Consider the following 288358-nt stretch of genomic DNA (forward strand, 5'->3'; position numbering starts at 1 on the left):
CATGATTAGATACATTCACCAGGCTATGTAGTGCCTTGAAATTTGTTTTCCTAAATAAGGTTGGATTGGAGGAAGGTTTTGGAGTACTGAAGCAAGTGACGTAGATAACTTGGTACACATCTTAAGTCTTTAGTCTGCAAGAGTTAAATGCATGCAGGTGGGCTGAGTACTTGTGTGCTCGGTGTCTTCACTGTTTTACAGATTGGTTTAACTCGAATTTGATTAATTTTTAAAAAAACCCTCCAGGTGCTAAATTAGGTATTTAATACAAATGTGTATCTGTAAACAAAAGATATCCTTATAACGGATTATTTCCCACAAATTGAATTTCAGGACAGTGCAACAATGCTTCAGTGTTTTCTTTGGCAGTAGACAGCAAGAAATGAAATGCAAGATTTGAATCATCACTTGAGAAGAGCACGGTACAAGGCTAGAGAACGCTTCATCTCCCTCTCTTGTTCCATGCAGAATATCAAGTCCCTGAGACAGACACGTGTTATTCTTGGACGAAACAACTGTTTTGTAAGACTAACACCAGATGATCCAGAAGCAACTGCAGTGCCATTCAAGCCCTAAACAGGGTTGGGGAGAAGAGAGAAAAAAACGTTAAAATGAATTATTTTTCAAAATACATGTCACTTCATTCTGAATGGGCTAGAATGCTGAAGTCATGTAAAGGCAGACAAAATTTAGCATGTTGATATTCAGCTTTATGTATGTTTTTGTAAGAGAGAAACCTGCAATCCATAAATCTCATTTCTATATAACCTATGACAATTTATCTTTTGCAATTTAATTACTGTCTGCCATTTTAATTGGCTATTTCAACAATTGGAAGAAAATATATCACTCTAAACACTACGATTAATTGCATTTTCATTACAGATACAGATCAGGGAGTGCTTTTACAGACAAAAACCATGCTGAAAGCCACCTAATTACACAATAGCAGAGTTGAGGAAAACTCTGAAATTTTGGTTTGCAAGAAACTGACATTTTAAAATTTGGTTTTGGTCTAATCAGGACCAAAACTAAGTTTCTTTAACATCTGCTTTAAACCAAAGATTCCAAATTTCTTTTATTTTGGACAAGCTGAAACATGGTGTTTCCAAAAACAAGACCCCCACCCACCCACCCACCCAGGTCCTTGACAGCTGGAGTGAAATTAAGATGTTTGTCAGTTTCACTGTTGATCACCACTGAATAGCAGCTGATTTCCAGGGCAGGGAACAACAGGTCCCCTGAAGCTTCAGGCTCCCCCAACCTATCAGCATAACTGGCCTGCCAAAGACCACGGAAGCCCAGGCTTCTTAGCATTCCTGCCAGCCAGAGTTCTGTCAGAAAGAACCTTGCCTGTGATTCAACAAAATTCCACAACCTGAACCATGTTTGCAAAACATTTTGGGTTCACTGAACCAACATTTTCCGTTTTGTCAGAAAATTTCCAAGCTGCTGTACACAAAAGAATGGGTATGTATGGCACAGAATACCATAGGAATACACTATTTTGGGTAAAGACACAGTGAAGCCCTCATTCCCACCCACAACCACTCTTCTGCTTCAGATTTGGTCTTCTCACAAAGACAGCAGTGTCTGAGAATGGACTCAAGTATTAACACATGGTAAACACGGCAAAGAGGAACTGGAACAGTATAACCATTCATGTACAGTTATTTGTCTAAAAGTGTTTAAAAATAATCCAGGAGATCCTATTATTCAAGGCACAAAAAACCACACAGCCAGAGTATCTAAATGCTGGGAAGACATTCCTTGAATATGCAGTCTATCCATCTCCCAATCAGCAGGTTTATCTGGATATGAAAATCAAATTAAGAGGGGAAATGATGATTAGCTGTCATACATTCAGGATGTTAGCAAGAACATATGTACGCAGCCAGCCCCCATTCTGAAATGAACAGAGATTAATAGGAAAAAAAAAGGAAGATTACTATGAGCTGCACAATTGACTGGCTACTTATCTTGGAGCCAATCTATACTATACAGCCAGTCTCTTATCACTACTGCAGGCTTCTTGGTAATGAATGCAATTTGTACAAATACAAGTGCTCAGACTTTAACTTCAACCAGGCGATGCCCACCAGCATCAATTCCACTTGGAGGTGGTGTTACTTGGATGCAATCTTAACTATTGTCAATCCTTATCCTAACAGTCTCTGTGAAACTTCCCCAAAATGGGGCTTTATCACCTTGGCTTAAAAAAAACCTGATTAAAAACAACCCAGTGAAGGACAGTCCACAGCAATGAATTAGATATTTATGCCATAAGGAGAGACTTTACATTAAAGAACATTTAAATTTATAAGCTAAAATACATTAAAAGGCACTTTCACTAGATATTAGACAATGATTTGCAGAAAATTAAGCAGTACCTTACTAGCAACATGCACAGAATTAAGCATTGTTTCATTTTTTTACAGTCATTACTATTAAAAACTATGAAATGCCATCATTTGAAACTTTCACGTTGTTAAATGGCTTGGAACAAACGTGTGCGTGGGGAAGACTGCTGGCCACGTAGCATAAAGAGGGCATTGCTGGCCTGGTAAGACACAAAAGGGTCACAGTTCAAGTTTGTCATATGACAACCCTGAAGGATCCAGGGAAAAGATAGCTCTGCAGTGCAGCTGCCAGCACAGAGTTGAAAAGGAGGTCAATCCAACAGGATGCAGCAGAAGGCTCAAGGCAATGTTATAAATGAAACAAACCCCCGGGGATTTTCAGTAACCCAACAGCAATGTCCTTTATAATTCAAAGAACTTCATGGAGGTGAAAACATTCTCTCTAGATGTGAAGTCTTACCTTTAAAAAATAAACACATACATCCTCTCTATCTTATTCATTCCCTTGGAAAAATGGGGCATACATCTCAAATCCCCAACCTCTGTTTGAGAGCTGTCAATATTGCAAGCTGTTATAAGGAAGCAGGAGAGCTAACCTGTCCGGGTTCAAGGAGTTTTGTTTTTATCTTTTTGAAAAGAGTTATAAATTTAGTTTATTGTTAAGTCTGGAGTCCTTGGAAATCATATCTAGTGCACCCTGCAACTGGGAAATTGCATTATGAAAGAATGTAATCAGACAAAAACAAGCTCATAATAAACTGTAGTCTATTAAGACAGTAAATTCACACTTCCAACTTCATAAGACAGCTGTCATCTATTATACAAATCTTCATCAATAAGCTATTTGAGTACAAAATTCTTGTGGCCTTTCAAATGGCTACTGAACATATCCAAAGCAACAGCCACTAGGTTCTCCAAATTCACTTCCGGGAAAGTTCAGGCCACTGCATGTTATTTGAAAAGAAACAGATCAAAACCCAGATTTTTAAAAGGTAATTAGGCATTGCTGCACTCAACACTGCAGCGCTTAACTGATTTAGGAGCCTAAATCTCATTTTCAAATGGGATTTAGGCACTTAGTTTAAATTCTGTTGATTGCCAAAGAGATTTTGGGTCTTAAGAGATTAAATACCTTTACAAATATGGGCTTAAGTCATATTTAGTCTGCTACTGTGCTTTAACAGGCAATCTGGGTCAGGCCACTCACATATCTGAAGAGGTAACTGTTGGTTCTGCAAAAGGAATGAATCTGTTTGGAATGACACCTACCATGGAACACGGTGTTGCTTTGAGGCTACAGCACATAGAAACCTCCTTCAAAGTACAAGTTAGCTGCAGAGCACATACTAGCAAAACCTCAGATACGCAGCACTCCAGTTCCCTCTTGGTTTGCCCTTCCCCACCCGCAGCAACTTTTTGTCCTTTCATATTTTGATTTAAACCGCGGAGCAAGTGAGGAAAAAATGGAAGTGTCTGTACTGACACTTTTTACCTCTAAGGGTATTGCTTTCAAAGCAACACATCTGTGTTTCTGGTACCTCAGAAAAACTGGTATTCTGCGCCTACAAGTTCGTGTTCAAATTGTGCACCGAGAATAGCTAATTGCAGCAGGGTGTCTGCATCTGTCAAGAACAAAAGAAAACTGGCACAATTCACTGCTAATGCCAAAGACCTGGAGTCAAGACTACGTGGATTTTTGATACTTAGAGCCATATCTGTAGGTGACACTCTAGGGAAAGTGCTCTCTGCAGAGTAACTGCCAGAAGAGTCCTCTACTGCTGCTCTGTGAGGGAGAAGATTAAGATGCCTCTTGTCAGGATTGGTGCGAGCCCTATTTGGACACTGGCTGGCAGTTACTGACCCACCCTCCTTCCTGGTCTTTCCCCTCCCAACCCTAGATGCCTGCACACCAGCTCCCGCCTCTGCTTTGCAGAGCTTACCTGCAAACAGGTAAGACATATCAGCCCTGCAGGCACCAGCCTGAACTCTGTCTTGGAGTCTGCATTAGTGGTAGTTTTCAAACAGGAAGGACGTGTCCTCTTCCATCTCGTACTTCCTCCACTCACTCTAGAAATGGTATATATGCCATGCTAAGACACTTAATCAAACAGAACGATTTAAAAAGAGGATATATATCCCTTCTATAGGGAATTCCCACCTATCTTCTGTCTTACTGCAACAGATCTAACTAAGATCAGGGCGCCATTCTACTAGGCCCCACACATGCACTGTGGAAGACTAACCTCTCCAGGGTAGGATCTATGACAACAAGGTGGGAGAGGAAGCAGAGGTATATACAAGTGAAATGACTGCCCAAAGTCAAAGCAGGTCAGTGGCAGAATACGGAACAGAACCCAAGATTTCTGACTCCCAGGCCAGTGCCATAACCAGCGAACCCAGCTTCTCTCTTTTCTGAGAAAATGTTTAAGATGACATGCTATTGGAAGAATTGTATCAATGCGAATCAAAAATGGCTCAGCAGTATCCACAGAGGAGACCGAACTCCCCTGAACGGTGGGAAATACAAGCACCTTTCCCTTCAAAAGAGCTTTTAATCAATGCAAATTTGATTTCATAAAAAATATAAAGTGATATGTACCCACTGCATATGGGCAAGTTTTTGAACAATTACGATTTCACCTAAATCTATTGACAATTTCTCTCCCCAACATAGTAAAAAGGTGGGATGCTTAAAGTGAATGAGAGTCACAAGCAAGGCCAGCTGAATAACTGCCCTTCCCTCCCACTCCAAGTATTTGCATTTTTACCAATGCGAAGCAAAAATGGAGAGTTATCTAGTCAAAGGTGTAATCTCAAGTGAAGAGAAGTTTGAGACAGAATGAGGAAGCACCAGGCAGTTTGAACAGATGAGGAAGTCGGCTTTGAAATCAGTTAGTGGAATAGTTAAGAAACCCCATTAAATGAATTTTTTTTAAAAAAGCGCAAAACAAACTCACTCCCTCCTCTAACTTGAAGATCGAGCCTAACAGAGTAAGATCCCTGCTGTGGGCAGCAGCAGATCTATTGAGGGTAAAGGATACCCAGTTCCTTATACAGAGGGCCAGACAGGCCAGAGCCGTGTTTTCAAAGCCCCAAACCCCTCTCTCTCACCTCCACTCCTGTGGTGGAATTAAAACTTGAAGTAATAGCTGGTGGACTGCAACTATGGAGAACTTGCTAACACAGAGACACATTCTGGCTTTTCCCATAGTTGGCCCCCTGATGTTCTCTACACTGGGGTGGCAGAGGGGGAAAGGGGCCCAGGGCTGTCCAGCTTCATAGCTTTTGAGGATTTCACAAGAATCTGGAAATCCTCAAGCTACTGCCTTAGGGCAGCTTTGATGTCACCTTACAGGAACTCTCCAATTACTAATCTGAAAATTGCATGAGAGGGAGACACCCCCCACCAAAATACCTACTGGGGTAGGCAAAGGACAGACATGTGGCCATATCCATATGTTGGGAACAATTATAGCATGAGGTATCGAAACCTGAGGAAGATAGACGTAAGCTAGCAGATCCAAGAGAGTGTGCATTAGTCTCCACAAGGCAGTTATAATTAGAGAATTACCACACTACATCTACTACCATATCCTATATGTAATAGTTTGTTAAAGAATTATGGCTCTTTATGGAACTTATCTGAAATGAAAACTGGAGCAGCACTGCTTGTATCCAGATAGAAGGAAACCACACAGTCAGTGACTAGCTTAGTCTTTGTGACTATAGTCACAGAGAATTGTAGGACTGAAAGGGACCACAATAGGTCATATAGTCCACTCCCCTGCATTCAAGACAGGACTGAGTAATAACTAGCCTATTACTGAAAGGTGTTTGTCTAACCTGTTCTTAAAACCCTTCAATGACGGAGATTTCACAACTTCCCTAGGCAATTTGTTCTAGTGCTTAACTACACTGACAGTTCGGAAGTTTTTCCTAACATTAACTTAAATCTCCTTTGCTGCAATTTTAAGCCATTGCTTCTTGTCCTATCCTCAGAGGCTGAGTACAATTTTTCACCCTCCTCCTCCCTGTAACAACCTTTTATGTACTTGAAAACTTATGGTCCCCCTCAGTCTTCTGATCTCCAGACTAAACAAACCCATTTTTTTCCATCTTTCCTCATAAGTCATGTTTTCTAGATTTTTAATCATTTTTTTGCTCCTCTTCACTTTCTCCAATTTGTCCACATCTTTCCTGAAATACGGTGCTCAGAACTAGACAATACTCCAATTGAGGCCTTACCACTGCAGAGTGCAAGAATTACTTCTTGTGTCTTGCTGACCACACTCCTCCTGATACATCCAAGAATGATTTTTGCTTTTTTGGCAACATTGTGACACTGGTGACTCATTTAGCTTGTGATCCACTATAATCCCCATATCCCTTTCTGCAGTACTCCTTCCTAGACAGTCATTTCCTATTTTGTATGTGTTCCATTGATTATTCCTTTCTAAGTGGAGTAATTTGCATTTACTTCAGACTATTTCTCCAGACCATTTTGAATTTTAATCCTATCCTCCAAAGCGCTTGCAATCCTTCCAGCTCTGTATCATCTGCAAATTATCTAAAATTATTTGTGAAGATATTGAACAGAACGGGACTCAGGACCAATCTCTGCAGGAACCCACTTGATCATGCACTTTCAGTTTGATAGTGAACCACTGATAACTACTCTCTGGGAACGTTTTTCCAACCAGTTATGCACACACCTTATAGTACAGCCATCTAGATTATACTTCCCTAGTTTATGAGAAGGTCATGTGAGACAATATCAAAAGCCTTAATAAATCAAAGATATACCACATCTACCGCTCCCCCTATCCACAAGGCTAGATACCCTCTCAAAGAAGGATATAAGGTTGGTTTGACATGATTTATTCTTGACAAACCCAGGCTGACTCTTACTTATCTTCTAGGTGTTTGCAAATTGATTGCTCGATTATTTGCTCCATTATCCTTCCGGGTACTGAAGTTAAGCTGACTGGTCTGTAATTCCCTGGGTTGTCCTTATTCCCCTTTTTCTAGATGGGTACTATATTTGCCCTTTTCCACTCCTCTGGAATCTCTCCTATCTTCTATAAATCTGGCTGCAGGCACCGGCTGAAAGTTTTATATTTAAGGTATCAAGTAGACAACCCTTCATCTTGCCTTCTTTCTGTAAGAATAAGAATCCTTTACGTACCAGTGAACTTATCGTAAGATACCATGTGATAAGTCAGAAAGCATATAATTACTACTGCCAGGATGATTTTGGTACAGAGTGAAGAGAACAAATTGTTCCATAAGATTTTAGGGTTCCAAATAAAAACTTTTACTGACCTATAAATCGATCACATCTACTACTCTTGTTAGATTTTTCTTAAGAACTATTGGTTTGAAAGTCTCCAGTGAACCCAGAGCTTTCTCTGGCATTTGTTATGAGCCAACAGTTCAGCACTTGAATTGTACCTCAAAAGGCATGAGTGAAGAGTTTGACACAACAGTGGTGGTGATTATGAAGTAAGAATACCAAAGTTTGTACTGTAATTATCTCCATTTTAAGCGATTCAGTCTCCAAGATCTTAAGTGAAAGTAAATGTAACCAATTTAAATGGTAAGACTACAGACTTCTGGAATATGTGGCTCCAAAGTACTGTCAATAGTGTTAGTGTTCAGAGCTACCTGCTCAGGACCTGATAACGCTCACTTACCTCAGTGACCCTTTCCACACAGAATTCCGGCTCAGGTTTAAAAATAACTAGTTGATAACAAGATGATTTAAAATTTTAACCATTCCTAGGTATTTATGTATGTGCGGGTTACAAAAGATTCTTTAGAACTTTTCTATATGTTCACAGTAACTCTACTGTACAGAAGCAGCAGAGACATAAGATAGTTAAGTTACAAGAGCTACACAAATACAGATCTGATATAGCTGCTGTTCATAATACATCCTATATAGATAGTTAGGATAGGGCACTGGACTGGGATTTCAATCTGGGTGCAATTCCCAGTTCAGTCACAGACTTCATATGTGACCACAGGCAAGTCATTTATAATGGACACTGTGTCTAAGATCCCTATCTGTAAAATGCAGATAGCACTTCTCTAACCTTCCAGGCTGTTGAGAGGATACAATCCATTAAGGATTGTTAGGTGCTCAGATACTACAGGGATGAAGGCCATATAAAAAGACAGGTTGGTTGAACTGTTGATTATATAGTTCATTATCTAAATGTAAAGGAGAAACACTGCCAAAAGTCAGCCACTTTTACATTAAAAAAAATAATCAAATAAAGCTTGCACAATCTAGCCCATTGTAAGTCATTGGGACTATTCCTGCCAGTCCTCACCAAAATGACAAAGGATCACAGTGTAGCCCATAGAAAGTGAAACAAATCCATGCTTCTCAATGACACCAAAGTGGATTACAGCAATTCTGCTTCACTGTGCCCTACTCTGATAAATCTTGGTTTGCTAATAGTCCTTGTGTCCACAAAACTGGCTAGAATGCTCTCTCAAACTGTATTTAATGTATTAAAAACTGATTTTTTTAAAATATAAAAACTTGTTTAAAAAGGAGACAGTTATAGACCTTGAGTGTAGATCAAGTTGAAGTCAAGCTTAGATCTCTATTTCCAGGCTGTTTCTCATGCAGCTAAAAACAAACGTGTATTTATGATGTTATCTTTTGTTTAAAAAGGAGCTTCACTACACTGTCAAGGATCTACAGAACAGAACAAAATATTCAGCTACATTTTTCCCCTCAGATTTCATTGTGACACTTTTACAAGTCCTTTCAAGTGTGGGCAACAACATCTTTTACATATTGAAACAAAATTACTGCAAATGTAATGTCAGTTTATTCACTGTTATGCTCAAGATTCATGTACGCATGTCCCTTTCTATGGCTACATCAGATGCCTAATCTGTACCTGGAGGTAATGAATACTGTACAAATGTGTCATGTTAGTTAATAGACAATTATTAAGATGAAGTTTTCTGGCTCTTTGCCACATCATTTAAAGCAATATATTGTCAACTACATTATAAATCTCTTGACCCATCACATGTCATCAACATTTATGTGTTACCAATAAGTTCAGCCTAAAGCTACAGTGCAATTAGTCATTTAAATTGCAGATATATTTCACACATAAGAAAAGAATTAAGTTAATCTCTATACACAGAGAACACACTATGGGCCAATGAGCTGCATTCCTTAAATATATAAATGGCAGCCTCAAATCTCTGTCTACTTGCATGGTAAAATATTACGTCAAGAGTATGGCCTAAACTGACAACTGCTAGGAAATTCAGAGCTGAAACTGAAACTACAGCCTTAACTGACAGCGGTGTGCTTGGGTCTTGCAGCAAAGCATAATATTCTTTGTTTCACGGTCTCCTTTTTATGACTGCAATATACTGCACCTCAGCTGGACAGGTGAGTTAAGACTAGGGCATGAAATCTTGAGTTGTCTGGTGGTTTTAAGGGTCTGTATATGTGAAATGCATGTGTGTAAAAAAAACCATTCAAGTTTAAAGGACATCAGTAGTTAGAGTTTACAGCTACCGACGTTTAAGACCACCTCATCTAGTCTGACCCCCGGCATAACTCAGGCCACCAACACCACCTAGCACCTGCATGCTAAATGCAAAAACTAAAATCAGTCACAAGTATTACACCCCGCATTAGACTAATTACTGTGTGCCACAGGTAGAGAATAGGTGGGACCGAGGTGCACGAGCGCTCAACACCCCTGCAATGTCAGGGAAATGATTAAGTGAGATAGTTCCAGATAAACCTGGCAAATGACTTCTGCCCACATACTGCAGAGGAGGGCAACACCTTCCCCTCCACCCCTCAATCTCTGCTAATTCGACCTGGAAGAAAATTCCTTCCCAAGCTCACATACGGAAATCAGTTAGACTCTGAGCAGGAGAGCCCCAACCAGCCAAGAACAAGAGAGAATGCTCAGTGCCACCTCAGCACACTGGCCGACCCCTCCCGATGTCCCATCTCCATGCATGGCCCATTTCTGATGCTTTAGAGGAAAGAGATGAAACCTTCCTAGAATACGTCATGAGTGGGAATCCCTTCCTGACCTCCGCAGGTGGCCAACTGAAAACCTGAAGCATGAGTTTTGGGGAACATCAGATATAATCCATAATACAACGAAGCGGAGAAACACCCTTAACATGCACTTCTGTAATAACAGTATCTGCATACTGGCTCAGTTCTCCAAAACATCTACTTGCACGTGTTAGAAGTTCACACCCAACTTAAAGTGACTGCTTTCAAAGTCACATGCTCAGCAGCTTTTAAGAAACTGTTTCAGCTGCATTAATGTGTACTAATGAATGGCATCAAGCAGCTGCCAGACCGATAGCTTGAAAACTGGGTACATCACATGATATACAAGCAGCAGCAACCCAGTTCTCATCTCCTATTAAACCAGTGATCTGAATTTAGTTTAGATTTAAATATAGTTGCATCTTAATCCAATATTTGAGTTGATGAATTATGTATACCCACACAAGAATACTTCACTAAGAGCTTGTCTACACTACCAAGTTTTGTTGACAAAACTTATGTCGACACCCAAAAGTCGACAAAACAAAAATTGCCAAAGGGTGAACACACTTGCTCCCTCTGTCGACAGATCATGTCCACATTGGGGACACCATCATCGACAGGATGAGCAATGCATTATGGGTATGTAGCCCACAGTGCCGCGTTGTGGGAAGGAAGAGCTGATCCCTGTGCATCTTGGATTCTCTCCGAGTCCTCCCACAGCCCCCGCAGCTGCAGAGAGCCGCATCATGAGCAGCTCTGTGAGCCTCCTTGCTGGGGAATGGCAAAGCAGCACAGCCGTCTGTCCCCCTCCCCCCTGCAGCGGCCGTCTGCCTGCTGCCCTGCACTAGGAACAGCAGCAGAGCAGGAGCCTTCCAATTATGTGCTCTGTTTGTTCTCCAAAGGGAGCAGCAGACAGATACTTCCTGGAGCTTTGAAAGGGGAGGGGCGCATGCCTGCAGAGATAACTGAGCAGAGCAATCAGGACAGGCATTGTGGGATACTGGCAGAAGCCAGTTCTGTCGACAAAATAATCAGCAGTGTCTACACTGGCTCTGTAGACAATAAAGGGAGGAAAAAAGACAAAAGTCTCTCGTAGGGGTGGAAGTTTTTTGTCGCCAAAACTAGGCGTTTTTCATGACAAAAGTCCCATTGCAGTGTGTACGCTCTTGCTGTTTCGTCACCAAAAGGCAGTTTTTGGCGACAAAACTTGCCAGTGTAGACGAGCCCTAAGGGAAAATTAAGATTGAAAAGGTGCTTACACCTACTACAGCTAACACCCAAACATTAAAAAACCTATGATACACATTAAACTCTGAAAAATAGGAAGTTCTACTTAATTATTTCCCTTCTATGCTAGGCCATTCCCACGATCACCTCCCTAAGGGGTAAGGGTCTCTTTTGGCAGTGATGTGGGGCAGGAAAGAGTTGTTGCTCAGGTGCTTATCCATGCTTCTTCCAGTGCCCCTATATGAGCACTTCCAAAGCTGTAGATACATTTGAATATTTAGTACTGCTGACAGTTGTATCAAATTAAAATGCTGCTAGAAATCCTGTCAAAAATGGTGCTCCTAAGATAGAAAGGAGAACTAACTCAATCAGCCTGATCAGACTAGAAGGGATTCCAGTTCTAGAAAAGAAAAATATCTGGTAACCATTTACTTTCCTAGATCCTGACTTTGCCCTCAATTTGTGACAAACGGGACAGTATGCAGTATTGAGAAATGAAATACACTCCCCCCACCCACCTGTACTTGGAAGGAACTGCTGGCTTATTTAGGGACCGTTCTGTTCCGTACTTTGTCCAAAGGATTCATCTCTGGGGGAACAAGATCTAGCTTAGTGTTTTATAAACATCTAAATGGATGACTGAGTTGAAGCCCTGCATACATCTGTGGTGACCAATGCCATTTCTACTCAAGAAGGTGCCACAGAACAGGCTTTGTGAACCCTGATTCTTTCTGGTACAGGGATTTTGAATTAGATAAACAAAGATCTTAATCCATCCATCTGTACGTTTCAGGTTTTGTCTCCTCACCCTTTAATGTTGTGGGTCTGGGTGCTGGTGTTGAAAAAGCAGCTGCTCATAGGGATTTGAATATGAGGGGAAGATCTTCCAAGGATTTAGAAGTATCTGCAGACATGATATTTAGGGTCTAGACCACGCTGGAGAAAGTCCAGCAGTTTGGGAACACTGGATTTTTGGTATGGATTCTTCACTCTTTAGAAATGAAGGAGACTCATGCCCATAATTTATCATGAGCTGGATAATGGAAGCCATGTGATTTATTACAAGTGTTGTTGTTACCTTGGATCCTAAATCTCTTCCTGTGTCTCATCTTGCTTACTAGCCATGTTGTCAAACTTCTGTGGGCTGGAGTTGGGGTCCTGCAGAAGTCAAGGTATTTGCAAGGCTGTGCACTGTGATCTCACCACACCAGCTATAGCATTTGTTATTTACAAAGCACTGTCAGGGTGCTCTGTGCTATACAAATCATAGAGGAGATAAATGCAAACGTCTGAAAAAGATCAAAGTGCCATTTAACAAAGTGATTTAGACACCTAGGCTCTTAAGTCTCATTTAAAATCAGTGGAATTTAGGTCCCAAGACACTTGAAAACAGAACACTGCCTTGGAGTGAGAATTTTTTGGCAGAGATTTTGGGTAACGTTTTGCAAAGCACTTAAGTCCCATTTTCAAAAAGTGTCTTGACCTAAATTCCATTGACTTTCAATGAGACAGACTCTAAAGTACCTAAAATTATTTTTGAAAATAGGTCTTAAGTGTTTTTCAAAATGTTATCCAGAATTTCTGCCAAAGAATTCTCAATTTAAGACAGACAACAGATCAGGAAACACTGAATAGCCAGAAAATCATTTTACCTCAGTGGTGCTGCATCTTTTAAAATTGAATAGCCATCCAGTATAGGGTGGAGACAAGAATATCCAAGGGGTGAAAGACAGGGAGCAGTCAATTTAGTTTTTGGCTTCAGTAATGCAACCACAAGCACTGATGATGCAATATACTATATAGGGGCTCACAGAATGAGATACATTTAGCATGTAGTGCAAGCACACATAAAATAGACAGTAGACATACTGCTTCCATGTTAACTCCGATGTTCCACTTCTGCACATGCAGACTTAAGAAATACTCAGCTTTCCTAGAGCAGAGTATCTACGCAGCTAAGTTAGTGGATCTGCGTGACTGTCAAGAACCTATCTTCAGACAATACTGGTGGGAGTCTACATTTCCAGTTTTACTGTAAGCCAAGGCACCTGTTATTTACTACTAAAACGGTCCACTACTATTGCAGACAGAACAACTATTCTCCAAGCCATACCTAGAATCCTGGTGTTTCTTCAATCCATTGCAAAAGCCAAGAACTATTAACAAAAACTTGATACTACAATGAGAAAGGCAATTCAAATGTCACTAACATGAAAGCAAGTGTATGAAAAGATAACACCTACAGCACTCTTGGGCTAGCATATGTGGCTTTGTTTATTTCTAAATTGCTAATGTAGTAATGTGGGTCAGAAAGTAAGAATTGTTAGCCACATCAATTTTATTTCTTACGTTCCCCAAAACTACATTAATGTAAATTTCTGATCAATCTTTCCTGCACATAGTACAATAGTCTGAAATTCTCTTCAGAAGTTGAAGATTAAGAAATTGCAATGAATGCATATGTAGTTTCAAATGTAATGCACACATTATATTCCAAATTTTTATATTATACTGCATATAGGTACGGTGTTGTTAATTTCTAAAACTGCAATAGGTTTCAGAGTAGCAGCCGTGTTAGTCTGTATTCGCAAAAAGAAAAGGAGTACTAGTGGCACCTTAGAGACTAACTAATTTGAGCATAAACTTTCGTGAGCTACAGCTCACTTCATCGGATGCATCCGATGAAGTGAGCTGTAGCTCACAAAAGCTTATGCTCAAATAAATTGGTTAGTCTCCAAGGTGCCACTAGTCCTCCTTTTCTTTTTGTAAAACTGCAATAGATTTGCAAGAGCTAGAATCTTGTACAATGGAAACAAATTTTATAAGCACTTATTTAGAAGCTGTGGTTTTGTACTTCCCTGCATTTGATTTGGGAACTTTTAAGAACTATGTTTTGAAAAAGGATACTTTTCACTACAACTTTTCACCCCCATACGAGAGCGCCTCCATTTTAGATGATGGTGACGCTTGTGTGCGTCATCATAGGTAACAGTTTATATGGCTCATCATGAAGCAAAACAAAACCATGATACATAATCAGAAGAATTAGGGAGAGAATTTGTGGCTCAAAGTGTTCTTCCTCACAAAAGTTAGCATTTTCTCCTTTTAGCGAGAATTTCAAAAACATCCTTGTCAAATACATTTTTTAAAGCGTCCCCATCTTACAATTCTTTAACATTTGTCCCCCATTTTTTGGAAATGTGGCAAAAAAAATCTACAGAATTAAAGTCTCAAGGCCTCCCCTGCACAGTGTCCATGCAAAGTGTACTGAGGGACTAGACTCTACAGAAATCAATGAAGATATAAAAGCGTACAACTGAAAAGAATTTCTGATGATCCTTGGAATGCAACTTGCAACTGGCATGTATTATCATGATAACCAGATTCTTTTACAAAGGCTCAAACCCAAATTCATTTTGAATGCTGATGTTTGATCCTGGTAAAGAGAATATAACAAGCGTCTCAAACAAGAACAAAAGATAATTCTTCTTTATATTGACATCTATGTAGATTCTAGACCTGGAAACGTTAGCCTTAACAGTCAGCTTGACAATCTCCATTGATTTTTCCATAGCCATAACCCTGTGAAAAGTAGTGGCATGTATCCATCATCAATAGCCATTATAGCACGCAGTTTACTGTATACTGTGGCACAGATGTCCATGGTGCTTTAGAGAACAAAGGAAGGGGTATGTCGTTGCCTAGAGGAGTTTACAATTTAATTCAGACATAAAAGCCGGGGATGACAAAGGGTAATGGGGCTTTAACGGAGACAAAGGTTCTAACAGTAGATCATATATACTTGTGTCAGTATCTTAGTTCCCAGCTGATTTGTCCAATTTTGTTCCCTGAAATTTTAACATTTCTTTAAAATAATTCACAATATTATTTTGTCTTTAAAATAGTTAGAGTGCAAGACTGACCAGCACACAGGAGTGAGTAACTAGTACTGGAATGAGAGTCTTGAGAAGGAATCAGATGAGAGATTATCGGCATAGAGGATGAGGAAGAATATTCTCAGGTGAGGAGCCATCATGATCAAAGGTGCAGACCCACTTGTGGGAAGTAGAGTAAGGAAGGGACACACTGCACACGTTATAAGATAGATTTTAGCCTTTCACTTATTGTGATTTTGGGAGCAGTGACTGGAACCGTTACAGTCTATTGTGTTAAGTTGCCCTCTGCCAGTGCTTGTTAGGTTTCTTTGGCCAGTGAAGGTAGATTTGAATGAAAAACATTAATTTATGTAGGTGAAACATTTCACTTCAACACATTTTAAAACTAATCATTTCTCTCCTCCTTCCCTAAATACCCTGGAGCTTTAGTTTACATTACTGACTAATGGCCTGAAACACTTCCATTTATTTTTTAAATACTGAGTTATAATATGAGGAAACAGAAAAATTAAACATACCAACATCTCATTCTCTTATTTTAAGCTATGTTGGAGCACAGCTGAATGCCCCAAATGTTGTGTACAAAATGTTACCTGATGCAACTTGAACATTCATGGTAAAAGTGACTTTAAAGAAAACCTAACACTACAATTAACATTATATATCTAACTGAATTGCACAAAGGGTAACTAGAACGCAAGAAAAATCCTTCCATCACACAACTCAGGTATTGAAAATGAATACAGGAGTATAGGGGACAGACTTATTCCTAGCTGCTATAAACCAGGAAATTCTGGCATTTAAGATGGACTATAACACTTCCTATATTTGCAATACAAAATGAATAATTATACTATATGAGTTTAAATTACTCAGACAAGTTGCCCAAAAAGATGATTTTAAAGATGCCAAATGTGTATGGGCCTAAAGCACATTTGTACTTGCTTTCATCAATTTGAATTCATTGCACAATTTCATCACCAGCGTGTGCTCATTCCATGATGGCATGCTAGGTATATAGTGCTGGAAAATGGTGCTTCAGAGCCTCTCTGTCACAAATGGTGTTAAACAGGGCTGTGTTTGCATCTACACTATTTACTATTCTCTTTGGGATTATGCTGTTAGAGATTCTTTCAGAGACTGAGATGGGGGTATTTATATGCAATTCTATACAGCATCTTCAATCTCCATCTTCATGCTCACACTAAACTGATTGATTTGCTCGTTACGGAGTTCCTCTTGGCTGATGACTGTGCACTCGTAGCACATATCTGTGAAGATGCAACATCTAATCAACGGCTTTTCTAGATCAGCCAAGCGATTTGAACACTATCCGCCTCAAGGAAACCAAAGTGCTTTACTAGCCTGCTCCAGAAAAGAAAAGAAAAATATTCTGTCCCCGAAACCACAATTGATGACACAATGCTTAAAGCAGTAGAAAAATATTGCTATCTTGGCAGCACTTGATCTAATAATGCCGTGATCAATGATGAAATCACAGTGCATTTCTAAATGCCTTTGGTTGACTTCACACCAAAATTAGCGTCTATTGAGCAACGTATTCAGCACTCTTTTCTACAGCTGTGAAACATGGACACTATCACATGCACTTAACAGAACTAGAGTGTTTTCAAATGCCCTGTCTGCATCTCATCTGTAACATCAAGTGGTTGGACAGGATACCAAAACATGGAAGTCTTGGAGTGGTGCTGAATGACTAATGGTGAATCCCTAGTCATACAGGCTGGGTGGTCATCTCTTATGTATGGATGGTTTGCAACTTCCCAAAGCATATTTTATGGACTGTTGAAAATGAGAGCATGTATGCTGGGAGGCTGACAAAAACGACATCAGGACACTCTCAAAGCTCACCTAAAAGCTGGCCAAGTCTAACTGAATACATGGAAAGTTGCTGCTGCTGATAGATCGGGATGGAGGCAGACCTGTTGGTCTGCGGTTAAGACATTGAGAATAACAGAACAGAAAAAGCTGAAGAGAAGCGTGAGCGAAGAAAGCAGGCTGTGGCAAAAACACGTGGCCATGTCTGCCCAACGGGCGAACACATCTGTGGATTCCTTATTGGTTTACAGTTGAACAAGATGCACTGAAACAAGCTGACTCAAATGTCGACTATGATTGGAGACTCCAACGACAACAGCCTCTGAAGAAAGGCTATTTATTGCTTAGCATGTTTTGTCACGTTATCAATGAATTATGGGTATTCTGCTTCTAGCAATATTAAATGGGACTCAAACCAATTTTTAATTTTTTCAATACCAAATATTACATTCTATACAGTCACTAAATTTTGTTCAGACATCTTAGAAAAAACGGTTACTTACCTCTCGTAACTGTTGTTCTTCAAGATGTGTTGCTCATGTCCATTCCAATAGGTGTGAGCACTGCACAGTTGCCGGAAGCTTTTCCCTAGCGGTACCTGTCAGGTCGGCCGTGGAGACCCCTAGAGTGGTGCCTTCATGGCGGTGTATATATGTCCCTGCGGACACGCTGCCTGCTCAGTTCCTTCTTGCTGGAATACTCCGACAGTGGGAAGGCGGGCGGGATTCGGAATGGACATGAGCAACACATCTTGAAGAGCCACAGTTGCAAGAGGTATGTAACCATTTTTTTTCTTCGAGTGATTGCTCATGTGCATTCCAATAGGCGACTTCCAAGCAGTTACCCCGGGGGAGGGGTCGGAGTTTACCTAACTGCTGAGTGCAGGACTGCCCTGCTGAACCCAACATCATCCCTCGCCTGCCAGGTAATGGCATAGTGGGAAATGAAGGTGTGGACTGAAGACCAGATTGCCGCCTTGCAGATGTGGGACCTGCGCCAGGAAAGCTGCGGACACCGCCTGCGCTCTGGTAGAGTGCGCCGTAATCGGCGAGGCTGGAACTTTCGCCAGGTCATAGCAAGTCCTGATGCAGGACGTGATCCATGACTAGATGTGCTGTGATGAGATCGGGAGCCCCCTCATTCTTTCTGCAATAGCAGTAGAGCGCTGTGGTGACTTATGAAACGGCTGTGTGTGTTCAAGGCCCGTGCTCAAGGTGCTGCTAAGGCCCGTCTAACGTCCAATGAACAGAACATGTGCTCCCTGTGAGTGGCATGGGGTTTAGGGAAGAACACAGGTAAAAATATGTCCTCGTTCACATGAAACAGAGACAATCTTAGGCAGGAACGCAGGGTGGGGGCGTAGCTGCACCTTGTCTTTACAAAATACTGTGTGAGGTGGTTCAAAGATCAGTGCTCTGAGTTCGCATACCCTTCTAGCGGAGGTTATAGCCACCAGGAAAGCCACCTTCCAGGAAATGTAGGAGAGGGGGCAGGTAGCCATGGGCTCAAAGTGGGGCCCCATGAGTGAGGACAGGACCAGGTTGAGGTCCTGGGGGGGATGGGCCGACATATTGGAGGATAAAGCCCTTAAGAAAGATCAGTGCTCTGAGTTCGCATACCCTTCTAGCGGAGGTTATAGCCACCAGGAAAGCCACCTTCCAGGAAATGTAGGAGAGGGGGCAGGTAGCCATGGGCTCAAAGTGGGGCCCCATGAGTGAGGACAGGACCAGGTTGAGGTCCTGGGGGGGATGGGCCGACATATTGGAGGATAAAGCCCTTAAGAAACCTGCGCACCATGGGATTATCAAACACTGATCCCCCCGCCGTTCCCGGGTGGAAGGCCGAAATGGCCGCGAAGCGTACCCTTAGGGATGATATTGCTAACGCTTGGTGCTTGAGATCTAACAGATAGTCCAAAATAAGGGGAATTGGGGCTGATTGTGGCTCAGTTCCCCTTTGTCTAGGCCAAATGGAGAAATGCTTTCACTTAGCCAGGTATGTGGCTCGAGTGGAGGTTTCCTACTTCCCAACAGGACCTCCCTAACCGAGTGGGAGCACTGAAGCTCAAGAGGATTCAGCCCTGGAGCTTCCACACCATGAGGTGGAATGACTCCTGGTTGGGTGCAATAGACGGCTGTGGTTCTGTGAGATTAGGGTTGCACAGAGAGGAAGCGCTATTGGTCTGTCCACTGAGAGGTTCAGTAACATGGTGAACCAGTGCTGGCGGGGCCACGCTGGTGCTATGAGGATTAAGGAAGCCCTGTCTTGAAGAGTTTTGAGGAGCACTCTGTGTATGAGGGGGAATGGCGGGAACGCGTACAGCATGTGACCCGTCCATGACAGGTGAAAGGCGTCCATGGTGGAGCCTGGGCTGTGGTTCAGGAAGAAGCAGAATCCCTGGCACTTCCTGTTGCTCCGCGTCACAAACAGGTCCATGTTGGGAGAGCCCCACCTCTGGAAAATTGAGTGAGCGATGTCCGGTCTGAGGGACCACTCACGTCCATGGAACGAGTGACTGAGGTGGTCTGCCAGCTCGTTCTGCACCCCCGGAAGGTGTGATGCCTGCAGGTGTATGGAGTGGGCAATACAAAAGTCCCACAGAGTGAGAGCTTCCCGACAGAGGGGAGAGGAATGAGCACTACCCTGTTTGTTTATATAGAACATCGCTGAAGTATTGTCTGTGAGCACTGATACGCACATGCCCTGAAGACAGGCCTGAAACGCTTGGCATGCCAGGCGAACCACCCTCAGTTCCCTCATGTTGATGAGCAGCGATAGCTCTGCATGGGACCAGAGGCCCTGGGTTCTGACATTGTCCAGATGCGCTCCCCAACCGAGCACCGAGGCGTCCGAGACAAAGGAAAGCGTGGGTTGGGGTTTTGCGAAGGGTACTCCAGCACAAACCAGCTGTGGTTGCAGTCACCATTGGAGAGAGTGGAGAATTTGAGATGGGAGGGTCACTATTGAGTCCAATGGGTCCCTACCTGGTCTGTACACCTGTGCTAACCACGTCTGGAGGGGCCGAAGGCGCAGCCTGGCATGCTGTACCACGTATGTACAGGCCACCATGTGCCCAAGTAGTCTCATACAATTCCTGTCCGTAGTTGTGGGGAAGCGGAGGAGGGTGTGGATAATGTCCATGAGCGCTCTGAAATGCAGTTCCAGAAGGAATGCCCTCACGTGCTTGGAGTCCAAGAGAGTGCCGATGTACTCTATTCTTTGTGTGGGGGTCATTGTGGACTTGGGCTCATTCAATACAAGTCCCAACCTGTGAAACGTAGCCGGGGCCAGGAATACGTGCTCCACCACCTGTGCTTGGGACTCTGCCTTGATGAGCCAATCCTGTAAATATGGGAACACCTGCACCTGGTGCCTGTGGAGGAAGACTGCTACTACCGGCATACACTTGGTGAACACCCGTGGGGCCCTTGAAAGGCCAAATGGGAGCACCCTGAACTGGTAGTGCTGGCCACTGACCACGAATCTGCGAAACCGTCTGTGGGTTGGAATAATAGCAATGTGAAAGTATGCGTCTTTCAAGTCGAGGATGGCGTACCAGTCTCCCGGATCCAGGGAGGGAATGATGGCAGCCAGAGAGACCATGCGAAGCTTCACCTTTTTAATATGTGTTGAGGTCTCATAGGTCCAGGATAGGCCAAAGCTGGCCCTTGGCCTTGGGGATGAGGAAATAGCAGGAGTAGAACCCCTTGCCCCTGAATTCTTGAGGAACCTCCTCTCTTGCCCCTAGAGCTAGGAGCGATTGTACCTCTTGTAAAAGGAGTTGCTCGCAAGAGGGGTCTCTGAAGAGGTACGAGGAAGGGGAGTGGGAGGGCGGGAGGGAACAGAACTGGATAGAATATCCCGCCTCCACTGTGCGTAGGACCCAGAGGTCTGACGTGATCTGAGACCAAGCACAGTAGAAGTGGGAGAGCTGATTCACAAAGGGGGACGGGGGGGAAGGATCCAAGAAGGTGACTGGTGCACTGTCCTCGTGTGCATCTCCAAAGTTGGGTTTGGGGCCGGGGGGCTATTTGGTTTCCTTGGCCCGAGGAGGATTGCAGTGGGCGCCTCCTGTTATTTCTGCCCCTCCTCCTAAGTGGATCCCGCCTCGGGGGCCCCGGGTAGAAACGGGACAGCGGCTGAGGTATAAAGGGATTTCTCTGAGGCACTGGAGTGTGCAGCCGAGAGACTTCAGAGTTGCCCGCGAGTCCTTCAGGCTATGCAGGCGTGTGTCCATATTTTTGGGTAAACAGGCCCTCACAGTCAAAGGGGAGATCCTGTATTGTGTTTTGGACCTCAGGTGGGATCCCCAAAATCTGAAGCTACGCACTGCACCTCATAGCGATGGCAGTGACCATGGTTCTAGCCTCAGAGTCCGCTGTGTCCAGGGCTGCCTGGAGGGTGGTCCTAGGGACAATTCTACCCTCCTCAAGGAGCGCGCCAAACTCCCTGCAAGAATCAGCCACGATTAACTCCTGGAATTTAGCCAACAAGCTCCAGGAATTAAAAGCGTATCGGCTAAGCACTGCCTGCTGATTCGCTACCCGAAGCTGGAGCCCCCCAGTCGAATAGACTTTACGGCCAAAGAGATCCAGCTTCTTGGCGTCAGGTGACTTAGGTGCGGGGCCTGGTTCACCCTGCTGCTCCTTGTGTTTTGCCGCATCAACCACCAGAGTCCCCAGTTGGGGGTGGGTAAACAGGTGCTCATAGCCTTTTTGCAGCACAAAGTAGCGTCTCTCGACCCCTTTAGCCGTTGGTGATATAGAGGCTGGGGTTTGCCAGAGCACCTTCGTGGTGTGCTGAATTGTCCTTATGAGGGGCAAAGCACTCTGGAAGGACCCTTGGGGGTGAGGATGTCCACCATCGGATCTGAGTCCTCCATAACCTCCTCTGCCTAGAGGTTGAGGGTAACTGCTACCCTCATAAGCAGGTCCTGGTGGCCTTTGATATCCATTGGTGGTAGAGTGGTGGAGGTGCCTGCCACCGCCTCGTCCGGCGAAGAGGTCCCCGGGACAAGGTCTTTCTGCCCCTCGGGTTCTCGGGAGGCCAGGTCAGGTACCTTGAAGCACCCTGCGACCAGAGGTTCAGGTGCTACCGATGTCAGCGGGGGAGGACCCGTGCTTGTCTGCAGCCGCTCAACAGCCCTGTCCCATAAAGGATCCTCAGGGGCCCTAGGGGCGTAGTGTGCCATCAACGTCGCCGATGTAGGTGCACCAGGGGCCGATACCACCGATACCAGCCTAGATCCCTGACCTTGAGCCTGGTGGTAGGCCTAGGGGGTCCAAAAAGGCCATTGCACTAGGCCCTGCCACTGGGGTGGCCAAGTGGCGACTGGTGCCGGTTGTTCCGCTGGCCTACGGTGCCGGGATCGGTGCTGGAACCGGTAGTGGTTGCGTCGGGACACAGACTATTCTGTGACTGACTGACTAATATTCTGTACCTGACCATGGGGGAGCGGAGCCCAGTGGTGCCGGGGAGCAGTGCTGGGGAGACTGAGACCGGCACCACAACATCATAGGCTTCCCCTGATGATGAATCAATGGCACTGCCGCCATTGGTGCCAGCGCTGCTGCCATCAGCGTCGTGACTGGTGTCGTAATCGCCCGTGGTGCTGGGCACAACAGCACAGTCAGTGCCATCACCAGTGCGTGAGTTTGCGAAGCTGGGTAACTGCGCCATCATATCAATGAGGTCTCGAGCTGCCTCATATGTGTTCGGAGTGGAGGGGAGGTCAAGCTCTTCCTCCAAATTTTCACAGGTAGGAGAGTCCGTTCTTGCTGGACTCAATGGCTCTGCGACTGGGGCCGGAGTCAACGGCGCCAGTTCTTGGGGACCAGACCGAGGGTGTCCCGCTGGAGGACGCACCCCACTGGAATCCCCACTCAGCTTCCTGACAGGGGAATATCTCCTGTCTGGTTTCTTTTTCTTATGCAGTACTGGGGACTGTCAACTGGCCTTGCGGGCCGGGAAGTGATGTCAGTGCTCCCTGGCAGAGTCCTTCCTCAGTTCGGGGACATCCCATACTGAGGATGCCGGTGTCGGCTCAGACTGTGGCTGAAGGGCCGACTCCATCAAGAGGAGCTTCAGGCAATAGTCCCGCTCCCTCTTAGTCCTGGGTCTGAAGCTCCTGCAAATAGGGCACTTATCTGTCTGATGGCCCTCACCGAGGCACTTGAGACAGGTGGCTAGCGGATCACTTGTTGGCATAGGTTTTGCACACCTTTCGCACACTTTAAACCCCTGTGACCAAGGCATGCCCCGACGCCGGGGAGAGTAGAACAGGGGGGAACCCCCCCAAAATAAGCTAAACTAATCTACAACTATTTACACAGAAACAAGGGAACCACTAGGTAAGGCACTTGCAAAAGCAAGAGACTAAGCTGTTCCAACGACCGTCACAGGCGGTAAGAAGGAACCGAGCAGGCGGCAAGTCGGCAGGGACATATATACACCGCCATGAAGGCGCCACTCTAGCAGTCTCCACAGTTGACCCGATGGGTATCGCTAGGGAAAAGCTTCCAGCGATCGTGCATGCGACATGCGCACACACCTATTGGAATGCTTATGAGAAATCACTTGAACATCAGTTCAGAAGTTCCCAGAGAAAAACAAAGAAGAGGTTACATTCACAAAATATCTACTGTGAAATGGAATAAAGCATCAAAAAAGGTTTTACAAAGAATTAGGTATTCTTAGACAAATCACTCCTCTGTTCCCAAGACAACAACAATACCACACATGGAAATGCAGAGTTGCATTCAAGAACTTTTTTACATGTGAAATTACCTTCATGACATCCTTTACTAATCAGCATGCTAGGATTTAGATGCTGGTCCAACTAGAGATGACCTGAGATCAATACAGCACACATCAAAAGTTAAATTTATGAATGTGCATTTCCAATGGAACTTACAACAAATGCTACCAGGTTTGCGTCAGTTTAAGTTCACAGCCAAACCCTTTTTTAAAAAAGTACTACATTAATGGCCCAAAATACGGCAATATCACACTATTCTCTGCTGTACTTATTTGTCACAGAGCTACAGAATTTTTAATAAAGGAAATAATGGACATGCCACAGAATGAGTGACAGCTGAAGTATGTAACAGGAAGCCATTACACAGCCTCTTATGCCAAAAGAGGGTTAGCAATTGCAATCTTGTGTTATATATCCTTTCCTTATCAAAGGCACTGTTAAAAAAACAAGAATGATTAACGAAAAAAAGCTTGGTGGGAAGGGAAGGAGAGATGAGGAAAGTTATTCTAATGCCAGGCTCATGTTTTCAAGTTTTCCAGTGTTGTTACATAAAAACAGCAGATAACAAGCTCATTTCTACATGCAGAATAAAGGTCCCTATTGATGTACTGAAGATTCCAAGGAACATAAAATGTACCCACTCAAAAGGATGATAGTTCTTAATACATATCCTGTGGCCAGGTTGAGTTGGGTTCCTCCACCTCACTTGCTCTGAGGGGCAGTATGGCAAACGAGGATCATAGAGGAGTCTCCTACTTGCTAGGTCTCCCTCCTTTGCTTCTCCAATTTGATTCTTTCTGACCTAGGAGACTGTTCACCTGCTTTACTTCCCCAAGGACAGTCTTGTCAAAGGCTGGACTAAGAAAGGCCTAAGGGATTGGAGTCTCCACAGTACTGACCCAGCTGCAGAAATTAGGCCGGTAAGTGGAAAGATATAGGCTCTTTCCATGTACGTCTCAGTTTGGAATCACAGAATTGTAGGAAGGGAAGGGACTTCAATAGGTCATCTAGTTCCGTCCCTTGCACTCAAGGCAGAAATATGTAATAACCAGACCATTCCTGACACGTTAGTCTAGCCTATTCTTAAAAATCTCCAGTGAGATTCCACAACCTCTTAGGCAACTTGTTTCACTGCTTAACTATCCTGACAGTTAGGAAGTTTTTCCTAATGTCCAACCTAAACCTCCCTGCTGGAATTTAAGCTCGCTGCTTCTTGTCCTATGCTCAGAGGCTGAGTAGAATTTTTCACCCTCCTCCTCGTGACAACCTTTTATGTACTTGAAAACTCATGTTCCCCCGCAGTGTTCTCGTCTCTAGACTAAACAAACCCATTTTTTTCAATCTTTCCTCATAAGTCATGTTTTCTAGACCTTTAATCATTTTTGTGCTGTCCTACTGACTCTCTCTAGTTTATTCACATCTTTCCTGCAATGTGGCTCCCAAAACTGGACACAATACTCCAGTTGAGGCCTTATCAGCACAGAGCAGAGTAGAAGAATTACTTCTGTCTTGCTTACCACACTCTTGCTAATGCATCCCAGAATGAGGTTTGCTTTTTTGTGCAACAGTGTTACACTGTTGACTCATATGTAGCTTGTAATCCATATAAGCCCCAGATCCCTTTCTGTACTGCAAATCCACAGATATTTACTTTATATCCCCATCCATGGATGTAGATATCCGCAAACCATTTTTGTGGATCACAGCTCAGATGCAGATACAAATTTTGTATCCACACAAGGCTCTGCAACACACTCACCAGAATGGAGTGGCTGTTACCCAGGCTTCAGCTCGGCTCTCTGAATCAAGCAGCAGCAGCTTGCTGGGCATTCTGGGAGTTGTAGTCCGCAGCTTGCTCAGATAGTGAAGGTAAATTGCAACTCCCAGAAGGGAGTGTAACTCTGTGCTCCTATGCAGTGAGCCAAATGCAGCATGTTTTAGAACCACCGCAGCTGCGTAGGGGCGTCCGAGCCCCCACATTGGGAGGGCGGTGCTGCACACGAGGACCCAGGATGTAGCCTCCACCCAGAGAGGGGAAGGAAGTATGACGGGGGCAGAGCGGGTTATGGGAGGTCTCTGGGGAGAAGTGGGAGGCAGTTGGGGGTTTGGCACAGCCCTGCGTCACTGGTGTGAGGTGACTTGTGGAGGTGTTAGCCGAGCCCTGCAAATCCATTGATATCTGCAGATATCAGAGGACAATTTATGCAGATCAGATGTGGATAAAAAGTTTTGTATCCACAGAGGGCTCTACTTGCAACCCTCCCCAGCGTGGTATCATCTGCAAAATTTATAAGTGTACTCTCTATGCTGTGGTAGTCAATAGGCAGACCATGGGCCAAATCTGGACTGCTAGACACTTTTGAACAGCCACCGAAATCTTTTTATTTATCATCATCGTTAGTTTTATTTTCTTCTTCTCTGGAGTCTGGACCTTGAGTATACATTGACCAAGAAACTGGGATCTTGACAAAAAAGAATTTCCTATGCTCTAACATTCTACTCAAAAGGTAGTGTCTGCAGATGTCTGCATGTTCAACCAATGTTGGGGCCTAGTGAGCAAGTGCAAGGAATTCCAAGTGGCATATTTGCAAATTTCATCTGATGGTGCTTCCCATGTCCAGACTAAGAGGTGGCCACATCTCTAGTGTAGTGGCTTTAAGTCTTCCTGGAGAGAAGTTTGGCAGCCTCATAAGTCTTAGATATCCAACACAATTCATATGGCCAGGGTGTATCCTGCCACCTTGAGCTCTTTCCCTGAACGGTGGAAGAGAATGAAAAAAGGAATCTCTTCTGCTCAATGTTTCTAATCCAAGAGCACCTCAAAGGCCCTGTGAGATGACAGGTGTTACAGGAAGGAAAAAACTTGAATAAGACTGGAGTAGAAGCTTGCGGGGGGGGGGAGGGTAGAATATCATGGTTAGGAAAGGAGTCAGGATTTTTGATAAAAACTAGGACAGAAGCCAAGGATCATGTTATTATGGGAAAGTCAACACAAGACTATAGGACCACTCATACAATACTCTCTTTGCCAAAGAGATAGCTACTCAAGCCACCTCAGGGAGAGGAACAGATGGTGTGTTAAAAAGAGACTCATACTAGGTACATCTAAACTGCAGCTGGGAGCTAGCCTTGTTTGTGCTAGCGGGGCTTGAGCAATCACGCTAAAAATCGCAGCAGGGACTGAGAGACTTTGGGTGGAGCTTTGGCTCTCAAGCCTAGGGGTTAGGAGGGGTGAAAGCCTGAGCCGTAAGCGCCACACTGATATTTTTAGTGTCATAGCTTGAGCCCCACTGGCGTGAGTCTGACTACCTGTTCTGGGAGACTCGCTCCCACTGAGATTTATATAAGCCATGTTCCGACTCCCTTTGAAGACACTGTGGAACTCAGGGCAGAGGAAGTGGCTTCAGATAACGTTACACTGTGGAGAGGATCCCATGTTGTCTCACCCCTCTACTAGGCAACCAAGGGCTCTAGTGCAGAGATTAGGCTTTTGATGAAAGCCAGCTGCTGGAAGTTTAAGAAAGCAGATTCTGGTGTAGATGAAAGAATCTCTATGCCCTACGTAAGGGGAACAATCCACACTCTAAAACAAAAGTATTTCTCTTTCAAGGGGTTAGCATGGTCAAGACCACCTTACTGGAGATTCCAGACTCCTTCAGGAGCACCCTGCCACAAACCATGTTAAAAGGACTTTGGTCTACACAGATTTTGTACAGGTATAAATACATTGGTATGGGGTGTGATTTTGTAATGAAACAGTTAGCAGTACAACCCCTAGTATGGATGCAGATGCCTTATACGGATTTTGCTTAACCCCCTTTCTGTACTTCTGTGAGAGCTGAAGTGGTACAACTTGTGTGTTTAGACTAGGGCACCTGGGTCAGGAGGACATTACTTGAACCCTCTGTCCTGACCCATTGGGGAGCATAGCTTGTGTACCAAGGCCCCTCGGTTATTCTAGGACAACTAGGATTAAAAGTAGATGCCTCAACTACTTTTTATGGGCAGTGGAGGCTAGTTTTGTCTTCCAGAGATCACCTCAACAGCTGTTTATCCCTCTGGGTCAGATTCTCTTCCCCTTTAGGGAAACTAGGCAACTAGTCATCTGTCTCAGCCCCAGAAACAGTTACGCTGCTGTCACACACCACTGAGGTTGTGGAGGTTTCCTCTCAAAGATTAAGTAGAGACTTTCATCATTGTTTTGATTATGTCTTGTAAATACAGCACTCCTTTTATACAGCATACTCATCAATAGGGCTCTGTGTCGGTCACGGAAGTCACAGATTCCGTAACTTCTGCAGCAGCCAGTGTGGCTGACCCCAGGGCTGCCCAAGGAGCTGGCCCCGGCCCGTGGCCCCCGGCTGGCCGTCTGGAGCCGCCGCTGGCCATGGCCCCCCGGCCGGCCGGTGCCGCTGGCCCCTGGTTGTGCCTCCCCCAGCAGCGCGCCCCAGATTTGCCCACCCCCACTTATTGCCTATGACCTGTCCATGGCTTTTACTAAAAATACCTATGACTAAATCATAGCATCACTCACCAATACACATTATTAGTAACCAGATTCAACTAATTTCAGTTCACCAAAACTAAAGCTTTTAGTATTTCTTTAGTCATTATATATTTGTTTTCCCTACAATATTCAACAAGCCTCAGGGAGGGCTTCCCTCCTTTTGTTCCAAAAGGTATAGAAGATAATTCAATATTAAAATGGAACAAATGCATGCAAGACAATTCAATACCTCAAGCCCAGATCCAAGATTTGGTGAATCCAGTGGTCTTTTTTTCCTTGGCCCAATCGCTGCCAAAGCTGTGAGATTGGCTTCTCTTTGTTGCATCTGTGCCAGCTCCAACTGTTGCATCTAATTTAAAAAAGAAAAGTATATGATATATGGTATACTAAAGGGCCAGTTCTGTTCATTCAGCTTCAATCATCTGATCTTGTCTTTTACGTAGGTTATAAAATCTGCATCATACAAGAGACTATGGCTTTTCAGAACTTACAATTCCGGTAGTTAGGCCCACCGCCACATTAGTCATTTTAGGAGCCCAGCAAATGCTAACCCCACCCCATATGCCATGGCATTGTCCTTAGGTTCATGTGTTTTGGGAAGACAGCACCTAGGATCAACAATACTACCAGAGATATCCCTGTTGATCTTCAACTTTAGTGAATTTTGCTATTTATTGATTAGTGAGACAAGAAAAGTATTGGCTCAGAACCAGTTTAAAAGGCCAAAAATTAATTTTGAGAGTTGAAGGTTCTCGATATTGAGAACTGGTCACACTGTACTCAGTTTCACAGGTTGTTTCCATTTAGGGTGACCAGATGTCCTGATTTTATAGGGACAGTCCTGATATTCAGGGTTTTTTTTGTTTTGTTTTTTGTTTTCCTCCCCTTCATATAAGCGCCTAATACCCCACACCCTCTGTCCTGATTTTTCACACTTGCTATCTGGTCATCCTATTTCCATTTGAACAAGTGAGAAATTCTGAAACATGATCTGTATTTGACTATATTCATTTTGACGTCAATTATCTGAAGCTTAATTTTGTGAACCAAGGCCTTGTGCCCTGACTACTCTGAATGTCATGGGGACAGAATACTTGGATCACAGGAATTTTCAGGCGACTGAGGTTTAATAGCATGCAGGTAGCACTTCAATTCTCTATTAATTAACTTTTTTCAAAATGTCTGGGTTTTTTTAGAATTTGTATTTGAGATGTCTAACACTCCAGATACTTATTTTCAGTTGTTCATTAAGAAAAATTCCCTCAAAATAAGTCAAGACTTAGAGAACTGATTCCATGATAGGCTGGTTGGATTAGGTTAGTCAAAATGAGGACTAACAAGCTTTTTAAATACACTGTCATGCTACCACTAAAAATCACCAGCAGTTTCTAAAAATAAAACAGTTTCATACAGCAGGGCAACTACAGCTGCTTTCCAAGTATGTTGAAATATTCTTATGTTGTCTATAGGATGATGGAATGACTCAAGAAAACAGAGGGGGAGTCCGCAAGTATCCCCCACACCCTCGGCGAAGGAATATCGTTTATAGCAAAAAGGCAAAGCAGAAAGGAAATTATTCTCCATCTCAGGGTTCAAAAGTTCCCTGAATGTGAAGCCCATGCATTTGATGTTCTAGTCATGCACCAGCTACAGTTTTTTTATATTAAAATGGTAACACTTTCTTTCAAAGCATAAGAAATTCTCAGCCGAAGTTGAATTCCTCACAGAATTTTTGACGGCTCAGTTCAACCACAGCATGCAAGGAAAGCAGCTATACTTTTTCCTCATCTCACAAAATTTCACTGGAACTTTTTGCAGTCTGCTCACATTTTGCTGTCTAACTACAAAAAGAACATTTATTGCGCTTGCAGCACAGTTGAACACTTTCGCTTTCTCCCACCTCTTTAACTTTAATATCTTGTTAAAAAGAGGGAGGCTCCTTAAAATGGGAGCTTAGTATGCCAGCAAAAACTCTGACATCTGATTGGCAGCAAAATTCTGCTCTCTTATTGGTCATTTATACCTTTTCAAGTAGGACTAAAGTGATCTGCAACGAAATAAAAAGGAAATATTACTCACCCTGTGCAGTAACTGTAGTTCCAGCTGTGCCCCCTTATGGGTATGCCATTTCAAGGGCTCATGAGGTGCACATGATTAGAGATTTCTAGCTAGCAGTACCCGTTTGATCTGCGCCTGCACCTTATGCCTCCTCATGGCAGATACTGAGGCGATATTGGGGTGCACGGACAAACTGCCCTCAGTTCCTTCTCTACTCAGTCATTCCCTAAGGAACATCTGAAGCAGAAAGGAAGAAGGGTGGGTAGTGGAGCACCCATAGGAACACACATCTTACAGAACTACAGATGCTGCACAGGGTAAGCAACATTTCCTTCATCTTTGAATAGTGTCCCTTTGGGGTGCTCCACTTCAGGTGACTTCCAAGCAGTATCCCAAGGAGAAGGGAGCTTCGGATCAGGATCCAGAATTGAAGACAATACTGCAGAGCCAAGTGCCACAACAGATCTGATGGAATGACGCAGGGCATAATGCTTTGAAAACGTAGGGACTGAAGTGGCGCTATATATCTCCGATATGGGAACATCCTTCAAAAATGCCCTAGATGTTGCTTGCAATCTGGCTGAATGCGCTTTCACATCTGGGGAGGTGGCAGGGGGAAAGGAGGGCTGAGCACCCACAGACTCCTAACAGGTAGAGAGACTTTCAAAAGGATATCAGGTGTCTTTGAGCAGAAATAGGAGCCCATTTGATCTATCTGCGAAAGATATGAAGTTTAGGCGATTTCCTAAACCACTTAGTCCTATCCAGATAGAAGGCTTTGACTTTCTAACACCCAGGTTACGGAAATAGGATTCCTATTGAGAACTATTAGGTTGTGGAAAAACATACTGGTAGATACCTTGGATTTTCATCTTGCTCCTCCTTGCTGATTTAAAAACATGCAGGACATGATGTCCGATATGACCCTGATCGTTCTGTCCTGATGGAGGGCAGCGTTCCTAATGGCCCTGTGCTCCAAAAGTTGATTTGGAGATAGCTTTCATGGACTGTCCATCTGCCCTGAACCAGGGGGTGTCAAAGTGGGCTCCCTACCCTAACAGGGTTGGGGTGGGTTGGCAGAAAAGGATGCCTACAGAGACATGGAGTTTCTCCTTCCACCAGTTTAGGGAGTTATTCACGTGCAAGGGGACCATCACCTATCCAAGGTGGTCTGGTCAGAGAATAGGTAGTTCTCAACCAACCTTGGAAGCAGTGGAAGCGTAGCCTTACATGATGGGTCACAAAGGTGCACACTATCATCTGGCCAAGGAGTTGAAGACAGTTGCTTATTGAGGTCCAAAGGCTGCCCTGAATTGTTCCTACCATTCTTGAAAGGATCACAAATCTGTCTAAAGGGAGATATGCTCTGGCTGTCACAGAGTCCAAATATGCCCCTATAAAACGTTATCCTTTGCACCAATACTGACATGGATTTCTTTGATTTCAGCTGTAGGCCCAACTCTTGGAACACACCAACGACCTTCTGAGTGGGTGATAACCCTGCCACAAAAGAGCACCCTTGGAGCAGCCAGAGGTCAAGGTACAGGAAGACAAGAATCACTTCCTGTCAAAGGTAAGTCACCATCTACTGCTAGAACCTTTGGAACTGAAGACAGGCTGAAGGGAAGCACTTGATACTGGAAGTAATCTTGGCCTATAGTGAATCATAGGTATTTCCTGTACAATAGATGTATAGTTATATGGAAGTAGGTATTGTGTAGGTCAAGGGATGAAATCCAATCCCCTTCCTGTGGCAAAGGAATTATAGTTGCTAGAGTCACCATCCTAAACTTTTGACGTTTCACCAACTTGTTCAGCAGTCTTAGATTTAAGATCAGTCTCCAATCTTCATCCTCCTTTGGTACTAGGAAGAGTAGAACTACTTCCCTACTAGGAAGGGACAGATTGTATTGCTCCTAGCTGGAGAAGAGAGTCCCCCTCTCGCCTTAGGAGATGCTCATGAGGGACAGGGCAGGGGAGTGGTTTATATGATGCCTGGGTGGCCATGGAGGGTGGCTGGGCCACCTTCTTCCTCTCAAACCTGTCTCTTTCGGGGGGGGGGGGGGGTGAGGGAGGGAGGAAGAGGTTCCCCATGGGTCTGCAATACCCCAAGAACTGAACAGGGTGTGACCTCTGGGCAGTCTCTGACCTACTGAAACATTTCCTGCTTGTAGGCATGTACATGCATATGGAACATAGGGCAGTCCTGTAGTCCTTCAGCATATGCAGGGAGTCATTCATGGTCTCAGACAAAAGCTTACGACCATCAAAGGGGAATTCTCTATAGGACTCTGAACCTCTCTCAGAAACTCCAAAAGTTGGAGCCAAAACACTCTGCACATAGCTACCACTGTGGAGATCCATCTGGCAGCAATGCCACAGCATCTACGGATGCTTGGAGAGCTGTTCAGGCCAATAGCTGAGCCTCCACAACAGTGGACCAGAATTGCTTCCTGCAGTCATGTGGCAGCTGTTCAATAAAGGCCATGAGCTTGTTATAATTAGTCAAGTTGTATTTGGCCATGATTGCCTGACAGTTCACAATCCAGAACTGCTTGGTCACAGACAATAAGACTTTTCAGAAAGACCCAGTTGCTTTTGGTGTTTGTCAAGGGGGTAGGTCTCAAAATGTGGCTTACACCGTTCGCTCACTGCATCCACCACTAGGGAGTTAGGTGGGGATGAGAAAATAAGTAGTCAGAATCCTTAGAAGGCATGTACTAGTACTTATCCACCCTTTTGCACGTTGGTGGTCACTGGCAGAAGACAGGATGCTGGGCTAGATGGAGCTTTAGTCTGACCCAGTATGGCCATTCTTATGTTCTCAGTGGCCAGTATCTGCCATATCATCTTAGCTGGATCTAGAAGAGCCTCATTAATAGATAGCACCCCTCTGGAAGGTGTTGCCAACTACAAAACATCCAGGAGCTTGTGCTGCTGATCTTTGACTTCCTCCAGAGGGATCTGCAGAGCATCAGCTACTCTTCTAATGAGGCCCTGGAACAGCATGAAGTTGTTGGCAATGGAAAGTGGGGGAGGCATAACAGCCTCATCCAGCAACTACGATGAAATTGTGGTCTCAGGGGTGACTTCCTCATCTGCCCTCAACTGCTCCTCAAATGTCTCCTCCTCTCATGCAAGGGGAGAGAGAAACCCTAGCCTCCCGGAGGGACAGTACCAGTAGTCTGTTGAATTGTTGCCAACAGGCAGCCCATGTGTCTCAATATGGGCATTGTGTGTGTGTGTACCGGGGGGGTGGGGGTGGGGGGGGCGCGCGGGAACAAGGTTGGTTCCACCATCCTTGGTGAGCTGCAAAGTCCTCCCTGAGCGAGGGTGGGTTCCTAAAGGGGTATGTAGGAGAACATCCCCACACCCCCCCCAAGACACTCAAGGAGACCAATTGGAAGTCCTCTTCTTCCTCTACATCTTCCCATAAGGAGGCAGTCATTGAGGATGGATGAGAGTTGTGTTCCATGGAGCGGCCACTCAGAGACCAAGGTCTCTGCACTGAGACATGCTTGGTACCTGGACAGCAATGGAGACTCCAGTTCATCCAACACCGAGAGGTCCCTCGAGTATCAGAACTCCTGCAGTAACAGAAAGGACCTCAGTAGTTTCACCGTAGCTGAGATTGCAATGGCTGGAGACAACTGTACCCATGATGATAGGCATACTTCAGGTGTTATGTCAGACACTGAGGGCAGTTCATATATGCACCCCTGTATAGACTGTCTGCCATGAGGAAGCAGAGGGTACTTGCTCAGGGCACGGGCACTGCTAGCTAGAAATCACCATCAAGGGCTTGAGAGGCGCATAAGCACTGGAAGTGGAGCACCCATAGAGACACTACTCGAAGAAGAAATTAGGCTTATGGTTCTTTATGTACAAAGGCAGAAAGCTGTGTTTAAAATGCAATCCCCGGTTGGTTGGAGTTTGTGTTTGTTTTTTTAAAACCATTAAAAAACTTAAATCTTGTATACCCTAAAAGCCTTTGGCAGCTTATCACTTTCATTTTGAAAAAAGTGATGTGTCACAAATTCAATGTTCCTGCCTCAGCACTTAAGGCAGAAGATCAATATGCTTAGACCCCTTTTCCCCAGCAAAACACAGACTTGACATTCCTAATGTTACTAAGGTTACAGTTTAAAACCCCAAGTCATTCACACAATGTACGAAGAGACTAATCCAAATTTTAAAAAGATTTTTTGCAGCTCACCTTATCTGCTCAGAGAAGTTAAACAATGTTTCTACAGCATTAGCTACCATATCACACTTACTTATTTTTTATTTCTATTTTCTTGTTAAATGTAATAGTTTGTTCATCAGAACTTGCATTTTGCATGCTTTGTTTCCATTTTTTAGTAGTGTAGACTAACATTTTCAAGTGTTTAAGGAAGTGGGTAGCCTATGTTACCAGTAAAGTTTTTCAATTTCTTAAGTTACCTACAGCTGCCTTACATAAAAACTTAGTATTTGTGATGTGTGTTTTGGAAAGAACATAATTTTTAAAAATAAAGAGGTAGATGTAGAAAATACTTTCTGAAGTCAAGAATAACTTACTCTAAGCTGGAGAGGAAAAAAACAATTTAGATCAAAGTAACTAAATTGGACTTTCACTTAGAAGTTCAGCCAAACATCAAGTTTAAAAAAATTCAATAATTTTCATTTTTATTTGAAGTTTAACCACTTCCTGGATTCATTAGAAGCAATTAAAAGCCAAGGTTCTTTGACAGTCAGCTGTTGGATTTTCAAGCCCAAGTTTCTAGACCTAGGGTGTTCCAAAAACATCCAAACTTGTGGGCAATAATCTGAGCTGAATTTCACAGAATTGTATATCCCTTGTTTTAACCACATTCCTATCAATACATTTTTGTACCAGTGTTTTTCATACCGAGGTGCCACACTGTACTTCACAAACTCCAAGAGCATGGTTTTTAGTTTTATGGCTGTTACAATACAGCAAAAAGACAGGTAAGTGCAGATAGATCAGTATGTAGTTGCTTTCATCAACAGATAGCCAGTTAAAAGCAATGGACCTTATTTCCAAAGATGGTGCCTAAAGTCAGGGAGTCCAAGATGCTGATCCTAATTGAGATTTGTGTGGGTGCACCTCTGTACAGCTCATTGCAGGATCAAAGCCTTAGTTTACAGTTAGGCCCTCCAATAAGTGGCCAGATTTTCAAAGGTGTTTCTGTTTTAAAGTCAAATGATAGTGGACATAAGCTGATGACCACAAGACAAGCAGGAACTGAGTCTCACAGCAACAGAAAAATGTATTGACCCTTCTCACAGATTTAAGATTATTAAATTTGGACAAAATAAGTGGGCTGCCAACTTTTACCTTGATAGGCAGCCATGGTAATGATAAAACAAGAGCCAGTGACACAAAGAAGTATGACTGAAACTGATACTGATTTAACCGAGAGCCAGTCAAAGGTGATGTGATCACCCAACTGGCTACTGGTGAAAACAGAGGCTGCTGAATTCTGTACAGTGCATGGAGTAAATTCCATTAAAGAGTTAATGGAGTTGAGAAGAGACATTTATCAATTATCCCAAGAGACAGATATACCTTTTGCCACCTTGGCTGAAAGTCACACCTCCCTACACCAGCTAATCTCCCTTCACTCTGGCTTGAGGGGACTGGGAATTCCCTGAGAGGGAGGGCAGGTGCTGCTATTATTGCCCCGCCACTGTTGGGAAAGCAGGTTCAGCAGGAGAAGATGAATTTCTTTAACATGGTGAATTGATGCATCCTTGGCTACCCAACCTCTCCCAGCACCACTTTCTAAAGCCAATTGTTGTGGGGCCCACTCATATATGAAAAGGGGAGTTGAGATGCTTTCTGCCACTTCATCCATCTGCACTCGGTCCACAACACATCTTCCACCATGGGACCAACAAAACCAGGCCAGGATTTGAAGAACAAGTCTTATTGTGGCTATTTTCTGGAAGTGACAAAGTTGTGTTCTAGTACAAAGAAACACCAATTGTGAAATACAATGCCAGTGTGAACTTCCAGTATAAACGCCCATAATCCTTGTAAGGGACTGAAGGAAATATTAATGAAGAGCACCATGCTAGCAGCCCAGCTCAACATACTGGTGAGTCAATTAAAAAGATCTGATTGAAATGTATTTAGTTTTTATAAATGTACAATACTTGTGACAGCAGTGAAAGCAGAATGGGAACGGGAGGTCTCATGAGACATTAGGCAGGAAGATGGTATCGAGACATGCCAGTGAACAATCGCTAGTTTATTATTCTTGTGATACAGTGGTCAGGAACAATGTCAGAAAAACATCGGAGTTAGATTTTTCTTTTCAAACAGATATTTTTGTAGTATACCCTTGAGTTATCAGAAAAGTGAAGGAAGGGGAGAAATGGAACAGGGTTTACAGTGCAGCATAAAGCAGAGTAAGAACTCCTCTTGGGTAGTGAAGACTCAGAAGTAGTGTATGTGGAAGCTACAGAAGGAGCTGGTGCTTGGCTGAAGGGGATTTCTTAGACTACCAGACTTTCACAAGGAGTGGTCAGAAGTCAACAGCTCTGAATGAGGAAAAGGCAGTGTCCCAACTAACCCACTCCTCCCAAATCCACTTCTAAGAGATGCTCTCTAATCTCATTCCCCACTACCTTCCCTATCCTCCTGCCTCTTCTAAATACATCCCAGACCTCTCTCAAAATACAGACATCATTCCATGCTAATCTTTTGAAGTGTCTTTAAATCTTTTAAAAGGCAGGAAGTTGCATTTAGTATTTCAAATATTTTCCACGGACCCTCTATTTTTCTATCAATAGAACCTCTTCCTATCCCATTTCAATTAAAATGAGGGCTGTGCCCTTACTCAGCGCCACACCCTGAACACTTATACATTGTTTTCTAGGCTATGGAGGATATGAACTCCTTTCAAATTATCTCTTCATCTTGTTGTATCCCATTACCAGGAAATGGATGATGCACCACCACAATAATGTCCACGACAGCCACCAAAACTAGCAAGCTCCCTCTCCTATCCTGACCTACGCTTCAGCCACTGAAATAGAAGATGCTGCTGCCATTATGCCACTCCACGAAGAATGAGGATTTTGTAAATGCTACTCAAAATTTATGTCTCAAAACAGCATAAAGGGGGCAGCCTTTGGACCAGAAGCAAACCACAGCGTTCATGCACATTTTCCTCCCTTGGAGCTTTACTTTCACTCTAAGAATTACAGTACAAAGATTTCTAAAATCCTGTACACAAAGATCAAATTGCTGTGAAAGCGTCTCACAAGTTGCAAAATAGTCTTTGTTGCTGCTGGCCTTTTTAATAATAAAAGTGGGTTTTAAAGTCTGGTCTTGCAGCAGTCAGGAACTTCTAGGGTGACAATAACCATTTTAGTTAATCTGACCTGCAGCACAAATAAAAAAAAGGTACATTTTTTTAGTCCTTCCTTATAGTGAAATGGCATTTGCAGTATAGCTGTAATCACATAAAATGAAAGCCTTTAAAATTGACCTCTCTCTTCTCCACTCAGTTTCTCTACCAATAAAAATATTACCTTTCCAGCTCATGGAAATTATTTTTCTCACTCTTGTGAAGTCTTATTCTCCACATTTCAGTAAAATATGCAAAGCTTCTATCCAATATCAAAGTGACTACATTTCTATTGACAATACCTTTTAAAAATAAAGTTTAACGTATGGAAAGACCAGCAATATTTCGGCTATGAGACTCCAGACTGGTGAAAAAGCAATTTAGGCTGCTAAGCAAAGCATTCCCAAGATTGAGATCTTTGGTCATAGTGGTGATTAGAGCAGGTTGCTTACCAGTGGTCTCCCATCAGTCCTAGATCTGCTAGCCACAGTTAGATGCCTGACCAAAGAGACAATTTTTTCTCTTTGTTATTACCTAACAGGTTGGTTTGAGTAATTACAGAAAGCAAAAAGGAAATATTATATTACTCATCTCATAAGCAAAAAAGCAGGGCCATTGGTTTCCAGAAGCAGATACCATCATTGTCCCATTGGGCAGGAGAACCAGAGTAGTACGAAGTCATTTCCTTATACCTGACAAAAGGAAATGGCCCTTCATGAAGCTTCCAGCCTGCACCCACTAAACAGAAACCTCAGTAACTGCTTCAAGTCACACTGCCTTCCAAGCAACATATCCAGGGTCTTATGAGCATGAGTTTAATTGTTTAATAATTCAGACAAGATGGTCTGAGGTGAACAGTCGCCTTTGAAGTACTTCATAAATGGACTAATCAGAGCCCTATTTCACACTGGGTGAATGTGGATAGTTATGTGCTAAGGAAAAACAGTTTGTTGTAGTGTTCATGAAAATCTATCTGGGAAACTGGAAGGGAAAGAAACTCCGTGTACTGTTAGTGGACTGTCCCTTTAACTAACTCACAGATTGGTGTGTCATGTCTCTAGTATGTGATTTATATTATTGAACTAGGTCATGTTGCCTCAACTGTATAAGAAAAGGAGCTATTTAACTCAATATTTATTGTGTTTACAATTACTTTGGTAGGAAGAGAACTTGCATTTTGATCATACACACACCCAGAAAACAGGTGTGACGTTATCTTGGGAAAGTGACAGGGGAAGAGGAAGACCATGTGTTTTGAGGATCCAGAGAGCAATTTTACTTTTCTCAGGAGCCCGGTTTTTCCTATGCTATCCAACATTTAGGACAGTTTTGCAGAAGGGGCAAAGTATATAAGAGGAGCAGGTGGGAAGAGCATAGGGTAGACCAGGGGTTCTCAACCTTTTTCTTTCTGAGGGCCCCCCAACCAACATGCTATAAAACGCCACAACCCACCTGTGCCACAGCAACTGGTTTTCTACATATAAATGACAGGGCCGGTGTTAAGGGGTACCAAGCATGGCAATTGCCTGGTGCCCCATGACACAGATGCCACCGCAAAACTACGTTGGTCAGGCTTCATGTGGTGGGGCTTTGGCTTTCTGCTCTGGGCCCCAGCGAGTCTAATGTTGGCCCTGCTTGACGACCCTCAGAAACCTGCTCGTGGCCCCCCAGGGGCCCCAGATCCCTGGTTGAGAACCACTGGGGTAGACAGCAGGGTAGCAAATAGGCTTCGGTTATGGGAAGAAAAGATGCAGCACTTTGGCAGATGGCAGGTATCCTAGTAGAAAGGTCAATCCAAATGCTCAACTCTGCATGAGTGCAGCACATGACAAAGTACATACAGAAAATGTGACACCCACATACCATGAAAAATACCCTTATACACAACTATGGAAGAAGAAATAGGAATGGAAAAATCAAGTGCTAAGGAACACTATGGCCACATCTACACTACCCACCGTATCGGCAGGTAGTGATCGATCTATCAGGAATTGATTTATCGCATCTAGTGTAGACCCGATAAATCGATCCATGATCGGTCTGCTGTCGACTCCGGAACTACACCAGGGTGAGAGGCGGAAGCGGAGTCGACGAGGGAGCGGCGGCCGTCGATCCCGCGCCGCGAGGACGCGAAGTAAGTGATTCTAAGTCGACCTAAGATACGTCGACTTCAGCTACACTATTCTCGTAGCTGAAGTTGCATATCTTAGATCGATCCCCCCCATAGCGTATACCAGACCTATGATGTGGACTGAATAGAAGGAGCAATATAAAGAAATTAAATCTTTGAGACTAGGTAGTAAGGAATATGCAACTGTTTGGATGCAAACAGAACAGTATGGAAAGGAAGCTATACAAGGAACAATTCTGGGCTTGGTTTGGAGCGATTTAAGAAAAATGACTGGAAATGTACAGGTGTGGGATCAACCAAGAGTGGCCCTTACATAGATGGGTTTAGTAATTAGCAAAAGAGGGATAACTTCAGCACACCAAGTTTAGAAGAACATGGAGAAAAGACAAGCTATATCAAACGATTTAAAGCATCAGAGGAACTGGCAGCAAAGGAAACTGGGGAGGGCTGAAAGACAAGTTAATGTATGCCCAAGGGTTATGCATGCTATTCAGCAATAAAAATACGTTCAGAGTAATAAAAGCAGTAACGTGGATGAACAAAAATACATAGAAGGCTTGAGGAAAAAGGAGATGGCAGACAAAGGCATATGAAAGAGACAGAACAAGGTGGAGAGGACTGTTTCAGTTTACAGAATAAAGAGAAATTATAACAAAACAGGTAATCACAAAAGAGTTTACTTAAAAGATCATTTAGTTTTTCTACTCATTTAAAAAGGATTCAGTTCTCCTTTTAAGTCTTTTCCATCGCTGTACATTGGTTGTACATCTTGAAATTCTAAATTTTAACTGTCTTTTTTTTTAACCTGTACTGTTTATTCTAGATACTGAAATTACTTGTATCTCTCTCTCTCTCTCATTCTCATTTCTTTTTATCTATATATTCTAACTTGCTTCACATAAAGACTGAGAGATGTAAGGTGTTTAATCTCCTTTTACCTTTCATGCATCAAGTTTTCAGAAGCTTTTTACCCTCTCTCTTGAACGCTCTTCTTTATTGCCTTCTGCTCTAAGATATCTACCTACCTTCTCCATTCCCTTTTGCTGCATACCAAGCATGTTCCTATTTTAAATTTTTATTTTACTTTGCCTCCTCATGACCTTACACCAGCTCTCAGCAAACCTAACCCATTGAGCACTGGAGTCTTTACATTTCGTTTGTTTTATAGGCAGTTTTCTGACCTGCAGGGTGAATGTCACATTCTTTCCAGCAGGAGAGGTGGAATTTTAAGATTTTGAGACTAATGTATTTGCCTATGATGCAATTTCTCCCTCTACCCCCTTACATCCTTTCTAACTGAAAGCTTTAATTAGCCATACAATTTGTTTCTACTGGCTTTTAAAATGTATTTTAAAGTTAAATACAAGAGAGCAGGCAGTATAGGGTCTGAAGTGGCTTGCTGTGTAGCTCTTTAAAAAACTATTAAATAAAGTTGCATTAGATTATATTGCGGATTTTAAAAAAAAATATTTCACAGGCATGGCTTCAGTAGCAAAGAAGTCTAAAGTAAATACTATCTAAGATTTGCCCTACCAGGCCACATGTCTAATCCACTATCCTGATAGTGGCTATAACCAGATGTTTCAAAACAAAGTGTGAGACAGTTACACAAAAACCTGTGCAGAGGGATTTTCTTGCCAAATCAGTGGTTGGCTTATGCCCCAATGTCTGAGGATTTAGATCCCTTACAGAAAAGAACTTGTCTAATCCTTTTCTGAATCCTACTAAACTCTTGGCCTCAAATATCTTTTTGTATTGAGTTCCACAGGTTGATTAGTTGTTGTGCATAAGAGTATTTCTTTATCAATTTTAATGTTGTATTTCAATGTTACGGATGTGCCATTGTTTCTGAGTGTAAATCGGAGCACATAATTTACCTTTGCTATACTATTCATACTGTAAACTTCTATTATGTCATCGCTATACAATTTGTCGGTGTCTTCTCACACAAGTTTCTCACTAGCTATTTGTAGCATCCATCCCTGAACTCCTATTTGTGCTATACATTTTGAGAGACAGGGTGGCCAGACTGAAAACAGCATTCCATATGATGGCGTATTATAGAATGCCATAATATATTCAATACTTCTCATTCTTTTTACATTGAATATTGTTTGCTTTTGACTGCTATTGAGTAGTCAGCAGTAGCTTGCGTTTAGCTGCCTGCAAGCCTGCAATAATGGGGAGGTCCTGTTCCTGAGAGTCTAGTTAACTTAAAAGCCAGCAATCAGTATCAGTAGTTCCTTCCAATGTGCATTACACCTTGTATGATTTTCATCTGCCATCATGCTGCCCAGTTACTTACCCTTGTTAAGTCCCTCAAGTCTTATCACATCTTGAGATAGCTAAACTGTGCTCTGCAAGTTTTGCCATCTCACTTTTTACTTCCTTTCACCAATTAAACACATTAAACATTGGTCCTAATATAGAATTTTGGGTATTTCCATTTTTAAACCTTTTGCTATGTTGAAATCAATCTATTCTTACTAATTTCTCACTCTTCACAAGTTTATAATCTACAGCAGTACACTTTACCTCTCAGCCTGTAATTACTTAGGGTATAGCTACAATGCAACAACGCGCTTGCGGATGACTTGGGCTCACGGGGCTCAGGCTAAGGGGCTGTTTAACTGTGGTGTAGACATTTGGGTTCAGGCCCAAGCCCAAGGATACTCCCCCCTTATGGAGCCCCAGAACCCAGGCTCCAAACTGATCCCAAACATCTACACTGCAATTAAACAGCCTCGAGCCTGTGCCAGCTGACATGGGCCAATTGTGGGTGTTTAATTGCAGTGTAGACATGCCCAGAAGAGCCTGTTAAGGAAACTAAGGGTGACTTCTTGATAACCCAAAAAGACCCTAAACGATTCCCCTTCAGGCTTTTAAAAAAGGTAGGTACAACATTTGCTACCTTTCAGTACTTCAGGATAGCTGATTTTCATAAGGTATTCCACATAGTGGCTCAGCAGCTTCATTCCTAAGCTGCTGCAGAACACTAGGATTTACACCCCCCATGTGGTTATCACTCTGTGCCAGCACCTCAGTATTTTACTGTACCTCGTCTTTACTACCTGAAATAATAGCTCTCCAACATCCTCTGTTGTACATGCCCTGAACTGCCCTCTTATAAGAGCTTTCATTTGTTTCAGCTGCATGAAAGTGTGAGCACTTTAATTTTTGTTTAACAGTCAAATTTGCTTCAACACACAGATATCCGACTTCTTGGTGGGGGGGTGGAAGAAATGCTGAAGTCCAGATCACATAACCAAATGGCTGAAGCAATGGTCCAAATGACTAATGCCATAGACCAGCTGCTACTGGAAGATCAGACAGCTGGTTGACGACATAAGGAAGAAAGGAGAGCAGCAGAATACGGACCCTGGACTTCAGAAAAGCAGACTTTGACAACCTCAGGGAAATGACGGGCAGGATCCCCTGGGAGAACAACATGAGGGGGATAGGAGTCCAGGAGAGATGGCTGTATTTTAAAGAATCCTTATTGAGGTTACAGGGACAAACATCCCGATGTGTAGAAAGAACAGTAAATATGGCAGGCAACCAGCTTGGCTTAACAGTGAAATCCTTGCTGATCTTAAATACAAAAAAGAAGCTTACAAGAAGTGGAAGACTGGACAAATGACCAGGAAGGAGTATAAAAATATTGCTTGGGGATGCAGAAGTGAAGTCAAGAAGGCCAAATCACACTTGGAGTTGCAGCTAGCAAGAGATGTTAAGAGTAACAAGAAGGGTTTCTTCAGGTATGTTAGCAACAAGAAGAAAGTCAAGGAAAGTGTGGGCCCCTTACTGAATGAGGGAGGCAACCTAGTGACAGAGGATGTGGAAAAAGCTAATGTACTCAATGCTTTTTTTGCCTCTGTCTTCACAAACAAGGTCACTCCCTGACTACTGCACTGGGCAGCACAGCATGAGGAGGAGGTGACCAACCCTCTGTGGAGAAAGAAGTGGTTCGGGACTATTTAGAAAAGCTGGACGTGCACAAGTCCATGGGGCCGGATGCACTGCGTCCGAGAGTGCTAAAGGAGTTGGCGGATGCGATTGCAGAGCCACTGGCCATCACCTTTGAAAACTCATGCCGATCGGGGGAGGTCCCGGATGACTGGAAAAAGGCTAATGTAGTGCCCATCTTTAAAAAAGGGAAGGAGGAGAATCCGGGGAACTACAGGCCAATCAGCCTCACCTCAGTCCCTGAAAAAATTATGGAGCAGGTCCTCAAGGAATCAATTCTGAAGGACTTAGAGGACAGGAAAGTGATCAGGAACAGTCAGCATGGATTCACCAAAGGCAAGTCATGCCTGACTAATCTAATTGCCTTCTATGACGAGATAAATGGCTTTGTGGATGAGGGGAAAGCAGTGACTTTAGCAAAGCTTTTGACACTGTCTCCCACAGTATTCTTGCCAGCAAGTTAAAGAAGTATGGGCTGGATGAATGGATTATAAGGTGGACAGAAAGCTGGCTAGATCATTGGGCTGAACGGGTGGTGATCAATGGCTCCATGTCTAGTTGGCAGTCGGTATCAAGCGGAGCGCCCCAAGGGTCAGTCCTGGGGCCGGTTTTGTTCAGTATCTTCCTTAATGATCTGGAGGATGGTGTGGATTGCACCCTCAGCAAGTCTGCAGGTGACACTAAACTGGGAGGAGAGGTAGATATGCTGGAGGGTAGGGACAGGATACAGCGGGACCTAGACAAATTAGAGGATTGGGCCAAAAGAAATCTGATGAGGTTCAACAAGGACAAGTGCAGAGTCCTGCACTTAGGATGGAAGAATCCCATGCACTGCTATAGACTAGGGACCGAATGGCTAAGCAGCAGTTCTGCAGAAAAGGACCTAGGGGTTACAGTGGACGAGAAGCTGGATAGGAGTCAACAGTGTGCAGCTGTTGCCAAGAAGGCCAAGGGCATTTTGGGATGTATAAGTAGGGTTATTGCCAGCAGATCGAGGGATGTGATGGTTCCCCTCTATTTGAGATTGGTGAGGCCTCATCTGGAGTACTGTGTCTAGTTTTGGGCCCCACATTACAAGAAGGATGTGGCAAAAACTGGAAAATGTCCAGCGGAAGGCAACAAAAATGATTAGGGGACTGGAACACATGACTTATGAGGAGAGGCTGAGGGAACTGGGATTGTTTAGTCTGCAGAAGAAAAGAATGAGGGGGGATTTGATAGCTGCTTTCAACTACCTGAAAGGGGGTTCCAAAGAGGATGGATCTAGATTGTTCTCAGTGGTAGCAGATGACAGAACGAGGAGTAATGGTCTCAAGTTGCAGTGGGGGAGGTTGTGGTTGGATATTAAGAAAGACTTTCACTAGGAGGACGGTGAAGCACTGGAATGCATTACCTAGGGAGGTGGTGGAATCTCCTTCTTTGAGGTTTTTAAGGTCAGGCTTGACAAAGCCCTGGGTGGGATGATTTAGTTGCGGATTGGTCCTGCTTTGAGCAGGGGGTGGGACTAGATGACCTCCTGAGGTCCCTTCCAACCCTGATATTCTATGATTGTGATGTCTTCAACTTGTTTCCAGCTCCTATCTGCCTCTTCCAGAGGTTACTACTACATAAGAGGTGGCAGTGAAGAGGAAATATGAGCTACCTTGAGGACTAGAGTCACCACTGGGAAAAGGAATGCATGGAAGAACAGAGAACTAAAAAACAGGGCAACACGTGCATGGGAACAGGAAAACCATGGAGCAGGGAAGATAATCGGGAAACTGGGAAACCTTTTTTTTAAATGGGAGGAATGAATCTGTAGAAGGGGAACAGATAACCAGAGTATCTGTAGAGCAAGGGGTGGGGTGAGGATAAAAGGAACAGAGCTCCGGAAGGGAAGTGGAAATACAGTGAGACTAGTTTTGAAACTACGACACATGCAAATATTAGTAACTGCTAAAATAAATTAGATCTTCTCCTACCACCACTTCTCTGAAAAAGGTGCAGTAGCTGCCACAGTGATTTTAGGCTGAACCAAACAGGGTGAGGAGACAGTCCATGCAAACACAAATGCTGGAGAGATGGCCCCCGAGACACTAAAATGTGGGACATACTATTAAAAGCAGAACCCCTGAATTAAAAAATTACAGTTTCCAAGGTCCCATGGCACGCACACAAGATTTCAGAAAAGAGGTGAGAGAAAGGAAAGCTTGAAAGATGCTATTTTAGATTCAGATGCACAATGAGCACCACATACGACAAATCCACTGGAATTTTCCGTTCACGTGCAGCTCATACTTGCTCATCCCATATTATATTCCTACTCCTAGTACATCTATTTAAGTTATACTGGAATAGAAGGCGTTAGCGGACTAGAGACAAGTCAGCACACTGATATTTAAGAACATACGCCATCTGGGGAAGATACAAAGTTACTTGCACATTATTTAGTTTTCACGTTAGGGGAGGGAAAAAAGTTAGTTAAACTAAAAAATTAAACTAGAATAGAATGGGGAGTGGCGGAAAATAACTAGAATGTTAAGGTTCAAAGAACAAGCATCACAGATTCACAAAAAGGAGGTTTATACCCCCATAAGCCTGAAATAACAGATGAGAGGGAAAGCCATGAACGATTTACCCAAGCTATGGGAATGCTATTACACAAAATGCTAACATAGAAGGCTAGTAAGTATAGTAGAAAGCACAAAATTCTTGAATGGATAAAGGAATAACTTGAGGTGTGCCCAATAGCAGTCTAGAAAGGAATGTGTACTTTCTGTAGGTGATAATTTGCTGACAGGTTTGGGTGAAGCAGGGAAGTAAATAAAGAATCAAATTTAGTGTGGACTAGGTAGACAGAATAGGGGCAAATAGGTGGCTGTTAATGTAGAGAAGATTGAGGAGTGAGGTTAGACCGAAAAGGTCAGGGAAATTTATAATCTCATTTATAAAAGCATACGTCCATTGCCCACGTCTCTGGATGCACTTACAATAAAACAGTTTTACAAAGATGTTGCAGCCAGCTGTTGGATGAGTGCTAACCCTGAATTTATATGTATTGTGACAGGGTCGGGCCGGATGGCTACAGGAGAGTAACAGAAGGCAGATATATTAGCCCCAGGTTAAGTAGGTCCCTTTTCCCTGGGTAACGTAACAGGGAAGGTTCCAGAACAATCAGGAACTTTCTGGAGACAATTAAGACAGACAGGCTGATTAGAACACCTGCAGCCAATCAAGAAGCTGCTAGAATCAATTAAGGCAGGCTAATCAGGGCACCTGGGTTTAAAAAGAAGCTCACTTCAGTTTGTGGTGCACGAGTAAGGAGCTGGGAGCAAGCAGTGCCAGGAGCTCAGAGTGAGAACGCATATTGTTGGAGGACTGAAGAGTCCAAGCATTATCAGACACCAGGAGGAAGGTCCTATGAGGAGGATAAAGAAGGTGTTGGGAGGAGGCCATGGGGAAGTAGCCCAGGGAGTTGTAGCTGTCGCACAGCTGTTCCAGGAGGCACTCTAGACAGCCGCATTCCACAGGGCCCTGGGCTGGAACCCGGAGTAGAGGGCGGGCCTGGGTTCCCCCCAAACCTCCCAACTCCTGGTCAGACACTGGGTTCACGAAAATGGCCAAACTGAGGGCTGCCGTGAAGCTCTAAAGTGAGCAAATCCGCCAATAAGTGCAAGACCACTGTGACAGAAAAGTTAAGACATACCCCCTCCCTCCACAATTAGCAATCCCTAGAATAATGGGCAGATGGCAGGTATAAGTTTACAGAAAGGCAGCAGGTTGGTATTATATAAAACAAAGAGGAGGCTGCAATGCAACTGTCTAGAAAGGGAGGACAGAATTGAGGGTGGTAAGAGGAGAAAAAAATGGGAGGGGTAGCATTTAATGAATGAAGAGTGCAAAGTGGAAGTATGATACGTTGTTAGGGCTCTGTGATGTGTGGCTGATCCAAGCAGCTGGCCCCAGGGACAACCACACTAGCCGCTACTGGAGCGGCCCCCCGAGCAGCACCCCTCCACCCCAGCTAAGATTTAGTCAGGGGTATATAGTACAAGTCATGGACTGGTCACGGGGCCATGAATTTGTTTATGGCCCGTGACCCGTCCGTGACTTACTAAAAATACCCATCACTAAACTGTAGACTTGTACATTGTTTATAACAGGAGACATGTCATTTATGAAATACAGACACTGTGGCCAAGATGGTCAAAAGTGACTAGCTATTTTGGAAAAAGAAAAGGAGTACTTGTGGCACCTTAGAGACTAACCAATTTATTTGAGCATAAGCTTTCGTGAGCTACAGCTCACTTCATCGGATGCATAAAGTGGAAAATACAGTGAGGAGATTTATATACACACAGACCATGAAAAAATGGGTGTTTATCATACACACTGTAAGGAGAGTGATCACTTAAGATGAGCTGTTACCAGCAGGAGAGTGTGGTGGGGTGAGAGAAAACCTTTTGAAGTGATAATCAAGGTGGGCCATTTCCAGCATGTTTCCAGGAGTTAACAAGAACGTTTGAGGAACGGGGGGAGGGAGAGGAACAAACAAGGGGAAATAGTTTTACTTTGTATAATGACTCAACCACTCCCAGTCTCTATTCAAGTCTAAGTTAATTGTATCCAATTTGCAAATTAATTCTAATTCAGCAGTCTCTCGTTGGAGTCTGTTTTCAAAGTTTTTTTTGTTGAAAAATAGTCACTTTTAGATCAGAAATTGAGTGACCAGAGAGATTGAAGTGTTCTCCGACTGGTTTATGAATGTTATAATTCTTGACATCTGATTTGTCTCCATTTATTCTTTTACGGAGAGACTGTCCAGTTTGACCAATGTACATGGCAGAGGGGCATTGCTGGCACATGATGGCATATATCACATTGGTAGATGTGCAGGTGAACGAGGCTCTGATAGTGTGGCTGATGTGATTAGGCCCTATGATGGAGTCCCCTGAACAGATATGTGGGCACAGTTGGCAAAATGGCTTTGTTGCAAGGATAGGTTCCTGGGTTAGTGGTTCTGTTGTGTGGTATGTGGTTGCTGGTGAGTATTTGCTTCAGGTTGGGGGGCTGTCTGTAGGCAAGGACTGGCCTGTCTCCCAAGATTTGTGAGAGCGATGGGCCGTCCTTCAGGATAGGTTGTAGATCCTTGATAATGCGTTGGAGAGGGTTTAGTTGGGGGCTGAAGGTGACGGCTAGTGGCGTTCTGTTATTTTCTTTGTTGGGCCTGTCCTGTAGTAGGTGACTTCTGGGTACTCTTCTGGCTCTGTCAATCTGTTTCTTCACTTCAGCAGGTGGGTATTGTAGTTGTAAGAATGCTTGATAGAGATCTTGTAGGTGTTTGTCGCTGTCTGAGGGGTTGGAGCAAATGCGGTTGTATCGTAGAGCTTGGCTGTAGACAATGGATCGTGTGGTGTTGTCTGGGTGAAAGCTGGAGGCACGTAGGTAGGAATAGCGGTCAGTAGGTTTCCGATATAGAGTGGTGTTTATGTGACCATCGCTTATTAGCATGGTAGTGTCCAGGAAGTGGTCTCTTGTGTGGACTGGTCCAGGCTGAGGTTGATGGTGGGATTGAAATTGTTGAAATCATGGTGGAATTCCTCAAGGGCTTCTTTTCCATGGGTCCAGATGATGAAGATGTCATCAATATAGCGCAAGTAGAGTAGGGGCATTAGAGGACGAGAGCTGAGGAAGCGTTGTTCTAAGTCAGCCATAAAAATGTTGGCATACTGTGGGGCCATGCCATGCTCACATATCTATTCAGGGGACACCATCATAGGGCCTAATCACAGCCACACTATCAGAGGCTCGTTCACCTGCACATCTACCAATGTGATATATGCCATCGTGTGCCAGCAATGCCCCTCTGCCATGTACATTGGTCAAACTGGACAGTCTCTCCGTAAAAGAATAAATGGACACAAATCAGACGTCAAGAATTATAACATTCATAAACGAGTCGGAGAACACTTCAATCTCTCTGGTCACTCGATTTCTGATCTAAAAGTGACTATTCTTCAACAAAAAAAACTTTGAAAACAGACTCCAACAAGAGACTGCTGAATTGGAATTAATTTGTAAATTGGATACAATTAACTTAGACTTGAATAGAGACTGGGAGTGGTTGAGTCATTATACAAAGTAAAACTATTTCCCCTTGTTTATTCCTCTCCCTCCCCCCGTTCCTCAAACGTTCTTGTTAACTCCTGGAAACATGCTGGAAATGGCCCACCTTGATTATCACTTCAAAAGGTTTTCTCTCACCCCACCACACTCTCCTGCTGGTAACAGCTCATCTTAAGTGATCACTCTCCTTACAGTGTGTATGATAAACACCCATTTTTTCATGGTCTGTGTGTATATAAATCTCCTCACTGTATTTTCCACTTTATGCATCCGATGAAGTGAGCTGTAGCTCACGAAAGCTTATGCTCAAATAAATTGGTTAGTCTCTAAGGTGCCACAAGTACTCCTTTTCTTTCTGCAAATACAGACTAACACGGCTGCTACTCTGAAACCTAGCTATTTTGTGTACCCAACTTCAGCCACATTAAAAAGAGTGTGATTTTTCACTTGGACTGGTGCTGAGTACTTCCTTAAAAAATAAGGCTCCTTAAGGTGCCTCAAGTTAAGCATCAAAAACTGAAGTACCCAAAGTGACTGGCCATTTTGAAAGTCTTGGTCCATGTGTCTAAATTGTTTGACAAAGTCTTTTATTATGCCTCCATTTCTAAGGCTTCCAAAAATCAAAGTTCCTAAGTCCAGTCCTCTACAAATGGTTTACCAAATTTTGGGAAAACTGAACCTCCCTTCAGGAAGGGTTGCATGGCTAGTTTCATTTTCAAATCCCTCGTGTGTTAGAGGCTTACCACCCACGGTTTAGACCTTTAATGGAAGGAAATTGAGCTGTATTTTTTAGGCCCTTTCATTTTTATTTTGTAGCTCTTCATGGTTTGATCCTTCCTCCTTTCTTCCATGCTTGGATGAGCAGTAAATAGTTAAAACACTTGACATTTAAAGAATCACTGACATCCAAGTTAGCATTCCCATTTGAAATTTAGGGCAGTACACATCTCAGTGCTACTGTTTCAGGTTCTCTGGAAACATTGGCAAGAGCTCCCAATTTAAAAGATGTCTCTGCCTCCACAACAAGTTAAAAAAAAAAAAGTTGCCCTAACTGAAAGCTGAAACTCTGGAGAACAATTGAAAGGTCTGTCTGTTCCCTGCCCCTCCTCACCCTGCTGGTCTTTTGCACCCCACTCTTTCAGAGTAGCAACCGTGTTAGCCTGTATCTGCAAAAAGAACAGTACTTGTGGCACCTTAGAGACTAACAAATTTATCTGAGCATAAACTTTCGTGGGCTACAGCCCACTTCATCGGATGCATAGAATGACACATATAGTAAGAAGATATATATACACACACACACACACACACACACAGAGAATACGAAAAGGTGGAGTAAGAGGCTAATTAATTAAGATGAGCTATTATCAGCAGGAGAAAAAACTTTTGTAGTGATAATCAAGATGGCCCATTTAGACAGCTGAGAAGGTGGTGTGAGGATACTTAACATGAGGAAATAGATTCAAACCCAAGTTAATGGTATCTAGTTTGCACATGAATTCAAGCTCAGAAGTTTCTCATTGGAGTCTGTTTCTGAAGCTTTTCTGTTGCAAAATTGCCACCTTTAAATCTTTTACTGAGTAGCCAGAGAGGTTGAAGTGTTCTCCTACTGGTTTTTGAGTGTTATAATTCCTGATGTCAGATTTGTGTCCATTTATTCTTTTGCATACAGACTGTCTGGTTTGGCCAATGTACATGGCAGAGGGGCATTGCTCTTCTTACTGCTTAAAAGGGATGTTGAAGGCTTCCAGTGCTGCAGGGTTTTTCCCTGCAGGACACCTTCTATTACAAACTTCAGCTTTTTAATGGTTATCTGTGATCCAGAGACTTAGGAATTGCCCCTGCTGTGAACAGTTCTGGGTAGCCACCATGACCTCTCCTTATTGGAAAGACCTGGAAATGGCAGTATCCTTGCCCACAGCCCCACAGATGCTCATGTGTTTGGTCAGGCTTCACTCAGGGTTTGACAGGCAAAAAGGCTGTCTTGGAGATAATGAGCCTTTTCAAATTTTAATCCTGAATTACCACAAAAAAAAAACCTGTCAGTACCATAGGATATTTGTTGATTTCTCCCTGCTCTTAGATTCCATTTGTGTTTGCATCAAAAAAAAAAAAAAATGCAAACATTCAGCCCTCTTCAAGCTTTCAGTAAAGAAGTGTCAGAACGGACCAGTTGGATTTGGGCTCAATGCAACTCTCAGCCCCAGAATGGAACTGTTAAGAGAAAAATATCCTACCTCATTAGGTTGCATTAGCAAGCTACATTTGGAATCTTATGAAGCTCTACTTACCTCATTCTTTAAAAGGACATTGAAATGATAGAGCAGCAGGTAAAGAGAATCACATACTGATGCAAAGATCTCTATTATTCAAAGAGATATGGCAAACCTGTCCCTGGATTCTTTTGATGGAGAGGTAATTAGAAGGAGCATTCAGTGGGGTGTACAAATTTGATGGAAATATGGGACAGATGGTACAAAGGCTGTTTAAACTAATACAAAGGAGAGGTCTAAAGGACATGAACTCAAATTAAGGAAGGGCTGAACACTAAATTCAGGTGGAGTGTCTTCTCCACCAAGGTGCCTTCTTGCTGGTTTACTGATCAGTTCTCTCTCTAAAATGACTTAACAAAATATTTAGGACTAATAATGCAATCTAATTTCTTAGATTCCAATTTCCTATTGTAGTTTAGGATTTACAGGCTCTTGTACAACATTGTTTGAAGGAAAGGAGGCCAGGAACTATATAAATTTCTTACATACAGGGTACTTTAGGTTGCAATGCTGCATTAAAGTCTCCCTAAAAACCAATAAAGCACTATGTGCTAGAAGTTATCTACAAAAGATAGATAATGGAAATCAGGATGCAACCACATAAACATTTGAAGAGGTACATTTGCTGCAATCTCAGTGACATGAGAATCAATTTGGAGAGAGTATTTAGGCAACACTCCCACTTGCAAATTGTAAGCTTGACAATATTTTTAGCACAAGATGGAAAAAAACCCACATAATAAAAGCAAGTTCTCCCTTCTGCCCTTTCTCCCTTCTCTCATTTTATGTATTTCTCTTTCTACTTTGGTGGAAATCCAGAACATTGATTTTAGGACTATTTTACTGGATTTCCATTTGTTTTGCCTCAGCTCCTACATGAATCCAAACAATAAGGGCCTTTAAAGCATTCATAAATAACCTGCTAGTGCTGCTGGCACCTAGGAGCCAAGTGCAGCAATGTTAAGCAACAACAAATTTCATAGTTCAAAAGGCACAGTTAAAGAAAAAGGTTGCTCAGAAAAATCACTCTCATTTAGCACAAAGATCCTTAAAAATTGCATGAAATCAGTCAAGTAACTATAGAAACCAATTTCTTCAGCTCTGTATCACACGTCTCACACCTCAATTGTCTTTATTATCATCTGCTGTCAGATCCTTAATCAGAAATGTGAACAGGCTTGATGATTTATTCAGCAGGGAAAAGAATCTGTAGGTCAAGTGAAAAATTTCACACACACACACACACACACACACGCTCCCTCCCCTCCCCCCAACCTTAGGTACTTTCATTTCATTCTGTTCCCAGTAGCTCTGGGGGCAACTCCAGTGAGATCCAATATTAAGGCTCAATTAAAATAAGCTCCAATTAGTGGAGCTTTTTTCTCTCAGGCTAGAAGAGTCAGGAAATGGATATTGGGAAATGTAAAAAGTCAGCTACTGAGAGGAGGCTGCAGACATAAATGAACTTATTTGTTGATTTCTACAGTTGCTATGCAGAGGCCTCTGGGAGTAAAAGCTTAACCAGTCTAAGCTATAAACTAAAACCCCTGCAGCGAAACATGAACTGTGTGAAACAAGGGCTCCATTCCAGAACAGAAAACTGCTGGGCCCAGAAAATTAAAAGCCAGAGGCGTTTTCCATTTAAAACTAAATCCCAGTACCGCCTCCCAGCCAAAGAATTATAAGCAGTATCAGATTTACAAAACGAACAATTACCCTGGAAAAATGTAGCCTATTGTACAGTCCCAGATGCTAAATCTCAAAGTTTCTTTTTTTTCCCTCTAATCCCACATTATATTCCTACTAAGTGTATGGCTGTAGTTTACAAAGAACCATTTCTAGACAGGCCTAAACTATGAAAATTAAATGTTAAAAAGAGCTCATAATTCATTGACCTCATTTAAAGTACTGCCCTTGCCTGCAGCAGTTCCTGTCCTTCCCCAAGGCCCCTGCAAATGCTATGCAACAGCAAAATAAACCCTGACCTAATTGCCAGGGGAGGGCTGCCAACCTTTCCTCAAAACACAAAGGCAAACATGGTAACTTGAAAGTCCTACCTCTTTTGCTTTCTGCTTTAATCGCAGCTGTTCTGGATCTTCTTTATTGGAACGACTCTATTAAAGGAAGAGAAAAATTTAACAAATTACTAGCATCTAAACACCGCAGCATCCGTTAAATATTTAATAAGTGACAATTTTCTCTTGTGATTGAATGTCTTAGCTCCAGGGGTGAACGCCTCAATCCAGATTGGCTTCTCCCTCCTCCCCCCAGCCTCCCTCCTCTTCATCTGGGCCTGGCTGCCTCTGTTCTAGCCTGGAGGAAGCTTAAACTGAAAATGATGCTAACGCTGTCAGTCAGGTCCAGTCTAGGCATGATGTTGTTCATGTCAGCAGCAGATACTTAAAAGGACAGGAAGTAGAGAAGAAGAAATTGTTCTTGTTTAAGTACAGTGAGATCCTTGTAAGTCTAGATTCCATACCCACCCAAGTGATTCTAGAATATGGACCCCAGACTTTTATCAGTTCTTAAAAAACAAACACACATACTTAATCAAACTGAGCTAAGACCATACAGTCACACTCAGTAGTGCAGCATTTACATGTTTTGTTTATGCTCAGCCAACAATTTTAACCAATAGAGCAGAGGCCAGAAGTGGGTCACATACTGGACTGACTGGCTTGCAACACACACAGCTTGCCAAGCATCACACCTCTAGAGCATCAGCAGAAACAGTGGGGACAAACATTTTGACGAGGCACCATGTAGAATATTGACAAAGGCAAGCAAGTTGGATCCAGAAACAAAGACAGAAGGTCAGATTAAGAATACAGAATAAATATGGTTTTATGTTTACCAGCAGGACTGAATGCACCAAAACATGGCCTTTAAGTAACTACAAGCTTTCAACTTTAAGGAATAAAGATTTATTTTTATTTCTGTATCAACAATCATCATACTATGTTTGATGAGCATATTTTGTTTTTGCATTTATTTCTGGAAGATTAGGACTCCTCACTTTTAGCGCCAAAAAAACAAATGGAGACCTAGTGGACTGGACAGTAGATATGCAGGGAGATGGCAACAGAGATTTACCCCATGGCTTGCACGTGAGCTAAACATCCATCTCTAAGAGAAGCAAAAACCCAATAAGAACACCTTTTCTGCATGGCATAGGCCATGCTAACATATACTTACATGTTATAATAGCAAAATCAGAGATTGAGAAGTTTAATTTAGAATATAATGAGACAGGCGTCACTGGATGTCTGGTGTTCAAAAGACAGTTATTTTTTTGAGTGGCCAACAATAAGATGTTTCTTACCTTGGCTGCTCGTAAAAGCATTTCTCGTTCCTCTTCATCCTTTCTCTGTTTTTCCATGTGATCCAGTTTCTCAAGAAATCTAAGTTGTGCTCTGGTGTCACTAGATATGATATACTTATTACTCTCCTGCAAAGAAATTATTAGAGGTGGTCAAGCTTTTATACATTGCTAAAAACCTATCCTAGGTCAAATAAAAACTTATTGGAAAGAAGCTGCGTTGTACAAAATTATCTTTTTCAAAGCTGATCATTGTAAGTACTTTCCATACAATTCTGCTTACAAGAGAATCCATTTGCATGTCTCCTCTCCAATTATAGTATCCTCCTTGAGGTCTGTCTATTCATCTACTTAACAGCCATCTGCCATTAGCATCCAGTTCCTCTATTTGACTCCCTATTCACTGTCTGACAAACTTAGGTTTTAGATATATGTGATTTGTGATTCTGCCAGTTTACACCTAAGGGGAAAAAACCACACATACAAAACATTTTCTTACTGAGCAAACTTTTTTTTTTAAAAAAAAGTCAAAATGTTATACAACTCGGATACATGAGATCCATTTTTACCACCTACTTAAGAAAACCATCGTAGAAATACGAACTATATTTCACGCTGCTGGCAAAATATAATAATTTAAATGTTGCAGCATTGTTTCAGCTAGTCATTCCAGAATGTGAATTAAGCCTTACTGGTATTTCCAAAGGGGATGGAAGAGGGGACTAAATTTTTTCCAGAACCAGCTAAAAGATACTTAGATTGAGAATGAGTGCACATTAGCACTATTCATTATAGTTTTAGGAATATATTTTCACCTTGGTGGATTAACAGTTCCCATTAATGCGAACGGTAACTAGGGTACATTTGTGCATGAAAGGGAGTATAGGTAGAGTCTGCAAATACATGGATATCCGCTTTATATCCGTACGTATCTTCATATGCAGATGCAGATATCTGCAGATCATTTTTGTGGATTGCGGCTAGGATGTGGATACAAATTTCTATCCCCGCAGGGCTCTAAGTACGGGACCCTTAGTGACAGGTTTCAGAGTAGCAGCTGTGTTAGTCACAAGTACTCCTTTTCTTTTTGAGGACCCTTAGTGTACATTAATGGTAAACACCATCATTGCTCCTCTCCTTGAGTTCTTTGAATGGAACATACTTTTACCCTTTCTAGATATAAAAAGGTAAAACCTAATTTAAATATGCAGGGTATGGAAGGCTAATTTTCATTATATTTTTGCTCTAATTCTTTAAATTTCATATTTAATATGCCATGTACGATCCAGAAAATATGTAGACAAGACCAAAGTGGACTTTTTCATTTGTTCTAGGTAAGTTACTTGAGTGTCTCCTCTTACTGGTGGTACACTTTTTCCTCTTATCTCAGAGAAACTGAAACCTTGGGACCTATGTCATCCTTTTCTCCTCCCTCACCACTTTAAGTTGCCACTAGCCCAGCCCAGCCCAACCCATTCCCATATTCTTTTTTTAAAAATACGCCTACTACAGATCTGTTCTTGTCTTTTTGTCCTTTTCTCACATGGTTCCTGGAACATTCACCGCTTCTTTCCTCAGGCTGCCCCTGCTCCTAATGTTATCCCCTGTGGTGTGTTTACGATGTAGTCCTGTTAGGCAAATATTTTGGGATTGGCTTTGTATTTTAATCATTGTTGAGCTACAAAATCACTTGGGGCAGGATGAAGCTATACCACATTCTTTTGTATATGGTGTCTTTCAAAAGAGTACCCCCAAATACTTTACAGCATACACAATAAGTTTATCGGGCAAGGATAAACTCAAACACATAACTGGTTTAAGTTCCATCTTTAGCATTTTAGTTTACACATTCCACAGAAAGAATCCAGTGCCAAACAACAACTTAAAATGGAAAAAGTATAGAACTAGTGGGCACAAAGATATCTTAAAGTCTACATGACTCAACCCTCTACTAATGCAGAATTCTTAACCAACCATTGCCCCAGACCTAACCAATAGCTTTCTCTTCCCCTTATATGCAGCTTGAGCCCCCTTCTAAGAGTTCTTTATATTATGGTATTGCCTCAGGAGCCCAATCAGAGACCAGGCTCCCACTGTGTGAGGCATTCTAGAAACACAAGGTAACAGTTCCTGCCCCCCAAAGAGCTTGCAATCAAAGTCAGAAATCCTAAGGTACACCCTTGAATCCCATTCTCCTCTGCCCTATTCAGTTTTGCTATGGTTCTAGGTCTTGTACCATTCCCCACAGGATGTGCACTATCCTGAAAGTAAGTATTGGTATATTAGTAGAATTTGTTTTGAAGTAGCAACCTAGAATCCACCATGTTGCAATATTGCTTTGAATGGCAGGTAAAGAGGCTGTGTGAAGTTAAAATACTTAAGACCTTTTACCAGTCTGGAATGTCAGACATACAATCTGAAGTTCCCAAATGCAAGATTTAAAACTTTAGTGGTGCAGGGAATAGAGATTTCTTACACCACTTCAACAGGTAACAGCATCATCCTCAACTTTCACAGAGGAAACAGGACTCCAAGATTAGGTCTTTGAAGTAAGGCAGGAACTATTTTTTCAATTTAGTTTTGAAGTTCAGTTAAATATGGAATATGTAAAAACTGAACACGTTAACTCAACAGATCTACTCCCTGTGACCATTTGGCATCATATACACTTGTTTTACAGTGATAAAACTATATATACTACTCCTGTTCATACTGCAGAACCAATACCGCTACGTGAGAGCAAGATTCTGTTCACAGTCATGTGCCAACATAATTGTTAAATTTCCAATACAGGATTAAACCGTGCCCTGAACTACACCTGTGCAATTCCAGCAAAGACACTGAGGTTGCACAAGTGTAACTGAGGGTACAATCTGGTCTGCATAATCTATTATTGCATATCATAAGACAGAAAGCTGGATTCATATGTCAGGTTGAGTTTGCATGGCTGGCAGTTCAAAAAAAAATGTCCTTTTGTTTTAAAACTGAGCATGTTTTCCCTGGAAGTAATTGAAAGGCAAACACAGAATCCCCCCAAGTGACACTCCAAGAATGTTTTCAGACTAGAACTGCACTTTAGAATTTAAGCTTACATACATGGGATTTTTACAGTTCATCCCCCAACTGAAACCATCAATTCCCCTCCCACTTTTTTTTTTTGGCAATGCATGATGTCTTAAAAGGGCATTGGTGCAGGTTAGTCTAATATGTTGGCTAAAGTGTACATAACTCTGTAAATATTTTACCTTAATTTTACATGTATCCGTATACATAAAGTTATTTCCACATACTCTAATGAAGTGTCTCTGCAGCAGCTAGATTATAGAGGATTATGAGGCATGTCTTCAATGGGAAAATACCTGGCAGCAAGTTCAAAAGCAAGTATGACTTCCTGTTTTCTTACTCAATTACCGTGCTGTTATGAATGAATGGGAACTCTGACTAAAGCAGGTGTGGTTTAGTATGCCAAAACTCCTACCAAGAATTCCCCTCAAATCGGGGGAACAAAGAAAAAATAGAGACCTCTTGAGGAGCAGATAGTTCTTTCTAGCTCAGTCCAAAAACACAACAAAAAAAGGGACCACTAAGTGGAGGGAGCATTGAACTGCACATAATAAGGGCCACCCCTGTCATTTAGGCAGAGCAGGCTGCAGAATGTTCTAATGGTTATTAGTTAAAGCCCCCTTTGAAAATGGCCACCATCTCTCCTTGTTCTCAACAGGACTAAAGCTACTGTTGCTCAAGGAAGATGGTGGCCCCATATGCCATGAAACAGCAGGGACACTCAGTCTGGTTGAGATGCTGGCCACTTTGAAAGAGCACTTCTCCATGGAATTCCTTGTAGTACACCACTGCATCCTTCTGCCTCTGCAGAGAGGCAGAGGGAAAACTGATCACTAATCCTAAACAAATACTCAAGTGTAGTACATGAACAAAATTTCAGTGAGTTTTAACTATATGGGAAGTTTGAAGAGTGTGTTCAATTACTGAGATTATTGGGCACAAAAAAAGGCCGATAGTAGGTACTAAATAGCTTAAAGGACCTACTTAGTTTGAACTCCCGAACAGATTAGCAAACTTGCTGAGTACATAATGAAATTTTCTGAGAAGTTACGAGTCAGCATAGTAGTTTGGGGGAGGATACATAGAAAAAGGGTTGAACCCTTGGTTTATGCAGAAACATTCAACTTTACGGAGTTGCTAGATATGCCTCCACAATACAGCCTAACATCTCATTTGCTTTGACTGGTTTCCACAGTGATCCATCCACAATGACACCTAGAAGTCTCTCCCATACACAAAGCCCATCAACATGTAGGAAAAATTTGAACCACTCTTATGTTTCAATGCAGACAAGCACAAGAATATTTTGTCACTGTGTTGTCTAATTGCTTAAGACCGTTGGGACTCTTTTGAAATACCTTACAATCCTTTAGCTTTGGCTAACCCGAAATCATGTCATCTGCAAGATTTTCCTGCCTCACTATTCACAACTTCTTCCATCTCATTCAATACACTGAAAACTTTTCTTTGAAGACATAGCTTAGATACTTTACTATTAACCTCTTTCCATGTAGAAACTGACCATTTATTCCTTCTCTTGTATACCTTGACTACATGAATACCTACAACAAGAAGCTTTTGCGGCAACTATCAAAGGCTTTTTGAAAGGTAGTCATATCTACTGCTCTCCTTGAGCTATTTTGTTGACTCCCTCAAAGAACTAATAAGGATGGACAGGCAGGTCTACTTTTTCAGAGCTTAAAGTCCATTCCAATTTCTATCAGGATGGAGAATTTGGATGGAGAGGGCCAGGAACATGCCCATACCAAAACTGAACACTTCGCCTAGCAATAGGCTTATTTGGGGACACGAACTCCTCTCATACAGAGTTCTTTTATTGTGTCATTCTTGTGGCCTTCCTATTGCTACAATCCATTATAAAACTGCATCATCAAATAACATCAACACCCAAGAAAATAGCTGCCAAGATTGGCTCGCTCGTCCTCCTTTATTGATCTGCATTAACTACCAGTTACAACAGCTGAAACAACTTCGTAACTTCATAGTGTAACTAGACTTATCTATTGATTCACATGTGTTGTAATGACTACGCACAACAGAGCTAAAGTTAAAGAGGTTATGGAAGCTTCAACATCAGTTTCCTTACTTTTGAGAATATGAGAACAATAGAGCACATTTTAAGTCAGTTACTTTAATAAAAGATGCATTGAAAAAGTTGTATCAGTGACTAGCTGACAAGATGCAGAATTTCAGAGTGGACTCAAATGCAGATTTTACTATATAGACTGTTTCTTTAGAAGGACTAGAACAAAAATACTATGCATGTTGCTCTTTGTAGTATTTACTTCTCCATCCAGCAAGGGGAAGAATTACCTGCTTTTGGCCTGACTCAACTCCCAAGAGGATTTTCCCCCCATTATCACTGCTCCTATTGTACAGTATGGGTGGAAGTTATTTTACTTGAAGTGTAATCCTTGAAGAGTTACCTGCTGTAGACACACAGATTTGAAATCTAGCGCTTTTGCACATGCAAGTCTGAATTTGTGAACGCTCACCTGGTTGGTAGAACACATGCAAAATAGGAATGCATTCCCATGTTGCAAATTAATACCTAGCCCTAGATATCAGGCCCTAGGGGAGAAGAAGGGAAGGAGAATTACACTGGGGCCACATAAACCTACACTGTTCTTTACTTTTTATGTTTGTGATGTAAATTTATCACACTTAAAAAAAACCGTATATTCCTAGTTACATTATGAAAAGCCCCAATTTTTTTTTTTTTTTTTTTTTTTTTTTAATAGACACACGTTACAGAGGAAGTTCATACAAGAAAAACACTACCTATGCAAAAACAGGTGTCTAAACGTCTTATTTTTCAGGGCCTGCATTTTTGCTTAAGACTATACACATGATTGTGAATTGCTACAGCCGTTTTGAGGAAATGGGACATCTGATGAAATATTATAATCTTTCTATTTTAGGGCTTGGCTACACTTACATTTTAAAGCGCCCTAACTTGCTAGCTCAGGGGTGAGAAAGGCATCCCCTTCAGCGCAGCTGCGCTCTCAGCACTCAGAGCTGATCCCCCCGGGGAGGTGGATTACCAGGAGCGCTGGGAGAGCTCTCTCCCAGCGCTCACGCGCGACCACACTCGCGCTTTGAAGTGCTGCCGCAAGAGCGCTCCTGCGAAAGCGCTTTGAAGTTTCCAGTGTAGCCATGCCCTTAGCCTCTGGCAGCTCTTGATTTGACAAATCTATTGCTTCCCATTCCATTATGACAAAGGCAGTCAGAAGTCTATGTGCCACATTAAGACCATTGTTCAGAAATTGCCCTTTGCAGTCTTTTGTCTTTACAGGATGCTAAAGGCATAGCTCTCCAATGTTTCTGCAAGCTTTCAGCATCTGCTTCACTTCATCTGTGCAAAAAAGGCTTCTAATTTCCAAGTCTTTGGTTGGGATACAGAGATGTCAAACTTTGCTGACTTCCAGAGGCTCTTCTCATTGGGAGTTGGTACACTATTTTCAGATCGGATTTCGTTCCATGTCATCTTTCTGGGTTGGAGCTGCATGTCCCAGTTGCTTCAGACACTATTACGTAGACACTGCCGGGTACTGCATTTCCCATTCTCTGATATTGCCTCTTCCATGTTTAATTTTTAAATACATTTTATAGATTAGTAAAAAGCTCCTTGTGACAGTGTGAGCTCTTGTGAGCACCTGCTGTCAGATGGGAGCAATCCTGCACTCTTTCCTTTCTTTGCTGACAGCATCCCCTGTTGGCTGTGGCCCTCAGGCAGGTTTTCAGTGGCTCAGCCCTCTAGCTAAGTCACTCAGGTAATAGGTGGATGGATGGATGAATCCATTCTGAGGTAAGAGGTCTAACAGGGCCTGTCCCTGTGCCCTTATTAATGTCTTTAGTCCTGCCTCTGGGCTCAGTTCTCAGTCCCTTCTGGGCTAGCTTAAGTCTGTGTCTGCTCTGGTATAGAGCAGTGCCCCCAGGTCACAGGGAGTGCCCTAGTACATAGCAGTCTCCCTGGAGACTCTTTGCCTTTATCAGTTCTTATTGCCCCAGCTCTGAAGCCCCGTCACTCCTTCAAGTTCAGTCCCCTTCGGGGTAACAAAGTCCAACAAATGGTTGGCCCTCTGCAGGGTCTTCAGCCCTGTCCCTGAGCCTGTGCTCAAGCTTCTAAACTAAACTTGTCTCCTTCTCATGGCTTTGGGGGGCATGGTGGGAGGGGAACGGACTCATCCACTACTCCGGATCCCAAACCAGGACCTGTATAAATAGCAGCCATGTGCTGTTTCCTTTAATAGCTGCAACTGCTGCTGCATTCCCTGGGCCTGTAACCACGTAGCCCCTTCCTCTTCTCCCTTACCTCAGGGCTGAAGTTCTCAACCCTTCTGCTTCCTCACTGAATGCCAATGCCACCAACCACCAGCCAGGAGCACCCCTCCTTACTCCTCTGGTACCAGCCAAGAACTGACTAGCTCAAACCCTGCAGTTCCTTTCAGCTGAGCTTGCTGTGCTCTGATTGGGTGCTTCCCTGCAGCCTTTCTAGCCAAGCCTAGAGGACACACCTTCACTGCTCCTTTCCTGGGGCAGGGTATAGCGCCTCAAAGGAAGGGGTCTAAAAGGCCTGGTATACCCTGTCACAGTCCTGTTAGTTAATAACTAGCGAAACTTTCTTCCCACATGCAGCTTCATTCGTAAACAATTCTATCCATTTGGCAACCATATAAATGGCAGGATCCTAGCACTGCAAGGGTGTTTTCAGTGGTTTTAATCTAAAACGTGTACTGGAGGATCCATGTTTGTGGTCTTTCAATTACTTCCTTATGAAGTAAGTCCAATTTACAAGTAACCGCCAGCCCTTCAAACAAGCGGAGATCAGAAAGCCAAGCTCCGTTCTTTCAAGCTCATGCATCACAACCAGTAATGAAAGTTCTACTGGCCAATTCAACCCTGCTTGACGGCTGTGCAAGCGTTACCGCCGCTGAGGTCAATGCAGACCAAGTAGCCATGTGAAAAGCATTTCGTTTTTGGAAATAGTACAATGGTCAAGTGCCATGAGAAAGGCACTTGCATTAAAATTACCATTTCCATGAAACGTTTGAACTAGGGTTTTTTTATTTAACCATATTTTAACTTTTAGTGCACGTAGCAAAGATGTCAAAAGGGAAACATCAGGATTAACTGTAAGCCACCATTAACAGTAGCAAACCTGGAAAATAGTCTTGGTCCAGATTAAAAATTTACATACAGCATGTGCGTGTTTATATAGAGAGAAAGTTTACCTTTAAGGCTGCAGAAGAGAACAAACTTTAATGCAAATAATTATTGCTTAATAATTCTTTTTACCTTATAGGTTGTCATTCGATGCTGAGCAATTACAGTCAGTTTTTCTAGGAGCCCTCGTAATCTCTCCTGTGTAGCATGGGAGATCAAGTTCACAACATCAGAGTTAGGTTCCATAATGTCATGCCTTTTACCTGTGGAAGCAGAGAAAATCCATTACGTGTTTTCAGAGTAGCTGATAATTGAAATAATTAGCACAGCAGGTATTCTGTTCCCCCTGGAAGTCATACCCATTACGAATAAAGGTTTGGAGATTATGATTTTCCTGGTAAAGTCACAACTTCAAAGATCTTAGACATTACATTAATAAAACTTAGCCTGGAGCTTCAGAAAATATAGACATTGTTTCACTTAGCCTCTAGAATCATTCTCCTTGCAAGGTCATTTATAGGACAAAGTTAATAAGAACACAAATCAAGCCGTATGTTCAGGGGGGGAGAAAGGGTAGCTGTAGAAATTAGTGCCATATTCTGTTAATTTCAGTAATTAAAAAAATAGAGGATTGTATTTTGCCCTGTTAGACACTGCTTGTTAACAACTCATGACATTTATTTCAATGATTTTTTTTTTTTGCAATGTACTCCAGGCATAAGAGACTCCTCTCATCTACCTCTGACCAAACAGTATATACCAAATTAACCTAGGACTCCCTAGGTAGTAACTTGGGAAATATATATATCTCGTCCAATTGGGGTCATAATGCCATCGCCTCTGACCTGTTCTCTCAGACTGCCACTCCTCTCTCGGTTCCCTTATGAGCCCTACTGCCTCTCTCCATATTTCAACAGCTGCTATCAAAAAGGGAGACAGCTTTGAGCAAAGCTGCTTGGGCTGTACACCCGAGGCTAAGTGTCACCTCTGCAACCTTCTCACAGTTGCAGATAGCCAAAGAGAAGTATTCCTGTGGTTGACACAATCAACATGTCAACTCATCTACAGGTAGGTACCTGGACAACCCTGACTTCTTTTTAAATAGACAGCACAGTTTAGCTACTGATAACCAATGCTGGTATCAGTGTCAAGACAGAAAGTTGTAATTTTCTTGCCCTCTCCCTGCACAGACTAGTATTCATTTAAAATGTAATATGGTATTACTCACTAAAAAGTGAAGTGCTAAGAGTGTAGCATATACTCTGAAATAATCACCTGTTTTGCGTGCCTTTATTTATTCTCATTTAATGGTAGCACCCAGATAATATAGGTCCTTATTGTTTATGTACTCACAAAGGGCCTATGATGATGTTATATGTAAGATCAAACTGCATGAACATTTTTGATCATAAGTTAGTAAGTACTAGGAGCCCAGTTTTAGACAGTAGCTTATTTTGGGACAACATTATTTTACTTCAGACAGCTTTCAAAAGCTAGCCCACTGAAGGAGGAGGTGAAAAATATATACTGAAATACTTGAAATTACAAGCCACTTGAAACAATTATTCTTTAGCTTTCTATTTACTTTTTAAACTAGTCCAATTACCAGTGCTTGCTATATTTCCCTTGCCCTCCCAACCTAAATTGTGTAATACGAACTAGAAGATACACTCCATAAAGTAAAGCTGTCATGTTAAAATTACATGGTTAAACACTCAAGTCAGGAAATACCAAAGTTTTACACCTTCAGCCTTAACTGTGCCCCTTTGTTTACATCTTGCATAATAAAACTGACTTTTAACACATTAACGTACTATGTTTCAAATAAGAAAAAAGCTTCCTTCCAGTTTTACTGCCCCATTATGACAATATCTCATTATTGACTCATAGGAGCATTGCTTCCAAGATACTTATTAAATTGTCACTACCTATGTATTACATATTTTCTTTTCAATTAGCAACATTGCTTTCCTTACATACATTTCAGGGATGAGACAAGTTAAAAACTAAACTTTACAGTTAACAGCTAGATTTTCTATTTTCTTTTGTAAACAGAATTTCCACACTAAGTATACTTTACACAGAACACTTGCACGAATTCTGGCTAACCGTATCACATAGTATCAGAAGAAGGTATTACATAGATGACTAAGGGTACAGAAATGTTGTCTGATTACATTGAGAAATAGTATAACCATGTAATTGGATTTCTGTAACACATGAGAGTTATGGACACACATACAATGTTATTGCCTGACAGTGTTTACTGTAAAACCTTAGTGTTCGATTAAGGCAACCCAAGCAGGTAGAGACTAAGCAGCGAAAAAGGAACAAGGAAACCACTTTTTTAAATAAAAAAAAAAATCTCTCTTATCAATTTATAAGAGCATCCAATAGTGATGATCATGATTAGGACCTCATTCTGCTAGGTGCTGTACACGGGTGTTTGCTGTAGAGAGCAGAGAGCGATCTAACACTTAGGCTACGTCTACACTACCTATGCTACGCAACTCCAGCTATGTGAATAATGTAGCTGGAGTTGACGTACCTGAGGTCGAGTTACTGTAGGGTCTACACCACGGGGGCGTGGGGGGTGGTGTCGACAGGAGAAACTCTCCCGTCGACTTACCTTACTCTTCTCGTCAGGGTAGAGTATAGGGGTCAACTGGAGAGCAATCCGCTGTCAATTTGGAGGGTCTTCACTAGACCCACTAAACTGACCGCCTGAGGTTGGGGGAGAGATACAATCAAGTTTTTAAATATATGCATTCTTGGTATATGCTCCCAATATTATTCATAAACACATAAATAAAAATACATAGTTTTGCCCCATCTGCCCTCAGCCCAGCTCTTTAAAATGTGAGCTGAGTTCTTGCAGGCGTTGAAGCAAAAATGGTCTGAAAAATAGGTCTCAAGGGAAAGCACTAGTTTTGAGCATCAACGCATGTCAACAAGATTGCTACTCCTGAAACAGCTTTCAAGATTATCAGGAGCCCTGAAGACACTGAAAAAGGAATATGTTGGAATGTCACCTTCCTACTAAACAGATTGTTTCCTGTGTATAGGCCGGCCTGGGTTTACTTCTGATCATATGAGCAGAATCTGTAACACTTGTGTAAGAAGTACATATTTAATAGTGAGATTTCAGAGCTTGAGAGCTGCCACTGGGTTGGGGGAAGGAAGGCAATTATTCATACTTCCCTATGTTATGGGTTGCATCGGAAGAAAGCTGACTAACCAACACCCTGTTCCAATATGCTGTGGGTAATTGATACTGAGCAGTACCTATTATAGGTCACAATCATAATTAAAAAGGTTCACAGCTTCTGTTCATGTCTTTGTTGCTGTTGGAGCATCTTTTCTTTGGGTTATCTTACAAAGTTTTATTTTTAAGACACACTCAAAAATGTTTAGGACCGATTTCCTGATTGGAAGTTCAAATAAAGAAGTATAGCTGTCTTGTTTTCCAGACTAAATAGAGATTTATGAACTCAGTAAGACATTACAATACATTCTAATTTCATTTTTTAAAAGAGTGAAAATTGCTCGATGCAATCATTGAGTCCAGAATATCAATTGCGGATGCTTTGATCTCACCTATGTCTAAGATCTTCTTTTGCAAAGCCTCTGAGGAGAGAAATGGTTCATCTGCACAAGATCGGATCAGTGTACCGACCACTTCAGAATTTGTTGCCAATATGCATGCATTCTCTTCACTCAGGTTGACCCCAGCCATAGAAGTCACATCATTGATGTCATCTTCGTCTCTACCAGAAAGAAAGCCAATTGTTATTCTGTTCTTTCCATCATACCCTGAAAGAGACTTTTGTATTGCTGACCAGTTTTATACACAAGTGTAAATTACCTGTATATAATCATCCCTATTCATCAGTGGGCAAACAGTCTACTACAGCAGAACCTAAGAGTTATGAACACCTTTGGAATGGAGGTTGTTTGTAACTCTGAAATGTTTGTAACTCTGGACAAAACACTGATTGTTCTTTCAAAAGTTTGCAACTGAACATTGACTTAATACAGTTTTGAAACTTTACTTTGCAGAAGAAAAATGCTGCTTTTAACTATCAAAATTTAAATGAAACAAGCACAGAAACAAAAAGAAAAGGAGTACTTGTGGCACCTTAGAGACTAACAAATTTGAGCATAAGCTTTCATGAGCTACAGCTCACTTCATCAGATTCACGAAAGCTTATGCTCAAATAAACTGGTTAGTCTCTAAGGTGCCACAAGTACTCCTTTTCTTTTTGCGGATACAGACTAACACGGCTGCTACTCTGAGCACAGAAACAGTTTCCTTACCTTGCCAAAAATTTGTTTTTTTAAACTTCCCCTTTTTTTAATTTACATTTAACACGGTACTGGATTGTATTTGCTTTTTTTGTCTCTGCTGCTGCCTGATTGCATACTTTGGATTCCAAATGAGGTCTGTAGCTGACTGGTCAGTTCATAAATCTGAAGTTCTACTGTATCTTCACTATTCAGGGCAGTTTCTGCCCCTTTTCATTTGTCTACTTTTCCAGATAGGCAGTTTCTACATAATTTGTTGAGGGAAAAGGAAGCTAACAGATACTCAAACCCATTTAATTTATTCTTAAGTGGCTGACAGACTTGTACTCCAATTCAGTGTACTAAGACAAGGGCTAAAGCCCACGATTATCAGAACAGTTAGTGACCAGTAATGATTTAAAACTAGGTTTCAGAGTAACAGCCGTGTTAGTCTGTATTCGTAAAAAGAAAAGGAGTACTTGTGGCACCTTAGAGACTAACCAGTTTATTTGAGCATGAGCTTTCGTGAGCTACAGCTCACTTCATCGGATGTGAATGCTATGCATCCGATGAAGTGAGCTGTAGCTCACGAAAGCTCATGCTCAAATAAACTGGTTAGTCTCTAAGATTTAAAACTAGTCACCACTGATGTTTCCTGCCTCTACTCCCCAGTAGCTGTTGAGCAATTTCAAGAGTGTATTCATAATGTATTAGCAGAATAGAATTCTTAATCTTTCAGGAAGTGTGCAAATTAGGCCTTCAATGCCTGGTAATTGAGTGCTAATTGATCTTCACAAGTACACTCCAATTCCCCTCTTCCTAATGACCACAGAATCTTTGGCTGCTGTGATCCCACTGTGGTATAATTACATCTACTACCATGGATCAGCCTGTAAAGGGGGATATGTAGTCAGTGTACCTATTAATACAACATATACACTAAGCCACCAGAGGACTTAACAGAAGTTCATGCTGAAATTTGATGCTTAGATCCTTCAAGGATGAGTTCTAAAGAAAAACTTGCATCTCCAGTATCATTTCATACTACTTAGTCCAAATGACTCTCTCACCTAACTTGTAGTTTAGTGCTCAAGTAAGGAACTGACAGAATATGTGGCTAAATTATAACATGCTTTTCCTCATGTAATGTAGCTCTACTAATGTATTGATTTCAACCTGCAAAAATCCATTTCTCTAAATAGCCCTGACAATTACTAGTTTGTATGATACATTCAATTAATTTATTTCAAGTAGGGCACTATGTAATGAACTCCAGCTGAAAGTTAAAGGCACTCACACAATATAGCTAACAGAAGTTAGATTCTGGCTATCACCCTGAAGTATTTTCAAGTTATTCCACTTAGTGGTTATACTGGAAGACTTGCATGACAACATCTATATATAAAACAACAATACTTTTCCACAGTAATTTCTCTTTACACTTTTATACTAGGTATTGTGTTGAATCCCTGTGAAAAAGCCCTTTTACCAGTCAGCAGTACATGGCTAAAGATATCAGTCTACAAGTACATGGGGGCGGGGGAATGAACATACACCTTGTTCTCTGCTTATGTCTACATGAAGTTGAGATTCTCACAACATTTGTTTAATGGGAATGAAAGTCATGTAACATAGATGTACTTCACTATGTGAACTTGAATATATAGTATTAGATGAAAAGTGAGTCTCTGGCACCCTCTGGTGTTTGACTATGCCTGTTTTATTCAGTCTTTTATTTACTCCATTTTACTGAAGGGAGAAGAGAAGGCTAGAAAGGAACACTTAAATCTATCCTATATTATATTGACCCTGGGCTACTAATCGGAATAAGCGTATGGCCTTTAAATTCTATCAAGGTGAGACTGATAAGCTTGGTAGAGAGAAGGAAGCAACCTGAAGAGTGAGAAAGAATTCTACCAGCACTCAGACATCAGAGTAAGACCACCAACAGATGCAACAGCTGTCAGCAATGCGTTCTGTGAAGACCCCTCAACAGTGGTTTCTTGCTCCTACCCTTTGTCTGATAGGGCCCAAATTTGTTAGTCTTTCAGACAAGTGGCAAGGCCCATCTTTTCACGTAAGTATTTGGGGAGGACTGTATTTCTGCAGTGGTCTATGGTTAATATAGTTATAAATATCTGTAGAGCCATTTGTATTATATATATTTTTCAATTCTGTAAGAGCTTTTTAGTGGCCAGGGATGATCAAGTAATAGGAAACAAAGAAAAGGGAAGTGCCAACATTAGAACTGGAGATTATTTCAACTGGTAAAGAAATATTTCTCAGGTGTTTTCTTGAAAAATGTGTCCAGTAGTTCCAAGGCACTCAATTGTTCCATGGCATCTATTGTAAAAACAGGGGCCACGGGCATATACTGTATCCTCACAATTTTCTGAAATCCTATTATCTAAACCTCCTCATTATCTGAATCCCAGCATGCGGAACAAGGAGGGTATTCGGATAACAGAGCAGAGACTCTCGGCCACGGGGGAGGCCACCCTGACATTGAATGGCTCTCATGGCAGCGTGGCAAGCCCCCTGCAGACCTGCTGTCATGGGAGGGAGGGAGCAAGGCTGTCCTGCACTGCCACCAGGCTGGCGACATCTGATCCCTGCAGACACAAGATGCAGACAAGGCTGTGGTCCCCGCAGGGCAGAGGAGAGTCCTAGCCATGAGAGACCAGTCAGCTTCCCCCCGGCACCTTGCACCTGCAATAATAAAGAGGGCAGGAATGGCAGCATAAGAAGCCCCCTGCAGCCCCTCTTGAAGCCAAGGTTCAAGTCTGATTTAAGTCGGAAGTCGAACTGCTTTTGGTAGTCTCCATCTCTGTTCCAATGCTCACTTTTCAAGAGGAAAACTGATTTTGAAGTTCTGAAATTTAATGAGTTACTGGGACTAAAATCTTTAAGAATTCTATTGATCGAAAGGGCCGGGTATTTTGCTGGCCACCGCAGTCAGAGCTTTAGCCGGAGACTTTTACCTCTACCTAAAAGGAGCAAATATCTAAGAGGAGGTAATAAAAGATTCCTTTAAAGCTCCCAGCTGTATTAGAAGATTACCAGTACAGCCCAAATTACAGTTCAATGGTATCTGGCTGTTTGGACTGAGCAGAGGTCATTTTTAGTTTAACCCCAACTAGGGTTTCTGATAAAAGATAACAGTGCGACAAGCTACTTAATGCTGATCTCATAGGGCAAAGCATTGACATGCCTCCTCACTATAAAAGCATCATCATTAATACACAAAGTTATAAGGTCAACACTATGGTAAATAGAATGCTGATAAAACCCCAGACCCAACAGTACAATTCCCATACAATTAGTCCAAGTCTCTCAATTTTCAGGTCAATGTTTTTAGGTTCTTCCCCCCACCGCATCATTAAGAGATCCATCAGAAGTCTCTAAATTATTTATTGAGGCATCATTCCCCATATCTATACTGCTGTCTGTTCCTTTTGTTGAAGTCCTGTTTCCTACAGCCACACAAACTTCTGACTTTGTTTATTTTTACCTGAAGGATGTTGTTCCATTCTCTTTTATTTTATTTTTCTGAACAGGAGATGCTTGAAGCGACAGAATTTTGTTTCCTGGCAGTGTAATTTGTTTCAGAAAGGAACCTAAAAAAACATCAACATGCCACAACGAAAAACAAAACCCAAGATAGATGACTGCTTATTCCGTACATATTCTAAACAAAAGTCTTTGTTGCAGGCTGAAGAACCAATTATATCCATTTGGAAACCAGACACTCAAAAGTACTATATTCTACATATTTTGCAAGGCTAACAAATTAATTTTTTTTTTTTCCTCTTAATGAAATAGTTTCACTATCTTATTGCTAACCTACGCAGGTCACATATCCCACTACAGGAATGAGCTAGCTGAGACAAACAAAAATGTACTAAATTATACGTTAAATTAATTTGTACCAGTAGACGTCTCACTTAATATCATGAAGTGCCAAAAAGAGAACTTAAGGAAACAATCAATTTGCTGGACTGAGCATACTTAGAGTACTCAAAATAGTAAAACTATTTATCTTTTAAGTTAAATGTTTTCTCAGCAGGCAAGGTGATGGACAGAGTACTCCCAGAGCTCTGAGAGTATACAGTACCAAGCAACTTCCAAAGACACCCATATAATTTTACCTTAACTGACTGGTTTGAATACATTATTCCCCTTGTCCATTCAGTGTCATTCTGCCACAATATCTAATGCTACAACGAAGCATTTTCCCATCTCCCTGTTTAAAACAAAACAAAACAACAAACCCCCAAAATACAGAAGTCCAGCCCTACCTGCAGGAAACTGATTAGTCTGAATTAGTGCGTTTAATGGCATCCTTTTTTCGCCAGGTTTCTGGAGAGTCAGTGTTGCTGTTTGTGGAAGCGTGGCCACTTGTTTAACAATGCCTCCTGATGGCTGCTGGACTACCTGGAAACAGTATATCCAATATCAAACATGGAAAGAGCTAAATATAGAGAGACATGAATCCTATCAACATGCTCATTCAACCAAAACTGCTGGGGGACATGCATGCATGTCTAGTTTTCACTTTAAGAAATACATCATGCTCATGAAACTTCAAAATATACTTTTTATCTTGACAGGACAAGTAAAACTACCAGTTGTTCACATTTGTAGTTAGCAACACTGACTTGTTTGGAGTGTTAAAATTGTTTGGACAACAGACATTTCACCCCTAGCCATTTTGCCTATTTCCAATTGCTGTATCAGAACAGTTTCCTAATACCATATAATTCACTGCACTAAAGGCTTTAACTCTTTGATAAATGAAACTGGCATTAAGGGCTATCAATAGAAGATTGAGCTTGTTGCTATATGGATTCAAACTATCACACACTATTCAAAAGAAAGCTAGCATTTTTTAATTCACAGACAATGGGTTTCATAACTAGTTCTTAAATTGTCTTTATACAGATAGATAGCTGAAGACTATATGCATCTACGAAAGTGTTAGTAACGATGAAATTTGAAAACAATGCTTTTTTCCCTGAATAACCTAGTTTTTAATACATATTTTTTGTACATTAGAGGGCCCCTCAAGTCCATACTTCTGCTGTGACTGACAAGTACTATCCAGCAACACTTGCACTGAATGCATTGGAGTTTATACAAGATAAAGAGCAAAAATCATAAGCACCTCTTGTGAGTGCTGCAGCAATAATGGTAAAGGAGAGTTGTGCTATATCAAATTGGTCTGACCCAGTATGGCAATTCTTACGTTCAAATAGATTGTATTGGTCTTTGTTTCAGGGGGCGTTTTTATTAGACAGGTATTTAAATAAAGCCCAATTAGCGTGATTTCGATGCTACTTTAACAGCACATTCATGAGACTTGACTTTTCAGAGCCACATACAAATGTTTTCCAGATGCATCACTTTGTTTCCTCTCACTCAGAGCAGCTGATGAAGTTTGACATAAGCGAGCAAAAGTTTTATTAGTTACTCTGTGAATGTAGCTTTTGTTGCCAATGAAATCTGGCTTGCAACTTCTAATCCAGATCTTTGCAGATGATACGGAGAAGTGATATTAAACCCCCCCCACAAATAAGACCAAGTACAAACTAAGATTTTTCCACGGTACGTCTACACTGCAGCTGGGAGTGAATGTCCCAGCACAGGAAGACTGACTCATGCTAGCAAGGCCAGAACTAGCACACTAAAAATAGCAAGGTGGACATTGACGCTCAGACGGAAGAGGCCTCCCAACCTGGCACATAAGGAGTGGTGGATAGTAGGACAAAAAAGGGGGTAAAAAAAGCCTTTCCTTCAGAAAAAGCCTGTTAATCAGAAGGGTAGTGTTGCATCTAAAAGAGCTGATGTAAACAGCAGGATATGGCAGAAGAACCAGAAGAGAATGGATCAATTGACCAGAAATAGGGGTCTAAGAACAGTGAGGGGGCCAGGAGGCCATGGCTCTCCCACTTTTTACTGGGCAAGCAATGTGGGGAGGGGGCAGAGAGGAGAGAGCATATGGGTGTTATGACAACTTAATGAATGAATGAATTAAGAGAGAATGAATAATGCCTATACACTGGTTAAGGCACTCACCTGGGAAGTAGGACACCCAAGTTCAACCCCTTGATCCAATAAATATTTAGTGCGTAAGAAGTGGAACAATTTCAGCAGGAGAGATTGAGACAGTCCCCAGCCCTTCCAAATACATTGTAGCTGCCTGGTTAGGACTTTCACCAGGAAGGGAAGGAGACAAGTTCAAATCCCTGTGCCACATCAAGTAGAGGAAGGAACTGAACCTGGGTGTTTCATACCACAGGTGAGCGCCCTAAACAATTAGCTAAATTGGCCTCAAAATGCCCTTGTATTTAGGGTACCTGTGGCGCATTTTTCTTAGGCTTCTCTTTAGTTAAGATTCTTGAGAAAGTTAATATTGGGAGCTTCTCCTGAAATGATACCACACTGGATAGTTTACGTACATTGCTATAAAAACAACCAAAAAAAACTCAACACACACTGTTGAAGACCCAGAGCAGGACAAGAAACTCAGAGATAAAGAGAATCTCTCTCTTTAAATATTATTCTTTGATCATTTTAATAATTAGTTGAGTTTCTTTTATAATATAAAAAACCTTAGGAGACAGGAGCTTACTAAAATAGTTTAGCCACTTAGCTCTGAAAACCACCATGCACTTCTACATGAGTTAGTTTGCAAATTTCAGTTCAATCCCCAGTGAACAGGAATCCACACTACAATCCACAGTATCAATACTCCTAGGAAAAACCCAGGACAGAAGCTTTAACATTATGGAGACAGGACTCCCTCACCTCTAGACTGTGTGTCTGCCTCAGGATTGAGATCTTCAGCAGAACACCTATTAGGGAGTTCAGCTATACCTACACTTGGCTTTTTTTTTCCCCCCCACTAAAGAAAAAATTCTCCCTCTTTTTGCTGTGGAATAACCCTGACAGCATTAGAAGTCAGGAGGTGAGATCCCCTCAAAACCAGTTGGGGCAATTAGCATACATTGCAAGATCAGATACAGAAAAACACTCAGCTCAGAATAAAATTCATGTTCACAACTACTCAACAACAGCCAGATTTATGAACTAGAACATTAATTAGAAGTAGGGTGTCTTCATCACTACACTTGCTCTCCCTTACATGTTAAAACAGCTGCAAACCATTATACTCAGAGGCAATATATTTAATTTATCAAGCATAACAGAAAATGTCTCAGGGAAACCTGAAGTAGCCCATTAACTCATGGCGGAATACACTTATCTAAACATTTATACAACTTTAGATCAAAAAGCACAATCTTAGATCTGAAGATAAAGGCAGAGAAGTTTAATCTTACCAGCTGTTTCACTCTAACTGTCTGTTGAGCATGAACTGACTGTGCCACAATAGAGTTCGGCTGGGTAATTTTAATACTGATAGGTGTCCCAATGACTGATTTCACAGGCTGAAGAGGGGTTGTCGTTGTGGTCGCCACTGCAGATGCAAAGACAGGTTTCACAGCCTGGAGAGAGGTTGTTGCCACTGCAGACGTGGGGACTGGATTTGCAGGATGAAGAGGGGCTGTCACTGGTTTCACAGTCTGGAGGGAAGCTGCTGCTGCTGTCACCAATGTGGAGGGGACAGGTTTTACAGTCTGAGAGCCTGTGACCACGGCAGAAGCAGGGACTGGTTTTATGGGCTGAACAGAAGTTTTTGCCAGAGCTGAGGTGGTCACTACTGTGGAGGAAGTTGGTGCTGCAGAGACACAGGTAGAAACAGCTGCTTGTGTTGTAGCCTGCTGCTGAATACACTGCTGGATAAAACTCTGGGCATTGGGCATTAGCTGCCGTAAGGCAAGCATACTTTTCTAGAAAAAGAGAAAGAGAGCAGCAATCATAATACTATGAATACCTTTTGCACGTTTAAGAATTACATTACTTTTCAACTGATTTTTTGAAGTTAATCTTGTTTCATGAGGAAGACAATGAGTTTGTTATACAGAATTACATACAACTGCTGTCAAAACAAAACAAAACAGCATGCATAATGCAATAGTTACTAGCATATAATGTGCAATAGTCCGAAGTTATCCACTGCTTCCCTCCATGGAATAAAGCTCATCTGATATTCAATTAAAGTTTCCTTTTAACTAGTTACCTTTCATTTAGTAACTAGGTTGCAATCCACGTTTCACAATGAGAATATAATTACACTGCTTTTGATCTTTGTTTCAAAAAACAGCAGTTTATTTATGGCATTGTGTTTATTCCATTAAATATCTTATATAGAAGCAAAATTCTATGACAAAGTCTAAGAATCACCTGGAGATTCACTCATATTCACTTTTACACTTCCTGTAGTGAAATATGCCCATTCAGTCCAATTCTGATATTGTTCACATATGAAGCGACATTTTTAGCACATTTTAATCATTTATAAAATTTTGGGGTCCAATAAAGTTAACTTCATCCTGGAAGGGAATAGCCCTACTATTCTTTATTCCCCAAAATTAGCAGACAAAAAAAATTTACCTTACTTATTACTAGAGTTACACATTTAATTTTTAGTCTGAATAATGCATTATCTGCTTTGTTGGCTGGTGTATTTGGTTCAGATTTCATAAATTAGATTCTGATAAATCTTCTTAGTAAATGTCTCAAACTTTTAATGAGAACTTCAAAGAAAGCAGCCAGTGGAAGTTTCTCTTTCTAAGGGATCACCTAATTACACAAATTTTAATATATGCTTCCACTCTCTCACATAAGCGAGCTTCATCATTTAGTTAAAAAAGTATTCAAGTTTTTGCTCTATTCTACTCGCAAATAATTTTTCCTTAAAAAAAAAAAAACAGTTGTAAAGCATTCACTTAAGCGGCGTGTGCAACTAGAATACAAGGGTGCATTACTATTATTTGTTAGAATGATTACCATATAATAAGGTTTAATATTTCAATATGATTTCTGTCTTCATCTCAAAAAGAAAAGGAGTACTTGTGGCACCTTAGAGACTAACCAATTTGGTTAGTCTCTAAGGTGCCACAAGTACTCCTTTTCTTTTTGCGAATACAGACTAACACGGCTGTTACTCTGAAACCTGTCTTCATCTAGTAGATTTAGCATCTTAAGTTTATTTGCTTTGCCTCCCATCATAAGGCATAGACTCTCACAATGAGCAAGGTTAAGGCCTGGTCTACGCTTAAATCTTACTGACATTACTTAGGTTAGTTAGGGGTTTGATTTTTTGTTACACTGGCAAAAGCACTAGTGTAGATGCAATTGCATTTGTATAAAGGTGCCTTATACGTTATAGCTTTTTTCAATTGAGGGAGCTGAGGAGGAGAGGGGGGCTATAGATGTATAAGCACTATTGTACAACTGCACCCACACTAGGGGAGGTTGCTGCTTTAATTATGCTCGTATATTGTAAGCATAGTGTAGGGTAATTTGCAAATTAAGTACAGATAAACCCTAACTGTAACGAGGATTATGCTAACAAATTGAGATGTCTGGCTACTTTTCACATTTTGGTGGCTACAAACATAGACTCATAGAACTGGAAGGGACCTCGAGAGGTCATTTAGTCCAGTCCCCTGCACTCAAGGCAGGACTAAGTATTATCGAGACCATTCCTGACAGGTGTTTGTCCAACCTGCTCTTAAAAATCCCCCGTGATGGAGATTCCACAACCTCCCTCGGCAATTTATTCCAGTGCTTAACCACTCTGACAGTTAGGAAGTTTTTCCTAATGTCCAACCTAAATCACCCTTGCTGCAATTTAAGCCCATTGCTTCTTATCCTAGCCTCAGAGATTAAGAACAATTTTTCTCCCTCCTCCTTGTAACAACCTTTTTATGTACTTTAAAACTTGTCTTCTCTTCTCCAGACTAAACAACCCCAATTTTTTCAATCTTCCCTCATAGGTCACGTTTTCTAGACCTGATTTTTGTTGCCCTTCTCTGCTTGAGGTTTCAGTGGCTAGGAAAATAGAAAGGAGCAAAAACTCTGTCAAATGAAGCATAAAAATGTAATTAGGAAGGCCAAAAAAGAATTTGAAGTACAGCTAGCCAAGGACTCAAAAAAAAATTTTTTTTGCTATTACTTTTTAAGTACCTCAGAAGCAGGAAGCCTGCTAAACAACCAGTTGGGCCACTGGATGATTAGGATGCTAAAGGAGCACTCAAGGACGATAAGGCCATTGTGGAGAAACTAAATGAATTCTTTGCATTGGTTTTCACGGTTGAGAATGCGAGGGAAATTCCCAAACCTGAAATTTTTTTTAGGTGACAAATCTGAGGAACTGAACCAGATTGAGGTGTCATAAGAGATTTTGGAACAAACTGATAAAATAAAACAGTAATAAGTCACCAGGACCAGATGGTATTCACCCAAGAGTTCTGAAGGAACTCAAATGTGAAATTGCAGGACTGCTAACTGTAGTATGTAACCTGTCATTTAAATCAGCGTCTGTACCAAATGACTGGAGGATAGGTAACGTGACGCCAATTTTTAAAAAGGGCTCCAGAGGTGACCCGGGCAATTACAGGCTAGTAAGTCTGAATTCAGTACTGGGCCAACTGCTTGAAACCATAGTAAAGAACAAAACTGTCAGACACATAGATGAACATAATTTGTTGGGGAATAGTCAACCTGGTTTTTGTAAAGGGAAATCATGCCTCACCAATCTACTAGAATTCTTTGAGGGGGTCAACAAGCATATGAATGAGGGAGATCCAGTGGATATAGTGTATTTATATTTTCAGAAAGCCTTTGACAAGGTCCCTCATCAAAGGCTCTTAAGCAATGTAAACAGTCATGGCATAAGGGGGAAGGTCCTCTCATGGATCGGTAACAGGTTAAAAGATAGGAAACAAAAGGTAGGAATAAATGGTCAGTTTTCACAGTGGAAAGAGGTAAATAGTGGTGTCCCCCGGGGTCTGTACTGGGACAAGTCCTATTCAATATATTCAAAAACGATCTGGAAAAAGGGGTAAACAGTGAGGTGGCAAAATTTGCACATGATACAAAATTGCAATAGTTAAGTCCCAGGCAGACTGCAAAGAGGTACAAAAGGATTTCTCAAAACTGGGTGACTGGGCAACAAAATGGCAGATAAATTCAAATGTTGATAAATGCAAAGTAATGCACGTTGGAAAACAATCCTAACTATACATATAAAATGATGGGGTCTAAATTAGCTGTTACCACTCAAGAAAGATCTTGGAGTCATTGTGGATAGTTCTCTGAAAACATCCACTCAACATGCACCGGCAGTCAAAAAAGCAAACAAATGTTGGGAATCATTAAGGAAGGGATAGATAAGACAGAAAATATCATATTGCCTCTACATAAATCCATGCTATGCCCACATCTTGAATACTGTGTGCAGATGTGGTCGCCCCATCTCAAAAAATATTTATATATTGGAATTGGAGAAGGTTCAGAAAAGAGCAACAAAAATTATTAGCGGGATGGAACGGCTGCCATATTAGGAGAGATTAATAAGACTGGGACTTTTCAGCTTGGAAAATAGATGACTAAGGGGGGGATAATGATAAAGGTTTATAAAATCATGACTGGTGTGGAGAAAGTAAATAAAGAAGTGTTATTTACTCCTTCTCATAACCCAAGAACTAGGGGCCACCAAATGAAATAGGCAGCAGGTTTAAAACAAACAAAAGGAAGTATTTTTTCCACACAACACAGAGTCACCCTGTGGAACTCTTTGCCAGAGGATGTTGTGAAGGCCAAGACTATAACAGGGTTCAAAAAAGAATTAGATAAATTCATGGAAGATAGGTCCATCAATGGCTATTAACCAGGATGTGCAGGGATGGTGTCTCTAGCCTCTGTTTGCCAGAAGCTGGGAATGGGAGGCAGGGGATGGATCACTTGATGATTACCTGTTCTGTTCATTCCCTCTGGGGCACCTGGCATTGCCACTGTTGGAAGACAAGATACTGGGCTAGACGGACCTTTGGTCTGACCCAATATGGCCATTCTTATGTTATGATCCAAAAGACCTATACAGTTTTCTTCATTGATTACTTAAACCCCGCCATAACTCTTAAAACAAAGTGAGTCTAATATTAATAGCTACAAAAAGACACTCCCACCTTTCAGTCCATATAGTTTTAAAAAAACTATGTAAAACCTGTAGAAGTTAAAATTACATTATACTGGGATTTAGAGACACTACAGCTGTGGACTTCTTGAAGACCTGAGCTGAGAAAATGTAGTTAGCTCATATGCCAGATGTACTGTGGGTGGATAGGGTAAAGTTAAAGTTGTTTGGATAATTAGTTACCTCTTTAAAAGAAAGTCAAGAATGTTCTGACTTTCCAACGTATGTGTTTAACATACAACATTTAAAAAAAAAAGTCCTGTGTTTTCCCATGCTTGAGACCACATCTGTAGGCAAAAGTTTATGCAGCAACACCCATCCACCAGGACTGATTTGAGAATCAACCATTGTCCTAGCCCCGAACAGTAAAACAGGTTAGCAATGAAGATATTTTTGTACGTTACTCATTTAAGAGTGATGGCATGCTTTACACTTTTTTGTGATCTCTTTCTACACTAACTTAAAAGCTTATATTTGTATCTAAAAAACACAAAAAAGGTAACAGCTGAAATAAATGAGATAAGAAACTGGAAACAGCTCGAATCCACACAAAAGTTTACTGTGTTTGAACATGAATGTTAAGAACTGCTTTAGATTATGCCAGTTCACATTCTGCTGAGTACTTCTCACCAAATCAAGTTTTATTCAGCATTGTGTTAGCTCAGAGATGGGCAAACTACGGCCCGCAGGACAGTCCTGCCCGGCCCCGAGCTTCTGGCCCAGGGGGCTGTCCCCTGGTCCCTACCCTGCTGCCCCCCTCCCCAGCAGCCACACCACCGCGCAGCGCAATGCAGAGCCCGGCTGGCCCAATGCTCTGTGCTGCGCAACTGCCTCTCCTGGTGCAGCCGCGCTGCTAGCCACCGGTGCTCCAGGCAGCGCAGGGAGTGGGTTGGACAGAGGGCAGGGGAGTTCGGAGGGTGGTCTGGGGCATGGATAGGGGTTGGCGTGGTCAGAGGGCAGGGAACGGGGGTTGAATGGGGGCAGGGGTCCGGGGAGGGCAGTCAGGAAGGAGAGGAGGGGTTGAATGGGGTGGTGGTGGGCAGTTAGGGGCAGAGGGTCCGGGGGCAGTCCAGGAGAAGTGGTGGTTGGATGGGGCAGCGGAGGGCAGTTAGGGGCGGGGGGTCCGCAGCGGGCCGTCAGAGGGTGAGAAGCAGGGGTGTTGGATACGGGGCGGGGGCCAAGCCATGCCTGGCTATTTGGGGAGGCACAGCCTCCCCTAACCAGCCCTCTATACAATTTCAGAAACCCGATGCGGCCCTCAGGCCAAAAAGTTTGCCCACTCCTGTGTTAGCTAGTCGTAATGAAGTCCTCAGGGTTCCATCTACATCATTAAGCCTGGTCTGTGCTGGTTGCAAAGTCATGGTTGGCAAGTCAGCTAACTCACTTCTTGACAGCGTTCAACAAAGAAAAGTTTTGTAGCATAGACCAGCCTATATGCAATGAACAATGAAGTGCACATTCTAGTTATTATGCTACGTTCATTTTATAAGCTGTGAAGTGAGAATTTATATACAGCAGAACCTCAGTTACTAACTGACCAGTCAACCACATGCCTCATATAGAACCAGAAGTACTCAATCAGGCAGCAGCAAGACCAAAAAAAGCAAATACAGTACAGTACAGTACTATGTTAAACGTAAACTATTAAAAAAAATAAAGGGAAAGGAGCATTTTTCTTCTGCATACTAAAGTTTCAAAGCTGTATTAAGTCAATGTTCAGTTGTAAACTTTTGAAAGAACCATCATGTTTTGTTCAGCATTACAAACAACCTCCATTCCTGAGATGTTCATAACTCTGAGGTTCTACTATAAGAGGAAACTGTTCTAAAAAGAGTAATAGAGATGAAGTAATAGCATATTTTACTGTAATGTACAAGTTACAACCCCACTGTAAATTCACTGCAGAAAGCCTTTATTCTGCCTAAATGCCTTTGCAAAAGTTACAAAAAACAGGAAAAAATGGGAATGATAGATTATATTACTGAGAGCTCACAAATGCCAAGTTTTGCATTAAGCACTGTAGAGTACAGTGGTACTGACGGACTCCAGGCTGAAATAGGCAAGCTTATGACAAGGAGTTCGAGGGTTGCCACTGAAAAATATGTATTAGCTCAATATTTGACAAATTACCAGCAGCCAAAGTAGTACAATATGCAGGATTGCCATCTGTTTGTCCTCACATTCTCTCTAACCCAGTTCTGCCACTTCGCTATTTTCCCCTAGGTTTTGAGGTCTTTGCTCTGTACTATGTCTATACTAGGTAGGCAGGTACATTTCTGTGAGGTCTCATGCACACAGTAGATTTGGACCCGAGTGCCTCGTGTACAGCTGTACACAGATACACACAACTGCTTTCATGAGTGATGCAGGTGTTTAAGTACTGGATTTAGTACTTAAATCAGATCTTTGCCTTATAATAGAATGAACCCTTTGGGAGAACGATTCACTGCTAATAAAAAATCAGCAATTGGGCTTTCGATCAAATTGGCTGAATGGGGTTAGAGTTGTCCTGGACCTTTTTTTCCTAGGTTGTAGTATGCTGGTTGGGCAGTTCCTGGTGCAATTTTTTAAAAAACTGGTTTTTACTTATAGTTTAACTGTGGATAGCACCTAAAGCTAGGCAATACTTATTTCATTATATTATGATAGTATCTTTATTCTTTCTCCATCAGAAATAATTAAATACACAGCTTTATTCAGCTCTACAACAAACCGATTACAACTTTCACTACGTTTGACTGGGTATTAAGTTTTAGAACAGCTGCAATAGGGTTCTCCAAGAATTAGTGCCAAGTATAACAACAGATTCAAGAATTCTATCAGTGAAAACACATTCCGGGAAGACCTAAGTTATTTCTGTTAGAAGAGGGCATGTTTTATATAGGTTAGCTTTCTTGGCTACAAGTATTATTGTTGCACTCCCTGGAAACTGGATCTGCAAGCACTCTGATAAGTGAACTGAAAGGCTGTATTCTTTCGTTGTGGCTTCTTTAGTACAAAACCAGCGTCCTCCACTGAAATTCGATTCTGCAACTTCTTTACTTTACTGATACTCATTTATAACAGAGATCCCTCTACCTGTCAGCAGTAAGACAGTGGGAGTTGTGCGCAGGGACAAAAGTAGCTTACTCTTTCTATGGCAGCGAAGTCACAACTATTTCATATAAAGACTGTCAAGCACTAGCCCCAACACAAGATGGCAGCTTTAAAAATGTTTTAGAAACAAAATTGCTCTATCATCATCATCACTTTAGATTAACAGTGAAAATTTTACAAATCCATCTGATTTGTAACTATTTGTGCTCAGGTTTTTTTGTGTTTCTCTCTGCTCAGACAATGAAGCAAACAGAAGTAATTGACTTCATTTCACTATCAGGTTCTTAGCACTGCAATGGATTTCAAGCCCTACAGCTGAATATTAGACAACTAACTTTTTATTAGAACTGTTTTTTAATTTTTGAAAGCTCTCTATTGATCTTAGATTTTATAAAACAAAACCAAAAACACTAAGCACAAAGTGTAAGTTTTGGACCAAACACTAAAAGTTGGTTGGGTCACTGGAAGAAAAAGATAGTTTACAGTTTGTGATGTTGGAACTGAGATGTAACAACGAAAAGAAAGGGATTAGTAAGGAAGTGGTTGACAGTGACAATATCGTGGCATATTTCCTGCTATCTTTTTCTAAAGTTTGATTTGCTAGTGTTTTGCAACGTGGGTTTGAAATTAGCTCCTAATATTGAATGACAAACCTATTTTAAAAAAGGTGTATACTATAAACTTCAGAACCACCACACAAACTTACCTTGAGGAAAGGAACTAGATATGGTTGCGGAGAAGACTTGAGTTCAACATACAGCTTTTTTGTAAATTCTTCTGGTTCAATTTTTGCTTCCTAAAGTGAAGAAAAGCTTTTTACATGAAGTTGATCCAATCATAAACAGGAGTAATTTCAAATTCTACCTAGAAAGGCAAGAAAAGCATCCCAATTCATGGGAATTCCAAGGAGCATGGAGTTATTGAATTCCCATATGATTTTATTCATGTGATGTTTTTAAACCTAACTGATGTTATAGTATTATAAATTAAATACTGTAGTACAGAATTAATTTCCTTTATGTCAGCTCTGAACAGTTATATAACAGCAATAACTGCTCAAGCATCCATTACAAGCAAGCAGCAAGTGCTTTCTAAGAGAAATGTTACTTACAGATATGTTGACCCCTCTGAGTACCATCAGTGTTGTGCAAAAATACTGTTTAATATACTTTTTTATTTTCTGTAAAATAAAGGTAATTTATCTACACACAGATCAAGATGGACTCAACTTCTAAGGTCTTAAAAAGCACAATTAAAAAGATAATTCAACAATTATATGTAATTCTTCTGTAAAACATACAGTGTATGAAAGTAGAGTACTTAGAGACTCTTTATAAAACATAATATAAAAAATAAACCTCATAATGCTCAGTTATTTATTCTGCAGAGGCTAATGGTATCTGAAAGTGGACAGGCCAACTAACCAAATGACAGTATTAGTATTTAGATCTTTTTATTCCATTCTGTTGCTTGTTTTGTCTCACTGAGCTTGGGCATAGATTGGGCCCTACTAAATTCACGGCCATGAAACACACATCATGGACCGTGAAATCTGGTCTTTTGTGTGCTTTTACCCTATACTATATAGATTTCACAGGGGAGACCAGCATTTCTCAAACTGGTGGGCCTGACCCAAGAGGGAGTTGCAGGGGGATCGCCAGGTTATTTTAGGGGGAGTCGCAGGATTGCCACCCTTACTTCTGTGCTGCTGCAGGTGGCGGTGCTGCCTTCAGAGCTAGGCAGCTGGAGAGCGGTGGTTGTTGGCTGGGCGCCCAGCTCTGAAGATAGCGCCCCGCCAGCAGCAGCACAGAAGTAAGGGTGGTAATACCATACCATGCCACCCTTACCTCTGCACTGCTGCCTTCAGCGCTGGGTGGCCGGAGAGAAGTGGTTGCCGACTCATAGCCCATCTCTGCAGGCAGCAGCCCAGAAGCAAGGGTGACAATACCATACCATGCCATCCTTACTTCTGCCTTGCTGATGGCGGCTCTGACTTCAGCAGGGCAGAAGTAAGGGTAGCAGTAGTGCAACTCCCCCTACAATAACCTTGTAGCGACTTCCTCACAACTCCTTTTTGGGTCAGGACCCCTACAATTACAACACCACAAAATTTCAGATTTAAAGAGCTGAAATCATGAAATTTACGATTTTTAAAATCCTATGACCGTGAAATTGACCAAAACGGACCGGGAATTTAGTAGGGCCCTAGGCATAGATCAATGAAAACCAGGACAGGTACTGCCTACGCTAGACCAGTTACTGATATATGTTGCATGTTTAGAATGATGTACCAGTACTTCAAACACACTACTGCAAGTGCTGTCTTAAGCACCATTTTATCTCAAAGATACAATAGTTTAAAAAAAAGAAAAAAGAAAAAAAAAGAAATAAAGAAAAGCTAAGTATAGGTTAAAAAGTTAAGGTTAGTATAAAATTTTTTTATTCTTTTCCTCCACTTGTTTTACAACATTTACCTAAGCCTTGTTTGTGTCCCCAAACAAACGTAACCAGTGTCAGAACAGCAGCAATTTTTTAAGCAATACTGCAAAAAAACGTCTGAATACACAAACGTGGAGAGGTAATAAAAAAAATCTTAAGCACATATTAACGAGTATACAAGATGCCACAGAAGAGCACAATTATCCCAGTCTATCCCAGCCTGGAAGCAGGCCTTGTAGTCCAATAAGAAAACCGGGGCAGAGAAAGAAGAGGGTAGGTGGATAAAGTTGCAGGATCTCACATCTGCCTTCATATTTACAAGGCTGTAGGCTCAATAAAACAGTATCAAAAGCTAGATTTCTCTGCTTCTATGACACTCAGTTAAGTTGCAATGGTAGGTAAACCAGATGTACAGTGCCACCAACTGAGGCATGCAGTCTCTAAAGTGGGATCACAAGAGAAGAGCAAAAGTGAGCAACTGCAAATCAAAAAAAAAAGTCACAGAAGACGAGAGAAAATAAAAGAAAATGCAACTGAGAGTAGAGAACAAGAGGACCCAGGGGAGGAGCTATCCATCCACAAGTCAACTGCAAGGAGACTTCTATCAGGAGAAACCAAGACCAATTAAGTTCGACCCTCAATCCCACGTACTAGCATGTCAGATTACTTTGTGCACTGAATAGGACAAAGTTTCTGTGTAGAAAAAATAGCATGCGATCATGTAATTGAAGCCTGAATCATAATGCATATACAAGAAGGGGCTAAATTAAGGTTGCCAGAATTCAGGTTTCCCATATATTTCTTAGCTTTAGAGTGCTTGACTTGACAACTTAAGTAATATTTATGAATTTTTAATGCATAATTAGAAAAAACAACTAAGCTAGAATAAGCTAACTTTGCAAAGTGCTTTGCATATAATGCCTTAAGTATTAAATATTGATAGAAGATTTTCAATAAAAAGAGTCTTACCAATAAATGTTGTACCAGATTCTTCACATTCTGTCCCATTTCTGGGGCTTGAGGTCCACTAGATGCCAGCTTTATTAACGTTGCAAGAAAATTCTTGCATTTCTTCACATTCTCTAGCATTTCCTTGTTGTGGAAGTCAAGGAAAGACTTAGTTAGACACTGCACTGACTTTGAACCTCAGCGGCTTAGAGAAAGTGATATTTTAAATTACTTGTTTGCCTTACTGTGGAAGTGTTGGGCTGTGCTACTGTTGTGCCCTCTTCTTTGACAGAGATTGGCTTTTGGGAGACAGATGGTGCAGGAGGTCCTGTGACTGGAAGCTTTACAGGTGTTCCAGTACCTGGAGGTTTAACAGCAGTAACTGTCGTAACACTGTTAGTTGCAGCTGCTGGCTGAAAAGAGATATGAACACTTGTTTTACTGATACCTTCTCAACTTCGCAAACATATGCCATATACTCCTAAAGCGTAAGCAGTATTTTTCCCTAAGTCACCAAGTCAAACCATATCAGGACATAAATATGCATCAACACATCTGCCTCAGACACTAAACTTGCAACGACAATCATTAAACGTTATGTGCTTCATGTAACTGCAAATTAATCTTATTTAGTCAAAACAGAGAAGAAAAACCCCAGCCCTGTTTCTCCAATCAATATTGGAGAAGGTCAGTCTTTGCTTGTGAGCTCTCCAGAATAAAAAAAAAAAGTGAGGGTAATCAACAATTTTTTTTTTGAGCAAGCTGATGGTGCGATTGTATAAAGCTTACATTACACAATCTAGGATACAACAGTCTAGGACTGTGTTGGGGGAGCGGGATGCCACTCTGAAAGACTGACTAGCAAAAACTAAAACAATACAATTGCCAGCTTTTACTTAAGATCTTAGAACTTAACACTTGCTGCTATGTTAAGATGATTAGAATTCAGCTCACTCACCCACAGTTGTCTTTGCTCTAAAATGGCACACAGGAGTATAGTAGTAAAAACTAATCTTTCAGTGAAGTAAGCAGGTATGACTGGAACCATACCAAGTACAGATCTGTTGAGTAAGGAGGTGCTATATTGGCTCTGTTTTAAGAGGACACTTTTCAGAATCAGAAAGGACTAACATTTAAATTTATGACAAATGTGATCATTCTTTCAATCCCTCTTCTCATTTCTTTGCTGCAAGTGGGCATGTCTCCAGGTAGCTGCCAACCATCACAAGCTGATCCATCTGATATGGAAGAAGCAAGCAGTTTCAAGAAAGCATGCCAGCTTAGCTTCCTGCTGCTGGTACACTTTAACAGCTCTCTGCAGGATCTTTGCCACCACTGTCTCTTCCAAGGATGTAGCTCAACAGATCTATGGCCATAGGGAGGCCAACTGGGCAACAGAATCCCAGAAACAGATGGACGGGAAGAGGACTGATAGGAACAGAGTACAGAACTGTCAAGTTGCAATGTTTTGGGTTTAAAAAAAAGTTGCTTTGGAGCTACTCTCTTGTGAGTTCTGACATATTTATAGGTCAAGACAAGATCAGTATTCTAGAAGCTGAAGAGAGGGGGTCAAGAAGTCTACCTTCCCCCTCCCCAGAAACACTGATATATGGGAATAAGATTCTATCGCCTGCCTCTCAACCTTCTCCACTACTCTGACATGATGCTCATTCGTAGTCCAAGTAATGGAGAAATTCACATAAATGATAGATCTTGTATTAGTGGCATTTATCCTGCATATTTGGAAAAGGTTTGTATGCGGAGCAGTTGCTGTCTTGAAATGACAGTACCCCAGCATGATGCTAATTAGATAGTCAACTTTGTGATCCCTTCTGGGATGAGACAAACAGCCTGCACAATCTGAGATGGGGAGGGGTGCACGGGATTTGAGGTTTTTAGGAAAAAGAAGAGCTGAAACATCAAAGAATAAGAACAATACCTCTGCAGACTGGACAGAATACTGAGTTGGTAATATTTATTGCAGAATATGTTGTGCCAATAGCTTTACACACTATTTACTACAGTAGTTTTAGTACAGGAAAAAGCTAAACTAAACTAGCTTAGCATTGTATCTCTCCATATTAACTTTTTTTTTTTTTTTTTTTTTAAACACTTCCTGACTATGGTCTTCTGATGCTGTCGATACTATTGCTAGCAAGCTGATTTTTGAGGGGTTGGCTAGTTGATACAACATAGCTACAGAACAAGCCTCTTGGGCTCCCTTCCTTCCTTTCTCAAAGACAGTTCAAGACAAGCTTAGATGCCCCACTGGCTGCCCCACGGCCAGGAGCAGAAGGGGGGAAATGCTCCTGTGGTGGCCGAACCCCTCTATACTACACTAATCTATTCAGGATTTCTGAGAGAGGGCAGGCTGATTTTCCTTTTAGCGCAGTGGTGTTTAGACTTTGGTCCTTTAGAAAACTGGAAGTCTGTAAGGCTGCTTTTGTACCAGACAAAGCACCTATTCTTCAGACAGTGATCTTTCTTGTCTAGTCACGGGACGACCAGGAGTTTTGGGTTTTGTTTTTTTTTAAAACCAAATACCTCTAAGCACCCCTTTGTAAAAGACAGTTATGTGTCTATCTTGGTATTTCTTATAAAAAATGTGGCCAGTTAAGGTTTTAAATGGGCTGATGACACAAACTGAACAGAACAGAGATGCAAACTGCAAAAGGATGGCAGAATTAAAACAGTGTGTGCAAACAAAGGGAGATTTGTTACCAAATATACAGCTATAGAATTAAATATGGGATGGAGGATTGGGCTGTAAGGACTAAAATGAGCCGCTTCACCCATAAGATTAAACAGATTTATCTTCACATCATCTCCCTACTGCTAGCCTAGTATTATTTTCCTACATCCAGAAGTAGTGTGGGATCTGGAGCGGAGAGGTCCAGGAAAGGACCTCTGTCTAAAGACATCACCAGCATATGAGAAGGTTTACAAACACCTGTAATTAGACCAAACTGAAGAACAAACCCACATCTGTTCTTGATGAATGCAAGATTTACATTCTTCCCTATGTGTATAAATAAAATAGGAAATTTTAAAGTGAAGTGGTTGCCATATCTCTCCCCCAACCCCTTGAGCTTCCTCCTCATTGCAGGGGGGTGAAGACTCTCCCCATACCCTCTCTTTATGTCATAAGCAGATCTGTTGTCAATATACGTGGGCATCTGAAGTCAGCAGGATAGCTTTAGAAGTCAGCTTGTTAATTACTGCTGTAGGCTAGGAAGTCCCTTTCCTAATGACCAGCCAAGTGAAGAACTCACCGCCAGTGGGGGGGGGAGTGCCCCTGCTCAGGACTCTGAGCCACCTGACACAGCCAAGTCCCTTTATGCTGTCTTTTCATGATGGGAAAGAGAACATGTCAGACTTCCCCCAGGCTTCTTTGCCACCAGTCTTTTTTAGTATAGAAAGGATTAGTTTGCTAGTATTATACAATGTTTATCCAATATTTTGCTCCCTAAGAACAGACAGGTAGCCCTGTACAGAAAGCAAGACTGGGATGTACATGGGATTCTTTTAAAAAAGAAAGCATGCCCAGAGACAATACTGCTGTGGATAGTGAAACACAACACTGACACAGCTGTCTCTATCCCAATATCTAGATAGAAGTGTATTAAAAAAACACATAGCTATGGAATTTAAAGTCAGATTGTACATACAAGCAATTGCCAATCCGTATACAATCATATAGTGTCATTGTAGCCACGTTGGTCCCAAGATATTAGAGAGACAAAGATGGGTGAAGGAATATCTTACTGGATCATCTGCTGTTGGTAAGAGACCCAAGCTTTCAAGGTTACACAGAGCTCTGATATTAAATCACCCATCTTGTCTCTCTAACCTAGATGATTGGCTCTCCTGAGCTGTTTTGGGCAACCCGTAAAATTATACATTTTAAACATTATATAACCTTCATTTTTATCTGAAAAATATTAAAGAACTCAATGCCATCTTTAAAAAAAAAGGTAAAGACATACCTGTACTATAGCAGGTCTTTGATCAGTAGATGCAACTGAATTTGTTGCTTGAGATACTGTTTTCAGAGGAGGAGTTACTACTTTTTTTACTAAATGGGTGCCAGTGTTCTTTAAAATAGAAAGAGAACATTTAAGATACAGGAGGCATAGAATAGTAGTTAGGCTAATTAATAAAGGTACAAACATTTACCTAAACTAGTACTTACTCTTGCCCAATGCAAAACATTTTTAAAAAGGCATTAATTTAATCCAACAATTTTAAAATGAATTTGGGGAGGAGTGTGCAGGTGTAAATAAACCTATTTAACTACCAATGTTATAACAAGGTAAGCAGATACAGTACAGTAAACAAAATAGTTTGGGCATGTTTGCTGATTAGTACAGAACTAGTCAAACAGTGACCATGTCATGAAGAGAATCACTCAGGTTACTCTTCATTTTGACATGTCCATATTTGTGTGGTTCATACATTAAGGCTAAAATTCTATGTATTTTCAGATCTACACAGAATCACAAGAAATGTAGCACTGGGCGGGGTCAACTAATCCAGCCCCATGTGCTGAGGCAGGATGAAGTATATCTAGACCATCAATGATAGCAGTTTGTCTAACCTGTTCCTAAAAACCTCCAGTGATATGGGTGCAACATCCACCCTTGGAAGCCTATACCAGTGCTTAATTCATTATCCTTATAGTTAAAAAGCTTTTCCTAATATCTAACCTAAACCTTCCTTGCTGAAGATTAAACCCATTACTTCTTGTCCGACCTTCAATGGACATGGAGAACAACTGACCACAGTCCTCTTTATAACAGCCTTATCAGATCCTCGATCTTCTTAAGACTAAACATGCCCAGTTTTTGAAACCTTTCCTCATAGGTCAGGTTTTTGACACCTTCTTTCATTTTTGTGGCTCTCCTCTGGACTCTCTCCAGTTTGTCCACATTTTTCTTGAAGTGCAGCACCCAAAGCTGTATACAATACTCCAGCTGAAGCATCACTAGTGCCAAACAGAGCGGGACAGTTACCTCCCGTGTCTTACATAACACTGTTGTTGACACATCCCAAAATATCAGCCTTTCACAATTGCATCATGTTGTTTCATATATGCAATTTGTGATCCACTATAATTCCCAGAACTTTTTTAGCAGTACTACCACCTACCTAGTTATTTCCCCATTTTGTACTTGTGCATTTGATTTTTCCTTCCTAAATGTAGTCCTTTTCACTTGTCTTTATTGAATTTCACCCTGTTGGTCTCAGATCAGTTCTCCAGTTTGTCAAGGTCATTTTGAATTCTAATCCCGTCCTCCACAGTGCTTGCAACCCCTCCTAGTTAGGTGTCATCTGCAAGTTTCATAAGCACATTCTCCACTACATCATTCAAGTCATTAAAGAAAATATTGATTAGTACCTGACACAGAATAGACCCTACTCTGTACACCCCCCCACTTAGAGTAGCTATCAGTGGTTTGCTGTCAGAGTCTAGGGTCTTTCAACCAGTTGTGTACACTCCATATAGTAATTTCATCTAGTCCCCACTTCCCTAGGTTGCGTAGAAGAATGTCATGTGGGACTGTGTCCAACGTCTTCCTAAAATCAAGATATACCACATCCAAAGCTTCCCCCCCTTAACCACTAAACTAATAACTCCATCCAAGGAAGATGCCTAAAGATCAGCCTCCAAGTTCAGCACTTCTGAAATTCAGGGCACCTACCTAGGTGCTTAAATATGGAGTTTAAGTCTTAGAAAAACTTAGTTTTATCTACTAATCAAGTTTTTTTTTTAAAAAAAAAAACATGCAAACCTTGTATCATTTACTTTTTTATTTTATTAATTTTAGATAGCGAATGGTGAGTCTTCTCCAATTTGAAGGTACTGCCACAGTAACTTAGCTGCAAACACTGCAAGGGATGTTAAAATCAAAATATAACTACTTAGCATGTATATAGTGCTTCCAGAAGCAAGTGCTTCACAAACATTAAAAGGGTTTCCTTTCTCTTTTTTAAATTCCAAGGTTGGGTTTTTGTTGTTTTGTTTTGAAGACATAGTAAGTGTGCCTAGAATACACAGCAATGCCCCTCTGTTTGTATTGCAGAAACACCTACAAGCGCCATTGTGCTAGGCACTGTACACACACAACAAGATGGCCCTCTGCCAGAGAGTTTATAAGCTAAATAGGAGGAACAAGCAGCAGATCAGGGAGGAGCATATAAACTAGTAACTGCACAATTAGCAATTTCAAAACAGTTTTGTTTTCAAAACCAGCATTTGAGCTAATTACAGAGGCCATTACACTGGTTAAGAGGGACAATGTGTGAGAACAGCAAGACTGAAATCCACTGTTGGAGACTATTTGCTAGCTATGCTATAAAAATTATAACCCTAGGAGGTTTTACAGGATTTCATTGGAAGAGTTTTCACGTTCAATACTAATTTAAGTATTATGTTTATTGAAAGGAAAAGGAAACCAGTATCAATGCTAGTTTAGTTACAATTAAACATTAAATTGTTTTAAAATTTTGTTATAAAAGTCTTCTCATCACGTGAGCTATGCAATCCAGAGCAAAGTAGCAGAGTAAGTTTTAAATAGGCTTTGCACAACCAGATTTTTATTTTTAATTTCAACTAATAGATATTTTTAAAATTTTTCATTCATCAATTTAAATTTTCACAGTTGCAGGAAGTTATGGGGTAGAGAAGTCAGGTAATAAGGGGTCAGGAAGTTATTTAATGACAGACACATATTCCAAAATGGAAAGCTTTATAAACCATTAAGACAGTCATCACCACATCAAAATATACAAAATAAATATTCTTAAATCAAACCCTAAAAAAAAAAAAAAATCTGTTCTCATTTTACTTTGCCTATCTGTAAATTCTGATGATTATTGATAGAAATATTTTAGTCAGTTTGTTCGTGTATGGGGAAACTGACGTTTACTGATAAAAATCTAAATTGGCCAAGCCTAGTTTTTAAAGTATGAAAGCAAAATACACAGGGACATTTGTTCTTATGAAAAACTGACTTTCAAACAATGTTTAATGAATCTTCTACAAGGCTTGCAAATACTACATTATAAATACATCACATTAAGAAACATAATACGGTACAGTTATTGCAAAATCAAGCTGCTTGAAGAAGTTTTACCTGTACAGTACATATTCTGACTGAGGGTGTGCTGGTAGGTATTGATGGTCTTGCACCTGTGTTATTTTGTGACTGGCTCTGTGCTCGAGCTATTGCTTGTTGAGATACTAACATTAATTGACCACTGTTACTTCTGATAAGAACTGTACCTGTTGGCAAGAAAAAGGAACAGACTGTTAAGAAGAATTACTGTATTGAAGAGTACCCAAGGAATTTTTAAAAATTATATTACATGCAAAGAACTGAGCTAATATGATATCAATATCCCCACAAAGTGAGTCAGAATAAGGAAATGCAAGGGCTAAGGTTCAAAGAGCAGTCTTAACTTGACTGTCTTGCACTTTATGTATGTTTCTTGACAGCAATATTATTTAATTATTAGAGTCACAGCAACATTCAACAAATAGCAATACTGAGCTACACATTTAATACACCACATATTACATTTTGATTTTAATTACACAAAATTGGATTTTTGCTTTTCCAATGATACTTGGTTTTGTTTGCTTGTTTTTTTAAAGAAATATGAAGAAAATCCAGAGCGGATTGGTTGGCAGCACTTGCTTGTGCAACTATCTGACTTGGAGAGCTTAAGAGCTCTTCTAGATTTGTTTGCACTTAATTCCCTGAACCAACAAGTGTACCCTTAAACATAGATGAACATAAGTGTGCCCTTACAGACTAGAGGAAGTTTGGAATGGAAACTGAAATATGTAGGCAAACTGATATTTATTAGAAAGCAATTGTCGCTTCCAGTAAGAGCCAGCCATTGGCCGAAGACCTCTTTAAAAAAATTTTAAACCCATTTTGAACAGAAACAAAGATTTTATTTAGACATTCAGGAAAAAGACATCCTACTTTCTTTGCCCCTTTCCTGTCTCTGAGTTGTCTTTTTACCTACACATTTCTTTCCCTGTAGCAATTCCCAATATCCAAAACCTTTTCTTAAAAAGAACATTAAAATTTTACTCAAGTATCTTTAATAATGAAGTCTTTCCCAGAGCTTTCCATAGTAGTGAAATATCAGTAAGCATATGAAACAACTCAACCAAGCATGCGGCGAGTCTACATTTGTTACATAATACAAACCAGAATCGCTCAACATGATACTTTTTGCTTGAGGTACTTCACACTCTCTAGCCCCTGTACTTTTAAACAAGATTGTAGTTCAGGTCTGCTACACTATAGTTGTATTTCTCTAGCACCTATTCCACGCTCAAGGCATCTTCCAATCTAGTATTAGTTCTCAGAATGTGCAAAACCACGAAACGAACCCAGTCAAGGTCTACAGTTTCTTCAACTGACAGCTATTGCACATACAAGGGGAAGTCTACACAACAGCTGGGAGATGTAATTTCCAACACAGGTAGATGTGCATTAGTGCCTAAATACAGCAGTGTGGCTGTGACAACTTGGATGGTGACTCAGGTTAGCCACCCAAGTATAATCCTGCCAGACCCCCACATATGTACTCAGGAGGTATAATTCCCAGTATGGGTAGTCATATGTATGGTAGCTCTCCTCGAGCTAGCACTTGAAAATAAGTGCGCCCGCTGCATCTCAGGCTAGCCACTTAGCTGCTTTGCAGACATACCCATATTGAGCCATGGTTTGCAATACTAACAGACTATTATCTTTTGGCAGACTGGAGCCAGCTGATCTTCCAGGCCCTGCTCCTTCAAACACTTATGCACATGCCTAACATCACTTACATGACCAGTCCCATTGACTTCAATTGGACTACTCACATGAGTAATGCTAAGCAAATGCATAAGTGTTTGCAGGATTGGGACCCAAGTGTGATGTTCACTAAAGCCTATTTCATCATTAGTGAAGTTATTTATACACAAGTTTCCATGAGAAGGAAAAATATCTGATCAGCAGTCAATTACAGTTAATCATTCTGCTGGAATTAAAGATGTCCGAGTAGATAGAGGAAATTCACTGTTGCTTCATACATTCACTTTGGTATATTTACATTTGGAAGACATTAAAGGGACACAGTCAGATCAGTTTTGGCCCAGACTTAAAACTCTATATTACAAAATCTAAAGACATTTTGAGATGGATAATTTTTTCTTCTAACATACTTTTAACATTCCAAAGGAAACAAGGCTTTTGGTTTCTTCAAACAAAAGATTTGGTTATCGTGTCTGCAACCTTAACTTTGGGCTTGTCTTCACTACTGGGGTAAGTTGACCTAAGTTACGTTACTCCAGCTACGTGAATAACTTAGCTGGAGTCTACATAGCTTAGGTAGACTTACCCCAGTGTCTTCACTGCCCTGAGCTGGTGGGAGACTGTCTCTGGTCAACTTCTCTTACCCTTCTCGAAGAGCTGGAGTAACGGGGTTGATCGGAGAGTGCTCTGCCATCGATTTAGCAGGTCTTCACTAGACCTGCTAAATAGACCCCTGTTGCATGGACTGCAGCAGTGCTGTTCTCCCTGTAGTGGAGACTAGCCCTTTGTGCAATGCCAGAGAGGATGAGAAGTGACGTATGTCCACACTAGCACTTTTGTCAGTATAAATTATGACGCTCTGAGGGGTGTTTTTTCACACCCGAGTGACTTAAGTTACACCGAGAGAAGCGCCGGTGTGCACAGTGCTATGTCAGCAGGAAACATTCTCCTGCCGACATAGCTACCGCTGCTCATGGAGGTGGTTTTATTATGCTGATGGGAGAGCTCTTTCCTGTCAATATAGAGCGCTATACAAGCGATCTTACAGCATCACAGATGTATTGGTACAGCTGTGCCATTATAAGCTTGCTAGTGTAGACATGGCCTTAGTCTCATACACTTCTCTCAGGATGGACAATTTAAGATAAACAGTCAAAATTTTAAAGTGCTTAAGTTTAATAGATTTGGGTATTCTGTCACATAATTTTTAAAATATGCGCTTTAATCTAACTCTCAGAAATTGCCAGAAATAACTTAGCTCAGTTTATTACAGATTTTTGTCAATACTTTTAGTCTTGATTACATTAAGACCTGCTAAAACTCAAACAGTGTCTGGAAGAGTCCACTCTATCACCAAGTTACCTAAATTCACCACTGGGCTGTTTAGTTCGACTTGGCTTAAGTGACAGCAATTTCCACCAAAAGCGCACAACCAAGGGAAATTCTTAAAGTGCAATCCATAAACATATCTTTCTTTAAAACGCAAAGCTTGCAAAAACCATTATATATTGGATCATGACACAATGAAAGTTCCCCAGTATCACCATCTGTGAGGAAGATTAAAATATTGAATGCCTTTCTATACAGTAAAAGAAAAGGTCTTGTCTACATGGTGCACTCGGGAAAGTTAAGCACCTTTAATTAATTCATCTTAAGTGCATTAGTTAAAGCACATTGAGAGCATCTACACAGGGATTTTTTTTCAGAAGTAAATTGGCCTTAGCTCACTATCACTTAATCCAAGAATCTGCACAGGGGTTTAAATGCACTTAACTTCACACTTTTAGGCCATGTCTACACTAGCAAGCTTACAGCAGCACAGCTGTACTGATACAGGTGTGCCTCTAAGATCGCTCATGTAGCCACTCTATGCCGATGAGAGAGAGCTCTCCCATCAACATAATAAAACCACCTAAATGAGTTGCAAAAACTATGATGGCAGAAGAACATCTGCCGACAATAGTGCTGTGCACAGGAGCACTAATGCCAGTCAAACTTATGCTGCTCAGGGGTGTTTTTTCCCCAGCTCCCTGAGCAATGTGAGTTTTGCTGACATAAGTGGAAGTGTAGACGTGGCCTTACTCTTAACTTTCCTGAAGTATGTCTACGCCACAGATGCTACAGCAAACAGGTGTGCTGCTTTAATGCCCTAGCAAAGAAGCTTTCTGCATCAATAGAAGGCTTTTTCCATTGATGGGATTAGTTCACCTCACTGTGAAGCGGTTGCTAGGTCAATAGAAGAATTCTTCTGTCAGCCTAGCTGTGTCTACATGTGGGCTTAGGTCAACCTAACCACAGTGCTCAGGGCAGGAAATTTTTCACAGGCCTGACTGACATAGCTAGGTCGATCTAACTTTTACGTACAATACAGGCCTGCGTGTCCCTGTGTATCTTAGTTATCACATTTACACTTGTCAAGGAAAATAGTCACTCTTTGGATATTTTGAATACTGACTATTTAAACAAAATGATTTCTTTAAAAGCACTTTTCCTTGCCACAAGAGCCTAAGGCCCAATACTTAGAAAATGAAAAAGCAGTCTGCTACAAAATAAATCTTTCAGAATTCCTTCAGTGAAGTGTGAATTCAACCCAACTGTCCTAATAGAACAGGAATTACCGCAGCTTAACTTTCAAAGCAAGAGCATTTAAATTTATTCCAATAGAAGACCTGCATTTTTGTTAGTTAAAAGTTTGTTGCCAACTCTATTAATATTCACTTTCCAATCAAATTCATCTGATTGAAATGCGGAAGAAGGCAGAGAAATTTTTAAAAAGACTTTCATATCTCAGACCAATAAGTGAATGTGTCTAAACATAATAGCAAATACACTTATATTTTAAAACATTAAAGTCACTCTCTTCCTCCTTCACTTACATAACCTTACCAAGATTTGGATTTTGCGCATCTCTTGTGATACGTGCTACAATAGAGTGGGGAACATTTCTGAGTCAAATAGAACTGATTTCCATAGAATGGTGAAGACAACATATGAGAAAACAGCTACTTGTTTACCTTCATTGAAAGAGCGAGTTGGGAAGGAGAAATGTGGGATGGAATTTTCAGAGACGCCTAAGAAAGTTAGGGGCTCAAATACGATTGAAAGTTAATAGGGTTTGGGCCCCTAACTCCTTTGAAAATCCCAGCTATCATTGTTTTCTCAGAGTCCTCAGGCTGTAAACACTCAAATGAGTAAGGAATCGCTTAAGGCATTACAAACAGGGTATTAATAAGTTAGCAAAAACAAAGATAGGACAATTTCCCTGATATTTAGCCTACAAATACTGAAGCCTCTTCAGCTATGAAAAAAGGTTAAAAGTAAACAAAAGCCCCGATCACTTATACTGTTTAAAACTGTACTGGATAAAGCAGGACATGCTAAGATATCTTAAAGGAAAGGAAATTAACTCAAAAGCTGCAAATTACACCTGAAAGAGACCTAACGTTTATATGACTTGAATAAAAGTTTTGAAGCTATGGGGCTGTATGATTTCCTACACAACACAGGTTAAGGTTTATATTTTGTCTTATAAGGACACTGCTGACTAAGTAAAATACATTAATCAGGGCTTGAACAGATGCTTACTATGGATGCTGATACAGAAGATGGGAAGGGATATCACAGCAAGCCCCAAACCAACATATTAGGGAGAAGCTCAATAGGGGTTGCTGCTATTCAGACTGCACTATCTCTGTACCCTAGTCAGGTACCAGAATGGTGCCAAATACAGAAAAAGTAAATAAATGTAAAACTTCCAAGGAAGAGCCCATTTCTCTACTCACACTATGACCTAACTTTGGGGAAGGGAGTTCTCAATTACTCCGCTCCCCGATAGCCCTTTTTAGGGGTCCTCCCCACTTGTGAATAGCTCCTGTGTTTGCATCTGCTATTGCTTAGTTTTACTCTGCTGCTTAGGAAAACTAACAGTTTCCCTACAACCCAGCTGTGAAATGGACCTATCTTGTTCATTTCACTAGCAGCAGTGGCCAGATTATGAGGAAAGACTGGGAGGCAACCAGGATTAGGCCTGATCTACGTTGGAGACCAGTCCCAATTACAGCCATTAGTTTAGCTGCCCTAGCGTAGCTGCCTAGCAAAACTGCTAGAGACAGTGAGGTACATCTATGCAGCATATCAGTTTCAAGTAGGGATAAAATGCACTGATGAAAAAATTGTTGCTTATACTAGCTTTGACGGTCTACACTAGGGTTCTGAACCCAAGCTGGCCAGACTGACTGACTATCCGGCATAGGCAGAGACAAGATGAAGGGATGGATAAGGGAGGTCCTCAAGGTAGGGTACAGGAAGTCAACCAAGTTAATTTTATACTTTAGAACACCTTGCAGTAACGGACGTATGTTAAGGATTAACAACGTCTCATGCACAGATCCTCTTTTTAGGCACATACTAAGTGATAAAGCTGTTAATGTCTGGACAGCAAGATAGGTTTCATGTACTGCCTTTTCTAGCAAGTTTCAAAGAAACAAGTGAGGCCAAAAGCACATCAGTGGAAACAATCATCATACTTAGAGGTGCTCAAGATTGTGGTGTACTATTCAATGTGAGTAAGGCTACCAGAATTAGGCCCTTAAACAACAGTGTGTTGGTATAGATTTTTCAGCTATTACATTTTCACTTTTCTTATGAAGTGATAGTAGTTTGTCTAATCGTCAAATGAAAGTTATTTTCATTATGTTACTATTTAGAGGCATGTTTATACCCAAATTTCACAGAAGTCTTACATTTCTTATCAGAAAAGATGGTAATTGTTCAAGTTTTAAGCAACACTAACTTAGTGAGGAACAGTCTTTGGTCATAACCAATAAAGTAACTGTTTTACCTTAGAAACAAAGAATATTGTGGCTCAGAGCCTATCATTTAAAATCCAACAAGAATCAATGTAATTGGTGTTACCATTCAAACCTTAACTGATGGCATTGTGTTTCCATTGTCACTTGAACTTTACTAAGCCACAACTTAATATGAAAATTGGTCTTGAGGAAAATGACTATGCTTTGGTTCACATTTGCCTGTTCTATATTACAGAAAGGTGAAGGGTGTTTGGGCCTAACTTTTCACGTCTCTCTGGGCAGAGACTGTATTTGAAGAGTGCCACAGAACCTATTTTGCTCTGCTTTGGAGCCAAGCCTTTGAATAGCTCAGACAGCTTTTTGTCAGCACTTCTGCATCCCAACTCTTGTAGAACCTTGATAGATTTGCTGGCTTGAAAACTGAATAATTGAAGTCTCAAGTAATACTGTCTGGACCATTTCTCCTCAGTCAATTGTGAGAGATTTATTCACCTGAGCCCAAGTACTCCTGGGACCTTAGTTGCTGCTGAGGGAGTCAGGCTCCTTGAACTGCTGTTAGATTACTATTGGCTGAGCTGGCTGCTGGTAAGTAAAGTTGCCACATCTTCAATTTCAAAGAAACTGCTGCTCCATGAAGCATGTAATTCACATGCCACACCCCGTTCTTCTTTCTGCTGTGTATTACTCGGTATAGTTTATATCTGCTTTAATTTAATTGCTTTGAATAGCAAGTCAACTGTGTGGCACATTCACACAGCATACAGCACTATATATAGCTACACTACAATATAGATACTGTAATGCTCCCCCTAGCCCCAGGACAGATCTTTTCTATTTGTACAGCTTGGACATGTCAATGGATAGAACAAAGAAAGTGACTCAAAGTTTTTGAAGATGTGTCAGGAGAGGGACTCGATTCTCCCCAGCACACTATACAGTTTTAGATAGTTACGTAGCTCTAGTTAGCATCTTTAAAGACACCAGACAAGATAAAGCAATTGTACTGTAGCATATGCTAAGAGCTTTGTCAAGTGAAAGCCTAAGGGAGCCCACATGCTAGTAGACAACTGCTTTGTCTTGACCAGGATTTTTGAAGATGCTAACTAGATTGAGCTAGGTGACTCAATCTAACATTACGCTTTTAAATCCTAGTCTAGACAAAGCTTAAGGGCTTCTCTTCCTGGGAAAATTGTTCCAGAATGAAGTGTTCTTATTTGCATTGAATGCCCAAATGGGAGCTATGGTGAAAGAGCTTATTCCAGTCATTTTCCCCATGTAGATAAGCCCCTATATAGAGCACTGACTGGGGCTTAATTTGGGCTAATAAAATGTTAGAGGTGTTTATAAACTCTGAACGCTAAACAGTGATATAGGTTTGGGGTTATTTTTAAACAGAGCCCTTGGTTTTACTCAGTTACTTGGCAAACACTAAAATCCGTTCATTCTAAAGTTGAAAGTTTATTGATGAAACACATTAAAACAAGCCTTTTAACTGAAACTATGGTTGAGTGATTATGCAAAACAAACCTAAATCAAAACCTTTGAAGATTATCTCCTTTTGGGAGCAAAATATTAGTGTCATTTCCAAATCACCCTTTTCATCCATTCAGCCCTGATGCATAAAGGGTATTTATTTCTCCTGTTTCTAATAAACATGGTGGAGGAAATATGGCTTTTACTGATGTCTTTGGAACGCTGGATGGTAGGCTGGTCACAAATGGATGCTTTGGCTAGCAAATTGATCATGGCACCTGTTGCTTGGACCCTGGACCACTTTTCCAATCAGGGACATCTGATTGGGTCTTTTCTTATTAGAGAGGGCAGGGTCGCACTATGCTGATGCAATGCAACTGATTTTAGGGTTTGGAGAAAAGCCAAGAGGATTGGAAGAAAAATAGTGGGGAAGAAAGTAACATGAAAGGGAGGCAAAACAGGATCTTATGTGCCTCCGCAATGCTAGCAATTAGGTATCTCCACAGATGGGCTGAGGACAGGGTGTCATGATGATATTCAGCACTCAGAGGTAACAGTTTCTTAAACAAGAGCAAGGCCAGCTGGGTGGCCTTCCTCCTGGAAGATGGTCTCAGTCTGGTCTCCTCCTTCTAGCTTTGGGTTAGGGAAGATGAGATGAGACAAGGTGGGATGGTGGGGGTGGGGGAGGAAATGAGAGAGAAAAGACAATTTTCCCAAAGTCTCTCTAAGAAATCACCGGGGGGGGGAAGGGGCAGGGCTGGAGCACTGACAGAAAAAAAACTAGCAGGTGCTTAGCACCCAGCAGCAGCCATGCTCCCCCCTAGCACCTCCTGCCCACCAGTGGCTGCCGATCAACTCCTCCACCTCCTCCCAGCACCTCCTGCCCACTGCGATCAGCTGTTCTGCAGCATGTACTGGTGCTGAGGGGGGAGGGGGAGGAGCGGGGCAGGGCACACTTGGGGGAGGGGATGGAAAGAGGCAGGTCGGGGATGGGATGAGTTGGGGGCAGGAAACTGGGGCTAAGCGGAGGTTGAGCACCCCCTGGAACAAATGGAAGCTGGCGCCTGTACAAAACTATAACCCCAGTTGAACCCAAAAAGTAAAGGTTAGTCAGTGGAGACTATGGGGCATCTGATATAATTATTTCTAATTAACTAAATGGCAGGTGCCATTTAGCATCAGCTTAATTCTCCATGGACTTCAGGTGAAGTGCTAAATAAAGTACATTGGATGACAGACTCACTAGTTATCCAGTCCCAAGGTCAGAGAAGGATTATTCCAAACAGGAAAGTCAACCTCCTGACCAAGTGCAATTCAGGTATGTCTACCCCGCAATGCAAATCCAAGGTTAGTAGAACTCGGGTTAGCAGAGCCTGGGTTTGTTAATCTAGAGGGCTTGAGCATTTATACTCATTTGTAACCCCAGTTTAGGAATGCTGAATTTATGGTCCCAACCTGGGACTACATTATGCCTGCCCAAGTGCAACTACCCATATCCCAGACATCCTAGTGCTCTCCCAAAAGGAGGCTACTCCAGTCCTTTGTTCATGGTGCAATGTGGGAAAATTCGACTGCCCACCAAACTTGACTGTCCAGAGGGCAAAGAAAGTCATCCCATGGGACTGTGGAATACTTTTGGCGGATTCCAGAGCACAAGCCCAGTGAGGCTGTGACTACACTGCAAAACAATAGGGCTTGAACCCTGGGTCCTGGCTTGTTTCAGGCTTGGACCCTCCAAACTGTGAGGTCCTGAGATCCTGGGTCCAAACCCAGGATTAGCACAATTTGTGTGTGTAGATTGAAGGGTGATTAGGCTTGAGCCTCAATTCAAACCCTGGGTTTACACTGCACTGTGAACATAGCACTTCTCTATTTTTACTATTTTTTTAAATCTGAACGTCCAGAGTTCGAGGCCAGGAGGGACACCATTGTGATCTAGTTTGGTCTCTTGTATAGCACAGGCCACAGAACTTCCCCAAAATTGTTCTGAAAATGCTCTGGGAAATAAACATCCAATCTTGATGTAAAAATCACCCGTGATAGAGAATCCACCATGCTTCTTGCTAAGTTGTTCCAATAACTAATTAACCTCAAGGTCTAAAATTTTAGACCTTATTTCCAGTCTGAGTTTACCTATCACATTATACCTTTCCCTGCTAGACTGAAGAGCTCACTATCAAACATTAGCTACTTACAGATTGTAATCAAATTGGGAATAGTGTCACCCCTTAATCTTCTCTAAAATAAAAAAGTGAACTCGAGTCCATAAGGCATGTTTTCTGATCTTTTAATCATTCTCATGACTCTCCTCTGAACTCTCTCCAATTTATCAATATTCTTCTTGAATTGTGGACATCAGTATTGGACACAGTATTCCAACTGCACCAGTGCTAATATGCTATTCCTACTCAAGAGTCCCTTGTTTATGCATTCAAGGATTATAATAGCCCTTTTGGCCAGTGTCTCCATGCAAGCTCATGTTCAGATGATTCTCCACTATGACGCCCAATTTTTTCCCCCCAGAATCACTGACTCCCAAGATAGAGAAACACACACACACACCCCTCCCCCTCCCCACATCCTGCAAGCATGACCTACATTCTTTGTTCTTAGGCGTATAAATGTGCATTTAACTGTATTAAAACACATGTATTGTTTGCTTGCGCCTACCTGCTCAAGGGATCCAGACTGCACTGGATTAGTGACCTTCATTTTTTTTTTTTTTTTTACCACTCCACCAATATTTGGGTCATCTCCAAGCTTTATCAGTGATGACTTTATATTTTCTTCCAGGTTCATTGGTAAAAAGTGTTAAATAGCCTAGGGCACAAAACCAGTCCCTGTGGGATTCCACAGGAAAAACACCTGTTCAATAATAATTCCCTGTCCTGTCAGTTTTCAATCCACTTAAATGTGTGCCATGTTAGTTTTATATCATTCTAGTTTGTTTCTAAATCAAAATATCATGCAGTACCAAGTCAAACACCTTATAGAAGTCCAAGTATATTACATCAACACTATTACCTTAATCAACCAAACTTGTAATCAAAAGAGATATCAAGTAGTCTGACAGGATCTTTTTTTCCCTAAACCCATATTGATTGACAATTATATTACCCCCTTAATTCTTGAATAATGAGTCCTGTATCAGCTGCTCCATTATTTTGCCCTGGATCTGTATGAGACTGACAGACCTATGACAACTTGGATCATTCCATTTACCCTCTTTAAATATTGGCACAAAAATCAGCTTTCTTCCAGTCTTCTGGAACTTCCAGACATACTGAAGAATGCTGAAAATCAACATTAGTAGTCCAACAAGCTCCTCAGATAGCTCTTGTAAAACTCTTGGATGCAGGTTATCCAGACTTGCTGTTTTAAATTTGTCTAACTTTAGCAGTTGCTGTTTAACATCCAGAAGCAGCCAATAGCTCTTTGGGGATGATCATATCAATTCCTTCCACCCCAAAGGTGCTTATGAGCTCTACATGTCACACACATCCCATGCCTGCCACCCACCCCCGCCCCCCACACTCACACCCCAGCCTTTCTATATGCAGTGTTGTTGTAGCTGTGTCAGTTCCAGGATAGAGACAAGGTGGGTAAGGTAATTTCCTCTCCCCCCTCACCCTCTGCAGCGCCTTCCCCTACTGAAGGGGTGTTAATGGGCCACTTCACTTTGAATGGTCCCTTGGAACCTGTGTGAACTACTTATGCTAAACAATCATGTTGTATTTAGCTGTGACACTCTGACTAAGTTTTCCAGATCCGAAGAGCTCTGTGTAAGCTTCTCTTTCACCAACAGAAGTTGGTCAAATAAAAGATATCCCACCCACTTTGCCTCACTAAGGCCATGTCTACACTACAGAGTTAAGTAGACTTAAGTTTTGTTGATAGTCATAAGCCGCTTTAACAACATTGGTGGAGCACAGCCACACAAAGCTCCTTGTGTCAGCTGAATGCATCTACAGTTGTTGCTCTTGCATCAAAAAAGTGCTGCACTATGGGTAGCTATCCCACTGTGCAACTCGTCACCCTCTGCTGCTAGGAGCTCTGGGAACGGATCGCAGCGCATGCTTGCCGTCCCATGATGCAGTTCTTTCTGTCCTATCATTCCATGGGCTTCCTACTTCATTTTGAACCTTTTTCAACAGCCCTTGTAAACTGTGCACCCGCCATCTCTGCATGATAGCATGGATCCTGAGCTGCTGATCATTGTGGTGGTGAACATTATGAACGCAATGCAGCTGGTACTGCAGTATTTCATGAGCTGCGAAACAGAGTGAATTGGTGATGCCTGCCTTGCTGTCTGCCATGGAAACAAATAATTCAAGACTGCTGCTGGCATTCATGCATCAGTTTGCCATAGTGGACCATCGGTACTGGACTCGGGAAACAAGCACTGAGTGCTGGGATCACATTGTGATGCAGGTCTGGGATGATGAGCAGTAGCTGCAGAATTTCTGGATGTACAAAGCCACCTTCCTGGAACTGTGTGCGGAGCTCTCCCCAGTACTGTGGTGCAAGGATATCGGAATGAGAGCTGCCTTTACTGTGGAAAAAACAAGCAGTGATGCTGTGTGGAAGCTGGCAAAGCCAGACTGCTACCAGTCAGTCGTAAATCAGTTTGGAGCTGGAAAGTCCACCACAGTGATGCAAGCGTGCAGGGCCATTAATCGCCTCCTGCTATGAAGGAGTGACTCGTGGTAATGTCTAGGAAATAAATTGATGACTTTGAGGCAATGGGATTCCCTGCCTGTGGTAGGGCGATGGATGGAACACACAACCCAATTGTGGACTCAGACCATCTTGTGCCGGAGTACATCAGCCGAAAGGGCTACTTCTCCATAGTCTTGCAGGTGCCGGTGGATGACCGCGGCTGTTTCACTGATATCAATGCGAAGTGGTCAGGAAAGGTGCATGATGCATGCATCTTTCGGAACACTGGACCGTATAGAAAGCTGCATGCTGGGACTTTCCAGACCAGAATATTCCAGTGGGGGATGTGCAAATGTCCATAGTGATCCTTTGAGACCCCGCCTACCGCAGCTCATGAAGCCTTACACCAGGAACCTAGATAGCAGCCAGGAGCGCTTCAACAACAGGCTCAGCAGGTGCCAAATGACCGCTGAATGTGCTTTTTGGCTGATTAAAAGGTCTCTGGTGCTGTCTTTTTGGCCAGTTAGACCTCAATGAGGAAAATATTCCAATGGTCATTGTGGGCTGCTGCACGCTCCATAATATGTGCAAATCAAAGGGGGAAAGTTTCCCCAGGGGTGGGCTGCTGACTGGCTGGCTGCTGATTTTGAGCAGTCAGATACAAGGGCAAATAGAGGGGTGCAGAGGGAGGCTATTTGAATCAAGGAGGCTTTGAAGGAACATTTTGACAATGATTCCCAGTAACGTGTTTGTATGTGATGAATTTGGCCAGGCAATGTTTACTTGCCGCCATGAATTACTCCTGTAGTGCTTGCTTCTTGAGCATTAATTGCAAGGAGCAAATATTCCTACCTATAGCCAATGTGTTTCAGCATTAGCACTGAGCAACGTAGGTATGTCACAAATAAAGACTCATTATTTCAAAGACTCAGATTTAATAACGGGATAAAACAAACTTTTGGACAAACAGGGAACATAAAAGTGAGGAACAGTCTCGCAGATAGGGCTCTCACAGCTGGGTGTAATTCCAGCTTTCATTGGAAAACCAGTCTCTAGGCATGGAGTGCACAGGGTACTGTGAGAGACCAGGACCATGCAACAAATTTGGTAGGGGAGTTTGGGAAGGGCAGGGCCAGAGTTCTACTGTCGCAGGAAAGGGAGTCAGGCACAAATTTGCTCTAATTGCAGGCTAATGAGGTACTTCAACATCTCTATCTGGTCCTCCAGGAGCTTTACCTTCCACTCCTGCCCATGTCCTTTCCCGGCTATCCAGCCTTAGTCTTTCATTTGTCGTCTCTCTCCATGCTCATTTCACTATGTGATGCATCTGCTCACTGCAGCACTTTGAGAAACATATCTTCTTTACTGGGTCACTGCCTTATCTGATGGAGGCGCGTCACTGGTGTGGAGGAGTGTGTTCTCAAGGGCACATCTGCAGAAGGCAAAGCAGCAATCAAGAGAGATGGTATTGAGTGCCCTCACAGCTGTGAATCAGAAAAGTTACATACCCCTCTTTCTCACGGTCCCTTGGCTAGCACAGGTCACCACGAGTCCCATTTATGGTGAGTTCACATGGTGGGGGTGGGCAAAGGGGAAAAGGCAAGACAGGACAAAGGCTGGTTTGCAAAGGGGGTTACTATAAGTGGCTAGGGAGCCTATTCGGAATACTGGTACCCTTCCCTTTTCCATAGGATAGGGTAATCGAACCAGATATCTCACTCCTACAGGTAACCCAGGATGCAAGGGAGCATCTCCTGCATGCGTGTGGCTTCAGACCAGTTCTGTAGGCTGATTGCCTGTGTGTCGCTTTGGTCCCTGCAGAGCTAATTGCTGGGTAGTGCAGCAAAGTTTCCTATAGTGGTGGGGAGAAACAAGGCAGCTCTCCGAAGGAACCTTCAGCAGAGGATGGCAGAATTCCTAGAGGACAGTTTCCTAGAGATCACTATGGAGGATTCCAGAGACATCCCTGTGTACATTAACATATTTTTTGCCGTGGCCCCACTGCGCAGATGGATAGGCTTTATTAATTTCAGTCCCTTACCCTCCTCTACCATACAACAAAATACATGAGAGCTCAATCTCCTCTCATTGTGCAGTATCAAAGCAAAACGAGCACTTACCAGAGCTCCCCTCTCCTGCATCCTGCAAGCCAGAGCTGGAATGCTGGGACCGGCTAGACTCCTCCTGAGTGGAAGAGAGGTCCTGACTTGCCACACATCTGGACGACTTTGCCTTATGCTCCACATCATCCTCCAGTTCCACCTCCTCGTCCACCAATTCCTCATTGGGGTTGAGTCCTCTGGCTGCTGCTTCCAGTCCCCCAAAGTATCCACAGGGCTCTTGGTGGAGGTGGGGTCGCCACCAAGGATAGCGTGCCGCTCTGTATAGAAGCAGCATGTCTTTGGTGCTGCTCCAAAGCGACGGTTGGCCTCCCTTCCCTTCCGGTATGCCTGCCTCAGCTCCTTGATTTTACCATGACAGCTGCATGTACCTTTCATGCAATCAGCCTGTAGTATTGGATTTTCTACAGCTGGTGCAAAGCTGCGATTGTACAGCCTCCTCTCCCCATATACTCAGTAGATCAGACAGCTCTGGTGTGCTCCACACAGAAGCACGTCTGCTGTGTGAAGCCAGCACGGTCAACTGGGAAGATGCTGTGTGAACTATGCACCATGAGCAAACAGGAAGAGGAATTTCAAAAATTCCCTGGCTTCTAAAGAGGGGAGGGGCGCATACCTGTGTATCTTTGGGGCAGCAGAGTTCTAACTGCTAACCAGAGCAGTCATGATGGGCATTGTGGGACACCTCCTGGAGGCCACTTAAGGTGACATAACTAAGCGAGGTCGCTCTGTCGCAAAAAGCTCTATGCTGCTCGTCGAGGTGGTTTTATTATGTCGGCGTAGCAAGGGAGTTACATCGGCGGGAGGAGCATTTCAGTGTGTACAGTGTGTTTTGTCTATGAAAGCTGATTTGTTGACATAACTATGTAGCATAGACAAGGCCTAAGCTTTCTGAACAGTTATCCACAATCAGCTTGTACAGACCTTAGGTGGCAGTGAACTTGCCAGCAGCAAGTAAAACAGTTCTTTGTAGAGGACCCAGATGAAAAGAGAAACTGACTAAATTCCCATAATCTTAGTCACTTGCTTTCTGCAGCAAGTAGCAAAGCATGTTATGCACTGTAGGGCCCTGCCTATACTAGGGCTGTTTTTCAAAGCATACCTATCCACGGTTGCTAACACACCTTTTCAGCTCCATGGGAGTGAGCAATTTTAGCACGCCTAGTGTAAGCAGGCTGCTGCTACTGGTTTAAGCATCACCTAACCCTGCTCACAGGACATATCTGACATAAACCAGTAGCTGGCAGCCCTAGTACACTACAACATTGCTAACACCAGTAAAGCTAGACCAGATTTCGTAACAATGGTAAGCTTTTGAAGAGTATCCCTAATGTAAGCATATCATAAAGTAATAAAGGTGAATTCCTCAGTATCTAGGCAAGTTTCACACTTCACTGCCCTGCCCTTCCATAAGGGAAGCAGACCTGTTTGGCTGCTGGTGACCCTTCAAAAATGGCCTTTAAAACATCCCCCAGACAAACAGAGTAAGGATGAGAAGTAGAAGACAGAAAACTGAAAAGATGAACAGTGACAGAAAGGGCAAAAAAGAATATAAGGAGATCCAAGAACAGGGATGGGGAAAAGGAAGATAGAGTACTGAAATTACTATTGCTGCTGTTCTTTTTGCTCTATGTCATTTCTCTTCCATAAATGTGTTGGACCCCAGAATGTGAGGTCAGTTACCAGAGGTTTTTTTGGTTTTTATTTTTGTAGCCCTTTAGACTCATGTGCTAAGACCATGAGTAAGCTTGTCCACACTACTAGCCATTTTGGAAGATAAGAGCTATATCAAAAATATTAACAGGAACCTTATCCTCTAAACCCAGCCTTCAACTATTTCCATCACTGACACCTGCACAGCATTTATCACCACTACTTTTCTAACAGTAAATTGAAGTGAGTGGTCAGTCCACAACACAGCAAACAGATTGTCTTGTGTGTCATGGACTCTCTCACAATCTGAGCCACCATTAGCAATATCAGCATAGGCCAAGGACCGAATGAACACAGATCAGGACAATGGCATATTTGCACAGCTGGGAAGTAAATACTGCACATGCTGTTCATGTTCTGTATGCAGACTGCATTGACTGTAAAGATCTCAAAAACGTTCACTTTTTTTTTTTTTTTTTTTTTTTTTTTTTTTTTAAAGAGAAGGCAGAGCAGGAAGAGTCTCATATGAAAGATGAAAACCCTACCATCAACCTCAGCCTGGACCAGTCCACACAAGAGACCACTTCCTGGACACTACAGTGCTAATAAGTGGTGGTCACATAAACACTACCCTATACTGGAAACCTACTGACCGCTATACTTACCTACATGCCTCCAGCTTTCATCCAGACCACACCACACGATCCATTGTCTACAGCCAAACTCTAAGATACAACCGCATTTGCTCCAACCCCTCAGACAGAGACAAACACCTACAAGATCTCTATCAAGCATTCTTACAACTACAATACCCACCTGCTGAAGTGAAGAAACAGATTGATAGAGCCAGAAGAGTACCCAGAAGTCACCTACTACAGGACAGAAAATAACAGAACGCCACTAGCCGTCACCTTCAGCCCCCAACTAAACCCTCTCCAACGCATTATCAAGGATCTACAACCTATCCTGAAGGACGAGCCATCACTCTCACAAATCTTGGGAGACAGGCCAGTCCTTGCTTACAGACAGCCCCCCAACCGAAGAAAATACTCACCAGCAACCACACACCACACAACAGAACCACTAACCCAGGAACATATCCTTGCAACAAAGCCCATTGCCAACTGTATCCACATATCTATTCAGGGGACACCATCATAGGGCCTAATCACATCAGCCACATTATCAGAGCCTCGTTCACCTGCACATCTACCAATGTGATATATGCCATCATGTGCCAGCATTGCCCCTCTGCCATGTACATTGGTCAAACTGGACAGTCTCTACATAAAAGAATAAATGGACACAAATCAGATGTCAAGAATTATAACATTCAAAAACCAGTCGGAGAACACTTCACTCTCTCTGGTCACTCAATTACAGACCTAAAAGTCACAATATTACAACAAAAAAACTTCAAAAACAGACTCCAACGAGAGACTGCTGAATTGGAATTAATTTGCAAACTGAACACCATTTAAATTAGGCTTGAATAAAAACTGGGAGTGGATGTGTCATTACACAAAGTAAAACCGTTTCCCCATGTTTATTTTCCCCCCCTACTGTTCCTCACACATTCTTGTCAACTGCTGGAAATGGCCCATCTTGATTATCACTACAAAAGGTTTTTTTTCCCCTCTTCAGTTAAGGTGAGCTATTACCAGCAGATCACTCTCCTCATAGCGTGAATGGTAACACCCATTGTTTCATGTTCTCTGTGCATATAAAATCTCCCCACTGCATGCATCCGATGAAGTGGGTTGTAGCCCATGAAAGCTTATGCTCATATAAAACTGTTAGTGTCTAAGGTGCCACAAGTACTCCTGTTCTTTTTACCTTTAAGGAAGCAATTTGTTCAGTCTGAGTGTTTACCATATTTCAAGATGAAGGGGCCAAAATAAACACTCTGGAGCAGGTTTCTCTGCCCAGTTCTGGTTCAGGTGACACAAAAGGAACCTGCTAGTCCCCTACCTGCAAGTGCCTGCTAGGGATCCCCCTCTTGTGCAGTACATCCTCCAGTGGCTGTAAAACTGACAGCAGCCCATACACCTCCAGCACAGGGGGGAGTGGCTTGAGTGCACAGCGCTCTGGCTATCTGCTAGATCAGGGTGGCCAACCTGAGCCTGAGAAGGAGCCAGAATTTACCAATGTACATTGCCAAAGAGCCACAGTAATAGGTCAGCAGCCCCCCATCAGCCCCACTCCCAGCGCCTCCCGCCCACCAGCAGCCCCGCGGATCAGCGCCTCCCCCTCCCTCCCAATCAGTTGTTTCGTGGCAGGCAGGAGGCTCAGGGGGGTGGGGGGGAGCAAAGCCATGGCAGGCTCAGGGGAAGGATGGGAGGGGGCAGGGTCTGTGGAAGAGCCAGGGGTTGAGCAGTGAGCACCCCCCGGCACACTGGAAAGTTAGCACCTGTAGCTCCAGCCCTGGAGTCGGTGCGTATACAAGGAGCTGCATATTAACTTTAGAAGAGCCACAGGTTGGCCACCCCTGAGCTAGAAGGTCCTTAGCAGAGAGTTTGCCAGCTGGCACAAGGCTAACTAACCTGTCCCAGGCCAGAGAGTCAGTGACCTGTAACTGTTTTTCCTTTTCCCCTGGGCTTCCCACAATGGCTGTTTAGGGGAAAGGAAACATCTTTTCTACATGCTCCACTAGACTCTGGCAGAGCCAGGCAAGCTCCTATCCTGCTCCCTCAGGACTCCCACAGCCCAGTGCAACTCTCTCCTCCCACCTCGCTCACAAAGCAGCAGCCAGCCAGCAGGGGAGCTAATGAGCAGCTGCAACAGGGAAAGGGCAGCTGCTACTAAAGAGCGCACCCAGTTCACACGGCAAGTGCTTTAAAACAAACAGTGGTAAGTGGTGCTCCCTACCTCTCCCCATAGCAAAAGGGCCAATTCAAACACTTCCAGAATCACAGGGAACATGCTTTTAATTAATAATTAAATGCGTATTTTCCTCAATAATTGCTCTCAAGGGCCACAGATTGAACACCACTATTTTGAAAGCTAATTGCATTCTCTTACCTACCACTTTTCATTTCTGCCTGTTGCTTGATTTTGTAGCTATTTATTTCCAAATATAAGCGTTGACACTCCATGATTAAGTCAACCATTTGTTTGAGGCATTCGCATTAACACTTACCTAGTTGTAATGCTACAATTCAGCATTAGAACTTCCTGCCTGAATTATCTTTTTTGGCTAATTATTAAGAATGAAATCCATAAGACAGAAAACATGTAAATAGAATAAAGCCCTCTCAAGTGTAAGAGTCTCTTTTTAAAGGATCAAATAATCAAGTGATGTTTCTACATTTGAATTTTAACTAACTTTGTACACTGGTAGCACAGAAGAAATCTCTTAAAAAGCAAATGGAGTTAAGTTGCAACATTTTAAAATATTAAAACCTCTAAACTCCAATCTGAAACCTAGCTCAGCTTCACCCTTTCCTATCCCAGGCTCAAACAGAAGATGCAATGTAATGCTGCATTTGTGACATCTGCCTAGTTCCATAGATACCATATTCAGCACTATTTCCTCACTTAAGTAGGAAAGAAAATGGATAGGAAAAAATCCTTGTATAAAACTACTTCTTCAATACAGATTATACACAAGTTATGAAAAAACACATGGAAGGTAAATAGATTTAAAGTCATATGAAAGTTCCCAAACTATGATAATGCTAGTGAGCATGCACTTCAGTTTTTTCCTTAAACCCATCTTCATGTCAAAAGTCAGTATGTTGTAAACGGACCTTATTAGAGGCCAAAACTTAGATTTTTTTATAAATGAATTCACAAAACCTAACACTCACACTTCTGCAATGTTTCATTTCAATGGAAAGCTGGATATGATTTAAATATGTCCTTGATGTACTCACAACCTGGACACCACATCATTGTGCTACAGCAGGGGTTCTCATCCTGGGGATCGGGACAACTCTGGGGGTCTCGAGGTTATTACGGGGGGGTGGGGGGGTTGCGAGCTGTCAGCCTCCTCCATTTATAATGATGTTAAATATATTTAACATGTGTATTTAACGTACAAGGGGGGTCGCACTCAGAAGCTTGCTATATGAAAGGGGTCACCAGCACAAAAGTTTGAGAACCACAGTGCTAGAGTCTGAGAACCAGAAAGTGAAACTGACTAATGAAAATAGGCTAGTTTTTAAAGACTTGATAGGGGTCCATAACAGAAATGTTGTGAAGTATACTTTAATACAAAAGAATACATAAAGTGCACTTCAGGATATTGAATTTGTTATTACATATCCCCGATTTTCAGAAGAATATAGGAATTACCATACTGGATCAGACCAGTGGCCCATCTAATCCAGTATCCTGTCTGACTGTTAGTAACAAATGCTTTTTAATACAGGAATTTTCCTGGTGGTAGACAATCATGGAAATACAATTTTTTTTTTCACTACAACTGGGGTATGAACTTTCAGGGCATAAGTTAACCTCCAACAGAAGTATGATGGTTTTTTTCCCTTATAATGTTAAGAACTTCATCTAATCTAGATCAGTGTTCATCAGTTCTTGAATCCCACTAAACCCTTGCAGGCTCGATATATAGTGGCAGTGAATTCCAGTGAATAGACGGTTAAAAAAAAGCTTCTTGTGAATCAGAGTCAAAGAAACATTGGGATGGAAGGGACCATAAGGGGTCATCTAATCCAGAGCCTTGCGATGAGGCAGGCAGAACAGCAAGTTTAGAACCGATAAGAGGAAAAACCCATTGTTTGCAATACTATGAGGAACGGTGAGTGGAGCACCTGATTAATCTTCTGTATATCATATCACCACTTCACCTGCCCTTTAAGTTGCATGTTCCAATCCTTTCAATCTCTTCATTAAGACTTTCTACACTTCCAATCATTTTTGGTATACGTTTCTGAATCCCATCTATTTCTGCTAAATGCTTTTTGGGAGAGGGTGGCTAGAACCAAACAACATTTCAGGACTAAATTCTGTCATCTGAAAATATCACCACCTGACTGCTCACCACCTTTTTGCACATTGAACTGTAGATTAAAAGCTGATCAACCTAGATGTTCCTCTTCCCCCCTCCACCACCAGTATCTATCCAAGCAGATAGATTTTATCTGCACAACACCTCTATGAGGTAGGGAACTAACCTTATTTTACAAGAAACTTTAGGCAGAGCAATTAAGTATAAGTAACTTGAGTAAGATCACAAAGGATGTCTACAGGACAGCTAGGAATTTAAACCTAGATCTCCTGATTTCTAGTTCAATGCCTTAACCAAAAGTCTATCTTTCTTCATCCAGTACAGAACTTTGGGGAGCCCTACACTGTTAAGCTTTTGTTATGCTGTGAGCTGACCATTTATGCCTACTTAATTTGTGCTTTAGTCAATGTCTGATCCAAAACAGTACTTTTCCCCTCACTAAACGTTAGAGGAAACTAAGTCACAAGGTGAGAGATGCTTTGACAGAATTTGAGAATCCAAATAAAGGTCAGCCAATTCTCCTTCACCCACTATTTGTTGATATGCCTAAAGAACCCTAAAGAGGCTAGAAACAAGTTTGCCTTTATGAAAGCCATGCTGATTTGTTCCTTTCACATCACTTTTATTTAGGTATTTCATAATTCTATTTTTAATGATAGTTTAAATTAATTCCCTGGTGCTGACATAAAGCTTACTAGTCTTCAATTCCCAGAATCACTCCAATGCTTTTTTTAAAAGGCAACTATAACATAATGGGGGATTCAATCGTTAGAAACATAGATAGCTGGGTTTGTGATATCGGGAGAACCACATGGTGAATTGACTGCCGGGTGCAAGGGTTGCAGATGTTTTGAGACATCAAAACAGTGCAGTGCTCGGGAGTAGCCAGTGGTTGTGGTACTTGTAGGTACCGCTGACTAGGGAAAGGTATAGGGGTCTTGGAGACCAAATTTAAGCTTCTAAGTAAGAGACTGAAGTCCAGAACCTCCATGGTAGCATTCTCTGAAATGCTTCCAATTCCACAAGCAGGATCAGTTAGACAGACATGGATGCATGGATGAGACAATGGGGGAGAAGTTCAGCTTTATTAGGAACCTTTTTGGAAAGCAGGAACCTGTACAGGAAGGATCTGCTCCACCTAAACCAAAACAGAATCAGATTGCTGGCATGTAAAATTAAAAAGGCTGTAGTGGAGTTTTTTAAAAAGGGACAGGGGGAAAGGCAACAGGTGTGGATGAACACATAATTCAGACAGAGACGTCCCTTAGGGGAGGATCTGTTAACAAGGATTCTCTATATCTTAGTCAGGAGGAGAGCATGGAAGTTGATACAGTCCAGGTAGGAACTGAAGAGAAACAGTCAAACAAAAAAGTCCCATTCAATTACATCACATGAAGGCACACAACCAAATATTGACAAATTTTGTAAGTGCTTGCATACAAATGCTAGAAATCTAAATACTAAGAGGAATGAACTTGAGTGCCTGGTATTAAAATGAGGATATTGATACAATAGGCATCACAGAAACTCGGTGGAATTATGATAATCAGTGAGGCAGGGTAATACCAGGGTACAAACTATATAGGAATGACAGAGTAGGTCGTGTTGATGAGGCAGTGACACAAAATGTCAAAGAAAACACAATAAAAATCTTAAATGAATCAAACTGTACCAGAGAACCTCCATGGTTAGTAATTCCATGCTTGAATAATAAAAATATAGCAGTAGGAATACACTACTGAGCACCTGACCAGGATGGTGATGTTATGGTGACTGAAATGCTCCAGGAGATTAGAGGCTATAAATATAGAAAACTCAACAATAATGGGGGACTGCGTACATGTCACCTCAGGATGGGATGAAGAGAAAGTTTCTTGACATCATAAGTGAATGCTTCTTGGAGCAGCTAGTCCTGGAACCCAAAAGGGAAAAGGCAATTCTTGATTTAGTCCTAAATGGAACATACAATCTTGTCCAAAAGAGGACTATAGCTAAACTGCCTGGTAATAGCGACCATAATATAACTAAATTTAACATCCCCATGGGGCAGGGGAACACCAAAAAAGCCCACCACAATAGCACTGAACTTCAGAAAGGGAAACTACAGAAAAATGAGAAAGCTAATTAAACAGAAATTAAAAAGTCATCACAAAAAAGTGAAATGCCTGCAAGCTGCACGGAAACTTTTTTAAAAATGCCATAATAGAGTCTCAAATTAAATCTATAGCCCAAATTAAAAAATATAGTAAGAGGACCAAGAGTTTTACCATGGCCAACCAACAAAGTAAAAGAAATGGTTAGAAGCAAAGAGGCTTTCTTTAAGAAGTGGAAGTAAAATCCTACTGAGGAAAACCAAGATGAGTATAAACTCTGGCAAGTGTAAAAACATAATTAGGCAGGCCAAAAAAGAATTTGAAGAGCAATCAAAGACTCAAACCAGCAGCAAAAAAATTTAAGTGCATCAGAAGCAGGAAGCCTGCCAAATAATGCCAAACAATCAGTGGGGCCATTGGAAAATAGTGGTGCTAAAGAAGCACTCAAGTAAGATAAGACCATTGCAGACAAGCTAATGAATTCTTCACTGCAGAAGATGTGAAGGTAGAGGAACTGTCCCAGTTTGAGGAATCAATAGAGGAAGTACTGGAAGAAATTGATAAATTCAACACTAATAAGTCACCAGGACCAAATGGTATTCACCCAAGAGTTCTGAAGAAATTAAAAAAAAAAAAATTGCAGAACTACCTGTGGTATGTAACTTATTTAAATCTGCTTCTATACCAGATAACTGGAGCACAGCTAATGTGACACCAATTTTTAGAAAAGGCTCCAGACAGGATCCTGGTAATTAAAGGATGGTAAGCCTAACTTCAGTACCAGGCAATTTGGTTGAAACTGTAGTAAAGAACAGAATTATCAGACACACAGATGAACACACTGGGGAAGAGTCAACATGGCTTTTGTTAAGGGAAATCACACTTCACCAATCTATTAGAATTCTTTGAGAGGGATCAACAAACATGTGGATACGGGTGATCCAGTGCATATAGTGTACTTGGACTTTCAGAAAGTCTTTGACAAGGTACCTCACACAAGGCTCTTAATCAAAGTAAGCAGTCATGGGATAAGAGGGGAGGGTCCTCTCATGAATCAGTAACTAGTTAAAAGACAGAGTAGGAAACAAAGAAGGAGGAAATGGTCTGTTTTCAGAATGGAGAGGCAAACAGGGATGTCCCACAGGGATCTGTTCTGAGACCAGTGCTGTTCAACATATTCATACATGAGCTGGAAAAAGGGGTAAACTGTGAGGTAGCAAAAGTCTGCAGACAATGCAAAATTACTCAAGATAGTTAAGTCCAAAGCTGACTGTGAAGACCTAATAAAACTGGGTGATTAAGCAACAAAATGGCAGATGAAATTCAGTGCTGATAAATGAAAGCTAGTGCATGTTGGAAAACAATCCCACCATACATACAAAATGATGGGATCTAAATTAGCTGTTACCACTCAAAGAGATCTTGGAGTCATTGTGGATAGTTTTCTGAAAACATCTGCTCAACTTGCAGCAGTAGTCAAAAATGCTAACAGAATGTTAGGAACCATTAGGAAAGCAATAGATGATAAAGCAGAAAATATCACAATGCCACTATATAAATCCACGGTATCCCCACACCTGGAATGCTGGTCACACCATCTGAAAAAGGTATATTAAAACTGGAAAAAATACAGAGAAGGGCAACAAAACTATTAAAGGTATGGAACATATATATGAGGAGAGATTAATAAGACTCTGACTTTTCAGTTTTGAAAAGAGATGACTAAAGATGGAGATGACAGAGGTAGATAAAATCATGAATGGTGTGGAGAAAGTGAAGAAGGAAGCATTATTTACCCCTACACACCACAAGTTCCAGAGGTGTCACCCAATGAAATTAATGGGCAGTGGTTAAAAAAATGTAACAAGGAAAGTACTTTTTCACACAACACAGAGTCAACCTGTGTAACTCGCTGCCAGTGGAAGCTATGAAGGACAAAACTGTAAAGGAGTTCAAAAAAGAACTAGATAAGTTCATGGAAGATAGGTCCATCAATGATTATTAGCCAGGATGGTCAGGGATGCAAGCCCATGCTCTGGGTGTCCTTAGCCTCTGATTGCTAGAAGCTGAGAGTAGACAACAGAGGGATGGATCAGTCAATGATTGCCTATTCTGTTCATCCTCTCTGAAGCACCTGGCATGGACCTGCGCAGATACAAAATGTATATCCGTAGATGCAGATAGCTGTGGATCTCCATGGAGTTGTAGGGCTCTAGCAACAATGAGCGAGACCAGCAGGGCTTTGGCTAGTAGCCAGGCCAGGAACCGCAGCACCACCCAGCCTAGAGAAGCTCCTCCAGCATGGCTGTACCACCCCCACCTGCCCATTGGACTGGGCCCCAGGCTTACCAGCAGCTGTCCCTTATATGCTATTGTGTGCAAATGGCTCGCATGCTCCTGGACGGGAGTCCCTTCCAAGCAGCGGCGTGCATCTCCTGTCTGGAAGTGCACAAGCCACTTGCACACACTAGCGCAGTAGTTCTCAACCTATTTACCATTGTGGGCCACATCCAATACTACCTGTATGGCCCTGAAGATGCCACGTGAGCCGCAGCTCTGTGCAGATTGGGCAGCAAGCAGCCCACGGGCTGCAGGTTGAGAACCACTAGCATGATCAGAGCTTAGCATGACCAGGGACAGCTGCTGGTGAGCCTGGTGCCCGCCCCAGTGGGTAGGGATTGGGGCAGTATAGCCACACCGGAGGAGCTGCCAGGGTTGGGCGCTGGCTCCTGCGAGTCGTGGCCTGACATGCTGCTGCAGCTTTTGCCACTGCAGTTCCTGGCCTGGTCGCTGGCCAGGGCCCTGCTGGTCTCGCTCATTGTTGCTAGAGCTCGACAACTCCAGAAATATCTGCTTTATATCCACATATATAAATTTTGTATCCACACAGGGCTCTAACTGTCAGTAGACAGGATACTGGGCTAGAGGGACTATTGGTCTGACCCAGTATGGTATTCTGAAGTGACTACATGAGAACATATAAACAGAGAGAGAGTAAAGTTCCTGATTATTTCCTCCTACTTGACAGCTTACAGAAGGATCCATAACAGTACTTCAGGCTCGAAGTGGAGCACTTTGCATTATGACTGTCGTCAGCTTCCCAGAGAAGTTTCACACAGCACTGAGCTCTCCTAGCCCAGAAGCGGTCCCTTTGCAGTGCGATGCCTTTCAGCGGGTGTAGAAGAGAAAAGCAGGCGACTCACCTGGTGGGATCTGGAAGTTTGCAGGCAGTTGTATTGTAGTGGTCTGGGGGGCTTTGGGAGCCACGGTCTGCGGAGCAGCCAGCCTAGGCCCACCAGAGTTCTTGGGTGGCTGCTGGGCAGCGGTGACAGTGGCCACTTTAGCCACCAGCGTCCCCACGGGGGCAGCCACCACCCGTGACTGCTGGGAAACGGCAGGCACCAGGCTGATGGGAACCTTAGTCACTGCGTGGCTCAAGGCAACTGCTTGGGCCCCCGCGGGAGCGCCAGCCGCGGAGACAGAGGCAGGGGGCACCGTGCTCTGAGAGCAGAGCAGGGCAGGTGCCGGCTGAGCCCCACCGGCCCCGCTCGCTGCAGGAGCCGCCACTGCCTGCTCAGGGTGCCCGGCGGGCATCACCCGCACCGGGGCTGCCGCAGAGGTGCTCATGGAGGAGGAGGAGGAGAGCGGGACCAAGGCGGGGAGGGTTGGAGTTTCCCGGGGCGTCCGCGTTATCCCACAGCATAGCAGCCGGGAAGGGGGGAGGCTGGTCTCTCCGCGGCGCGGCAGGATCCGGGGCTCACACGCCGCCGCGGCGCGCGGGCTGCTCCGGGGGGCTCCCGCTGCCACACCGGCGAAAACACATGGTCATCCGTCCCCGGCCGGCTGCGCACACGTGGGGCGAGCTAGGCCTCCCCCCAGCGGCGGCGGCCGGGTACAGGGAGCCGGCTCACGCTACTGCTACTGCGCCGGCGCCCTGGGCTCCTGGTGCCCGGCACTTGGACCCGCCCCCGCGCGGCGGGCCCCAGCCATGTTTATAGAGCCACGCGGAGCCCCCCGCGCACGCGCTCCAGGCGCGCGGGGCCGCAGCCGGGCTTTCCCCGGGCACTCTGCCTGCGGATTGGCGGCGCCGAACGAGCCTATGGGGCGGAGCTTTGTGGCGTCAAAGGGGCCGCGTTCCAAACAGCCGGGAGGCCGGTGTGGGAGCTCCCACCTGGGGAAGCCGCTGCGCGGGGTCAGGCCGAAGCTTTGGGGGTCGCTTGGCATTTTTTCTTACAAACCCTCAAAGCCAGAGAAGCGTTTCAGGGCGGTTTAAGCATTACAATTTGGCGGGCGGGCGGGATTTAAACATCCTCCTAGACTCAGAGCATCTTCAACCAATATCGTGTTCTGGCACAGATTCCACGGGTGTCTTTGGGCAAGTCACATAGGATGAAAAAAACCCTGCAAGGGAGTGAGCGCCTCTCTGCTCCCGCTAAAGTAAATGGGAACTAGGTTTTACAGTTGTTACCGCTACAGAACCGACAAAGATAAAAGGGAATGAACGAGATTATATTTCTTCTAAGGCACCCTCAGTCGTGTATGCCTGTGCAAATGCTGTAAAAGCAATTGAAGTGTCATTGAGGGGACAATTTAAAAACAATAGTTGCAGAGGTGTAACCACAGGTGCTGAAAGTGTGGGTGCTAACCATATACAGGGTTTACAGTTTGGTTCAATGGCCTTTAGCACCCCCACGATACAAATTGTTCCAGAACACCTGGGTGTAACTAAGGTCTTGATGCCACAATGATTGCCTGGGTTGACCTCATTACCGGACTAATGTTTAAGACTAAAATGTGGCCTATTTTTGGTGAATGAGAAGGAAAGAACGCAGCTTGACTTTCAGATCCCAGGTTGAATTTACAGAAAAAAAATGAAAACATTTTCCCATGTAAACAAATTTTATTATGGAAGTCAATAGGAGACAAAATGTAATTTTTCAGAGTGGAATGCCTCTTCTGTCTCTGCCTCAGTTTCCATTGCCTGTTTAATAGGAATAACAATACTTTACTACTGTGAGTAGTTCCATCACTGTGGTAAATTGAAGCTGACAAATGAAATTGTTGCAGGATTAGGGCCATAGTCCCAATCCTGTGAATGTTTATGCTTATGCAGGTTTCAGAGTAGCAGCCGTGTTAGTTTGTATTCACAAAAAGAAAAGGAGTACTTGTGGCACCTTAGAGACTAACAAATTTATTTGAGCATAAAGTGAGCTGTAGATAAATTTGTTAGTCTCTAAGGTGCCACAAGTACTCCTTTTCTTTATGCATATGCTCATCTTTAAGCAAGCAATTAGTGCCATGGAAGTCATGCATATAAAGTTAAGTGCAAATATAAGTGATTGCAGAATCAAGGCTTACTTTCCAGAACAGTGAAATTGATCATATGTAAAGTGTTATCAAATGCACCATGTAAACAATTTATTAAAATGCTTTTCATTGACTTCTGTCCTGGTGATGGTAGGTGTTTCTTTTAACTATAGTAGGTGCAATATTTTCAAACAGAAATGACTCTCTCATTTTTGTAAAGATCTTGAGGATTTTTTTTATGGAAAACGTTTTAGAAATGAAAAGTATTACTTTAATCGGGGCATGAAAAATCATGAACACAGCAGGTAGGCACTTGCCTGGAAAAGCTTCTATTAGCATCCACAGAATCTAAGTTTTCATTAAAACAAATGCTAGTCTTGATTGATACAAAAACCATGCAAAACATGAACTGAGTGTAAAAGGATGCAGTATTGTTTTCCTAACGTGGAGATGGACAGCTCCATGCTGACACAGATAGGTTTACCAACCTGCTGCAGGGTGAAAACTAACTACAGTCTTTGCAACTTTTACCATTTCTGTTCAGAGCTTTGGACAATTTCACTCTATTGCTGATTGAAAAAGCTATGAACAGCACATGAGGTTGGCACTGGAGCTAATCACTGAAGAGGAGTTGTCTAAAAGAGAGGTTGAGTGAGGGAGACACTTCCATCACATGAGCCAGGGGAGAGGTAGAGTAGCGTGAGACCTCCCACATCCCAATGGCAAAATGATTCTGTGGTGGGACGGGAAGAGAGAAGGAATTCTCTTCTGCCTTCCTGCAATGAGAAGGGTTGTGTGGCATACATATTTATCAGTGACCTCAGACTAGCTAGAGGTAGATACAAAAAGTAGACCACCAGGCAGTGTCCATGGGCAACATCTACTTTTCCAGCAATTTAGGTGCGCAGAGGAGCAGGCTTGTCACTTAGACATTGCCTCTGTACCTTAGGCTCAACCTACCATTCTTTGGCTAGAAGGATTCATCCTCCATTAAATGTTTGGTAAAATTTCAAAGACCCATATCTGAATGGACCAGAATGAAGTAGGTGGATATGGATGGGTGAAGCGGAGAGATGAATATGGGAGAGAGTTTTTGAAAGGAGAAAAAAAGGAAATAGAGAACACAATGAAGTATGAGAGAGAGAAGTACCTGATGAGAGTGAAAGTAATGGAGGAAGTGACACTGATGACAATATAGCATGATTGGGAGTGGAGAGACAGTGAGAGAACTCCAGAAGGAAAAAAAAAAAGATTTAGAAAGTTTTTTTTTAATGTATCGAGAGAGTTGACAAACTGTGAAGAGTACACAATTGGATTATTCCATTAAATTGCAAGGGGAGTAGGGGAACAGTTTTTCACCTTGGCTAGTCATTTAATCCTTGGGTTTATGGGTAATATTTCAGTTATAACAAACAATAGTTGAATTAGCCAATCTCCATTGACCAAGCTGAAAGAAATGCAAAAGTAATCCAGAATAGTAAAGAGTATGGAATCTAGATTCTTAAAATTATTTCAGTAATAATCTAAGGGGTTATAATGCTGATAAGGAAATGATTTTAAGTAAGATTTTTAATCTGACAGTGACCCTTTGAAAACAAAGTTACATTTTATAATTTTAATTGAACACAGAAATTCTTTGTCAGAGTGAGAAACTTTGAATACTTGCCTTAAAATTCATCTCAAATGAGGGAGGCTTGCTGACCATTTTATTCATTCACATAATTGCAACAATTGGAAATGAATTTGAGGCATCAATCTCACTAGTTAAATTAAAATTATATTCTCATGGAAAGAATTAAATGATCGTGACTAGATTTATCAGCATTCCAAATGCATTAAAGTGGCAGCATAACTTCACACCAGAGAACTTGAGCTCTTCAGGATGAATTGCCAAAAGAGACAGCAAGCAAAGCAGTAAGAGTCAGGAAGGAAAAGGAGGTGCTATATAAACAGAGAAAAAAACTAGGACTATTTAGTCTGGAAAGGAGAAGAGATTAAGCAATGAAGATGCAGTTACAACTGTAACTGCAAATCATGTATTTACTGATGCAAATAGCCAATTGGGTGCATAACTGGCTATTCGTGCACAACCTCAGTAATCACACTAGCATATTAGGTGTGCAGTTGTAGATGCATTTTTGAAATTCACACCTGATGTCACAAATACCCCCTCACCTGCATCTCCTCCTCTGTCCTCTTGTGCTAGCTGACCTTTTATATGGGTGAACATTCAGGCTTGTAGACATCAAACAATATTTTAAATTTACATATTATCTTCATAAATATCAGAATAAAAGAACAGCATAATACAATGAAACTTTACATTAATATAAAATGTCAAAAAATACAACAAGAATGCATGGTAAAAAGTATATTCTAAAGAGCTTGCTAGAAAGTATTTAGTTACCAATAATAATCATCAGGAGCTTGATTTAGCCATGAGGTAAGATAGATGTATCTCAGGGCAGCTTGCTCTTACCAGCAGAAAGCCTCCCTGGAGGTATATCTGCAATTCTTGCTGCACTAGAGACCAGCCAATACAGCCCCTAAAGTGGCCCAGTGAGGTGGGATCATGAGGACCTAACTGGTTGGAGTTAGAGTGCAGGAGAAGAATGAGAATAGGATTGTTGGAGTAAGGGGAGTAAGTAAAGAGAGAAACTGAGGGAGAGATAAGATAAAGGAAGGAAGAGAGAGGAAGAAAAATAATAATGGGTAGGGAGAGAGAAGCTGGGCAACTGAAAGGCTGCAAGGGTAGGAGAGATTCAATTAAAAAATACCCCTGAGAAGGGGTGCACTGCACTAAAATGTTTAGCTGTGCGACAAATATATTCTCAGTGGAGTACTAACATGATAGGCTTTGTATGCAGTGTAGTTGCAGCCATATCAGTCCCAGGATATTAGGCAGACAAGATGGGTGTGGTAATATCTTTTATTGGACCAACTTCTGTTGGAGAACAGAAGGTCCAATAAATGATAGGCTTTGTCAGTTAAGATTTTGAAAGCTGAATATAATACAGATACATTAGGAAAAATACCATTCACTATCTTGTACAATCCACTAATAGGAGAAAGGTGTTTCTATCATTCAAACAGTGGTGCAATTCAATGTGTTGTGCCATCTACAATAGAGAAAGACTAGCAGTGCAACATGCTTTGGAAAATGCAACACAATAAATTAAACAGTCAAAACATAAATCAGAACTTTATTGAATTCTTAATTTGCATTCCATATGTAACAGTAATACTATGTAAACACAAACTTATCAAACTTGCAAAAAGTTACATAAGAAAAAATTGAACACTTGGAAACCTTTAATATCTTGTACAGAGATTCGCCAATAGTTTGGAGATAATTTGCTTACAGGAAGTTTGACAATGCCTTTTAATGCTGAATATGTAAATAATAAATAAATGAAGGAATGTAAGGAAGGTAAGGTGCAAATACCTGCCTGTTTGCACAGCATAGTAAATACAAGCACATTAGGACCAGCACATTTGTAATTGTGACAGGATTCAGAAAACTAGAGTATTTGATAATGAAAGAGACAAGTTTATTCAGCAGCTGTAAATATTGTGGTCAGCCAGTATTTGTTAAAACTTCGGAAACATTTTAATAAACAGCCATCAGCATTTATCTGGGATTTAAATACTTTTCTTTTTTTTCTTTTCAGAGTCTTCTTTTTCCTTCTCTATTTCTGCAACTTGTGATTCAATATCCTTTGCGCTAAAAATCTGAAATGGAACAAAGGACAAAGAATTGTATAAAGTGTAACTAATATGGATTCCATCTACACTTTTTTAATCCACAGATTCAATTACATTTCACAGCTCCAAAACTTACTCCTGAAGTGTTGAAAAAAAAAGTTTCTAAAGCTCCCATCTGAGACACACATTGAGAGAACCAAACCTGTGTTAATTTTTTGAAGTCAAGATGTGTTTATACAGATTTGCATTTATAAACCTGGCAGATTAAGAGACTGCCAGGGATGATTATTTTCCTTATAAGTAAATTTACAGGCCAGATATTGTGAGATAGCTGTACCATGAGCTACTCTAGTAACAACTTTAATGGCAGAAGGCAATTTAGTGACTATACTGGCATGAACCTACGCTTCTTCAGTACAGACTGGCAATTCTGTCAAATTGTGTGTGAGGGTTTCATTTTATTGGGCTGTCCACTAGCAATTTAAATGAGTTTTGTGGACACTCACTCAGACCTCCAGCTGGAGCCAAATCCTAATAGACTCTTACCAGAAATTAAAGGCAAATGGTTTATCTAATAACCCCCTTAGTTCTTTATAAATATGTTGTTACCCAAACCTTCAGATTGGTTACAAGTGTTAGAAACCCATATAATATCACTGAAAGAAAATAGTGAATATAAGAATTAAAGCCATGTTTATGGACTGGGGGGAAAAATGTCTATGCGAGGGTGTCTCTACCACCCTCATAACAGAAGGAAGAATACTCAGGGCCACTTTTATCTATGATGGAGATGGCCAGACTTACTGACCCTCCTAGCCACATATGACAATCTTCAGAAGTTCGAGAGCCGGGGAGCAACTGCCGTGGCTCAGGGCCTTAGTCCTGCACGAGGCACCTGATGGGGCTCGGGGCTTCAGCCTTGCTCCTGCTGAAGCCCCGAGCCATGGCAGGTACGCTTCACAGGGCTGAAGCCCCGAGACCCCCAGCTGGGGAGAAGTCCATAATCCATCACCCCATAGGTGGAGAATGGGGGGACTTAGGGGGCTCCGCGAGCCGCACTTTAACTGTAAAAGAGTCGCACATGGCTCATGAGCCACAGTTTGGCTGCCCCTGATCTATGAAGTACATGCCCTGCTCTTTCAAAGGGTTAGGCAGTGTCCTCATTTCCCCTGCATTCCCAGAAGTAAGTGTCCTGGGGAGCTCCTGCTGAGTTGATGCGCTTTCTCGTCTCCCATGTTTAAGAAGGATGAATTCAAACTGGAACAGGTACAGAAAAGGGCTACTAGCATGATCCGAGGAATGGAAGACCTGTCTTATGAAAGGAGACTCAAAGAGCTTGGCTTGTTTAGCCTAACCAAAAGAAGGCTGAGAGGAAATATGATTGCTCTCTATAAATATATCAGAGGGATAAATACCATGGAGGGAGAATTATTTAAGCTCAATACCAATGTGGACACAACAACAAATGGATATAAACTGGCCATCAGGAAGTTTAGACTTAAAATCAGATGAAGGTTTCTAACCATCAGAGGAGTGAAGTTCTGGAACAGCCCTCCAAGGGAAGCAGTGGGGGCAAAAGACATATCTGGCTTCAAGACTAAGCTTGATAAGTTTATGGAGGGGATGATACGATGGAATAGCCTAATTTTGGCAATTAATTGATCTTCAACTATTAGCGGTAGATATGCCCAATGGCCTGTGATGGGATGTTAGATGGGGTGGGATCTGAGTTACTACAGAGAATTCTTTCCTGGGTGTCTGTCTGGTGAGTCTTGCCCACATGCTCAGGGTTTAGCTGATCACCATATTTGGGGTCGGGAAGGAATATTCCACCAGGGCAGATTGGCAGAGGCCCTGGGGGATTTTTGCCTTCCTCTGCAGCATGGGGCACCGGTCACTTGCTGGAGGATTTTCTGCACCTTGAAGTCCTTAAACCACGAATTGAGGACTTCAGTAGTTCAGACATAAGTTAGGGGTTTGTTACAGGAGTGGGTGAGTGAGATTCTGTGGCCTGCATTGTGCAGGAGGTCAGACTAGACGATCATAATGGTCCCTTCTGACCTTAAATTCTATGATTCAATCACCTCCACCTCTCCAGGGCTTCACAGAAATAAACCTGTCCTAACAGGGTGTCTTTCCTATCACTCTATCTTTGATAAAGCACATATGTAATTTTGGCTAAAATTCTAGCCAGCTATCTTCAATTGACAATTCACATTCGATTCACCCTGTGCATACAGAATTCACGACAGCAATGTATGGACGTAAAGGTTTACTGAACTTGAGTCTACAGGATGTGGGTGTTACTGCAGGAAGTGGTGATACATTGCCAAGGGTGTAATGATGAATGCAGTTTGTAGAAGATGCGTTTATTCCAAGAGTGTGTACACCACCATTTATCTTTAAAAGTCAAAATCTTTTGACAATATTGCCAAGAATTTATTCTAGAACTGGACTTCTTTCAGATGCAGCAGAAATAATGAAAAGTTACAATATTCCAAAGAAATTCTGTCATTTGGGACTAAGTACTAAATATCACATCTTACTAAAATTCCAGACAACTCAAACAGTTAAAATTGCTTAAAGAGATTATGTACACTTATCTATTATGCGGGTAATATATGAAGAAGAATGGAGTTGTTTATTCCAAAAGAAGGGAAATACTCTATGGAAATCTTATTTTTTAATTGTCATGCCTGGAGTCTGTCTTTTCCACTGTAATAGCAGCTACAAAAAGGGTCACAAAATGTTTGCCAGAAATATTAAATTGCAAAAATGCTTCTTTAGAACTGTACAATATCAAAATTTACTATGAGTCTTGCCATGTAAGCTACGTGATAATGTCTCCCACACAAAAACCAGAAAAGTATGTTTTTATATGTTCCCAGAACAGTTTCCTGCACTGAATGTTCCCAACACAGCTTCTTATAATACAATATAAATTATCAGCAGTTACTACATAGTTCACAGAATCATCAATCTACAGAGACACAACAGAAGTCACATAATACTGTTTTACCAGATGTTAGGGACACTTTATACATCCTGTTGAAATGCACAGATGTAAACTGGAATAATTTTTGTCAGAAGATTCTGTATAGAAATCATCATTTTATTTCTATGTAATCAATAACTCATACCTGTAGTGGTTGGTTTCTCCTTATTATTGCAAGTTCAATGTTTTTTCCACCAGATTGGACAACCTAGTATACAACAAAAACATCATTACAAGTACGTTACAAAACGAAGAAAAACAAGCTTTTCTGAAAGCATTTATTGTATACATTCTACTGGATTACATACTTCTAGCAAAGCTCTTATTGCTAATTTGATAGCTTCTTTGTCAGTTGCTATAGCTTCTTCTGTGTAATTCTTCTCCAAAAATTCACGCACAGTTTTAGCATTGCGACCAATTACATTTGCCTGTAGAAGACACACAGTTATGTATCTCACCATGATGTACATTAATTTGTTTTACCAAATCAAACCCATTTGGTCTGCACACATTTCTCACATGATACTGATTTGGCAATTCCCCCACTATCATTATGTAACATGTGATTTGGGTTTTGCAATATTGGCAGAAAAGACTATTTCACTGTTTCCATGTGGAATACAACAACATTTTCAAGATTTCCAGGCCTTTACGTTTTTAAGGAAAGAAGACAAAACAGCATAATAAACTTTGTTAATTTGAAGCACTTTGAAAATATCGTTAGTGGTCCTAGGTCTTGTAACACCGGAGGACATGAAAATATTAGAACAGTGGTTCTCAAGCTTTTTCACGCCAGAACCCCCTTTTCCATAAATTGACGACGCTAGGACTTCCATGCTATAACAGGGTGGTCTCCCCATTTAAGGGCCTGGGGCCAGCAGTCCTGTGCAATTATCAGACCCAGCTGAGAAGGGGCTAGGTGATGCCTATACATGGAAATAGAAAGCTTGAAATAGTAGTAACAAGCTGTTTTTGAGCAAAAGGGAGACAAATAAAATTTAAAGTAAGGTAGTTTTTAAATGACCTGTAACTCATAAGGTTGGACCCACTGTCTTTAAATATCTCTCCTGTATTTTCTTTTGCTCTCAGAGTAGATATGGTAATTTTCAGGCCATGCCTCTCTTTTCCCATGGGAAAGTTTAAAAGGAGAGGGGGAGTTTGAAATAGGGCTTTATAATGGAATCTGGTTTCAACATTCACTATGGAAAGGTTATCTCTTCATAATCGATGACACCGAACGCGCAATCACCATGCAATATGTTTGCTGTTGTATATATTTTAAATTTATTTTCTTATTTTTGCTGTGGATTCACTAATTCTTTAACTATAAGGCTAAGGCTACATCTATACAGCAATTCAACACCCACAGCCAGCCCAGTTCGTCTGCCTTGGGCCATGGGGCTATGCAGATGTTTGGGCTTGAGATGGAGACCAAGCTCTGGGACCCTGCGAGGGGGGGAGGGGCCCAGAGTTCTGGCTCCAGCCTGAGCCTGAACATGTATACAGCAATTTTTAGCCCTGCAACAAGTCAGCTGACCTGGGTCAACCATGACTGGGCTGTGGGTCTTTTATTCCAGTGTAAACGTACCCTCAATTAGCTTTGGTGCTCAAACAACTGTAACTAGCCTTCTGAAAGCATGGAACAGATTCTTTGTTTATGTGAATCCATAGTACAACATGCAACATCAGACTTCATTGAGATACACTGCCTATGCAAATATTTGCACTAAGATAATACAATTTATGAATTAAGTTGGAGCTTACCTTCCAAGAATGATATGTACCAGATGGGTCTGTCTGATACAATCTGGGACTACCATCATCATCAAAGCCCACAATCAAGGCAGAAATACCAAAAGGTCTACGTCCATTGCTCTGTGTATAGCGCTATGAACAAGATGTAAAGTTTTAACATTTTTACCTTCATGGAATGTTATCAGTCTAGTACATATGAAACAGCATAAAACTGAAAAGACGCTACACAGCAATTTAACCTATAACTGATTATTAATAACAACATACCACTGGGAGAATGCAATTCCTAAATATTCTGGGATTAAATTCTGCTCTGTGTTATACTGGCACAACCCTAGTAAAGTTTGCACAGGAGTAACTGACAGCAGAATTTGGCTTTTAGTGAGACACGAAGTACACTATTCTCAACTAGGTATAAACTAATTGTAGGAATTTAAAAATAAACATATTGCTTAAATATTTTTACATATGAAGCTATTGCAAACAGAGTGCAGGGTACTGTTATTAGCAGATTTCAACAGTCATCTCCCCATAGACATATGATTGATTAGACTACTCCTAACTGTTCCACTAATATTAAGAAAGAAGGACATTTTGAGATTAAGGATCTGCATTAAATTTAGCACTTCACACTATCTAGTACTGATCTGAAAAAAGCTTTTTTAAATTTGTTTTATCTTAACTTTTGTTATACAATAATATATTTGCATTTCCAAATAAGGTAGGAAATGTACGAAAGGGACTACAGCACATGAGAGTAGAGCAGGAGCGATATTTGCAGGTGGTCCGCCAAACAGAAAAGCTAATAATGGAAACTATTTTCTTGTGGAAAATACTAGTACTACTTCTTTCAAACACTATTTGCATTCTTAAAAGTCCAGTGATAGAAAATTTAACCAGGCTCCCATTTTTACTGGCAATCTGACACCTGGCGTCTATTTCTACTGCTGTGAAATAGAAGCAGCTTTTTTGTTTTTAAATAGTGTTATCTAAAGGCCCCTATAGAAAACTAACAACACTAAGTAAGATACTTACCTGCTTTAAAGATGCTATATAGCGTGTTATATATTCTACTGTGACTGGATCCTCAACAGTAAGTTTATGGCTTTGACACTCCACACGGGCTCTGTTAATTATTATTCTAGCATCAGCAGTCAGACCTACATAATCATAATTATCAAATATGTTACAACACAGTGAATATTCTTTCTTAAATAATATATGTATTGTTTGATAAAGAAGAATTACTTTTTTTCTCCCTCTTGCCTTGTGAAAGTCATTTTCCTCTTTCTCAGACTGACTACAGAAGGCAAACTGACCGTTCACAAAGTATGGTCAATTGCACAAAAGCAAACAAACTGAGAAGGAAAGAAAAAAATAAAGATGAAAAAGCATTGTTCTCTACTTTGTTTAGTTATAATAATCTTCCATGTTGCCCGTAACAGTAGTAGGCAAGACATTTTGAGACAGAAGCTAAATTTAAATTGACAGTGTATCTTTAAATTATCAAGTGGGTCAAGTGACAACCAAAACTTGTTACACCTTCTTCTAGAATAAAATACACCCTTATGTCCTCTTCAAAATGTCTTTCCACTCTAATCTCTCAGACCTCAATCCTGCAAACACAGTCAATGAGGGCACTTGTGTGCTTAATATTAAACACATGCACAAGTGTTTCAGGACCTAATTACATTACACTTCTTCTTTTCTCATACAAAAAATGGTGCAGCAAGGTGGGCACTAAAGAGCTATTGAAGCAAATGGACATCTTAAGGAGTTCTTGCTGAATCTTCCATAAAAACCCTAGCAGTTTTATTCATTTATCACTTTTTATAACAGTAAGGGCTAGGATGTGTAAATGACTAATTATGCTCTGTGTATGTACATGCATGCGCGTGCATGCGTTTTGAAATTTTAAGGACCCCTAATTTGATCCTTTCCTTTTCCTTCTATTCTGCAGGCAGAAGTCTCACCCCTGTTCAGGCAGATTCATACATAATCAGCAGAGGCACTCAGGCCTAGCAGGAGCAGGCTATAGAAGCTACAGTATCCCTAAAATAAACAAGGGAAGGGAGAGCTGAAAGGAGCACCACAACAGCCTAAAAAGAGGGGTTCCAGGGTCTCCCTGTGGTCCCCTCTCTTCTCTCTCCCTGCAAGCAGTAATAGGGAGGGAATGGGAAGCTGCAAACATGTAACCCTTTTCTGAAAGGGGATGTTTGTCTAAATGTCCCCCAAGCTAGTCCTTGGTGGAGTGTGTGGGGGGGCAACAGGTGTTCACACGTGCACCTCCCTCCCACCCCCCGTTGCTGTCTCATGCATGGGAGGGTATTTCTCTCCCTACCCTCAGAAAGTGATTCCAGGGGCAGACACAGTGAAGAAGAATGGGATAGGTGTGCTTTTCCAGTCCCATAATGTCTCCCCCATATTTATGGGGTTTTCCCCAATATTAACCCAATTTCTTTTTCTGGGGATGAAGTCACAGGTACAGTGTTCTCTTCTCCCTTGGTCTGTTCAAGGCTATTGCAGCCAGCCTACAGGCAGCTTGCTGCTCCAACTGGCCACATCACTGCTAATGATCTACATATCTACCTGAACAAGAGGGGAAAAAAAAGGAAAGCGTCAATCAAAAATCCCTAAATGTTCAGAATTTTCTAAAAGACCAAATTATTTCCCACCAGGCACTGAAAAAAAACTTCATTACGCAGTGATTTCTGTTCACTACATTCAAACCTATGATGTAAAAGCAAAAGCCTTACCAGTCTCCTGAACCATCCTGACCACCTCAGTAATATTTTTTCTTAAATCTGTTAACAGGTCTTTAAAGGCCTCTTGCACAACATATATCTGCAATAAGATGCTCCACAGAGCAATAACTCTATAACCAATACCTGCAAAAGCCATGCAGACATGATCATCAAGTGCACAAATCTTTCTCACAGTTCTTTCTTCCTGAAGTTTGGCAACAGACTTTCTCTCTACCCCCAATACAACTATGTCCAGCCCTCGAATTCCAACCTGTTAAGTCACCATAAAAAAATAATTAACCTTAGAAACATTTTTCATCATTAACAATATAATGAAGATATTATGATACTTAGGGTAAGAATGACACTTTACATTTAAGCCCCCAAGCTATGAGAATGAAATTATGTATATGCCTAATTCTTTGCTGAATAAGAGCACCCATGTCTGCCCACGCACCCCCGACAGACCTCACCGAGATCTGCCAGGAGCACCCATGTCTGCCCAGGCACCCCGACTGACCTGACCAAGGCTGGCCAGAGCATCCAGGAGACGATGAGGATGGCTATTAGTCGTACCGCACTATCTGCTGCCACAAGGCAATGAGCTGCTGCTGGGTAGCAATGCAGTCCCACGTCTGCCAGCACCCAGGAGACGTACGGTGAGCTGAGCGGGCTCCATGCTTGCCGTGGTATGGCGTCTGCACGGGTAACTCATTAAAAAAGGCGCAAAACGATTGTCTGCCGTTGCTTTCACGGAGGGAGAGAGGGAATGGGGGCCTGACGACATGTACCCAGAACCACCCGCGACAATGTTTTTTGCTTCATCAGGCATAGGAATCTCAACCCAGAATTCCAATGGGTGGCAGAGACTGCGGGAACTGTGGGATAGCTACCCACAGTGCAACACACCAGAAGTCAACGCTAGCCTCGGTACTGTGGACGCACTCTGCCGACTTAATGGTTTTAAGTGGGGACACACAAAATCAACTGTATAAAATCTCTTTCTAAAAATTCGACTTCTATAAATTCGACCTAATTTCATAGTGTGGACATACCCTTAGACTGTTACAGTCTCCACAGCGATGGTACTCAATAAGTAAAAAACAGTAATATTTGACTCTCTGTTAGAAATGAAGATGGTAGGGTGGGTATGCTGCCATACTGAGAAACTGTGGATGTCTTATTTATTATTTGTATTGCAGTTGCACTCAAGAGTCCCAGTTACAGACCAGCATTTCACTGTACAATCACAGAACAAAAAGACAATCACTGTCCAAAGAATTTACAATCTAAGTATAAGACAAGTTACAAGAGGTGAATACCGTAAGACAGACAGAGGAGCAGAAGGAACCAATGAGACAATATTGGGCAGCATTACAACCTGTAGTATTAGCACACCAGCTGCCTAACTGATGTCAAGATTGTTTTGTAGGCATCATGGCAAAAGAGAGTTTTAAGGAGGGGTTTTTAAAAGGATAAAGATATACTTTGTGGATGTTTACAGGAAGCTCCAACCATGCATAAGGGGCAGAATGGGAGAGATGGGCAACAAAGGCTGACATTATTGTAATAGCAGAGACAATTTTCAACATCTCAGTACCGAGTGAGAGCTTTGTTTCTATCTTTCTTTTATTTATTACTTGGTATTTTCTCCCCATTCTAATCAGAACTTATTCCCTGGATGACTGAATCACTGTCAGACTTCCAAGTGCTCTAAATACTCCAGACGGCATTCTGTGCCAAAAAATTAAAAATTCTGCATGCAATACTGTAAAATTCTGCAAGTTTTATTTGTCAATAAATAAATGCAGAGGCTCCAGCATGGCAGGTGGGAGCACAGGCCACTGACTGCATGAAGGTGAGAGATCACCCTTCAGCTTCCCCACTCCCAGGACTCAGGCTGCACCTGAACCTGTCACAGCACAAGGCTGGGCCTGCCCCAGAAACACCCTAGGGCCCTGTCCCTTTGGGCCAGGCATGGGGCAGGCAGGTTCAACCAGGCAGTATCCAAGTGTGCAGGGGCTCAGTATGAGGGGATCCAGGTGTGGGGTGAGAGGATTCTCTGTGGGACAATCTGGGTACAGGCAGTTCAGTGGGGGATCTAGATGCACAGAGGTTCGTTAGGGCGGTTCCAGGTGCAGGGGCAAAGGGACTCTGCAGGGGCTTCCAGGTGAAAGTGGTTGGGGCTCAGCAGAAGGGTCTGGGTGTGGGGATCTCAGCAGGGGAATCCCAGTGCTGGGGGAGTGAGGCTTGGTGGGGTCTGGGTGCATCTAGTTGGGGGTCGGTGGGGTGAGGGTCTGGATGTGGGGGCTCAGGGTGGTGCAGGGAGGTGGGGCTCCTCAGAGTGGGGTTTGAGTGCAGGGAGCTCAGTGGGGGGTGGTCTGGGTGCAGGGATAGGGGGTCCAGAAGCAGTGGGGTTTGGGTACAGGGGGATCCAGGTGCAGGGGTTGAGGTTCAATGAGGTGGGGTTTGGGTATGGAGGGCTGGGGGGTTCTGGGTGTATGGGGTGAGGCTTGGTGGGAGTGTCTGGGTATGGGAGGTCTGGATGCATGGGGCTTGGGCAGATGGGGGAGCAGCTCCCTGTACAGTGACCCCTCCACACACAGCTGAAGAGCAATGGGGGCAGGAAGCAGGGGAGGATGCTGAACTTCCTGCAGCTGGGGGAGGCTTCTGGGGGTAGGTCTGACGCAGCCCTAGCGACTTCTTGCAGGGGAAGAGGAAATCCCGTTCTCTACTGCCTCCAGCCCAGCCAGGATTAGCAGCTGATCCTGGCTCAGGGTAGGAGCCACTAGCTGGGGTGTCTCCAGACCTGTGGTGATTTACCGCTCCACTGGCTTTTCCGGGTACCTGAAATGATGTACCTGCAAAGCTAGGGAATGGTGCATGATTGCTCTTGCAGCTTCCCTTTGCTTCCCTGTCAGAAAATCACTTTTCTGCGGGAAAGCAAAGATATCTGCGGGGAAATGAATTCTGCACACGTGCAGTGGTGCAGAATTCCCCCAGGAGTATCTAAAGGTGAACATGAATTAAAGATAGAGTAGGGTGTGCAGAGGAACAGAGTTTAGGAGCTGCTAGGTCCCAAGATAGAGTCAAAGAGCTCAAAGACATCCACTCCTCCAAGACAGAGCTTCCAAAAACCAGTACCACTCCCCCAGCAGGGGAGGACAAACAAACAGAAGAAATATGCTCTCCTTTCTTTTTTTTTTGGAGGAGGTGGGGTGGGGAAAGGCAAGCAGAAATCATGGAGATGCCTCAATCCCAGAGGTTCCCTTCTCCCGCTGGCACCCAAGAAAAGCAGCTCAGAGTGCAAAGTGCCCCCAAACCTCATGTCCCTTACATTACACAACTCAGTAGTGACAAGCATTCCAATATCATCCCCCTATCACCTTCCCAAAACTAAACCTTTGCTGCATTCTAACCAATGACAAGCTTCTCCTGACATTTTGTGTCACCCTTAGACACAAATATAGCTCAATTTCACATGAGGTAAAAGGTCACAGTAACAAATGTAGGAAGCATTACAAAAATATGAAGGTATAAGCTGGAGTTTTAGAATGTTGAGGAAAGATATACTCAGTGGTCTCATACCTTCACTGCATCTTAAAAATACACACTGTAAAAATGCCTATCCTTTAAAAAGTGACAGTATGTCCATCAATTCTATTTGTTGCAGCTTCCCAAGACATTTTAATTAGTTGAGAGTTTTCTATAGATGATTTCTTATGACATTTCCATCTTCTCATTACACCTTTTATTCTTGATGTTAAGGTCCAAGTCCTTCAAATTGTTCTATGCAAGCAGACCCCTGCATCCATGTCAGTGAGATCTACTTGTGCACAACTTGTTCGAGGATTAAGGACTTTGTGTGTGTGTGTGCGTGCACGCACACACACAATTTTCTAAACACTGGGTGATAAAAAGAATTCTATTTTGATATAGGTGTTGTTTGGGTCACAAAAAGGTTTTTCCCTACAAATCGAAAAAATTATTACAGTGCAGTTATGGTAAAAAAAAATGATTACATTAAAGGTCATCTTCTTCCTCAGTTATATCTATTTACATTACTGATAAAAATACTACTTTTTTTACTCCTGCTAGTACAGCTGAGTTACTATAGGTGTGCAAGTAACTTGAGCATGATCCTACCTTGCCATCCACATGAACAAAATAACTAATCAAGCTCTAATTGCAGAATTTTTAAACTGGTAATAATATGATACCCAGAAAGAACCCAACTTGACTTTCAGACTAAACTTCCAGAGCTGGCAATAAGAAAAATAATTGTTTTACTTGTAAGTTGAGCAAATACTAGGTGGAAGTGCATGAGAGACAGACAATTACAGAATGTCACAATGGTAGTTTTACAGAATAATTGTTCAGAGTAGAGCCATACTTTAAATTTTCTTACAGAATGGATCAAAACATGGGGGCTAACAGAAAAAAACTGCAATTTCTTTAAACAAAGAAAACGCTAAAATGTTTTATTTTTTTCCACGTTTTTTAACTAACTCTTTTTGCATGGTCGTTAAAATGTGTGTCACATGATTCTACAACGTAGCCTTAATACACATGTGCAACCTGAAAACTACAAGTTCTAACATGCAATTTTCTATCTTGATGCAAGTGGCAACAGTTCAGATTGTAGTGAAGGTCTATTTGTGAGTACACTATAGGATGTCTGTCTCTTTTAGAGCTTGATTTCTCTGTGACTTTTCTGCATGACCACATCTAGCCCTGTAAGTGTGTAAGCAGTTCCTTCTAGGCAGTCATGAACTAGGCAAGGAGTCACCTATTCTGCGAGTGGGATACCTGAATCAACATTTTCTTGTCATTACCGAAGCCTGGATCTCCCCTATTTCTATATACTCGATGCCACGACACAACTCAAGCCAGAGGATAGCGTGCTAAAACCAATCAACCCTGCAGGCCACACCTCTGCATATTACAGACAACCTGGCTGTCTGCTCTGTTTTATGCATATTTGGGATGCCACTTGGGCTCCTGGCAAATTGCCCACATGGGTCCCACAGCTAAACAGTTTGGGCATCTCCTAGTTTACTACACCCGTAGAGGCACCTTCCTTCATTTTTAGTGGGGGTCAGTGCCGTGAAGTTACTGGCTTCTATTAAAAAACTCTCCCTTTCTGCAGCAAACCAACCAGGGCTGGTATCACGAGCTCTGAGGAAAACTGGATGGAGAGAGGCCTTTGTTGATTTGTTTTTTAAATGGCACAAGGCTCCTAAAGGTAAATGTCACTTTGAAACACACCCCAACAACATCCTCCATCCCAAACAGCGACAGTGAGACTCAAAACTTGATGCCAGGAGGGAGCGTCCGGCTCCTTTCTCCTTATAGTTTGGGGCAGTCTCTTGGTATGTAATTGGGGCAGCCGGTCACACCACCGACGTGTGTCGTGTTGCTCCAATAGGCATACAAAACCATAACTCTCCCTGACAAGGGAGTCTCTCTCTAGCCCAGCCCCACCCCATGGGGGAGTCTCTCCCTCTCTGTCCACCCCCCACCCTAGGGAGTCTCTCCCTCTGCTGGCCCCTGGAAGAGTCTCCTCTATCACAGCCCCCTATGGGGGAGTCTCTCCCTCTCCAGCCTCCCCGTGAGGGAGTCTCTCCGTATCCCAGCTCCACCGTGGAGGAGTCTCTCTCTTCTGGTCCCCTCCCCAGAGGAGGAGAGTCTCTCTTTTCTCCAGCTCCTCCCCATGGGGGTCTCTCCCTATCACACCCCGAGGAGATGGGGAGCCTCCTTTCCTTCCCCACCCTCACTCTGGGGGCAGGTCAGTTGCCACGGGGCTCTCTCTTCCCCGCTGGCAGCCCAGCGAGAAGGCGCCGGGGAGGCAGGGCGGGCGCTGCCGCGGGGACTGGCTGCCCAGGGCGCACTCACAGCCGTGGAGCCCTTCTTCACGGCCTCCTGGGCGTACTCCACTTGGAAGAGGTGCCCGTCCGGGGAGAACACGGTGATGGCGCGGTCATAGCGGGCAGCCATGCTCCTCCTGCGGCGCGCTGGGGACGCCCCGGCCGCCGCTCCGGCTCCGCGCACCTGCTGCTTCGGGCTGGCTGGCTGCTGTTGTGGGGCCGGCCGGCAGGCGGCTGCCTAGGGAGCGCGCCAGCGGCCGGGAGAGGCGCTCTGGGCGCTGGGGGCGCAGGCAGGCTCGATGCTGGAGCCAGCCCTCACGCTTAGGCGGCCTGACTACCAGGGCCGCAGCGTGCCCGTTTGTCTTCAGAGGGAGGGCACAGGCCCCGGCTCTTTGGAAAGTAAACGAGCCTTTCCCTCCTCAGAGCTCTCCTCGCCCGCAGGCCTGGAGAGCCAAGAGCCCCCAGGCATTCGGGACTGCACAAACCAGCAAAGGAAACGCTGTGGGGGAGACTGGAAACTAGTGTCACTTCATTACAAGTGGACCCGTGTAGTCATAGGACAAAAGCTGCAGGGTTGTTAGAGCAGGGCTGGCCCCAGGAGTTCAGAGAGACAGGGAATAGCTTTGATTGGTCACCCCAGGAAGAGCCCTGGGCAGCCTGAAGGCTTGGCTTGCTCTCCAGCCAAAGGGCCAATGATGAAAGCTATCACCTGACCAACTTTGGCTCCTCATTAGAGTGATATTCAGCAGCTGTTCTGTTCCTTTTTAACTCTAGAGTCTCCCTCCCCATTAAAAAAGTTGTTTATTCCTCTGTAGTCCCATGCATTTGAATGAAGTTAAGAAATGTATCCCAAATTCCCCACCGAAATGCTCCTGTCTGTAGCTTTCCCAGATGCACAAGTACCATATACAAGGAAACACCTCCTCCTACGATTCCCGAAACCTACTGGCACTACCCCAGTCCTCCAGCTGGAACTGCAGAGTCTGAGCCCCATGCCCATAGGGAGCCCTGTTTTTCTAGTTGTAGGATTGAGGCCAATTTTTGCATTGACACTTTGATAGTGTTACTTGAAAATCTGCAAACAAGGGCACCAGACTGGGATTTAGGAGACCTTGGTTCAATTCTTGGTTCTGCCACTGACCTGCTTGGTGACCTTGGGCAAGTCACTTCACTTCTCTGTGCCTCAATTTCTCCACCTGTGAAATGGGGATAATGGTACTGACCTATCTTTTAAAGCACTTTGAGATCTAAAGATAAAAAGTACTACATTATTATTTTAAAGAAGACATTGCTTGAAAAGAAAAAATATTTAAGCTTGTTTTTGTGTGGCATCTTTTAGAAAGCCCACCATTTCACCTGCTTGCATATTAGAAGTATTTGTGCAGTCCAGGCTGGAAACTTGGGCCAGAGAAAGGAAAAGAGAATTTTGTACATATTCTAGCTATTTTTACTAACTTTGGCCCTGATCCTGCAAACACTTATGCACGAGTTTAACTTCACTACCACTGAAAACAGGACTACAGCTAGCAGTAAAGTTAAGCACAGGCACAAGTGTTTGCATTTTCAGAATCTTTGACTTCAATCCTTCAGTGAATCCTATGCCCTGGTGGAGTCCCATTGACTTAAATGACTTCATCCTCATACCATCTCATCACTTGCTGGATTGGGACTAAATGGGTGGGTTATCACAGGCTAGGCCAAGGACAAGGGGCACAGCACTGATTTTGATGGGATATGATTATCCTATGTAAGTCTTTTTTGGTTCCTTTTTAAAGCTTGTTACATGTTAATATATTGCACTTCTAGATTCAGGTTGAGAGTGAACCTCTGGATATTGTGTATAGGGAGGGCTGAGAAGGAAAGGATCCCTGTTATAATCCTTCATAAACTCCTCTATTTTCAATCACTTATAACTAATGATAACATTTTATACTCTAATTGTGCAATTTTATCCATCTTTGCAGATCTGATTGCAGGATCAGGTTCATAATAATTAATACTGAGAATTTTTTATAAATAATGAAAATGGGAAATAAAGTGATCTACAGACTTCTAAAATGGAAAATAATAAATGTACATTCAGCATTTCAAGATTTTAGTTTCAGAGCAGGATTTTCTAAACTGCTTTCAAGAACAGTAATACTCAGAGCATATCTGCAGAATTATTAATATATTGTTTTGTTTCTTTTCTGTGCTTTTTTGTCACCAAGGCACTATATAAGAGAAATGGCACCAATGATTATTAATGCTGATAAAATCAACTCTGCAATCTATTTTTGGTCAAACATAGCTATGTATTCCTTGTTTTTGTGTTTCATTGTACCATTTATTACTGGTCATTTATTATCAAATGAAATAGATTTCTTGAAGATCCTCTCCAAAAAATAATATATGGTGATTCTTAGATTGTAGTATATAAATAAATTAAGTTCCATAGCCAAAGAGCACAGTGTGAAAATACCCAAAATACTATACAGCTCTGATTATCCTTCTGAGATTAAAATAAAAGTAATGTAAAGAGAATATAAATAATAAAGTGGATTGAAGAGTAGAAAACCAAAAGGTCAAACAAATAGGATAGAGTTAAACCATGAAAGCAGCCTCATACTGGGAGGCAAGAACCTCCAGGATAAAGAGAGAAGAAGAATCTGCAAGGATGGTGTGGACAGTGGGTGCTCATGCTCTATCCAGTCATCACCACTACCATTTATAGAGCTCACGGGTGTGGGGGACAATCTTTTTTTCCCTCAGATAAGGGGGTTATAAGTGTCACTGCAGCTGCTTCAAGTTGTGATGCTTTGGTGCTTCAAAGGTAGGCCTCATACATTGCCCTCCTGTCATTTGCTACCTCTAGTGTTTGAATCTGATATGCTAACATGCTATGCATTATGGGGCATCTCAGATCATGCCTCATTATGCATAACACAATAACATGCTAAATTCAAACACAAGAAACAACAGAGGGTGGACAGAACCACCAAAGGCGCCCACACCTCCTGTGCCTCCTGGTCCCATGCTTCTCCAGTGGTCATGCTCCTCCCCCAAGATACATCTTTGGATCCAAGTTCTGTTGGATCTGAACCCCCGACAGTAAAAACTCAGACTCATAGATCAATGGGATCTGTTTTTATCTCCCAGTTAATGGATGGGTTTTGGGGTCTCTAAGTCCTGAGGCTTCCTGGGAGATTTCCCTGTAAGCCAGGACAAACCGGCATAAAAGCTTTGTGAATTCTTAATTTTTACCAATACTCATAAGATCACAAGAAATGGGCTGTGCTCCCTTTCTCAATCTTGATCACAGTGTTTTTGGGGATGGTGATACCCAGTTTTAGTGGGAGTTGCAGATGCTCTGCATTCAGGATCAGGCCCTCTGACAGAAAACTTGTATCTGGTATCATTCTGACTCCATCTTGCTGCTGCATATTGCTGATGAGTGTTGGCAAAGCAGGAATCACGTCCTGTGGTAATTTAAAGTTTGTTCCTCTCTGGTTAATGGTGATGATTCTTCAGAAGGCCAATGATAGCTCATAAAGGGGAAAGGGTGCCTGGGGCCATCTCTGCAGGAAAGGCTTCTCCGTGACAGCGTTATTGTTTTTCAAAGGAGGAAGCAAGTCACCAAGACCTTGCTACAGCAGTACTTGGTAGCAGATGCCATCCCATGTGTACCTGTTCTGATTTGCTGTATTGACACACAGAAGTGAAAAAGTCACTGCACTGTAATACTTTGCCTTACTTGTCCTGAAAGAAAATGTTAACCTTTAGGAAGTTTTATAGAACTTTCAGCTCTAAGGGGAGTTAGATTAGACGGTGTTATTTTTTTTTTATTTATAGCATACATTCCTACTAGCAGGAGATTCCCCTTTGAAGAATAAAATCAAGGCTCTGAAAGATTTTCTCACAGTTGCAGCCCTGCTTGTTCCCATTTGTGCTGACTGTTGAACATGACATGCATTTCTTATTCTAAGTATTTATATTTGCAAACTAACATGTCAGATACTAGAATCAAAATTTAGCATCACAATGATTTTCTCTGGTTTTGTTACTGTCTTTCTGGAAGATGGTGCAGACACCAATATCTTTGTAATGTGCAATATTGTTTGGGTAGTTCATTTTATATCAGGACACAGACACTCATATTTCAAGTGTTACTCTTTATTAATATGCCACACAATGGCCGATGCACGGCATAAATGTCAAAATTGAAAGAACCAGGCAAGAAGTAACAAGTCAATAAATAGAACAAGTTCAAAACAACTTTCCCCTCTTGATAGAATTTCTTTTATGAAGTAAAAAGCACCATAAGAGTCAAACCACATCACAGCTGAAGGCAGTTTCCCCCAGCCAATGTAGTGCTCGGTAACGGGGTAGCTAGCCCCTTAAATGAAATTGGGCCCACCGCTCCTGTTCCAGTCCAAGTCCTCTCTAGTTTTATGGAATAAGGAGGATGGGGCTGCCCCTAAGAGTTATAAATGAGAGAGAACAGGAAGACTATAGAGTGCAGAACTAGAGTTCAGGGAGCAAGCTGGGGGTTTCTAGAGAAGTACAGTGTGCTTAGCTGAAGACATGGGCTGAGAGCTGCAGGGAGGGGATATACCTGAAGGAGGGAGCACTGAATGTTTCCCTAGTTGAGCAGCTGAGCCAGATCAGGCTGGTGAAGGCAGGCAGGTGGTGGCAAGTGGGGTGGGCGTCACCTACAAATTTTCCTGACCTGACAGCCATTTTCTAGAGAGGGCTGAGAGCTGCAGAGGGGGATCTCTGAGGCAAGGGTGAAAGTAATATTAAATTCTTACCGGTATGGGGGCTGGCTCTGGCCCTCAGAAGGGGCGGGGCCTCAGGCAGAAGGGGCGGGTCTGGGAGGTCAGCCTCCCCCGGCCAGCCCATCCGCGCTGTCTGGTCCCCGCTGCCCGGGGCTCCGGCAGTGATTTAAAAGGACCCGGCGCTCCGGCTGCTGCTGTGGTAGCGATGGCGGCGGCCGGGAGCCCGGGGCCCTTTTAAATCGCCGGCCCCGGGGCCGCTGCCGCTTTTGCCTCTCCCCCCGGTGTCGATGGCTGGGGAGGGGGCGGCAAAAGGGGCAATGATGTTAAAGTGCTGCCGACGTGTGGGGGGCAAGGGGCAGCGATGTTAAAGCGCTGCCAGGGCAAAGGACCTTCCTTACAGTGCTGCTGCAGCAGTGCTTTAACATCGCTGCCCCTTTCCCCCCCCCCCCCATCAGTGGCCCTGCCAGTAGGGACCCTATCGGCAGGGCCGCTGATGCAGGAGGCAAAGGGGGCAGCAATGTTAAAGTGCTGCCGTGGCAGCTCTTTAACGTGGGCTGCGTATGGGCCGGTACCGACTTCTTACCAGTACACCTCGCCGGCCCACTTTCACCCCTGGTCTGAGCTGAAGCAGAGAGAGCTGAAGACTGGGGAGTGATGGAGGGGTGAGCCTGCCCATGTCTCTAGGTCACTAGAACCAAATGTGGGAATGTAACAGGGTGGAGAATTGCCCCAGCTGGAGGGCTTGGAGTGACACATCGTGAGATGTCCCAGGGAGTCTAAAGAGAGAGTTGTATTTAATGTGTTGAAGGATTGTGCAGACTTGAAAGACTGAATGTACTACCTGGACTGAGTTGGAGAATTCTGGATTATAGTTATGGTGTATGTGCACAGGGCTTTTTTTTTTTAATTTTATTTTTATTTTTTGTAATGAACCCTATGGGCTATTTATACTTGCAGTGTTTGAATAGAATTACTGGGGCCTCTGAAAGAGAAAAACAGACCTGGAGATACGTGGGTGGCAGCCTGTCCTACAGCACAATATATATGTTTAACATAGGAAAGTTTTTAATTAAAGAAACAGAACTTGACTTATGTTTAAAATTCAACTGTTCAAGTAGGCAAAAGTCAAAATGCAGGCCCTATAAGAATGGCCATACTGGCTCAGACCAATGGTCCATCTAGCCCACTATCATGCCTTCTGACAGTGGCCAATGGCAGGTACTTCAGAGGGAATGAACAGAACAGGGCATTTATCAAATGATCCATACCTGTCATCCAATCCCAGCTTTTGGCAGTCAGAGGCTAGGAATACCGAGAGCATGGGGATGCATCCCTGACAACCCTGGTTAATACCCATTGATGGACCTATCCTCTATGAACTTATCTAATTCTTTTTTGAATCCGGTTATCATTTTGGCCTTCACAACATCCCTTGGCAATGAGTTCCACAGGTGGACTGTGCATTGTGTGCAAAAGTACTTCTTTTTATTTGTGTTAAACCTGCTGCCTATTAACTTCATTGGGTGACCTCTGGTTCTTGTGTTATGTGAAGGAGTAAATAACATTTCCTTATTCACTTTCTCCACACCATTTGTGATTTTACTACCATCTACTACTTTACAACTGGATTCACTAGCATGGACCTATCCACCTGTGAGGAACCCCAGTGAGTTCACTGCATCAGCAGATCTAGTTGCAGGTGTGACGTTGCACTCCATATGTTTATGGAAATATGCTTGTAAGTGTAAATATGATGTAACTGGAATATGCTTTATGCAAAAAGTGTCTTGTGAGGTATCATTACAAAGCTTATAATCTACTATGTGTGTTATCCTATTTGTATGCATGTATCATTCTTGTATCTGAAGCTAGAAATATGAAATATAACTCTGAGGTCATATTGTAATTATGCAAAGGGTGGGCCATTAGTGGTGGTTTGGAAGACTGATGACTCCCAATGACTAGGACAATTGGTTGTAAATGGTCTGTTTACTTGCAAACCTTCCTAGGTGCCTGCGGGCCAGCCCTGGAAGAATGAAGGCTGGGATCTCACAGAACATGTGACCATGTCACCTAGTAATGAAATCCATCTTGAATCTGGTATTTTTCCATTTAGAAGGAGGGGTGAGTATGACTGTTCTTAATGTTTCCTCTGAAAAGTGTGGGGGTGCCTCAGTTTCCCCTATGCAGTTCTTAAGTATCTAGGTGGTGGGGTAAGGGTGTATGATCAATGCAGAGCCCTAGAGGGCAGGTGTGTGCAGGGGTCTGGACACAGAGAATGGCCGACACCCTGTTTCCTGGCAACTGATGGCCTGGGCCCTTCCCCCCTGCAAGGTGAGAGCTAAAGGGTTGGAGAACAAAGGAATCAGGTGACCTCCTGGCCCGGAAAGGGGAAAGCCTAGAAGAGGAGGGGCTGGAGGGAGTTTCAGTTTGGGGCTGGCTGGGACATGGAGTGAAGGGCAGACGTGGTTGTCTGGCTCACTGCCCCCCAAAATGGACCCAGCTGAGGGGTCCTGTTCTCTGCACCTGCAAGCTCTGTTTTAGACCATGTTCCTGTCGTCTAATAAACCTCTGTTTTACTGGCTGGCTGAGAGTCACGTCTGACTGTGGAGTTGGGGTACAGGACCCTCTGGCTTCCCCAAGACCCCGCCTGGGCGGACTCGCTAGGGGAAGCGCACGGAGGGGCAGAGGATGCTGAATGGGTCAGACCCAGGAAGGTGGAAGCTGTGTGAGCTGTGTGTCCTGAAGACAGGCTGCTCACAGAGAGGAGACTCCCCAGAGTCCTGACTGGCTTCATGGGGAGCAGTTCCAGAGCATCGCCCAGGGACTCCATGACAACTGGTGGTAGCGGTGGGATCTACTGCACCCCATGGATGGCACTTCCTGCAGTAAGTGACTGGGGAGCAGTAAAACGAAGGGGGATTGACGAGGACCAGGCGTGCTGAAGGCTCAGAGAGAAGCGGTGTCGGGAGGCGGTTAACCCCTGGGAGTGTGTGACCAGAGTGAAGGACTTTTGCAGTAACAGCGTCCCCCAGGGGATTGCAGCGAGCGGTCCCAGGGGCGGAGGAGTCTGCAGCTCGACCCTGGTGAAGAGGTGGTGACCTCGAGAAGGGCTGGCACACTAGGGGTTCTCCCTGGAAACTGTGGGGAGCTGAGAGCACACAGGCCTGTGAGTCCACAACAACTTGGGAAGAGCGGAGTGATGGCCTGACACCGTCTCCTTAAGAAGGACATTGTAACCCTGTGCAGAAAGGAAGGGTTGAGCATTGGAAAGTTCACCAAAGCACAGTTAATCGTGCAGCTGGAGGAGGACGACCACTCTAAGGAACAGATTTCTGACCCCAAATGGGGCTATAGCAGGATCTGGGAGCAGCTGGAGTGGTAGCCAGACATCGCCAAGACTCCTGTCCCAGACCAGATGGGGGTCTTCACGATCGGGTTCCCCATCCGGGGATCGGAGATGGATGGGATTGGAGCTGAGTCCGAGAGAGCAAGAGGACTGTGAGAGACGGCAAGAGCCCGAGAAAGAGCTGCAGAAGCAGCAGCTGCATGAACTGGCGATGGTGGAGCGGAGAGGCATAGGGGACCTCCCAGGGGTGAGTGGGGATAGACCCCGGGATGCCAGTTCTGCAGGGAACCTCGAGACTAAATTGCTTCCCTTGGTTAAGGAGGGAGGGGATGTGGATGCCCACCTCACTGCCTTTGAGCAGGCTGGCGATTTGAACCAGGGGGACCCTGCGGAAAAGCCCCAGTGTCTAGCTCCCTTGCTGGGTCCCAAGGCCACAGACTTCATCAGCCAGATGGGTGGGGAGGTGGACAGGCTCCCACTCCTGGTCCCAACCTATATGTCTGTGTGGAGTTTCCTGGGGCCAGGCCCCTCGGACCTCCAGTGGGAGCGGAAGGTGATGGTCAATGGGGAGACATTCCTGGGGTGGCGAGATCCTGGGACAGAGAGGACCATTGTCAGGCCCTGGGTTGTGCAGCCTCAGAGGCTGAGGGGCTGTGTGAGCTGGGTGAGGGTCCCAGGGACGAAGCCCCTCGCCCTGCCTATGGCCCAGATCCCTGTGCAGTCACAGGAGGGGTCGGGCTGGCTGGTCGTTGTGGTGCTCCAGGATACCAGCTGTGAGACCTTGTTGTGGGTTGACTGTGTCTCTTTGGGACAGGATCCAGGCCCTGCTCCGGTAACTGCCAAGGGTTTGAATTTGAATCCAGGGAACCAATCAGTGGAGAGTGAAATGGTCAGTGAAAATGCAGATGACCTGGCTGGCAGCAGGGAGGAGCTGCTAGGCTCAGGGTACCTCCCTGCCTGTAACCAGACCCCTGGGGCTCCCTGCCCCCGTGCACACCGGAGAGGGGGCTCAGGCTGGCTCTGATGCAGTGAGGAAAGCAGCGAGCTCGCTGCCTACCCCCACTGGGACAGCAAGGGCAGCGCTGAGCACAGTGGGAGCTGAGACCCCAGCTGAGTGGGGGGAGACACAGGCAGGGCAGGGTATCTGTTGGGAGTGGCAAGGTGCTTGGTAAGGAAAGTTTGAATGAGCCTAGGCAGCCTTGTGAACTGATGGCTTTGTCAGCAGTGTGGGAAGGCGAGGAGAGTGGAAGATGAGTGTCCCTGTACCTTACCTATTACCTGGGTGGAGAAGTGTGACAATGAAGGAAATGTGCCTGTGTCTGTCAGGGGTATTGACTTGCCTGTGGAGGGAGCTACCCTGATCTCTAAGCAGTTGTCTGTGACCAGCCTTGTGTGCTGGGACAAGGGGAATGAGATCCCAAGCTGTGTGTCTGGGAAAGGAGAAAGCGTGTCCGGCTCTTCTTTGTCTGTGGAGCAGACAGAAGGGGCCTTTCAACCTGTGATGGTTGAGGGTAGTGCAGTTGTCTCAGAGTTTGTTCTGGATTCAGCTAAAGCCCAGGAAGGGAATAGGCAGATTCGTTGGGGGAAGCCAGAGGGTCCTGTACCCCAACTCCGCAGTCGGATGTGACTCTCAGCCAGCCAGTAAAACAGAGGTTTATTAGACGACAGGAACATGGTCTAAAACAGAGCTTGCAGGTGCAGAGAACAGGACCCCTCAGCTGGGGTCCATTTTGGGGGGCAGTGAGCCAGACAACCACGTCTGCCCTTCACTCCATGTCCCAGCCAGCCCCAAACTGAAACTCCCTCCAGCCCCTCCTCTTCTAGGCTTTCCCCTTTCCGGGCCAGGAGGTCACCTGATTCCTTTGTTCTCCAACCCTTTAGCTCTCACCTTTCAGGGGGGAAGGGCCCAGGCCATCAGTTGCCAGGAAACAGGGTGTCGGCCATTCTCTGTGTCCAGACCCCTGCACACACCTGCCCTCTAGGGCTCTGCATTGATCATACACCCTTACCCCACCACCTAGATACTTAAGAACTGCATAGGGGAAACTGAGGCACCCCCACACTTTTCAGAGGAAACATTAAGAACCATCCCACTTTGTCACAATGAGGTCCAGAGAGACAAAAGATTCCCGCCTTGTGCCAAAGCTATAAAAGGGGGTGGAACAGAACAAAGGGGCTGCCAGTCATGAGAAATCCCCTAGTTACCACCTGAGCTGGAACTAACAAGGACTGTACCAGGGGAAAGGATTGGGCCCAAACTAGGGAGGAGTCTAGTCTGTGAAAGAAGCTTATTGGAACATCCCTGAAGGTGAGATTTTACCTGTAAACAGTTTCTTAATGTATTAGGCTTAAGCTTGTGTGTTTTTGCTTTATTTTGCTTGGTGACTTACTTTGTTCTGTCTGTTATTACTTGAAACCACTTAAATCCTACTTTTTATACTTAATAAAATCACTTTTGTTTATTAATGAACCCAGAGTGATTAATACCTGGGGGAGCAAACAGCTGTGCATATCTCTCTATCAGTGTTCTAGAGAGCAGACAATTCATGAGTTTACCCTATATTAGCTTTATACAGAGTAAAACGGATTTATTTGGGGTTTGGATCCCATTGGGAACTGGGTATCTGGGTGCTGGAGATAGGTAACCTGCTGAGTGGTTTTTAGTTAAAGCCTGCAGGTTTGGGGGCATGGTTCAGACCCTAGGGCTGTGTTGCAGCAGGCTAGCGTGTCTGGGTCAACAAGGCAGGGTACTGGAGCCCCAACCTAGCAGGGAAAATTGGCTCAGAGGTAATTCCAGCATGTCCAGTGACAGTCCCAAGGCGGGTATCTGTGACTGAACCCCTCACAGCAGGATCACAGCCTAACCCAGTTAGACTGGGGAGACACTAAAGATCTTTCTGTATTTTTCTTTTTCTTTCACAGTTACCAAAATTTGCTGCTTAATTTATATCACTCCCTTAGAATTTGTGGCTGTTGTTCTGTGGTATTATTGTGTGTTTTAAAATCTTTCTTAATGGGATGAGAAAATAGTCTCACCTGAAGAAGGCCTCAAACACAACCTCTTGCTCTATTAGAAAGATCTAAATGACCCAAGTTACCAAAACAAAATCTAGAGAACAAACCCCTAATTACCTATTTCCAGCCCATCCAATTATGTCGAAGTAGACACAAGCTGGTGGAATCACCTTGAAATTCTCTTTGGCTAACTCTGATTGTCAGCCTGGTAACCTTGAAAATGAGGGTGTTACAATGACCAACCAGTTTTATGTTTGCCTTATTATGAAAGAGAATTTTTCCTGGTCCCTTTTCTGGTCTGGCTCCTCTTTTGTTCTGGGTAAGCTCTTGGAATAGAGCTAATACAGAGGGCAGGATATTGCAGTCCTTTTTTTCAGGAGAATCCTTGGCAGGCACTATTGTTGTTGGGAGACTGGACTCATTGCCAGAATCAGCATAAATTATAGGTTTCTGTTTCTCCAAAAGTAAAATGAATCAATTACAATGTAATGAGGTGTTTGGGCGCAATCATGAAGGGGCTAACCATTCCTGACCTACTGTTGACTTCATCTCAGTAAGAAGCTTTCTCTTTGTTGTCCTTGAGACTTGCCTCCAGAGAACAGCCTCTCTCCTCCAGGCTCTGGGAAGACGAGTGAAAGACAGGGAGCAAAGTACCTTATAATAAGTGGTCCATCTCCTTCACCCAAAATATGTAAAACCTCAAAATCCTCTTAACAATAAAGGGAATAAACTCTCAAAAGTGGAGCTGGAAGAGAGGTGGTGGAAAGAGCAGGATCAAATGTTTGTTTGCTGTTTGAAACACTTGGTGGTGATCTAGACTTATGTATCAAAATTACAATTAAATAATGTTAAGGTTGTGACTAATTCGCAAAAGCAAAGAAATGCACAATTAAGGAGAAAATGTACCATATGTCCTCCAAAACCAAGGCATATTGCAGCGCATTAAGAAAGACATAAAGGAGACACCCTGTTGTGGTTATGTGTTCTGAGACATGTCATACACTTCCATTGTAGCTGTTTCCTTGCCTGTGTGAGCTTGTGCCATTATTTAAATATAGTTGGTGTGTAATATTTCTCCATGTTAAAATAGTGTTTTCCATAAACTTACTGTTGGATCAGATGCAATTGTTGTTAATGAATGAGGAAACCCTTCAGCAACCTTGACATTAACATTGTGAATGTAAAACTATCCCAGAGAAAGGGGTACAGATAGTTTTATTGTAAAACTGTCAGCAGTGAGGGACAAAGTGTTTGCTGGTTGCATGAACTCTTATTCATGGACCTCTCTGCACTGAAATGGTTCCAATACTTTCTTTTGGACCAGTCTCAGAGGTTTGTGATGACCAACTACTTGCATCTTGGGTCTTCACTTGAGGAATTCTTCAAGGCTCAGTCCCCTCCCCCACATCTTCATAACTTATATCAAAGCATGGGAGGATAGGAGGTGACAGCATACGTTCAAAGTGACCAGTATGTGGATGGTATCTACCTTGGCACTTCAACATCAAACATTGTCACAGGGTGGCTGGCCCTTTTAAAAGAAGCAGGTCCAGGCCCCACTGCTAGAACAAGAACTCCCAGTTTGGCCAATTAAGAGGGCAGGGCAGCACCTAGGGCTATAAAAGTCAGCAGTCAATAAGGAAGGGGGAGCAAAAGCAGCAGAAAGTTCCCTGGGAGAGGTTGCTAGAGTCCTGGGTAGGCCAGAGGGAACTTGCTGAAGAAAAAGTGTCTCCAGGTAGAAAGCCCTGGGAGGTGGTGCTCAGTTAAAAAAGCACAGAAGAATCTTGCAGTAGGCCCTGAAGCAGGTTATGGGTGCGGGTAGAAGAAAACACTTTGAATACTTGTCAGTGTCTATAACATCTATCAAGGGCCTCGGCACTTCAATTGTCAGGATAGCCTGCTGACTTGGGATCCTCCTGAATGCCTTATTATTTTTTAGGCCCAAATAACTGCAGCTGCTTCAAAAAACAAAACTTTTCCATTTACAGCTGGCTAGGTGACTGCACCCTCTTCTATCAGAATCTGATTTGGCCATGTGCTCTATGCACTCATGACCTTTAGAGTTTTTCAGGAATGGACTCTCTAAACCAGTGATACTCAGATTGAGGCTCCGGAGCCACAAGTGGCTCTTTTCAGCATGTGATATTAAAATACTGTGTGTTTGGTTAATGTGTGTTTTGGTTAATTTTGGTTAATAATTAACCAATTAGATACTTTTACTATGTTATTAACCAATTGTAGTTGATAAAATAATACTTGGTCAGTCATTTTGCTGTGAGAATTTTATTTTTATATATAAATATTTCCCCAGTCATACTGTTTACATATGAATATATAATATTATAGTAAATGAAACAAAAAGTTCACACTACTGTGGTTCTTTTGGGTAATGTTGATTGCTAATTTGCTCCTGAACCACTGAGGTATCACTGCTCTAAACCTGAAGTCAATCTGGGCATTGCGCTATCTTGGCAGTTATCCCATAAGTGTAGAACTCACTCCCAGAATACATCAGTATAATTATCGCTCTTACCACCTTCAGAACAAAATGTCAAAAGAGGGAGGTTGTCTTCTGATTTTTGCTTTCCCACAATAATAATAAAACTGAGTGGGAGAGGGGGAAGGAAACTAAAAAGATACCATGGAGCTGAGTGACACACAAAAACATAGATAGATGTGTAAAGAAGCTGCTGAATCATTAATAGGCACTACTCTCCCTCCTTAGAATGACCTGGAGTGAAAGGACTGAGCCAAAGGTTTTTCTGGAAAGGGCAGCAAGCCAGATCAGTATCAAGTCAGTAGAAGGCACTGTATAAGCTGAAGAGAGAATCCCTTTCTGATGGGAGCAGAGAGAATCAGGCACAGTGAGAGAGATGGCGGGGTGGTAAGGAAATGTGATAGACTGATGCCTGTAAGCTGCTGGGAACTGGCTGTGGAGGAAAAAAATAGGTAAAATGACCTGATGGGTAGTTACAGTTAAATCCTGGGAAAACAGAAGCTGAGGAAAGAGGCCAACCCAGAGTAGGACTGAGAAGGTGAGAATAGGTTGGTAGGCGGTAAACAGCACGCCTGCATGATGGCCAGGCAGCTCCTGAGAATCAGTGGGGATAGTGCTTGAGGAGAGTGGTCTGAGCAGTGAGCCAAGGATCTGAGCCAGCAACCAGCTGAAGGAGAGCAATAATCAATGTCTGGGAGCAGACTTGCTTATACTTCTTGGTGTGCTATTGTGTATTGTCACCCATCAAAGGACACAGACCAAAACCACACCAAAGAAACCATGTGACGAGCTCCCAACACAACACCACAATGCAATAGGTAAGGAAGAACAGGCCTGTGAGAATGACAGTCTAAGGCTATGTCTACACTAAAATGTGTGACTATTCTACCCCCCCGAGCAACATAAGTTATACTAACATGAGTTTGTGTGTACAGCTCTCTTGCTGATGTAGCTTATGCCACTCATGGAGGTGGGTTTTTTTATGCTGATGAGAGAGCTCTCTCCTGTCAGCATCGAGCATTTTCACCATACGCACTGCAGCGGTGTAGCTGTACTGGTACAGCTGTGTATAGATGTGTATAGATATGGCCTAAGATACTGCTGTGTATAGATATGGCCTAAGACTATCTCCTCCCCAAACAGCAGTGGACTTAAAAAGAAACTATTTCCTAAATTTGTAGGTTGGAAATTCTCTTCTCTCATTTGCAACTAGCATCTTATACTTGTGCCTACAATCTTTGAATCCTTTCTTTCCTGCTAATCTAGCAAAGAATCATCTGACTTTATAGATTGGTTCATTTTGGGGGACTTTCAAACATAGGTATTATTGCAGAATCAGGGCTAAGAGTTTTAATTAGTAATTTTTTTCTGTAGCGCATTTAACTAAACTAGTTTTAGCAAGTTTTGGTCCTGCTTCAGAAGTAAAGCAGCACTGGGTGGTAGTGCACTTGGCTAAGCTAATAGGTAAAGAAACTAAACCAAGCTGTTTTATTTGAAGCAGCCCAAGGTGTTCTGAGGGATTTGGCAATGTAATCTAATTCCATTTCGGGTTGTTCCTTGACACGTTTTGTGTATCGGTTCTGGCAACTAAATTACGGGTAAGTCAGTTCCAAAATAAAGCCATCTGTGTCCCTGCTCATGTTGAAGTGTTACAGCTGCAGCTTCCCAGCCGGATTCTTTATAGCGGCCTTGACCCCGCAACCGCGGAGTCGCTGGAGCTCTCCCAGGGGGCTGAACGAGAGGCGGAGCAGATGCGAAAGGCAGGATCACGCGCCTCCCAAGACTCCTCCCCCTGGCTGCCCCGGCCGGGAGCGCAATGAGTGGGCGCAACCAAGGCTGGGGGCAGGGTGGGACTCGCCGCTTTCCCCTGTAAAGTGAGCACTTCCCCCTGCTCCCAGCCACACCACTTACAGCCTGTCTCGGGCTGAGAGCTCTGGGTAGGAACGTACCATAATCGCTCAAAGGGGGGGAAAGGAATGTGTAACGAAGAGGACGCGTTTAAAGCAGCCAAGAGGGCGCTCCCTGTCAGTGGAGCCGCTTCTCGCTAAGCGGAGCGATGGGGTCCCAGTGTTGCTGCAGCTGCCACCCGCGGTCGGCGGAGGGGGGGGCAGTAGCAGGGAGGCTTATCTCCCCCTCTTCGCGACCGGGATGGGATGGCCCCAAGAGCCGTCACGCCCCGTCCCCCTCGCGGTGGTGGATGTTCTTCTCGGATCGCTGCCTCCTACCGCCGCTGCTTCGTCCGCGGCCAGGGCTCTGGAGCCTCCTACGCGCAGGGACCCGACATGTCGGTGGCATTCGCGGCCCCGAGGCAGCGGGGGAAGGGCGAGATCACGCCGGCCGCCATCCAGAAGGTGAGGGAGGGGCCAGGCCCGACTCGGGGCTGCTTCCGGCCCGGCCGGGGGGCGGCGACTGGCGGGGGCTGGGGACGCGCTGGGCTTGCGGGCAGAGGGTAAAGGGCAAGGCTGTGGCGCTGGGGGCGAGAGTGTGTGGGGGGGAGTGTGGAGGGGCTGGGGGTGCAGGAGTGGGGCGTGGAAGTACCTTTCCCAGATGTGAAAAAGAGCTCTCTATGCCTTGAAAGCTTGTCTCTCTCATCAGCAGAAGTTAGTCCAATAAAATATATCCCGTCCTCTCTCCCGCTCCCCCCCCCCCCCCCCCCCCCATACCACGTTTCTCTAATTGGGGTAATATGTCAGACAGCTAACTCTATACATGAGACGTATTCATTAGTTAATTGTCATACTTCACCTTTTTGGATAAGTAATCTTTTATAACTTTGGTCTTTGTCTAGTGTTTATTGATGAGATAAGTCAAAACTGCAGCTTCTAAATTTAGTTTTATTAATTTTTTTAAAAATCTTGCACATTAATGAAGTGGAATTATGGTTTGAGTAGAGGCTTGGGACTCGGGGTGTTTCTCTAGGTACTGTTTTAGGCACTGCCATTACCTTGGTATGTGCTTGTGTAAGTAAACAAGAGTTGGGGTGGGAAGCAAGATACATATATTTAAGGTTATGGCTGTACTAGCACTTTTGTCGGTAAAACTTTTGTCGATTGGGGTGTAAAAAACCATCATAAGTTTCACCGACAAAAACACTGATGTGGACAGCACTGTGTTGGCAGGAGACGCTCTCTTCTCATGCCTACATAGCTACTGCTGCTTGTGGGGGATGGTTTAATTATGCAGTCAGGAGAGAGCTCTCCCATCAGCATAGAGCCACTACATGGGAGATCTTACAGCGGCGCAGATGGAGCGGTACAGCTGTGTCACTGTAAGATCTGTCGTGTAGACGTGGCCTCAGTATATCTTGTATCTGCAAAATAGTTTGTGTATAAATACAGAATTCTAACACTGGCACAGTTAAGGTTGCATATGCAATTTTAACGGTCATTCCTTGACTTCTGTTCGCTAAATTGTACAAGTTCAATATTCTTTACATAGGAAATGTTTCAAAAATCTATTTTAGGGTCTTATAGTACTACCCATCACTAGTATCTGAGCACCTTTCACATAAAATCGATAATCGCTAAGTCCTTAATGGTCTCAATGGAATCTCTGGCAGTGGCTTTTCTCTGTTTTTGGGGTAAACATCTATTTGCCTATAGATACCTCCAAAATGATGTCTTGGACACCGTAAGAAGTTCACGAGAAACCCATTTTGTGGAAAATTAGGAAGTGTGCCTCTTTCATTTTTGTGACTAAATTTTTTTTTTTAACTAAAAAGTAAGTTAGCTACACATGTATTCACAAATTGAATACTTCTAAAATGTGATAGAGAAGAGTTGATACAATTTTTCTATACTCACAGAGTGCAATTTGCTAAAAGCTCATACATTAATCAAGTCTAATTTTAAAAGGCAGTGAGGTCTGTTTCAAAGTAATGTTCCATTTTCTGCCCATAGCTATTGATATTCTTTTCAGATCACTAGCATTTCATAGTAGGGGAGGGGAAACTTTTTTTTAAGCTATTTAAAACAAATTTCTGTGCAGAGACCAAATTTGGAAAATGAAACTTTTGGAAACTTGTAGGAAATTGTGGCAAGGGAAGAACAGGAGTTAGAAAGAAAATGTTTTTGCAGCGTTAACTATAGCAGTGATTTAAATCCAAAACCCTAAACTAGAAGCCATAAAACAAATAGAGAATTAAAATAGGAGGAGGAGGTAAAAGTTCTACAAATGACGTCTGTTCAAAACAAAATAAGAAAAAATTTTTTAAAAAGCACTTTTTCGATGGTGATGTGATGTGGATGGCAGAGATTGGTCTCGCTTTTAGTTCACTTACATCAAAAGGTTATGAAACTTATTCCTGACTTCTGTTTTATTATTTCAGATGTTGGATGAAAATAACCATCTTATTCAGTGTATAATGGACTATCAGAACAAAGGAAAGACCTCAGAATGCTCGCAGTAAGATTTTAATCTAAATGTATTTTGTACCTGGTGATATCAGTAATTTAATTGGAAACCGAAACTGTTTAGATCGGCTCACTAGAGAATTGTGCTAACGAACATAGAAAAACACTGCTAATAATAGTGCACCTTTGACTTTAAAGGAGTATATGAACATCATTAAAATTTCCTTCTCTAGAAATATTGAAAGGCTGGTTCTAATTTATTAGTATACACTCACAGTAATGTAGGGTAAAAATTAAGGGATTTAATAATAAAAATGTATAGACTTTTCTGTTGTGTGTCAGTGCTTTGATTACTTTGGGGAGGAGTTAGATTACATGCTTCAAGCCTTCCTTAGTAATTCAGAGTAGTAGGGAGAGGAGCTGACACTACTTCGAAGGCTCTGTTTGCGGACATATCCAAGAACTTCGTACTCCTCCACCTATCCCAAATCTCTTCTGAAAGGCCATGTATCGTGACAAGCCTGATGTTTGGTGAGGAAGGGTTGGATGCATCATCCTCTAGAGTGAGCCAATGCTGATCTTTCAGTTAGAAGCATTCCAACACAAATCTGAATGCATTAACATAATGGTACTTGCAAGCATGGCTAGGCCATGAGTGAAGGGCATAGTGTGGTCATGATCTGCTTCCTGCGAGTAGGCCAGCTCCCTTTCCTGTCTGGGTTGCTCCACATCCCCAGGTGAGCACCTTCCCAAAAAAGGATTATGCCTGTACTTCTACATGTAAACTTTAAGTGTGAAATGTACTTCTGATTTTCACTCTGTCTTCTTGACTACTGGGGAAACACTCTGTACAAAGCCTTCTGTGCTCTGTGTCACAATGGGGCCAAATTCTGTCTCAATGTTAATTTATTGTATCACCATTAAATACACTTCATTCTTATTCCTCTTGAACAATGAATTCTGCAGCAAAATGCTGAATTCTGTGGTATCTTGGAAAATTGCCAAATTCCAGGGTCTTTTAGCCATGGGGTCCTGAGTGAGATGACTGAGGTTGTCCACGCCTACGAGCCAGGTTTGAGGTTTTTTTGCAGACTCCAGTAGATATTGGCTTATAACCTTGAAAGCATGACCAGATTATTTTTGCAACCAAGATTAGAAACGTAATTTTCCTTTAAGAAAAGGAAGTTAAGATACTAGAGCACTATTCTGCAGCAAGGATTGAATTCTGTGGTAAATTTTGCAATTGTGGAATACATGGGGCCCTGATTATATGCTGCTTATTCTGATTATATGATTGCTATATAGGTATGATCTCTTGCCGCTGGGTGCATGAGAAGGAGAGAGAAATGAGCTGTCTTGTCACTAATACCTGCTTCAGGCAGCATCAAATAGTCATGTAGGGGCTCATACACAACACATTTCCTAGGTCACTCAACTGGAGCAGGACATGAAACAGACAAGAACAGGGTCACTCTGTTGCTGCTTCTGTCATAGTTACTAGGAGAATGTGCCTGAGTGGTTCCAGTACTTTTGCAAGGGAATTGCCAAAACATGGCGGGAAGGAAAATGTGGACAGTTTGGGATTGCTATAACTATCCCCATAATTTCTTGATGTACTGAAATCAGAGTTCACTGTGCCTATGTATGTAAATTAAAAGGAGGTGAATTTAAATATTACTGTGTCCTTAGCTTTTTTTTTGGACATGTCTTGCTCTGTTCATTTTGATAGGTATCAGCAGATGTTGCATACAAACTTGGTCTACCTAGCCACTATAGCAGACTCCAATCAAAACATGCAGTCTCTACTACCAGCAGTAAGTACCTTTGTAAAACACTATAAACTGAGGCAGTTGTTTTCATGTGGGCTTTTGATACTGTGAGAAGGTAATTGGAGATGGCCCAAAGATTTGAACAGTTGAGTTCAGTTCCCCCTGGCTGGGAAAAGTAAAGTTTTTTCACATAGCTCCTTGGGACCAGTACCTAACACTGCTGGAGTCCCTTTGCTCACACATGTTGTGCTAGCGAAAGAAAGATTGGTGTTGTGATAAAAATAGCACCCAGATGCCCCTTGTGTAACTCAGTGGAAAGCCCCTGTATCTCCTCAAGTCAGGATTCCTGAAGTAGGAGAGTAGTTATCCAGCTAGTGTAGCTGGTTCTTACACCAGTGGTCCTCCCACCCTCCAGCCTCTTTTTGTGGAGGTGGGGGAATGTTCATTTCTAGAGTGTGTTGTAAGTTAAGTCAGCCCCCAGCTGGCTCTATCCTACTCCAGGACTGAAGCGGGGGCAGACTGGCTACCTGATGCCTTTTTGGGCCAGTATGTGATTATGTAACTAGACCATATCATGGCAACACACAGGAGTCAACGAAGATTGCACAGGCTACTTTACCTTCGCCATTTCCTGGATGTTCAGTGCTTCGGTTTCTAACTCTGTTAATTGAACATCATTTTTATATTGTTTTAACTCCTGTGAGTATATACACTTGCAACTTTTTTCAGTTGAAGTGTTAACTCTTCCTGTCTGCTTTTCAGTCTAGCCATGATTAACTGACCTGACTTCTGCCATAGTAAGGGAAAGGAAGGAGAATGAAGAATGTTGATGATAATAATATAGTAGCCTGCTACCTCTTAACTTTCCGTGCCAGGCTTCCACATAACATAGCCCCAATCAAAAAGTCTTATTAAGTCATTGTGAAGAACTGCAGGGGGTTCACTGCATTTCTGGTAATGTAACTCTTTGAAATTAATATACAGTTGAAGCTTTTTCCAGTATGTTTTGTTTCACTTCTGTAACACAAAGGTAAACACACATCCCTTGCCAGATACAGTTTTAGTTGGTGAAAATATATAAACTATTATTTCTTCAGGCTCTGGAGAAGTGTGCTCCCATAGAGAAGCATCCCTACAATTGAGTACCTAAAGGGTTGAGTTGTGTTCAACTCAAACCAGTGCCTCTCTAGGCTTTTTTCGTAAAGCTACCCTTGTAATATCCTATTGGAAAGGTAAAATTTTAGCCTGACTAGAGCCACTCTAATTATGAGGTCTGTGTGTAGGAGGAGATTAATGCATTAACCCCCTTTATTTCTGGAGACCTATTGTAGATTGGTAACTTGGTTCTGGTCACAAGTGGAAATGAGTTTGACCTAATCCTGGTCCCTAGTGGACACTTCCCTGTTTGCACAACTGGATGTGGTGGTGTGCACTCAAGAAAGAGGACTGAGATAAGAGGGGTTTGCAGGTCAGGACTGAGGTTCATTTCTAATGATGTGTGGGGAAGCTTCCACAATGTGAAAATTTTTAGCTAATGTTTTTTTCCTTTTATGACTGCTACACTTAGGGGAAAAAAACAACTTCTTGGTTGCCATTTTTAAAAAACTGATCTATATTTAATTTGATTCTGTAAAAACAAATGTAAGTTCATTCTCTTATAAGTGGATTTAAGTTTTCAGCCAAATCTTCAAGGATTTGGTTTGCTGTGTGGTAACTTGACCAGATAATGGAAAAGAGTTCACTCAATATTTAAAATTAAAGTTTTTACAAATATGTCTGATGCTGAATAAGGTTGTTGTTTTTAGGACTGATTAATTGCAGTTAACTCACACGATTAACACAATTAATTGTGATTAAAAAAAAATTAATCACAGGTTAATGTCACTGTTAAACAATAGAATACGAATTGAAATTTTATTCAGTACTTTTGGACATTTTTCTACATTTTCAGATATATTGATTTCAATTAAAACACAGAATACAAAGTGCATGCTGCTCACTTTATATTTTTTATTACAAATATTTGCACTGTAAAAATGATAAACAAAAGAAACAGTATTTTTCAATTCACCTCGTACAAGTACTGTAGTGCAATCTCTTTATCGTGAAAGTGCAACTTACAAATATGGATTTTTTTGTTGTTACATAACTGCACTTAAAAACAAAACAATGCAAAACTTTAGAGCCTACAAGTCCACTCGGTCCTACTTCTCGTTCAGCCAATCGCTAAGACAAACAAGTTTGTTACAGGAGATAATGCTGCCCACTTGTTATTTACAATGTCACCAGAAAGTGAGAACAGGCATTTGCATGGCACTTTTGTAGCCGGCATTGCAAGGTATTTACATACCAGATATGCTAAACATTCGTATGCCTCTTCATGCTTTGGCCACCATTCCAGAGACATGCTTCCATGCTGATGATGCTTGTTAAAAAAATAATGCATTAATTAAATTTGTGACTGAACTCCTCAGGGGAGAATTATGTCTCCGACTCTATTTTACCTGCATTCTGCCATATATTTCATGTTATAGTAGTCTCAGATGATGACTCAGCGCATGTGGTTCATTTTAAGAACATTTTTGCTGCAGATCTGACAAAACACAAAGAAGATACCAATGTGAGATTTTTAAAGATAGCTACAGCACTCGACCCAAGGTTTAAGAATCTGAAGTGCCTTCCAAAATCTGAGAGGGACGAGGTGTGGTGCATGCTTTCAGATGTCTTAAAAGAGCATCTTAAAAGATGCGGAAACTACAGAACCTGAACCACCAAAAAAAAGAAAATCAGCCTTCTGCTGGTGGCATCTGACTCAGATGATGAAAATGAACATGCGTCGGTCTGCACTGCTTTGGATTGTTATCAAGCAGAATCCATCATCAGCATGGACACATGTCTTCTGGAATGGTGGTTGAAGCACGAAGGGACATATGAATTTTAGCGCATATGGCATGTAAATATCTTGTGATGCCAGCTACAACAGTGCTATGGAAATACTTGTTCTCGCTTTCAGGTGACATTGCGAACAAGAAGCGGGCAGCATTATCTCCTGCAAATGTAAACAAACTTGACTGGACGAACAAGAAATAGGACTGAGTGGACTTGCAGGCTCTAAAGTTTTAAATTGTTTTATTTTTGAATGGTTATTTTTTGTACATAATTCTACATTTGTAAGTTCAACTTTCATGATAAAGAGATTGCACTACAGTACTTGTATTAGGTGAATTGAAAAATACTATTTTGTTTTTTACAGTGCAAAGATTTGTAATCCGAAAATAAGTCTAAAAGTGACAGTGTACGCTTTGTATTCTGTTATAATTGAAATCAGTATATTTGAAAATGTGGAAAATATCCAAAAATAGTTAAATGGTATTCCATTATTGTTTAACAGTGCAATTAATCAGGATTAACTTTTTTAATTGCTTGAGAGCCCTGGTTGGTTTTTTTAATTTTTAAGAACTAAATAGTCCCAAATTGAAAAGGGGAGGCAATAACTTTAGCCAGAAGAGCTGGGAAGGCTTTCAAAGAATCAAGCAGCTGTAGTTTGACATGAGACATGTATTTCACACTTTTTTTATTTATTTTTTTTTTTAAATTTCTTCTTGGTCTCCCATCCAGGAACAGACTATGGTGTAGGTGTGGATCTACCACGCTTATCTCTTAGGAGTGTGTGGTGAAGGAGTGGTGCTCCTGGAATGGGGGAGGAACTTCTACTAAGGGGAGCAAAGGGGGTGAAGTAACACTTTTGCTGGCTGTGGATCAGGAGGTGCAGATACAGAGGTCAGGGGAAGTGGTGATGACCTATCAAGGCCCCTAGCATCTTTGCAAACATCATAAAATGCTGAATTATTAAATGACAATGATATCAGTGGCATGAAACTTCCATTGCTCACAACAGCAAGGCAGAAGTAGGAAAGGAAACCCCTCATGTGGAACCCACTCTTCTCTCCCCCGCCCCAGCCCCTTGATCTGATGGAGGAAGGAGTAGCAATGCTTCTAAGTGTAGGGCCACTCTTGGATATCCCTTCCACTTGACTTTGGGGTCAACAAGCATGGTACAATTGACCTCTGGACTCTGCTGCCTTTCGCCTGGACACTTAAAGGGATCCTCCTCTATTTCCTGGACAGTGGTGGACAGTAATATGGCTGTGTAGTCCAGCACCACATGGGGTGTGTGAGGCATGTGTAAAGAGTGGGATGGGGTCTTACATTGGAATGTGGATCTATGAACAGAGGCCCAAGATTGCGATTTCCTGCCCAAGATAGGAAGAAGGGCAGTTGGAAAGCTGAGTGACAAGCAATGGTGAGCTAACCCAGCTTGGCTGTAGGAGATGAGTGAGTGAGGGACAGAGAGATACTGAAACGATCCCTAGCTGCATCTCTTAAAAACCTAATAAGAGTGAGAGCATTGGTCACCAACCGGTCAATCGTGATCAACTGGTTGATCCTAGAAGATCTCCCAGTTGATTGCGATCTCTGGCGGTGCTAAGATAGATTTCCTGCCTACCCCGGCCCCACACTGCTCCCAGAAGCTGACAGCGTGGCCCTGGGTCAGGGGTCTCCCTCTGTATGCTGCCCCTGCCTGCAAGCACTGCCCCCATAGCTCCCATTGGCCGGGAGAGCTGCAGGGGCGGTGCTTGCAGAGAGGGACAGTGTGCAGAGCAACATACCCCCTGCGCAGGGGCACACTGGCCCTTTCCAGTAGCGGTGTGGGGCCAGGGTATGCAGCGAGCCTGCCTTAGCCTCGCTGTGCCTGCCGCCTACCGGGAGCCACCAGAGGTAAGTGCTGCTCAGTGGGAGGCTGCACCCCAGCCCTGAGCCCCCTCCCAGAGCCAGCACCCCATATCCCCTCCTGCACCCCAACACTCTGCTCCACCCAAACTCCCTCCTAGAGCAGAGCTTGCACCCCTCACCTGCACCCCTGCCCCAGGCTCAGCCCAGAGCCCACTCCTAGACTGCAAACCTCTCAGCCCCAGCCCAGAGCCTGCACCCCCTCCCAACTCTCTACCCCAGTCCAGTGAAAGTGAGTGAGGGTGGGGGAGAACAAGCAACAGGGCGGGAATGGAGTAAGTGCGGCGGGGCTTTGGGGAATCAGTGGGGCCTTGGGGAAGGGGTGGGGTAGATCCTGGGTTGCCCTTAGATTCAAAAAGTGATCTTGGGCGTAAAAAGGTTGGAGACCACTGGGGTAGAGAGTTTACAAAAAAACAAACTTCTTGTCTTTGTCAAAATCTGACTGTTCAGCTCCTTGAAAAAAATTAAATGGAACTCTTCTTCTGCTCTTCTTTTTTCTCAAACATTTAGGTGCAGCCCTTTCCCTAATTGTTTGTAGACAATCTGGAAAGTAGAACACAGAGCCAGAGTTCCTAGCACACGTAGTCATTGCCCCTTTCCTCTTCTATTCAGGGAATTTCACTTCATTGCATACTTACTAAAGAAGCGTGCACCTGCCCAGTTTTAAAACTGCCATAACATCAGTCCCTTTAATGAAGTAGAAGATAAACTGTATATTCTGCATTTGGAGTGACACTTTTCCTCAAATAGAAGGTATTTGAATTTCTAAAGTGGCAAGAAAAATCTTGAAACTAACTAAAATCCATTTATCTTCCTCATCCCATATCACATGGTGGAAAGAGCTTTAATAAAACACTAAGAAAAAGGTGTGTGTTGTGGAAGCATGAGAAACTTGACTCCTGAAGCTAACACATTTTTGGAGGATGTGATGTGTAATCATTTCATGCATGAAACTTAGTCAAATATGGAATTCTGCTTATAAATGAACAGCAGTACAGGATCACTGCTGTTATATAAGTGCAAAAGGCTTTTTGAATGTAGAGTGGTGGTTTTCTTTTTCCAAAAATCTAGACCGCAACAGCAGTCACTGAAATACCAGTTGCTTCTAACATAACTTCTTCAAGAAGAGAAACTACTAAGGCTACAAATAGCACCTCTATAAACTGTTATAAGTTTCTCAGCTCAAATTAATGATTGTTATATTGGATAAAAAGCTGTGGCAGTCAGATATGTATGTAGTCCTTTCATAGGCAAGAATGCTTTGGTTCTAAAAGCTAGTGTTAATATAATGCAATCTTATATTCATATAGTTCCTCTTCAGGCAGAAGGATCTCAGGCATCTCTAGGAGGTGCTTCATCTGAAATTTAAATATACCAACTTTTTGCATAGAATGTATCCATACATAGCAGGACTCCAACATTTTAGGACAGAATGGGAAGAATAAAATTCTGCTCACTGAAAATTCTGTATTTAAATTGAATGTGGAAATTGCCTAACTTGCACATACTAGTCAAGTTATAGTTTTAAGACTACTGCTTTATAAAGAGCATGTTAGGATTCTGAAAAGAAGACTACAGTTAGTAAACTGTTAGATTCTAATAATTGTATCGAGTTGTAAAGATCTAATCAGTTAAGGAACAAAACCTGAAATATAGTTTTAAAAACGCAACCTTAAATAAGCAATAACCAGATCTGACCCTACCTAGCTAGTAAGGTCTGATAATATTCTAGGTAGTATAGCATAAATTTCATTGGGTTTGTGTCTGTGCTGTGACTAGCAGTCTTGATTGTAAGAGGGTAGATGTTGATATGTATGGTTTAAAAACAGAAATGGATAAGGTATGTTAGCCTCTGCCAAAGCAACACTATACCAGAGGCTATCAGCTTTTTATAAAATACTTTAAGAAGTCATAAAATTCACTCGTTCTACCCCGTTCATTCAGCTTACAAATAGCTGAGAACAAAGGGGGTAATGGTGTGGTTCATGGCTTCTCTCCCTGGGTATTCACTGTTGAGTCAGAAGACAGGCCACAATTTCCAATAGGTGTTTCTATTAACTCTCTCTATCTCTCTGTTACAAAGCTTTTCTAAGAGCGGTGTAAATAACCTTTTACACTTTTAAAAAAAAATTTACTAGAGGGAATGCAATAACTCAGTATGAAGAATGCTGGATAATAAAATGAAACAAATGATATATAACAGTAGCATTCATAAAATATAACCTGCACGAAACATGAGTTCGTATTATGAAAAAGTAAGGAAAGGGGTTTCAATGTACCTATGTATTACATTCACCCACCACCATCATAGTATTTGCATCAGTACAAAGTCCAAGGAGCAGTTCTTAAACATAGAAGTACCAATACTGTTAAATGCTTTAAAAACCCACAGTGCCAAGTTTGATGCTGCTATTTAGCAACAGATGGTGTTAAAAAAGGAGAATGGGCAAAATATCAGGATAGCTCCGAACAAAGTAGTGTTCCTGATGTATTCTGAACAAGCAAGTGAGGGAGCAGCCCTGCTCGGAGGATATTTCAATAATCAAGCCTCATGTTGTATATCTGTTGATGCTGTATAATTATCCATATAATGCTAATTAAGAAATCAGTTAGCTTTCCCTGAGACCTGAGGAAGGATTAAACCATGTATGATGCTCAGATTCTTCACTCAAAGCTCCCAGTGAGCAGGGAAACTTAGGGGTAAGCCTCTTTATACAGACTATCTCTTCTTAGCAGTCAGATTTATCTTGATAAGGTAGAGGATGATAATTCTGGCACATTCAAGGTGCTGCTGTAGTAATGCAAGCATTTTGTAAGAGCAGAGACTGAATTTGAATTTCCCATGTGTTTAGAAGGGATCTCATCAAGAGCATTTGTATTTATTTTGCACAGCATGATAGCCAGGATCTCTCCAGGTGGATTACCACATTTCAAGCCTTTTGTTTATGACACACAATTGCTCATTGTTACATACTGACTAGTGTCTAGATACGACTGGAACTGCTAGCTATATCCTTTAATCATCAGAGGAGCAGCAGCCTATGGTCCAATTGTATTAAATCCTGTTGAGGGACCAGTGTGTTTGCAATGGCTAGCTGATCCTGGTCTAAAAGCAGCAGGAGATAACCTTTAGTAATTTTTCCATATATTTCATGTTTCTGATGCTGTATGACTTATTTACACTCTTTGTAGGGTCAAAAACTATAGTTAAATATGACTTCATATTTAAATGTATGATTTGGCTACGTTTTCCAAAAGAGCACTAGTCCATTACAAACAGATGGTCAGATTCCTTTGGCTGAGTGCGGAGGGAGAATACTTCAGCTGTTAATCCCAGCAAACAGCAAAACTTCTGTCATGTCAAGACAAAAAATGAATCTATGAGCGGTAAAGGACTTTTGAAAGACTTTAAAAAACAAAAACAGGAAGCCTCTAGGCAACATTAAAGATTCCTGTAAACCAGTGGTCACCAACCGGTAGACTGAGATCATCACATGCTCCACAGTCAACCAGTCAATCGCGTAGAGTTGCTAACCCTCCTGCAGTCAAACTGGGAGATGGGCTGTTAACAGTGCGGCGGCACAGCAGGGCTAAGGCAGGCTCCCTGCCTGCCCCGGCCCCACGCCGCTCCTGGAAGTGGCTGGCATGTCCCCCTGTAGCTCGGGGGGAGAAGGGAGCAGGGGCATGGTGTCTCTGTGTGCTGCCCTTGCCTTCAGGCACTACCTTCACAGCTCCCATTGGCCGAAAACAGGGAACCTCGGCCAATGGAGCTGCAGGGACGGTGCCTGCAGACGGGAGCAGCACACGGAGCCACCTGCCCCTCACTCCCCCAGGAGCCGCTGCTGGACGTACTGGATGCTTCCGGGAGCAGCGCGGGGCCCAGGCAGGCAGGGAGCTACCTTAGCCCCACTGTGTCACCGCCCGGGAGGTGCATGAGGTAAGCGGTGCCCAGCCAGAACCCAGAACCCGTACCCTGAACCCTCCTGCACCGCAACCCCCTGTCCCAGCCCTGAGCCCCCTCCCAGAGCCTCCACCCTAACCCCCTCCCCAGTCCTGAGCCCCCTCCTGCACCCAAACTCCCTCCCAGAGCCTGCACCCTGAACCCCCTCTTGCACCTGAGCCCCTCAACCCCATCCCAGAGCCTGCACCCCAACCCCCTGCACCAGAATGGTGAAAGTGAGTGAGGGTGGGGGAGAGCAAGTGACGGAGGGAGAGGGATGGAGGGAGCAAAGCAGAGCCTGAGAATGGGTGGGACAAGGGTGTTTGGGTTTGTGTGATTATGGTTATTTCTACATTTTCTTTGAGGTAGATCCTGGGTTGCACTTAAATTCAAAAAGTGATCTTATTCTTAAAGTTGGAGACCATTGCTGTAAACTGAGTTTAGTGGGCCCCTCATTTTACCATTTGGTGCCTGATTATCTGCTGTGCTATACCAGTTTTATGCTGGTATGTCTCTTTTGGTACTAGTGTAGTTACACTGGTATAAAGTGGAGAATTGGGCCTGCTGTGTTTCTAAAAACTCAAACCTTCATCATCCAGCCTATGAGTTAGCTCAGGAGTACCGTGGACTCCCAGTATTCACCAGTTTGTCCATTCTGCTTCAGAGAGCCTTGTTTTGTCTAATCACTAAGATTCTAAACCACTCTCTTAAATCTTGTCTTCATGCTCTGGCCTATGTGATGTCAAATTCTTCATTAGTAATCATGGAGTCCTGCACAATACCATCAAAACATTTCTATAATAAATCTATTTCTGCAGCTATCTTAGACCTTATCTACGCTATAAGAGGTGTGCCAGTATATCTACACAAGCAAACCCTCCCAGGGGAGTAGCATCATATACACTAGTGAAAGAACGTTTTTTGTTATAGCTTATGCCAGTTCCCTGAAAGAAATGAGTTGTACTGGCTCAACAGCTTCTTTGCTGGTATAACTGCCTCTACTGTAGGGCTTTTAGTGGCAAAGCTGCTTTGGTTAGGGATAGGATTTGATTTTTTTTTTTTTTTTTTTTTTTGAACACCCACATGCTTTCCCCCCAAACAACTGACCGTCACCCCCATGCCAACAAACCGTGCAGAGACCAGGCCTTAACCTGAGCAATAGTCTCCTTGATACCCCAAGAAGAAGGAACTACACAGTTGGAGAGCAGAAGGTACCTGTTCTAAGGTTACATGTGTCTTGAAGAAAGCCTTTTTAAAAACAGGTTTATTCTAGGTGGACAAGATCAGTTTTTTAAAAAGAAAGTGATCCACCCATTTTTCACAGTACCCCATATACCCATCCAGCTCTGAATCTCAAGTGTGCCCTAAGTTCACTTATTGTCTGTAGCAATAGAATTGTCTTAAAGGAAGTTTAAATATCCTGTATACATTTTATTCATAACAGCTGCATCTAACAGCAGATTAGCGCTTAAAATATAATCATAAACCAGTTGTTATCCTGATTTCATATTGTTTTTTACAGCAGAACTGGTTGCGCTACAAACATTAAAAGTATTCTAATACAGTTCTTCTGGTTGGACAGCTGATTTTAATGATGAAATATTTTACTGTGTACATGTTGAACATTCTATCCAAATATTTAAATCAAAGTTCTCTTTTGATATTAAAAGTATTAATATAAAATCAGGCTGGAAAGTGGTAGTCATTCCTTTGGACTTACTTGCCACTAATATCACATTTCAGTAAGATTATCAGCAGCAGTGTGATGATAAATTACACTTGTAATTAAACTTTATTTTCGCAGCTACATGTGGTCACACATACTTTTTTATATGGAAAAAAAAAATCACATTCTGAAAAAATGGATGCTGTTTTTTTTTTCCTAACACTTCCACTGTTTTTCTTTGAAAGTAGCAGAATAAACATAACTATATTTACATTTTTCACATTTTTGCTTATTCAAATCTCAGAAGTTCAGCCCTTTTGTTATCTTATTTCCCACTCTCACACCTCAGTAAGTGCTCTGCAGATGCCATTGCCACCTATCAATAGAATAGACAGAGGCTGCGATATTAGCAATAGACTGCAGGTTAGGGTAGCTCATAGGTTGGGAAATCTTATATTACAGAGAATTGTGCTTCAGAGACCTGAACACACATTATTAAATCCTGATTTAGTTCCATTTCTCTTCTGCCCATAGGAGGGTGGGGAACATTTGTTTACATTGCATATCAAACAATAATAATAAACCCTAAAATGATTACAGGAAAAACAAGGTTTCCAAAGCATACTTTAAAATATGCTTTTGCATTCCCTACCGATTAGCAGTAAAGTGTTTTAGCAGGATTTAGCAATGCTTACTTCCTCTCCTACATGTTTTAACGCTTCCAGAGTCTCTGCTATACTTAGTCTTATATCTCAGTCCTGTTTAACTTTGTCAATACTCTGCAAACAAGTATTTTGTCCTTTACTGACAGCAGGAAGGCTATAGTAATTTTGATTGATATGAGTCAGGGTCGTAGCAGAAAATTCCAGACTTGCACTTGTTTGCTGCTTTGCTTCTGTCCTGTATTAAAACCCTGAAGAAAACCTCACTACAACTTTGAAAAGTGCTGCATGACTGTTGGCGTGAGTGCACAGCTCAGAATGACTTTTGGCTTCCCTAATTTACTGTTATCATATAATTTAATAGATTCCAGTTTGTAACTGGAAAAAAAATCAACATGGACTCTAATTCCCTTCTGCATTTAATCCTGAAAAAATCCTTCCATGCCAACCAGCCTTCATCCTTATTCTCTCCAGATCTGATCTTCTACACTAAGACTAAGTATGAGATTGACTGGGTATCACATAGGTCCAGTCTGCTTTTCAAAGAAAAAGTTTAACTTGGAAGATGTTTAATGTTTTAGCCTTTCAGTAATATGAAGTCAGTTTGTATTTAAGTTCTTTCTGTTTGGTGTTTTAGTGTCTCTTACTCGAAGTGGTCATGAGGCTTATAGTTGATCTAATTTATGAAAGAAGTATTGAGGCCATTGATCTAGATTTCATCTGGTTTTAAAAAACAGAACATTATAGCATAATATTAAGCAAAAAGGTTTAATACTTAATAGAAGGAAGGAACAGTCAGTTGCACACATACAAAAATAAATGACTTCCTAGGAAGGAGTACTGCAGAAAGAGATCTGGGGGTCATAGTGGATGACAAGCTAAATATGAGTCAGTAGTAAACAATGTTGCAACAAGAGCAAACATCATTCTGAGATGTATTAGCAGGAGTATTGGAAGACAAGAGAAGTAATTCTTCTGCTCTACTCCATGCTGATTACACCTCAGCTGGAGTATTATGTCCAGTTCTGGGCACCACATTTCAGGAAAGATGTGGAGAAATTGGAGAAATTCCAGAGAAGAGCAAAAAAATGATTAAAGATCTAGAAAACTTGACCTATGAGGGAAGATTGAAAAAACTGGGTTTGTTTAGTCTGGAGAAGAGAAGACAAAGAGGACACGATAACAGTTTTCAAGTACATAAAGGTTATTACAAGGAGGAGGGAGACAAATTATTCTCCTTAACTTCTGAGGCTAGGACAAGAAGCTATGGGCTTAAATTGCAGAAAGGGCCACTTAGGTTGGCCATTAGGAAAAAATTCCTAACTGTCAGGGTGGTTATGCGCTGGAATAAATTGCCCAGTGATGTTGTGGAATCTCCATCATTGGAGATTTTAAAGAGCAGGTTAGACAAACACCTCTCTCAGGGATGGTCTCTAGATAATACTTAGTTCTGCCATGAATGCAGGGGACAGGACTAGATGATCTTTTGAGGTCCCTTCCAGTCCAACAATTCTATGATTCTATTAATCTGATGGCTGGTTAAATTATTACTGAAGCAGGCTGGAAAGCGATGGGCCACCTGTTGAATAAGGTCCCACTATTTGTAGTATCACGTATAGGAACGTGGAGTTTGCTATATTAGGTCAAACCAGTAGTCCATCTAATTCAGTATCCTTCCTCTGTTAGTGGCCAGTGCCAGATGCTCCAGAGGAAGGTGCGAGAAACACCATAGTGGATAATTATATATGTAGGGGGAATTTCTTTCTAATCCCCATCAGTTAGTGGTTGACTTATGCCCTGCAGTATGAGGGTTTATATCCCGTCTAATGTAACTGTGTGTTATCATTGTCCATATACATATGTAATTATTTGAATCCTACTTACATCTTGTTCCTAAAACTTTGACAGTGAATTCCTCGGTCAGTTTGTGTGTTGTATAAAAATGAATTTCCTCTTATCAGTTATATATTTGTTTCCATTCAGTTTCATTGAAAGTCCCCTTATTTTTTGCTATGAAAGGGTAAATTGAAGTTCCTAATTTAACTGCTGTATACCATTCATGAGGTTGTATTGCTATCATATCCCCTTGTATTTGTCTCCTCTCAAAAATTAACAATATTCGTCTTTTCAACCTCTTATATGAAAGACTTTCCAGGTCTCTAATCATCTGATGCCTGTCTCTGAAGTGCTTCTGTTTCTCTTTTATCTTTTTGGGATGGGGTGACCAAAACTGAACATGGTACTGAACTGATCATTTATAAATATAATGGCATTATATTTTCTTATCCCATTCTTCATACACTGAACATTTTCTTTTCTTGTTTTTTGAGCTTTTTCAGTGTGCTATCTACAGTGATATCCAGGTCTTTTTTGTTAGTAGTTACAGGAGAGTTAGAACCCTGCAATATTTATGAGTTGCTCAAATCATTCCTTCCAATGTACGTTATCTTATTTTTATCAATATTGAACTTAATCTGCCATCATATTGCTTATTCCTTCCTCACAGTCCTCTCTGGAGTTGAATAATGTAAATATTTTGTATCATCTGCAAATTGTCAGCTATGTGCCCACTTTTTCAGTACATTAATAAATATATGAAACACCAGTTCTTCTACAGAACCTTGGTGCATCACATTAGTAGCCTTTTTCCTTGTTTAAATTTATTAAATATTTCTGTTCTCTTAACCAACTTCTGATCCATGACAGTATGCACATCAGCACTACTTAGTTTCCTCAGTAGACCCTTATGAGGGACATTGCGAAGACTTTTTGAAATTCTAAATAAGCTGAGTCAGTTAGTTCTCCTTTATTCACTTTTTTTTGTTGACACATTCAGAGATTTCTAATAGACTAGATAGACATGATTTCCCTCTATAGAAGCTGTACTAATTTGTCCTTATCCTGTGTCCATCTCGGTGTTTTATTCAGTTTTTAATTATTTCAGTCAGTTTACCTGATACGATATATATAGCTCACTGGTCTGTAATTCCTAGATCAGCTACACTGCCTTTTTTTGAGGATAGGCATAACATTTGTTACCCTTCAGTCCTCTGACAGAGTAGTTTACTGTAATGAGAGGTTGCTTATGTTAACAACTTTGACACTTTATTCTTAACTGTCTTTGGAACTGTTGGATGAGTGTCATCTGGTTCTGGTATTGCACTTTAATTTAGCAATTTTTCTCTAGCACCTCCTCCTGGCAACTCAGTTTCTGACAGTACCTTATTGTTTTCTTCTGAAAATAATGGGCCTGAGGTGCATTTTCCCCAGTGTCTTTTATGATAGAGACTGTTGCAAAGAAATCAGTTTGCAGAGAAGCCATGTCTTTATTTTCCTTAATTGATCCCTTAACTTCCTGGTAACTCTCAGTGGACCCACTAATTCACAGTGGGTCCTGTTTCAAATATAATATACGTTTTTGTGTCCTTGATTATTTGCTCAAATTCTCTCCTAACCATTCTAGTTTATATCTTACATTTTAAGCTGTCTGTGTTTATGATCTTTTCTGTTAGCTTCACTAAAGTAGGACTTCCATTTTCTGAAATATTGTCCCTGTTTGGCTCAAATAGCCTTGGGAACTGTGTGATTTAGCCATATTTTTTCCCCCTTGACTTCCTGTCAGTTTTTTTCTTGCTTAGGGGTATGCAAACCTCTTTGGCTATTGTTATATTTTAGCTTTATTGCAAATACCACCACAAGGATTTCACCACTTCACTCTTAATTACAGCTGAAACTTGATGATCATCTTCATCGTGAAAGTGCTGTGTAAACATTAACCTTTTCTCAATCTTTCTAAATCCAACTGTAAATCATTAGCAAAGTTAATCTTTATCTGGGAAAGTGTTAACAAGAAAAGAAATGACATAGATTGTTAGTTCTTCCCAACTTGTGTGGTTCTTTGGCCTCTGCCCTGAGAGAATTCTGCCTGTATTATGGTATGCCATTGACCCTATATTGGTGCTCCACATATTCCAAAAAAGCAATCCATCTAAAATAAAATGAGAAATAAAATCTTGAGTTTTCTTAGCTTGTGTCTATTTACAAATATTTTTTGAGCTAGTTTGCTCAATTCAAAAAGAGTCCCACAACCCTAGTGAGGAAGGATCAGCCTCTTGAAGTAGAAGGAAGCAAGAGCTGGACCTCCTCCCTCTTCTTTAATAGAGGAAGAAGATCAAGTATAGTAGAACTTCAGCGTTACAAACACCTCGGGAATGGAGATTGTTCATAACTCTGAAATGTTCGTAACAAAACATTATGGTTGTTCTTTCAAAAGTTTACAACTGAACATTGACTTAATACAGCTTGGAAACTTTACTATGCAGAAGAAAAATGCTGCTTTCCCTTTTGATTTTAATAGTATACATTTAACTGTGCTGTACTTGCTTTTTTTGGTTTCTGCTGCTGCCTGATTGTGTTCTTCCAGTTCCAAATGAGGTGTGTGGTTGACTGGTCAGTTTGTAACTCTAGTATTTGTAACCCTGAGGTTCTGCTGTAGAATGGTAGCTGCCTTCCACTCTTTACCCCCTCCATTTCCTGCTGTTTTTGCTGCAGTGAGAGATAAGTTATTTGTCATGATAGAGGACGGAGAAGGGTTTTAGTAGGGAAGCCATCTCCTTCACTGCTTTTTTCTTCCTCTTGCTTACTGGAAGTACATTGGTGCTGGCCACCAAGGGTGTAGAGACAGCTGACCAGAAAGAAGAACTTTAGCAGACTTCCTAAAGAAATTGTCAAGAAACTAAATGCCCTCTCCTCTGAAAAATGAGGGGTGGCTACTTACATCCATTTTTTAAGACAGTGGTCACTTCCAGCTCTATCTTCTTCTGAACCCCCAATGAATAGACATAGTGAAGGGAAGGACAGGGCTGCAGGGGAATTAACCCACAGGAGGTCACCCATTGGTCATCTTATCTTTTTCTGTAAAAGGGAATCTGGCAAAATAACCACATACCTGTGTCACAGGAGAGGATGCTCCGGAGCATGGTAGCCTGCATGGGGTATCGTGGTGGTTGTCTGAGGAGCCCCAGATGAGAGAATCTTAGCTCTCTCATAGTAGAGAGCATTTTTATCCCACAGAAAGCATTTGGCTGAGGTGTGCAAAGGGGCTAGTATTGTCTCCTGAGGGTTGCATGGGACAGTGAAGCTAGCTAGCAGCAGTTTCTGTACCCCCATACATCCTTCTGAGTAGAAATCCAGTGGTAAATTCGTACTCATGTATATTGTTTTTCTTGCTTTCCCTCTTTGAACTCTCAAGGTTATTCAGCTATTTTCCTCACAATTTCATTAGGAAATTTGCCATAAACATCCTTTCTAGGCAGCTGTCTCTGGACCTTTGGAGAGCAGCACTAATGTGCTTCCAGCCTGTAGGGGGTGTTCAGCACAAAATTATGAACCTTCAGAGGGATAGAAAAGAAGGGATCTCAGACCTTCTGACACTCACAGTTCTCCTCTGTAATAGTGCAGATTTTTGGCATGCTTTCAGCATTTAGGGGTTCTTTCTTTTTGTAACTACTATTTTACTGGTGCAAAGTCTGTTATCAGCAGTGGATGCACCAGGAACTGTTGGTGAGAGAAGATCATAGAATGTTTATTTTTATACCAAACAAATGTTGCTTTGAAAGAGCAGATATAAAGGGGTGGTTCTTTAAAATGCTCTTTTTTGGGGTGGATGGGTAGGGGGTTAATGTTTTTTTAAGCAATCTTAAATTGTTCTGATATAATTTTTTTAATGAAGCATTGATTTGTATTTTATTTAATAGCCATGCTGAAAGATGCTGTGTGTCTAATACATTATGCAAAATTAATGTAATACATTATGTAAAATATTAAATGTTTTACTAAAATTAATATTAAGAGGAGTTAAATGTATCAGAAGAGACAAGAAATGCTTTTCACAGTGCTTTCCTTCATACCCCACTTAACAATATAGGCAACTGTTGTACCATATGTACATATAATATTTTTGTCAGACTAAATGCTTCTCTTGTTTGACTAAACTGTCTCCTTTCAGCCACCCACACAGAATATGCCTATGGGTCCAGGAGGGATGAGTCAGAGTGGCCCTCCCCCACCTCCACGTTCTCACAACATGTCTTCAGATGGTATGGTAGGTGGGGGCCCTCCTGCACCACACATGCAGAGCCAGATGAACGGCCAGATGCCTGGTAAGTTTTTCTCCTCTAAGACATTAACACCAGTGTTGCTTAGCAACTGAAACGACATGGGGGCTCAAGGGATACTAGATTGTTGATGACAAAACTGCTTTGAATGCCCCCGAGTACAAGCTCTCTTAGAGTTTGTTAGCTACAGAGCTACGTGACCTGTATTCAGTGTTTATCAGGCTGCCCTTGGGCTTTGATGTAGCTGACATACAGCATTCCTCTGATGAACAGAACTGGCTAAATTTAGTCTGTCTGAAACCATGCCCTACAGTTGGCTTTAGAAGGCTTATTGGGGAAAGGTATTGGCCTGTGGCTGAAGAAATACAAATCCTTCCATAAAGGAGAGACTCTAAAATCATCACAGCTAAATAACGAGAGAGTAATAAAGTAAATATAACTTAGAGAGAATGCTTCAAACTGGGGTAAGCTTTACAAATAGAGCACTTTATAGAAAATAATCTAATTTCCACTAATTTTCGGTATTCCATTTATTATTGAAGACACTGAATATTAAGGAATTTGTGAAGAAATTCCTTGAAGATTATTGTTTCAGATGTGAATTTAAAGTCATTTAATTGCAAAAAAACCCCAAACAAACAAAAAGTCTGTACTCGAGAAGTAGAAAAACAAAGCAATGAAATAAGATGGCAAAATTCCACGCTGCCCCGGTCCTGGCTAAAGAGATAAGTGCTCCTGTTAGCAGTGAGATCAGAATGAGAGAGTTGTGGAAAACCTTACTTCTTAATAGGGAATCAGCTTCCCAGAATTTAGTCTCATAAAGTCTTAGTGCCTATTTCTCATAGTATAGCTTTTAACTTAAAAACTACATTCCCAGGGTTTCTTTTGTTCAGTTCTCCCCACAGTGGGTACAAGTGAGCTCTTCAGACCAAAGCTCTAAGATGATGATTCTTCCAGAGAAAGGAAGCTGCTGTGAAAGGTTCCCTGTAGACTCACCCCTCTCAAACAAGCACATGGATAAACTCTACAGATATATAAATAAATAGGATAGAATTTAAAACATGAGGGTAAAAATCTTGTGATTGCTCCAGCTCGTATCAGACTAACAAGTCCCTAGCTTCCCCTCAACTCTAGGTTTCAAATGATCGGATAGTGATCAGATTTCTTTTTGAGAAAAGTGGCTGGCTAGCCTCTAGAGAGGGAGAAGCAGTCCTTTAGTGACGTGTCATATGGGTGGAGCAGAATTTCGTTAAATCATCTATTTGTAGCACAGGCTGCATTTGGCGGAAGAGATCTCTTTTGCTTCGTCAAAAATGATGATGTTCACTTCCTACATGGAACCAAGGGATTCTCAGTGGGGAGTTTCCTGCCTCTCCTAGCGTCCATCTGCTCACATTGAAAATGGCATTGACCTTCACAATTCTGTCTCTTGAGCCTCTAGTAAAGTCATAATATTGTGTTTATGATAGTAATCTGTTTCCTTGGAAAAGATCATTGTCACAATGTGAGCATTGACACTTCACTGCAGAACGAAGGGGGAGAAAGTTAATGTGCTTAAAAAGATACATCTTTTGCCAGTTAGGTAGACTACAAAAAGAGTTCTTATGAAAATATGTGAAAGGTAAATAAATTTTGTTTGGGTATTCTCCAAATGGAGAGAATATTTAAATTTTGTTACTAACCAAGTTTAATTTACCCTCTACCACAACATATTCTTTTTTTAAAATATACATCTATCTGCTCCTTCTCCTCTCTGTTTAAGATTGAGAATGTGAAGGTAAACAGAGACAGTTTACGATGGGTCATTTTCTGATATTGGGGTTGACACTGAATCCATTGAATATCTTTTCCTACAACTTGGAGAAAGAAGGGGAAAAAATCATATTAAATGTACAGCTTTGAAATGTAGCAAATTTCGTTTTTTTGAAAGACTGTGGAAGGTTCCCTGTATTCAGACCTTTAGTAATTGAAATATATGCTTGCAGTCAGTTATTTTATTTTGTGTATGTGTTTATATATTTAGATATCTCAGAATAAGTGCCTGTAATGAGGTCACACTCACCTCTCATGAGCTCCCCTGTCTCATTACTAATGCCTGCACTGTTTGTGGTGGGTCTTCAGTGACTCAGACCTCTGGCCGAGTCACATTGTCTTTATGTGAGATTATAAAAAAAAAAAACCCCCAAAACACAGTAACAACAAAACACAAAGAACAAAACACCCAAACCCCTTTTGGGATAGAAGTCCAACAGGGGCCTATCTCAGTGCCCTCTGTAAGGTCCCTCGATCTGCAGCCCTGTCTCAGGTCTCGCTCCTCAATCAGTCCAGCAGGGCCTATTGCAGTACCCTGGTTTGAACTGTCACAGATCCCAATAAACACTTTGTAATAGAAGCCAAAACCAAAATTTTAAAAATATAAGAAGACATAATTAGTCCAAATACAATACACATTTAATAACATGCAAAACCAAGGGAGCTGTGGGGAAAATGATCAAGAATAGACCTACCTGAAGTAAATAGAATTAATGCCCTTAAAACAGCAACTTATGGATTTAGGAAGGCCTACTATTGGAAAGGTCTTCCACAGCCAGGGTCCTGTGTTGGAAAAAGACCTGCCCAACGATGGTCAGTGCTGAGCAAACCAAAGGGCTTCCTGTAGACCAATTCCCTGACTATCATAACTGCTGGGCAAGGAAATCAGGCAAAAGGTGATTGCTCAGAAACTTGTGACCTAGATAACAAAAGGCTTTATTTACTACAGAGGCCCTTAATTGTATTATTTGACAAACTGGCACTGTTGTCCTTATGATCACAGAAGGCGGTCATAACCAACTTTCTCTGGATCCAGTCTCATGGAAGACCAGTTTGAAGAAGTTACACGAGTTGAGCCTGTATCTCACAAAAGCATGGATGACCATGTTACGGTCTGAGAAAATTTGGCAGACTGTATTGATAAGCAACAGGTGATAATGATCATATTGACCAGTCTTGCAATATGGGCCTTCCTGTTTATAAAGATGCGCTTTTGTCACTAATCACCTCTTTTTATTCTGCTGTTTAGCCAAGGTGGCATTTTTTTTGGCCCTCTTACTGGTTTTTTTATTTGGGGTATACATATTGTTTGAACCTTTGTTATGGTGTTTTAAGTAGTTTCCATGCAGCTTGCAAGCATTTCATTCTTTAATTCATTTCTGTTCCTTTTAATTTCCGTTTAACTAGCCTCCCCATTTTTATATAGATCACATTTTTGAAATTAAATGCTACTGTGGTGGGTTTCTTTGGTATCCAGCGCCCCAAGGATGTTAAATTTAATTACATTATGTTCACTATTACTAAGCGGTTGAGCTATATTCACCTCTTGGACCAGATCCTGTGTGCCACTTAGGACCAGGGTGGATTTGATTTAAATCAAATTGATTTAAATCATGATTTAAATCACTAGTCAGGAAGACTCGATTTAATCATGGATTTCTACATAAAAGTGCATTCTTGTTGGTTGTTATAAGGTTAATACATATTCTTCACAACTCAGAGATGGATGTATGTTTCATTTTTAGAAGGTACACACTATACATTTTTAAAGTGATTTATTTTGAAAAGTTTTCAGATTAGTTTTACAGCTATATCAGAAAACCAAACAATCATTCATTATTTCATTTACCAAAGGTAATTGAAGCAGATATTTATGAAGTCATTGGGCGGTGAACTATCTCCAATTGAACAGGTTAATCATTAATATTTGGAGGATTTTCTTGCCATGCTGTATCAGGAGGAGAACATCACCAGACAGACATTTAAATTGTTTTATTTGAGTAAAACAACAATGTTATGTATTCTGGATTTTTTTCTTCAACATCAAACATAATATTTTAACAAAACAAGCATATGAATTTTTGAATTTAGTTAAACATTCAGGTTTTTTAATATCAGATTTGTTTTTGTTAAAATTGTTTTTAACTAAAATAGTTAAATGAAATATTAAAAAAAAATTAAATCGACTGTGTCAGTCAGGTCAACATGAGAAACTTAAAATATTGGCTTCTGCAGCTAACTCAGTCGTCTTCACCTTCATATTCCTGTTTGTTCATAATTTGGAAAAGAAAAACAAGTTTTCCTGCTTTTTCAGGTCCCAAACAGTTTCTCAGTTTGGAATGAATTAATCCAAAGGAAGAAAATATTCTTTCTATACTGGCAGAAGAAGCTACTGCTGATAAAAAGTGAGATTATCACTTCAACAGTCTCTGAATCCAAGTGCTTAAGTGACTTCCACCAGTTCACTGGTGTGACTTTCTTTAAAACATCATCAGCAAACATATATTTCTTGAATGGTTCACCCTTAGCTCTGAAGTTTATTATGGTTGGCATTATGGAGGGATGATTGCTGGATGTCCATGTCATAGCCAACTCCTTTTCTTCAGCAGTTAAGGTTTGACCCTGGTACTGAGTATTGAGAATATATGCAAGAAAATGATCTGGAGACAGTGCTTGTCCCATTCATTTTTTTAATATGCTTGTAATTTAACTCTATCATTGCATATTTCTCTTTTTAAGATCTCACTCAGTTCCTTCCAAATTTCAACAGCGTCAGCAATAAAACAGCTATTTCCCTGCATTTTGTTCAAGGCTACAGAAATAGGCTTCAGGATACTCAGCATGTGTTCAACACTTCTCTTCAGCCCAATGTTAAGAACTTTGACTGTGACAGTGCCATCTGTTTTTTCACAATTTTGTTCACAAACTCTCATCAGATTAGGCCAGTTCTTGATATAGTGCTCAAAACAGTCCACTACTGAGTTCCATCGCATGTCTTGTGGGAGAGTTAGCCTGGTTCCTCCCACTTTTTTCAGAGCAGCTGCTGCAAAGTGGTTGTTACGGAAGTATTTTGCAATTTCAATAGCATTAGCCTTTATTTCTGGAACACTGAAGTCTTTGCCTAGGAAGTGCATCAAATGAGTACTGCAACCGTATGTTATTAGCGTGGGACTCTCTTCTAAATTTCTTATCTTGGATACGTTTGCAGCATAGTCTGTGACCAAGCTGCGTACTATACATTTGAATTTTTTTTCACAGTTTGTTATAGCTTTTACTACTACTACTTGTAAGTATTCTGCTGTGTGTGCATTCCTGATGTATCAATTGTTTCTGTAAGGAAGACATTCCTCTCTTCTGTTGTCACATAAGCACATACACCAGGATCATTGTGGACATTGCTCACACATCAAGATTCAGGTTAACAATTTCACCCTCTAGACCTTTTGCACACTGCTCAATTTCTCTTTCATACACTTTATCCAGCAATTTGCCTGCGACATCTGCTCTGTTGGGTGGATTGTATCCTGGTCTTAATGACTGAACCATGTTAATGAAGTGTGGGTTCTCAATCATATGGAAAAGGAGAGTTTGTTTCATAAACAAACAGCAATTTTTTTCATCAATTACCTCTTTTTGTAATCTGCAGGTTCTTATCACAAACATATCTATGGTTGTTTCTGAATGATGGAGTTTTTTTTTTTCTTTTTGCTACAGGTGATAGATATACTGTGGCTATGTGACATATATGATGTGACTGAAACACTATCATTGGCAGATAACTCTGAAACTGTAGAAAATAATGGTGATCTTGAAGGTGGATAGTCTTCAGAATCCCGTATGTTGAGGATGGATTCTCCTAAACAAAATAAGTCAATGCAGTTATTTAATTATTATTACCACACTCTCATTTAGTATTCTCCTTGCATTCACTGACACTCAGTACTACTTTAAAGGTGAAATTGTAAAAAGATCTGCCTATTTCAGCTATTTATTTTTTATCACAACTGCATCTAAAGTCATAGTACCATGGAGTAACAACTATATTTTTTGCTCAAATATGAAAATTCAAGAATAGTCCAGAAGGAAGACAGGCAGTCCTTAAGAAAGAAGTATGAAATAAAAAAGTTTACCAACCTGAAGATCCTGCATGTTCAGACATGTTCCTTTCATCACCTTGAACGCAGCTTCTCATGTTGTTGTTTCATTCGGGTAACCAGGCCTTGCATTTCTTTGTTGCACTGTTTGCATTTTGCACACATGCCTGTTTTACCCACAGGTAGAGGAACTTCATTAAAATATTCCCAAACTGGGTCTCTTTCACGGCCTGCTGCCATTATAGATTTTCCCTTCCAGTGAGAGAATGGTATGGTAGATCTCAAATCAATGAAGGTTACACTCAGAAAGACCTCAAGACTTCTGGAATATGCTGCTCAAACAGTTTCACTTTTGTTTCTACTGTCTGTCCCTCCCTTCTCACATTTATCTCCAGACTTCTTCTCCTTGTCCAGATCTATTCCGCCCCCAACAATCTGCTAGTCATTGAACTTTTTGAAACTTTTTGTACTTTTAGAGAGAGGTAAGGGTTTGATTCTGTGTACACAAATTTGCAGAGGAACAATAGGATTGAGGTCTGTTATTTCTCTCCTCTGTATATTATTTATTTATTTTAAAACATTTTTGCTGTTAACAAGCATGTTATCTTTGGAGACACAAATCCACAGTTTGAGAACTGCAAAATTGAACATTTCTGATGGTATCTTCTAGACTGAGCACTGAGTCCCATTGGGTAGATAGAAAGATTAACCTAAATAATCTATACAGAAGCCCCTGGAACCCCATAAGATTGGGTCTCTAATCCATGAACTATTGGAATTCATTTACAAAACTTTTCTTAAACATTACATGACTATATTGTCTCATACTATAGAATTAGAATTTATAATCCCTATTCCATGATGAGATACATTATAGCCCAAAGATATCTTAATTAAAACTACTGTGACTGGGTCGGGCCAGATGGCTACAGGAGAGTAATAGAAGGCAGATATATTAGCCCCAGGTTAAGTAGGTCCCTTTTCCCTGGGTAAGGTAACAGAGAAAGTTCCAGAACAATCAGGTACCTTCTGGAGACAATTAAGACAGGCTGATTAGAACACCTGCAGCCAATCAAGAAGCTGCTAGAATCAATTAAGGCAGGCTAATCAGGGCACCTGGGTTTTAAAAAGGAGCTCACTTCAGTTTGTGGTGTGTGTGAGGAGCTGGGAGCAAGAGGCACTAGGAGCTGAGAGTGAGAACACGGACTGTTGGAGGACTGAGGTGTACAAGCATTATCAGACACCAGGTGGAAGGTCCTATGGTGAGGATAAAGAAGGTATTGGGAGGAGGCCATGGAGAAGTAGCCCAGGGAGTTGTAGCTGTGACACAGCTGTTCCAGGAGGCACTCTAGACAGCTGCATTCCACAGGGCCCTGGGCTGGAACCTGAAGTAGAGGGCGGGCCCAGGTTCCCCCCAAATCCTCCCAACTCCTGATCAGACACAGGAGGAGTCGACCTGGACTGTGGGTTCAGAAAAACGGCCAAGCTGAGGGCTGCTGTGAAGCTCCAAGGTGAGCAAATCCGCCAATAAGCGCAAGACCCACCCAGGTAGATGAGGAACTTTGTCACACTACCTTTAGATAGGTTTTTTCCTTAAAAAGCATTTTATCAAAAAAATCCGATTTAAATTAAAAAAAAAAATCTGATTTTTTTGAAATTTTTTTAAAAAAAATCATTGATTTGTATCCACCCTGTTTAGGACTAAATCAAGACTTGCCTCTCCCTTTGTGGGTCCCAGGGCTAGCTTCTCCAAAAAGCAGTCATTAATGGTGTCTAGAAATTTTATTTCTGCATCCAGTCCTTAGGTGACATGAACCCAGTTAATATGGGGATAGTTAAATCCCCTATGATTATTGGGTTTTTTATTTTTGTAGCCTCTCCACTCTCCCTAAGTATTTCACAAGCAGTGACACCATCCTGGTCAGGTGATCAGTAGTATATTCCTACTCTATACTCTCATTATTCAAGCATGGAATTTCAATCCAAAGAGATTCTGTGGTACTGTTTGGTTCATTTAAGATTTTTTTACAATATTGATTTGTGCTTTCTTTCACATATTGTGCCACTCCTTCACTAGCACGACCTATTCTGTCATTCCTTTATGTTTTGTACCCTTGTGTTGATTATCATTGTTCCACCATGTTGCTGTCATGCCTGTTATATCAGTATCCTCATTTAATATTAGACTCTCAAGTTCACCCATCTTAGTAATTAGACTTCTAGCATTTGTATACAAGCACTTATAAAATTTGTCAATATTTAGTTCTCTTCTTTCCTATGATGTAATTGAATGGGACTCTCCTTTGTTTGACTGTTTTTCTTCAGTTCCTACATGTACTTTATCACCTTCTATCCTCCCCTCTTTACTAGGATACAGAGTGTATCCACTTTAATAAATCCTCCCCCATGGGATGTGTCTGTCTGAACTGTGTTGTCCTCTGTGGCTGTCGGCTTTCCCCTAGCCTTTAGTTTAAAACTCCTCCATGACTTTTTCATTTTACCAGCTAGCACTATGGTTCCGTTTTGTTTTAAGTGGAGCCCATCCTTCCTTAATATCATTCTTTGTTCCGAAAAGATGCCCCAGTTCCTATGTCCCTCCCCCCAACACCATGTCTCATCCATACATTGAGACCCTGCAGTTCTGCCTGTCTAATTGGCCCTGTGCGTGGAACTGGTGCATTTCAAAGAATGCTACCATGGAAATCCTGGACTTTAATGTCTTACCTAGCAGTCTAAATTTGGTCTCCAGGACCTCTTTCCTACTTTCCCCTATGTCTTTGGTACCTACATGTATCACAACCACCTGGTCTTCCCCAGCACTGCACACAAATCTGTATAGAGGTCTCAAGAGGTCTTCAGCCTTCGCACTTCTCAGGCAATTTACCGTGTCGTTCTTCCAGTGATCACAAACCCAGCTATCAATATTTCTAATAATTAAATCCCCCATTACTATTACCTGTCTCTTCCAAAAAACAGGGATTCCCTCCTCTGGAGAGGTAGCCTCTGTGCAATAGGATATCATGACTCCATCTGGAAGGAGGGTCCCAACTATAGGTTTGTTTCCCTCTGCTCCAGCTTGATGCTCTCCTTTGTTGAGAATTTCATCCTTCTCAACAGCACAGAGGCTGTCAGAGTGGGGGTGGGACCACACTACCTTGTCCCAGAAAGTTTGTCTATATACCTTTCTGTCTCCCGTAGCTCCTCCAATTCAGCCACTGTGATCTCAAGGTCTTGTATTTGGTGTCTGAGGACCATGAGTTACTTGCACTGCATGCACACATATGCCCCCTGCCCACAAGGCAGGTAATTATACATGCTGCATTCAATGCAATAAACAGAATAGCCTCTACTTTGCTGCTGGACATCTGTCTGCATTATTTTTACTCTTGCAGAGGTTTTTGTTTGGTTGGTTTTTGTTTTTTTGAGGGGGATGTTTATTGGCTTAAGTTTAGAGAATGGTCATTAAGTGTATCTGGCTCTCATGCTCCCTCTCTAAACTCTCTCTCTAAACTCCCCTGTTTGCTAGCTCCTCTGGTCGTATAGGAGCTGGCTTTTTAAACTCCTGTTCTCCCTCAGTTATCCCTGGCCCCCTTGTCAAGGAATCCTTAAGGGATTGGGGATCAAAGGAGAGCAGGCTAGAGCTTTGTTAGAAGCTTTCAGCCTTGCCTAGGCTAGCAGGCTGCTTGGCTCAGCACAGAGCTCCCCCAAACAGAACACACTATAAACTTCAATCAAGCAGGCACATGGCAATCAAGCAAGCACACAAAAACCACCAGCCAACCAGGCAACAAGCTCACCTCAAGGGTGAGTTTTCTTCCCGTTTGGCTTTTTTGTTTGTGTATGATTCTTGACCTTCATTTTTTTCTAATACAGCTTGTTGTTTGCAAATCCTCCAATTACTGCCTCTGTAACTCTGTGTATAACAGTGGCTATCAAACTTTCTTTTTCGCGGACCACTCGAAAAATGCTGAGGGTCTCGGCGGACCACTTAATGATCTTTCCAAATGTTGTTTGTACCGTTAGCTAACTGTTGTAAAGCGCTTTGGATAAAAGCGCTATATAGAAAAAACCTTACTAATAGTTAACTTTTTTTGTTCTACAAATAAAAGCACACAACTCATATTTTAATATCGTTAGTCTTATCTTTCTAACGCAATGGATGTGTCCTCTCTCCCCCCACTGTGGCAGCCCCCAAGCTGGGGCTGGGAAGGAGGGGGGGTCTCTCCCTACCGTGGCAGCGTCCGAGCTGGTGCTGGGAAGGAGGAGGGCGGGGTCTCTCCCCTGCTGCAGCAGCCCCCGAGCTGGAGCTGGGAAGGAGGGGGGGTCTCTCCCTGCCGTGGCAGCGTCCGAGCTGGTGCTGGGAAGGAGGAGGGCGGGGTCTCTCCCCTGCTGCAGCAGCCCCCGAGCTGGAGCTGGGAAGGAGGGGGGTATCTTTCCCCGCCACAGCAGCCACAGAGCTGAGGCTGGGAAGGAAGGCCATCTTTCCCCAACAGCCACAGCCCTGGAACTGGGGAAAGTCGCTTTTTCTCTGACCGCCGCAGCCCTGCACATCCCAAATTCCCCCCACTCCCTCTTCTCACCCCACTGCCCCCTCCCACCTATCCCCTATTCCCGCCACGGCCACCACCTCACCTTACATGTTCATCTTCTCCAGGGTCCAGGCACCTAATTAGTGGAGCCACACCTGCATGGCTTCACTAATTGGGTGAGTGGCCATTCATTCTCTTGTGTGCAGCCGCCCAGGTGCGCACCTTAGATGGACCTATCCTCCATGAACTTACCTAATTCTTTTTGGAGCCCACATATACTTTTGGCCTTCAGAACATCCTCTGGCATTGAGTTCCACGTGTGTTGGGTGAAAAAGTACTTCCTTATATTTGTTTTAAATCTGCTGTCTATTAATTTCATTGGATGACCCTCATCCTTGTGTTATTTGAAGGGGGGTAAATAACACTTCCTCCTCCATTTTCTCCATGCCATTCGTGATTTTATAGACCTCACTCATTTCCTCCCTTAGTTGTCTCTTTTCTAAGCTGAACGATCCCAGTCTTTTAAATATATCCTGATATTCAAGCTGTTCCATACCTTTCATCATGTTTGTTGTCCTTTTCTGTGCTTTTTCCCATTCTAATTATATCTTTTTCGAGATGGGGTGACCAGAACTGCATGCAGTATTCAAGGTGTGGGTGTACCATGGATTTATAAGTTGCCGCAGCCCTACATGTCCTAAATTTCCCCCTCTTCTTACCCCACTGCCCCCTCACACCTATCCCCCATTCCTCCCAAGGCCACCACCACTATCCGCAGACCACCTGAATGGAGCTCGCAGACTACTGGTGGTCCACGGACCACAGTTTGAGAACCTCTGGTGTACACCACTGCCTCATCTAAAATCCTTATTTATGCCTTAATTTCTTCTGACTTTGAATATTGCAGCTGTTTTTCCTTGGGCAAGACCTGGCTCTCCAGACACATAGAATGCTGATATGATTCTTTTCAAACCTACAGAAAAATACAACCAAATTGCTTTGTCCTCATACTGCTCCACTGGTTCCATGTTTCTTTTAGGATCCATTTCAGAATTGCCTTCTGTTTTATATCATTTATGCAGCCTATTTCACAATGAAAGCCTTACGCCTACTTAGCCATGATGTAGCCTATTTACAGACCTATCAGTTCTACACTCCCCACTCAGCTTGTGTAGTGTTGGCCTCTCTGCCCCATCACATAATCTTGCTACTGGTAGTATGATAGACTTCCTTCCTGTGACAAGTTCCTTGCAACTGTAGGACTGCTGTGCCCCCTAAACTCTCCAGCCTGGGCTGTCTCTCACAATGCTTTGCTAGTGACAAGCAGCAAACCCCTCCAGCTGCCGTTATCACTCAGCCACCAGCATGCAGAGGCACGCCAAGCCAATCTGAGTGCTCTCCAAACCACTCATGAGCTATATGCATGGAAACACCAACTAGTCTCTTAAGCCCCCAGCCTTGCACTCCAGAAATATACTGTCTTGCACTGCTCAAGACCTCCTTTTGAACAGTGTAAACTTATTAATTAATTTGCCACTTCATCAAAGGAAAATGGACATGCCACCAGCCTTTGTAACCTGAACAGATTCCCCAAGCACTTTAGACAAGCTCCCTAGTAAGGATAAAACATTAAAATAAGTTTATTAACTACAGAAAGATAGATTTTAAGTGATTATAAATGGTAGGCATAAAAGTAAGAGATAGTTACCTTAAGAAAATAAAAAGTAAACATGCAGTCTAAATCCTCTTTTAGGCTAAACCAGAGGTGAATCAAACAGCTTTTCTCACCCCACTGGATGTTGCAGGTAGGTTATAGTTCTTAATACACAGGCTGACTTTCCTTCTCAGCCTGGGACCAGTCTCCTCAGTTCAAGTCTTTGTCTTCCCAGCATTGTTGCCTTCAGCGTAGGTGGGGGAGGAGAGAGGTAATCGCATAATGCCACTGCCCCTTATCTTATACTCTCAGTCCATGTGCCTGAAAAATACTGGCCCAAACGTCCTGGTGGGCCTTGCTGAGTCACAGAGTTGAGCAGTCCACCTGGTGTGGTCTTGTGCAACTGAGTCATAGAGTTGAGCAATTCCCATTGTGTAGTGCTTATGCACCTCTGTTACAGAATTGTAAATCTCTTGTTTACAACTCCTCTGCTGATCAATGGTTGTTTAACGCCTTTCTGTGTGTGGATCACCTCCTTTGCTATCACTGGAGAGCTAGCAATGGGCGACTTCCAAACTCAAAACATATTTCAATAACAACCATTAAGAAAAATCTCATAATATCACACACATTAACAATATACATATTTTGACAGAACAGTGGGTTTCAGCAGATCATGACCTTTCATATGGTGTCTTACATGGCATGCTTTGTATGAAATATCACAACCATATACGAATGATGAATATGAGGGTTATGGGGATACTTGGAGGTACCGCATGTCATATAGTACTTCCCTCTTAGGATGTCTGTCATTTACATAAGCCTTCCTGATTTCACTACCTTCTCGACCCTCATATCTGATCAGAAAATTTTCTCCCTTGCCTGATTTTCTCTCTCTGCTTTTATTTTTTCCTTTTAACTTTATAACTATATTATTTAATACTGTGTAAAGTTTTTGGGATAAAGCCTATATGAAAAAAGCTATACAAAATACAGTTGTATTCCACTGCCACCATAGAGAGGCAAAAAAAAAATTCCTTTTATAGAAGCAATTTCCAGTTACAAAAAAATAAATATTTAGTATGTGAACAGCTGATATTCATATTGAGGGAAAAGGGACTTCAATTCACATCTCCCAGCTAAAAGAACAGATAAACTGATCAGATGGTATCCTATCAAGCAGTCATGCTTATACTCTTTTTTAAAAATATCCATTGAGAGTGGGTATAATCAAGAGATCAATCAAACTCCAACCTGTCTTGCCAGGAAGGGAGGAGTAAAGGGTGAAGAGGTATAACTGGCCATATGGGTGTGTGACCAGGTTGTTCATCCTTTGGGTCTTCACTGGGAGCAATGGTGAGAGGTTAACTGTTTTTTTCTGTAATCTGTAAATATATTTGTAAACTTTTGGCTGTGGTTGATGTTAGAACCTCATGTTAAATATGCTTATAATCATGTGTGGGGTGTGTGTGTGTTTTTCTTTGCACTGCCTGAAGTTCAGTACTTGTTATCATTTCCCAAGTATTAAATACCAGTTTCAAAAGAATATGTAGGTTGACTAGTATGAATGCATTAAAATCTGTAGAGCCAGGCTCTTGAACCTACCGTTGCACTGATAAATAAGGGGGGTGTTGAAATCTAGGTGTATGTGAGCTAAGTGCTAAAAAGCAAGCTTTGTACAGAGTATGGATTTAAGAAAGGCTGAATGATGGTTTGCAACTTTTATTTTAAAAGTTTCAGCTACTCTATAAGAGATAATGTAAAGTCATAGTGGAACTAAACTTAATGACAATTGCAAACTCTGTTTTATGATTTAATCCGGTCAACAAATCATAAGCCAACCCCCTGATTTAATAAATGTACATAATATAATTAGTGTTGTGACTGAGTGTGACTGCTGTTGATTGTTTAATGGTACTTAACATAACATGTTTTTTCTTTCCAAAGGACCTAACCATATGCCTATGCAAGGACCTGGGCCTAATCAACTCAGTATGACAAACAGTTCCATGAACATGTCTTCAAGTAGCCATGGGTCCATGGGCGGTTATAATCACTCAGTGCCATCTTCACAAAGCATGCCAGTGCAGAATCAGATGACTCTGAGCCAAGGACAGCCCATGAGCAACTATGGCCCCAGACCAAATATAAACATGCAACCAAACCAAGGTAAATGAAATTTAATTCCTATTAAGTGGGAGTCACCTAGAAAACGAGGCCTCTTACGTAAGCCTTTAAAGGTGGAAAAAAGCCTTTATTCCAAGTTAAAGTGTTTCCTTCTCTAAATATATTTATCTTTCTGTCCCTAAGGATCTTTGGGTGGGATCCATGAGGGGACTTAGGTGTAGCAATGCTGAGCACCACAGCACCTAACTTTTAGGCGCCTAGAAAATCATTAGAACCACTGGGGTCCACAAAGGTTGAGTTAGGCACAAAGACTCCCTATACAATGAATGGGGAGAAGTAGGCACCTAAGAACATGATCCACAAAAGCCAGCACGCTAGCTGGGGAACTGCCTAAGGTAGCCCATGGGAGATGCTGACCAGAGCGGTGTATGCTAAGCCCCTTTCCTTTCTTGGAGATAGGCGCCTGAGGAGGAGAAGTCATTTGAACTGGGTCGATCATCTATCAGTTGAGTGCCCTAACCGCTAGGCTGTGGAAATAGTCTGATATGGGTGTCCCTCAATTTCTCCTGTTGAAGTTGGTCCACTTCAATGAAACATTGAATAGTTAAATATTAATTGAGCCAGAGATAGAGTTAGAATGATTCTGTATCCTAGTGGTTAGAGTACTCACTTGAGAGGTGGCCAGTCCCTGTTCGAATTCCTTCACCCCTTCATGAGGATGGGGTCTTGAACTGGGGGTTCTCCCACATCTTGGGTGAATACCCTGTCCACTTGGCTAAAGGTTATAAGGGAGGTCCTCCTTTTCTTCCTCTTCCCCTTTCCCCTAGGCTATATTGTGTGAGCTAGCCTGAGGGGGCTGATCCATTAGATGTGCTCAGATGCTACCTAATGAATAGGGCCCCTTTTTTAAGCTTAGATGGCTGAATGCCTGTCTTTCTGGTTTGTGAATTATTCTGGCTCTTAGGTGGGAGATAGGCATCTGGTTGCCTAGAGTGGGCAGTTGTGGAGGAGATAGGTGCTCAGGAATGAGGCTCCAGTTCTCATGTCCAGAGGCAAAAGCTTAGGTGCCAAGTGAGTTTAAGCACTTATGAAGTTAGACAGCAGCAGAGCTGGAGTTTTCTGGATCGCAGTGGTCCTAAAAATGGGGATGAGGCACCTAAGTACCTTTGTGGATCTCTTTTCTCCTGCCTTTTAGTCACTTAATTGTTTTCAGTCATTGGGCCACATTCAGACATAGTGTGAACCACTGGAAATATCTGCTTTTGTCAGATCTGAAGGGAACCTGTGTCTTTTTTGTAGTGTTATTTATGTAACATTCTGCATTTAGTGAAGATCGTGATATAAGAGAGTTACTACATTGCTGTGTGTATCTCCTGTAGAAATTTACTATGGTAAAACAATACATTTTTCTTTTTAAGTATTGATACACAAATCACTCTTCAATCTCATGGATTAATTGAATAATTAAGATTAGATAGTCCCAGTAAACATTTATAGGAGACTATCTAATATTATGTATACATATGTATCTCTGTTCTCTATCACACATATGTTTTTAATTTGGAATACCTGTTTCTTTTATATTAGGAATAGAATTTCAGTCCCAGACACAAATCTGTTTCTACATAGTATTTTCTGATGATGTCTTTATGCATAAAGTAACAATTCAGAATGGATTCTGTATCGAAGATATTTATACAGAATAAACAGCAGAGATGCTCTATCCTGTTGGCAGTGTGGTCCTTGTGTTAGTGCCAAATACACTGCAGTATAAAAATATCATACTACCACAATGGACAAAACTATTAAGTTGTTTCTGTGCTATGTATTCACACAAATGCTCTTAACAGACAGGGCAGAACACCGCTTGCTGGTTGTAAAGTCTTACTGCATTTGATTTGAATACGCTGTCTTCTAAAAGCCAAACTATGGAATCTAAAATGTAAATGCAGTAATTAAAACTTGTTTGTTTTCTATCTATCTGGATTGTATGTCAAACAAGTCAACTAAAGAATACGTGTGAGGCTCCCTTTACTTCATCTGCTATGAGAGAAAATGTTTTTTATTTTGGAAGAGTCTCTCTTTGGTTCCCAATAATACATAATACTGTAGTGTGAATTGAGATTGAGTTTTTCTTTCCAATATTGTCTTTTGTTCCATGTTTTGTTGCACATCTGTCTGTTGTCCGTGAAGGAATCCTTTTTATTTTTATTAGGTCAGCTAGAGGTTCAAATCAACAGGAAGATCCAGTCAGTGTTAGTACAGAAGACAGTCCAACCACGAGTTTGGTTACTGTTAGGAAAAGCAAGAAAACTGATGATTCTGAGATTAACCACAGTCGTAGTTACACAGCTCTAAGAAATCTGGTAGTTAAGAAAAAGTACAGTAGAAACATGGCTGTGATTGCAAATCGGACCAAATATACCTTTGGCTGTAAGTTGTTAAATTTTGTGTGTTTGTTAGGCAGTGGGTCTGGGAGCATTTTTTTTTATAACATTTGTGAATCATTTTGGAAAAGTATTGGACATACTGCAGCTGAGGTTTACCTTAATTATGAAGACTTGACTCTTAATAAGGAAAGTAAATGATGTAGGTAGAAGTAAGTACAGGGAAAGAATTAAACTAAATATCTGCAAAAATCAGTGTATTTTGTAAGTAACTGATCAACTTTAGAGTAGAGTGGGGCGTCTCGTTAGGGGATGAGACGCCCCTACTCTACTTGCGCTACATTGATAACATCTTCATCATCTGGACCCATTGAAAAAAGCCCTTAAGGAATTCCACCATGATTTCAACAATTTCCATCTCACCATTAACCTCAGCCTGGACCAGTCCACACAAGAGATCCACTTCCTGGACACTACAGTGCTAATAAGCGATGGTCACATAAACACCACCCTATACTGGAAACCTACTGACCGCTATACTTACCTGCATGCCTCCAGGTTTCATCCAGACCACACCACACGATCCATTGTCTACAGCCAAGCTCTAAGATACAACTGCCTTTGCTCCAACCCCTCAGACAGAGACAAACACGTACAAGATCTCTATCAAGCGTTCTTACAACTACAATACCCACCTGTTGAAGTGAAGAAACAGATTGACAGAGCCAGAAGAGTATCCAGAAGTCACCTACTACAGGACAGGCCCAACAAAGAAAATAACAGAACGCCACTAGCCATCACCTTCAGCCCCCAACTAAAACCTCACGAGCGCATCATCAAAGATCTACAACCTATCCTGGGGACGATCCCTCACTCTCACAGATCTTGGGAGACAGGCCAGTCCTCACTTACAGACAGCCCCCCAACCTGAAGCAAATACTCACCAGCAACCACACAACAAAAACACTAACCCAGGAACCTATCCTTGCAACAAAGCCCGTTGCCAGCTGTGTCCACATATCTATTCAAGGCACACCATCATAGGACCTAGTCACATCAGCCACACTATCAGAGCCTCGTTCACCTGCACATCTACCAATGTGATATGTGCCATCAATGCCCCCTGCCATGTAGATTGGCTAAACCGGACAGTCTTTACGTAAAAGAATAAATGGACACAAATCAGACGTCAAGAATTATAACATTCAAAAACCAGTTGGAGAACACTTCAGCCTCCCTGGACACTCAATTACAGACCTAAATGTCACAATTCTCCAACAAAAAAACTTCAGAAACAGACTCCAACAAGAAACAGCAGAACTGGAATTAATCTGCAAACTGGACATCATTAAATTAGGCTTGAATAAAGACTGGGAGTGGATGAGTCATTACACAAACTAAAACCTATTTCCCCATGCTACTTTTCCCCTTACTGTTACTCATACCTGTCAACTCTTTGAAATGGGCTATCCTGATTATCACTACAAAAGTTTTTTTTTTTCTCCAGCTGATAATAGCCCACCTTAATTGATTAGATGCGTTATAGTTGGCATGGCAACACCCATTTTTTCATGTTCTCTGTTGTATGTATATGTTCCTACTGTATTTTCCACTGCAAGCATCCGATGAAGTGCGTTTTAGCCCCCGAAAGCTTATGCCCAGATAAATTTGTTAGTCTCTAAGGTGCCATGAGTACTCCTCATTTTTTTTTGTTAGTACTTTAATGGATTTTCAAAGAGAGGATGGAGCAGCATCTAAAGAAATCATTACTTTGCTTCACTGTGGAGCAGGAACTGTTGCTGAGACAATTATACTGATGGAGCTGGTAACACTGCTAGTATCACACAGCTGGCCATGGAACTCTCTAGACAGTTAATGTTGATTTTTGTTAGCTCTTGGAAAATTGGGGAAGTTACAGAAGATGAAGAAAGCGAATGTTACGACAATATTGAAAAAGGGTAAATGGGATGACTTTGGTTAATTATAGGCCTGTCACTCTGACATTGATCCCAGGTAGCATAATGAAACAGCTAATATGGGATTCGATTAATAAAGAATTAAAAGAGGGAAATATAATTAATGCAAATCAACATGGTTTTATGGAAAATAGATCCTCTCCAATTAACTTGGTATCTTTTTTTGATGAGATTACAAGTTTGATTCATAAGGATAAATGTATTGATGTAATATACTTAGATTTTGACTTCATACCACATAATGTTTTGATTAAAAAACTAGAAATGATCAACAGGTCACACATTAAAAGGATTTTAAACTGTCTGTCTGACAGTTCTCAAAATGTAATTGTAAACAGGGAGTCATCAAGCAGGTGTATTTCTAGAGGAGTCCTTCAGGGAGCGATTTGGGGCCTACGCTGTTTAACATTTTATCAGTGACCTTGAAGAAAACACAAAATCATCACTGATGAAGTTTGTAGATGACACACAGATTTGGGGGAATGGTAAAAAAATGAAGAGGACATGCCACTGATCCAAAGCAATCTGGATTGTGTGTTAAGCTGGGAACAAGTAAACCATATATGCTTTTTAATATGGCCAAATGTAAAGTTATACATCTAGGAAAAAAGAAGGTAAGCCATACTTACAGGATGGAGGCTCTGTCAGCTGAACAGGGACTCCCTGTGCAATGCTGTGATCAAAAGAGCTAATTAATTTTCTGAACTAGGATTACGGAGGTTATATTACCTCTGTATTTCACATCAGCGCAACTGCTACTGGAATACTGTGTTCATTTCTGATGTCCACAGTTCAAGAAGGATATTGATAAATTGGAGCGGGTTCAGAGAAGAGCCATAAGAATGAATAAAGGATTAGAAAACATGCCTTATAAACTTAAGGCACTCAATCTATTAACAGAGAGAAGGTTATGGAGTGACTTGATCACATTTGATACCTACATGGGGAAAAAATTTTGATAACGGGTTCTTCAGTCTAGCAGACAAAGTTATAACAAGATCCAGTGTCTGGAAGTTGAAGGTACACAAATTCAGACTGGAAATAAGGCACACATTTTTAAGAGTGAGGATAAAAAACTATTGGAACAACTTACCAAGGGTTGTGGTGGATTCTTTATTACTGGCAACTTTAAGATCAAGATTTTCCAAAAGATAAGCACTAGTTCAAACAAGCATTAAATCAGGGGAGTTCTGTGGCTTGTGTTATGTGGGAGGTCAGACTAGATTACCACAATGGTCCCTTCTGGCTGTGGAATCTATGAAATAGAGCACCCAAAATTAGTGGATATTTTTGACTTTAATCACTCCATGCCTCTGTTCCCTAGTATCTGCAAAATTGAGATAATAATACCATCTCACCTCAGGGATGTTATGAAAATAAACTCCTTAATGTTTGTGAAATAGTCAGATACTATATAAGTGATGTGTTCCATAGAAAAACCCATGAAGAAATTAATAATTCAGTCTTCAGGGCAGGGTTTGAATAATGTGGTGGAAATAAGGCATGAGCCACAAACTGAACAACGATGATAAAATATTATGGCAGGGGTGGCCAACCTGAACCTGAGAAGGAGCCAGAATTTACCAATGTACATTGCCAAAGAGCCACAGTAATATGTCAGCAGCCCCCCATTAGCTCCCCCTGCTCCCAGCGCCTCCCACCCACCAGCAGCCCCGATGATCAGCGCCTCCCCCTCCCTCCCTGCACCTCCCAATCAGCTGTTTTGTGGTGTGCAGGAGGCTGGGGGGAGGGGGAGGAGCGAGGGGAGGGCAGGCTCAGGGGAGGGAGCAGGAAGGGGTGGGTGGGGGCAGGGCCTGTGGCTGAGCCAGGGGTTGAGCAGTGAGCACCCCCTGGCACATTGGAAAGTTGGCACCTGTAGCTCCAGCCCCGGAGTCGGTGCTTATACAAGGAGCCGCATATTAACTTCCGAAGAGCCGCATGTGGCTCTGGAGCCACACGTTGGCCACCCTTGTATTATGGTATAGCTGCTTGTTCAGTGAGTACTGTCCATCCTGTGCACTGAATGAGGAAGTGGTCTTGTGGAAAAATGCATGTGATCATGTAATTAAAAGGGGATGCATATGCTCAGGGGCTAAATTAAGGCTGCATATAGGTAACCTTTAATTATGGCACTTGCTAACTTTTGAGTGCTGAATCTGCAACATTAATTTTTTTTAACATTTTTTGTGTGTACGCATTTACTAGTATGGAGTCATACAGAAGTTATCATTTGAGTGATGGTATTAGTAGGATAGGAATGAAAAAACTTTTTAGTATGGCAACAAGTCCAGTAATGTGATTTATCAGTATCCACTGTATTAATCATTGACTTGCACTAATCTATAAGACACCTGCTGAAGGAATGCCTTGCATGAAAATCTAGTGCCTTCACAAGATTATTTTACAAGGTCAGTCCTGTTACAACTGAAAATTTTAGTCTTCTTGGGTTTTGGAAAATGAATGTTAATAAGTTCCACAGGTGACTCTCATATTGAAGCTGTTGTACCACTCTGAGAAAACAGCAAGGAATATTAGCCAACCTTTATGAAGAATATGGGAATGTAAAGTGGCTGAGCGAATGTGGAACAAAAACCCTTTCTCTCCCCCCCCCCCCCCCCTTTTTTTTTTTTTTTTTTGGTATAAAATCCTACAAGTTTATTGGTACAGTATATCGAATAAGATATTTTGCCAATTTTAACAAGGCATTTTTGCTATCTGGAGACTGCTGTAAGCAGAATTTTTCAACAAACCGAAGTCTCTAGTTACTTAGAAATGACTTCCTTATGTAGATTGAACAGAATTGACCTTCCTGCATTATGGTGACAAACTATCGAACTCAAGTACTTTGATTTAATTGGGGATCGGTCCTGCTTTGAGCAGGGGGTTGGACTAGATGACCTCCTGAGGTCCCTTCCAAGCCTGATATTCTATGATTCTATGATTTAACAAAAAAGGACAAAATAAATAACACAGCCTTCTCAGGAATCCTGTTTTTCATGTCCCTCTGCAGACCACTTTGGTAGACCCCATTCCCCTGCCCAAGCTGAGATGAGAGCCAAGTATCTCTGACTCGCTAGTCTCCATATACTAAACGTTAGACACATGTTGCCTACCCAGTTAAACAGCCAAAGTATAGCTCTGGATGTCATGTTTGCCTTTCCAGTTGTTGAGGGCTCATTGCAGGACTGTTTGCTGAACCTGATGGTAAGATTTTAAAGACATTTTTATTTATTTAAATATATAAAATATCCTTCCAGACTTCTGGCCACTGTACAGTAGTTACAAACAAATACGTAAGCGATCACAAACACCACTAACTCCAGTGAAGCAAACTTCTCCTTTTCCGTATATCCCAAAATCCTAAACAGCAGTCTCCTACCCAATCAGTAAAAGACTGGAAAGATAAATTTCAGAGTAACAGCCGTGTTAGTCTGTATTCGCAAAAAGAAAAGGAGTACTTGTGGCACATTGTAAGGAGAGTGATCACTTTAGATAAGCTATTACCAACAGGAGAGTGGGTTTGTGTGTGGGGGGGGGGGGGGGGGAGAGAAAACGTGGATTTGTGCTGGAAATGGCCCACCTTGATTATCATACACATTGTAAGGAGAGAGATCACTTTAGATAAGCTACTACCACTAGGAGAGTGGGGTGGGGGGAGAGAATACCTTTTGTAGTGGTAAACACCCATTTTTTCATGCTTTGTGTGTATAAAAAGATCTTCTATGCTTTCCACAGTATGCATCCGATAAAGTGAGCTGTAGCTCACGAAAGCTTATGCTCAGATAAATTGGTTAGTCTCTAAGGTGCCACAAGTACTCCTTTTCTTTTTGGAAAGATAAATGAGCCTAACATAGGGTGCTGATTGTCACACAGTTCAGGCACTAGGGAAGAAGTGATTTCAGTTGTTGAGGACCCTTCATTCTGAATGCCCTGCTACCAGCCCCTTCCCATTTAAACAGAGGGCTGTTAGTTTGAACACCTCTGCTGATTGCTATTGCCATGGTGGAACACACAAGGCAAGACAGTCTCAAATATAACCAAGACCCAACCATTTGGAATTCATAAGTAAAAAAGAACACGCAACATCTTAAACTTATGCATTTCATTTTATACTGACTTCAATTTCAGATGGTTTTAAAGGATAGTTACCTATAGGAATTATACCTTGACGAAATAAAGGCATGGCTGATTGTGAACAGAGTTTGCTTTCAACAGATGCCACATCTTACTTGTCAAGTGCAAAGGTTTAAATAGTTGAACTGCTTTGAATTAGAAATATTAGATGTTTTGCCCATCTGGCAAATTATTATTTTAGTTTCTTAAATGTCCTCTCAAAAATGAGGAGGCCTAGAAACTTCAAATCTAGTTTGCAAGGTGAAGGCCTTGTAAAGCGTTAGTTCCTTCTGCTATTTTTCAATTAGTGGTACATATTGGAAAGATATTTCTGGTTTATTAGGAATAGCAAATTGCTCCCTTGACATATTAAAGGCTTAGAGATCCTGCTGAAGAATCTTTTAAGTTTTCCCTGTAACATGAGCAAGGCTTCCAAAAGGTATGAAGTTTTGTCTGTTTATCATTTGTCTGGGCTTCCAGTCACCTGTGGAGTTTCTAAGCTGCCAAGATCCTAGAAGACATTAGCAGTTAAATGTATGCTTCGTTGGAGTTCCTAAATGCTGCAGCAGCTCCTGCAGAGCTCCTGTGTTATAGGAATTCTTCTCACCAGTTATCAGCCCATCATGGCTAGCTGTCGGTTCCAGATTTGTGACCAAGTACTCTTTATTTTAAAGGAGGACTTGTGGCACCTTAGAGACTAACAAATTTATTTGAGCTTAAGCTTTCGTGAGCTACAGCTCAGTTGATCGGATGCATGCAGTGGAAAATACAGTGGGGAGATTGTTTCATGTTCTCTGTGTATATACAATGGGTGTTACCATACACACTGTAACGAGAGTGATCAGGTAAGGTGAGCTATTACTAGCAGGAGAGAAAATAAACCTTTTGTAGTGATAATCAAGGTGGGCCACTTCCAGCAGTTGACAAGAACGTGTGAGGAACAGTAGGGGGGGAAATAAACATGGGGAAATAGTTTTACTTTATGTAATGACACATTCACTCCCAGTCTGAATTCAAGCCTAATTTAAATGGTGTCCAGTTTGCAAATTAATTCCAATTCAGCAGTCTCTCATTGGAGTCTGTTTTTGAAGTTTTTTTATTGAAGAATTGCGACTTTTAGGTGTTTAATCGAGTGACCAGAGAGATTGACGTGTTCTCCGACTGGTTTTTGAATGTTATAAATCTTGACATCTGATTTGTGTCCATTTATTCTTTTACATAGAGACTGTCCGGTTTGGCCAATGTACATGGCAGAGGGGCATTGCTGGCACATGATGGCATATATCACATTGGTAGATGTGCAGGTGAACGAGCCTCTGATAGTGTGGCTGATGTGATTAGTCCCTATGATGGTGTCCCCGAATAGATATGTGGACAGAGTTGGCAACAGGCTTTGTTGCAAGGATAGGTTCCTGGGTTAGTGTTTATGTTGTGTGGTTGCCGGTGAGTATTTGCTTCAGGTTGGGGGGCTGTCTGTAAGCAAGGACTGGCCTGTCTCCCAAGATCTGTGAGAGTGATGGGTCGTCCTTCAGGATAGGTTGTAGATCCTTGATGATGCTCTGGAGAGGTTTTAGTTGGGGACTGAAGGTGACGGTTAGTGGCGTTCTGTTATTTTCTTTGTTGGGCCAGTCCTGTAGTAGGTAACTTCGGGGTACTCTTCTGGCTCTGTCACTGGAGTATAAACTGCAGAGTATTTACCCTGTTTTCCACTCAGATAATAATATTTGTTAAAGCTATCCTGGACTCAATAAAAGCCATGTCTTTCCCTCCAGGGGAAAGATTTGTGGACATTTGCGAAGACATACTTTTCCTGAAAGCGAGCCCGCAAAGATCAGCGTGATTTGCTTCACACAGAGGAATCTTGTGGCCTCTTCCATGATGTAACCTCTTATCTGCAACTATAGATGAGACCATTTCAGCATTGGGTGGCAGTAAACTTCAGCATGACTGCATCTTTAACTATTCCTTCAAAAATTCTCAAGTTTTCCTATAGTTGAGAATTAACGTATAACATACTAATGGAACTGTTCTGCAATCTTCTACTTCTGTCAGCAGTAGTCCTCACAGACATTCCCATTCTGGGCTTCTCTTCCAAAATGAACAATTCACAGTCATTGGAATATGTTCTAGAGCAGCAAACCATCAGATGGGCTGTAAATAAATCATTAATAACAATAAGAACAAAAAACCAGATCAAAAAGGGCGTCCTGTCATCTAATATTTTAGTTTGTTTTTTGCAGAGTGGGGGTTGTTTTTTTGTTATAGTCTTATTCAGTTTTGTATTCTAAGTATGAAACTAAATATGGCATAAAACTGTAACCGAAAAACAAACAAAAAACCACTACTGGACCCCACCCTCGAAGCCTTCTAAAAAACAAACAAAAAAACTACACCTCCCCAACCTGCTACATGAAATGGTTCCATTCTGGAAACTGATAGAACTCATGGTTCATCTTCTTGGTGCCATTCTTATAAAGGAGACCTGGATCAAACTGGAAAGAAGCCAAGTGCTTTGTTGTTAACATAATACACAGTTAGGCTGATGCAGAGTAGTGGATTCTCATTGTGGCTTTACAAAGCATTAATGAAGTTCTAATTTAAAAAGCAAATAGAAAACCTCTACATTGCACCATGGGGAGCCAACACATTTTATCACATTGTATTGTGACTAATATTAATATTGTTAATTAACAAGCTTTCCTGAGATCTAGGAATGTTATGGCAACTAGTTTTTATTTCTTCAAGACTGTTCTTGTTCTCAGTACTTTCAGACAGAGCTGTAGTCAAGTGGAATGGTCTGAATTGTCCAATTGTTTGGAAAATCCAGAATATGAAATACAATTTCAGTTAAGTGAAAAATAATTTCAGCATCTTCATTTTAACACTCTTATTCAGTACTTTAAAATTGGAACATAGAAATTGTCATACTAGAGAACAGAAGCAGGATTTTTAATTCTGTGGTCTTAATTAATGGCCTATATTTATCTTCAAAAGATAATGTGGAACATCTGTTTTCTCCTTAATGCTGCTTTTTTGCCTCCTCTTGTTGAGAACTTTTTGGCTACCTCCCCCACTAACACACTTAGAACAGCCTCCCTCTTACTGTGCTCTTAATTAATTTAATTACAATTTGTTTAAACTAAACTGAAGTCTGTCCACTTCTGAATGAGAGCGTGCATACAGAGGTTTAATGCACTTTACAATCACACCTTCAGTTAATTTGATTTAACTTTCTTGAATGTTACCATGTAATATTCCTCTTATAAGTCTATCCTCAAAATTGGCTGCTTTTAACTAGTTTTCCGCCATTAAATTTCTGCTATGATACTTTCTGCTCCTAGTTTAGCACCTGACCATTTAAAAAAAAGAAAAGAAAAAATCATTTTTAATAGTTTAAGTTTTGATTTGTTATGCTGTTTTAAAGGATTTTAATACAGATCAGGATTTAGAAAAGAAACAGACATAGAAACAATTTAGCACCTTCTTGGACTTTTCTTGCCCTAATGATCTTAATAGTGGAATAACGTAGACTCTTCACATTTTACATCTTGTTAAGATTTAGTGAAATCTGGTACCTTAACCTCCCTGTGATGACACCATGAAGGGAGAAGGGATTCTAATATTTCTTTAAAAAGTAGTTTAATCTAATCTGTAATCACAATCATATGGTTGTCAGTACAGGGCAGAGTTAAGGTTGTTTGAATGCTGTTATAAATTTAGCCTTGTCTCTGAATTTCCTGAGTTTATAATGCTTTTGTTTTAGGATAATTAAACTTATTTTTATTATTTATTTGTATTGTGGTAGTGCCTTGGTGGCCCAGTCATGGACTAGAACCCCATTGTGCTAGACATGTAATCAAAATACTATCCTGGCTCTAGACAGCTTTTAATCTAAGTAACATACATTTAAAAAAAATATAATTACTGATGTGTACTTCCAACCTTAACTGCAGTGTAGTTTTAATCTGAGAATATTGTAGTAGGAACAAAGTGACCTCTGTAGTTACAGTTGCATGAGAATTATGCATTTCTTGCAGATTAAATTCAGTGGTGATAAATGCAAAGTAATGCCCATTAGAAAACATCCCAATTATACATACAATATGATGGGGTCTAAATTAGCTGTTACCACTCAAGAAAGAGATCTTGGAGTCATTGTGGATAGTTTTCTGAAAACATCTGCTCAGTGTGCAGTGGCAGTCAAAAATGCTATCAGAATGTTAGGAAGCATTAGGAATGGGATAGATAATAAGACAGAAAATATCATTATGCCACTATATAAATCCATGGTACACCCACCCCTTGAGTCCTGTGTGCAGTTCTGGTTGCCCCAATCTAAAAAAAGATACATTAGAAATGGAAAAGGTACAGAGAAGGACAGCAAAAAGGATTAACGGTATGGAACAGCTTCCGTATAAGGAAAGATTAAAAAGACTTGGACTATTCAGCTTGGAAGAGAGACAACTAAGGGGGAGATATGATAGAGATTTATAAAATCATGAATGGTGTGGAGAAAGTGAATAAGGAAGTGTATTTACCTCTTCACTTAACACAAGAACCAGAGGTCACCCGATGAAATTAATAGGCAGCAAGTTTAAAACAAACAAAAAGAAGTATTTCATACAATGCACAGTCAACCTGTGGAATTCGTTGCCAAGGGGTGTTATGAAGGCCAGAGCTATAATTGGATTAAAAAGACTTAAATAAATTCATGAAGGGTAGGTCCATGAATTTCAAGGATGCCTCCCCATGCTCTGGGTTTCCCTAGCCTCTGACTGCCAGTTGCTGGGACTGGACTATGGGATGGATCACTTGATGATTGCCCTGTTCTATTCATTCCCTTTCAAGCATCTGGCATTGGCCAGTGTCTGAAGACAAGATTTTGGCTAGATGGACCTTTGGTCTGATCCAGTATGGAAATGGAGTGGAAATGGTTCCATTAACTTTGAGCGTGAGGAAAATAGGAATGAAAAATACAACATACCCATTGTTTTGTTTTGTTTTTAAAAAAGCTGTAACACCTTCTTGCAACCATCTTCATCCTTTTGGAGAAGTTCTGTTCTGTAAATTCGTGACTGAATTAATTACCTCAGCTTGCATAGCTCCAGAATTAAGCAATGCTTGATGGTACTGCTTTTGACATATATGTGTGGATTTGGTTATTAATAGTTTAAGATTTGATTTGTAACATTGTTTTAAAGTATTTTAATACAGATCACGATTTAGAAAAGACATTATAGTTGCTTTTTTCCCTCTCTACAGGTCCAATGATGCACCAGCAGCCACCTCCTTCCCAGCAATATAGTATGCCACAGGGAGGTGGGCAACATTACCAGGGCCAGCAGCCACCAATGGGAATGATGGGCCAAGTTAACCAAGGAAATCACATGATGAGTCAGAGACAGATTCCTCCGTATAGGCCACCACAGCAAGGTAAGACTCTACATTGAACTTCTCAGATTAGTTTAAATAACGATCTTGGCAATTTTTGTAAATAGTTTTTTGTCTACATCATATTTGAACCAACTTGCTATGTGCACAATTTCAGGTTTCTTTGTCTCAGTATATTTTTTCCTCCTTCTTAAAGGTAGCTCTTGCAGCAGAAAAGCTGCTAGTTTGGACATGAATTTTGAAATTTATATCTCTTTTGTTTCAAGCTCTTTTCTGAATAAAAAGGGTGTCCAAAAAGTTTACACCCCAGAGAACCTGCTGTATGAAGAAGTAGAATTCAGTTTGTTGTCACAAAAGTTTGATATGTTTGGAAAATAATTAAATAACCCATTTGGTTCTAAAATTGCTCAACCACTAGAGGAAAATGAGAGAAAATATAATTATATTCCACAATCTTGTAATTTTTTTCTTAACTGCAGTCCTTTTTAAAAGATAGTCTGTATTTTTCTTGATGCATAGCTTAGTGCTGTTGCTGTTTTACATGTGTTCTTAAAATGAACTCTGAGATAGTCACATACAGTAGAACCTCAGAGTTACAAACTGACCAGTCAATCACACAGGTCAATTGGAACCAGAAGTACACAATCAGATAGCAGCAGAGCCAAATACAGTACACTACTGTGTTAAACATAAACTACTAAAAAATAAAGGGAAAGCAGCATTTTTCTTCTGCATAGTAAAGTTTCAAAGCTGTATTAAGTCAATGTTCAGTTGTAAACGTTTGAAAGAACAACCATAATGTTTTGTTCAGAGTTATGAACATTTCAGAGTTACGAACAACCTCCATTCTTGAGGTGTTCGTAACTCTGAGGTTCTACTGTATATGCTATGCAGTCTAGTGCAGTGAAGCAAGTAGATGAAATATGTTGTCTGAAATGCAACAGCGTGGGTGGGGAGTACATTTGAGAAACATTTCTCATACTAAAACCAGAAATTAGCAAGCTTGTTAACAGAAAAAACAAGATACTTATGTATTGACTGGTTGTGGTTTTTCAGGCCCACCACAGCAGTACTCAGGCCAGGAAGACTATTATGGGGACCAATACAGTCATGGTGGACAAGGTCCTCCAGAAGGCATGAACCAGCAATATTACCCTGATGGTAATCTCTCATAATGTTAACTTTCCCATTTTCTATACCTGCCCAATATCAATGTAGACAGCTACTCAAAAACTATAGAATGGGGTGAAAATAGTTAGTAACTGATCACCATAACAGATCTTGTATTTATAAAAGCTTCTAAATTCAGAATTGTTACTATAATTTAAGATGCTAAAGAGAACTAATTTTACAGCTTGCTCAAAGTACATCATTTGTAATACTTTTATTTTGACACCCTAATATTGGCTTTCATATTCTATAGTGAGAATCCTCTCATTTAGCTACAAGTATGGAGGGTTCTTCTGTGTATGTATAATAGCTGATCTGAATTAAAGCAGTCATGTTATACATCTGCTTTATGATACTGTATGTGTACAAAGAGACAGAGTAATATATTTTTATAGCTAGAATACAGAAATAAAAAAACTTGCTTATAAGCATAATGTTTTGGTTTTTTTTATGATCTTATCCTATAACATAATTTATTTTTGATTTTAAGAACAAATTGCACAAATGTTTTGTTGCTGCTGTGGTGTGGGCCTTAAGCATACATACTGCTTGATAAAGGCATAAGATAGTCCCAGCCCTGAGGAGCTTGTTTGTTGAAAGGCATGGTCCTGTGGAATTCCCTCAATGCCCTCAGATCAGACTCTACATTAACATTACACAAATCAGTCCTTTTTCCTCTTTGAAGTAAGAGATCTGTATATAGTGTATTTGAACAAGGGGAATCAGGATTATACTGTAAGTTAGAAGATGGGGTTCCTTTTTTAATATGTTTTGGTTTTGCTTAGGGAGAGGTTGGGTGAACAAACTGTATTTGTGGAAAAATACTGGCTGACTCATAGCTATTGTGATAGCCTGCTTGCCACTTAATGATGTGTTATGTGACGTCCAAGGAACATGGTAATAGTAACAATTTTAAAAACATTCATAGCTCAATAAACCTCAAATCCTATCAGCATTTCAGAGCAAAATTTGTAAACACTTATTGAAATGAATTATTTGAATTTAAAATTTTAATTTTTAAAAATCAATATTTTAGCCAGGGCTAAAGCTATTATATATAGGCGTAGGCATCTGATTTTCATTTGTGTACATTCAAAGATATTTCACAAGCTATGTTAAATCATATCATACAGTCTTAGTTCTGGAACTTATATGGTGTTATACACATGATCTCATTTACTCTGTCCAAAAAAGAGTTAGCTGCATAACTTTCATAACTTTCAAATAGTTAAAGGTAATTCATGCATTTAATGCATTCAGTTGAACATTATCAGTACAGATGAATTTACAAGGATCCACCATATTCTGTTAACTTCAGCAAGTATCATTGTTAAACAGCAGTGGATATGTTAAAATAATAATCTATAAAAATGTATACTACTAATAATGATGTAGGAGCGTCAGAGTCAGTTTTTAAGACGTTTGTGTTTAGTTCTTCATTTGTACCAAAGACCATTTATTTTTAGAACTTCTTGCTCTCTGCCTTATTTAGGCACTTTGATAAAATTTGTGCTAAAATTTTAACAAAATGAAAGCTTGTTCTCATGACTTGAGTTTCGCAAGAGGACACTATGATGTAGTACATTTTAGTAATCTGCAGGAGAAATATATTGGGTCTTAAAACAACAAACAGGTAGGGTATTTTTCTCATGTTTTGGTTCTTAAGCCAGAGGGACCCAAAGCCTCTGAAATTGAAGCTTCTTTTTTAAGGATTGTGCTGATGAATGAGATTCTCCAGGGAAAATGTCTTCTTAAGATTGCTAGGAATGATGTTTGTGGGGGAAAAAATCAGCCTTGAGAAGTTTTTCTTTTGACACTTCAGAGCAAAATTTACTATAAAAATATGTGATTCATAACTTCATTGAGCTTTGTTATATTTCACACTGCTTTTAGCATATGCTTTTGAATTGGAGATCAGCCAAACAGGTGTTAGACAAAGTATGATAATTGCGTCCTTTGTTCATTCTAATTTAATTCAGGTTATTTACATGTGAAAGGCCTAAATGCTTTCATTTTTTTAAAATAAAAGATAAAGTACTTTTTCCCACCAACAAAGATTATCAGAAGGTTAAGACCATCCCTTCCTGTGATGTTGCTAAAACTAGTGCATTAAGCTTTTGTTCCCTGTCACATGTTAATTCAATATGAAAGGAAATCATATTGGTAAATCTTTGGCTAATACAATTGAAAAATCTTTTTTATGTATTTCCAGTTGACTTTTTTTGATTTTTCTGAAAGATGAAATATTTTTAGGGTTTTCACTCAGAGGCCATTAACGTTTCTTCCTGTCTCTTGTCGAATTGATGTAGGTCATAATGATTACGGTTATCAGCAACCGTCGTATCCTGAACAAGGCTACGATAGGCCTTATGAGGATTCCTCACAACATTACTACGAAGGAGGTATCTATATACCTTCACACACATACGCACATACATTCCCTTCCCTCCCCCACCACCTATGGGAACGAAAATTCGCGCACAAAACAATTTATACCCATGCAAAGCTCTTGTAGAATACTAGTTGCTGGCTGTCTTGAAAATTGCAGGGAACTTGAAGCATTCAAAATAATTTCTTGCAAACATCTAAAATATATAACCATAATTTGCCATTTCTAACAACAGTAAAATGACTAAAACACTGTTAGAGAACTTTTTTTTTCCAATGGAAATTTTTTATTTAAACATAAATCCATTGGTTCATTTGTGTATATATATATTTTTTTTGTGTGTGTGTGTGTGTGTGTATATGTGTATATATATATATATGTATATATATAAATATAGTGCCATTAGGAAACAGCTTGCTGATCTTGTGTAGCTAGTCTGTGCTCTCGTAGATGTCTTTAATTTTGTCTTTTTTTATTTTATTTAGCATAGTCATGATCTTATGACTGTGATGTTCCAGTAAATGTACTGGTTGTTTGGCAGAGATGCTGAAAAAGCTGCAGTTCAACCTTGCAAACTTGGCTTTAACTGCAGTTTGTTTGGCCGAATTCCTTCTTTTTGGTTTGAGTTTTCTTTGTTTTATTAAGTTTTTGAAATCGAGATTGCATTTTCATTTTGTTCATGTGTTGTTGGCTGTCCATCTTAGAGAAAAACAGAAGTGTAGTAAACATCTTTAATTGTTTTTTTTTCTTGCAACCGTTTTGCAGGAAACTCGCAGTATGGTCAGCAGCAAGATGCATATCAAGGACCTCCTCAGCAGCAGGGTTACCCTCCACAACAGCAGCAGTACACAGGCCAGCAAGGTTATCCAGGACAACAGCAGGGTTATGGTAAGTAGCTGACAACAAGCTAGTTCTCACAAGAAAGACTACGAGTGAGATCCTCATCTCTGCTTAAGCCCCTTTATGATGGGTGAAATGGCTGGACCAATATAAAGGGGCCCTAAAATTCCTGTATTCAGCTGCGGGAGGAGTCCCCCAGCACAGAAATTGCAGAATACAGCTTCCTGAGGGGGTGGAGCTGGGGCCAGGAGGGGGATGTTGGGGCAGCACATAGCACTGCAGAGGTTCTAGACTGTGTTGCGGCCCATAGGAGAGGTATATGTAACTTAGGCCGATCCCAGAGCTAAGTTATACTGAGGGCCTTTCCAGTCCATACAGGAGCCTAGGATCAGGAGAGCACAAAAATAGCTATCTTAACCCCATAAAGCCATCTTAACTTCCTGTGCTGCTGGGCTTCCAGTTCTGTGTTGCACCTCTTAGACACTCAGCATAGACTCTCACCTAACATTTATGTACTAGAGTTGAGCTTGGATCATTAAGTTCTTGCTTTCTCTGATGATATTTGTACCACTACTGTAACAAAAAATACTTGCACAGCTGTAGTCTTAAGAGATAATTTTGTGCTAGTACTGAGAATTTCCCTACACTAATGTATGGTAGCATTGGAAAACCACATTATTATTGTTAGGACCATTAACCGCTTGGATTCATAACAAGGAGCACAGAGTGCATGTGTTTTTTTTCTGCAGATTTTGAATCAGAACAGAGCATACTACACATTTTAAATTGTCCTTGCTTTCGTACTGTAAAAAGTTACACATTCATCTTAAAATAAACATCCTCTCAAAAATTGACCGTGAAAACCAGTTCCATAATTTGTATGTGAGATTGGGTATGCAATCATGATTGTGCGTGTAAATACTAGTTTCAGATCTGACCTAGTTTGGTTCGTGGTAGTGCTTTGTAAAGGATCTAGTTAGATTTGGGAGAGTTTCTTTTTGAAGTTGGGACTGGAGTGTTACAGTTTTGAAATATTCTTGTGTGTACCCAGAGCATTAAAAAAGTAAATAAATAAAATCTGACAAATCTGACTCATTTTTTCCATACACTCATTTTGAAAATCTGGGGTTCAGAATAAAAACATTAGAAGAAAGAGGTGAAACAAATACAATAGAACTGCTTATCCACACACACACCATGATTTGCACACCCAAACTAGCTCACTTTTCGATTACAGTTTCTTAAGTAGATAATGATGTCTTAAATTAATATATTTAATTCTTTTTTACAAAATCTCTTATGAACATTTACTAGTAAACTGTAAAGAATTATCATAAATAAAACTGAACTACATTTGTGAGATGAACAAAGTACATTTTGGGATGTAGTATCGGTGCTTTACTTAATATTTATCTGCTTACTCATTAATTTGCAAAAAATCAATTATTTGCAATCAGTGTCCCAGTAATTATTATGAATCCTCAAGGCTCTGTCCCACGCCAGGAGAAGCACAGAGAACTGAGGCAGCATAATTCAGGTGGATCTGATGCCTGAAGAGAATGGTAATGGAATATGGAGATTTTATCCTCTAGATCATCACTTTGAACCTCTCACAGATCCAAAGTTACCAAATTTGTTACCATCTGATGGCTGCTCAGTGATTAGGTAAAATGTGCACTTGTCAGCACTGAATCAAGTTGCTGTCTACGCAAGTCACATTTTGCTCCAGAAACAGATCTGCCTGTTTGTGTAAGAGCAAGCACCCCTTCACCAGTTGTAGAACTTTATGGCTCTGTCTGGTCTTCAGGGAATCCAGTGGCAGGCACCAAAGAATGTAACTCTCTGTATTTGCCGTATGTATGTGGTTACCTACTTTAAGCTTGTTAAGTAATGGTGGTATTTCCTTGGTGTGTTCCTAGTTGCACAATGCAATATTTTTACCATTCTTTTCTTCACCCCTCCCCTTTTTGATTTGTCTTAATGATTTGCAGGTCCTTCACAGAGTGGTCCAGGACCTCAGTATCCTAACTATCCACAAGGGCAAGGCCAGCAGTATGCAGCATATAGGCCCACACAGCCTGGACCACCACAGCCACCACAACAGAGGCCTTATGGATATGACCAGGTACAACTTTGTTTAGTAAAATCTACTAATTCTTGTGTGTTAATTTTACTGTTTTATTAATGAATTTTGGGGTATTGTCTCCCCTGGATGGATATATGTAACTCTCATTGCTTTTTATTTCCATTGGAATTATTCACGTGCAGCTAGGAGAGTTGATTAGTCTATATCATTCTTTTCTGATTTGGCCAGACTATACTAAACTTTGCAAAGCTACTGTGTTATAAACAGCTCACCATTGTATCAAAATTAATGTGAACCATTTTAGCCTAGTGATGAGAGTGACTTCAGTGGAAGTTGAGGGTACTAAGCATCTTGCAGGGTCACGTTTTATTATTGCTCTGTATTGAACGTGGCTGAATGCCTTTTTTTTTTTCTTTTCTTTTTTTTTTTAAAGCATTCCCTTAGGGGCAAATCCAGCCGCCCTTCTTGGCAGCTACAAAGGGCAACTTGCGTGCCCAAGCAGTGTAATTCTGCTGCATAGTTGTTGGGATAGATGTTGGGAGGGACCCATGCAGACTGGAAGCCTCAGTTTGTACTGGTTCCCGGCATGGCAGTGTACGGGGAGGGCAGAGCCTGAGGATCCCCAGGAAACTGAGCAAGAGCCTGTAGAGGCTATTCCAGCCATTGGACCAGAGTGACTCAGCAGCTGTTTAATGGCCATGGAGAAGGGAGAATTGATTTCTTCCTCTCTGTTCCTTGTACACATGCCTAGTTATTAAGATTAGACATAGAGCAGAGGATTTTCTCCTTTGTGTGTTACAAGCTACAAAACAGCAAATGTTGCCTAGTATCTCTCTGAATGTTATATTGTAAACTTTATTAAAATAGAGGCCTTTACTCTCCTGGGCATAAGGAAGCTGGACATTATGAGTGAATATATATTACTACACAGATAGGATTTTTTAACAATAAAATCTTAATAATTTGTCCACAAGCAACTTTGAACAAGACTATTTAGACTTTGAACAAGAAAAACATATTTCCCATGAGTAACTGTGGTTAGAGTACCTTCAGGGAGAACAGATTTCTCTCTGTACACACATATGTTAAAAGGGGGCTGGGAAAGGCAACAAAACCTTGTTAAACTCGAGAAGTGCAACGACTTTTTAGCCCCGATCTAAAAAATAGTTTAGTGTATGAAGGCCATAGTTCCAAATGCAAGAAGTAGGCGTAGAAAAATGCTTTGAGAGAGTGAGGGGGAACAGAGGGGAAAAGAAGTTTTTATTTGCTGAATTTCTTACAAATCATTCTGGTGTGGGCCAGGGATAACTTCCCTCCCTCTGCAAAGGTTCTAGTCCTCCAGTTTCTTGAATAATCCAAGTTCCAAGGGGAATCCATTTGTGGAAGACTTTCCCTGTTCTCCCCAGTAGCACTGCTCCCCTAGGAACTGTGATATTTTTGGTAGCTGCCCTGAAAACCACCTCCTGTGGGTGAGCAGTGCTTTATGGCGAGAGAAACAATCTAAGGTAATGCTGGCATTATCAGAAGTGTTTTATGCTGCATTAGCTTGGTGGGATTGAGGGGTGACAGTGCTGTGTAGAGTGGTCATTCCCAAACATGCCCCCTTGTTTTCTGCAAATCCTGAACCCCATTGTGTACCTGCAGAGAGCATATGTATGATCATGAGAAGCATGTACTGATGTCTCTGCTCCAACCTTTGCCATTCACCCCAGATATATCACAAAAGATCAGAGGAACTGGAGGAGAGTAATGAGGCCAGTATTTCTATGCATCATATGCATCAAATCTGTGGATTAAGTATGTATTAGCAGGACTGTTACAAGGAAGACACGAGAAATAATTTTTCCACTCTACTCCATGCTGATTAGGCCTCAACTGGAGTATTATGTCCAGTTCTGGGCACCACATTGCAGGAAAGATGTGGACAAATTCAAAAAAGTCCAGAGAAGAGCAACAAAAATGATTAAAGATCTAGAAAACATGACCTATGAGGGAAGATTGAAAAAATTGGGTTTATTTAGTCTGGAGAAGAGAAGACTGAGGGCAGGTCTACACTACCGCTTAAGTTGATGTAATTTATATTGTTCCAGGGTGTGAAAAAAACACCCCCCTCGAGTGACTCAAGTTACAGCGAACTAAGCGCTGTCTACTCTAGCACTGTGTCAGTGGGAGATGTTCTCCTGCTGACATAGATTCCACCTCTCGTGCAGGTGGAGTAATTATGCTGATGGGAGAGTGCTCTCCTGTTGGCATAGAGTGTCTTCAAACAGCGCCAATGTAGCGCTTCTGGTGTAGATCTGCCTTGAGAGGGTACATAACAGTTTTCAAGTACATAAAAGGGTGTTACAAGGAGGAGGGAGAAAAATTGTTCTCCTTAACCTCTGAGGGTAGGACAAGAAGCAGTGGGCTTAAACTGCAGCAAGGGCAGTTTAGGTTGGACATTAGGAAAAACTTCCTAACTCTCAGGATGCTTAAGCACTGGAATAAATTGCCCAGGGAGGTTGTGGAATCTCCATCATTGGTGATTTTTAAGAGCAGGTTAGACAAATACCTGTCAGGGATGGTCTAGATAAAACCTAGTCCTGCAATTCTATGATTCCCATAGGACAAGTTGGCCATCTACATCTTAATGGTTGCCCAGATGTGCCTTGGATCACACAGATTTTTGAACTACATGTGTTAGTCTATTCTATTGTGCTCTGAAAATATGTGGATAGTAGTTTTGAGTTAAAGGCTGAGTGGATACCTTAACTTTGAATTTCTGTGCTTTTGTATGTAATTTAATTCTTTCAGTGCTGCTCAAATTCCAGTTTAGTATTCAACCATTCTGTTGTATTCTTTGTTAGAGACAGTTTTACCATAATCTGTTTTAAATTTTTAATCTCTTTTATTTAATCTTTTATTAATTACCAATACCAATTCAAGAAAAATTGTTCAGACAGAATTAAACTCCAGGCCATAAACATATAATCAGCAGTGTAATTTACAGACGAATTTAGAGAACTTCTGAGATGAAACACTGTCCCATGTATATGAATAAAATTAATATTTTCAGGTGTGTTGGATTCTTAGTGGCATGAGTTTTTTGGATACTGCCTTGTTTCAACTTTTACTATATATAAAAAAATCATTATCTAATCATATTTTTAAATTTATCTTTTAGGGCCAATATGGAAACTATCAGCAGTGAAAAAGTACTTACATTCCAGTATCTGTTAGCAGCCATATTGTCTCCTCAGCACTGTGGACAACTCCCTGTGAAGAGAATCTCCCATTCCATCTAGCTTTTGGAAAAATATTGTGGATAAATGGCTGTTTTACAATATCCAGTCTTTATGGGCTAGTTATAAAAGGCTGTAGCCTCTCAAAAACTCTGATTTCACATCTATACTCTAGATGGCAATATTGGACAGAAAATGCATTGACATAACCAGTTTTCAGTGAGTTCGGAACTGTGCATCAAACAGACTGTTACAGACTGAAAGGCGTGAAAAGCTTTGTATGTTTATGAAGGTTATGGGAATTTAATATTTTTTCCACAAATTCTTTTGTAAGGGGAAGGGGGAAATGTACACTTTTTACAGCAGCAATATTTTGTATATTATGTTTTTCATGTGGTGAATATGCAAGACAGTACACTACTCACTGGGCAGGATCAAAAATCTGCTGTTAATATGGATGGGGGCATGGTAAATGCTTGATTGTGTTGGTCTCAAAATGGTGTATAATAAAGGTGAATAAAGACATAGTATACTGTACATTACCGATAGGCTCGTGTACAAAGAATTGAATCCCAGTTACCTAAACAGGAAGGTAATCAAGAACAGTATGATATAGTCTTGTGCAAAGAATTAATTTTTTAAGCTTTCCAATTTTTCTGAGTGAAGCATTTTTGTAAAGATGGTTTCTAACATAGTTTGACAATTTTTTGCAACATGGTTTAGCACCCAGAAAAATTGTTGAAACTGTAGGTTGTTTTGTCACAGCTTAACATAAACCAAGCCGTAATCCCTTTCTAATTGCAGTAACAAAGAACATGACAATGTTAATTTTACCTGGTTTGAATATGCAAAGAATTAAAAAACTAATACTGAAGACAGGTCAAACTGTATTTGTGTAGTGTATTTTAACCTTTAGTTGGATAATTTGTATGTAACAAACTAGCATAGAAGAATTTGTAAACCTCTATCTAAACTTTCTTAACTGGGAATTAATACCTTTAGAAAGGGGGCATTTTTTGTGTGTATCCATTTTTCTTACTAGTTAATATGAGACCAAGGTATGTTTTAGATTATCACATATAAACCTGCTGGTGAGGTAAATGCCAAATTTTGTTGTGAACTGCATTGATGCTTATAATGTTGCATGTGAGATAGAGGCAGCCCGCTGATCAATAGCGTAGTAGGCAAATTGGTTTTGAGACCATCCTGTGACTGTAGTTCAGATATGTGAAGGGATATTCTGTTGTGCAAGAATACATGCATTCAGGACTTCTTGGCAACCTTTATGAAGGACGTAACTTAAAAATAAAATTAGCCCAGGGATAAAATAATATTTTTTTCACAGTTGGCCATGATGTTTTAACAGGGAGAAAGCAATTGTAATACATAGTATTTGAATGAGCAAAACATACACGAAAAACAAAATTTTCAATTTGTCCATTGTTTTTAAAGGGAGAACTTTTTTTTTTTAAGCTTAAAGTTGATCAGTAGAAAATGCACATCAAGGTTTGAACAGATAACGCATGAGGAGCATTATTATGAATGAAATGCTTGTAGGTTCTGTGCCAATTTTCCACCACTGTGTACTTCATTGCTATTTAAAACTGTACTCCATCAACTCTAAAGGAAGAATAAATTATTTGTGATTTTAATTTGCTCATTTGTTTCTTTAAATTAGATTTCTATCACTCTGATGTCTCATCTGGAGACTTTGCTGTGAGTTTTTATTTTATAGACGTTGGTCCAGGATAACCAAAATATATTTGCATTCTAGGACTTTATCAAAATTCTCTTGCCATAGCCAAGTTAATTAGAATTAACTGTTCAGTAATCAGCATGTTGTGTAGGCTGTTTGTTACAAAATTCTTCCTCTGAAAATGAAGGTCCATGAGGCTATAATCAAGATGACTGAATTAGATAAATGAGTTGAAGAGACAAAAAATGTGCTGAACCCAACCTGGTAAAGATACGTTATCTCATTTGAAATAAGCTCAACTGACATTAAGAAATAATTTGTCTTGCCAACCCATCTTCTGTTGTCTTATTCTCCTTTTTAATGGAAACTAAAATTGCAATTTTAATAAGCAGAATTTCCTCCAGGGTTTCCCTCCTAGAGACTAGTGCATTTGCAAGGTTTAATTGTTTTATAACGGTCCTGTTTCGTAAAAGTTTTTAATTGGTGGTGACAAAAATTACTTTATTCCTCTGGTACCACATTAGAAGAACAACTTGAGAGGAGGTAGTTTCCCGTAAAAGTTAGTATTCCCATTTAAATTATACCTATACATTATTCACATCCCCCTAAACCAAAAAAGAAGCAGACGTGCCAGGTATGGGGCGGAGAGGGGGAAGCAGACAAAATGGCAAGGTGCAAGAGCAAGAGGTTATTTGAACCAGGTATCCTTCAGTAAATGGAAATCCAACCCATGTAAAGCCGACAGAAAGGATCTTAAGCTTGGATGTAGAATGGATTGTTGAAAATATGAGGGCTGATAAGGAATATGAACATCCACTTGAAATATAAAAATAATGAGTTTATCGGATGCAGGAAGCCTGTGAAAGAATATGTCCTGAGAGTAAAGAGGACGATTAATGAGTTAAAAGCAGTTTTGGATACCACATTAGTCCATGGACAGTTTCTGTGATTGATTGATTTAGACAACCATTTTCCTCTTTTTTTTTTTTTTTTTTAAATGGTTTTCTCTCCCCTGTTGCTGTGTGAGAGACTCTCAAAAACAGAAAATTGACTAATTGTTTGGGAGAAAAATGGTGAAACTGACCATATACAAAGTTATGTCAAATAAACAAAGGAAACAAACAAAAAATAGAGAAATATATACTTTTGCTCTTAAGGCTCTCAGTTAAAGTAATTTCAGATATTACTTGTAATAAAAAGAAAAGGAGTACTAGTGGCACTTTAGAAACTAACTAATTGCAGACTAACATGGCTGCTACTCTGAAACCTACTTGTAGTAAAAGTTCATTAAATCATGTAGATGTGACTTTTAAATAGATGGTGTTCCTGTAAAGAGGGTTAAGGACACGGATGCAAAAAAATATCCCTTAGCTTCTCTACAGTTTTCACCACAGAAGATGTTGAGGAATTACCCACTACTTTCAGGTGATCTTCAGGGTGAGGCAATACTAGACGTTGAGGTGTTAAAAAAAAGAGCTGTTGGAATAAACTAGATGAATTAAAGAGTAACAAGTGACCGGGACCACATGGAATTCATTCAATAGTTCAGAAGGAACGTGAGAATAAAGTGTCTGTGAGCTGCTTTTTATATGCTCTCTCATTAACATCAGCAACTGTGCCAGAAGACTGGAGGCCTGATCTTGTGAAATACAAACCAATGAACCTTACTATAGTACCAGGCAAATTGGCTGAAATAGTAATTTAAAAATAGAATTATACAATACTTGGATGAATATGATATGCTAAGCAAGTGTGTTTTCTGTAAAGGAAAATTGTGCCTCCCTAGTCTACTAGAATTCTTTGAATGTTTCAGCAATATAGTGGATAAATAACTAATTGATATTTATTATGACTACCCATACATAACATTGGATTCTAAATTAACTGCTCAGGAGAAAGACCTAGACCTCTTTGGGTATGTCTACCCAGCAAAGAAAAACCTGTGGCAGGCCTGTGCCAGCTGACTCAGGGCCGCGAGGCTTGGGCTGCGGGGCAGTGTGGACCTTTGGGCTCAGGCTGGAGCCTGAGTTCTGGGACCCCTCCACCTTGCAGGGTCTTAGAGCCTGGGCTCCAGCCCGCACCCAGAAGTCTACACAGCAGTGAAACAGCCCCGCAGCCCAAGCCCCGCAACCCCAAGTCAGCTGGCATAGGCAGCTGTCGGTGTCTAGTTGCTGTGTAGATATACCCTTTGTGCACAGTTCAATGAAAACCTTTTCAATATGCAGCCAGGGTCAAAAAGCAAACAAAATGTCAAGAAGGGGATTGCCATTATATTAAATTTTCTGTCTTTACCTGGAATGCTGTGTCAGTTCTGATCGCCAAAAAAGGGATAGCAGAAATAGGAGGGGGTCCAGAGGTGAGCAACAAGTGATTAGAGGTATGGAAAAAACTTCAATATAAGGAGATATTGAAAAGAGTGGGACTGTTTAGTTCAGAGGGGAAAAGCATATGATAGAGGTATATAAAATTATAAATAGAATAGGAATGCTCAATTTACTTTCTCTAGTCATTTTTTTCTGATAATGCAAGAACAAGAGGAATAGTCAATGGAACTGAAAAGCAATGGAACTGAAAGGCAACTCATTTAAAACTGATAATAGGAAACGCATAACTGCACAATCCACAATATATCACTGAGGCCAGAGGCTTAGTAGGTTTAAAAAAAAATTAGATTTTTATATGGATCAGAACATCCCCAGTTACATTAGATCAGATGAAACAGTTTATTTAGAAGGATATACAGCCTCATGTTCTGTAGTAAGAAGCCAACAACTAACCCACTAGGGTTAAGAAGAAACTTCCCTCATTGTCCATTGTGGGTTTGGGTTACTTTTTATTTTTTCTTCATCTTCTTTTGACATGTCTGGTACATCTTCTGTATTTTCCACAGTATGCATCTGATGAAGTGAGCTGCAGCTCACGAAAGCTTATGCTCAAATAAATTGGTTAGTCTCTAAGGTGCCACAAGTCCTCCTTTTCTTTTTGCGAATACAGACTAACACGGCTGTTACTCTGAAACCTGAACCAGTATGGCAATTCTTATCCATTTCTGAACATGAAATCCTTACATCATTTTGTGGCTTTTATGATAAAGTACAGATTTGATGTAAATCTATAAAAGCGAAATCTGTAATGTGGATGTGGGTATGTGTATAAACATGTAAGTTTATATTTGATTCAAACTTTACAAAAACTCATTAATTAGTTTTGTATGATAAATTTAAGTATTTCTTAAGTATATGATTACCCTTCCAACTCTAGCATTTTGGTGAAACATGCTAAAAATGTACAGATTGTCTTTACTTTACTTAATTTCAATCTCTGATCATTGGGGGCCCTGGAAACTGCAGCTCTTTGTGGGTGGGAGGTTTTGTTTTGTTTTTTAGGTGGTGGGCAGTAGATTACTGAGGATTCATGTTGCTGTTTGCCAAGGCCACTGTGGGGGCACACATGCTAGTTTAGGGCTTCATCCAATGCTCACTGTAGTCAGTGAAAATACCCCTATTGATTTTAGTTGCTGTTGGATCGGGCTCTTTGGAGGAGTAACATGCCACCTAGAGCAGCCGCTATCTCAGCTTTTGCTCTTCAGAACTCACAATGCAGTGATCACATAGAGAGGCTTCCATGTTTGGAGTTGGTGTTGGTCCTGCTTTGAGCAGGGGGTTGGACTAGATGACCTCCTGAGGTCTCTTCCAACCCTGATATTCTATGATTCCATTCTATGGTCTCTCACAGAGAGAGGCACGTACTGCAGAGCTACTTCCTTCCCCCTCTCCTCTATGGCCCACATAGGACTCCAGTCTTCAAGGTGCCCAGCATGCTGGCCCCAGACCAGCAAGGCTTCGAGTAGTTCCATTAACTTCAACAGGACTACTCGTGTGATTAAAGTGTCAGGGTGCACAGCACCTTGCAGGAATTGAGCCTGTAAGGATGGTGATGAAAAGGGAGGGGTGTGTAGCTGGGAAGAGTTTCCAGCTCCTGATTGGGACCATTTAAATGCAAACAAAACATCTACTTTTAATTTAATCAGGAAGAGAGGAAAAGCTCTAATCCAGGGGTCAGCAACCTTTCAGAAGTGGTGTGCCGAGTCTTCATTTATTCACTCTAATTTAAGGTTTCGTGTGTCAGTAATACATTTTAACGTTTTTAGAAGGTCTCTTTTTATAAGTCTATAATATATAACTAAACTATTGTTGTATGTAAAGTAAATAAGGTTTTTAAAATGTTTAAGAAGATTAATTTAAAATTAAATTAAAATGCAGAGCCCCCCGGACTGGTGGCCAGGACCCGGGCAGTGTGAGTGCCACTGAAAATCAGCTTGCGTGCCGCAGGTTGCCTACCCGTGTTCTATTCCATGTTTGGTGCTGCTTTCTTTTGACCACAGACAAACTTCCCTGAAAAAAGAGAAAAAATATCCTTTTACAAGAAAAATATTAGATTATTTTAACTGAATGTGCGATTTACACATAGCTGGGATTTAATCATTTTTAAGTAGGTCTTTTCTTTTTCAGTGCCCAGCAAATAAAAAACAAAACAACCCAGAACCTTTTTCTAAGCTGCTGATACTGCTTTACCATTTGTTCATCAGAAATGAAGAATGTCAGCAGCTTCATAAAATATTATAGAAACATATTAGCTCACTCTTTTGTTAGTTTAACCAAAGCTATTACAGTTTGTGAAATCTTCAGAACAGTGCATTGTGTTTGCTTGACTTGGCGTTTTTTGTTTAAAGCAATCAGTGTAGGTGAAGCACACTATGGGGCCTTTTTAAAAAATAGTTTCTTTTTTATCATTTTTACTTCAGCTAAAAGTTAATTTTACACTGCATAACTTCTAATTTCCTACTTCAGGAGGGTGTTGCCAGGACTAGAACACTGGCAACTCTGAATAGGCCCATTGGAGATATTTAATAGAAAAAGATAATTTGTTGGGGCGGGTTAAGTAGTGGAAGTACCCGTTTTATTTTTATGAGATTGCGGTACATTAGGGTTCACCAGCTCCTTGTTGTTTTCAGCTAATTTTAAGTCCAGAGAAAAATGTAGATATGCAATTGTATAGGTTGCTCTTTTGATCGCTGATTCTCAGCACATGGTCTTCAGATTGTTGCTGTGCTCCTTTTCATGAAGTACAGTATAACCAAGTGCCACCACGTCTTACAGTATCTTTCTAAACACTGGTTACGGCCCTACTTTTTGAGATACCTTCTTGTCAAATCGCTATATGGATCAGATGTCAATCTCCAAGGTGTTCAACTCTGATCTGTGTGTCTGGGTTTTTTGTTCTTCCCCCCCTTCCCGGCTCCCCTTATTGATGTAGATCCTTTGAGAGCTAGCTCTTTTTATTGGAGAGCCTAGGTAACTGCCCTTATTTGTTTGCTCCCAAGGCCATTTCCTCAGCTCGGATGAAATATTTGTCCTGCCATGAGATAGCATATAAAAAAATAATGAATGTTCATGGAGAGGGGTATCGGCTGTAAATACTTCTCACAAGGTTTTCTTAACTTCTCTGTACCAGAGGACTAGTTCATCCAAGTGTAGCAAATTACTAACCAACTTGGCAGTAATTTGCACTTTTGTCCTCTCCTCAGACATCCATGTACTCCCAGGACCAAGTAATGTAAAGGCAGAGCAAAAAATGTGGCAAAGTTGGAAGCCTTTGCTACGTCCTTTGTGGTTTTGACTGCTGGTAGATGGCTGTTTTCAGGCCTGCAAATGGATTCCCAACAGGGAACTGGAAATCTTTAATCAGTCTTAGCAATCACATATCTCCACTGACAAGTCAAATGTTGCCTTATATTCACAGGAGCACATGTACAATGGCAGATGTGAATGCCATCATTACTTTGTCATGGAGAGGACTGTTCTGGTGAATCTGATAGTCTTGAAAAATTCTATTGTTGCTCCATATGGCCTCAAAAGCCCCCAATTCTGCACAATGTCATATAGTTAGGATGACCAGATGTCCTGTTTTTAAAGGGACAGTCCCATACTTAAGCCCTCCTGCAGGTCAGGGGCGGCTCTACCAATTTTGCCACCCAAAGCAGGAGCCACTGCCGAATTGCCGCCGCGCCAAGAGCAGCGGAGTTGCAATCACGGGACAAGGACTGCCGCCCCATTCTAGTTGCCGCCCCAAGCACCTGCTTGGAAAGCTGGTGCCTGGAGCTGGCCCTGCTGCAGGTGTCCTGGCTTTTTCTTTAAAAAGGGCAAATTTTCCCATATTTTCTATCTCCCTCCCATCAATACTGGCAGGTCCTGCTATTGGCCAGATCCCTGCTCGCCAGCCGCACTCCCCCAAGTGCGGGGGTGGGGTCTAGTGGCTGATGTTGGGGGGGGGGTGTGCAAGGCTGGTGGCAGGGCGAAGATGCAGTGTATGGGGCTGGCTGCTCCCTCTGCTGGTCTGTCAGCCTAGCCCCCGCTACGGGCCGGCTCTTGGCCAGCAGGGCTTTGCCCCCTGTCTTGCTTCAGGCTAGCGCTGGCTGCGTGCTGTCAGCTGCAGTGGCTGGTGAGTGCAGGCAGGCACCAGGCGGCGGCCAGTTACGTGTGGCCTCTGCTGCTCACCCATCTGCCCTTTACGTGCTCCCCTCTCGCTGTCCTCTCCCTGCTTTGCCCCTTCGCCTGCCCAGCCCCGCTCCTCCACCATATCCCCACTGTGCGGAGAACCAGCCCGTTCGGAGCGCTCAGCTCACTGACAGCCTGACCGGCAGGCTCCTTCCTTCCCCCACTGCCTCTGGCTGGGCCAGTGCCATGGGAAAGCCCAAGCTCCTCCAGCCCGGGGCGCTGGCCAGGAGGAGCTGAGCCCTGCATGTGCTAAAGCCCCACACAGTGCGGGCATGGGACAGCCTCTCCGTCCCTCAGCTAAGCTCTGGAGTGGCGGGGGTCGGGGGGAACGATTTCCAGCCTGTTCATGCCTTGAGTCTGCAGGCTCCACAGCAGCCCCCAGGGCAAGGGCTCAGCAATCTCTTCAGTGCCCAGTCCCCTGCCCTAGGTCCTGCCCTAGGGAGCTGCTCCGTCCCCTAGGCACCCTCCTCTGTGAAGCCACCTCTCTGGCAGGGTTCGCTGAAGCCCCTGTAGTCAGGTTCCCTGGGCGCTAATGGACAATGCATCCTTCAACTTAACCCCTTCCTGTCTGCGCTGTAGTTGGACGAGTGGGTGTGGGGAACAGGAGGCAGCTGGGCTACGTGGGTGGCCAGCAGCAGCCTGGAGGTGTTAGCAGCCTTTTGACACTGTGCGGGCAGGATGTAACAAGCTGCTTCCACCCACGGAGGGAAGGGAGGAGGGGGGAGGAAAAGAAGAGATGAGCTCTGTAAAGACACAGGCCAGGTCATCCCTTCCCCCCATCTTCCCCTGCGACTGGAAGCAGCTCCCATCCCTTCCCTCCCGCACTGTGCTGAAAGGCTACTGCTGGCCACATTCTGGTGTAAACCTTGGCAGAAATCGGGGGGGGGGGGGGGGACGACCCTGCTTGTCCCCTCCCACCCCCCTTGTGTTGCCTCAGGAAGACATGACGCCAGGCACCAGAAGAGGCAGGTCCACCCCGAGGATGCAGCGAGGCATGGAAGGCGGAGAGCACTGGGCAGGGAGGGTCGAGTTGGTTGGTTGGTCGATCACGCCCTCTGTGTGAGAGAGGTGTACAGGAGTGTGTGTGTGTGTGTGTGTGTGCGCCACTATGTCACCCCTCCCTGTGTGAACCCAACAGCTTTAAAGATAAGAAGGTAAATAAAAAGAATCCAACTACGCAGTATTTCTTTTTAACAGGGGCTCAGTCAATTTGATGTTAATTTGAATGTTTGTACTGCGTACTTCTGATTGATTGCTGTTGAACTCGCTTGAATACAAGTAATTTTAACAGGTGTCCCGTATTCATCATAGGGAAATACGATCACCCTGCATATAGTACCTTACCATTCATTTTGCATCCCTTTCAAGGAGAATGTATTCTAGTTTATGCAATTTTCTCCTTATTGTCTTAACGTATAGCTTGTTTTAATTCTACTTTTTGTGTGTGTTTTGTCCAACTTGTGCTGTATCTTTTGCATCGGTCTACAGTTCATTTTGGTATCATTTTCCTTCTGGCATGATTTAAAGAGTGAACTTCTCTACGGGCATCGCCGATGTTCTTCTTGTTTTGTCAGAAGATACAACAAAATGGTTTTCGTTGTTCACTTTCCTCAGAGAAGCCTGCTCATGTGAAATTAACTATCCTATGTGACATAGTCAAGGTTGTTTGGTTTCCAGTGGTTAGAAGTTGGCATAATTAGTTTCCCACTTACAGATCATTTATTTATTTTAGTTTATAAGTTAAACACAGATCTCTGGATCAAGGCACTTTTATGCATTTTAAGGTAGCCAATAAAACATAAAATTCACAATATGTATCATATGGACTGGGCTAACCACATGATCCACAATAATGCTTGCCAATATAACAACAATCCCATATATGACTGATATAGGGTGACTGGCTCCTTTATGAGGGAGCTGGGACTAGTGCACCTGTGAATAATTACCTGCTGCCCAACTGGGCTTAAGGGAAGGCACCTAGGCCCTATAAAGAGGGGGAGACAGCATCAGGGGAAAGGCTGCTAGTTGTGGACCTCTCTCAGTCCAGGGAGGTAAGGAAAAATATTACATAGAGAGCTGATGAAAATGTTCCTGAAGGAAAAAGTTGGGGAAACTGCTGCTGAAAGCCCAGAAACACAGGCCCCAAGAAAGGAGTGCTGTGTAACCTGAGGGGAGGCTACCTGCCAGGTAGGCATTGAAGGATTATTTTGAATCTGGGTGGAAGAGATTTTATTTCAACTTAATTTAGACTTTATAAAGGAGAACTCCCAAAAAGGGATTTTGTCTTATACCTTTGGACTGTGTGGAGTTGTTAAGGGGCCCTGAAAGAAGGAGAAATTGAGGCAGAGTGCTGCAGAGCCATATTTGGCAAAAAGGGCGCTAGAGGGCAGGCAGGCTTTTTGCCAGACTACCTCTTGCCTTCAGTCCTCTCCCTCCACCAAATATCCCTGAAATTCCAGCTAAGAGTACAGGTGTGGGCATGGGGCAGAGTAAATTTCAGTGTGGAGACTCCCTCACAGAAAACATCCTGCCAACCACCCCTTTCCATTGAAATGTGGGGCAGGAGAGGATAAAGCTGGGGGATGTAGGTGCATTCCTTGCTCATGACAGTACCAGGCTCCTGCCACGATTTAGCTGAAATGTTCTATTTTTAACCCTTCCAAAGCCACTCTATAATTAATTTCTTGATATGTTCCAGGATGATGTTGCACATGATTTTTCCAGGCACCAATTCCTCTCCAATTTTTGCAGTTGGTGAAGTCACCTTTCTTTGGCAATTTTACTGTCAGGCCTCTCTTCCACTGGGTTAGGTTTTTTTCTTCATTCCATAGTCTATCCAAAAACACAGGGAAAGTCTGGAGGACTCTTTCATCACTTGCGTTAAGCATCTCTCCAGTAATGTTATCCTTTTTTCAGTTTACTGATAGCTTTTCTAACTTCTTCCATTGTAATATCTACTACATCAGTCTCAAGCTCTAGTGATAGGTCTGCATCATGTATTTCTAGTAGTTTGGTTGGGCTTGGTCTATTTAAAACAGCCTGAAAATGTTCTACCCATCTTTTCCTTTGTTCTTCTTCTGTACTAAGAGTCTTTCTATTTGCATCTTCAATAGGGCCTTCAATACTGCCAGAGTTTCCAGTTAGCTGTTTTATTGTCTAATACAAAGCTATAAGGTCACCTCTTTGGCTGGCATCTTTAGCCTCTTGACATTTTCTATCAACATATGTCCTTTTATCTCTAGCCCTTCTTTTTACCTCTCTGTCTTGAGCTCATATTCTTCTTTGTACTTGCTTGTCTCTTCACATGTCTTAGCATTCATGAGTTTTTGCTTTACGCATCTTCTCTATTCCACAGCTTCCCAGGTAGCACCGCTAATCCATTCTTCCATTTTAGATTTCTTTGTTATAAGAACTGTCTTTGCCCTTTCTAGATAGCACTCTCTGGTATTTTCCCACGGAATATCAATGTCTTGAATTTCTTCAGTTAACTCCATTAGAACACCAAACCTGTTCTTCAGTCTAAGCTGAAAAGCACTTTTTGTGTTTGGGAGTTTTAATTGTGCACTATTGATGCATGGTCTTTTTAGCTTTCTTCATCCTCTTTAACTTAATCTTCAATTTGGCTATACAAAGGTTATGGTCACTGGCCACATCTGCTCTCCTGTACAAACATACATCTGCCAGCAAGCCGAGAAACATTCTTGTAATGCAGAAATGATCTATCTGGCTCTTTCTTCTACCATCTGGGGAGTTCCATTTCACTTTATGAGAAAATATTGTTCCACCTATCACTAGATTGTTCACACTGCAAAATTCTACTAATCGTTCACCATTTTGGTTCATTTCCAACCCCCTGATGCACTTGCCCATAACTTTATCCAGCCCATCATTCTTACTGCCAGCCTTTGTGTTAAAATCACTCATAGTCCCGATATTGTGTTTTGGGACCTTGGTTAATGCATCCTTTTATAAATCATAAAAATAATCTTTTTTTCCTCATGGGTCTTTTCGATGGTTCATGCATAGTATGGTATGACTGTTAGTTTGAAGACTCTAATCTGAAAGCAAATTCTAATAATTCTTTGCTTGACTGATTTCAATGCTACACCAGCTTCATGTCTATTATCCACATTCCTGGACTAGATGATGGTCTTATTTGTTTCTCTAAAGTGTAGTTCATTTGAACCTGTCAATCTACATTCACTGATTCCAAGGACATCAAGATGGTAATTACTTGAGCAGTTTTAGTAGCTTCATACATTATTCTCAAATTCCAAAATCCAATTTTTATTGTTGATCTGGATTTGAGCTAGGGACTTCTCAGGACCTGGGCTTTCTTAGGGGGTTGCCTGTTATATTCTTCCCAAAGCTTGTCTCTTGTTCAAGCTTGCTGCATAATGATATGGCTCTGACTATTCATTTCTTTAGTAACTTTGTTTTATGAGGTGGGATTACCAGCCCCATGCACAATCTTAGGTTCATCGCTCCTTCTTCATTATTTGGAGCTGTCCACGTGTGGATGCTCCTCCACCCATCACCCAGGGGATGTGCCTGGTAGCTTCGCATGCCCCAAGACTTACTAAACTGGCCCTTCATAAATACTGAATACTATTGTTATCTTATTTGTTCCTTTTTTATATGGAAAACCTGACACTCATTGAACACTTAGGAACACCCATCTGGTTTGTTTGTTTAACCCAATAATCATTCCAACGTATACCACTAAATCAGAGCTATCCAACGCTGTGGCCTCTGACGGTATCCGTGTTAAGAAGGGTGGAGCAGGTACCGAGAGAGCACACAGGGCTTGGAGCCATGTAGTCTTCATGGTGGGGGTGGGACCAATCAAACAGCACAGCAGCTAGTTGAGAAGGAGCTGGGGCGCCTGGGACAGAGATCAGTAGGAAGAGGGGCAGCAGCAGCCCCACAAAAAGAAGTAGGGGTGGCAGCAATTCATTTCAGGGAGATTGTGGGGGCTCAGTAAAAGGCTTTAATTGATTTGGGGGGCAGTGCTGGGGAATAGTGGCAGATTGAGGAGGGACTTGAGGGGATAGAGTTATTCCTGAAGAGTGTAACTGAGAAGAAGGGATAGATTTGGGGGTGAGGGTGTGTTCCTGGGAACACTGGCAGTATGTGGGGAGAGACAAGGGAGGCAAGGCTGTGGGCTCCAGGGAATGGAAGCAGATGTTTCCTTTAGGGATGGGGTCTATGGAGGATGGCATCACCAGGATTGGACTGGGTAAGAAGGCAGTGATGGGTGTATTTCTGAGGGACAGAGGCACTAAAGGCAGGCACTTCTGTATTCCAAGCACAGCTGGTCCTCTGAAAAACTGACTGAGCAGCTCTTAACCTAATGTTTGGTGTTAGGAAGTTGAGTTGAGGTTCCTAGTTCAGTTTGTTATAAACTTTAGGAGACATAAACAGAGGCATGTTTCAGTTCAGAGCAATACCTTGTTGAGAGTACTTTCTTCAGTGTCTGAATCAGATCACACAGAAGGCTGGGTTTTCCCCATGCCTATACAGTATGGCAGCGCATATTGTTCATACCCAAGCAACCACTTTTCCAGTTACGTGTGAGAAAAGAAATATTTTCTGAGCATATATTGACGTTGGCTGGACAATAAGCATGCAGACTTGGAAAACAGTGTACTGTGAGGTGACACTCTAGGAAAGAATCATAGTATACAAATGTAGCTGCTTCATGGGACTCCTGAAGGTCACAGAAGCAAAAAACCATGAACTGTTTTCTAGCTTCTACCTACCATTCCTCTATGAATACAAAATCCCTAGGGAAAGAGCAGAGCACCAAGGCTGACACCTCCTTCAGTAGCAATGCATTTTCTAGCCATCCTGTCCCTTATTTTCAGTATTTCACTCTTTAGCCACCTCTAGCTCCACAGCAAAGTTGAATACATCAAACCCTACAAGTTAGCTCTTAGTTCTCATTCCCACATAAACACAACCATTTTGCAAACATGATCTGATATTAATTACTCCCTTGGCTCTAAAAATCAGGATTTTCTGATGCCTCCCACTAATGTAAAATGCATTCGTGTATACTCTGGCTCCAAGGGGTTAGATTCTCTAAATAAACACACCAAAGTTTTTCTTTATTCACAACTCTCAGGTTATTCTGAGAGACTGATTTATGCAACAAAAAGACTAAACCTAGCCTGGATTTTTAATAGATGATAAATGCCTTGTTCTTTTTGCAAGAGGTGAGTGTGAGGTTGTAGATCAATGCAACTTGATTCCTTTTCATGCCTCCAAATGAAATCTGCCCAAGCTCGTTTTTGTGGTCATGTGGTGTGTATCATGATAGTCTTCCAAATATCTTCAATGGAATGAGTCTGGATATCAGGTGGGACTGGGTATTAAAAGGATTGCAATTTTCTCTGTTTCATGAATGTTGCACTTTGAGATCAATGGAGGAAAAGGGCTATACAAGAGCTAGGTATTATAATTTTCATGATATCTGTATTTTAATTTCTAAGACACCAAACCAGGATGATTCTTGTTCAATTTAATATGGAGACAGCCATGGTCCAGTTGCCAGTGCACAGGGTGGGGGAATCAGAATGCTAATCCCAGCTCTGACAGTGGCTTCATGTGTGCTCTCGGACAAGTCACTTAACCTCTTTGCATCAGTTTCCCATCTATAAAATGCAGTCAATGTTTCATTGACTTCCATGGGCTGTAGATCAGGCCTTTAGCGACTTTGTAGAGGTTTCGTGAGGATTAATTAGATAATGGTTGTGAAGTGATGCCATCATGATAAGGACTAAGTTGCTCTTTGAGGGCAGAAAATACAATAGCAGGCCCAAATATTGTTTTAGATCAACCTCTGCAAAGCCAAATCATGTTGCCCGCAGGACTCCCTTGGGAATATTATATATGTTGAGTAGGGCTGTTGATTAATCACAGTTAACTCACGCGATTAACTCAAAAAAATTAACTGCGATTAAAAAAATTAATTGCGATTCGTTGCACCCTTAATACCAATTGAAATTTATTAAATATTTTTGGATGTTTTTCTACATTTTCAAATATATTGATTTCTATTACAGCACAGAATACAAAGTGTACAGTGCTCACTTTATATTTGTTTTTATTACAAATATTTGCACTGTAAAAATGATAAACAAAAGAAATAGTATTTTTCAATTCACCTCATACAAGTACTGTAGTGCAATCTCTATCATGAAAGTGTAACTTACAAATGTAGATTTTTTTGTTACATAACTGCATTCAAAAATAAAACAATGTAAAACTTTAGAGCCTACAAGTCCATTCAGTCCTACTTCAGCCAATCGCTAAGACAAACAAGTTTGTTTACATTTATGGAAGATACTGCTGCCTGCTTCTTATTTACAATGTCACCTGAAAGTGAGAATAGGCTTTCGCATGGCATGTGTAGCCGGCATTGCAAGGTATTTACGTGCCAGATATGCTAAACATTCGTATACCCCTTCATGCTTCAGCCACCATTCCAGAAGACATGCTTCCAAGCTGATGATGTTAAAAAAATAGTACATTACTTAAATTTGTGACTGAACTCCTTGGGAGAATTGTACGTCCCCTGCTCTGTTTTATGCATTCTGCCATATATTTCATGTTATAGCAGTCTCAGATGATGACCCAGCACAGGTTGTTTGACTTACGAACACTGTCATTGCAGATTTGACAAAACACAAAGACGGCATCAATGTGAGATTTCTAAAGATAGCTACAGCACTCGACCCAAGGTTTAAGAATCTGAAGTGCCTTCCAAAATCTGAGAGGGATGAGGTGTGGAGCATGCTTTCAGAAGTCTTAAAAGAGCAACATTTCGATGCAGAAACTACAGAACCCAAACCACCAAAAAAGAAAACCAACCTTCTGCTGGTGGCATCTGACTCAGATGATGAAAATGAACATCCGTCGGTCCAATCTGCTTTGGATCATTATCGAGCAGAACTCGTCATCAGCATGGATGCATGTAATCTGGAATGGTGGTTGAAGCATGAAGGGACATATGAATCTTTAGCCCATATGGCATGCAAAATCTTGCAACGCTGGTTACAACAGTGCCATGCAAACACCTGTTCTCACTTTCAGGTGACATTGTAAACAAGAAGCGGGCAGCATTATCTCCTGCAAATGTAACAAAACCTGTTGTCTGATCGATTTGGCTGAAGTAGGACCGAGTGGACTTGTCAGCTTTAAAGTTTTACGTTGTTCTATTTTTGAATGCAGTTATTTTTTTGTACATAATTCTACATTTGTAAGGTCAACTTTCATGACAAAGAGATTGCAGTACAGTAACTCTTCACTTAACATTGTAGTTATGTTCCTGAAAAATGCTACTTTAAGCGAAACAATAAGTGAATCCAATTTCCCCATAAAAATTAATGTAAATGAGGGGGTAAGGTTCCAGGGAAATTTTTTTCACCAGACAAAAGACTATCTTTTTATATATATATATATATATATATATATACACATACTTAAAGGGGCAATGTGTGTCTATTAATACAGTATTAAATTGTTTAAAACTTATACCGTGTATATGTGTGTGTGTACACACAATATACACAGTATAAGTTTTAAACAATTTAATACTGTACACAGCAATGATGATTGTGAAGCTTGGTTGAGGTGGTGAAGTCAGAGGGTGGAAGAAGGTGGGATATTTCCCAGGGAATGCCTTACTGCTAAATGATGAACTAGCACTTGGCTGAGCCCTCAAGGGTTAACACATTGCTGTTTAATGTAGCCTCACACTCTACAAGGCAGCAGGAATGGAGGGAGGGGAGACAGCATGGCAGAGAAAGACAGAGACACACACCCTGTGCATGAGAGAGACATGCATTGCCCCTTAAGTACACTGACCCCACTCCAAGTACACTGCCTTTTTAAGTAGATCAGCAAGTTGAGACAGCAGCTGCTGCCAGCAAGCTCCCTCAGTCCTGAGCCCTGTCCCTTCCTGCTCTGTGGAGATAGGTGTACAGCAGTGGGGGGCAGGAGCAGGGGGAGGGGACACCTTAACATTAGCACCCCTCTTCCCCCACCCCCTTGCACAGCAAGAAGGGGGTTCCCGGGAGCAGCTCCAAGGCAGGAGCAGCACAGGGCAGCGGTGGGGAGGGACAGCTGAACTGCCGGCAATTGATAGCCTGCTGGGTGGCTGCGCACAGGGAACTTAGGGGAGCTGATGGGGGGGGCTGCCGGTCCACCCGGGTTCCAAGCACCCACCAGCTAGCTCCAACAGCTGCTCTTTCTGCAAGCAGTGGACAATGCAGGTGGTTACCGAATATGGTTATAAGGAAGCATTGCACAACTTTAAACGAGCAGGTTCTCTAATTGATCAGCAACAGAACAACGTTAACCGGGACGACGTTGAGTGAGGAGTTACTGTACTTATATTAGGTGAATTGAAATATACTATTTCTTTTGTTTCTTACAGTGCTAATATTTGTAATCAAAATAAATATAAAGTGAGCACCGTACACTTTGTATTCTGTGTTGTAATTGAAATCAGTATATTTGAAAATGTAGAAAACATCCAAAAATATTTAAATAAATGGTATTCTATTCCTGTTTAACAGTGCGATCAATCGCAATTAATTTTTTAAATTGCTTGGCAGACCTAATGTGGAGACACTATGCATTGCTTTCGAAGCACCCCAATTTGTGCTAGGTACTGCACAGAACACAGAGAAGCGCTGGGTCCTGCATTCCAGAGATTATAATCTAAGTGTAAAGAAAACAGAACAAGGAGGACAAATGGCAGAGGTGGGGACAGACGAAGAGAGAATGAGTTATATAGATACTGCATGGTGGCTTACTTAGGCTCTATATGCTTCTTCAGCAGTTACAGGTGAGGGTTTCATGGGTTAACGTTAGTTATTTATTGATTTTTAAAGCTGAAACACTGGCTATATTATTTGGAAGGCAGCATAGTCCAGTGGACAGGGCACTGGACTGGGACACAGGAGACTTGTTTGTTCAGTACCTCTGCCCTTAACCCGCTGTGATTGTTTCCCCTCACACCCACTCTGCCTCGTCTCTTTAGGTTATAAGCTCTTTGGAGTGAGGACTGTTTCTTAATGTGTTCACACCATGTCCAGCCCAAAGGGGCGGAGCCTCTAGGAATGATCGTAATATGAATAAATAATAGCAGCGATTCTTCTCACAAATACACCCCTGGTTTTACCACAGAGATTATTATGCAAAGCTTTGTGATACAGGCTCTTTTTTTACACAGTACAGCCGCTCTTATGCTGTGTACTAATATTACAATCTGCCCACTTCCTAAGGGGGCACAGTGCAAGAGAGACTCAGAGGAACACACAAGGTAAGAACTCCTTACCCAGGTGTACTTTTCCTAGTTGCAATTGGACATGCCAGTGGAAGTAATACAAAGCCCCATACTGCAAAGTTGCTGCACCCACCAAAGGGAAGCTGACTAAAAATCTGTGGATGAGATTCTGTGATGGTGCAGCACGACACTCACAGCCTAAAGGGAGACACATTTCCCTTGCCTCAGCTCTACCTATGCCAGGGTGCTTGCCTCAGAAGGCAACCTTATGTCTGTCTTCTACAGTGCTGTGTTGGGAGAACCCGCACCCCGGGCCAGATCAAGGGCTTTTAGAGCCTTTTAACAACTCCAATCCTTTAACCTGGCATGAAGGAGCCAAAGTGAGAGTGAGGATCACACCCCATAAGAGTCAGGTACAATATATAGACATCAAAACAATTCATATTCAACTCTCCTGGCATTTCACACAGCAAGTGAAAATATTTGTGGCAATATGATAAGATCAGGTACCAGTGTAAGCACCCTATCTCCCCATTAATATTGGGAAGTCTGTTTAGTATTGCTCCACCAACGTATCTGAAATGCTCTCCAACAAGTATCATGAAATCTCTCTAGCCATTGGTCTTTTTACATATATTAAAAAAAGCTGTAACATGCAATTGGTTGAAGGCAAATTCGATTACAATCTCAACTGAAGACTTTTTCATCTCAAATTTCTTGATCTTAGATCATTGTTTTTTACCTTCTATCTTCGTATTCTTGATCTGGTCCAGCTATTTGTCAGCGGAGTCATGGCTCAGGACATCCATTTTACTTTGGTCTCTCACACTGTTTTGCTGGGAATAAAATGGCATCTTTGATCTCTAGTCCAAAAATTCCTGCTTAATCTGAAGTAAAGTTTGCCTTACAAGTTCTGTGCCAGGGCAGTTCTGAGGGGAAAGGATTCTAACATTCCTAACTAAATCTCTCTTTTGTACTCTCAGTTTTCAGAATTCACTCTTTGCCGTGAAGGTCTGAAAGGTTAAAAATAACTGTATCTCCAGAGACTTTTCCTTGGGCTGTGTTCTTTCCTGGGATTCTATAAGCTTTTTCCACCCAAACTGGGTCAACCTCAGTGCCTAATTTTAAAATCTCCAGGATTCAATACTTCATAAAAAAATCAATGCGAGCTTCTCCATTATATAATCCCAACAGCCGCATATTATATGTTCTGGTCTCATTCTGCTGAAGTTGGATTTTATATATTGAATTGCTGCTTCTTAAAAAATTATGGAAAACATTTTTCTATGTGTTCAGAACCTTTCCTTATACTGTCTTTGTTGCTGAGGATATTTTGTATGAAAACAGACACTTTGCTTTTTTAACAGGAGGTACAGCCATAGCCTTCTGTGACATCAAGGTTGCTATGAGAATGATTGGTGAGCAAATACTGCAAAATTGTTTCTAAAAACTTCCTTTGAGCAAAAATCCTTGCACATTTGCTTTGATTGTATTTGTATCCTTTTTCACTTTCTGCAAATATTATTCTAAAAATTGTTAGAGTATCAGAAACATTTGTCAGTTTTTTTTTTTGTTTTTTTGTTTTTTTTTGTTTGTGAGTTGATGTGAGAAGCGTCTCCATGGCCATTCGGAAAGGTCTTGGATGCACAAACCAGTACCATGTGATTTAGGTGACCAGTCACATAAGATGAGTAATGAATTATACTCATAGCAATATTTATTTTATTTATTTATATAAGTTAACTGTTCTCTTCCACTTCCCCCCTTAAAAGTCTCCTTTGCCATGAGACTTACAAAAGAACTTGACAGCGGTTAGGCTGCTGGTGTGGTTCTTCTTCTTAGTGTATGCGCAATGTGCCTTAGGCAGCATGTGACCAATATTGTCTCATTGTTTCCTTGTGCTTCCCTGTCTCTCTGTATCCATCTGCTGTCTCTTGTCTTATACTTAGATTGTAAACTCCTTGGTGTAGGAACTGTCTTCTTGCTCTATGCTGGCACAGCACCTAGCACAATGGGGTCCTGGTCCATGTCTAGGACTCTTAGGCACTACCACTGTGCAAATAAATAATTTTTCTTTAGATTTATGCAATGATACAAAGGGCTGCCTATTCAGAACTCCAGGTGCCATTGACACAAATTAGAAGAACAAAAGCAAAATTAAATAATAACAAACAGATTGGAAGCAATCTGTAGGCTGAAATATCATCATAAAGAGTTTGGCAAAGAATGCTGATAATGAACAAAGTTAAAAAACGGAAGTCCATTCATAGATAATTTGTGAAAAGTAAATTAGTCACATACACTGTTCAGTGCAAGTTGTTCACCTAGTGAGTTCAGATGCGGGAAAAAGTAGCAACAGGAGATGAATTCAACAAAACAAACAGCAATGTATATGTCAATATCCTTGTGAACAGCACTCACAGACAGGAAATACAGCTAATATGATATGGGAGCAAAATTGCTTCTCGGAAGAATATTTTTTCAAGACTTCCCACAGGCAGCAGCAGACCTTTAACAATGACATATTTTAAGGGTTATATACTGCCCACTAGTGAAGCTGCGTGCATGAAATGAAGCCAGACTTATCCCCCCGCCCCCAAATGTGCAACTTGGATAACAATTCACAACTCTTGTGCTCTTGCAATCAGCATCCAGTTCCACAGACTTCATTTAACTCTGTTTACCCATTGCAAGCTGTTGCTCGGGAGAAAACATTTATTTTCTGAGTTCAGGGGAATAGCATCCGGGACCTGAGCACATTTCCTGCTGATTTCTTTATGGTCAAATCAATATTATTTGTAATGCTCCTGATCATTCCCTTTGACAGAAATAACCCAAAAAGGGGGAATTTACTCCAACAGACCAGTGACTGTCCTTCTGTGGTTATTCCGCTTCACTGCCCCCTGAATTAGGAGGGTTATATGGCCTGACAGAATGAGATTGGGGGAAAGTTGATCACATATGGAATCCACAATCCTCAAACTCATGCATCCTGGATCCCAGTCATGGAGCAAATATCTCTGTGAATGACCTGCCATCATAACCTTCTCTGATGGCATGGCTGGATCTTGATGCCATTGTCTTTCCTACCATGACTGGTTGTGCATAACAACCCCCTCTGCAGGCCACCATGGCAATGTTTCCCACAAAGTTTTTCACCGTGGTTCTGTGAATCATGCTTCTCCTGTTGTTTGCATACACAGGTGGAGGGGAACAACTGGCCCAAAGAGATAAAATAATTTATTTTGTTTCCATTTTGAGTTGTCTGGGGGTTTTATGGTTTATTTTTAGTCTGATCAGATGCAGGAGAGAGAGCTCATAGTGCCAGCGTTGAGCGTAGGGATGGAAAGCAAAGCCGAAACAGTACCGAAAAGCAGAATGCACTCAGCTACTACTGTGATGAGTGCCATGCAAAAGCCTATAAAAACACCATTTTCATGCTTGGAAGAGCAAAGAGTAGCAGTTAGAGTGTGGATCCTACCAATTTCCCCCTATTGTTTTGTATGAAAATAATATTTAAGTTTGAGAATGAGTTTTGCATTTCCAGCGGCTGTCTCCTTTCCAGATTGAAGGTGGGGGCTGGAGCTGCTGTTCTGCTGATGAGAGGGGCTGAGCAGAGCATAGAGTGTTCCACCAGCCCCAATGCTCTGAGCTAAGAGAAAGTCCCTCGGTAAAATCCACAATTTAAGGGCAGAGCCGAGCTTAGAGTCACTTGCTAATGGAATGGTGGGTAGGACCTGCACTGTGGCTGTCTGGTTATGGGGCATTGCCAGCATGATTTAGCTGAAAGGCCCTCACGAGAGCTGGAAGCTGCATGCTGTTTTGCCCTCACTGCTAGACTCCTCACCCACAATAGACTCTTTAACACTGCCCCTCCCAAGGGACTGGAACTATGGGTCTTGGGGGTGCAGCAGCACCCCCTGGCTTGAAGTGGTTTCCATCATACACAGTGTTTACAGTTGTGTTCAATGGCTTTCAGCACCCCCACTATGTAAATTGTTCCAGCACCCCTGCCCCCTCCTGCTGATAGACAGGGATGAGCAGTATGCTACTCTTTGAAGGCCTGGGGCACTGCCCTCACATCTTTCCTTCTAGACATCACCAGGCCCCTCCAGAAAAAAAATAGACTAGGTGGATGTAGGAGGGACATTCTGAGGGAACAGGAGCTTCTCTCTCCCAGGCTCTGGCCTGCTGGGTGGGGAAAGGTTGGAGAGACTGCAGTAGGAGGAGAGATTGCCACTGAGGGTACCAACTAACATCTGCTCCCACTTCCTTTCCACAATGGTGGTAGATTCTCAAAATCAGGCAAGTCTGGGTTCACACATGCATTTGCTAGCAGCTGGGAGTCTGGTCTTCCCTCTGCTGCCCTAAGCAGTGGCAGAGTATACCATAGTATTTATTTATTTTTTGAGTGCCCAAAAGTTTAATTAGGGTTGCCAACTTTCTAATTGCACAAAACCGAACATGCTTGCCCCACCCCTGCCCTGAGGCCCCGCCCCTGCTCATTCCATCCCACCTCCTTCCGTCGCTTGCTCTCCCCCACCCTCAGTCACTTTCACTGGGCTGGGGCAGAGATTAGGGTGTGGGAGGGGGTGTGGGCTCCAGCTGGGGGGATGTGGGCTCCATCAGGGGCCGGACATGCCGGCTGCTTCCTGGAGCTGTGCAGAGCCAATATACACCTGCAACTTTAAGCTCATCTGAATGAAGTTTTTGTGTGTGTGTGTGGGGGGGGGAATAGTTTGTGTTTGAATTATGGCAGGGTTGAGCCATCATGGGACTTCATGGAGGGAAGTCAAACAACAGTGAATGAAAATCGACTTTTTTGACCATTGAATCCTACAACACTTGGCTACATCAAAAAATGTACATTAGTAGACGCTTAAATCCAGGACCTCAGCTATGTGCAAAGGACATCATTCAACACATAGTCTATTTCCATTATTTTAGAATGTGTTCATTCAGATTGAAAACAGAATGGCCCTAAATCTTGAAACTGGGTCGTCTAAAGTTACACACCTAATTCCATATGTAGGCATCTAAAGAAAGATGGCTTGGTTTTCAGAAGTGCTGAGCGCACACAACTTCCAGTGCAGTGAATGTAGTTACGTCAGTTGTAAAACCAGTATGTGATGTAATCATTCCTATAGTCATTTGGGTGGGAGTAGGGCTATGCCACCGGCTTTTATAAAATCTGGACAAATTTTTAATTACAAATACATTTATGAAATGCCTGTCCTACAGGACTTATATATGATATCCTCTTACATTGGTTTAAAGAGGCACTCTGAGTTGGAGAGGACCAAAAGTGGAGAGTTAGGAAAACCATTACTTGAGAGATTGATTTCAGTTTGCTAAGGTTATACAAGGCCTCACTCTCAGTACTCTCATTCTCCAGGAGACTAAGTGATTATCTTTAATATCAGGAAGTTTCTCCAGGTGCAGCAGCCAGCTAGGGAATGGTAGGATTCCACTAATGATCTTTAAAAAAAAATCTTTATTCCAGTTTCCCCAAAATTGGTCCACACAGAAGTTAATTGTCCTAGTTTACCGCAGTTCCATTTGCCAAATCCTATACCAGTATTTTTCCTTCTAGAATAGAATGAATTATTGTATTTTCCTCTACAGACTATTGCCTGCCATCTGCTCTTTAGTTTCTCTCACACCATCTGAATTTACTTTTTGTGAGGACCAATGGGCCTCATAGTGAAACAAAGCTGAAATAGTGCAGTTCAGCAGAAATCTGGCAATGCCCTCCCAATCTGAAGGGTAAAGTGCCTTAAGTAGTGGTGCCTTATGACTAACCAGAGTTTTACAGTGAGACTGCAGATAGCTAGGATGGAATTTTGGACACAACAAATGCTGCAGCTTGGCAGAGGGTTAGACTAGTTAGTTAGACTAGTTAGACTAGTTAGATTCTAATTTTCAAGCCTAAGTCACATTGAAGAGGCTGGGTCCCTCAGTCACTTTTGAAAATGGCGCGTCTTTGAAAGTGTTACTTTAAAAATGCGGGGTGCTCAATCTCTCCCAGGATCTGGCTGGTTTGCTGGCTTAAATGGGTAGCAGAGGATTCCCGCTGACAGAGAGGAGTCCTATGCCACCTGTTTCTCCCCAGGGAAGGAAGGGAAGGGAAGAGAAGAGAAGGGAAGGGAAGAGATGAGGCAACAAATGGCTGCTGCAGCCAGCCTAATTGGTTAGAGAAGCAGGTTATGGTCTCTGGCCAAGATCGGGAACGGGAGGGTGGGTTAGAGTTTAAACTCAGTGCAGGTGAAGCTTCAGCCTTCCGAGCATTCTGGAACAATGTTTGACCTTTTGGACAGCAAGGCCCTGGACCAGTTTCCCACTGGCATTGTTTAATTGTCTTCGGTAGAGTTACTACCTGTCCTGCAGTCTGCAGCAGAGTCATCTGTTAGAGACTGCATAAGCAACAAAGCTGTTGAACAGTACAATCCTTTAAATAATGACAGGTTTCAGAGTAACAGCCGTGTTAGTCTGTATTCTCAAAAAGAAAAGGAGTACTTGTGGCACCTTAGAGACTAACCAATTTATTTGAGCATAAGCTTTCATGAGCTACAGCTCACTTCATCGGATGCATACTGTGGAAAATACAGAAGATGTTTGTTTTTATACACACAAATCATGAAAAAATGGGTGTTTATCACTACAAAAGGTTTTCTCTCCCCCCACCCCACTCTCCTGCTGGTAATAGCTTATGTAAAGTGATCACCCTCCTTACAATGTCTATGATAATCAAGGTGGGCCATTTCCAGCACAAATCCAGGTTTTCTCTCCCCCCCCGCCCACACCCCTCCCAAACAAACCCACTCTCCTGTTGGTAATAGCTTATCTAAAGTAATCACTCTGCTTACAATGTGTATGATAATCAAGGTGGGCCATTTCCAGCACAAATCCAGGTTTTCTCCCCCTCCCCCCCCGCCCCCCCACACACAAACCCACTCTCCTGTTGGTAATAGCTTATCTAAAGTGATCACTCTCCTTACAATGTGTATGATAAGCAAGGTGGGCCATTTCCAGCACAAATCCATGGTTTAACAAGAACGTCTGAGGAAGGGGGGGGGGGCGGTTAGGAAAACAAGGGGAAATAGGTTACCTTGCATAATGACTTAGCCACTCCCAGTCTCCATTCAAGCCTAAGTTAATTGTATCCAATTTGCAAATGAATTCCAATTCAGCAGTCTCTCGCTGGAGTCTGGATTTGAAGTTTTTCTGTTGTAATATTGCAACTTTCATGTCTGTAATCGCGTGACCAGAGAGATTGAAGTGTTCTCCGACTGGTTTATGAATGTTATAATTCTTGACATCTGATTTGTGTCCATTTATTCTTTTACGGAGAGACTGTCCAGTTTGACCAATGTACATGGCAGAGGGGCATTGTGGCACATGATGGCATATATCACATTGGTCGATGTGCAGGTGAACGAGCCTCTGATAGTGTGGCTGATGTTGTTAGGCCCTGTGATGGTGTCCCCTGAATAGATATGTGGGCACAGTTGGCAACGGGCTTTGTTGCAAGGATAGGTTCCTGGGTTAGTGGTTCTGTTGTGTGGTATGTGGTTGCTGGTGAGTATTTGCTTCAGGTTGGGGGGCTATCTGTAGGCAAGGACTGACCTGTCTCCCAAGATTTGTGAGAGTGTTGGGTCATCCTTCAGGATAGGTTGTAGGTCCTTGATAATGCATTGGAGGGGTTTTAGTTGGGGGCTGAAGGTGACGGCTAGTGGCGTTCTGTTATTTTCTTTGTTAGGCCTGTCCTGTAGTAGGTGACTTCTGGGAACTCTTCTGGCTCTATCAATCTGTTTCTTCACTTCCGCAGGTGGGTATTGTAGTTGTAAGAATGCTTGATAGAGATCTTGTAGGTGTTTGTCTCTGTCTGAGGGGTTGGAGCAAATGCGGTTGTATCGCAGAGTTTGGCTGTAGACAATGGATCGTGTGGTATGGTCAGGGTGAAAGCTGGAGGCATGTAGGTAGGAATAGCGGTCAGTAGATTTCCGGTATAGGGTGGTGTTTATGTGACCATCGTTTATTAGCACTGTAGTGTCCAAGAAGTGGATCTCTTGTGTGGACTGGACCAGGCTGAGGTTGACGGTGGGATGGAAATTGTTGAAATCATGGTGGAATTCCTCAAGAGCTTCTTTTCCATGGGTCCAGATGATGAAGATATCATCAATATAGCGCAAGTAGAGTAGGGGCGTTAGGGGACAAGAGCTGAGGAAGCGTTGTTCTAAGTCAGCCATAAAAATGTTGGCATACTGTGGGGCCATGGGGGTACCCATAGCAGTGCCGCTGATTTGAAGGTATACATTGTCCCCAAATGTAAAATAGTTATGGGTAAGGACAAAGTCACAAAGTTCAGCCACCAGATTAGCTGTGACATTATCGGGGATAGTATTCTTGACGGCTTGTAGTCCATCTTTGTGTGGAATGTTGTTGTAGAGGGCTACTACATCGATAGTGGCTTGAATGGAGACTGGGAGTGGCTAAGTCATTATGCAAGGTAACCTATTTCCCCTTGTTTTCCTAACCGCCCCCCCCCACCCCTTCCTCAGACGTTCTTGTTAAACCCTAGATTTGTGCTGGAAATGGCCCACCTTGCTTATCATACACATTGTAAGGAGAGTGATTACTTTAGATAAGCTATTACCAACAGGAGAGTGGGTTTGTTTGGGGGGGGTGTGGGCGGGGGGGGAGAGAAAACCTGGATTTGTGCTGGAAATGGCCCACCTTGATTATCATACACATTGTAAGGAGAGTGTAAATGGCTCACCACGATTATCATACACATTGTAAGGAGAGTGATCACTTTAGATAAGCTATTACCAACAGGAGAGTGGGTTTGTTTGGGGGGGGGGAGAGAAAACCTGGATTTGTGCTGGAAATGGCCCACCTTGATTATCATAGACATTGTAAGGAGAGTGATCACTTTACATAAGCTACTACCAGCAGGAGAGTGGGGTGGGGGGAGAGAAAACCTTTTGTAGTGATAAACACCCATTTTTTCATGATTTGTATGTATAAAAACAAACATCTTCTGTATTTTCCACAGTATGCATTCCGATGAAGTGAGCTGTAGCTCACGAAAGCTTATACTCAAATAAATTGGTTAGTCTCTAAGGTGCCACAAGTATTCCAATCCTTTAAATGCCATTTATTTCCTGCAGTGAACTAATCACCAACAGTGGGCAAGGTTCTGGCCCCAGCCATGCCCCCTTGATACCACTCCAGCAGTGACCAGGGCTGTAAAGTGAACAAAGCAGCCAGCAGGGGAATTCCTCCTGCATAGGGGCAACGCATGGCTGCTGTTCTAACTTAGCGGGGGCTGCACAAAGGCAGTGTAAAGCCAGCTATGGTCCCTTCTTCCCTCGGCTGTGCTTTTTGTAGTGTGCCGCATGAAAAGTACAACCCAGAATCTGGCCCAGTTCCCCACTGCTTCTGCCATTTGAATTTCTGTGTATTTTCATCTTGTGTACTGAATTTGTGTGGCCAAGCTTTGTGGGTCAGGGATGTTGGCCTGATTTTAAAGGTATTTAGGTATTGTTGTGTTCAGCATTGCAACACCTAACTGATTTGGGAGCCTAAATTTCATTTTCAAAAGGGATTTTGGCATTTAGGAGCCAAAATTCCATTGACAATTGATGGATTTAGGCTCCTAAGTGCCTAAATCAGTTCTGAAAAATGAGATTTTGGCTCCTAAACCAGTCAGGGATTGCAACACTGAGCATAGGAATGCCTAAATACCTTTAGAAATCTGAGCCTTTGTCATAATCATAGGTTTTGGGAAGTGCCATGTATACTTACGGTACCCTGTAAACAATCAATAACAGTTAGGGCTTCCAGGCATCCAGTTTTCGACCGGAACACCTGGTCGAAAAGGGACCATGGTGGCTCCAGTTGGCACTACCGATGGGGCTGTTAAAAGTCTGGTCAGCGGTGCAGCGGGGGCCTGGGGCTAAGGCAGGCTCCCTGCCTTCCCTACCTCCGTGCAGCTCCTGAAAGTGGCTGCCAGGTCCTTGCGGCCCCATGGCACATGGGCAGCCAGCAAGGCTCCGCATGCTGCCTCCGCCCAGAGTGCCAGCTCTGCAGCTTCCATTGGCCAGGAACTGTGACCAATGGGAGCTGTGGAGGTGGCGCCTGTGGGCGCGAGGGCAGTGCACAGAGCCTCCCTGGCTACCCATGCACCTAAGGGCTGCAGGGACCTGGCAGCTGCTGCCTGGGAGCTGCAGTAAGCACTGCTGGGACCCCGACTCCCCTCTCGCACCCCAATCCCCTGCCTCAGCCCTGAGTCCTCTCCCACACCCAAACTCCCTCCCAGAGCCCGCACCCCATGCCTCCTACACCCCAATCCCCTGCCCTGGCCCTGAGCCAGCTCCTTCACGCCAAATCCCTCATCCATGGCCCCACCCCAGAGCCCACACCCTCAGCTGGAGCCCACACCCCGCACACTCCAACCCGCTGCCCCAGTCCAGAGCACTCTCCCGCACCCTGAACCCCTCATTTCTGGCCCCACCCAGAGTCTGCACCCCCAGCCCGGAGCTCAACACCCCTCCCCTGCATCCCAACCTCCTTCCCCAGCCCAGAGCCCTCTCCTGCACCCCAAACCCCTCATCTCTGGCCCCACCCCAGGGCCTCACCCCAGAGCCCTCATCCCCAGCTGGAGCCCTTACCCCCTCCTGCACCCAGCCCCCTGCCCCAGCCCAGTGAAAGTAAGTGAGGGTGGGGGAGAGAGAGTGATGGAGGGAGGGGAAATGGAGAGAGCAGGGGCAGGGCCTCAGAGAAGGGGCAGGGCAGGGGTGGGGCCTCAGGGAAGGAGCAGGGCAGGGCTGTTTGGTTTTTGAGCCATTAGAAAGTTGGCATCCCTAATAACAGAAACTATTCTTGATGCATGGATAGCTTTTAAAAAAAGCAGATTGGAGACTGCTTTTATTAGGACTGTATAGGCATGCAAGGAATTTTGGAGCATACCGAGCAGAACACTGTCATTCTTTGTGAAGCATGTGTGTGTCATTCTGTTGTACAACCAAAGGGCATGTTTGATAACTACTTCATATTATGCCACCTGAATCCTGCATGACATCCAAGGCCAGAGCTTTCTTGATTTTGGCTCCCAGCTGGTGGAATGCCTTTCCATTCAATCTTCAGATCTGTAATTCTCTTAGTACTTTTAATATTGTTTTCAGTGTTTGGTTTTTTTAGTTGCTAATTTAGAGCTCATTTAAATTTAGTGGGAGTCCTCCAACTGACTGTCATGAACTTTGGATCAGGCCCATTGTTTCCAGTGCTTATGTTTAGTTTATACAAATCTTTGATACAGTTAAAGACACTTTATAAGCCAGTGATTGCTCACCACTCTGTTAGCCTTCACAGCAATTGTTTTTTAAGCCATACTATTGTATTGTATATTGTGCCATCTACTGCTATTTGGGCCCCAATTCAAGACACACTTAAGTATGTGCTTACCTTTAGGCATGTGCTTAAATTTCATTATAACATGTGTCTAAAGTTAAGCTTAAGACTTAACTTTTGTTGAGAATATGCTTTCCTGAAGTGGGCCCTCAGGCAAGTGCACACACGCTCAACTTTACTACCCTAAGCAATCATGCTACTGATTTCAATGGTTGCTCATAGTTGTTCGTGGGCACATTTGACCAACTGCAAATCACTGTGTACACCTAATAGGATTGTGTAAACAACAAATACTAAAAAGCCACATTAGCTTGAATAAGGATAACCACTGCTGTAAAGGAATCTAGCTCAGTGGTTTGAGCATTGGCCTGCTAAACCCAGAGTTGTGAGTTCAATCCTTGAGGGGGCCATTTAGGGATCTGGGGCAAAAATTGGGGATTGGTCCCCCTTCAAGCAGGGGGTTGGACTAGATGACCTCCTGAGGTCCCTTCCAACCCTAACTTTCTATGTGAAGTGCACTCTATGTGAATCAAACTTTCAGTGACTGTGGGTCTGATTCTACTTACACCAGTGTAAATCAGTACTTAGGAGAGCTGGCTGAAAGTTTTTTGAATAATTTTTTGTTGTAAAATGTCTTTTTTATTTGTCAATATTTTCATTTAAAAATGTTGGTGTACCTCAGAGGAACACACAGCACCCCCATGTTCATCCTTGTAAAATGATTGTGTGGTATCCAATGCAAAGTTGGTCATGTCGAGTGTCTTCAGAAGGCTTATGATGCACTGAGCATTATTGTTACAGTATAGTTATAGTAATGTTATAGGTTGTAATTTCATGTATATAGTTATGAGGCTGAAAATGTATCCTCATGGCTTAAAATAAGTCCAGGTAAAAACTCTCCAAGAGCTGAGAGGCAGTTCACACCTCATCAGGGCGTGTATGGGACAAACCCAGCCCAGCCTCACAGGAATAAAGGACGCTGGCCTAGACAGCAACAAAAGAATCTGTTGGACTCTTGAGGGAGTCACCCCCCTTCCTTTGGTCAGTTTGGAACTGCGATGAGGTAATTCTCACCTGACTCTGAAGGGTGAGGGGCAAAGCCAAGAGGGAAGAAAGGACATGATAAAAGGGAGAGACATTTGCCATGCTCTTCCTCTCTCTTCCACCTAAATCTACAGACACCACACCAAGCGACTGAAGTGCTGATCAAAGGGGAGAGCCTGGCTGAAGGACAACAAGCCAGCCTGTGGTGAGATGCATCTAAATTTGTAAAGACACTGAAAGTGTTAAGATCCGCTTACAATGTGTTTTGCTTTTATTTCATTTGTTATGTTTTGACTTATAATTACTTAAAATCTACCTTTATGGTTTATAAATCTGTTTGTTTATTCTACCTGAAGCAGTGCATTTGATTTGAAGTGTGTCAGAGACTCTCCTTGGGATAAGAAGCCTGGTACATATCAATTTCTTTGTTAAATTGACAAACTCATATAAGTTTATAGTGTCCAGCAGGCATAACTGGACCCTGCAAGACGGAGGTTCCTAGGGTTGTGTCTGGGACCAGAGATATTGGCTAGCATCACTCAGTTGCAAGTAGCTGGGAGCAGCTTACATGCCAGAGGCTGTGCGTGAACAGCCCAGCAGTGGGAGTCCTCACAGCAGAGCAGGGTAAGGCTGGGTCCCAGAGTCAAGGTTTGGAGTGACCTACCAGAGCACAGGTCCAGATAACACCAGAGGGGAAAGTCACAGTTGGTTTTAACAGTGTTGGGCAAAATTTTATTTAAAAAATTATCATTTTTATCAAATTTTCATTTAGCGTATTGTTCATTTTAAAAATTAGAATAAAAAAGTTTCTTGATTTTTAGTTTTTTTCATCATTTCTTTGATTATTTTCTAGTTTTGAAATAAGACACTCAAAATGAATGAATTGTTCTTAATCACATGGTGGTTTTAAAAAAAATGTTAAAATTTTCATTTTTGAAAATTCATTATGAAAACAGAAAATAAACAATTTTTTGGATAAACATTTAATAGAAAATTATTTTAAAAATGTATACAGCATATGAATTTTTTGTGTGAGGTTTTTTTTCATTTTTCACCTGAATGGAATTATATCAGTGCCAAACTGGTGGTGGAGCAGATCAAAGTCTATATTACTTACAGAAACAATAAACTAAATATTTTACATGTCTAGCCTAAAGGTTGGACAGTTTGTTTTAAAGTAGAAAAATACTTTTCTTTTATTTAGACTTTTCTGAAGCTGATCATTATGCATGTCTTTTATCACAATGTTATGATATTATTTGTTGGGGGGTGTTGTGAATGTATCCGTTGTCATTTCTCTGGCAGGAGATAATTTGCTTTTAAACTGTGTATTTTGGTGGGGGAGGCAGAAGCTTGGGGAATCAGGAAGTAGGTGAGAGAGATCAAGGAAAAGGTATATAAGATGTACAAAGTACACAGAGTGCTCCAAAACGATATTGTTAATGTTAGACCTTTTTATCTAAATCTTAATTTCTTCCTTAGTTTTACTGATGCAGGAAGTCTATCTAAATATTATAATTCTGTTTACATTTTCTTTTATACTGACTCCCTAGGAGAGGCTGCACAGAGCTCTGTTTGAGCTTAGCTGCAAAGTCTCCTGCAACAGAAGACTTACCACATGCAAAAGAGGTGATTCTATTGGGACATTTTCAGAGAAACAGAATGATGACTCTAGTAAAAGAAAGTTTCAATGAAATATCTTCCCAAAATCATAATGAGCAACTCAATCAATGCAGTCTCATATTCGTGAATGAAGAGAGAGAGAACTTGTGACAGTACTGAAGAATCATCTGATTCCAAGAACATTGTTGTGACCTGCAAGGTTAACATTTAAGGGCTGAGGTCCAGATCCTCAGAGGTATTTAGGCTCCTAACTTCCTGAGCCTAAATTCCTTTGAGGATCTGGGCCTGGATCTTCACTTTTCCTACTCACACTGGTGTAATATGTAGACTTGATGGCGATCTAATGGTTGTAGCACAGGACGGGGCGTCAGATGTGGGTTCTAGCTCCAGCCCTCCTGCAGGCTTGTCGTGTGGCCTCAGGTAAGCACCTTAACCTCTCGGTTCCCCGTGTGTAAAATGGAACTAGTAATGCTTACTCACTTTCATAAAGCACCTTGAAAATGTTGGACCTTTATTTCACAACTGCTCAACAGTTTAATATGTGGGCAAAGGAGGAAGATAATAAATGTGGCACCGAATTCTGCCATTGGGTGTAGTCAACAGGAGATGCACGAACGTCAGATGATAGTTTAAAGAACATTTTACCTGCGAGATCATCTCATATGTTAAAGAAGGATAGCAATGTAATAAAGGAAGTAAAGTGGATCTAAGCCTAAAAGTAAATCCAAACCAGAGATTGGTGTTTTGTGGCTTTTTAAAAACTAGAGCTTCTGCAACATTGGTCTCCACCCTGTTACTGTCCTTGGAACTGTCATGCATGGGGAATTCCTCTCCGTGACTAGAATGAAGTGAGTAATCTCTCAAGGATACGTGAGCAAATTCTCACTAAAACTGACAAACTGGAAAGTCTCTACACCTCTGAATGGGAAGGCTGAAGCCATGTTGAAGAGAAACAAGAATTTATACCAGAGAATGAAGGGACTTTTGAGCCATGGATGCAAGCAGAGTAGGAGAAAACAAAAGCTTTCAAACATCACCTCTGAGGCTGTTGCCTGCTGCACCAAAGCTTTAACAGGCTGCTAAGAAAATGGACAGGTCTGGTCCTGTAATATGAGTAACTGGGGATCCAGTGTAGGTCAGGTTTCAGAGTAACAGCCGTGTTAGTCTGTATTCGCAAAAAGAAAAGGAGTACTTGTGGCACCTTAGAGACTAACCAATTTATTTGAGCATAAGCTTTCGTGATCTACAGCTCACTTCATCGTAGGTCAGGAAGCAACCAATAACCCCATTATATCTACAAAAAGAAAAGGAGTACTTGTGACACCTTATAGACTAACAAATTTATTTGAGCATAAACTTTCGTGAGCTACAGCTCACTTCATCAGTGGGGAGATTTATTTACACAGAGAACGTGAAACAATGGGTGTTACCATACAGACTGTAATGAGAGTGATGAGGTAAGGTGAGCTATTACCAGCAGGAGAGCAGGGGGGAAAAAACCTTTTGTAGTGATAATCAAGGTGGGCATTTCCAGAAGTTGACAAGAACGTCTGAGGAACAGTGGAAGGGGGGGGAAAGGGGGAGAATAAACATGGGGAAATAGTTTTACTTTGTGTAATGACCCATCCACTCCCAGTCTTTATTCAAGCCTAAAAGTTAATTGTATCCAGTTTGCAAATTAATTCCAATTCAGCAGTCTCTTGTTGGAGTCTGTTTTTGAAGTTATTTTGTTGAAGAATTGCCACTTTAAGTCTATAATCGAGCGACCAAAGAGATTGAAGTGTTCGACTGGTTTTTGAATGTTATAATTCTTGACGTCTGATTTGTGTCCATTTATTCTTTTACGTAGAGACTGTCCGGTTTGGCCAATGTACATGGCAGAGGGGCATTGCTGGCACAAGATGGCATATATCACATTGGTAGATGCACAGGTGAATGAGCCTCTGACTTCAGAGAGAGACTTCAAGGAGAGACTGCTGAATTGGAATTAATTTGCAAACTGGATTCAATTAACTTAGGCTTGAATAAAGACTGGGAGTGGATGGGTCATTACACAAAGTAAAACTATTTCCCCATGTTTATTCCCCCCCCCCCCCCCCGCCATTCCTCAGACATTCTTGTCAACTGCTGGAAATGGCCCACCTTGATTATCACTACAAAAGTTTTCCGACCCCACCCCTTGCTGGTAATAGCTCACCTTACCTGATCACTCTCGTTACAGTGTGTATGGTAACACCCATTGTTTCATGTTCTCTGTGTACATAAATCTCCCCACTGTATTTTCCACTGAATGCATCTGATGAAGTGAGCTGCAGCTCACGAAAGCTAATGCTCAAATAAATTTGTTAGTCTCTAAGAAGCCACAAGTACTCCTGTTCTTTTTGCGGATAGAGACTAACAGGGTTGCTCCTCTGAAACCTGTCATTATATCTACAGAGTATTTTCTACCAAAACTATTGGGAACAAAAGTAAAATATGATCCACTTTATCTAGAAAAATGTTATTTATTAGGCTTCCCAATGAGTAGTTGTAACACCATTTTACAGACAGGTAAAGTGCAGAGAGCCAAGATTACGCAGTGAATCTGTGTCAGAGCCAGCCACAAATTCTAAGAGTCCTGACTCTCAATCCCACACTCTAATCATCAGACACAGTCCCTTCCTGCCAATTTACACACTGTGTACAGATAAAAGAGATCGTTTTTCTGGGAATGTAAATGATAAAATGGCAATATATAACCCACACCAGAGAGCGTGGAGGAATTCGAAAGTGTAACTGGCAGCCTTGAACCAGACTTTCTGCACCTCAGGCCATCATGTAGCTAGGTATTTATACTGGGCCTGATTATTCACTTCCCTATACCTTGTATAATCATACACACTTGGGCAAAGTGAGCATAAAACATACTCTTCTGATATGGCACTATTTTGCAGGTGATTTGAACTCACTTTGCACAGCTGTCGATGGCACAGAAGGTGTAAGGCTAAGGAGAATTAGGCCCACCTCACAGATCATTGTGTTAAATCTCTGCATGCTCTTTCCCCCACCACCTCTTGATTCCTATAACCTGTTCCCTCTGACCTCCCACTTTGCCCCGAGATAACTGTACTTTAAGTTGTGATATGAAGCTGGTGCATGTTTGCACAATCCCAGAGTTATTGGCACTGGCCAGCCATTTTACTTAAAGCCCTGGAGCATATATGGGCAACTGTACAACCCAGACTAGATTGAGACCACTAGGAAATATATTATTAACTAAAATGACAGTTGATTTGTACTTGTGATCCATACCCCTTTTGACATTCAAGACAACACAGCCTTGGGCTGCCTTAAAAGCCTCTGCATGTCAATAGTTTTCCTGTTGCTAGGAGGAAGGCTTTTGAAGTGGGAAGAGAAACTGAGATCCTCTAGTCAACAGAAGGATCCTCATGTAAGGGTCAAGAGGGAACAGAATGAAAAGATTAATCTGACCACAGAACACTATTCCTGATTCACTTAAAATCTTCACTTAATGATATGATTTAAGGCGATATCTGGGAAACGTTCAGAAGCTTTCTCTGATGGTGACACCCCATGTAGGCAGAACCTCTTGAGTTCTGAATGGAGATAGAAAGATGAAAAAAGTAGCCTTGGAGAAATTTCCTCTGGATTTCAGCTTGTTCGTGTGTTGTTGACTCAAATGATTTATGGACTGAAGATTAGGGAAGTCATAGCAACACAGAAATTGCCTCACGAAAATAAACCATCCTTGTGTACTCATATTGAACACAATCACGGAGGCAGCTGACAAACAGACGCCTTTTTTTTTTCTTGCAGAGAATTTGCAAAGACCCAAAGCAGATCTGGGCCTTTCGACAGTCTCTGAGCGGCGTCTGGCATTCCAATCACTGATGTGATTAATCTACGTTCCCCCCCCCCCAAAAAAAAAAAATCAGTAGTTTGTATTCTCTCATGCATGGCAGAATATGAGCAACACGTTTTTATTTTCTTTTGAAGTTGAAATGAATATACCCTCTAAGATGAGAGGAAGGGTGGCCTTGTGATTAAGGGACTGAACTGAGACTTAGGAAACATGGGTTCCATCCCTAGCTCTGTTACAGATTCATTGTGTGATCTTGAGCAACTCACTTAATCTGTTGGTGCCTCTGTTTCCCCTCTGTAAAGTGGGGGAAACAATACTCCCTTTCTGCCACCCTTCATCAGTCTTGTCAATTTAGATTGCAAGGTCTTCAGGACTGGACACAATGGAACAATCTGAATTAGGTCCTCTAGGTACTACTACTAAACTAGAGCAAGCTTGAAGTCTGATCTCAGGAACAGTAAGCCAATGAGGTTCATCCTGTAAACTATTGTCTTGTTATGGTGTGTTAATGAGTGGTCTATGACAAAGGCAGCAGATGATTAAATAAAAAAAAACTTTGGAATTACTTAGATTAAGATGGAATAATTTAGTGGCTTTACAGTTACAGGACAACTGATAACATCCCCTCCCTGTAAGTCCTACCAGATCAAAACTGATTAAAGCTAGACAATTGGAGGGAAAAAGAGCAATATGGGTAGAAGAGAAACTGGAAGAATAGAAAACTTCATCTACTAGGGCTGCCAAAACGCAGCAGATTGTGAGATCAGGGGAGACACATGTCAGGATTGGGGAGAAGAGCAATTCATTGAAGCAGCAATTCAAGTGCAGAAAGATTAGTCTAACGGCTAAACTGAAAACATACAACATCAATATCTTGTTGACGTTTCAGTACAGAGCTGAGTAAAGGCAGCTCATCTGAAAAGAAGAGAGGAAATTCAATACTTTTTGACAAGTCAATGTCTGCAAAGACTTCTTGGAGTCTGCCAAAATAGTGTGTGACTTTTGAGGGACAGAAACATCTTCAAAGTCAAAGCTTCATTTGACAAATGGCCCAGTGTCAGCCAAAACCAAAGCAAAACAAAAACCTTGAAGGAGATACAGGCAGTGGATAAGGTGGAAAATGGTCATATAGCAGGGATGCTGTACTGTTGATATGAAGCAGAGGGGAGTGAATAGACAGGTCTGTGTGAAGGTGGGCTACCCCCTTTATCTTAAAGCAGATGAAATCAAAGGTGAAGAAACAGCAATCAGAACAGCTTTTCTTGGCTTTGTAAATCTCCGTATGGTCTAGCAGCCTCTCTGATGTGAGGCACTTGTGATAGTGGATTATCCGAGATCTCATCATTCCGTGGTATCTGTAAGACAGTCATTGGTTCCATTAGATACAACACGTCTGACCCTGTTGGAATATTTGCTGGTGAAACTGACTTTTATAAAGAGTATTCGTATCAGTGTTCTATGCAGGGTACTGGGAGTCCATATGCTATCATATATCATTTCCACATAGCATACTGTGATTGTTTTGGTCTAACTGCCTCTCTCTAGATGGAGTTTTGCAAGCACAACTCAGAGAAGTGACATTACCTTTATCCGGTTCTTATTGCAATAAGAAGGACTAAGATCTTTTTTTTTTAACTCAGTGCTGATTCAGTGGAATACATCCATATCCCTGGAAAAACTCCAAATCTGCACATTTCTCCTGCCCGTTAAAAACTTATACCAAAACAGAGAGCACTGTTGACAAAAAACATCTTTTCCCACAGTTTAAGATCCCAACTTACATGTAAAATAAACATTGAATACAGATTTAATTCACTTTTTACATATTCTGATGGTGTGTAATAGGAATAACACCTTCTATCTTAAACTTGAAAGGAGCAGACTTTCATGTACTGAATAAAGATCTCAGCTCACAAGCTTGGCTTCTTGGGCACATAGCGCTAGTTTAGTTCCTAATTTCCTCTCGAGTGACTTAATGGTACTGTATTGCTTAATTATAGCAGTTGCAAACTCCATCCTGTAAGAAATATCACTGGGACCCAAACATCTGCAAGATTTTGAAGGAGGAGGATGCCACATAAAGTACCCATTTTTGTATTATTTTGTGTTTATTAGTCTGTCGTATACTATACAGCTACTAAACAGATGGAACAATAAAGTATTTAAATAAAAACCCATGGTACTCAAATGTAAGATATTAAGTTACACAAATGCCCATTCTTTCTTTTTCGTAGAAGATTCAGGCTGGAGTATGGGGCATTTTCAAATAACATTAGCCTTTTAGTAAATCACAGGACCACAAGACGTAATATATTGCTTGGCTTGTTCTAATCTACTGCCCCATGCTCCCACCCAGGCAGAATTGTTCCCTCTTGTATATTTACTGGTATTTTTTATCAAATCTGATTTTAAATGTCCCAAGTGATGAGATTTCTACCATTTCTCCTTGGGAGTCTTTCATGACTTATTAGCTCTCAGTTTTGGGGAACTTTTTCCTGATATTTCAGCTTAAATTTTCCTTTTTAGAGTTTAATTGTCACTGTTCCTAGTTATCACCTTTAATAATTCTCCTTCCTCTAGCTCCTTAACATTGCAAGTGAACATTTGCAGGTGGCAGAAGTAGATATCCCCTGTCAGGGGTCCTTCCCCACTCTGAACTCTAGGGTACAGATGTGGGGACCCGCATGAAAGATGCCCTAAGCTTATTCTTACCAGCTTAGGTTAAAACCTTCCCCAAGGTACAAACTTTGCCTTGTCCTTGAACAGTATGCTGCCACCACCAAGTGTTTAAAACAAAGAACAGGGAAAGAGACCACTTGGAGACGTCTTCCCCCAAAATATCCCCCCACGCCCTACACACCCCCTTTCCTGGGGAGGCTTGAGAATAATATCCTAACCAATTGGTTACAAAATCATCAAAGACCCAAACCCCTGGGTCTTGGAACAATGGAAAAATCAGTCAGTTTCTTAAAAGAAGGATTTTATTTAAAAAAAAGAAAGGTAAAAATCATCTCTGTAAAATCAGGATGGAAAATACTTTACAGGGTATTCAGAGTCAAAACACAGAGGATCCCCTTCTGGGCAAAACCTTAAAGTTACAGAAAACAGGAATAAACCGCCCTCTTAACACAGGGAAAATTCACATAAAACACAAGATAAACAAATCCGCCTTGCCTGGCTTACCTATACTGGTTGCAATATTGGAGACTTGGATTAGGATGGGTTGGAGAAGATGGATTTCTGTCTGGCCTCTCTCAGTCCCAAGAGAGAACAACCATGTAAACAAAGAGCACAAACAAAAGCCTTCCCCCGCTCCCAAGATTTGAAAGTATCTTGTTCCCTTATTGGTCCTTTGTGTCAGGTGCCAGCCAGCTTAGCTGAGCTTCTTAACCCTTTACAGGTAACAGGATGTTGCCTCTGGCCAGGAGGGATTTTGTAGCACTGTATACAGAAAGGTGGTTACCCTTCCCTTTATATTTATGACACCCCCGTAGAAATGGCCTGAGATGCTTGAAAAGAATGTAAGCTCTCAGTGAACAAGAGAAATTGCAGACAGGGTAGGGTAACTGCTTACAAAGCAGTCTTATATCTGGTTCACTAAATTTCACTGTAATATTTGCACACTACCCACACATTGCAACCTTGCTGCAACACCAGAAACAGCAGCCATCCTTGGCACTGCAAAGAAGTGTTGTTCTAACAATAGTCTGACTGTAACTTGATAGTCTTATAGTTCAGAAGCAAGGGATCAAATTCTGCTCTCAGTATGCTGCTGTCAACTACAATCAATGGACTTTGAATTGACAGTGCTGTAAATAAGCAGAATTTGCCTCAGTGTATGAGTAGGGCAGAGAGCTGTCTAAAGGGCATCGAGTTTGTCTGGTATCAATAATTGTAATATTTGCAACCTTAAAATATCATGAGTAGGAAGAAAGTTCAGAATGCTTTAATGGAGTTGCTGTTGCTATAGAAACTATTTCCTGGGCATCTATATGCTCAGTACATTTGTCTCACTTTGTCCCTGGCTATCAGAAAAGTGAACCAGGGTGTGTGTGAAATGAGGGGGAGGGGAACTATTCAAAGGTATTATAAAATAATACATTTTCATATAAAGCTGTCTAGAACAGGTGTTTAAAAAGAGACAGTCATTCAGGGAATACTGGTCTACTATTATGGAAGGGAGAAACTGATGCTTTAAGATACAGAGGACCAAATTCAGCGTGACAGAGCTCCAATTGGCTTCAATGGGTGAACAAATTTATCTTGGGCAGTATGGGAAAAAAATGATCAGTCAGCATGTCTGTCCAGACTTTGTGTAAGGACAAGTGATTCTGTGAACTCCGTTGCAAAAATTTAAGTTTAAAAGAATGCTCCATTTTGCTGAGTGCTATCAATGACTAAATGATTCCTCAGTTTCTCTGGAATTTCCATCTCATTTTTGGGAAAATACTGTTTACACTAAAAAGCTAACTAAGAAATAATACATGTTGAGCTTGGAAACAAAAACTAGCCTGACACACGCCCTCTCTTTTTGTTCTAGCAAGTTTGTAAAATGTTAAAATCTGACAAGCAGTGATTTTTTTCCCTCCAGAGATCTTCTCCAAGCAGTGTTCAAGTGGTCTTATTTTGAAGGGTGACTTTGTATATCTCAGTGGTGGGTCTGCAACTCTGCAACAAGGTCAGTGGGAGGTCAGTCAATGCCAATCAAATGGGGGGGGGGAAACTCATCTCATCTCTCCCCTGGAAAAACTGCCACTATCCCCCCCACTACCCCGCCAATAATACGCGCCTCCCAGCAACAGTGTCTCTTGTGGAAGAGCAGAGTTTGAGTGTGGTACAGGGAAGGGAATTTATGCACACTGCTCTTGTTAATGGTTAGCCTGAGTTGAGGGCATGACAGCGCTAAAAATGTAGTATATAACGAGACGCTGTTATTCTCTCTCCTTGTTCAAAATGCAAAAATGAAAATAAATAAATAAATAAATAAACAAACAGAAATAGCTGATGACATTCTAACCCCTGATAGTCTTTTGCTTTTCCAAAAACTGTCAGCAAGACGTAAGGAGCCTGTTGCTAGCACACTCGCTGCTGGTCTTTCTGCATCTTCTCCTGTCTCCCAAGATTTTCTCTGGAACAGCAAGCTGTTAGCGTAAGAAGTATTGAATAACTGTCTTCCAAAAAACAATCCCAACTCTCTTCCTCCTCCATATACAAAGCACTGAAGCGGGACACTTAAATACTTCACTCCTCATTTTCTAATGGGGACACCTAAATGTTCTTAACATTATTTAGAATTTTGTTCCTCCTTCACAAGGAACATAAGAAGATCCTTCCCCCAAGCCCCTCAAGAGAAAACCTGCACCAGCTACTAAGTCAGCTGTTTAATGAGCTATTACTGGAACTCCACTGCATGGCTCCTGTAGAACACCCTGGATGTTTTTCCTGATCACTCTTGGTTTGGGGGAAAGACTTTTGTTTTACAGGCTCCCACTTAAAATGTGACTCTGATGATCAGGTAACAACCCCCACCACAAGCTGATGGCAGGGCTTGAATCCTGGGATGGTCGGTGCTGTAGTGCAAACTTCTACCACTGGAGTGAAACGCCGTTAGCAGGGAGCAGTAGCAGGTTGCTATCCTCTGTGCATCAGCCGCAGGTGGGAAGGGAGAGAGATGTGTAACTCAACAGTGGGTTACAATGGTGTCTGGGGTGTGGTCCCCTTTTTTGCCACTGACTGCCTATGTACATTTGAGCAAGTACCAGAAGTTCTGGGCACTTCGGGTTCCTCATCTGAAAAATGAGGAGGATAATACTTCCCTATGCCACCGGGATTTAAAGGACATTGAGATCCAGGGGTTAAAAAAATAAAAGCACAATAGGAATGCAAAGTATTATCATCGTTAATATAATTTCAAGTTTAACTTTCAGGTTTTGCTCTACTTCCGTCTCATCCACCTCACCTCCACTGACGAACTGCTAGGTCATAGGTTCAGTTAGTTCGTTAACCTACTTTACAGCTGCAGAAATGAACACACTGAAAGAAGAGCTTCAACAAGGTTTCCTTCTGATTTGTTTCCTTTTGAATACTCTAGGCTTAGGCCATGCCCTATCCATCATCAGATTTGGTTTGATGTGTCTAAGTTACAAAAATATCAATATTAAATCCATCTTTGAAGTATACCCAGATGCAAGAAAGAAACCAGGAGAAAACTTACCATCTAGGCCAGAGGTGGGCAAACTACGGCCCGCGGGCCACAACCGGCCCGCGGGACCCTCCTGCCTGGCCCCTGAGATTCTGGCCTGGGAGGCTCGCCCCCGGCCCCTCCCCTGCTGTTCCCCCTCCCCCGCTGTTCCCCCTCCCCCGCAGCCTCAGCTCACTGCGCCGCCAGTGCAATGCTCTGGTGGCGGCGCTGTGAGCTTTTGCCGGGCAGCGCAGCCGCGACCTGACCCGGTGCTCTGTGCTGCGCGGCGGTGTGGCTGGCTCCGGCCAGGCGGCACGGCTGCCTGTCCTGGTGGTCTGGGCGGTGCAGCTGTAACGCCGGCAGCCACCAGTGCTCCAGGCAGCATGGTAAGGGGGCAGGGAGCAGGGGGCTTGGATAGAGGGCAGGGGAGTTTGGGGTGGTGGTCAGAGGGCGGGGGTGTGGATAAGGGTTGAGGCGGTCAGAGGGTGGGGAACAGGGGGGTTGAATGGGGGCAGAGGTCCCGGGGGGGCCATCAGGAAGGAGAGGGAGGTTTGGATGGGGTGGTGGGGGGCAGTCAGGGGCAGGGGGTCCGGGGGCGGTCAGGAGACAGGGAGCGGGGTGTGTGTGGATGGGGCGAGGCTCCCGGGAGGGCTGTCAGGGGACAAGAAGCGGAGGGGGGGGGTCGGAGAGGGGGCAGGGGCCGGGCCATGCCTGGCTGTTTGGGGAGGCACAGCCTCCCCTAACCGGCCCTCCATACAATTTCAGAAACCTGGTGTGGCTCTCAGGCCAAAAAGTTTGTCCGCCCCTGCTCTAGATGTTAATGTAATACAGGATAAATACTGTTACACACAAAAAACTACATTAAAAGAAGATTATTAAGGTTGCAAAGTCAAGCACTCAAAAGTTGAGAAATAAATAGGGTGACCATATTTCCCAAAGAGAAAATGGGACACCATGTGGGGCTAGCCTGAGGCCCCCCCCACCCCCTATGCTGGTCTGGCCCCAGTTGCTTGCCTGAAACCCCCCGCCACACCTGTGCGGGGTTGGTGTCACCACTTGTCCCCACCCTGCACATTTCTCTGCACCCCGCTTTTTGACAAATGCTCACTTTTGCCAAAAAGTCAGGATGGCCAGGACAGGGCTTAAAAAAGGGACTGTCCCGGCCTGTCTAGGTCACCCTAGAAATATTTTTTTTTTTAGTTTGGGCCCCTCGTGCATATGCATTATGGCACAGCTGCCTGGGTGCCAGCAGGGTGAAGGGTCATTGAGAGCACGACTCTCTGCTCTACTTTCCAGTTCTCAGTCTCACAAATTACAGGGAAAGTCCTACTGAGCTCTCTGTAGCTCTGAGCTGGGGCATACTCAGTTGCTCTGTGAGTTTGGCACATGCTCAGTCTGGTCAGCACTAGGAGCTGTGAGACGCTTGAGAAGAATCATAAAATTTCTGGGTAGGAAGGGACCTCAGGAGGTCATCTAGTCCAACCCCCTGCTCAAAGCAGGACCAATCCCCAACTAAATTATCCCAGCCAGGGCTTTGTCACGCCTGACCTTAAAAACTTCTAAGGAAGGAGATTCCACCACCTTTCTAGGTAACACATTCCAGTGTTTCACCACCCTCCTAATGAAAAAGTTTTTCCTAATATCCAACCTAAACCTCCCCCACTGCAACTTGAGACCATTACTCCTCGTTCTGTCATCCGCTACCACTGAGAACAGTCTAGATCCATCCTCTTTGGAACCCCCTTTCAGGTAGTTGAAAGCAGCTATCAAATCCCCCCTCATTCTTCTCTTCCGTAGACTAAACAATCCCAGTTTCCTCAGCCTCTCCTCATAAGTCAGGTGTTCCAGTTCCCTAATCATTTTTGTTGCCCTCCGCTGGACATTTTCCAATTTTTCCACATCCTTCTTGTAGTGTGGGGCCCAAAACTGGACACAGTACTCCAGATGAGGCCTCACCAATGTCGAACAGAGGGGAACGACCACGTCCCTAGATCTGCTGGCAATGCCCCTACTTATACAGCTCAAAATGCCATTGGCCTTGTTGGAAACAAGGGCACACAGTTGACTCATATCCAGCTTCTCGTCCACTGTAACCCCTAGGTCCTTTTCTGCAGAACTGCTGCCTAGCCATTCGGTCCCTAGTCTGTAGCGATGCATGGGATTCTTCCATCCTAAGTGCAGGACTCTGCATTTGTCCTTGTTGAACCTCATCAGATTTCTTTTGGCCCGATCCTCTAATTTGTCTAGGTCCCTCTGTATCCTATCCCTACCCTCCAGTGTATCTACCTCTCCTCCCAGTTTAGTGTCATCTGCAATCTTGCTGGGGGTGCAATCCACACCATCCTCCAGATCATAAGGAAGATATTGAACAAAACCGGCCCGAAGACCGACCCTTGGGGCACTCCACTTGATACCAGCTGCCAGCTAGACATGAAGCCATTGATCACTACCCATTGAGCCCGATAATCTAGCCAGTTTTCTATCCACCTTATAGTCCATTCATCCAGCCCATACTTCTTTAACTTCCTGGCAAGAATACTGTGGGAGACCGTGTCAAAAGCTTTGCTAAAGTCAAGGAACAACACATCCACTGCTTTTCCCTCATCCACAGAGCCAGTTATCTCATCATAGAAGGCAATTAGATTAGTCAGGCATGACTTGCCCTTGATGAATCCGTGCTGACTGTTCCTGATCACTTTCCTCTCCTCTAAGTGCTTCAGAATTGATTCCTTGAGGAACTGCTCCTTGATTTTTCCAGGGACTGAGGTGAGGCTGACTGGCCTGTAGATCCCAGGATCCTCTTTCTTCCCTTTTTTAAAGATGGGCACTACATTAGCCTTTTTCCAGTCATCCGGGACCTCCCCCGATCGCCATGAGTTTTCAAAGATAATGGCCAATGGCTCTGCAATCACATCCGCCAACTCCTTTAGCACTCTTGGATGCAGCGCATCCGGCCCCATGGACTTGTGCTTGTCCAGCTTTAATAAATGGTATGCTCAGTGAGGGTGGAATCTTTGGAGATTTTAGCAGCTATGGTCTAGCAAGTCTCTACAGAGCATGCATGAACTGCAATTTTGCAAAGGCTTATAACTTTGCTGCGTTTGGGGGATTTTTATGGGGAAGGCAAAAGGCGCATCTTTGACACAAAGGTCAAGTCCATGCTCCAAACCATAGAGATGCTGGAACATTTCAAAGAAAAAGTTGCCAATATTTTTTAACATGGGCAAAACGTATTTTTCCCTGTCATTCTTGGAACAATGGAACTGTTTTGGTTAAAATAATAATTAATAATTCATAATTCATAATCAGCCAAAGGCAGACACCCATCATGGAACATTTTAGTCCAAACGGTTAAAGTTTGGCAAAGTTATAAGCAACTGAAAACAGTGTCTTATAATGGGACATGTAGGGTAGTCTTGATAATAAGCAGCTCCTCACCTATAATATGGACCAACATATAATGGAAACACTTTTTTTTTTAATTATGAAAGGGGACAGACAACAGAGACATTGAGCAAATGTCCACCCTTCTCTGTGTGCCATGGACCCAAGCTGCACCCTGGCTGTCTGCACATGACTGTCAAGGGATTTTTCAAGCTGGAATGGAGATATGGCACAAAGCACAGAATGACTAGCTCACAAAAACTGCATGAAATAGGTGCAAAAGGCTACAAGTTCTACTCCTGCCCATAGCACATAGCTATGGAGTATAGTTGTGCTGGTTTCCCCTTTCCTACTTACATGTAGGAGGTGAAAGGGACAAACAGGGCCGTCCTTACCCATATGCAAAGTACACAGCTGCGTAGGACACCAGAAAATTTGGGGCACCAAATTTCCGGGTGCCCTCCACGGCTGCGTGCTGCTCCAGCCCCTGCTCTGGCTTTTCCCCAGGCCCCCGCCTCTGCTCCACCCCGCTCCACCTCTTCCCGCCCCTGCTCTGCTCCAGCCCCACCCCCACTCCCCTGAGCTCTGGGGCAGGGCCGGGCCTGCACTCACCGGCGGCGGGAAGTGCAGGAACCCGGCCCCAGCCGTGCTGCAGGTGAGTGCTGGGGGTGGTTCCCCCTGCCCCCCCAAGTCAGCTCCGCCCCCCCTGCAGAGGCCTGCCCCCCTCCCCCCATGGGAGGGGGCTGCGTAGGGCCCCAGAATAGCTAGGGACAGCCCTGGGGACACAGATTTACTTTGCTTGTGGGACTAGGATTTGGCCCCTTGTGCTCAAGACTGCGGATCCTCAAAGGTGTTTAGGCACCTAACTTCCATGGGAATTAGGCATCTAAATACTTTTGAAGCTGTGGGCCAGAGAGCTTTACACTTCTGACTCAAGACTGACCAGATTTGCTTTTTTTCTGAACGAGTTGCCATCTGATGGTTGTTTGGTTGCCTTCATCTAGTTCTGTCTTAAAAATGGGGACAAAGAATCGAGCCAACAAAGCATAGTTCCTGGCAATGTTGTAGAGCAAGAGACTGTACCATATAGCAATATAAAGCATCAGTGATTAAAAGCAAACTCAACAGAAATCCCTCCTCCTGAAAACAAAACAACCCCCTCTTCCCCAAAAAACCTTTTAACTTCTTTAATTACTGAACCAGGCTGAGAATTCTGAATAAGTAGGAAGCATGTTCCACATAAGAGAGAAATAATTGTAAAAACCCCAGCTCCTACTGCAAAAATATATAAGTATATTTATAATGTAACATTTTTAGAATTTGAAAAGCATGTGATATTGACAGCCCCAGAACAGTACAGCCCAAGCAGTGTAAGTCTCCCCACAATAATGAGGATAGCTAATGTAACACCGATTTTTAAAAAAGGCCCCAGAAGTGATCCTGGCAATTACAGAGTAGTAAGCCTAACTTCAGGAATGGGCAAATTGGTTGAAACTGTAGAAAAGAGACAACTAAGGGGGAATACGATGGACTTGAAATTTGAATTTAAAATTATTATTTAAATTTGCAGATGGTGTGGAGAAAATGAATAAAGAAGTGTTCTTTATCCCTTCAAATAACGCAAGATCCAGGCGTCACCCAATAAAATCAATAGGCAGCAGGTTTAAGACAAATGAAAGGAAGTACTTCTGGTCACAACGTACAGTCAACCTGTAGAATGTGTTGCCAGGGGATGTTGTGAAGGCCAAAAGTATAACTGGGTTCAAAAAAGAATTAAATAAGTTCCTGGAGAATAGGTCCATCAATGGCTATTAGGCAAGATGGTCAGAGACGCAACCTCATGCTCTGGGTCCCTAAGCCTCTGACTGCCAGAAGCTGGGAGGGGCCGACAGAGGGTGGATCACTTACTAATTGCCCTGTTCTGTTCATTCCTACTGAAGCATCTGGCACTGGATACTGTCAGAAGACAGGATACTGGGCTAGATGGAGGATTGGTCTGACCCAGTATGGCCATTCTTATGTTCAATACTCTGGAGTGTACCTCAACTTTGACACGAAGAGACCACTTCTAGCTCCAAAGAAAGCTCATTGTTTAATCCCCTTCAGTCTTTGGCCTCTCTTGCTGTGACCACAAAATGGGGTGGCGTTTTAATATATGGACACTCAGTTGTCTCCAGAAGGAACTGGGACCACTGAGACCATCACCCACACATTTTGTAAAGCTGCTAAACGTCTATAAAATAGTTGATATCATTCACTGACTGTCTTTGTGGACTGGATGTAACCAGGACCCTCCACACAAAATGTTCTATGGGCTTTTACCAAATCTCTGAGCCATCTACTCCCCTCCTTGGGTCAACTCAAACTGGACTAGTTTCCATATAATAAAAAAACAAAAGCCCGAATCAGAACTGGAACCTTTGTAGACAGCCTGAGCAGAGAGGCAAAATAATGAATGTCCACAACACTGAGCTACCTTCCTCAAGACAGCCTGTCTGTGTCTGGGTTACTTAAAGCACATCACTCTGAGCCCTGGCCCACTCCTTTTGTGACTTCAGGGGTTGCAGACATTCACTGGACAGGATGCCCAGTGCATCCTACCTTACTGAATGCTGGCAGATCACTATCGTTGTTAAACATTTACTGCTCACGCAGTATATGTGCAGTATAATTCAAATTTCCACCATTTCTCAGCAGACACTCATAGGCACTTCTCAAGCAGGACTCTGGATTTTGGCTTTCTTTCCCAGTCATTTCAGTGGTAGAGCTGTTCCAAAAATAAAGGTCCCATTATTTATTTATTTTTATAATAGGGAAAATATATTGTTTTCCACTAACCTTGTCACAAAAAATCAGAATGGGTTTTGCTCAGACTTTCACTTCTCAGCAGGCAAAGCCTGGAAAATTTCTACCTGCTCCCTTCAAAAAGTGATGAGTGATTGAAAGCTGGGCGTTTTAAATGGAAATATTTTGGCATCCTTAAAGGTGACCTGCAAAATGGAAAGAGCAAGGTTGTGGCCTTCTTTATGATGTATAGAGTATAAAGAATAAATGGAAAATCTTGGTTTTTCTTATTCCTCCCATATTATTTTGCTCGTTCTTAAAAATGTCAGTAGTATAAAATCCTAATTTGTGCTGGAGTTTCCTTAGAAGGCCTATGTAGAACAGTGGTATAGTTCTCAGCACTTAATTGAACAACGCTTTAACAAAGAGATCTTTTCTCCCAACTTTTCATCAGGCACTTAAGTCATGGTAAATAGCTTTTAATAAAACAGAAAACTAAAAAACTTGAAATAGTCTGACTTAAAAATCCTTCTCACTCTTAATTGCTCAATTTCACTTCTTTGGAACCTGTGACCTACTAGCTCTTCGGTCATTCATAAAGTCTTCCCGGAAAAACATGGCTTCATTTCTAATGTAAAAAATAAGAAGACCTCTCCCCCACTCTGCAAATTTAAATAACATAGAAGATTTTCAGGCCTACTTTGCACACCATAAAGAAGCAAATAAAGATACAAACCCATTTTCCTCCTCTTTGCAGGTCACTTTTTACTACAGCTGTGGTTAGCAAACCAACTATAAAATATATAATGAGTCCTCAGTGCTCACAGTCAGTGCTTCTTTCTCTTGCAATCACTCACAGCTGCCTTTGCTCGGATTCCAGGTTATATTAAGACTTCTGGCTTTGAGGCTGTACTGAGAAATCTCAACACAGACTTGAAACTTCTCAAGTGTTGTCTGTGAATGGAATCAGACAGAAACACTGACCGCAAGTGAGAAGCAAGGAGTAGGGGATAGAAGAGGCTAGTGGAGGAATCTGAGATTAAAACCATAACATTTGGAGGAAATAGCAGAATATGAGTTCTCTGAAATACTCGCTGATTCGGAATCAGATCCCCAGTCAAGGCTGAACTAGAAAGATTCAGATTTGTTCTGTTTAATATACCTTTCAGAAACGGCTCTGATGCTGAAAGTTTCCTCTTTGTTGTTCTTTTAAAAGCCAAATTAAACCTGTGATTGTTTTACAGAGAAAATTGTAAGCTAGGGGGCTTTATTAAAAGACCTATGGTATAAAATATTTAATCTTTTGACAGGGAGCCAACAGGAGTGCTGTATCTACTTGGTTATCGTCGTCTTTCTTCAGCAATGATTTTATTAACCTAGACCCTAGTCTGATACTCATTACTCAGGCAAATCTCTCATTGGCTTTAGGGGCACTTTTACCTGAGTAAGTACCAGGTTGGGGCTCTATTGTGAAGAACCTATAGTTAGTACAAATTAGTACTACATGTTAATTGTTGGAATGATTTAAAGTGATAAAATGAGTTCAGATACAATTAAAATGAATTTAGTACTTATGAAAGGTGTATGATAGCTTGAGAGCTCAAAGTACTTTTTTATCCACAGGACAAGTACAACACAAAGTAGCAAGCTTCCACACGCTGCTTTGTGTTGTTTTAACAGCAAGCTTCCTGTCTTACCAATTGCCTCAGTCTTGTTATGGACGCACCACCCATGGGGTTAAAAGGAAAGTCCACTGTCCATGCCCATGTAGGGCTACATTTTCAAAGAATCTGCAACACTAATTCAGGTTGTAATATGGGCAATAACAGTTATGCATAAGCGGAGTTTGCATCCGCTGAGTATTTTCAAAGGAGAATGCAACTGGGAGCAAGTGAGTTGCATTTGTCAAGATGTGCATAGCCTGTAAAATGCACCTACCAAGGAATTTTTAAATGATCATATCTGGGCTCAAGAAATCATTGGAGTGTAAACAGTGTGTGTCAGAATTTGCACCAGTAGCAGTTACCATGGATGAGCCTTCCTCACTCCAGCTATATTGCAAGGACACACTGACCAAGCCTTTTTTAAGGGGCATGTAGGGACAAACATACAATCTTTCCCACTTGGCTGATGGGTTTGGAATTGTTGTTTTGGAGGCAACCTGAAGTTGGCTGCTAATAGAGAAGGAACTTTAAGGGGAAGGGAGAGAGTCCATTGAGCATCCAGCAAGTGGTTAGTTCTGGGGGAAGAAGCTATGTGTAATAGGGAAGAATGCAAGGGAAAATTTCAAAAATCATAAAGGGCATATCAGGAGCCATGGAAAGCATGACAGTCATCACAGGAGATGAGGGGGCATTATTTTTTTTCAAATAAGCCAGGAGTCTGCACAGTCTATGCCCATTGTGGAGGAATTTTAGGTCATTCTTCTCTGTTTATTTTTTTCTCACCTTTCTCAGATAATAACCTAAAACTTCCCAGGGTGAATATAAGACCATACTGTGGGTGGGAGCCTGATGGCCTCCAGACTTCTGCCTTATTTTGAGAAGTGTCTTTGGTAAAATTTTTGGCCTGTTGGCAACTATGGACCATCCCAGTGCTAAGCCATTCTGTTGACCTCTGTGTGTGTACTATTCTGAGGGAAGTTAAACTGACTTCCCCAGAAAACACAGACCAGTGCTATCGACTCATGACAGCCCTTTCCCCACGTTTGAGCACAGGATAGATATGTCCTTGGCCATCCTATGCATTACTATGTGTCCTTTGTTGATTTGCACAGTAATTAGCTGGTGTCCTGAGTCCCACAACTGCTGCTGTGGCACTGGGTTCCTCAATGTATCCTGACTGTCTCCTGAGTTTCATGACAATTCAGGTTAATGCAAAGGTGTAAGCCCTTGAACAGTCCTTGTCACCCTAGCATTTGTGTTTTCCTATTGTTTCTGCGGATGCATCTCTGAATTTTCATCTATTTTTGCCCCTCACTACTTTTTTTTTTAAATGAAGGGACAACAGTGTAATCACAAGTATTGTCCTATGTGCTCAAATATGTGAGCTCAGATTTGCTCTTAACCTTTGTCCTTTCTGCCGAGCCAGTTACCAAGTCAAACAAGGGTGCTGCTAAGTGCTGCCAGTTGTGGCGTGATGTTAACAATTGAGTAATGCACCAATGGCCACCATTAAATAGCTACCATTAACCACACCACATTGTCCTTGGTGCTGCAGTTATTTCCTGTTTTGTGGTGTGACAACAGTTGGCTTGTTAATTAATCCACGATAATATTTTCGCAGCAGCAGGACAATTGATAAGGATGTAAAAGAATGAAAAATTGTAACGTTTTAAATTCCCAACAGCGCTGGCTTATAGAAAACCATTATTGTGGATCTGAAAAGTTTGTGCTATTTGTTTGGTCTTGTGTCCTTCTCAGACATCAGTTTTCTCCTACCAGCTCTTGATTTTATTTTCTGCAAGTCTTGATGTACTTTTGCAAGCTCCTACCACTTCTTCTTAGCCCTGAGCTTCTTAACTAAAGCCATTTATTGATATACTACATCTCTCAGCGAAGTAGTACATCAATAAATTAAAGATTAGTTCAGTATGTCAGCTTTCCCTAGGAATTCTGGGAAACATTTGCCACTTTGGATGACTGTGGAGGCCATGCAACAGCCTAACATAGCAAATTTAATAACTCTGGAAGATAGACACTAGCTCTCAAAGACATTTCCTCCTGCTAAATATTTTCGAAAGTCACCTTTTAAACTGAATCACAGATTCTAATCACTATTAGCCAAAGAAACAGATGGTGTGTTAGTTTTATATATTGTGAAGGAAGCGTCCACATAAATATCTCTTATTGCATTCTGCCCTGATCTGGTTTTATAGGGCTATTTATAGTCATACAATTTCTTCTTAATACATGGCAGTTTTCCTGTGTGACTCAGTATGTATTGTGCTTTTGACACATGTGATCACAAACATTCCTTACAGCACCTCATTTCTATGACTGCGTAGATTAGGATATATTAGTTCCACACTGGATTCCATCAGCCTTATCTCTTAGAACTGGTTCATTCCATTTGCTCTACTGCTGTTCTGTTCTCTCTTGCTAGTTTTGACATGGGTACTCATGCCTTAGAAATCTGGTCAGGGTTTTGCACTCTTTAGATCTTACATTTTAGGTCACAGCCAGTTTCCAGACGTTTACTCAGGATAAGATTTTCAAAATGGGAACCTAAAGTTAGGCTCCTACACCAATTTTTTTGACTTATCTTCAAATGTACTGAGCACCTACTGGCTCCTACTGATTTCATTTGGGAGCTGTAGGATACTCAGCACCTATACAAATAAGGTCACATATTTAGGTGTCTAAACCAGAACCTAAGAGCCTAGCTTTAGGCACCCATCTTTTAAAATTTTGGTTTAAGTATAAAGTATTCAAAATTAGTATTACATTTTAAAGGTCTACATCTTGAACCCATTCCTCACATGTTTGAAATATTGTATTCACTTCTCTGTAACTCACTTTATTAAGAGAATTTACTTGAAATAGGAAAGCAAACATATCTCACTTATATAAACAAGCCAATTATAAAAAGGATAGTGCGACTGATTCCAATTTTTCATTTGGAATCAGTTATTTGATGAATGCAGTCCTTTTTTTGGTCTGCAGACTTGTTCTCAAGCCAATCCTGACGTCTATTATCATCCTTTGTACTACTGTAATGCCTAGGAACCTCCCTCCAGGATCAGTGCTCAGTTGTGTTAGGCAGTGGCTTTCAAATGTGTTCATGATCTGTAAGGCTTGCCTTTAACTATTCACTATATGTGCTGTGTGACTGGTCACCTACGTCTCATGATTACGTCTACGTCTCAGACAGCTGCAGCGGCACAGGAGCTAGCAAACAGAGCTGTAAACAGGGGAGTTTGAGTGGGAGTTCTGTTGGAGGAGAAGGTATTTGTGTGTGCTTGGTTTTGTATTGGTAGTATTTGTATGTGTAGAGGCTTGTAGGGGCTTTGTGCTGGGAGAGAAGCTGAGCCCTGATTAGGGGGCGGGGCTTCACTGACTAGGGGTCCTATAAAGGTAGCAGCCAGTCAGGCAGCAGCACAGACAGCTGCAGCGGCACAGGAGCTAGCAACCAGAGCTGTAAACAGGGGAGTTTGAGTGGGAGTTTGAAAGGGGAGTTTGTCTTGTGGTGCTCGTGTGGGGTTTGGTTTTGCTGTGGGTGGTGGTGTTTTGGTGTGATTTGTGTTTCCCAGATTAACAGGATTTAGGTGGAAAGGATATGACAGATACAGAGGTGGCAGTGGGAGTGACCCATGTAGCAGATGACACAATGAAGATGACTGGATGTGGAAGCTGTGGTATGTACATGATCCTGGAGGGGGCACCTGGTAAGAGTTTTGTCTGCATGAAGTGCCGTCTGATAGAGCTGATGGAGGAAAAGATCCGAGGTTTGGAGATGCAGGTGGAAAGTCTGGTAGAGTTTAGGAAGGGGTTTGAGCAGATTATGGAGCAAAGACATGAGGTATCTGAAGGGAAAAGCTCAGACTTGCAGATGGAAGCAGGACTAGGGAATTCTGAGGGGAGACTGGGTGAGGAAAGTGGTCAGTGGAAGCATGTGACTAAAAGAACTAGGCAGAGGAAAAGGCGGGCTAGTGAAGGAGAAATAGAGCTTAAGAATAGGTTTGCAGAGTTGGAAAATGAAGAAGGGGCTCAGCAGGTAGTCACTGAGGGTGACAGGGCAAGGAAGAAGAGAAGAGAGGTTAGTCCTATAGGAAAAGGGGAAGAGTTAATGGAGATTACACCAAATATGAGCCCCAGGAGGATACAGGATGGGTTAAAAAGGATTACAAGGGAGAATGGGAATGGAAAGAACTTGCAGCCAGAGGGAACAGGGGATAGACTGGAGAATAGCACCGTCACTAGGAAAAGGCAGGTCTATGTGATTGGGGACTCTTTACTGAGAAGAATAGATAGGCCTGTAACCAGAGCTGATCCAGAAAATAGGAGGGTGTGCTGTCTTCCGGGTGCTAAGATACGGGATGTAGACCTGAGGTTGAAAAGGATTCTAAAGGGAGCAGGAAAGAATCCCCTAATTATCCTTCATGTGGGAACAAATGATACGGCTAGATTCTCGCTGGAAAGTATTAAGGGAGACTATGCTAGGCTGGGGAGGACGCTTAAGGAAATTGAGGCTCAGGTGATCTTTAGTGGGATTCTGCCTGTTCCTAGAGAAGGGCAACAAAGGTGTGACAAGATTATGACTATCAATAGATGGCTTAGGCAGTGGTGCTATAAGGAGGGCTTTGGGATGTATGGCCATTGGGAGGCATTCATGGATAGAGGACAGTTCTCTCGGGATGGACTTCATCTGAGTAGGGAAGGAAATAGACTTCTAGGATGGAGGCTGGCACAACTGATTAAGAGAGCTTTAAACTAGGAATTTGGGGGAGATGGTTGGGAGATGTCCAGGTAATCTCCACGCCAGAATTCAGCATAGAGTGGAAAGAAAATGAAGTAAGAGTGGATACAGCTGTAGGTAGGAGGAAGGGCAGTGTAGATACAAGTCTAATAGGTTATACTGGTAGTAAAATAACCGTGCCTAATAGGGTACAGAATGTGAGTGAGGCTAAACAGCAAAAATTAAGATGTTTGTACACTAATGCAAGGAGCCTAGGTAACAAAATGGAGGAACTAGAGTTACTGGTGCAGGAAGTGAAACCAGATATCATAGGTATAACAGAGACCTGGTGGAATAGTAGTCATGACTGGGCTACAGGTATTGAAGGGTATGTGCTGTTTAGGAAAGACCGAAATAAAGGTAAAGGTGGTGGAGTAGCACTGTATATCAATGATAAGATAGAATGTAAAGAAATAAGAAGCGATGAAATGGGTATGACTGAGTCTGTCTGGGCAAAAATTAAATTGGGGAAGAAAACTATTAGAGCCTCCCCTGGGATAGTGCTTGGGGTGTGCTATAGACCGCCGGGATCTAATTTGGATATGGATAGAGCCCTTTTTAATGTTTTTAATAAAGTAAATACTAATGGAAACTGTGTGATCATGGGAGACTTTAACTTCCCAGATATAGACTGGAGGACGAGTGCTAGTAATAATAATAGGGCTCAGATTTTCCTAGATGCAATAGCTGATGGATTCCTTCAGCAAGTAGTTGCTGAACCGACTAGAGGGGATGCCATTTTAGATTTGGTCTTGGTGAGTAATGAGGACCTCATAGAGGAAATGGTTGTAGGGGATAATCTTGGCTCAAGTGATCATGAGCTAATTCAGTTCAAACTGAATGGAAGGATTAACAAAAATAAATCTGCGACTAGGGTTTTTGATTTCAAAAGGGCTGACTTTCAAAAATTAAGGAAATTAGTTAGGGAAGTGGATTGGACTGAAGAATTTATGGGTTTAAAGGTAGAGCAGGCCTGGGATTATTTTAAATTAAAGCTGCAGAAGCTATCGGAAGCCTGCATCCCAAGAAAGGGGAAAAAATTCATAGGCAGGAGTTGTAGACCAAGCTGGATGAGCAAGCATCTTAGAGAGGTAATTAAGAAAAAGCAGAAAGCATATAGGGAGTGGAAGAAGGGAGGGATCAGTAAGGCAAGCTACCTTATTGAGGTCAGAATATGTAGGGATAAAGTGAGACAGGCTAAAAGTCAAGTAGAGTTGGACCTTGCAAAGGGAATTAAAACCAATAGTAAAAGGTTCTATAGTCATATAAATAGGAAGAAAACAAAGAAAGAGGAAGTGGGACCGCTAAAAACTGAGGATGGAGTGGAGGTCAAGGATAATCTAGGCATGGCCCAATATCTAAACAAATACTTTGCCTCAGTCTTTAATAAGACTAAAGAGGATCTTAGGGATAATGGTAGCATGATAAATGGGAATGAGGATATGGAGGTAGACATCACCATATCTGAGGTAGAAGCGAAACTCAAACAGCTTAATGGGACTAAATCGGGGGGCCCAGATAATCTTCATCCAAGAATATTAAAGGAATTGGCACAAGAAATTGCAAGCCCATTAGCAAGAATTTTTAATGAATCTGTAAACTCAGGGGTTGTACCGTATGATTGGAGAATTGCTAACATAGTTCCTATTTTTAAGAAAGGGAAAAAAAGTGATCCAAGTAATTATAGGCCTGTTAGTTTGACATCTGTAGTATGCAAGGTCTTGGAAAAAATTTTGAAGGAGAAGGTAGTTAAGGACATTGAAGTCAATGGTAAATGGGACAAAATACAACATGGTTTTACAAAAGGTAGATCGTGCCAAACCAACCTGATCTCCTTCTTTGAGAAAGTAACAGATTTTTTAGATAAAGGAAATGCAGTGGATCTAATTTACTTAGATTTTAGTAAGGCATTTGATACGGTGCCACATGGGGAATTATTAGTTAAATTGGATAAGATGGGCATCAATAGGAAAATTGAAAGGTGGATAGGGAATTGGTTAAAGGGGAGACTACAACGGGTCCTACTGAAAGGTGAACTGTCAAGTTGGAGGGAGGTTACCAGTGGAGTTCCTCAGGGATCAGTTTTGGGACCAATCTTATTTAATCTTTTTATTACTGACCTGGGCACAAAAAGTGGGAGTGTGCTAATAAAGTTTGCAGATGATACAAAGCTGGGAGGTATTGCTAATTTAGAGAAGGATAGGGATACCCTACAGGAGGATCTGGATGACCTTGTAAACTGGAGTAATAGGAATAGGATGAAATTTAATAGTGAGAAGTGTAAGGTCATGCATTTAGGGATTAATAACAAGAATTTTAGTTATAAGCTAGGGACGCATCAACTAGAAGTAACGGAGGAGGAAAAGGACCTTGGAGTATTGGTTGATCATAGGATGACTATGAGCTGCCAATGTGATATGGCTGTGAAAAAAGCTAATGTCGTCTTGGGATGCATCAGGAGAGGTATTTCCAGTAGGGATAAGGAGGTCTTAGTACCGTTATATAAGGCACTGGTGAGACCTCACCTGGAGTACTGTGTGCAGTTCTGGTCTCCCATGTTTAAGAAGGATGAATTCAAACTGGAACAGGTACAGAGAAGGGCTACTAGGATGATCCGAGGAATGGAAAACTTGTCTTATGAAAGGAGACTCAGGGAGCTTGGCTTGTTTAGCCTAACTAAAAGAAGGTTGAGGGGAGATATGATTGCTCTCTATAAATATATCAGAGGGATAAATACCAGAGAGGGAGAGGAATTATTTAAACTCAGTACCAATGTGGACACAAGAACAAATGGATATAAACTGGCCACTAGGAAATTTAGATTAGAAATTAGACGAAGGTTTCTAACCATCAGAGGAGTGAAGTTTTGGAATAGCCTTCCGAGGGAAGTAGTGGGGGCAAAAGATCTATCTTGCTTTAAGATTAAACTCGATAAGTTTATGGAGGAGATGGTATGATGGGATAACATGGCTTTGGGTTTAGCTGATCGCCATATTTGGGGTCGGGAAGGAATTTTCCTCCAGGGCAGATTGGAAGGCCCTGGAGGTTTTTCGCCTTCCTCTGTAGCATGGGGCACGGATCACTTGCTGGAGGATTCTCTGCTCCTTGAGGTCTTTAAACTACAATTTGAGGACTTCAATAGCACAGATATAGGGAGGTGGAGGAATCTTCTTCCTTAGAAGTTTTTAAGGTCAGGCTTGACAAAGCCCTGGCTGGGATGATTTAGTTGGGGATCGGTCCTGCTTTGAGCAGGGGGTTGGACTAGATGACCTCCTGAGGTCCCTTCCAACCCTGATGTTCTATGATTCTATGATTCTATGATTACATGACTCAAACATTTTGGACAGGAGAGGTACAAATGATAAATAGCAGATATTGAATATGATGATTATTGTTTGCGCACATATTCCTTTGTTAGCATGTGAAGATAGCTATTTGTATGAAGACCAGCCATTCCCCAAATGTTCATAGGGAACAAAATCCAAAAACCACACCCACTTGGCATGATGTATCCATCTAGTGATGGCTCAGCCACAAAGAGGTTGATGAGTCTGCTACACTCTTGGCTGAGAGAGCTGTGTCTTTTAGTTTATGCAATAGAGGCTCATGCATTAAGGTCTTGAGGTGCCAAGTTAGATCCTGCTGCCGACTACACGTACAGGGTGGTGGTGTTCTGCATGGGGAATTGAACTGGGAAACATCTGAGGCTTGCCGTGCACTTCACCCAGCTATGGGGAGTAAATAAGCCATGACCAGGTGACGTGGTGCTCTGTCTTATGAGACTGATGTGCTTGCTACAACCTTGGCTGAAACAGGTTGGTCTTTTAGCTCAGGCAGTAGAAGCTCAAGTACTAAAATCTAGAGGATGTAGGTGCAATCTCTGTGGCTGCTAACAGCCCTCCTTCCCCCAGAACCATCAGCATTACAATCCCTTTTGCCCAAATGTTTGTGAATAGGCTCAATATAGGTAGATGGATCTGTGCAGCCAAATGGAAGCTGAGCAAATGAATGATCCATATACACTACTTTGATGGTACATCAGCCAAGCTGCAGAAGCGAGAGCTATAACGCCGCCTTAGAAAAAAATGTGTGGCTAGCTATGTAAGTGTTTGGTGATGAAATCCTTACCATTTATGTCTCTGTGGTGTGAAGTCTGCTGAAGCTTCATGGTCTGGCTAGATTTTCCAGGTGCAGGAACAAATTCTCAGCCCGTCTGCCTCTGAGGTCTGAGCCTACTGGAGCTGGATTGTCTGGATGGACATAAGCCTAAGTGAATCTGATAAGGATTTCTTCCTAAGGGTCAGCGGTGTGAGCCCTAAGTACCTGTCTCAACCCCTGCCCTCTACTCAGAGCCAAAGTCCCAAACTGCCCCGACCAGGCACTGGGTCTGACAATGAGGAAGAAATGATCATGCTTAGTCCCTACCAGGGCCGGCTCCAGGCACCAGCGTTCCAAGCAGGTGCTCAGGGCGGCAGTCAGAAAGGGGCGGCAGAGTTTCCACGGCGGCGGCAATTCGGCGGCAGCTTCTCCGCTCTGCCAGTGGTGGCAGCAATTCAGCGACAGTTTCTCTTTCCCCTGCCGTCTGCGGCGGCAGTTCGGTGGTGAGAGGTTTTTTCACAGCTTGGGGTGGGAAAACCTGTAGAGCCGGCCCTGGCCCCTACATGAGGTCTAGGGAAGGGTCAGTTCTCTCCAGTAAACTGACAAGCAGCTTGGGAATAACCTTTTAAGGACTGCACACCCACAAAAGATGCTCCTGGTTCACAGGTTAAACTAGGACCTGCCAAGTAGAAGAAAAAACCGGGTAAAGAATCATCCCCAGCCACCTGCCTAGAGCGGCAAGGTGGGTTTTAGTTAATGTTAACCAATATCAAAGCTAGCAGCTTGCTACTGTTGTAAGTTAATGGAATTGTTCACTTGGTTGAAGTGGCAGTAGTCTGTGTCATAGCGTTGAAGGTCCTGGGTTCAAATCCTGCTGATAACCACATGGGAAGTCATTACATGTGCCGAAAATACGTTAGCAGCTGAGAAGCAACATCTTTATTGAGGTGATTATTACAGAAGACTAATGTGGTATACAAAGTGCTCATATGGTAACCTTTACCAAGAAATGTCATTATTCTGAACACTTCTGTAATGCAGGAATGTATTCTTGCCTAATCTGACAACCTTAAATCATTTCTGAGTCTGCACCTTACCTAGATGAATAGCTGAAAGTTAACTAAAAAGAAGACTTTCTCATTGTGGAACCTAAGGTCCAGTGTGTTACACAATACATTAGTCCCTGCCTATGGCTCTTGGGGTGGGGTGTGGGTCAAAAATCTTCACCTGGATTTAACAAGGGCTTCTGACTGCATGCTTCCAAACTCATGCAATATGCAATGATGTCCCTGATTATAGCATTTCGATGTACGCAATCAAAGGCCACGCTGAAAATTTGGCCCTATTTGTTCTTACCTTATCTGGGTTCACTGTATATTAGCTACCAATTAATAGAAACCTGCCCATCAGCAGGCCACTTGTGTGCTTTTTTTAAAATGAAGAGTAAAATGTAAAATGTCAAACAACTACCTCTGACTTACACTTGGGAAACTTTACTGCTGATGATTAGTATCCCATTTACAATTAAAATCTGGTCTCCTTTTCTAATTTTTGTTGACATGCCGTTGGTTCTGTGGACTCCTAATAGACTTCTTGGATTTTTAAATAGACTCTGCTTTGACTTCCAATTACCATACAATTAACAATTCTAAAAATGCTGTCTTTTAATTGCACTGCTCACGTTCATTTTTCTGGGCACTTTGAATATGCTATTGTGGGCATGTTTTTTGTAGAATCTGGATTAGTCTATCACACTTCTGTCTCTGTATTTTTAAGATACACCAGTAGCTAGCCTAAAAATTGATAATATTTGCTTGTTCCAAATCAAAACAAAGCACTGCCTCCCACTCCAACAACATCTGATCACCCCTTAGTACAAGTAATATCATAATCTTAACATCTTCTGCATTCTTAATTACCACAGTCAGTATACATTTTGGAATATGTGAGCAGTTCATGATTGTCTACTTCCTCTTTTCCTTAATAATGACTTTCAACTACTTTACCAAGTTATTATTAATTGTTAAGAACTAGAAATGTGATTAACACTGGACAAGATGCAATAGAAAACATGCTCTGCCCCTAGAAACTCAGTCTGAGGACTAGATTCTGGCATCCTAACTCAGACTAAGTAGTACCTTTAATCTGTGAATAGTTTCACTGGACTACGTTTTGACTTAGGCAGGATGTGTCATGAAGGGGCATACGTTTTCCTCTATGTCTTATGAACTTGGGCATCCTTCCTGCACTAGGGTCTGAGTATGCAGAGAGGAATGCTTTGTACATAAGAACATAAGAATGGCCATACTGAGTCAGACCAATGGTCCATCTAGCCCAGTATCCTGTCTTCCAACAGTGGCTAATGCCGGGTGCTTCAGGGGAAATTTAACAGAACAGATAATCATCAATTGATCCATCCTCCGTTGCCCATCCCCAGCTCTCCAGACTATGTGGGCAGGGATTGGGAGAGAATTGGGGAAGTTGTGCAGGCTTAGGGATGGGTATAGTGGTAGGAATTTGCTGTTGGTATGGGCTAGTAGGAAATTACTATCAGCAAGGGGGAAGAAAGGAAGAAATTGTGACTCACTGGGCCACAGTTCCTTCTTTCGGATGCTCTGGAGGTGAAGTGGCAAGGTGCTGTCCCTTGCTATTGGCTGAGTCTTTGGGATGCAATTTAATCCATTCAGTGGGACCACACACAGAGTAATGCAAATATTCAGTGTCAGAAGGGTACAGATATGGCTCTTAAAGAAAACTTATTAAAAACACATCCAAGCAAGAAAACATCATAAGAACTTACACTTATTAAAATGCTTGAAGTCTAGTATGTGTGGAAGGGTCATTCCAATGCTCCAACAATGCGGTGTTTTGGATCCATTAAAGTTCATGTCAGAAATAAAGGTAAAAATGAGATTTGGGTGAGGGCTTTTGCATTTATAGCCTCTAAAGGCTTGATTTTCAGCACTCACCACTCTTGTTAACTTCAGCTGGAGCTCTGAGTGCCCTGAAAATGAGTCGCTTACTGTCCAGTCACTTTTCCCAAGAAGTTTGAAACATTATGTGGCTCCATATAGAGTGGAAGAAGACACATACTTGCAGGCAACACTGGGGGACCTACTAGGTTTGTCACTTTTAAGCTTAGACTATAGACCTTTCTAATCTTATCCCAGATAAAAGACTACCAAGGTCTTCTTTTAAGTCAGCTGCCAAAATAAACTCCACAGATTCCCCACTAATTACCTGTTCCAGGATAGAGAAAGACTGTGGTACATCAGATACCAGCATATGGTAATTGTTTGTTAATTGCTGTAATTTTGATAGTGCTTACAGTTTGTGTCTTTATAAACTCTCAAGGTCCACGTCCTAGTTTCTGAAATCCATTAAAAACATCACTGTACATAACAGAGAATTAGTCTGGAGTTCTGAATAGGGGTGCTGAGAATGCCAAATGTTTCTTCCCAAAATGAAACATATACGAGTGTTTACAAATCTATCAGACTTTAACACTGTTTTATTGTTGATACATTATCTCAGAGCCTTTCGTGTCCCAATCCATAAGTCCTTTGTTTAGGCAAAACCACCATTCACTTGAATGGAAATTTTGCCAACATAAGGACTGGACTGTATACCTGGGCAGCCCCAAGGAAAATGAGATATAATAACCATATGCTACTGGATGGAGCCCTTGCTACTAGTGATTCATACAAATCAAAACTCCAGGTTATTGGTGACATTTGGATTTTGATGTTAACTTTGGGATCAAACCAATATTTGCCTATTACTGAATAGGAAAATAATACTAGTCTCTAAAAGGGTTATTTGTAAAACAGTTTTTAAAATTTATACGTGACAGTTCAGGTCAACTGCACCTGTATTTTCCACTCTGTGGTCCACCATAGGCACCCACTATAGGTTCCTGGCTACTCAGCCATCACCCCTCTTAGTCAGAGACCCGCATCTCACCCCCTCCTGACTGGCATTTTTCAAGGCTGTACAGGTCCTTACCTATCTGGATAAGGACCTGGTTAAAGGGGAGACTACAATGAGCCATGCTGAAATGTGAACTTTCAGGCTGGAGGGAGGTTACTAGTGGAGTTTCTCAAGGACTGGTCTTGGGACTAATGTTATTTAAGTTTTTCATTGTTGACCTTGGCACACAAAGTAGGAGTGTGTTAATAAAATTTGTGGATGACTCAAAGTTGGGAGATATTGCCAATACAAAGGAGGACCAGAATATTATACAAGAAGATCTGGATGAACTGGAAAACTGAAGTAATAGAAATAGGATGAAAATTTAATAGTGAAAAGGACAAGGCCATGCACTTAGGGACTAATAACAAGCATTTTTGCTATAAACTGGGGATTTACCAGTTAGAAGAAACATAAGAGAAGAAAGATGTGGGTGTATTGGTCAACCATAGAATCATAGGACTGGAAGGGACCTTGAGAGGTCTTCTAGTCCAGTCCCCTGCACTCAAGGCAGGACTAAGCGTTATATAGACCTTTATCTAGAATGACTATCAGCCACCAATGCATGCAGCCATGAAAAAGGCTAATGCAATCCTAGGATGCGTCAGGTGAGGTATTGCCAGTAGAGATAGGTAAGTGTTATGTCCATTATACAAGGCTCTGGAGAGTCCTCATACTGTGTGCAGTTCTGGTCTCTCATGTTTAAGAAAGATGAATTCAAACTGGAACAGGTGCAGAGAAGGGCTATTAGGACGATCAGAGGAATGGAAAACCTACCTTATGAGAGGAGACTTAAGAAGCTTGGCTTGTTTAGCCTAACAAAATGAAGGCTGAGAGGAGATATGTTTGCTCCCCATAAATATATTAGAGGGATAAGCACCCAGGAGGAAGAGGAGTTATTTAAGTTAAGGCCCCAAGTTGACACAAGAACAAATGAATATAAACTGGCCATCAACAAGTTTAACCTTGATATTACATGAGCGTTTTTAGCCATCATAGGAGTGAAGTTCTGGAACAGTCTCCCAGGGAGAGTAGTGGGGGCATAAAAACTAACTTGTTTGAAGATTGAGCTTGATTATGGAGGGTATAATATGATGAGGTTGCCTACAATAGCATATGGCACATCTGTGACTGCTGTTAGCAAAAATATCTCCAGTAGCTGGAGATGGGACACTAAATGGGGAGGGCTCTGAATTGCTACAGAGAATTCTTTCCCAGATGTCTGGCTGGTGGGTCTCACCCACATGCTCAGGGTCCAACTGATTGTCATATTTGGGGTCAGGAGGGAATTTCCCCACAGATCTGGTTGGCAGACATCCTGAAAGCTTTTCACCTTCTATTGCAGCATGGTGCATGGATCACCTGCTGGTTTGAATTAGAGTAAATGATGTATTCTCAGTAACTTGAAGTCTTTAAATCAAGATTTGTGGACTTCAGTAACTCAGCCAGAGGTAATGGCCAACTATAGGAGTGGATGGCCTGCGATGTGCAGGAGGTCAGACTAGATGGTCATGATGGTCTTAAGGTCTATGAGTCTATACTGTGATATCCCCAACAAACCAGACTGCCTAAATAGGCCAGCATCTGTGCTTTGCTTCCTCTTTGAAAGCTATGAACAATGTAGTTGCCTGCAGTTATAAGTTACTACACAGCTCTTTATAAGCAGGGCTTTGGAGCTGTGCTCCGGCTCCGCTCCAGCTCCAGGCAAAAACCTGCAGCTCCACTGCTCCAGAGCTGCTCCACGCTCCAGCTCCGGGCTTCGCTCCAAAGCCCTGTTTATAAACAAGCACATTTATTCTTAAACTGAAATAATTATCGAGAAATTCAGACTGGAAACAAGACATACATTTTTAAAGGTGAGAGTAGTTAACCACTGGAACAATTTACCAAGGGTTGTGGTGGATTTTCCATCACTGGCAATTTTTAAATCGAGATTGTCTGTTTTTCTAAAAGATACACTTTAGGAATTATTTTGAGGCCTGTGTTTTACAGGAGGTCAGACTAGATGATCACAGTGGTCCCTTCTGGCCTTTGAATATATGAATCTATGAAAACATATTAAAATCAATAAAAGATCCTATATGCATGCTAAAAGCTTACCAGAGGTCACCCATCAGTCTTATGGGGGCTCAGCAGGCCAAAGTCCTTCCAACCTCTCCCAGGAAGGACTGGGGGGAGGATCCTCCTTAGACAGAAGGTCTTGTCCATTTGCTGGATCAGAAGGAAGGCCCTGAGTCAGTTTAAATTCAGGCTATTTATCCAAAAGTCTTTTCTTTGTCTGTTGGTCTCTGGAGAATCCAGTTTGAACCAGAATATGCTGGCCTCTCGAGGTGGGGGTATCTCTCTGGAGGTGTTAGAACCTGAATGAATTTGCCTAGTCACCCCCTACTGTCCTTAATTCCTGGAGGCACTGTGGTCATCCTCCCTCAAGGAATCCCTGACTCACAATGATATATAAACTGAATAATGTAAGATCTCCCAAAGATATTGCAGGAAATTGCCATATCTATCATATTATATTTGTAAGTTGTGTGGCTTGAAGCTCTAGAGGGTAAGGAGCTCTCTGTTCTCATCTGTTGATGAACAGGGGGAAGAATGGATTCAGAGTTGCTTCATCTCTCTAAGTTATTTACTCAGCACTCAAGATGGACAGAAGCTCCAGAGGGGAAGAGACCCTTTGCCCACACCTACTGGGAAACGGGGGGAAGTATGGCTACTTTTGTATATGCTTTCTACCCAGAATTCCTCCAACGATGCTATGGGAGCCACCATAACTGCATACACATCAGAACTGGTTAGGTAGAGAGAAGATGGGGAAAAAGAGTGCCTTTGCAGTGTCAAGAAGACTGCTCAAGGGTCTTCTATGCGACTGGTTTCTCTCTCCTGAGGATCCTGTGCTGTTGAGAGGATTTTCCAGTGAGAGATGAGGTAATCAGAGGACTTTGTGATGGGAGATAAAACAGAGCTGGCTCTTTGACTGAGATGATGCAAAGGCAGCTCCTCGACAGTGTGCAATGCCCTTTGCTGAACCTGCAGAGGACAGCAGCAGAGGTGAGTGAACACTGGTGAGGTTCCTCTTACCCAGCCACTAAATAAAGCTGAAATCACTGTTCTTGGGTTAGACGGTGGAGTTTCAGGAGGGGATCAGGCAGCTTTTCCCAAGGGACTGGAGACAGGCCTGCCCTAGTGCACCTTAGGAGTCTGGGACTATGCTACCATTGACACCAAATCCTGAGAGGGATTTAATGGATGGGGAAGGAATGTGGTAAAAGGACATTTGTCTGGTGGATGTTCACACTGGTGGATGGGGAACTGAGCTAATGGACTCCTGCCAAAGTTGCTGTGGGGGAGGGTATTACTTACTGTTCATTTGGATGTATTTATTAACGTGTTTTCCCAAATGGACCGAAATCTGACATCAGGAACCATAACATTCAAAAACTGGTAGGAGAACACTTCAACCTTTCTGGCCACTCAGTAACAGATTTAAAGGTGGCAATTTTGCAACAGAAAAGCTTCAAAAACAGACTCCAAAGAGAAACTGCTGAGCTTGAATTAATATGCAAACTAGATACCATTAACTTGGGTTTAAATAAAGACTGGGAGTGGCTGGGTCATTACACAGATTGAATCTATTTCCCCATGTTACGTATCCTCACACCTTCTTGTCAACTGTGTAAATGGACCGTCTTGATTATCACTACAAAAGTTTTTTTTCTCCTGCTGATAATAGCTCATCTTAATTAATTAGCCTCTTACTCCACCTTTTCATGTTCTCTGTATGTATGTATATATATATATCTTCTTACTATATGTTCCATTCTATGCATCCAATGAAATGGGCTGTAGCCCACGAAAGCTTATGCTCAAATAAATTTGTTAGTCTCTAAGGTGCCACAACCTGTGCTTTCTGCAGGTTGATGCTGTATTCCTTTCACCCCCAATAACGTTTTCCTTGTTTCATACACAGACTCAGAGCTTATGGTGGGAGGGTTGAGGGGTGGGGCAGGGTGCACTATTAAGTGCACCCAGGCAAGGTATTTAGCGATCCCATACATTCTGGATAGAGGCTCAAGTTGGTGGTGTTTGTTAGTTTTAAGTGGGACTCCTAGCTGTTTGAACCCAGTCCTTGCTGCTGCTGACAACACCTGGAAGAAAAGTTATATATTCATATGGAAATTACTATGAATGCTGTTGGAAATTTTAGGGATCCAAATTCAGAGACCTGGTACATTTCTGATTTCTTCATTGCTTTGTTCTAGTATAATGGTCCTTATGAGATAGAAGGGCACTGGTTCCTGAAAAGAATTTCAAAAAGTCATAGAATCATAGAACCATAAAATATCAAGGTTGGAAGGGACCTCAAGAGGTCATCTAGTCAAACCCCCTGCTCAAAGCAGGACCAATCCCCAATCAAATCATCCCAGCCAAGGCTTTATCGTTATAGTGTGAATGATAACACTCATTGGTTCATGTTCTCTGTGTATATATGTATATCTTCCTACTGTATTTTCCACTGCATGCATCCGATGAAGTGGGTTTTAGCCCACATAAGCTTATCTCAAATAAATTTGTTAGTCTCTAAGGTGCCACAAGTACTTCTGTTCTTTTTGCAGATACAGACTAACATGGCTGCTCCTCTGAAAAAAGTCCATAGGGTTGCTAGCTGCCTAAAAGAAATACAAAACAGAAGCATCTGCCAGATGCAGAGCGTGTTGCTGGCTGAGTAAAACAGCAGGGGAACCTGCTGTTTACCAGATTTGACCATATCAGTGCAGGTGACACTGCAGTTAATAAGAATGACTACTTACATTTGGTTTTAGAGATTTGGAGACCTGGGGATAATACAGATAGCCTATAAGGAATAAAGAGAAAATAGATATTGAACATGCTTCCATTATTGTATAGTTACTCTTTGGAGTTTGAAAGACCTAAATATTACAAAGGAGAGATTGAAAAGGAGGTATCTCTGAATCTTGTGTGCATATGTTTAATTAAAACATAATATATTTTGAGACAGATTTTACTTTGAATTCAATATCAGAAATTACAGGCAATGTGGTATACAGGTCAAGCCTTTTTAGAATTACTGATGCAAAGTCTATAGTCTGGACTTACTATATATCTTAAAGAAAAACAAGTGTGAATATTTCTTCTAAGAATAAACAGCTGTTGATCTTTGTTTAGAAAATGTGATGAAATGTTTCCTTGATAAGGTTTGTTCTAATTAGTCGATTGCACACAGTAGGTCCAGAACCTGAGTTGGTGAAAATTAGCTTTGCTCTATGCACTTCAATAGAGTGATGCCAATCCACAGCAGCTGAGCATAAAGCCAGGCAGTACAAAACAATAATTACATAACAATGCTTTCTGATTTTTGTGAATTTTCATATTTTAGGCAGAAGAAATGTTACCCTGATTATTGTCCACAGATTGTCAAGGTCATACTGGGTTCCTCAATAACCTTGGACGCTCGCAGTACCTCATATGGTCTAGCCACATCGTGACCCAAGGGTTTGTCTCTTCTGTGTTAGCCCTGGTCATGCCTGTGTTCAGCCCTAGATAGAATGAGATGCAATTCTGTTTTTAAAGAGGAAACTGTGAACAAATTAAAACCAAAATAGGCAGGCTGCCTTGAACAGAAAAGAAATGGAAATGCCAGACTCAGCTGGCTGCCTCTCACAAGGCTTCTGGGACTCTTTATTCAGGATCTGCAGTCGTTTGCTTCTTGTCCTACTATAGGTAAAAAAGAGACATGCTGAGACCTAGCCATTTTCCAGATATAGTCCAGTGGGATTTTTTTTTGGCTCAGTTCTCAAGTGTAAAGAAAGGTCACTTTCGTAAAATGGCCTCTTTTTTGTCAGATTGGTTGAGTCCATTTTAGTATGTAAATGTAAAACATTTGTCTTTACAACATCAGATGTACGTGAGATAGAGCCTTCCCCCAGGGAATCTGCGTAATCTATGTCAGAAAATTCTTCTGTGGGTTCTTGCGCTGTGGGTGAAATCCTGCCTTATGGACAAACATCCACAGTGGGCTGTTAGTAATGGGTGGTTGTATGACTGGCTCTTGAGACACTGTGCAAGCACAGGGTGGGTCATTTTTCAGAGGGGGCTGCTTGCCACAGGGAACATACTTCCCACCTCTTGGCTGGTGCTTTTTGCTGTTGGGAGTATATGCGTTAGCCCAGCGGTTCTCAAACATTTTCCCTGCATGACCCCATTTTCAGATGTTTTGCTTCCTGCGACCCTAGACAGTGTGGAGGACGCCATTGGTGTATCTATATTGGCAGCAGGTGGATAATAGTAATTGAAACATGGCTTGCAGTCCTATGTTGATTCTCTATAGTTTTGGGGGCTCTATTCCATTATATCAAACAGCAGCACAGGAGCAGGGGAGGTGTAATCTGGTGTGAAGAAATTTTGACCCTCATTATCACAGCCTACTTCCTTAAGCTGTACCTTTCAGCACACTTTTCAATGTTGTCAAATACAGCTTTAAAGCCAGTTCACTGAACTTTGAATTGAAAACTTAAAACATGACGTATAGGGCAGCTGTTATTGTTATTGTACTTATTTACTGTTAGATCCTTATAGCTTCAGAGCATTGGAAAGAGAAGATGTCTTCTGTGCTTGAGTTTTGCTGAAGTACAAAGCAAATACTATGTTTTTAACAGCAAAGAGCATTCTTAAGATTAAGGACCCTTAAAGGCTCTTGTGGTTTTCGTTTTTCTTTCCTTCTGGGCAATGAATGACTAGTCCCTTGGCGCCACTAAATGTTTATATAGAAGAGCTAATTTCACTTCTACTGGTGAAGTTCTCTTGGCATTCTGAGTTTCTCATTAAAATTATTATTCCTATTGTACATTCCTGTCCTTTTCCTGGCTGAGAGAGAAACTGGTGCTCTGGTACTAATCAGGGTCAAGTATTCACCTCTTCCCTATCCCAAAGCAGAAGGGGAAAAAGGAAGACAGTGGCTCATGAAAAGAACCCTTTGAGAAGAATGCAGCCCTTTGGAGATTTGCGCCAGTTCATGGTGAGGAGAAAAACTGGTCGATGCCCATCATCCTGACTACATGCACCAGACTCATTAACCCAACAAAACCCCCTATATATGTGCCCCTTACACTCAGGATCTCATGCCTGGAGTGTAGAAGGGCCACAGGTGCATTTGTCCTGTCTGGCCTGCTGGTATAGATGGAAACCATTTAAATAATATTCAAGCTCTTGCTTCAGGGTTTAAGCCAATCTCTAATGATTAGAGATCAAACTGAGACCTAATGCCAGGGGCACATTACCCCATATCTGCCTAACATGAGGCTTCTTCCACCTTCTTCTAAAACACCTGGTACTGGCTACTGTTGGAGACAGGACACTGGATGAGGCGGACCTTGGGCCTGATCCAGTATGGCAAATCCTCTGTTTTTGTGTTCCTAAATAGCACTGCTATTGTGCTTCATCAGATGATGAGGGAGGGGGCAGTAGGGGGCATGGATAGGATCTCCCACCACGCTGCACTGCAGGTAAGAGGACCTGGAACTCTCTCTGCAACTGAGCTCTTGCATCTCAGAAACAGCAACAGTAAAATATAGGTGATAGGGACCAATGGGCTAAGCAAGGATATGGAGCCCAGATCCACAAAGGACTTTAGCACTGTGACACTGAGCATTGCAACACGTAACTTCACAGCATCTTGAAAATCATTATGATCCACAAAGTCTGGGTTAGGGGCCTAGGCTCCCTACACAATGAATGAGGAGACACAGTCACTTAAGAATGGGATCCACAAAAACCAGTAAAAAAAACACGGAGTACTTGTGGCACATTAGAGACTAAAAATTTATTTGGGCATAAGCTTTCATGGGCTAAAACCCACTTCATTGGATGCATGCAGTGGAAAATACAGTAGGAAGATATATATACACAGAGAACATGAAAAAATGCGTGTTGCCATACACACTGTAACGAGACCAATTAATTAAGGTGGGCTATTATCAGCAGGAGAAAAAAACCCTTTTGTAGTGATAATCAGGATGGCCCATTTCCAACAGTTGACAAGAAGGTGTGAGTAACAGTAGGGGGAAAAATTTAGCATGGGGAAATAGTTTTTACTTTGCGTAATGACCCATCCACTCCCAGTCTTTATTCAAGCCTAATTTAATGGTGTCCAGTTTGCAAATTAATTCCAATTCTGCAGTTTCTCACTGGAGTCTGTTTTTGAAGCTTTTTTGTTTGAGAATTGCAACTTTTAGGTCTGAAATTGAGTGACCAGGGAGGTTGAAGTGTTCTCCGACTGGTTTTTGAATGTTATAATTCTTGATGTCTGATTTGTGTCCATTTATTCTTTTACATAGAGACTGTCCGGTTTGGCCAATCTACATGGCAGAGGGGCATTGCTGGCACGTGATGGCATATATCACATTGGTAGATGTGCAGGTGAACGAGCCTCTGATAGTGTGGCTGATGTGATTAGGTCCTATGATGGTGTGCCTTGAATAAAAGTAGTGTTATGTTGCAACCTTCCAGCAAGAATAGTTGATGTTTTTATCTATCTCATCTACATATATGTTGTGATCATCATAACACCCTCTCTTGGAATCAGGAAACAGGCACCTAAAAGTTCTTGTGCAATGGCTTAGGTATCTACCTACCTTCACACAAAACAGCTGAGGTTGGGAGGGAGGCCCCCCTTATAACCATTAGCACAGTAAGGCCTGGGCTCCTCTGGGGGGTGGGGAGGAATTGATCTAAGTTACACAACTTCAGCTACTTGAATAATGCAGCTGAAGTCGACGTACTTAGATCCACTTACCACAGTGTCTTCACTGCGGAAAGTCGACGGCTGATGCTCTCCCTGCGCCTCTCTCCCTGGTGGAGTACCAGAGTTGATGGGAGAGTGCTCGGCGGTCGATTTATCGCATCTAGACTAGACGCGATCAATTGACCACCGCTGGATCAATCGCTGCCCGTCGATCCAGGGGGTAATGTAGACAAGCCCTAGTTAAGGAACTCCCCCAGGAGTGGGAGACCCTGGCTTAATTCCCCCCTCTGCCTGCTGAATGAGAAGGGATTTGAACAGGCAACTCTTATCTCTCAGCTGAGTGCCTGACCACTGGATTATGGGATATCTTGAGCAGGCAGTTTCCCAGTCTTTCTTGTAGAAGCCATTCCACTTTGTATTAAATGTTAATTGTGCCAGAAACATAGTGAGAATAACTATAGTTCAGTGGTTGGGGTACTCAGCTGAGAGGAGAACTCCTATTCAAATCTCTCTCCTTCATCAGGCTGAGAGGGGAATTGAACCAGGGTTTCCCACATTCTAGGTAAGGTCCTTAACCCCTAGACTAAAGATTATGAGTGTAGCTGTCACTTACTTCTCTGCCCCAGTCATTTTGTGTGCAGGACTGGACAAGAAAGGCATTTTCCTGCCTACATCCATTTGGTTTGAAGATTGGGCTGAGACTTAGATGTCTGGGTGCCTGCCTGAGACAGAAGCTTCAGTGCCAAGGGAATTTTTGCAGTGGGAAATTTAGGGGCCAAGTGAGTTTAGGCACCTGCAGAGTTAGGCAGTAGCTGAGCGGGAATTTTGTGGATCGAAGTAGCCCCTAAATCTAGAGTTTAGGCATCTAAGTCCCTTTTTTTGATCTGGACCTGCCTGCCCTGCCCCTTGTGATCCAGGCATTCCATCCCAGAATGATAGGTATATTTTTGGTCTTGCATTTTAGTTGCTGTTCCTGTGGACTTCTCATTTATATAAGTGAGAATTTGTGCCTCAGAGAGAGTGAGAAGATCATATTTGTTCATGAGGAGACAAGATTAGAAGTGCAGCTGGTCTGGGCTTTGAGTGATATACTGCTGATGGGCTTGTGAAAAGGGAAGTGATTTTAGTGGCTAGAAAAGGGGACAGGCATTCAGAACTCAAGGCTCAAGTCCTAACTCTGCCACAGACTCATTGAGTGACCTTGGTAAACCAGTCTTTCTGTGCCTCCATTCCGCATCTGTAAAATGGGTATAATGATAGTTAATTTACTATACAGGTGTATTGTGAAGGTTGCTTGCAAAGGGTTTGGGGTTCCTTGTATGAAAAGTGCAAAGAATTAATGACAAATAATAAATATAACAGCAAGAAATGGTTTAGAAAGAGATTTTTTAAAAAGCACCCTTGAGTACTAAAATTCAGCTTCTCTCTTTATAGTAGTTCTTTACACTCTTTTATTTAACATATAGAAAAAAAATTGGACCCAATTTTGAAAATAAACTGTTCTTCAGATACCTTACATGCCTTCTAGGCCTCTTGCAAGAGGAATTATGTGGCCAAGTAACTGTTTGTGCATGAGG

At 42.0% G+C, this 288358-nt stretch overlaps 3 protein-coding genes across 9 annotated transcripts; 1 reads left to right on the forward strand and 2 right to left on the reverse strand.

Annotated features, from left to right (window-relative positions):
• Window positions 1-232: 232 nt before the first annotated feature.
• TAF4B (TATA-box binding protein associated factor 4b) lies at window positions 233-121554 on the reverse strand. Of its 2 annotated transcripts, none has more exons than XM_037892719.2 (15): window positions 120776-121553; window positions 94115-94263; window positions 90965-91072; window positions 87224-87391; window positions 87000-87122; window positions 84298-84387; window positions 75733-76242; window positions 72691-72826; window positions 71904-72009; window positions 67706-67875; window positions 64241-64371; window positions 55862-55987; window positions 54597-54653; window positions 28875-28994; window positions 233-572 (listed from the first exon to the last, which is right to left on the reverse strand). In XM_037892719.2, exons 1-15 carry the CDS (start codon window positions 121197-121199, stop codon window positions 405-407), a joined length of 2586 nt encoding a protein of 861 aa, XP_037748647.1. In that variant the 5' UTR covers window positions 121200-121553; the 3' UTR covers window positions 233-404. The 2 variants fall into 2 exon arrangements, with proteins under 2 accessions (XP_037748647.1, XP_043395641.1); XM_043539706.1 differs by lacking the exon at window positions 233-572 and adding an exon at window positions 1358-1811 and having other exon boundaries at window positions 120776-121554.
• Window positions 121555-126065: 4511 nt separating this feature from the next.
• On the reverse strand, window positions 126066-140667 carry PSMA8 (proteasome 20S subunit alpha 8). 2 transcript variants are annotated; one of them, XM_037891619.2, is made up of 7 exons: window positions 139974-140660; window positions 134223-134349; window positions 132370-132494; window positions 131344-131466; window positions 129888-130007; window positions 129725-129787; window positions 126066-126611 (listed from the first exon to the last, which is right to left on the reverse strand). In XM_037891619.2, exons 1-7 carry the CDS (start codon window positions 140073-140075, stop codon window positions 126522-126524), a joined length of 750 nt encoding a protein of 249 aa, XP_037747547.1. In that variant the 5' UTR covers window positions 140076-140660; the 3' UTR covers window positions 126066-126521. The 2 variants fall into 2 exon arrangements, with proteins under 2 accessions (XP_037747547.1, XP_037747548.1); XM_037891620.2 differs by lacking the exon at window positions 129888-130007 and having other exon boundaries at window positions 139974-140667.
• Window positions 140668-155465: 14798 nt separating this feature from the next.
• Window positions 155466-216303, forward strand: SS18 (SS18 subunit of BAF chromatin remodeling complex). Of its 5 annotated transcripts, none has more exons than XM_037892720.2 (11): window positions 155466-155914; window positions 157891-157967; window positions 159645-159729; window positions 176751-176904; window positions 190899-191120; window positions 204817-204987; window positions 206002-206106; window positions 208425-208517; window positions 209270-209392; window positions 211336-211469; window positions 214594-216303. In XM_037892720.2, exons 1-11 carry the CDS (start codon window positions 155717-155719, stop codon window positions 214618-214620), a joined length of 1389 nt encoding a protein of 462 aa, XP_037748648.1. In that variant the 5' UTR covers window positions 155466-155716; the 3' UTR covers window positions 214621-216303. The 5 variants fall into 5 exon arrangements, with proteins under 5 accessions (XP_037748648.1, XP_037748649.1, XP_043395642.1 ...); XM_043539708.1 differs by lacking the exon at window positions 155466-155914 and adding an exon at window positions 155980-156012; XM_037892721.2 differs by lacking the exon at window positions 208425-208517.
• Window positions 216304-288358: the final 72055 nt, after the last annotated feature.

The sequence above is a fragment of the Chelonia mydas genome, chromosome 2 (genome assembly GCF_015237465.2).
Source record: "Chelonia mydas isolate rCheMyd1 chromosome 2, rCheMyd1.pri.v2, whole genome shotgun sequence".
In the NCBI taxonomy this organism is placed as follows: Eukaryota; Metazoa; Chordata; order Testudines; family Cheloniidae; genus Chelonia; species Chelonia mydas.

Bases quoted from the DNA above. Each gene is read 5' to 3' on its own strand.
- TAF4B (XM_037892719.2), bottom strand. From the start codon at position 121,199: ATGAGCACCTCTGCGGCAGCCCCGGTGCGGGTGATGCCCGCCGGGCAC. The intron at 72,010-72,690 runs GTAGGGCTGGAC...ATGTTTTTTTAG, and splicing joins GACTAATCAGTTTCCTGCAG to GTTCCTTTCTGAAACAAATT. The intron at 573-28,874 runs GTATTGAATTGT...AACCCTGTTTAG, and splicing joins ATCTTGGATCTGGGCTTGAG to GGCTTGAATGGCACTGCAGT.
- PSMA8 (XM_037891619.2), bottom strand. From the start codon at position 140,075: ATGGCTGCCCGCTATGACCGCGCCATCACCGTGTTCTCCCCGGACGGG. The intron at 134,350-139,973 runs GTGAGTGCGCCC...GTGACTTAACAG, and splicing joins TGAAGAAGGGCTCCACGGCT to GTTGGAATTCGAGGGCTGGA. The intron at 129,788-129,887 runs GTATGTAATCCA...GTTGTATACTAG, and splicing joins CAATAAGAGCTTTGCTAGAA to GTTGTCCAATCTGGTGGAAA.
- SS18 (XM_037892720.2), top strand. From the start codon at position 155,717: ATGGCCCCAAGAGCCGTCACGCCCCGTCCCCCTCGCGGTGGTGGATGT. The intron at 155,915-157,890 runs GTGAGGGAGGGG...TTATTATTTCAG, and splicing joins CGCCGGCCGCCATCCAGAAG to ATGTTGGATGAAAATAACCA. The intron at 204,988-206,001 runs GTAAGACTCTAC...GTGGTTTTTCAG, and splicing joins GTATAGGCCACCACAGCAAG to GCCCACCACAGCAGTACTCA.